The 278,454-nt window shown below is 56.5% G+C and overlaps 10 protein-coding genes, 1 long non-coding RNA gene and 1 pseudogene across 17 annotated transcripts; 4 read left to right on the top strand and 8 right to left on the bottom strand.

Moving 5' to 3' along the window:
* Positions 1-8,897: 8,897 nt before the first annotated feature.
* On the bottom strand, positions 8,898-12,753 carry RTP5 (receptor transporter protein 5 (putative)). Its single transcript, XM_076005404.1, is given in 7 exon segments — positions 8,898-9,080; positions 9,082-9,606; positions 9,756-9,946; positions 9,949-10,052; positions 10,133-10,464; positions 10,466-10,613; positions 12,599-12,753. Coding segments are annotated over 7 exon segments (1,638 nt in total).
* A 7,215-nt stretch (positions 12,754-19,968) lies between these two features.
* PDCD1 (programmed cell death 1) lies at positions 19,969-32,516 on the top strand. Its single transcript, XM_076005387.1, has 5 exons — positions 19,969-20,107; positions 26,246-26,596; positions 28,220-28,381; positions 30,835-30,869; positions 31,356-32,516. The coding sequence occupies exons 1-5, from the start codon at positions 20,032-20,034 to the stop codon at positions 31,608-31,610; spliced, it is 879 nt and encodes a 292-aa protein (XP_075861502.1). The 5' UTR covers positions 19,969-20,031; the 3' UTR covers positions 31,611-32,516.
* A 12,870-nt stretch (positions 32,517-45,386) lies between these two features.
* NEU4 (neuraminidase 4) lies at positions 45,387-52,150 on the bottom strand. Its single transcript, XM_012762441.3, has 4 exons — positions 52,061-52,150; positions 47,752-47,958; positions 47,350-47,605; positions 45,387-46,619 (listed from the first exon to the last, which is right to left on the bottom strand). Exons 2-4 carry the CDS (start codon positions 47,950-47,952, stop codon positions 45,628-45,630), a joined length of 1,449 nt encoding a protein of 482 aa, XP_012617895.1. The 5' UTR covers positions 47,953-47,958; positions 52,061-52,150; the 3' UTR covers positions 45,387-45,627.
* Positions 52,151-53,697: 1,547 nt separating this feature from the next.
* Positions 53,698-58,297, bottom strand: GAL3ST2 (galactose-3-O-sulfotransferase 2). Its single transcript, XM_012762443.3, has 4 exons — positions 58,230-58,297; positions 57,300-57,383; positions 56,019-56,289; positions 53,698-55,303 (listed from the first exon to the last, which is right to left on the bottom strand). The coding sequence occupies exons 1-4, from the start codon at positions 58,295-58,297 to the stop codon at positions 54,491-54,493; spliced, it is 1,236 nt and encodes a 411-aa protein (XP_012617897.2). The 3' UTR covers positions 53,698-54,490.
* Positions 58,298-71,296: 12,999 nt separating this feature from the next.
* Positions 71,297-108,400, bottom strand: D2HGDH (D-2-hydroxyglutarate dehydrogenase). Of its 3 annotated transcripts, none has more exons than XM_020288099.2 (10): positions 108,323-108,400; positions 105,860-106,196; positions 104,341-104,398; positions 103,795-103,934; positions 102,942-103,135; positions 91,350-91,518; positions 87,823-87,966; positions 86,166-86,308; positions 82,483-82,648; positions 71,297-72,324 (listed from the first exon to the last, which is right to left on the bottom strand). In XM_020288099.2, exons 2-10 carry the CDS (start codon positions 106,185-106,187, stop codon positions 72,065-72,067), a joined length of 1,602 nt encoding a protein of 533 aa, XP_020143688.2. In that variant the 5' UTR covers positions 106,188-106,196; positions 108,323-108,400; the 3' UTR covers positions 71,297-72,064. The 3 variants fall into 3 exon arrangements, with proteins under 3 accessions (XP_020143688.2, XP_020143683.2, XP_020143684.2); XM_020288094.2 differs by lacking the exon at positions 108,323-108,400 and adding an exon at positions 108,050-108,148; XM_020288095.2 differs by lacking the exon at positions 108,323-108,400 and adding an exon at positions 108,010-108,138.
* Positions 108,401-110,269: 1,869 nt separating this feature from the next.
* On the bottom strand, positions 110,270-134,143 carry ING5 (inhibitor of growth family member 5). Of its 2 annotated transcripts, none has more exons than XM_076006134.1 (8): positions 134,021-134,143; positions 131,842-131,913; positions 128,838-129,004; positions 126,709-126,820; positions 126,107-126,197; positions 115,702-115,837; positions 115,500-115,561; positions 110,270-113,676 (listed from the first exon to the last, which is right to left on the bottom strand). In XM_076006134.1, exons 1-8 carry the CDS (start codon positions 134,055-134,057, stop codon positions 113,634-113,636), a joined length of 720 nt encoding a protein of 239 aa, XP_075862249.1. In that variant the 5' UTR covers positions 134,058-134,143; the 3' UTR covers positions 110,270-113,633. The 2 variants fall into 2 exon arrangements, with proteins under 2 accessions (XP_075862249.1, XP_075862248.1); XM_076006133.1 differs by having other exon boundaries at positions 126,107-126,200; positions 134,021-134,142.
* A 6,139-nt stretch (positions 134,144-140,282) lies between these two features.
* LOC105866394 (uncharacterized) lies at positions 140,283-147,446 on the bottom strand. Of its 2 annotated transcripts, none has more exons than XR_001151858.3 (3): positions 147,109-147,446; positions 144,895-145,029; positions 140,283-141,762 (listed from the first exon to the last, which is right to left on the bottom strand). It is a non-coding gene; the product is annotated as an uncharacterized LOC105866394 (long non-coding RNA). The 2 variants fall into 2 exon arrangements; XR_012920663.1 differs by having other exon boundaries at positions 140,283-141,604.
* On the top strand, positions 141,797-142,121 carry LOC105866393 (elongin-C pseudogene; annotated as a pseudogene).
* A 187-nt stretch (positions 147,447-147,633) lies between the features above and the next one.
* On the top strand, positions 147,634-155,468 carry DTYMK (deoxythymidylate kinase). The gene is made up of 5 exons (XM_012755659.3): positions 147,634-147,802; positions 148,340-148,448; positions 151,608-151,698; positions 153,479-153,676; positions 155,212-155,468. The coding sequence occupies exons 1-5, from the start codon at positions 147,673-147,675 to the stop codon at positions 155,320-155,322; spliced, it is 639 nt and encodes a 212-aa protein (XP_012611113.1). The 5' UTR covers positions 147,634-147,672; the 3' UTR covers positions 155,323-155,468.
* Positions 155,469-158,895: 3,427 nt separating this feature from the next.
* Positions 158,896-188,447, bottom strand: ATG4B (autophagy related 4B cysteine peptidase). Its single transcript, XM_012755650.3, has 13 exons — positions 188,276-188,447; positions 178,818-178,919; positions 178,603-178,674; positions 176,462-176,560; positions 175,239-175,340; positions 174,527-174,599; positions 171,440-171,519; positions 165,179-165,372; positions 164,157-164,235; positions 163,725-163,870; positions 162,133-162,189; positions 159,948-160,041; positions 158,896-159,298 (listed from the first exon to the last, which is right to left on the bottom strand). The coding sequence occupies exons 1-13, from the start codon at positions 188,430-188,432 to the stop codon at positions 159,225-159,227; spliced, it is 1,329 nt and encodes a 442-aa protein (XP_012611104.2). The 5' UTR covers positions 188,433-188,447; the 3' UTR covers positions 158,896-159,224.
* Positions 188,448-188,832: 385 nt separating this feature from the next.
* THAP4 (THAP domain containing 4) lies at positions 188,833-234,318 on the top strand. 3 transcript variants are annotated; one of them, XM_012755648.3, is made up of 6 exons: positions 188,833-189,051; positions 191,856-193,018; positions 219,402-219,561; positions 221,709-221,818; positions 222,472-222,575; positions 233,999-234,318. In XM_012755648.3, the coding sequence occupies exons 1-6, from the start codon at positions 188,975-188,977 to the stop codon at positions 234,116-234,118; spliced, it is 1,734 nt and encodes a 577-aa protein (XP_012611102.1). In that variant the 5' UTR covers positions 188,833-188,974; the 3' UTR covers positions 234,119-234,318. The 3 variants fall into 3 exon arrangements, with proteins under 3 accessions (XP_012611102.1, XP_075862246.1, XP_012611103.1); XM_076006131.1 differs by lacking the exons at positions 188,833-189,051; positions 191,856-193,018 and adding an exon at positions 210,305-210,450; XM_012755649.3 differs by lacking the exons at positions 188,833-189,051; positions 191,856-193,018 and adding an exon at positions 210,811-211,849.
* Positions 234,319-242,752: 8,434 nt separating this feature from the next.
* On the bottom strand, positions 242,753-252,900 carry BOK (BCL2 family apoptosis regulator BOK). The gene is made up of 5 exons (XM_012755665.3): positions 252,681-252,900; positions 251,857-252,108; positions 249,556-249,684; positions 244,410-244,573; positions 242,753-243,844 (listed from the first exon to the last, which is right to left on the bottom strand). Exons 2-5 carry the CDS (start codon positions 252,077-252,079, stop codon positions 243,719-243,721), a joined length of 642 nt encoding a protein of 213 aa, XP_012611119.1. The 5' UTR covers positions 252,080-252,108; positions 252,681-252,900; the 3' UTR covers positions 242,753-243,718.
* Between the last annotated feature and the right edge of the window lie 25,554 nt (positions 252,901-278,454).

The raw sequence follows: 278,454 nt of genomic DNA, 5'->3' as shown, positions 1-278,454 counted from the left end.
CTAATATATATAGCAAAAATTAGCCAGGCGTGGTGGTGCATGCCTGTAGTTCCAGCTACTGGGGAGGCTGAGGCAGCAGGATCGCTTGAGCCCAGGAGTTTGAGGTTGCTGTGAGCCAGGCTGACATCACGGCACTCACTCTAGCCTGGGCAACAGAGTGAGACTCTGTCTCAAAAAACAAACAAACAAACAAAATACTGATATGAAGGTTCTAACAAAATACTGAAAGAAATATATGTGTATACAGTTAGAAAAAACAAACCAGAAAAGGTGATAGATTGAAGATGATGCAGATTTTAGTTTTTAAGTCAGTTCCATCCTAAAACAAACAAAAATAAAACTTCCTTCCTTTGATCTTATATAATTCTTTTCCTATCTTTCTCTTTATCTAATTTATAATTCCCTAATGACCAAGATGTTTAGTATCATCTCATGTGTTTAATGGCAAATTATATATATTCTTTTGAAACGTGCCTGTTTAATTCTTTTGTCCTTTTTTCAAAAAATTAGGGTAATAGTCATGTTAACTATATAAGAGTTCTTTGTATATTCTGGATATAAGTCTCCTTTGTCGGAGATATGTGGGCAAATATTTTCCCCTAATCTGTGGCTTGTCTTTTCATTTTCTTAGTGGTATCTACCCATAAGCAAAAGTTTTTAATTTTGATAACTTCCAATTTACTAATTATTTCTTCTATGGCTCATGCTTTTTTTGTGTCCTGAGACATCTTTGCCTAATCCAAGGTCACGAAGATTTTCTCCTAGAAAATTTTCTTCTAGAATTTCATGGCTGTACCCCTTACATTTAGGTCTGTGATCCATTTTGAATTAATTTTTGTATTTCACATGAAAGTTAAAGGATATCCAGTTATTTCAACACCATTCATTGAAAAAACTATTCTTTTTCTATGTGATCTTGGCACCTTTGTTGAAAAGTCAGTTTCAGTCCATTTCTGACCTTTCAACGTTTGAAAGTTCACCTACCCTTAGTGGTTCACCTACCCTAATGCCATACCACACCGTCTTGGTTGCTGCAGCTTTATAGTAGAGAAGACATACAAATGCCCGATAAGCTCATGAATAGATGTTCAACTCGGCAGTCTCTAAGGAAGTGCAAACTGAAGCTGTGAGACCTCGGGCACCAGGCGGTGGCAGGCGGGGGCCGAGGCGCTCCTGGAGGAGCCCGTGTCTCATGCAGAGTGACTTCTGCATACTTACTGAGCAGCCTTTCCAGTGCAGCTCCGTGGAGGAAAACAAAAACAACGTCTCCATGGCAGGCTATGATTGTGTCTTACATGGACCAAGCTCCCCTGCAAACACTAAATAGAAATTAGCAGAAATAAAGAGGCTCCCGTGGGACCCTGTGGGCCGTGGGGAATTCCCGGTGGGTGGGGGAGGAGGGAAGGTCAGATCCAGGGCAGTGTGGGGAGAGGGTCAGCCAGGCTGATGTGGCCAGTGGCCCCCAGCCTGGGGGGAGCCCAGGATGGCTTGCAGCCTCCAGCATGGGTGTTCCAGGTCCCGGAGGGAGCCCTCCTCCCACCGGCCGTGTCAGAGGCTGAGACCCCCAGGCCGGCAGAGGAGGGAAACCAGGAAGTGGCACCTGCTTCCTGCCACATCCCGGTCTGGAGAAATGGGATCGCCTCAGCTGAGGAACGGCCTACTGAGGACGGGTCTGGAACCACGTAGGACTGGGCTGCTGGCACCACCCAATGCCCCAGGACTCTGCACCACAGCCGGTCCCGCCTCAGCCTCCAGCCAGAAAGACCCACCTGTGCCTCCTGTGTCCGGCCTGGTCCCCTGGAGCCCGGGCAGGGCAGGGCCGAGTGCTCCGTCCAGCCCTCTCTCCCTGTCTGCCCGGCCCCGTCATGGTGTGGGGCGCGCCCCCCGTGCCCCAGGAGGGGGAGGAGCTGCAGTGGAGCTGGCCCAGGGTGGCCTCCACCCACCGGGGCTGAGGCATCAGCACCCAGGAGGGCTCTGGGGAGGGTCCTGCCATGCCCTGACCTTCATGCCTGTGTCACCGAGGCTGCAAAGGAAAGGAGCAGACACGATGCCAGAGGTCAACAGGCAAGTCATCCTTCCACTGTCACAGAGCAAAGGGTGGGGACTCCTGGGACTGCAGGACACAGTCCGCCATAAGCGTCCAGGATGACAGGGTCAGTCATTCAGGGGAAGGCATCTTATTTCCAAACTCCTTTTACTTGGCGGACCAGAGAGCAGGCTGTCAATGCCCCAAACGTTATTAAGAACGTGTCACCCCCACCAGGAGGATGCCAGGGCCTTGAGAAGGGGTGGCAGATCCTTCAAGCATGGGGAGGCGATGTGGGTGCCCGTGTTCTGGTCCATTTGCTATCTTTAAAACTACCCATGAGAGGAGCCTCCAACAGCAAAGCAGCACCCCTCCCACCGCTCTCCTCCTGCAGAGAGACTTGCCAGGGCCCAGGGGTGTCCACAGGTGAGCAGGGGTCTGCCACTCACCTCACACTGTCCTTGCAGGAGCTTCTGTGCGACCCTGGTCCCCCTTCCCTGGGTGGGCTCTGGGTCTGGAAACCAGCTTGGGTTAGAACTGGGTGTGAAAAGCCACTTTCCGCTTGCCCCCACCAAGGCCACCTCGGGCAGAAGAGGGATGACACCCTTTTGCTCTCAGATATGGGCTCCATGGTGCCCTCACTCTCTACACCACCTTTGCTTCCTTGTCTACAGCCACACCACCCTGAACACGCCCAATCTTGTCTGATCTCGGAAGCTAAGCAGGGTCAGGCCTGGTTAGTACTTGGATGGGAGACCCTTTCTTCCTAAGTGATCCCAGCAACCCTAGGCCTGCTGTAAAGGCTGCATTTGCCCCACCCTGTGGGCGGAAGTCCTGTGCCAACCACACATCCCAAACCCTCGCTGCACTCCCTGACTGCACCTGGTCCTGAGGCAGGACCTTAGGCACAGGCTCTCTGAATCATCTCTGGGTGTCTAGAATAGGTTCTCTGCTCTGACCTGCAGGGCATTCACGCCCTGTTTCCTGGGGTCCTGGGTGCTCATTGCACACAGGAATGGCAAATAGGTACTAAAATTGTCAGCAAAGTTTCATCTGTAATCAAGCGTAGCCGGTGAATAGGTGCTTCCAATTGTGTTGCAGAACTTGGGGGAATAGGGGAAAGCCCCCAGTTCAGCACCAAAAGTCCCAGGCAAACCGGGACAGTTGCCATAACAAGTGGAGACACTCCTCAAAAACCAAGGAAGCAGTCTGGGGGCACCCAGAATCCCAGCCCTTCTTGGTCTCCTGCACAGAGGTGCAAAGTCTCCAGGCCCCAAAGAGCCCAGGGAAGGAAACTCCTGCACCTCCGCTGCAGCCAGGCCTCTGGCCCAGTGGGTGTGATCCTCGGTTCTCTTAGGCAAAGGACCGCCAGCCAGCCTGTGGCAGGGATCAAGGCCAAAGCTCTGCCCACCCTGCTCCCACCAAGGACTTATTTGGCCTCTGCCCCCTCACCGAACTCTGCAGATAGAGCAGCCCCTACCAACTGGGGTGGGCTGCATGCTCCCAGGGGAGGCCACTGTCCCAAGCCAGTGCCTGCTCTCCACCAGAACGAGCACAGGGCCAGCACGGATCCCATCCCCAGGGTACAGGAGTGCCGTCTGGCCCTGACTCCAGCCCTGCATGGGGCACACACATCAGCATTTAGAGTGGCACAGGCTCTGTCCACAGCACAGTGAGGAAGCTGTGATCAAAGCTCTCACCAGACCCGTCCAAGGAACCCAAAGCCTGGCTCCGTCTCAAGCTCTGGGTGGACTTGGCTGACCCTGAGCAGGCTAAGCCCCCGTCACTAGGATATTTACCTAAAATGAGGAACTTGCTCACCACTTTGAGTCCCCTGGACGTTGGCTAAATTAATAGTAACTGCATTTAAAACTGTGTCTGCCTTTACTCTTATCTGAGACTTTGACATTCAAAGTCTCTATCAGTTAGTCAATAGAGGCTATTGCTGCCTCACATTTAGGTTGGTCTAACCTGCCATTCAGGCCAGACAAGGGGCTCAGGGGAGGGCTGGGATCAGGGCTGGGGAGAGGGGTGGGGTGTGGGCTGGGGTGAGGGCTCAGGTCCAGCTCAGGTTTGTGCTGTCCAGGGTTTGAGTACCAGGCCTGCTTTGACTTTTTCACTGGTTTCTGTGCCTCAGTATCCCCATAAGGACGACCAGAATAACCAGTGCATGTTAGCGCTGTCCCAGAGGACCACAAGCAGGCGCTGCATGAGGTTTCCGCCAGTGACATTCAGCTACTCATTTACCCTCGAGGTGGCGCATGCCTGTAATCCTAGCACTCTGGGAGGTTGAGGCAGGAGGATCGCTTGGCCCAGGAATTTGAGGCTGCTGTGAGCTGGGCTGATGCCACGGCACTCTAGCCGGAGAGACAGAGTGAGACTCTGTCTCACAAAAACAAAAACAAAAAAAACTACCGTCAGCAATGCTGATCGCGGGAGTGTGTGAGGTGTTTCAGGCTTTAACCAAGCCGCCAATGGGGGGAGCAGCCGTGGCCTGCCTGGGACCACGGGGTGCCCCTTTCCCGCCCCTCTCCGTCCTCTCCCCATCCCAGTCCTCCCGCCCCGCCCCTCTCCGTCCTCTCCCCATCCTCGTCCTCCCGCCCCCGCCCCTCTCCGTCCTCTCCCCATCCCAGTCCTCCCGCCCCGCCCCTCTCCGTCCTCTCCTCATCCTCGTCCTCCCGCCCCCGCCCCTCTCCGTCCTCTCCCCATCTCGGTCCTCCGGCCCCTGCCCCTTTCGTCCTCTCCCCATCTCGGTCCTCCCGCCCCCGCCCCTCTCGTCCTCTCCCCATCCTGGTCCTCCCGCCCCCGCCCCTCTCCGTCCTCTCCCCATCCCGGTCCTCCCGCCCCCGCCCCTCTCCGTCCTCTCCTCATCCTCGTCCTCCCGCCCCCACCCCTCTCCGTCCTCTCGCCATCCTGGTCCTCCCGCCCCCGCCCCTCTCCGTCCTCTCCTCATCCTCGTCCTCCGGCCCCCGCCCCTCTCCGTCCTCTCCCCATCTCGGTCCTCCCGCCCCCGCCCCTCTCGTCCTCTCCCCATCCCGGTCCTCCCGCCCCCGCCCCTCTCCGTCCTCTCCCCATCCCGGTCCTCCCGCCCCCGCCCCTCTCGTCCTCTCCCCATCCCGATCCTCCCGCCCCCGCCCCTCTCCGTCCTCTCCTCATCCTCGTCCTCCGGCCCCCGCCCCTCTCCGTCCTCTCCCCATCTCGGTCCTCCCGCCCCCGCCCCTCTCCGTCCTCTCCTCATCCTCGTCCTCCGGCCCCCGCCCCTCTCCGTCCTCTCCCCATCCCGATCCTCCCGCCCCGCCCCTCTCCGTCCTCTCCCCATCCTCGTCCTCCCGCCCCCGCCCCTCTCCGTCCTCTCCCCATCCCAGTCCTCCCGCCCCGCCCCTCTCCGTCCTCTCCTCATCCTCGTCCTCCCGCCCCCGCCCCTCTCCGTCCTCTCCCCATCTCGGTCCTCCGGCCCCTGCCCCTTTCGTCCTCTCCCCATCTCGGTCCTCCCGCCCCCGCCCCTCTCGTCCTCTCCCCATCCTGGTCCTCCCGCCCCCGCCCCTCTCCGTCCTCTCCCCATCCCGGTCCTCCCGCCCCCGCCCCTCTCCGTCCTCTCCTCATCCTCGTCCTCCCGCCCCCACCCCTCTCCGTCCTCTCGCCATCCTGGTCCTCCCGCCCCCGCCCCTCTCCGTCCTCTCCTCATCCTCGTCCTCCGGCCCCCGCCCCTCTCCGTCCTCTCCCCATCTCGGTCCTCCCGCCCCCGCCCCTCTCGTCCTCTCCCCATCCCGGTCCTCCCGCCCCCGCCCCTCTCCGTCCTCTCCCCATCCCGGTCCTCCCGCCCCCGCCCCTCTCGTCCTCTCCCCATCCCGATCCTCCCGCCCCCGCCCCTCTCCGTCCTCTCCTCATCCTCGTCCTCCGGCCCCCGCCCCTCTCCGTCCTCTCCCCATCTCGGTCCTCCCGCCCCCGCCCCTCTCCGTCCTCTCCCCATCCTGGTCCTCCCGCCCCCGCCCCTCTCCGTCCTCTCGCCATCCTGGTCCTCCCGCCCCCGCCCCTCTCCGTCCTCTCCTCATCCTCGTCCTCCGGCCCCCGCCCCTCTCCGTCCTCTCCCCATCTCGGTCCTCCCGCCCCCGCCCCTCTCGTCCTCTCCCCATCCCGGTCCTCCCGCCCCCGCCCCTCTCCGTCCTCTCCCCATCCCGGTCCTCCCGCCCCCGCCCCTCTCCGTCCTCTCCCCATCCCGATCCTCCCGCCCCCGCCCCTCTCGTCCTCTCCCCATCCCGGTCCTCCCGCCCCCGCCCCTCTCGTCCTCTCCCCATCCCGATCCTCCCGCCCCCGCCCCTCTCCGTCCTCTCCCCATCCCGATCCTCCCGCCCCCACCCCTCTCCGACCTCTCCCCATCCCGATCCTCCCGCCCCCGCCCCTCTCCGTCCTCTCCCCATCCCGATCCTCCCGCCCCCGCCCCTCTCGTCCTCTCCCCATCCCGATCCTCCCGCCCCCGCCCCTCTCGTCCTCTCCCCATCCCGGTCCTCCCGCCCCCGCCCCTCTCCGTCCTCTCCCCATCCCGATCCTCCCGCCCCCGCCCCTCTCGTCCTCTCCCCATCCCGGTCCTCCCGCCCCCGCCCCTCTCGTCCTCTCCCCATCCCGATCCTCCCGCCCCCGCCCCTCTCCGTCCTCTCCCCATCCCGATCCTCCCGCCCCCGCCCCTCTCGTCCTCTCCCCATCCCGATCCTCCCGCCCCCGCCCCTCTCCGTCCTCTCCCCATCCCGATCCTCCCGCCCCCGCCCCTCTCGTCCTCTCCCCATCTCGGTCCTCCCGCCCCCGCCCCTCTCCGTCCTCTCCCCATCCCGATCCTCCCGCCCCCGCCCCTCTCGTCCTCTCCCCATCCCGATCCTCCCGCCCCCGCCCCTCTCGTCCTCTCCCCATCCCGATCCTCCCGCCCCCGCCCCTCTCGTCCTCTCCCCACCCCTCCCTCTCCCGACCCCTCCCTCTCCCCACCCTCCACGCCGAGGCTCCGCTAGTCCCCCCGCGGCCACACGGGGGCGCAGCCGGACCGCGGGCGGGGGCGGGAGGGCCGGGATGGGGAGAGGACGGAGAGGGGCGGGGAAGGGGCACGGGGGAGGCGGGGTCTGGAGTGTGGAGGAGCAGGTGGGGGTGGGCGGGCAGGTGGAGGCGGGGGCTGGAGGTGGGCCTCGGGCGGCCGTACCCCCGCAGGGTGGGCCCCACGGCCCTGGAAGGGGTTCGGGTCTTGGGAGCTCCTGCCAAGGCTGGCCCGCCGGGGCCCGAGGGCAGAGGGTCCCCCAAGCTGCGCGGGGTCGGGGGTCCCAGAGCCGGGCCCACCCGGGAAAGTGCAGGCGGCGCTGGAGGTGGGGGGGCGGGGGCGTTTCCCTCTTCCTTAAGGCTGCAGGTGGCCCTGTGGGCCTGGCAGGCCTGGACTGGAGAGGATGTGGTGTCGGGGCCCCTGCCAGGCATCAGTGCTCCTTCCAGGCCCAGCACACGGCCAGCTCCCTCCCCACCCCCGACCCCGTGCCTGGCCAGGTGCAGATGGGTGAGCTGCTGTCTGCCTGAGGTGGCGCAGAGCAGGTCCAAGCCCCCACCCGCTAGGGCTGTGGCTCAGGGCAGATTCCCAAAACCTACCCCAGGATAAGGCTGGCTCCTGCCACCCCACAGTGGCTGATGAGAGGGCGGGGACTCGGGCTCCTTCCTGGGGACTGTCTCCAGCCCATCTGCCCAGTACATGCCCAGCCCACCCTCCATGGGATGCAACCTGGTGTCTCCCTCAGTGCCCTGTAAGCAGGGTGTGTCACGTTGGGCTGGTGCCGCATCTGAGCTTCAGGATCACTCCTCCCCACTATGGCTCAGCACATACACCTGTGCAGTCCAGGTGAGCCCAACAGGTGGAATGTTCTCTCAACAAAGGGCCCTGGGCCGGTGGCGGTGGCTCACGCCTGTAATCCTAGCACTCTGGGAGGCTGAGACAGGAGGCTCGAGGTCAGGAGTTCGAAACCAGCCTGAGCAGGAGTGAGACACCCCCCCCCCTGTCTCTACTATAAATAGAAAGAAATTAATTGGCCAACTAATATATATATAGAGAGAAAAAATTAGCCAGGCATGGTGGTGCATGCCTGTAGTCCCAGCTACTCGGGAGGCTGAGGCAGGAGGATTGCTTAAGCCCAGGAGTTTGAGGTTGCTGTGAGCTAGGCTGATGCCACAGCACTCATTCTAGCCTGGGCAACAAAGCAAGACTCTGTCTCAAAAAATAAAAAAATGTGTCCCCTGCACTGGGTGGCATTTCTGAAACCCAGATGTCTCTGGGCCCTCCTGTGGCTCCCTCCTGGAAGGCTGGAGGGAGCGGGAAAGGCTTACCAGCCACATCTCAGCCGGGGAAGCTAATCATTCCCAGAGCGGGCAGGTGGCCTGTCCCGGATAACCCCATGGGCCCTCACAGAAAGGGTGTCAACTGGCACCTGACAGCAGAGCGTCCTGTCCTGTCACAGGACATGCATGTGACCAGGAATTCAGAACTCCCCGAGGGGAAGCTCTCTTGGGGGGAAGAAGTGCTGGCCCTGCAGGGACTGAGGGGAAGATGCGCCAGAGACAGGGAGGAGCCCTCGCGCCTCCCACCTCAGGTGGTGGCTTCAGACCTCTTAGAGGGAGAGCTAGGCACTTGGTTCTGTTGTGTTTTATTGGGGTTAAACACATACACAGAAAAGCTCTCGGAACACACGTGTGCAGCTCCAAGAACACTCACAACAAACACCCACGAAACCACCATAAGGCAAGAGGGGGAGGAGGGGGCTGGGGCTGGGGCTTGCTGGCAGGCTGGGGGCTCTCAGGGTGGCTTTGCGCATCGGCACCTGCTGGGGAGGCGGAGGGCAGACCCCAGCCGGAGGCGTCACACTTGCCCGGGGGAGATGCCAGGGTTCAGTCTGCACGTGCACAGCAGCCAGAAGATGCAGACGGTCGTGGAAACCCAGATCCACACGTCCTTGTAGGGCTCGGCCGGTGGCCTTCGGCAGGCGCGGCCAGGGCAGAGGTCTGCCTCTCTGCGGCGGCCACGGCTGGGCTTGCCGAGCGAGCCTGGACCTCAGCCGCCTCTTCCTGCAATCGCTGTAGGTGACCAAGCCATTGTCTTGGGGGCCGTGGGCGGTGTGGCCGGGGCCCTTGAGAATCATGTCCAGGACTGAGAAGGGGATGGTGATGGAGCCCTCGCTGACGCAGACGGGGCTGTGGGCGCTGGCCGGCGGGCAGGACTCGTGGCCCGCAGGGCCCTGGCTGCCGTCTTCCTTCTCTCTGCCTTCGGTGATGTCAGTGAAAGAGTCTCTGCCTTTGACGCCACCAGGAAGGGAGGAGGAGGCCAGGGAGCCCTCACCCTCAGAAGTGAGGCCACCGGCATTGGTCGCTGGACTGAGGTCGTGACCGGCAGTGGCGAGGCCCTGGTGGCCACCCTCCTTCCGGTTGCCTTGGGCAACACCAGCGAAGGCGTCTGCGTCCTCGGTGAGGGCGAAGGGGAATGTGACCGAGTGCTCCTCCCTGGCCGTGGGGCCCCCTCCTGCCCTCCACCCTCCGCCCAGCAGGTGAAGGCGTCCTTGTCCCCCATGGCCCTGGCAAAGGACAGGGGGAAGGTGGGGGAGCCCTCCCCATCGGGCCCGAGGCCGAGACGTGGGGCCCTGTCAGCGGGGCTGTGGGGCTGTCCGCAGGCCCCCGAGGCCGTGGCTGCAGGAGACGAGGCCCGGCCTCTGGCCACAACGACAGGGCGGGAGGAGGTGCCACCGGCTCTGAAGAGGAAGTCTCCGAGCTCGAAGGTCCTCTGGACTTTGCGGAGGAGGCCTCTGCCCTGGAAGATGGGGTCTCTGACGCCCACCGCGATGCCTTTGCCCTCAGGGGCAGCTGTGGAGCTCCCGGACAGACAGATGGAGCCCTTGCAGAGGACGCTTGGCCCTCGCTGCCAGCTGCAGGGAGGGAGCTGCCCCCAGGGGAGGCACCACCGTGGGCGACTGGCCCCTGGTCCATGCCCATGTCCACAAGGGAGAAGGGCACAGAGACAAAGCTGCAGCCCTTGCTCTCAGAGAGGGGCTCTCGATGAACTCGCACACACAGAGAGAGATGGTGACCAGGCCCCTGGCGCACCTGGCCGGGGGGCCACTGCTGGGGGCGGACGGTGGTGTGCCCCTAGAGATGGAGCTGCTGCCGCCCAGGGCAGCAACGGGGACGCGACCGTCGTTCCCGGCATGGCTGCGCTCGGCAGCGACAGGGCTCCCGGCCACCGGCCCCCAGGCAGGGTCTGGGACCTTCTGGAGGAAGCAGACCCTCAGGTGGCAGGCCTCACAGCGGTCCCCAAAGCACATCTGGGGACACTGGTCTGGGCTGAGCCTGTCCCCGTAGCATTTCTGCAGGATGTGCAGGACCAGCCTGCTGAGGAAGATGTGGACGTTGAGAGGGCTCACATGGCAATCCACGGGGGGGGGGGGGGGGACACAGCCGGCACCGCTGGCCCCAGACGCGCATCTTCACCAGCCCCCGGCGGCTGTCCCTGTCCCACCACAGGTGGAAGAGGACGTGCACGTGGGCGGAGGACCAGGCCCACAGGCAGCGGCTGCACTGGAGCCTGCAGGGGAGAGAGACACCGGTGAGGGGCAGACACCTAGGCCCTCTTACCCACCCACAGCCCACACTCAAACCCCAAACCTCAAACCTCAGCCACCAGCCAGCCGGCCAGGGCTGAGGCCACCGCAGCCTCCTCCTGCCTATGCACACGATCCAACCCCCCCCCCAAGCCCTTCATGCACACGAAGACAGAGAGCAGGTCCACACCTCTTGCCTGCAACCCCATGATCTGTGAGATGAAAAGCAAACACCATCCCACCACTTTGGCACCAAAACTCACTCCAGTCTGACCTCTGCAAGGTATGAGCTGCTTGCTGCTTTCTGTGGCTTTCCTGCTGTTTTGTCACTCGGGGCTTGACGAGTGTCAGAGGCAGCCCTATGCACAACGCTCCGGACGAGGAGGGCAAGCGTCTGCGAGGGCTCAGCCCGTGGGGTTCTGCAAGATGAGGCCTGGCGGGTCCCCGTCCCGAATGAGCACAAGGTGACACCGCCACTACCTGTCAGCTGAAGTGGAAACAGCCGAGGAGTGCTGCCCAGGACACGCTGCGTGCACCGCGGGTGGGGAGATCTGGGGAGAGCGCTGGGGACAGGGGTGGCCTGTCAGCATGTGTCACCAGAGGGGCGACCATTGCTGGGCACACGCACAGCTACGAGCTTAGCAAGACCTTGCTTCAGCACCGTCTGGTGGAACTTTCCAGATTACAGGATGTTCTACATCTGCACAGCCCAGTGGGCAGCCTCCAGCCGTGGTGGGCACAGAGCCCATGGACAGGGATCGTGTCCAAGGAACCAAGCCTCTAACTTTATTTAAACGTGATTGACAAGCACGTCAAAGTCGCCTGGCGCTGGTGGCTGCTTGCTGTGGTGCAGGCCCCCTCGCTGCCTGTGCCCCAGCTCTGTCCCCCACCTGAAGCTGTGCACCTGCGCCTCTCCAACTGCTCGGAGCATGCTGCACTCAGGCGCTGCACAGACCCCACTGAGGTTATTTCTTTCCTGGCACCTGAACAAGCTGGGGTCCCCCGCACACCTGGCCTCAGGGACTCCAGGCACTGTGGAGCTGTGGCATCGGGTCAGAGGGCAGAACAATTCCCCTCTGTCCCTGGTGTCCCCACAGAGCGACCGACAGGCCAGCACCCTGGAGGCCTGATGGGCCGAGCTTTTGCAAGGCCCCGGAGTTTCCATGCGCCCTCCCAGCTGGCCCCCTGCACAGCCGGGGAGGCCTCCCTGGGGGGCAGCCTGTGGCTATTGTCGTGACGATGGATGTGAGGCTCACTAGTGACCCACGGCCACCTCAGGGCCCCCACCCAGGCCCCCCACATGCAGCCCAGGCTGGGGAGAGCGCCGCCCCATCTCTGAGGCCACGTGGCCTGCTCCTCACACCCCTCAGCCTCCACCTGAGGTGGGGCCACCGCCTGTCAGGCCCGTCGGCAGCTCTGGCCACACAGCACCCACGGCACCTGCAAATTCGGCGCCCACGGCACCTTCGAATTCAGAGCCACAGCACCTGCGAACTCAGCACCCACGGCACCTGCGAATTCAGAGCCACGGCACCTGCGAATTCGGCGCCCACAGCACCTGCGAATTCAGAGCCCACGGCACCTGTGAATTCAGCGCCCACCCTTCAGCACTGACGGTAGTGAAGCCGTGGCAGAGCTCACAGAGATGAGCCGTGTCCGAGGATTGCGCTGGCCAGCAGAGCCGGAGGGAGTGAAACCAATCCTCCGTGGGCACTGCCAGGTCACCCCACCAGGGCCCTGGCTTCGGCAGTCACGTGGCCAGCACCGCCAGGCGGGGGCTGTGCTCCACAGTGCTCAGCGCCTGGAACCACCCACCCACCTGGGGGATGAGACTGGACAGACAGGTGCTCCAGTTGGCTGACAGCCCTCTGCTCCCAGCCAGCCCAGCCTGGCCCTCCAGGACCACCTGAGGGCTGGAGAGGAAGCACCTTCAGCCCCTCCCTCTCCCATGACCAGGCCTTGGCCGCAGCTGGAGAGACCCTTCAGCTGGTACTGGAGACCACCACTGTCCAGGCACCCTGCAGCCAGACTGTCCTGGGGGAGCAGAGCCCAGTTGTCCTGGGGCTTCGTTTCGGCCATCAGCTGGGCAAAGGTGCGGGCCCACACGTCAGCCCCAGCCCCGGCCATGCTGCCACGCTCTGCAGTGCTGGCAAGGGCTGCCCACTGGGGAATCCGAGGAAGCATCCCCACATCCAGCATGCCGACCAATCAGCATCTTGACAGCAGCACCATCTCCATGGCAACCAGTTTGTCTCGGAGAACAGGAAGCAGCATGGAAAACACAGTCCAGTGAAACCTCCACTGATCCCACACCCAGAGTCTGCAGTCAGGTGACTTGGAGCTGGCATGTCACGTCCGTGTGTCTCCACGCACAGAACACATAAAGAGTCATGTCTGTTTTCACAAATAGAGATCATGGGAAACACATCACCCTATAGCCTGCTCTTACTGCACAGCGTACCACGAGGCGCGCTCCGTACTCTGCCCTTCTCAATGTCTGGTACTTGTCCAGGTCACGGCTGTGCTGTGATCTACGCCACTCTGCCCGTGCCCAGCGATGCTCATTCCTGCCACTGAACACAAAGTCGTGAGGAGCTTTATGGAACAGGTATCACTGCGCATTTTCCCATGGGTTTTTCCTTTTAACCTTTTTATTAATGGGAAATATATACCATTTGCATAAAAATGCCTAAAACATAAATGCCTAACTTCACAAATTATTGTAAAAATGGGTCACCTAGGGCAGTGGTCCCCAACCTTTTTGGCGCCAGAGAACAGTTTCATGTAAGACTGTTTTTCCACGACGGGGGTGAAGGCAGGCGGCCAGCAGCGGAGCTCAGCGGCCCAGTCCCTGACAGGCATGGGCCAGTGCTGGTCCGTAGCCCAGGCACTGGGGACCGAAGACCCAGAGGAATAAGACACAGAACCTCACCCGCCAGAGCTCTGCCCGCGCCTCCGTGTTTCAGTGCCACTGGCCCTCCCCACTGGGCCGCAGCCAGCTGCGTGCTGCCAGTCCCTGCAGTGGCCCGTCCCCTGGGCCTGGGGGCAGCAAGGCAGCACAGCAAGGAAGGGCTGAAGCCAGGGGCACAATGACGGTCAGCGTGCACTGAGCCCTTGCTCCCACAGAGCCACGCAGAGGTGTGCAGTTCCAGGAGCCCCGGGGCCACCTCGCCTGGGCCCACCGTGGGCAGGTGTGTGTTCTTGGTCCAGCGTGCTGTGTGGCTGCTGCCACTGGGCTGCCCCAGGCAGGTGGGTCCCAGAGCCTACAGCCGGCGCAGCTTCTGTCCAGCCAAAGGCCCTGCACCCAAAGGCCCTTCCCCTGCATCCAACCAAGCCGGGGAGGCCTCCCCAGAAGTTACTGGACAGGGACCCTTCTGCATGCCCGGGGGGACAGCAGCCTTTCGGGGGCATCCTGCGTTCGCAGGGTACGGCTGCATGTCAGAGCTCAGGCGCGGCTGCAACTTGGCCAGCAGGGTCACCAGCAGGAGCCTGAGTGACGCCCACGGTGGTGGAGTGAGAGGGCAGGAAAGTGCCACACACACAGCACACATGACCACAGATACATGCAACATATAAGCACACAAACACTACACACAACACACACTGTACACAACACACACAGCACACATGACAACAGATACACGCAACATACAAGTACAAAACCACTACACACAACATACAAGCACACAAACACTACACACAACGCACACTGTACACAACACACACAGCACACATGACCACAGATACACGCAACATACAAGCACACAAACACTGTACACAACACACACTGTACACAACACACATGACCACAGATACACACAACATACAAGCACAAAAACACTACACACAACACACACTGTACACAACACACATGACCACAGATACACACAACATACAAGCACAAAAACACTACACACAACACACACTGTACACAACATACACTGTACACATGACCACAGGTACACACAACATACAAGCACAAAAACACTACACACAACACACTGTACACAACACACACTGTACACATGACCACAGATACATAGCTACACACAACATACAAGCACATAAACACACACTACACAAACTATACAAAACACACACTGTACATGTGACCACAGATATGCAGCTACACACAACATACAAGCACACAAATACAACACACACTATACACAACACACGGCCACAGATACATAGCTACACACAACATACAAACAACTGTACACACTATGCACTCATACCACACAAAAAACACTACACACACCACACACAATACACATGAACACGAACACCTGCACACACCCACACACGCAGACATGCACACACATTGGGAGATTTAAAATACTCACAGTTACACTACTAACCACATTCTGGAAAGTTTACAAAGTAACGGGGAGGGTAGAAATCACCTCTGACACCCCCACCGTAACAAACAACCCGTCCGTCTTTATTCTTGTGTATGATAAACTGGAATTATCTCATTCAGTCTTTAAAAATTTTGTTCTTAAACTGGGCAGATAAATTCATCATTCTTTTTTAACTTCTGGGAAATGTTTCAAAAACAGGACAGAACAGAAAGTTTTTATTTGCAAACACAATTAACCATTTCCTGTTCAACCTCAGAAGCAGCCGAGAATCAGGCCGCTGCCTCCTGGCTACCGAGCCCCGCCAGGGCGGCCACGCGTCCTTCGCCCGGGTGGACGTCTCCGCACGGGCTCACGTCGGGTTTCGGGTGCCCTCCACCTGCACTGCAGAAGCGGTTTCAGGATGATCCTCCTGCTTCCTGTGCTTCCTGGGACCTGTCCCCGTGTATGGAAATGTCCCGTGCCTCGAGACAGCCGGGGAAGCCCCTGCGCCCACTTTCCATCTGTGCCGGCTCATGTTCTCGCACTCGCCGCCCTCACGCGGCAGCTGCCGGTGCCAGTGTCCTGTCACAACCCCCAGGCCGACGCCTTGGAAATGACAGCTCCTCTTCTCAGACCACAGGCTGGGACCCGGTCAGGGGACAACCTCTGCCGCGTCCCAAGGGGAGACCTGTCCAGGCACAGTCCTAGAGCTCCAGCCGGCCCTGCCTGGCCTCCGGGTGCCCTGCCCTAGAGAGAACTCCTGTGGCCTTTACTTTCAGTCCCGGAGAACTGCGTCCGCCCGGTGACTTGCAGAGAAGAGCGGCTGAGTTGCTCGCATGTGTCCACACCGCAGGCCGCGCGGCTCGGCGGTGACCAGGAGCAGGCCCGAAACACACAGTGGATCTCCAGGGTGCCAGGCTGCGTGGATCGGCCGGTCCCGAGAGAACACAGCCCTGCCATCGGTGTGCGTGCCTCTGTCGAGATGAAGAACCAGCACGGGGGGACAGAGCCGTGTTGCCAGGAGGGAGGCGGGTGTGGCTCCCTGGGGACGGAGGTTCCGCAGCTCTGCCGTGGGGGGTGCCTGGCCTTTGCTTGTGCAAAGTCGCACACCTGGACACACACGTCGGTGATGCTCCAGCACTGCTGCGCAGGTGAGATCGGTGGACACACCCAAGTCCTCGCCTGCTTGTGACGCTGTCCTGCAGTGTGCAGACTGTTACCACTTGGAGAAACTGGGTAAGGTGTATGAGGGAAGAGCTGTATAACTTTCTCAAACGGCAGGTGAATCTACAGGCACCTCAACTGTAAACAGCACAACACTCAATCGAAACATCCACAACTCCTTCCCTGCGCTGCAGACCCCGCCCAGACCCAGGCCCAGCCACTGGGAGGAAGGAGAGGGCAGCCCCTGGGGGGCTGGGGCCTCCTCATGATGGGTGAGGAAGGGCGGGGCAGGGCGGGAGGCCCAGCCAGCCCAGGTGCCCCCACCCCATCCAGCCCCTTCATTTCCTCCTAGTGCTAAGGTGGGAGGGAGGCACCTGCAAGGCTGGGCTTGTTGAAGGATAGACAGTGTGTGTGCGCGTGCGCATGTGTGTGCTGGGGATAGAGTGTGTGTTGGGAATAGTGTGCGTGTTGGGGATAGTGTGCGTGTTGGGGATAGAGTGCGTGTTGGGCATAGTGTGCGTGTTGGGAATAGTGTGCGTGTTGGGAATAGTGTGCGTGTTGGGAATAGAGTGTGTGTTGGGGATAGAGTGCGTGTTGGGAATAGTGTGCGTGTTGGGAATAGAGTGTGTGTTGGGGATAGAGTGCGTGTTGGGAATAGTGTGCGTGTTGGGGATAGAGTGTGTGTTGGGGATAGAGTGTGTGTTGGGAATAGTGTGCGTGTTGGGAATAGTGTGCGTGTTGGGAATAGTGTGCATGTTGGGGATAGTGTGTGTTGGGAATAGTGTGTGTGTTGGGGATTGTGTGTGTTTTGGGGGTAATGTGTGTTGGGGGTTGTGCATGTGTGTTGGGAATAGTGTGTATGTTGGGAATTGTGTGTGTCTTGGGGGTTGTGTGTGTGTTGGGGGTAGTATGTGTGTTGGGGATTGTATGTATATTGGGGATTGTGTGTGTGTTGGGGATTGTGTGTGTTTTGGGGGTAGTGTGTGTTGGGGGTTGTGCATGTGTGTTGGGAATAGTGTGTATGTTGGGAATTGTGTGTGTCTTGGGGGTTGTGTGTGTCTTGGGGGTAGTATGTATGTTAGGGGTAGTATGTTTGTTGGGGATTGTATGTATATTGGGGATTGTGTGTTTTGGGGGTTGTGTGTGTGTTGGGGGTAGTATGTGTGTTGGGGATTATGTGTTGGGGGTTGTGTGTGTGTTGGGGATTGTGTGTGTTGGGGGCAGTGTGTGTTGGGGGCAGTGTGTGTTGGGGGTTGTGTGTGTTGGGGGCAGTGTGTGTTGGGGGCAGTGTGTGTGGGGGATTGTGTGTGTTGGGGGCAGTGTGTGTTGGGGATTGTGTGTGTTGGGGGCAGTGTGTATTGGGGGCAGTGTGTGTTGGGAATTGTGTGTGTTGGGGATAGTGTGTGTGTTGGGGATTGTGTGTGTTGGGGATAGTGTGTGTGTTGGGGATTGTGTGTGTTGGGGGTAGTGTGTGTTAGGAATTGTGTGTGTTGGGGGCAGTGTGTGTTGGGGATTGTGTGTGTTGGGGGTAGTGTGTGAGCTGGGAATTATGTGTGTTGGGGATTGTGTGTTGGGGGTAGTGTGTGAGTTGGGAATTGTGTGTGTTGGGGATTGTGTGTGTGTTGGGGGTAGTGTGTGAGCTGGGAATTATGTGTGTTGGGGATTGTGTGTGTGTTGGGAATTGTGTGTGTTGGGGATTGTGTGTGTGTGTGTGTTGGGGATTGTGTGCATGTTGGGGGATGCGTGTGTGTTAGACACCGATAAGGGGTCAGGGGTGCAATATTGGGGTACAGGCCCTGCCCCAGGCGAAGCCCTGGACCCTCTAGCCTAGCCCACTAGGCCAGGCCTGCCCCCCCTCCCCAGAGGCCCTATCCTGACGGCTCAGACTCCTCAGACTCCAGACCTCTCTGGGCCCACGTGTCCCTTTTGGGGGCTCCAGTGGCAGCTGTACAGGGACACCAAACAGGGCCCCCAGTCTCAGCCCCAGCTCCATGTTGAGCCCCCCCCCCCCAGGGCTCTTCTCCCACTGCCCCAGGGGCCTCCTGGATGAATGGGGGGAGTGAAGGACAGAGAGGAGGGGGAGTGAAGGGAGAGGGAGGGGGAAGGGAAGGGAAGGGAGAGGGAGGCGGATGGGAGAGGGAGAGGGAGGGGCAGGGCCTGAAAATTGAACCCAAGCTCCCCCTGTACCCCTTCTGCCCCTCCAAGTGGAATTGCAGGTGCTGGTGGTAGGAGCCCCCAGGGGTGTGATGGTGTCTCCCACCCAGCGCCCTCCTGCACAGGCAGTGGCATTCCTGGTCCTGGTCGTGGTCCTCAGGGGACAGCTCGGAGCCTCGGGTCCCACAGGAAGGCCCTGCGCTGAGCTGGGACAGAGATTCAACATTAAACATGGTGACCACAGGCCTGGAGGGCAAGTTGTATCCAGAATCTATTTGAGGCCAAATTCCTGGGAGACCTGAGGCTCCCAGCTCTGCGGGGACGGGGCAGCAGAGCTGTCCTCAGAGGGCCACAGAGGCCACAGCCCGGCTGGAGGAGGCCTGGGCAGCCCTGAGGGACTCAGGGACCTGGGGGTCTGAGGCGTCCCCAGCCCAGCCGGCCTGCGACCCGCCCCCACAGAGCCCAGCAAGGAGACACCTGCCTCGCTGCCTGACCCGTCTGGCCAGCACGGTGGTGCTGCCAGGGCCCCAGAGGCACCCACCAAGCCCACCTGGCCGGGGGACCCCTCCCGCCATCTGCTCCACCCACACAGCCGCCGTGGCTGCGACTCCCATGAGCCGAAGCGCCTCAGACATCACCTTTGATGCTCTTTTTCCACGTTTCGGTGTGCTTTAATGTTTTCCCTTGGCAGCGCTGCGGAGCGACTCGAGCTGGGGCTGCCGCGCCCGCTGCCGGCGGTTTCTGGTCTCATCTCGGCTATTTTAAGCTGATGAGACCCACGCACCTTGTCACTAATATCAGCAGTTTCATTTTTCCTGTTTCCATTCAGTTGATAAAACGCTCAGAGCAGAAGGTAGTGAAATAACCAAACCATTTCGCAAATGAGAGGGGCTGTTCAGCCATGCTGGCCCAGCCCCACACAACCCAGGACCACCCCGCCCTGTCCAGACTGCGCTGGGGGCCCCCGGCGAGAGAGGAAACCAGCCCCCCCAGTCAACCGTCAACCTCCCCCCTTGGGCCGTCAAGAGGCATCTGAGAGTGGAAAGGTCTGGAAAGGAGGCTGCCCAGAGCCTGGTGTGGGGGTGCTGGAGGGCAGTGGGGGAGGGGATTGGCCGGACAGCTGTCATTCGGCAGGGACACCTGCTCCCTAGCTGCCACCACTGACTGGTCACTTGCCCCCAGCAGAGGCTCCAGTGCTGAGGCCCAGAGAGCTCAGAGGGGCACAGAATGGAAGCCCACCCCTCACTGCAGCCCCAGGAAGGAGCCCAGCAGGGGAGACCTGGTCCCACTGCCCCGGGGTGGAATGGCAGGGGTGGGGGAAGGAAGAGCCTGTACGCCCTCCGGTCCCAGTCCCCTGCATTCAGGCGGGAAATGGAAGCGGCCACAGCAAATAAGCAGAGAGACAAAATCTGCCCAGGGAAGGGCCTGGGCAGGAGAGACCCCTATGTTGGGGCAAGGGCAGCTGGGCCCACCTGCTGCACCCTCCTGTCTCCCTCCCTGTCCCAGTCCCCCTCCCTCTCCGCTAGTCTGTCTCCCCTCCCCCAGCCAGCCCCATCCCTGTGCCCTCCCCCACCCCTCTGGCACTCCCCGCCCACAGGGAGCGGAGGAAGAGGGGGTGGGGCGAGGGGAGGGGTGCCCTCCCTCTAACATGACCTGGGACAGTTTCCTTTCCGCCACCACATCTGCCTGAGCAGCCTGGGAGGAGGAGGGGGCAGCGCAGGCTGGGCAGGCTGGCGCTCTGGGCATGCGGACCCCACAGGGCCCCTGGGCTGTCCTGTGGGCCGTGCTGCAGCTGGGCTGGCGACCAGGATGGCTCCTAGGTACGTGGGGTCGGGGGTTGGGGGTCGTGGGGGTTTGGAGCGGGGCTCTGGAGAGACCTCCAGCCCCTGTCCCTGACAGGTGAGGAGGGCTCTGTGGGGCCATGAACAGCCCAGCATAGCCACTTGCCCGGTGGCGCTGTGTGGCTTCCCAAAGGTGAAGTGCTCTCTCTGGGCTCTGAATCCTCACCTGGCAAGGGTCCTCTCTTTGCTCTGGGGCAGGCAGGACCTCTGTCCTGTTTCGGCTGGTCCTCAGCGTCCCAGGGAAGGGGGTGAGCCCGTGTTCTTCTCTGTGGGACAGTGGGCCGGGTGGCCAGAGCCCCACACCTCGGGCCCTGCGGCTGTGTGGCTCTGCCCACTGTCCTCACTTGTGTTTTCCTGCGCATGGGACCAGCCCCACATGCGGACTGAACTTGGCTTGGTGACACCAAAGGTTAGACGAGCTGGGGACATTTTCCTAATGTAGCAAAACTGTAACCGCGAGTGAAGACTGCTCCTCTGTCCCCAGCGTGCCCTCGTGGGCCGGGGATGTGCCTCTGGGGCTGCTGGCCAGGACGGCAGGGTGTCCGAGGGGCCTGAGCCCCGAACAGACGGCCTGCCGGGTGCCCTCTGTCAAACTCTCCACGGTCCAGGAGGGGCTCCCTGGGTTTGCGGGGCCCTGGGCCTGCGCCCTGCCGCTCACTCCTTGACCCCCACCCTGGCCCTCTGTGCCCAGCTGACCTGCAGGGGGACAGCTGGTCTGGGGAGTGTGGTTTCCCCGACTCCAGGCCTGGGGCGGTGGCCATGGAGGGCCAAGATGAGAAGCACCCTGGGGCAGTGCTGACTTCCTTCGGGGCTCCTGTCCTGGGGTCCCTGTGCCCAAAGGCCCCTCAGCCCCCTGTGGCCCCAGCCTTCACTGTCGCTGGCGGCTGGTTCCCCGCCTGGGAGCCCAGCTGCTTGTCCTCAGCTGCACCGGCCTCTCCGAGGCCCATGGTCGCTCTCGTGACTCAATGGGGAAACAGCTGGAGACGGTGGTGCAACAGCCTGTGGCCTTGTCGGGGAGACCAGGCCGGAGGAGGATGAGGACGGAAGGGGTGCAGCTGCCAGGGAGCAGGCGCCAAGGCACAGAGGGAGCGGTGGGAGTTGAGAGCGAGGTTTCTGCAGCCAGGCTCTCCCGCTGCCACTTGTCCCTGCGGGATTCTCAAACACAGCATGCCTCGGTTTCCCCACGCGCACCAGTTAGCACACAGCAGTTCTGCAGGTGCGGCGTGTGTTCCCAGGGCCCCGTCGGTCCTGTCCCAGCCTTGGCCAGCCCTGGCTGCAGGGATCTTTGTTCTGTGACACGGCCCTTTTCCTTCCGAATTTATTCACTGCATTTATTCCTTTGGTCCTTCCCACGGCAGTCGCCCCTGCAAGTGCGCTTTCACTTGTGTTTTAGGGGATGTCCCAAACCCCATAGTCTGCCGGCCCCTCCTCATGTGTGAGCGTGAGGGAGAGTGTGGACTGCCCTGAGTTCGGGCTGCGCTGCGTCCGTGAGCGTGGTAACCCGTGCCGCGCCACCTCTGCGCTGTCTGCGCGCTGGCTTTGGGGAGAGTAACGCCGCCCGGCAGGGCCTGCCGAGCCCAACCAGGCTGTCTGTGGACGCTGCCCAGCGAGGCTCAGGACACGGGTGTTAAAGTCAGCCTTTTTTATTGTTTTCAACCTACTGGTTTGAAAAATATTATAGGGAAAAGTTAGCTAACACACCAGTGAGCATCCTTCACCCAGAATCCCTACATGACAATATTGGCACGTTTACTTTCAGTATTAGTGGCAGGAGCTGCCATAACGAAGTGCCACGGAAACTCGTCCTACCCCAGTCTGGACCGGATGTCCGGGACCACGGTGTTGGCACGGTCTGTCCCTTCTCCACGTACGCAGCTTCCATTCTTTGACCCACTCGGGCATTAGCTGTAGACAGTAGAAGACACCTCGCTCCTCACCAGCTGGTCCTCTAGGGACAGGGGCCTGCTCACAGCACTCCTCCCTGCAGCAGCCCGTGAACCCGGCACTGTTGCCAGGCAGCCCCCCTGCACCCCCATCTAGCTGGCCAGGACCAGCCTGGCCCTCCGGCCCTGGACGGCCTGCTTCTGTCAGGGCCATGAGTCTGCAGGTTCTCCCCGTCTAGACCGGGCCCTGCCTTCTCTGTCGCAGCTGCTGCTGTGTTCCGGAACAGTCCAGGGATGTGTCTGGCTTTTGCCCGAGGAGGGTCAGGCTTGCATCTTGGCCAGGAACACCACAGATGGGGTGTCAGTCCTTTCTGGGGTGCCTGTTGGAGGACCCCATGATGGCACCCTTCCTTCTGTGGTAAGCAATGGCCCGACAGTCTGCGGGTGTGCTTTGGCACCCCAAGGTGGGCCTGGCCTAAATGAGGTGTTGGGAGGTGCTTGTGGAATGGGCTGTCTGTGAGGCAGCTTCTGAGCCAACGGCGGCTCCCACTTCTAAGCTCGCTTCAAAGGCCGGCCACGCTCACGCCCTCCCTCCTGGCCCTGTGCGGGGCATGGCCCTCTCTCACCCCTACACGGATCCCAGTGAGAAGCTTGAGGGAGACTGTGCAACCCCACAAAGCCCCATAAATATGACTTCACCCAGCATTAGCCAGCGGTCATTTCTAAACATTCACCTTCTTGGCGGGACTCTAATAGCTAAGGAGGCCAGGAAGGCTCCCTAGAGGAGGTGGGCCTTGGGTGGGAACTTCCGGATGGGCCGGGCAGGGGCCAGACAGTCCCCCTCAGCCTTCCCACACTAGGCCCCCAAGAGCAGGGGGTGCCGGGACAGGCTGGGGTGGGGAGGGGGCACGTGAGCTCCCAGAAAGTCCTGGCCCTCACCCCACCTGCCAGCCTGTGGGAGCCCAGCCAGACTCGCTGCCCTGAGTGGGCGGCCGGGGACCAGGGCCGGCCAGCAGGATCGCAGCAGAAAAGGCCTCCCTGGAGCTCACACAGCAAGGAAAAGGCGGTCCCCACACTCACTGCTCCAAGCAAATGACGTTTCCATTTCTAATTCCACAGACAAGCACTTCACGGTTGCCTAGATACTCGCAATGTGCAGTAGAGTGATAGCCCAGCCCGCTGCACCCAGAGTCACGCAGCGTCCGCGCCTCCCCGCCAAGCTGGGCTCCCAGCAGCACCGTGGCTGTGACCTGGCTTGGCCCTCTCTGAGCATGTGGGTGGTGCTCACCCCATCCCCGTCCCAGTGCACCGGTCCGGACACAAGTCGGGGGACGTGCTGGCTATGTCCATCCCTGCAGCCGTGCGGCCGCCCCAGTGTGAGCGATGGGGACCCACAAGTGCTGTCCCTTGTTCTGTGCTGAGGCCACCTGATCCCAAGCTCATCCCAACGAGGTCCCCAGCCCTGTGCTCTCTAGACCATTCCCAACGATTCCTTGGGACTCGGACCCTGGGAGCCTGTCCCGGGTCACTGAGTGCTGGCTGGGTGTCCCCTGGTGGTCCTGCCGCCCTGTGGCTCGGGAGGGGCCCTCCCTGGTCAAAGCCAGCTCTGGAGCAGCAAGAGGCCAGTGTCTGCCCCCACGCATCTGCCTGCCAAGGGTGGCCCCTGAGAGAGTCCCTGCCACTTCTGGGCACGCCAGGAAGACACTGGGGGACAGGTGGCGGCAGGAGAGTGCTTTGGAGGCGTCCAGGGAGCAGCCAGGAGGCCAAGGGGCACAGAGGGAGCGGGGACCACCCTGGGTGTGGCCTCAAGAGCCGCCGGAGGGACACAGGAGCCACAGGGGCTGGGACAGGACCAGGCAGGGCAGAGGGTCCCGCGCGCCAGCTCCGGTTTCGTGAGCAAGCAGGCGAGTGACTCCAGCTGTCACACGTCCAGGTGTGGCACGAATGAAGGCTGAGCCGAGGGATGGCAGGGAGGGGCCTGCCAGGGCAGCCCAGAGGCCAGGTCGTGTCGGCCCAGAGCAGGGCAGGGCCATGGCCGAGCTGGCAGCCATAGCGCCCTCAGGGCTAGTGCTCCAACACCACCGCACGGCTTTGCCAGATCTGAGCCCAACGGGTGCTGTTATTCACTGAATGCTTTTCTTGAAAGAGGTTCATGTTCCTTGAACAAATGTATGAAGAAATGCGTATTAGTGTGGCTGCAGGAGGTTCCCAGGGGCCGTGTAGCTGCGTGGGGTCTGGCCCCAGGGTGGTGGGCTGGGCAGTGGCGTACTGTGGCTCAGAGGTGCAAAGTCAGCATGAAGAAAGGGCTTACCGAGGCCGCCTCGTGTTCCTGTCGCTCTGAGCCGGGTCAGAGAGCAGCCCCGGGCTCCATGGGGCGGTGGGCCTCCTGACAGGGGAGGACCTCACCTGCACCGGCCACCCCCAGCCCAGGCTGGGCCCTCCCAGGCCACCTTGGCCTCCCCAGAACCCCTGTCCCTCCTGCCGGGTGCAGAGCCGTCTGCAGAGCCACACGCTAGAGCCACACGCTACGTGGCCCACGCCCTCTCCGCACAGCGCCCTCCACAGGGCTCTGGCTCAGGCCGCGCCCCTCAGGTTCAGCAGGCAGGCTACGCAGGAAGCCTGTGCCGGCCCTGTCTGCCACCACGACTGGGGTGTTGGGGAGCTCAGGGTCCTGGCCCAGAACTGCTGTCGCGGCCAGGGCTGTGGCGGGGCCGCCCAGGATCCTCCCTGGTCTCACCTCTCACAGTCATCCGGCACTTTCCAAACATCTCCAATTTCTTTCCTAAGCAAGGGGGGTCGCTTCAGACACCTCAATTGCCCATGTGAGCTTCCCGGTGGGGACGGGCATGAGTCGGTCCTGGCCACAGGCCCCGGGCGTGGCTCACTCGCCTCTCATGCCTGGCCCCACACAGCAGGACCCGGGCCGGCCCGACCACAGGGCCGCCGGGGCTGGCTGCCCCCTTCCTCCTCGGAGCCCTGACTACTCCATGAGGTCCCCACACTGCCCAGAGGCCTCTGCCCCAGAAGCAGTAGAGGGACCCGTAGCCGTGGCGGCTGCTTCTTCGTCACCGGGTGCTGGGGCCAAGCCCGGCCAGCGTCGCGGTGATGGAGCTGAGAGAGCACACCCGGACTGACGTCGCAGGGCTGGGCCAGCGCCTGGGAACCAGCGGGGTCAGGAGGCTGGGTGGGCAGGAAGGTCACCTCTCTGTGCTGCGGGGAGATGTCTCAGGTCTTGGTCGGTGCCTCCCCCGGGAGGAAGCCACTTTCCCACGAGGCTGGAGGTGCAGGCAGGGGTCACAGGGGCAGAGGGGGTTCTGCTCTGCTCTGCCCCTCGCTCCGGCACCAGCACACACCCGGGGTTGGGTCTGCAGCAGCTTCAGCCTGCACTTCCTCTCTGCACCTCGGTTTCCCTATGTGTAAATCAGGGACCACGGTAGAGCCAAGCGCAGTCTCCCAGGGGGTGAAGCCTGGCATGTGTGGGCTCTTTGTCCCTCCCGGGACCCCCGACTGTGGGTGGGAAACACCACTGCTGGTCACATGGGGCAAGATGGGAGCTCCTCTTCCCGTGTGCCAGCCAGCACATGTATGTGAGGGTGGGCGTGAAAGGGCATGAGTACGTGTGGGTAGTGTGCATGTGTGTGAGTACGTGTGAGGGTGTCCATGAGGCAGCGTCTTTGGCAGGAGAGCGGCCACCACCACCACACCCTTACGCAAGGTGTCCGGGGACCGGGAGGCCCGTTGCTGTCACGGGAGTGCCGATGGCCCTGCTGAGGACTCGGTCCCAGGGTCCCAGCTCTGAGCTTGTTCTGAAAGCGGGGCAGAGGCTGGACCCTGAGCCTGCCAAGAGGACCCACTGCCTCCAGGGCTGGGGTCTCCATCCAGTCCCCCGTGCGCCCGACCCAGCATCCCTCTGCCGGAGCAGTGCAGGTGGGCCCAGGGCAGGGCCCTTGAGGGGCAGGGCCCAGGTGGGCAGAGCTGGAGCATACCTGCAGGTTGGCCTAGGCGGCAGCCGTGCACAGCCCTCTCTGGGGGCTCAGAGCCTGGAGGGGAGGGGGAAGGCTTCTGGGGGAAACAGGGTTTGGGGAGGAGCCCCAGCTGCAGGTCTCGAAGTCGAAGGTGACCTGGGGACCTGGTGGAGGGTCTGCCCAGGATGCTGCCAGGCTGGGGAAGGGGGTCTCACCGGCTGCCGCCCAGCCCCTCCCTCATGCTGGTCCCTCTCCCTCTCCACCCGCAGATGCCCCCGACAGGCCCCTCAGCTTCTCCCCCGCCCGGCTCACGGTGCCCGAGGGGGCCAATGCCACCTTCACCTGCAGCTTCTCCAACACGTCGGAGATCTTCGTGCTGAACTGGTACCGCATGAGCCCCAGCAACCAGACCGACAAGCTGGCCGCCTTCCCCAGGGACCGCAGTCAGCCCGGCCAGGACCCCCGCTTCCACGTCACGCAGCTGCCGGACGGGCGCGGCTTCCACATGAGCGTTGTGGCCGCCCGGCGCAATGACAGCGGCACCTACCTCTGTGGCGCCATCTTCCTGAAGCCCAAGACGCAGATCAAAGAGAGCCCCCGCGCAGAGCTCACAGTGACAGGTGCGGCCTGAGACAGGGCAGGGGTAGGGCGAGCAGGGGAAGGAGCGGGCAGCCCCGCCTGCGCAGAAACAGGAGCCCGCAGGGGTGTGGGGGCAGGGCCTCTGTCGGTCTCACAGGGCCGTAGTGACTGACCCCTGATGGGGAGGTATGCCAGGTAGGAGCGTCCTGGGTGGACGCTCGTCTGAGGAGCAACCAAGTAGCAGCTGGGCACTGCGAGGCTGGGGTCCTGCAAGGCCCCTCAGGTCATGGAGAGGGCAGGGCAGGTAACTCTCGGGGGAGGGGAGCACATGGAGGGTGCCCTGAGGACCCAGCCCCTGAGGACCTAGTCCCCCAGGACCCAGCCCCCAGGACCCAGCCCCCAGGACCCAGCCCCGAGGACCCAGCCCCGAGGACCCAGTCCCCCAGGACCCAGTCCCCCAGGACCCAGTCCCCCAGGACCCAGTCCCCAGGACCCAGCCCCCCAGGACCCAGCCCCGAGGACCCAGTCCCCAGGACCCAGCCCCCAGGACCCAGTCCCCCAGGACCCAGCCCCTGAGGACCCAGTCCCCCAGGACCCAGTCCCCCAGGACCCAGTCCCCAGGACCCAGCCCCCCAGGACCCAGCCCCGAGGACCCAGTCCCCAGGACCCAGCCCCCAGGACCCAGCCCCCCAGGACCCAGCCCCGAGGACCCAGTCCCCAGGACCCAGTCCCCCAGGACCCAGCCCCCAGGACCCAGCCCCGAGGACCCAGCCCCGAGGACCCAGTCCCCCAGGACCCAGTCCCCCAGGACCCAGTCCCCCAGGACCCAGTCCCCAGGACCCAGCCCCCCAGGACCCAGCCCCGAGGACCCAGCCCCCAGGACCCAGCCCCGAGGACCCAGCCCCCCAGGACCCAGCCCCCAGGACCCAGTCCCCCAGGACCCAGCCCCGAGGACCCAGCCCCCCAGGACCCAGCCCCGAGGACCCAGCCCCGAGGACCCAGTCCCCCAGGACCCAGTCCCCCAGGACCCAGTCCCCGAGGACCCAGCCCCCAGGACCCAGCCCCCCAGGACCCAGTCCCCAGCCCCCAGGACCCAGTCCCCGAGGACCCAGTCCCCCAGGACCCAGCCCCCAGGACCCAGTCCCCCAGGACCCAGTCCCCCAGGACCCAGTCCCCGAGGACCCAGTCCCCCAGGACCCAGCCCCCAGGACCCAGTTCCCCAGGACCCAGCCCCCCAGGACCCAGCCCCCCAGGACCCAGCCCCGAGGACCCAGTCCCTGAGGACCCAGTCCCCGAGGACCCAGTCCCCCAGGACCCAGCCCCCAGGACCCAGTCCCCAGCCCCCAGGACCCAGTCCCCGAGGACCCAGTCCCCCAGGACCCAGCCCCCAGGACCCAGTCCCCCAGGACCCAGCCCCCAGGACCCAGTCCCCCAGGACCCAGCCCCCAGGACCCAGCCCCCAGGACCCAGTCCCCCAGGACCCAGCCCCCCAGGACCCAGCCCCCCAGGACCCAGCCCCTGAGGACCCAGCCCCCAGGACCCAGCCCCCCAGGACCCAGCCCCCCAGGACCCAGTCCCCCAGGACCCAGCCCCCCAGGACCCAGCCCCCCAGGACCCAGCCCCCAGGACCGTGCCCCTAACCTGTGTCCTTTGTGCCCTTGCAGAGAGAGTGGAGGAATCTTCCACACCGCACCCCAGCCCCCTGCCCACGCCAGGGGGCCAGTTCCAAAGCTTGGTGGTCAGCATCACCAGCGTCCTGGTGTGTGTCCTGGTGCTGCTGCTACTGGCCTGGGTCCTGACTGCCGTCTGCCCCAGGGCCACTCGAGGTGAGGTCTGCCGCAGCCCTGCCGGCACCCCGCTGTCCTCCCTGGGCCCCTCCCCACAGTGAGGACCCTGCCCGGGGAGGAGCTGGGCTGGGGTGTCCCAGCGTCTCTGGGGTCATGCAAGCCCCAGCCTTGTCCCCTCCCCACCTGCTCTCGGGAGGCTCTGATGCCTGGAGGAGGCAAGAGCCTCAGCACCCCTGGGGAGAGGCAAACCTCAGGACCCCGACCTTAGAGGTGTGAGGTAAACAGGACGCATGGGGCTGAGCCCAGGCGAGAGGGGTGGTGAGAGACACCCTGACCATGTGACCCCCATGAAGGCTGAAGACACCCCACATCCTGACCCTGTGATGGCTGAGGACATCCCACACCCTGACCCCCATGAGGGCTGAGGACACCCACACTCTGAACCCCATGTAGGCTGAGGACACCCCACACCCTGACCCCCATGAGGGCTGAGGACACCCCACACCCTGACCCCCATGAGGGCTGAGGACACCCACACTCTGAACCCCATGAGGGCTGAGGACACCCCACACCCTGACCCCCATGAGGGCTGAGGACACCCACACTCTGAACCACATGTAGGCTGAGGACACCCCACACCCTGACCCCCATGAGGGCTGAGGACACCCCACACCCTGACCCCCATGAGGGCTGAGGACACCCCACACCCTGACCCCCATGAGGGCTGAGGACACCCACACTCTGAACCACATGTAGGCTGAGGACACCCCACACCCTGACCCCCATGAGGGCTGAGGACACCCACACTCTGAACCCCATGTAGGCTGAGGACTCCCCATACCCTGACCCCCACGAGGGCTGAGGACACCCCACACCCTGACCCCCACGAGGGCTGAGGACATCCCACACCCTGACCCCCATGAGGGCTGAGGACATCCCACACCCTGACCCCCATGAGGGCTGAGGACACCCCACACCCTGACCCCCATGAGGGCTGAGGACATCCCACACCCTGACCCCCATGAGGGCTGAGGACACCCCACACCCTGACCCCCATGAGGGCTGAGGACACCCACACTCTGAACCACATGTAGGCTGAGGACACCCCACACCCTGACCCCCATGAGGGCTGAGGACACCCCACACCCTGACCCCCATGAGGGCTGAGGACACCCCACACCCTGACCCCCATGAGGGCTGAGGACACCCACACTCTGAACCACATGTAGGCTGAGGACACCCCACACCCTGACCCCCATGAGGGCTGAGGACACCCCACACCCTGACCCCCATGAGGGCTGAGGACACCCACACTCTGAACCCCATGTAGGCTGAGGACTCCCCATACCCTGACCCCCACGAGGGCTGAGGACACCCCACACCCTGACCCCCACGAGGGCTGAGGACATCCCACACCCTGACCCCCATGAGGGCTGAGGACATCCCACACCCTGACCCCCATGAGGGCTGAGGACACCCCACACCCTGACCCCCATGAGGGCTGAGGACACCCACACTCTGAACCCCATGTAGGCTGAGGACTCCCCATACCCTGACCCCCACGAGGGTTGAGGACACCACACACCCTGACCCCCACGAGGGCTGAGGACATCCCACACCCTGACCCCCATGAGGGCTGAGGACATCCCACACCCTGACCCCCATGAGGGCTGAGGACATCCCACACCCTGACCCCCATGAGGGCTGAGGACATCCCACACCCTGACCCCAATGAGGGCTGAGGACACCGCACACCCTGACCCCCATGAGGGCTGAGGACACTGCACACCCTGACCCCCATGAGGGCTGAGGACACCCACACTCTGAACCCCATGTAGGCTGAGGACTCCCCACACCCTGACCCCCATGAGGGCTGAGGACACCCCATACCCTGACCCCCACGAGGGCTGAGGACACCCCACACCCTGACCCCCATGAGGGATGAGGACACCCCAAATTCTGACCCCCATGAGGGCTGAGGGCACCCCACATTCTGACTCCCATGAGGGATGAAGACACCCCACACCCTGACAGCATGAGATCAGTGGAGCTGACCTCTACCTGCTCTGCGGCCCACCTGGAGCCTGGGCGCCCCCCCCCCCCGTCTTGCAGCAGTGGGGTGTGCAGCTGGGCCCCAGAGCCCAAGTCCTTACCCATCTCCATTCCCTCCCCCACATGTCTGGAAGGCCTGTGCCCTGCTGCGCTGTGCGGATGGAGCCGTGCAGCGTTTACATGCGGCCTCGCCTGGGGGGTCAGTCCCCTGCAGTGGGCGCTGGCTCAGCAGTTCGCAGACCAAACGGGGGCCCCTCGTTGTTAGCGGGGTGAGCTGGCTCAGAGGTGCGGTGCCCTCTTGGGCCCAGACAGCCTCCAGTCAGGGCCTGGAACCCCCTGGACAGGTTGACGAAGCCCCTTGGGGCCAGGGCCCCGCCAAGACCACTGCCCCAGGGAGGCCGGCTCAGTGCTTGCTCCTCACTCCATGTGTCTCTCTGCAGGGGCCGGAGGAGCCAGAAACACCGACCAACTTCCGGTGAGCCTCGGGCCCTGTCCTGTGAGACCCATCCCCCTCCACCTTCCTGGGGGCTCCTAGGGGCCTGGGAACCCTTAAACTTGAACTTCCAGTGGGGATCTCGCCTCCCGGGTTCCCCAGGCAGTGTGATCCAAATCCCAAAGGAAGTCCTGGTACCTTAGCGTGTGGCCAATGGCAGGGGCACAGCTGCAGGGCCGTGTGTGGCTGGAGAGAGGGGAGCCAGAAAAGGCACATTTTGCCATCTAAATCTGCAAGAATGCCAGGCACATTTCAGAGGGGAAACTGAGGCAGAGAGGAGATGCAGCTTCCCCCGGTCACAGAGTGGGAGTGGGGGGACAACCCTGGAGCAGCGTCTGGGCACAGCTACTCTAAGTGAGAGGTCCAGGCTCGGGGGTGGGCGTCCAGGGAGGTGGCTCAGCCCGAACTGTGCCCCAGGCCCCTTCCCGGGGGGGGCATGGGGACTGACTTCTCCCTTCCTCTCTGAAGGAAGGAGCCCTGAAAAAGGAGGACCCCTCAGCCATGCCTGCGTTCACCGTGGACTATGGCGTGCTGGACTTCCAGTGTCGAGAGAAGACCCCGGAGCCCCCTGCCCCCTGCGTGCCTGAGCAGACGGAATACGCCACCATCGTCTTCCCCAACGGGCTAGGTGTCTCGTCCCCAGGCCGCAGGGTCTCAGCCGACAGCCCCCAGGGTCCCCGGCCTCTGAGGCCTGAGGACGGACACTGCTCTTGGCCCCTCTGACTGGGGTCCTTGGCCACCAGCGTCCTGCGGACCTCCCACTGTGAGCCCAGGGTGGGCTTGTCCCTCAAGAGGGCTGTGCAGGGCACACAGCGCCCAGCACCTGTGCCAGCCCCTCTGCAGGACTCCGACTTAAAGCCACCAAGAGCCTGGGCAGTGGGGTCGCTGTCCCTTACAGTGAACCCTGAGGCGGACACCACTTGAGGCTCTGCTGGGACAGGCTGGCCCGAGCCTGGCTCTCCTAAACCGCTGCTGCAGTGCAGGGCCGGGCTGGAGTCGCCAGGAGCCTGGAGGTGGGGCCTGTTCGCAAGTGCCCCAGAGTGGCCCTGGGAGGCACCCCATAGACAGGAGGTCCAGGGACACGTTGGACACAGGGCCGAAGCCATCCCTCAAGGGGTGCAGGGCGGGAAGTGCACGGGGCGGGAGGTTCTCCAGGGGCCACGCTCCCTGGCCTGCAGGAGTTTCCAGGAAGGCGGGAGAGTCCTGGCTGCGTGGCAAGCTCCTCGTGGCAAGCTCCTCGGCAGCCCACTCGGAACCCACTCCGGCCTCCCCCTCGCCCCGGCCGCTCAGGAGGGTTCTATGGGTGGGGGAGGGGCGAGGCTGGCTCTGGCCCCTCCAGGAGGGGTGAGGGGAGGAGGTGCAGTCACCCAGGGGTTCCCCCCTGTGTCCAAACCGGGGAGCCAGGTTCTCTTTGCTGCCTACTCAGTGCTATTTGGAGGGGCCTTGGCTGGGTTCTTGCAGGGCGTGGTAAGGTGGTGCAGGCGTCCTGTGTCCAGCTGGGCACCCCACAGCGAGGCCACCCCTTGCTATGTGGCAGGACAGCCAGGGTCCAGGTTGGCAGTGGGCACCTGGGTGGTGGACCCTCTTCCTTTGTTTCTATTACATTTTCATTAAACGTGAGGAAAGCTCTGAGTTCTGTCCTGCCTGAGTAGTTCTATTGTGGGTGGGGGCAGAGGCCTCTGCTAGGCTGGCTCAGCCAGGCTGGGGCTGAGGATGAGGATGGTGGTCGGCATCTGGAGCCTGGCCCAAGCCAGGGCCCCACTTACTACCCCAGAAGCACCAGGCCCTCCCGGCCCTGCTCACCTGGTCCACACTCAGGCACACGGCCCCCCACGTGTGAATCCCTTCAACTTCAGGGGATGGTGGGCGCCATCCTCCCCTTTCTGGGGTCCCACGGCCCTCTGCCCCAGGCCACCTTTGCTGGCCCAGGGCAGCCCCTGAACAGTTGTGCCTGTGTCTGCATTGCTCAGGCCCCCACGTCCCCCTTCCCTGGGAGTCCCTCCAGGGAGGGCCCTTGTGGCAGGGTGGGTGACCTGCCCCAGGCCAAGATGCAGCATCGGTAGGGTCCCTCCCCAAGTGCAGGGGGCAGGGGAGATCAGCTCAGGGAGGGGCACACCTGCTGTACGCCCCATCACCATGCTGCGGTCCTCAGCCACTGACAGCCCAACCAGACCCCCAACCCCCCCACCCCCGTCCCCAGCCACCACCCAGTCCCTCCCTACTCCCAGCCCCCCGAGCCTGCCACCCTGGGGCCCTGTCCTTGGTGAGGGAAGAGGTGGAGTCCCGTGTCCACCTCCCAGACAGGGCAAGGAGGGCACCTGGTTCTGGAGACTCCAGGCGAGATGGGGTGAGAGACAGCCGTTCTGGGGCTCTGCTGAGGATGAAAGACTGCTACAGGCAGTAGGAGAATCTGGTAGAGCAGCAGACATAACATTAACACCCAGAGGTAAATGCTTTCCCTATATTCAGATAATCACCAGTGAGAAGATACAGTGACAGGAAGTGTTCCACTACCAACAGCAAGAGATAAGATAAAACTTAATGACCCTGCAACCTGCTGGAGAAGACAACTCTGCCCACCATGGACACAGGGCTCTCGGTTATGTGACCAAAGTAAAACCCTAACCCCCTGCAGACTGGACAGCCCCCTTCTTGACCAAGGGGATCCCAGAAAATCCGTGAAGCTGAGTCCTGGCCACGAGGGGAGAGAGGGTGGGCGTCCCCTAGACGGTAAGATCCGGAAAGACAGCAAAGGACCACACAGAGCAAAGGTCAAACCCCTGCAGCCACCCAGCTGCTCAACAGACCCCCGAGCCCGAATCCTGTGCTTGTCTCTGGTCAACAGACTTCCTTGTCCTAACTGAACACGCTGTACGCCTTGGGACAAAGCTTTATTTCTTTAGCCAAGTCCAACCGAAGAGTCTTTGAACCCACCTCTAACTTGTAAACCCTGACTTGGAGACGTCCCGCCTTTCTGGACCAAACCAACGTACACCTTCCATGTACTGATGGATGATTTTTACCTACAATTCCCGTCTCCCTAAAATGTACAAATCCAAACTGCAGCCCACCTGCGCAGGACCCCTTGCTCGAGAGGTCGTCGGCATGGCTCTGGGGGTTACACACATTTGGCTCAGAACAAACCTTTTTAAATTATTTTGCAGAGTTTGGGTTTTTTCTTTTTGTTAACAGCTACAAGGACTCGACTTCACAGACACGTCAGTTCTTCCTATTTAATTTGTACATTTAACACCATCCCAGTCAAAATCCACATTTCTGGAGCTATGACATTCATATGGAAAAATAAACAGGCCAAGGAAACCCTGAAAAGACAGTGGAAGACGCCCAGCCTGTGAGATGGAGCACTGGTGTAGCGCCGCAGGGCGGGCTCCCCCGTGGAGAGACGAGCGGGCCGCCCGTGGCCCAGACCGGGGGAGAGAGAGTCTGACAGACGGTGCAGGGACAGTCTGGTCAGGCAGACACACACCGTGCTGCACGGTGCAGCGGAGATCCGGCGTGGACAGACAGACACACACCGTGCTGCACGGTGCAGCGGAGATCCGGCGTGGACAGACAGACACACACCGTGCTGCACGGTGCAGCGGAGATCCGGCGTGGACAGACAGACACACACCGTGCTGCACGGTGCAGCGGAGATCCAGCGTGGACAGACAGACACACACCGTGCTGCACGGTGCAGCGGAGATCCGGCGTGGACAGACAGACACACACCGTGCTGCACGGTGCAGCGGAGATCCGGCGTGGACAGACACACACCGTGCTGCACGGTGCAGTGGAGATCCAGCGTGGACAGACAGACACACACCGTGCTGCACGGTGCAGCGGAGATCCGGCGTGGACGGACAGACCCGTGCGCCACCCCTGCCAGGCCAGCTCCAGCCTCTGTCGCTGTGTCAGAACCACCCATCAAAGGGCCCCAACGCACAGATCGACTCCATAAACCAGAAAACGAGAAATGCAGGTGGCAGGAAAGCCACCCTCCGCACCCTGGGGGACACTCGCACCGTCACTAGGGAGCCGGTGTCCCGGTCAGGTGGAGACTGGGAAACCTGGAAGAGCCAGGTCGAAACTACAGTGAGCAGGAGACGTGACCGGACAGTTCACAAGAGGTGTGTGTATGCGCATGCATGTGTGTGTCTACACACGTGTACATGTGTGTGCATGTACGGTGCTTACACAATACACACATGTATATGCATGTGTGCATATATATTTCTTAAACAGTGAAAAGATGTTTGATTTTGCTCATAATAACAAAACTACGACTTAAAACCTTGCCTACCAGACTGGCAGAACTGGGGAAAGCCGCAGCTTGGACCTCCCATCTGGAGGACTGGCACTACCAGGGACGGAGCTGCCACAGAGCACGCCGGCCCCTGCAGGAGGGACAGGACAGCTCACTGTCCCCAAAGGCAAGGAAGTTGGGGGGGGGCATCAAAACAAGGGAGCAATTTGAACATAAAAATATACCAAAATTAAAAATCAAATAGATTACACCTAAGTGGACACATAGGAATTACATTTATTGGGTATTGGGCAGGTGGGAGGGGGAGGGGGACGGGTATATACATACATAATGAATGAGACGTGCACCATCTGGGGGATGGTCACGCTTGAAGCTCAGACTTGTGGGGGGAGGGGGGCAAGGGCATTATACGCAACCTTAAAATTTGTACCCCCATAATATGTTGAAATGAAAAAAAGAAAAAAATCAAATAGATTAACACCCTTTGAGTACATTTAAAAGAACAGTTCAAATTGATACTCAAAAAAAGAAAGAAAGAAACAGAAAAGCTGGTGGGGAGGGAGGAAGCGGTGGCTGACCTCTGAGGCGCCCCGCCTGCCTCGCGGGCTGCCCTGCCGGCTGGCGCAGCCAGGCTCAGATAAGAACGCCCAGGACGGACGCAGTCAGCACTTTGCATCCCGCCTTCCCGTAAGCGGCCCCTGCGCCGCCGCGCACTCACTTTTTCCGCCGTCCCCCGCTCTGCCCCAGCGCTGTGTCACGGCCGGCGGGCGGGCCCACCCCACCCACGCTCCTGCAGCAGGTCGTCCCTGCCTGCCAGGCAGAGGCTGCGGCTTCAGGAGGGCCTGGGTGTGGCGGGGCTGGGGGCTGCCCCCGCCCGGCCCCAGTCTCGCCTGGAATCCTGCGCAGCTCTGCCGCAGCGCCCTCAGGGCCCCTTGGCGGAGCGGCCTCCCCTCTCCCCTCCCCACTCCAACCGGCCCAGGCCCAGCTCCTCTTCCTCCCAGCAGTGGGGGGAGCTGTAAGCCCCGCTTGGAGCCGCAGGTCTGCAGGGCCACAAGGGCAGAGTCCAGGCTCTGCAGAGGGGCCGGGCTGGACCACTTGGGCTCAGCTGGTGATGTGGGCTCGCTTGAGCGGCACCCTTGGGCGCAGAGGCAGGGAGACTTGGTGACCTGGGTGCAGCTGCAAGGCCCGAGGGAGGCTGGTGGGCACCGACCAGACCAGTGTGGGAGGCCTAGTGGCCTCGGCTTCAGCGTGCAGGTGGTCCAGCGTGGACGGCACCACTTCATGTCTGGGTGGGGCGCCTGAGTGTTTGGAGAGTTCAGAATGTGGAGGGTCCTCGGAAGGGTGATGGGGTGGCGTGGCCACACAGGCATCCACCCCACCACCGGCCTCAACTGCTGCGCAGGTGCCCCTTCTTGGGCTTCTCGGTGTTTTCTCTCCTGTGTCCCGGCCAGGCTGCCCCACCCACCAGTGGGGCCACCTGCATCTGTGCAGCCCCAGGGGCAGCGGGCCAGGGCTGCCAGCGCCAGGAACAGCACAACCACACGGTCGCAGGATCCAAAATAAATTATCACATAATGTAATATTATTCAGCCGTGAAAAGCACTGAAGTTTGCACACCGTGCTCACAGCAGCATTTTTCACAGCTACGAGCTGGAAGCAGCCCAGGTGTCCATCAGCAGGTGTCTGGAAACACAGAACGTGGCGGCACCGTGCCATGGAACATCCTTCAGCTGTGGAAAGGGAGAAAACGCCGACACCTGCCGCGGCGTGGACACGCCTGGAGGACATGCCAGCGAAGCAAGCCGGCCACCAGAGGACAGGTAACGTGTGACTCCACTTGGGTGAGGCCCCCAGAGAAGTCAGACGCAGAGGGACGGGGCAGGCTGGTGGGTGCCAGGCCCGGGCGGGGTGGGGGTTAGTGTCCCGTGGGGACAGTCTCAGTTTGCGAGGTGAAGAGTTTCAGTTTCGGGGCTGGGAGATCAGACTGAACGGCAGAGACGGTGGGGAGCTTGGGCCTCGGCTATCTACCGACCTGGGGCTGCCCCTGGGCTGCGTGCGGGGGAGGGTGGGCCCCAGTGTCAGCCTCCATCCCTCACTGAGGTACAGAAGGGGAAACTGAGGCCCATGGAGGTGTACCTGTATTAGTTAGGGCCCTCCAGAAAAGAGAACCCAGATGGTCTGGAGAGAGAGTGGGGGGAGGGAGAGAGAGACAGAGACACAGAGACAGAGACAGACAGAGACAGAGAGACAGAGACAGAGAGACAGAGACAGAGAGAGATAGGGACAGACAGAGAGACAGAGAGAGATAGAGAGAGACAGAGAGACAGAGACAGAGAGATAGAGACAGAGAGACAGACAGAGACAGAGACAGAGAGAGACAAAGACAGACAGACAGAGACAGAGAGAGACAAAGACAGAGAGACAGAGACAGAGAGACAGAGAGACAGAGAGAGACAGACAGAGACAGAGAAAGATAGGGACAGAGACAGAGAGACAGAGAGAGACAGAGAAAGATAGGGACAGAGACAGACAGAGACAGAGAGACAGAGAGAGACAGAGACAGAGAAAGATAGGGACAGAGACAGAGAGAGACAGAGAGACAGAGACAGAGAAAGATAGGGACAGAGACAGACAGAGACAGAGAGAGACAGAGAGAGAGACAGAGACAGACAGAGATAGGGACAGAGACAGAGAGAGAACTGTTTTACGGAGTCGGCTCCTGTGGTGGCAGAAGGCAGGCGGCGGGAGACGCAGGAAGAACCCACGCGGCAGCCAGGCCCAGGGACGGTCTGCGAGCCGGACTCCTCCCTCGGGCCCCAGCAGACTGGATGGACCCACGGCGTTGTGGAGGGTCATGGCTGTACCCAGAGTCTACTGACTCAAACGTTAATGGCATCTTTAAAACATCTCCACGGCAACACAAGACTGCGTCTGACCAAACACTGGGGTGCGGTGCCCGGCCACGCCGACACTGGACCACCGTCGTGGCAGCTGAGGCCGGGCCAGCCGCACGCCCAGCGGCCAGCGAGGGGCCCGGAGCTCCTGGGGCAGGCGGCGCTACGGGGGCTCCCTCAGCTGGGGGCCGTGAGGCTGAACACCCGGACAGCCTTGAGAGTGTAGAAATGCTGTACAGTCTTGTCTCACTTTTAGAAAGAAAATCCTTTTTAAAATTATTAAATTTTGATAATTAATTTAAAATAGCTATACTTTTAAATAATAAACTTTATTTTTATTATTATTGTTATTTTTTGAGACAGAGTCTGGCTCTGTTGCCCAGGCTAGAGTGCCGTGGCGTCAGCCTAGCTCACAGCAACCTCACACTCCAGGCCTCAAGCGATCCTCCTGCCTCAGCCTCCTGAGTAGCTGGGACTACAGGCATGCGCCACCATGCCCGGCTGATTTTTTCTATATATATTAGTTAGCCAATTAATTTTTTTCTGTTTTTAGTAGAGATGGGGTCTCGCTCTTGCTCAGGCTGGTCTCGAACTCCTGACCTTAGGCAATCCTCCCGCCTTGGCCTCACAGAGAACTAGGATTATAGGCATAAGCCACCGTGCCTGGCCATAAACTTTATTTTTAAAGCAGTTTGGAGTTTATAGAAAAATTAAGCAGAAAGTAGAGGGTTCCCAGACACCCCCTCCACACACATCCCCCCCCCCCCCACACACACACACACACGGCCTCCCCTGTTTTCCACATCTTGGTTCCCGGGTGCGTTTGCTGTAGGCGATAAACGCAGCTGACACATCACTGCCACCCAGAGCCCACAGCTTACACGAGGGCCCGGTGCTGTACGATCTGTGGGTTTAACAGGTATGTGATCACACACGCCCTTCGACGTGTGCACACAGAGCAGCGCCACTCCTGAAAGGCTGCTGTGGTCACCTCTTCATCCTCCCTCCCCCAGCCCTGGCAGCCACAATCCTTCATGGTCTCCACGTTTCTACCTTTTCCGGACATCCCGTACTTGGAACCAGATGGTGTGTGGCCTTCTCAGGTTGACACCTCACTTAGCAACAGGCATTTCGGTTTCGCCCCTGTGCTTTCGCGGCTTGCTGGCTTTCCTTCTCAGCACCGAATAAAGTGCTACACGCACCACACTGCTCACCCGTCCACCTCCCCCACGACGTCTCAGTTGCTTCCACACTGTGGCAAAGCTGATACCAACACCACGTGCGTGCTTTTGTGTGGACACAGACGTGCAGCTCCTTCGGATAAATACCAAGGAACACGACTGCTGAACCGCGTGATAAGTGTGTTCAGTACCATTTGCACCCCCCAGCAAGGACCGGTGAGATTCCTGCTGCCCACGCCCACGCCCACATTTGGTGGTGCCCCTGTCCGGGGTGGTGACCATTCTGACAGGTGTGCTGTGAAATCTGTCATCGCATTTTGCATTTTCCTAGTGGCGTGACGGGGACATCTTTCTACCCACTCACTTGCCATCGTCTGTGGCTAGGTGTCTGTCCGGATCTTTTGCCTGTTTCTCAGTCAGGTTGCTTGCTTGCTTGCTTCCTTTCCTTCCTCTTTCCTTCCTCCCCTCCCCTCCCCTCCCCTCTCCTCTCCTCTCCTTTCCTTTCCTACAGAGTCTGGCTCTGTTGTCCAGGCTAGAGTGCCGTGGTGTCAGTCTAGCTCACAGCAACCTCAAACTCCTGGGCTCAAGCGATCCTCCTGCCTCAGCCTCCCGAGTAGTTGGGAATGCAGGCATGTGCCACCATGCCTGGCTATTTTTTTCTATGTATATTTTTATTTTATTTTATTGTTTTAATTTTTTTCTTTTTTTCCCCCTTATACTTGGAAGCATTGGGAGAAGATCTATGTATATTTTTAGTTGTCCAGATAATTTCTTTCTATTTTCAGTAGAGACAGGGTCTCGCTCTTGCTCAGGCTGGTCTTGAACTCCTGACCTTAAGCGATCCTCCTGCCTTGGCCTCCCAGAGTGCTAGGATTACAGGATTGAGCCGCTGCTCCCGGCCTGTTTGTTTTCTTATTGCTGAGTTTTAAAAGTTCTTTGGATATTTGGGTTACTAGTCCCTTATCAGATACGAGTTTTGCAAAGATTTTCTCAGTCTGAGGTTCATCTTTTCATTCTCTTAACAGTTTCATTCTCTCAATTTCTCTTATCAATTCTTTCTTTCAGAGACTGTTTGGGTGTTGGATTAGCAATTCTTTTGTGCTTCATTTGTTAATGACATACCTAATATTCCTCAGCCCTTAGATGCCCCCAGGGAGGGCCGTGCTGTCCTGGCGGCATGGCCATGGCGAGGAGGGGGGCTCTCACTGTGCCAGTGGCTCGGGCTCTGCTCCCTGCAGGGACACGCGATTTGTCCTTCACGGAGTTCACTGGGAAGGCTGCGTATGCCTGGAATGTTCTTAACGTGCAGATAAAATTATGGATTCCATTTCTTTACTAAGATTTTGTCAGGCTTTCTATTTCATCTTGTATCAGTTTTAGTAAGTTGTACTTTACAAGCATTGTCCGTTTCATCTAAATTTTCAAGTTTACTGGCTTAAAATTGCTCATAATAACTTCTTGAAATCCTTGACTGTAGGATCTGTGGGATCCCCCTCCTTCCTGGTCTTCCTGTGTTTCCTTCCTGGTTTCCATGAGCAGCCTGTCAAGGGCTTATCAATTTTATTAGTCTTTTAAAAGCCAACTTTTGGCTTTTTTTGTTCCCTCTATTGCACATTTTTTCTAGTTCCACTGTTTGGCTCTCATCTGTATTATTCTCTTCTACTTTCTTTGGATTTAATTTGTTGTCCTTTTTCTAACTTACTGAGAGCAATAATTGTCAGACTTTCTTTTTGTCTGATATATGCATTGTCTTTAATTTCTTTTAAGGCCAGGTCCTGCTCTGTCACCCAGGCTGGGTGCTGTGGCCCGCTCACAGTCCACTGCAGCCTCAACTCCTGGGCTCAAGGGACCCTCCCGCCTCAGCCTCCCAAGATGCGGGGACTATAGGTGTGAGCCAGTGTACCTGACCTAATATATGCATTTTAAGGCTAGGTATTTCCCTCGAAGCCTGGCTTTAGCTCCATTCCACAAGTTTTATGTAGCATTTGCACGATTAACTTCAAAATATTTTCTAATTTCCACTATGGCTTCTTCTTTGAACCGTGAGTTATTTAGAATTGTGTTTCTCAGTTTCTAAGTACATGAAGATGCTCAATTATCTCTTGTTTTTATTTCTAGCTCAGTTGCACTGTAATTTGGAATCCTTTCAAGTCTGTGGAGGCCTCACCTGTGGCCTGGCCTGATGTCAGCTCCCACACCTGGGTGGGTTTGGAGACCGTGCCTGCACTAGGGAAGGCCCAGTGGGCTTTCGTGCACCTATCAGATTGGAACTCAGTGAAAAGATGGAAAGCGTGCGATGCCAGCAAGTGTGCAAGGAAATAAGCCGCCTCCTGCAGTGCCGACGGCTACGGATGGCTGTTCCTCCTAAGAAAGAATTATCTACTAAAATAAAAGTTGCAGAGATCTTTGCTCGGTCACTCCACGTCTGTGAATCATCCCTCAGAAATCGAAGTTCCAGTTTGTAAGGATTTACGTTCAGGGATATTCACTATAGCTTTGCTTATAGTGGAAGAGAAAACAGCGGAAGCAACCTAAGAGTCCCTCAGCAAGGACACATTGAACAAATCAGAGGACACCTACACCCAGCAAGTGTCATGCAGGTTTCCCTGATGCTTTCATTGCCGTAAAATAAACACAACATAAAATTCACCATCTTAACCATTTTCAAGTGCGCAGTTCAGTGATATTAAGCTGATTCTTGTGTTTTTTTTTTTTTTTTTGAGACAGAGTCTCACTTTGTTGCCCAGGCTAGAGTGAGTACCGTGGCGTCAGCCTAGCTCACAGCAACCTCCAACTCCTGGGCTCAAGCAATCCTGCTGCCTCAGCCTCCCAAGTAGCTGGGACTACAGGCATGCGCCACCATGCCCGGCTAATTCTTTCTATATATATTAGTTATCCAATTAATTTCTTTGTATTTATAGTAGAGACGAGGTCTCGCTCTTGCTCAGGCTGGTATTGAACTCCTGACTTCGAGCAATCCGCTCGCCTTGGCCTCCCAGAGTGCTAGGATGACAGGCGTGAGCCACCGCGCCCGGCCAGCTGATTCTTAATGTTGTGAAACCATCACCACTATCCGTCCCCGTAACTCTGCTCGTCCTGAAAACCTGAAACTCTGCGCCCATCAAACACTGACCCCACCCTCCCCAGCCCAGCAACACCATTCCTCTTTCTGCCCCACGAGTGTGACTGCTCGAGGCGCCTTATCCAAATGGAGTCACACGGTACTGGTCCCTTTGCAACTGTGTCCTCAGCATGATGCCATTGTGCTGGGTCCACGGTGCAGTGGGTGTCATAAGGCCCTTCCTTTCTAGGACCGAACAGCACACCCGTGTGAACGGGCCACCTTGTGTTCGTCCACTTGTCTCTGGTGGGCGCTGGGCTGCCTCCAGGTCTCGGCTGTTGTGATAGTGCCACTGTGAGCGTGCACGCACAAGGGTCTCTTTAGGACCCTGCTTTCGGTTCTTTGGGGTATATACCCAGAGGGGGATTGCTGGGTCAACTGACAACGCTGTCTTCAGCTTCGAGGAATTTTCCACAGCGGCTGCACCATTTTACATTCCCACCAGCAGTTACTGTGCAGTTAAGAAGAAATGAGTTAGGACGGGGCGCAGTGGCTCACACCTGTAATCCTAGGCCTTTGGGAGGCCAAGGTGGGAGGATCACTTGAGGCCAGGAGTTTGAGACCAGCCTGAGCAACATAGTGAGACCCCATCTCTAGAAAACTGAAAAATTAGCCAGGTGTGGTGGTGGCGCCTGTAGTCCCAGCTACTCAGGAGGCAGAGGCGGGAGGATTGTGACCCAGGACTCCTGCCGCTGCACTCCAGCCTGGCAACAGAGCAAGACAAGGAGGGCGAGGAGGAAAGAGGACTGCAAGTCCTGAAAGATGGTGGAGTTGTTGGGAAACGGACGTGCCGGGGTTTGCGGTGCGGACATGCGGGGAGCAGCCCCTGAAGGAAGCCAGAGGGGCCAGGCATGTCGGGTCAGCCACCAGCCAGCGGGAGGTGGCAGGGCTGCAGCCCCCTCCGGAGGGGACAGGGTGGTCATGGCACCGCAGCACGGCGTGACACGATAGGGCCAGCTGTGCAGTAGTAACAGCGATCTTACTTTGAGAAAAAGGGAAGCACTCGACACGTATACTCACATTTATAATTCATTTGTGTGAATTTTGGAAGAGATGCAGAATGCTGTTACCTCAAGGAGGCAGAATGGGGCCGGGCGCAGTGGCTCACGCCTGTAATCCCAGCACTGTGGGAGGTCAAGGCGGGAGGATCGCTGAAGGTGAGGAGTTTGAGACCAGCCTAAGCAAGAGGAAGACCAGTCTCTACAAAAATAGAAAAAATTAGCCGGGGAGGCTGAGGCAGGAGGATTGCCTGAGCCCAGGAGGTTGAGGTTGCTGTGAGCTAGGCTGACGTGGTGTCTCTAGCCCAGGTGACAGAGTGAGACTCTGTCTCAAAAAAAAAGAAAAAAAAAAAAAAAACGGAGGCAGCATGGGATGGGGTGGGAATCTGGTTTGACTAGTCAAAGCAAGTTTTTTGTGTTTTGTTTCTCTGAGACCTGAATGAGGAAGGTGAATGAGCGCCCAGGGCCCAGGGTCACAGGGACAGCACCACAGACAGGGGCCAAAACCACCTACATGAATCCTCTCCAGCTCTGGAGGCCGTGGTCGGCACCGGGAGCGACAAGGGTGTGGGGAGGACACTTCCTGCCTCTGCCTCGTCCTCACGCGGCTTTTCCCTGGCACCCAGTCCACACCCCTCTGCCAACAAGCGGCTTTTCCCTGGCACCCAGTCCACACCCCTCTGCCAACAAGGCCGCAGTCACCGGGGGACCCGGGGACCACCCTGCTCCAGTGAGACCTCATGCCACCTTGGTCACATCTTCAAAGACTCTATTTCCAAATAAGGCCGCAGCATGAGGCTCTGGGAGGACACGAGTTTGGGGACACCACTCACCCCAGTGTAGACATGAATGACAAGGAAACTCAGAGGTTTCTCTGGTGTAATCTGAAAGCAGAAGCGCAGACTGCCACGACCTGGATGTCTGTCCCCGAGTCCCCACGCTGACCTCTGAACCCCGAGGGGAGGGTGTCAGGAGGTGGGGCCTCACCAAGGGCCAGGGCCCTCTGGAAGGAGGCCCCGAGCTCCCTTGCCCTCCCACCGCAAGATGGTGCAGCGCGAGGCAGGTCTGGGAGCCAGAACGGAATCTGGCCTCACGGTCCCAGGCCTCAAACTCAGCCTTCCAGCCTCCAGCACCACGAGAGAGACATCCCTGCGGTTCATGAGCAGCCTGAGCGCTAAGACAGGCCCAGGGCCCGGCAGGCGGCCTCTCCTCCGAGGTGCTGAGGCTGGCTGCAGCTGGGGGAGTCCCTGGACGGCAGCCCAAACGCTCGGGGCCCTGAGGGGCCCCAGATCCAGGCCCCACCCGCCCCGCTGCACCGCCAGAGACCCTCCCTGCAGGCAGCGGCCGTGAGGATGGGGAGCAGAGGGGGGTCCTGCCTGCTCCCCTGGGAACCCTGGTGGCTTCGAGGCCTCCCGGACACCCTGGGGACCAGCAGTGGGTGCCCAGCCTTGGGGAGGCCCCGCGGTCCTGGAATCCAGGGAGGTGACTGGACCAGAGACACCCGAAGGAGCTCCCCACACACAATTCACAGCCGGGAGTGGTGGCAGGGCGGGGGCTGGGGAAGGAATGAGGAGAGGCCCAACAGCGCCCTCCGGAGCCCAAGTGCGCTGAGCGCGGGGTCGGGCGCCCACGCAGTCCTTCCTGCTTTCCAGCGTCCTGTGATGTGCGCGGATGGTTTCTACACTCAGAAATGGAGACTAAAAGCATAAGGTAAAGGGGCCTGCCTGAGGGAACGCCCCGACCCAGTGGGGGCAGTGGAAGGGAGGTGACGGCCCGGGGAGGTGACCACCTCGGGGCGTCCAGCTCTGCCCTGGCGGGGAGGGCGCGCAGCTCTGGCTCGGGCGCTGGGCAGACGCGCCACTCACGAGTCCCAGACTGATCTCGGTTGTCAGAAGAGGAGGTGGACAGAGGTGCCTCTTCCTCTCCTGCCCCTGCTGGCCACTCGAGGCAGCGCGAGCTGTGGGGGTTCCGGGGAGCCACCCAGGCACCAGCGCCAGCCCAGGCCTTGTGCGTGAAAAGAACAGCAAAGAAGCATCTGCCTGGACACGGGGGACCCTTTATTCCCCGCAGTGAGCACGCTAAGGGGAACCCAGCGGCGGGCGGGCGGGACGTAGCCTGGGCTGTGGGGTCCTGCACCTGCCCCGCCCCGCCCCAGGAGCCAGGGCCCAGCTGGCCAGCGGGCCGTCAGAAGGGCCGGCACTGAGGCTTGTCCCCGAGGTGGGGTCCTGCACCCGCCCCGCCCCGCCCCGGGAGCCAGGGCCCAGCTGGCCAGCGGGCCGTCAGAAGGGCCGGCACTGAGGCTTGTCCCCGAGGTGGGGCCGCCGGGGGCCCGAGGGCACGTTCTCCAGGACCTCGCGCAGGGAGAACATGCAGAAGGAGATCTCCTCGTAGGAGGTCCTGGCCCCACTCTCATACAGGCAGGCGAAGGCCAGGGCCCCCACGGGGCTGGGCCCGATGGACACCAGGTCGGAGTAGCCGCTGGGGCCCTCGTAGATCACCCAGGGCTCCGTCCAGCTGTGGGGATCCAGTGGGGCCCGGCTCAGGCGGATGCCCATGTGCAGCCGAGCCCTGAGCCCGGCGGGGTGGGAGTACAGCAGCCACGTGGGGCTCTGGGGCAGGGTGGCAGGGGTGGCAGGCAGGGCCAGGGTGCAGGGCCCCTTGTCCCCACCGACCCCAGGCCCAGGGCCAGGCTGCCCAGGGCCATCCCTCCGGCACTGTGGGTGGCTGAAGGGCCCCTCCGGCACCTGGCCTCCACGGGGCTCCCCAGTGCCCTCCGCTGGGGGTTCCTGGACTCCAGGACAGAGACGGGCAGGGTGGGGGGGCCTCCTGGGACCCACCGCCCATCCCTCCCCCGGCGGCCTGCTGGGGGGCGGGGCTGGGAAGCCCACGATGCTGCCCTGGCAGCCCCAGGCTGTCTCAGCCAGGGGGGGCACGAGCTCCCCGGGCAGGAAGGAGCTGCCCTCATCGGTGCTGAGCGCCTGCACGCGGCGGCCCAGGGGGCTGCGGGCGTTGCAGTAGAGGACGCTGCTGGCCCGGCCGCCGTCCACCACGGCCAGCTGGCACTCGCCGGAGCGCAGGTTGGGCACGAGGCCCCCGCAGTGCCAGGAGCGGCCGTGGTCGTCGCTGTAGAAGGCGAAGGCGTGGGGGCTGGTCCGGCAGATCTTGCCGAAGCACTCCCGGCGGTCCACGCGGTAGGCGTAGGCGGGCACCAGCAAGCGGCCCGAGGGCAGCTGGATGCCGTGGCCCGGGCCCACGGCGAACGTGGCCCAGCCTGCGGAGAGCAGGGGCGGAGGTGCGCTCTGGTTACAGGGGGAGGGTGCCACGGGCAGTGCCCACACGATGGGAGATGGGGACCTGGGCCTCAGCGGGGGCAGCTGATAGCCGACCTCCCTCCACACGACACTCATCCGGCCACCGCAGTCCTCCCAGGCAGGACAAGCCCCTCACTGCCATTAGCAGGCGCTCAGGAGCCCGTGTGGCGGATTCTTGGCCAGCCCTGGACGTGTGAGCTGCCAGCCAGTCCCAAACCCAGGCTGGTGGCCACCGGCGGTGCCCGGCATGAGGGCTGCCCAGAGAGAGAGCAGAGGGTTGGGGGGGTGAGGACCCGCAGGCCAAGGTCCCTGGACAAGCTGTGTGTCCCGTCCACATCCCACGTGTGGCTGCCACGTGCCACGGAGGGAGTGGGTGGGCAGCTCCTGGGCCGGGGCAGCAGGGTGGAGGAGATGTCTGTGGCCAAGGCCCTGGGTGGTGTGAGGGGAGGCGGCTGCCGGGTCTGGGGCCAAGAGAGGCCTCAGCACTGGGCCTCCTCCTCTGCAAGAGCCCGAGGAAGTCTCAGGTCGGCGGGGCAGCCTGCTCCTGCCCGCCAGGTGGCTGGGAAGATGACGGTACCGTGCCTGGGGTCTGGAGGACGCTTGGCCACATTTGGGTGGAGGCCCAGGGCGGGCCGGGCTGCCCAGAGACCCCCTGCTGCACGTGGACTGTGGCCCCAGCTGAGCGCCTACCCTGCACAGCACCGCCGATGGCCTCCTCGGTGAGGTCGCGGGCGCTGCCCCACGTGAGGCCAGCGTCGCGGCTGCTCACGCAGCAGAGACGCGCCGCGTTCCTGCCTGTGGCGATCTGCACGGCCTCAGGCGTGTGGCCCAGCACGGCGATGAAGAAGAGGAAGACGGTGCCGGTGCCGGCGTCCAGCACGGGGCAGGGGTTCATGGAGCGGTGCTCCTCCAGGGCCGCCGAGCCCAGCACGCTCAGCGCGCCCCACTGCGGGGGAGGAGGGGCCGCTGGCCAGGACGCCTGGGACCCCGGCCCAGTCCGCAGGGGCACCTCGGGGGCGGGGCCCGAGCTCGCCCATCCCACCTGAGCACCCACCGTCCCCAGCGCCAGCCCCACCCCACGCGGCCACTCACCCGCACGGAGCCCCCGGCCAGCGTGCCCCTCCTGAGCGCCAGGCGGTGGGCGTGGGAGTCACTGGGGCTGAGCCGCTGCTCCGCGAAGGCCAGCAGGGTGGGCCCTGGGGGCACTGGGAGCAGCGCGGGCACACGGTAGGTCAGGCCCGTCCTTTCCCGCTGGAAGAGCACGGTCCGTGCCGGGGCACGAGGGGGCCCCATGCTCAGCTGCTCAGAGCGGGGCCTTGGGTCATTGGACGGGGCCGGGGAGCCCCAGCCCCACACCCACACGGCTGTCGGCACTGGGGAGGGCTCAGCGGGTGCAGACGTGCCCACCTGGGCCCCACCCTGTGCTGCCGTGGGGACAGCCCTGTCTCACACTCCCTCACCCCAGACCCGGGCAGCTGCTCCCCAGCACACCCACAGCCACAGCACCCGACGTCAGCAAATCGGCCCGGCCTCCTCTCAACACAGCTCGAAAAGCCGGCCAGGCCTGGTTGGCTCTGGGTACAGGGGAGGCTGGCCAGAGAGGACGCAGGCCCTGCCAGCCCATGTGCCCAGGACGCACAGTCACCGCAGAATTCACCCGGCACGACGCTGGACAACTGGACAACCAGAGTGCTAGGCTTCAGGCAAGGAAGAGCGCAGCATCCCCAAAGGAGGGGCTGCAGCACCACAGAAGCCACAACTAACACAGAGACCTGCACACACAGGGATACATGCACACATACAGGGACATGCACACACACAGGGACCTGCACACACACAGGGATACATGCACACACACAGGGACCTGCACACACACAGAGATACATGCACACACACAGGGACCTGCACACACACAGGGATACATGCACACACAGGGACCTGCACACACAGGACATGCACAAACACAGGGACACGCACACACATGGACATGCACACACAGGGACATGCACACACAGGGACATGCGCACACACAGGGACCTGCACACACAGGGACCTGCACACACAGGGATAATGCACACATACAGGGACATGCACACACACAGGAACCTGCACACACACAGGGATACATGCACACACACAGGGACCTGCACACACAGGGACCTGCACACACAGGGATACATGCACACATACAGGGACATGCACACACACAGGGACCTGCACACACACAGGTATACATGCACACACACAGGGACCTGCACACACAGGACATGCACACACACAGGGACACGCACACACATGGACATGCACACAGGGACATGCACACACAGGGACATGCGCACACACAGGGACCTGCACACACAGGACATGCACACACACAGGGACATGGACATGCACACACAGGGACATGCACACACAGGGACATGCACACACACAGGGACCTGCACACACACAGGGATACATGCACACACACAGGGACCTGCACACACACAGAGATACATGCACACACACAGGGACCTGCACACACACAGGGATACATGCACACACACAGGGACACACACACACAGGGACATGCATACACACAGGAACCTGCATACACACGGGGACACACACACAGGGACACGCACACAGGGACACGCACACAGGGACATACATACACAGGAACATGTGCACACACAGGGACCTGCACACACACAGGGACACGCACACACAGGGACCTGCTCACACACAGGGGACACACACAGGGACACGCACACACAGGGACCTGCATACACACAGGGACACGCACACAGGGACAGGCACACAGGGACATACATACACAGGAACACGTGCACACACAGGGACCTGCACACAGGGACCACGAAGGGCAGCCCCGGGGGCCTCCTGCAGAGGAGGGGCTGAACTTGAGGGCACCTTTGGGAGCAGAGGACAGACTGCTGGCCCCTCGGGCTGCCCGAGCGAGGGTGGGGGTGGGGAGGCCCAGCAGAGCCCCCGCCCCGCAGGTGCCCCAAATGGCTCCCAGGTGCACCTGGGAGAGGCGGAGGCGGAGCTGGCAGAGGAGCAGCAAGAGGGATCTCAGGCAGGGGCCACGCCCTGCCTCCCACCCTCCAGCAGCTCTCTGGAGGGGCTGACGTGAGAAGCAGCTTTGTGCCGCCAACCCTGGGTGCTCGCGAGAGCCATGAAGGGAAGGAAAGGAGACCTGCCACCACCCGTGCCTCCCACATGCGTGGGTGCACACAGGCGGGAAGCAAGGCTGGGGAGACCAAGTGGGCTTCCTGGCGGTGGTGATCGGGGCCGAGTGAGCGCTGAGGGGAGTGGGGCAGGGGATGGACGACATTCCAGTGACCAACAGGATGGATGAAGGCCCCTCCCCGGCCGTCCACAGCCCACCTGCAGCCTCTTCCCGAACTCGGCTGGTCACCGGCCCCCCTTGCCCACGGACCGGGCTCCTGCAGGGGACAGGCACTTTGTGGTCAGACGCTGCCTGCAGGACGCCCACGCCCGTGTCCTCACCCCACCCCAGATGCAACTGCACCTGTGCGTGGGGCCCTCACCTGGGGGCACCTGAGAAACTCTCCCACGAGCAGCTGGCCCCCGTGCCCCGAGCGTGGCCGGCAGCCTCTCTGGGACCCGCCTGCCCCTGGGAGTTTGCTCCCAAGAGAGGCTCCCAGGGCAGGGGCCGTGGGGGTGTACTGGGGGCTCGCCTGGGGTCTGCCCGCCACAGGCTGGGCCCGCCAGGGGCTTGTGGGTCTGACTTGCTCGAAGGCAGAGCAGGGCCATGAGTGACAGGCACAGCGGGCGCAGGGGTGCCCGGAAGGAGCCGCACACAGCTGGGGGGTGGCGCCCACTGTGCAGGACTCTGAGCAACCTGGGCCTGGGCCGGCCACGCACAGGAACCAGGTGGGAGCGCCGAGGGGAGGGGAGGGGTGGCACAGTGCCCACGTCACCTGGCCAGGACCAAACCCCGCACACAGGGCCACGCACATTCACCAGGCAGGTGGTCCCATGCATGGAGAACGGGCTAAGGGTGAACGCTCGTGGAAACCAAGAGCAGCCTGGACAGACACCACCTCACCCACCTCAGCCCAGGGCTGCAGCCCCATGGGCCCTCCCTGCTGCCCCCTGCTGCCAGCTCGGCCCGGACAGCAGCTTCCTGTCTCTTGGCAGCCCCGGCTCTGTGCTCAAAGGGCAGCTGTGCCCAAGCGGGAAGCAGGTGCGGTGCCACGTGTCCCTCTGGGCCAAGCAGGCACAAGCGAGACATTCTCTCTGCACTTGGCTCGTTCCCCAAAGCCTGGGACCGCGGGAGCAAGTGTCGGCACACCCTGCAGAAGGGGAGACCCAGGCCCACCTCGGCCCGGGACAGAGCCAGAGAGATGGACACTGCAGGAGCTAGCTGGTCACCCCCTGCTTTGCACAGAGGGGACACTGAGCCCTGCAGAGGGCATGGGGCTGCCACACGGGTGGGCATCCTTGCCAGGGCCAGGCCCCAGGCTCCCACAGAGCCTTGACGTCCCGGCCGAGCCCTCAGCCCAGGAGGAGGAGCGCAGCCAGCCCTGCCCAGCTCAGTCAACCCAGCCCATCCCAGGTGGCTGGACCAGGGCGTCTGCGTTCCAACATTAACCAGCGTCCACACACCCTCCCCGGCAGGGCCCTCCTCGGGGTACCAAGTCACAGAAGGGGAGGTGGAGGCCTGGAGAAGGGGGACCTCCAAGAGAAACTGGTCTTCTGGCACCTGCCCCGGGCAGGTTGTAGGGCTCATTCTGTGGCTCAGCAGGCATGGCCGCAGGCCTCCTGGAAGGGCTGTCCTGAGAGGCCAGCCCAGTCCTCCCCGCACACCCCTGGGCCACCACACCTTGGGAGCTGCCAGAGGCTCAGCCTGCCGGGGCATCAACTCGCACCCACGTAACCTGCAAAGCCCCTTGCACAGAGTTCTAACAGGGGGCCTGGTGCGGCTCTGTCCCCTCAGACTGTTTCTGTGCCACATGCATCATGCCCCGGCTGGGGCCAGGACTGGGGACTACAGTCCTTCTGCCAGGTGGAGTGTCACCGACCGGCCCATCTGCAGAAGGACCTGTGGACTGGGGCCGGGCTCCCAGCCTTGGGCACCCCCCACCAGTCTGCATCCGTCCTGTGCTCTGAGTCTGGCCTGGGGACCCCTCAGTGTCACACCCCCATGTGGGACAGGAAATTGTCCCCCTGGGGATCCATGTGGGGCCTCTGGCTGGAAGGGCCCAAGGGGTCTAAGCAGCCCACCCCTTGTTTCAGAGGAGCTGCCCTGGGGGTGGGACTTGCCCGTCACCCCCAGAGAAAGAGGCAGGGAGCAGATGCCCTCAGGAGCCAGGTCCTGGCCCGAGGGCCCGGGGTGCAGGGCGAGGGCACTGCAGGGTGAGCGGGGTGTACTCACCACTCACCGGCCTCCTCGGGAAGGCTGCGGAGCTGCTGGAGGGGCGGCCGCTCGCCCGTCCAGCGCGGAGACAGGAGCCCACTGTGTGGGTGGTGAGCGCAGGAGCTGGCTGCGCCCCAGCGCTGTGTCAGGACGCTGACACCCCCCTCGGGCAGCACAGCTGCAGCCAGACCAGTGGGCGGAGGATGCCCGGAGCAGCGTCCAGTCGGGCAGCACAGCTGCAGCCAGACCAGGGGGCGGAGGATGCCCGGAGCAGCGTCCAGTCTGCCCAGGGCAGCACAGACGGCCCAGGTCAGCGCAGGCCCCTCTGCACTGGGACGCTCAGGGCGGGGCACCTGGGATCGGTCCACCACGGGGTAGGGGGGCGAGGGGCAGTTGTCCCTTGGCCCCAGGATGCCCTCTGGGCCTCGACAGACCCCGGTCCCCTGTTCGTGCTCCCAGGCCCGGCCGGCACCTGAAGAGCCAGCATAGCACCCCAACTTCCTGTGCCCCCGGGCAAAGAGTGGAGTCCTTTGCAGCACAGCCGCCCCCAGGGCTCCTGCCAGCCCTGGTCCTGAGGACCCTCCCTCCCCTCTGTGAAGGCGTAGTCGGCCCCTTCTGCAACATCCGGGCTTCGTGGGAAAACAGGACGTCTTGGGACCTCCAGGCCAAGGTGCTAAACCTGCTGTGTCCCCTCAGGTCCCCAAGGCCCGAGGGGATTTACTGGGGCACCCGGAGAGGCCAGGAGGGTGTGGGACACAGAGGAGGGAGGGCTGGGCTCTGTCTCCCTCTGTCTCAACCTCGTGGCCACGTGGGTTGCTCGCCGCAGCCACAGCCATGGCCAGGCCCCAGGAGGGGAGGACTGAGTCCCCGTGGCTGGGACATGGCACAGCATGCACCCCTCTGCTCACACCAGGGGTCCTGGCCCAGGGGCAGATGAGGGGAAGCGACAGCCTCCCTGCCTGGCGGAACCCCCCCCCCCCCAAACGGAGCAGGCCCACCTCCCTCCTCTCCTCCCCTAAGTCCGGGACTGGCGGAAAGGGCCCAGTGGAGTCCTTTGCAGCACAGCCGCCCCCAGGGCTCCTGCCAGCCCTGGTCCTGGGGCCAGGCGCCCCAGTTCACAGGGCCCCAGTTCACAGGGAAGGGGAGCCCCAGTTCCCTTGTGAAGCCCCTCACTGGGCCAACAAGAGGCCAGGTCTCAGGGCAAGGCCGTCTGATCAGGGGCCAGGCGCCCCAGTTCACAGGCGCCCCAGTTCACAGGGAAGGGGAGCCCCAGTTCCCTTGTGAAGCCCCTCACTGGGCCAACCAGAGGCCAGGTCTCAGGGCAAGGCCGTCTGATCGGGGTGTGCCCGTCACCCGCAGGCCCGCTCAGCCATTCAGAGATCCCTGGGCACACTTGAGGCTCTGTCCCCTTGGTGTAAATGCCCCAGAGGAGGGACTCTCCCTACTGTCTGAGGAAGCTGGACCCTCCCATTCTGAGCTCCAAGCCCCTGGCTGGACAGCCGCTCAGACCCGAGCAGACCCCGGAGGCACAGAGAAGGCCCAGAAACGCCCCTCCCTCACCCAAAGTTTCCAAGACACCCACCGTGCCCCCAGCTTGCCTTGGCCGCACCATGCAGAGCGGCCTGAACACCCTTTCCGTGGACAACGGGAACAGGTTGTTTTCAGAAGTCTCTATTGCAAACAGCGGGCATTTGCACATCACGGTAAAGAGCCCACGCTCCCACCAGTTTACCTCCCCACCAGCCTCGAAGGCGAAGACAAACGGTGCCTTGCTACTGTGACTCCATTTCTTAGACTGCGGTGCGGCCGAGAGCAGGACCCACACCAGGGCCAGGAAAGCCGTGGCCACCGTGGCCCGACTCTCTCCCTCTCCCCCAAGAAGACCTGTTCTACAGAAGAGCAGCGTTTCCCCTTACCCTGGGTCCCCCGGCCCCCGCAAGCTGAGGCTGGGGCTTGTTTCCTTCGCTGTGTGACAGTTTCTTACCTGGTGTCTTTTTTGTCTTCTGGGGCCCCTACCCCCCACAGCCATCCAGACGATCTGGCTGGCACCCTCAGCAGTGCCCACGCTATTCCTTCCTGTCCCTGTGCAGTTCTGGGGAGCCCTTTTTCAGGGCTCCCTTCAGGGACCCACAGCCCCACTACCCGAGGCCCTAGGGATTCCCTGGGCTCCAGGAGCTGAGGGCAGACTGTTGAACCACAGTTAAGTATCATTCGCTCTCCTACTTGTGAGACCTTCCGTCCAATGGACAGAGGCGCAGCTGCATGCCTGCGGCCTGGATTTAGGGCCCTCTCCAAGAGGGGTGAGTCCCGGGCGAGCGTCTCCCTTGGGGGCTTCTCTCTCTTCCTCACGTTAGAGAAGGCCCTGCTGGAGCCCAAGTCCTCCGGGAAGGCTGCGGAGAGGGGCTGGTGTCAGCCGGTGTCCTCTCCCTGGCGCCAGCCCCGCTACTCCTACAGGAACGGGATCTTCTTGGGGGGCTTCTCCGGGAACTGCAGCGAGTACAAGTGGGCCATGTACTGGATCTCGGGCATCGCCATCCGCTGACAGGTGCGCAGCATCGCCGCGTCCAGGTCCTGCCTGAGGTTGTAGCCCAGGATGTTGGCCCTGCCCGACTGGTAGGGGCGCAGCTGCCGGTCGGTGATCTGCGTCTTGTTCTTGGGCGCGGAGTCCTGCAGGCACAGGACGGTGAGCTCCCGCCGCCGCGCCCGCAGCAGCTCCACCTCGCTGCGCAGCTGGCGAGGGCCCAGCTCGGCGTGCAGCTGCGCCCAGAAGCTGCGGTTGAAGTGCTCGTACAGGCGCCAGTCCAGCGCGCACCAGCGCTTGGCGCGCTCGCGGCTCTTGGGCGCCAGGCGAGTGACGGAGCCCGCGCTGCGCGCGTTGAGCCTGAAGGCGACCACGTCGTCCAGCCGCCAGCGCAGCCGGCGCCGCAGCAGCACCATGGACTCGTCGAAGTGCTCGGCGATGAGCAGCAGATGGAAGCGCCGCTCCACCTCGGCCAGGCGCCCACGCACGTAGCTCTCCTCCGCCGGCGCGTCGTGGTCAAAGCCGAAGTCGAACCACATGCTGTTCCTGGCGTAGGCGTTGCGCAGCCCCGCGCTGGCCTTGTAGTGGGTGCGCGGCGTCGCCAGGAAGGCGTCCAGGCTCTCCACGTGGCGGAAGGCGGGCACAAAGTCCTTGTAGTAGATGAAGGAAGACTCCAGCTGGGAGACGGGGTTTCGTAGGATGGAGAAGTAGAAGGTGTCCTTGGGCATGACTTTCTGCACCTGCTCGGAGACAGGCGGGTCACGGGCTGGAGGCAGGCGGGGCACCCTTGGCCACACCTGCTCCCCAGCCCCCCGCCATGGACTCCTGGGGGCCGGCCTGAGCCCGGTGCAGGAGCAGCCAGGCCAGAGGCAAGCCCTGCATCCTACTTCAGTGCTCCAGGGTGGGGTTCAGGCCGAGGACACCAAAAGGGGCTTCTGGAGGAGGGAGCCCCTGCGCAGAGGCAGGCAGGACAGGGGCGGCCCAGGGGCCTCAGGACCTGGGGTGTGGAGCCCGGCCAGCCTCGGGAGGGGGACAGGGTCCCTGGGACTGGGCGCCTCGGGCGCATACTCTCTTACAGGTGAGGAATCCCAGAAGAGCCCGGGACCTGCAAGGCTCCCCTGGCCGAGGTTCTCGCAGGGTGGGTCTGGGTTCACCGCCTGCTGTGCCCCCGTGGAAGTCCCGTTTGTTTCCGTGGACCCGCTGAAGGTCCTACTCCGCTGGAGCAGAGTGTCCAGGAGGGAGCAGCAGGTGGGCTCCCCACCTCCCAGCCCCCTCCCTGCCCCTCCCCCTGCGAGGTCCTCTTGCCCCTCCCCATAGCACACCTGAGCTGCCCTCCCCCCCCTCAAGAGGCTCCGTACACCCCACCTCCACAGCCTTGGACCCCGCCTCCAGCCTCCAGGCCACCCCGCCCCCACCTGTGTCCTGCAGGCCTCGACCCCCAGGGGCTTCCCGCACCTCAGGCAGGTTGAACCTCAGGTGGTTGCACATGACGTTGAAGCGCCGCAGAGGGCCAGCGCCCGTCCGACTCACGCCCTCCACATAGCGTGCCAGAAAGAGCCAGGGGTAGCCCAGGTGGACGCGGGGGCCGGCGGGCAGTGCCGCAGACAGGTTGTGGCTCTCGACGAAGCGGTAGAGGATGTTGAGCACCGTGCTGCCGGCCGTCTTGTGCGTCTTGAGGAACATGATGTTGGTGACGGGCGGCTCCTCGGCCCGGCCCCGGAACAGCCTGGGAGGGCGGCACAGGTGCCGTCAGCGGGTGGGGGCGCCCATCCCCGGGCCGTGCCTCGACGGTGGGACCTCCAGCCCAGCAACCCCAGCAAGACCCCCAACTGGCACCCCAGCTCTAGGCTGGGCGGCCTGCTGGGCAAGCACCCTGTGCCCAACATCATGACCTCAACACAGCAACCCCCGCAGAGACCCCGAACTGCCCCCATCACCATGCTGTCCCCAGCCCTGTGCCCCCACCAGCCCAGTCCTTTTAATAAAGCGATTTGTTCTGTGAGGTTTGAATGGTCCAAAGGCCATTCTTAGGGATCTGGAGACTATGTGTGGCCTACAGGCCGCAGGTCCATCTGCTCCCACGGCGTGCCACTGGCTCAGCCCCGGGGTCCCAGCCCTGTGCCACTGGGTCAACCCCTTGAGGACCCCAGTCTTCTCTCTGGCTCCCAGGACACCTGCCTGGCCCCAGCCCATGACCTCGGTCATGTGTGCACCATTTCTTGGCTGACCCTTCATCCCAGGAAAAGGCAGAGCCCCAAAGCTCTGACACCGGCCAGAGCAGGCTCTGGGGCTCCTCCTGTGACCCCATCATGGCACCCACCATAGGGACCTGGAGCAGCAGGGCAGGGCTAGCAAGCGTGACCGGGATGGGGACACAGGGTCCAGGGGCCATGCCAGCCCTGGGGCAGGGGGTGAGCACAGACACGATCTGGGACCTGCCTGCCACAGCTTGGTCCAGGGGGTGTCGGTGCCCCTCCCTCCCATGGAGAGCCAACAGGGGGCCATGGGGCAAGGGGTGGCCCAGGGTTTCAAGACCCTCCCAGCAACCTGACTACAGTGGGCTGGAGGTGAACAGGGACTGCCACAGGTCTGGCCCTCGTCCTCCCAGACTGCACCTGGGCTTGGACATGCTGACCAGGCCACCTGTCGGGAGGAGCCAGGAGGCCTCCCAGAGGCTCCCCTGGGCCCCCGGCCGTGCCCACCCCAGTGCTGGGAGGTGCCCAGGGCAGCACTTACGGCATGAGCAACTGGACGTCCCTGTGCAGGAAGCTGGCCAACAGGAGCACAGCCAGGGCCAGGAGGAGGACAGCCCGGAAGCGCCTGCGGGCAGGGTGACCCCATCAGTGTCGCCCAGGTCCAGGGCCACACCAGCCCCCCCTGCCCCCAACCTCCCCTGCCCTGGAGTCAAACCTAGATCCTTGGGCCTCCCCTACTCTCTGTAACAACCCGTGTGAACATCTGCTGGGCACCTGCCCGAGAGGTAGAGGTTTCACCTGGCCACCACATGGCTGCCCCGTCCCCTTCCCTGGACCGACTGTGGCGAGATGGAGTCCCCAAGCTCGGCACCTCCAGGGGTGAGAGGCTGAGAGGTGGGTGCTGTGGACTGAACTGTCCCCTGAAAGCCCCTATGTTGAAGGCCTGTTGTATGGAGGTGACTTTGCCCTTTGGGAGGTGATTGGGTGGGATGAGGTCCTGACGTGCACCTCCCCCAGCCCACGTGAGGACGCACGGAGAGCTTGGTGCCTGAGCCGGGAAGACAGTCCTCTCCAGGGCCGACCTGGCACCGCGATCTTGGGCTTTTGCAGCCTCAGAACCAGGAAATGCCTGTGGTTCAAGCCACCCTGTCCTGGCAGCCTGGCTAAGACAGCGACAAGAATGGCGTCTCCCGACAGAGGTGGGGCCCCCGGGAGAGGGGACGGGCCCCACACAGAGGCCTCGGAAGGCCTGGCCTGGGCCTGGGGACGCAGGTGGACACAGGCTGCGGTCCCTGGGCAGGGAGCCCCGGTCCTCTCACCCCCTGGGCAAGGCTCCCCATCAGCGGAGAGCAACAGAGGGACCCTCGAGGAGGGGTAGGGGTACCATATGGGCCGTGGCCTCTCAGTGTAGGAGGCCAAGCACAGGCTCCAGAGGGCTGGATGCCAGATCTGGACTCAAAGAGCTTAGTACCTGGAGAGGACACAGGATGAGCTTCCTGCTTGGACTGGGGCTTTTACACAGGGCTTCACAGGGTCCATAGGAGTGCGGCAAACAGATGAAGAAGGAGGAATTGCCACAGAGGTGAAGCGAGGCGTGTGGGAGGAGGGGCAAGGGGGGGTGCCAGGACAGCAGGGAGAGCAGACTTGGGCCTGGTGGCCCTCCCAGCACCTGGAACCGGCCAGTGTGGCCCCCGCTGCCGCTCTGGGCGGGGGAGGAAGGCCAGGCGGGCCCCACCCCCGGTCCCAGGCCCCGCCCTAGGAGTCGCTGCAGGCAACAGGTCCCTGCTGCCCACACTCCTCTGCTTTGGGGGAAAGCAGATGAGTTTTGCATAAAACAATCTTGAAATTTAACATAATGCCCCCAAACAGAATTTTTAACTAAGAAGTAAATTCTAAAATTCAAATGGATGAAACGCACAGCCTGACAGCTAGGAAAATGCTAAGCAGCAGTAACCAGGAACGCCAGGTCCCCAAATGGGAGAACGGATACGAGAGCGGGCGGACAGCCACGGCCGCGGAGCTGCCAGCCGAGGGCCCCAGGGCAGGGGACGGGCAGCCGACGGCGAGGGCACACCTAGCGAGCTCCCCACGGGACTCGGGTTTGCAGCTCGCTCCAGAGATCAGGGTAAACTGGCCCGAAGGTTTAGGTGTGAAAAGTGAAGCCACAAAGCAGTTGAGGGAGGACAGGACTGAGCTTGCGGGTCTGAGCAAGACACCAAACAAGAAGGTGTTAAAAACAGAAAAGGTAAATCTGACAAGAATGTAATGTCTCTCCGCAGCAAAGCCGTGGCCCCAGGGTTGAGATGACAGCTGGGGGACGCAGGTGGGTGACGGGCACACTCACCCCTAGCAACTGTCCGTCCCCACTGGGGTGCTGCGGTCCACCCTGCTCCCCGAGTGGCCACCCCAAAGCCTCTGACAGCGACCAGGTAGACCCAGGCCTCCACCCCCGGCTGTCCTGCACCCCACACGTGGCCAGCCAGGGGCCACCAACAGCCCAGCCCCACGGGGACTGCCACCTGGCCTCGGCCCCTCGCTCCCAGTCACCGGCCAGGGCACACGGTCTACCGACCTCACTGCCCCCCAACACCCGCCCTGCGCCACGTCCCCCTTCAGACGAGACCCGAGCGCCTGCTCCCCTTGGCCGTGCAGAGAGAACCTCGGGGCGTGGGGACCTGGGGCGCGCGGTCTCCTCTCAACCCCGCCACAGCCGCCTGCACCACGCCCCCTTCAGACGAGACCCGAGCGCCTGCTCCCCTCGGCCTGCAGAGAGAACCTCGGGGCCTGGGGATGTGGGCGCCGGGCTCCAGCCACAACAGCGAAATAACGGACTTTGGGCGAGACGAATCTGTCTTCCACGGAAGCCAGCGCCACAAGAACGGGCCGTGACTGTTCTCACGACCAGCGGGGCCCTGAGCTTTGATGACCCAGCAGCGGGGCGGTGGCGGGAGGGCTCCCGCCATGGCCCTTGTCCCCAGGGTGCTCCTCTTCACCAGTCTCCAAGGAGCCCTGGGCCCTGCTGGGAGGAAGTGGCCTTTGGGGCCCGGGGCTGGGTGCTGGGGGTGTGGGGCCCGAGACGGGGCTCCCTCCTGGGCCTTCCCGGCCGTCAGCCTGGGAGCTGCTCGCACAGAGACAGACAGTGCCCGAGGGCCCACCCCACGTCCAGCTCCCGCTTTCAGCAGCCCCCGTACGTCTCGCGGCTGTTAGCCACGCCAGGAGCGTGGGTCCCGTGGGCTTCGTGCCAGGCACACGTGCACCAATGCCAGTGCCGGCCGGGCACACGCACCTGCGCCCACGCCACGCTCCAGGCCCCGCAGACGAGACGGGAGCTCCCCACCCTCCCTTCGGCCTCTCTCTGCGGAAACTCCCACGGGGGCTACCACATCCCCACGTCAAAACGGGAACCAAAGTGACCCGAATCAGCCAGGCCCTGGGGCGGGGGAGGAGGGGGAGGAGGGGAGGGCGGCCGCAGCATGGGGGGGCCGGCACCCCAGGGTGGGAGGCACCGCCTGAGTGGGAAGGGACGTTTTCCCACCGCAGAAGAGCCGGCAGAGTGGGGGTGCTCTCTGCTGGCCACGGTGGGGTCAGGACGCCCTCCCAGGGAAGTGGTTTACACAGCCCCACATGGTTAGTGTTTAACCCGCCCTGATAAGGGCTGTGGCCCTTCCCCAGGCTGGCCTCCCCACACGCTCAGCCATCACTGTGCCCATCGCCTCAACGGCCTTCCTCAAACGCCGCGCTTTGAGGGCTCCTCGCAGACGCTAATAAAACCTGGCGCACGCTGGCCACCTGCCGCGGCTTTGCATTTGCTCCGAACCAGCCCTCAAAGCAACGTGCGTTTGTCTCCACTCACTGCAGCTGCCTGGCCGAACGGTGCGTCTCAGAGGTCCCATGTTCATAAACCACCGAACATTGCATGCGCTGAGCTTTTAGGGGCTTCCTAAAATCCCAAGGACGCGCCCCTCTAAAGTTTGTCTGTGGCGCTCAGAGCTAGCGGCCGGGCCCTGCACCCTTTCTCTGGGGTTGGCCAGAGTCGTCTGGGTTGGGAGAGCCTCAGGGCTTGAAGGCTCCCGCCAGGCTCCCGTGGTCCCGGGGCCGATGGCTCTGGGCCAGGCTGGGCTGCCAGGGCCGCCGCGCACAAGGACGTGGCAGTGGCCGACTGCACTTATAGACAACACTGGGTGCGGCATTGGCCCAGTTCCAGAGTGGGCCAGTGGCGACGAGACGTTCAAGGCCCAGGCCCTGGCGACCTGCAGGTGGGCAGTTCCCGGGCATCTTTCTGGGTAAGAACTAATAAAATATCTAAACTTATGGATAATAAACAGTCTTTTTTTTTTTTTTTTTTTTTACAGAGTCTCACTCCATCGCCCAGGCTAGAGTGCTGTGGCGTTATCCTAGCTCACAGCAACCTCAAACTCCTGGGCTCAAGCAATCCTCCTGCCTCAGCCTCCCGAATAGCTGAAACTACGGGCATGCGCCACCATGCCTGGCTAATTTTTTCTATATATTTTTATTTGTCCAGCTAATTTCTCTCTATTTTTAGTAGAGATGGGGTCTCGCTCTTGCTCAGGCTGGTCTCAAACTTCTGACCTTGACCGATCCACCCACCTTGGCCTCCCAGAGTGCTAGGATGACAAGCGTGAGCCACTGTGCCTGGCCTACCTGTGACTGCAGGGGAACACGTAGGAGCCTGGCTGTGCCCACCTGGACTATTGGACGCTGCCCCTCAGGCCCCAGCACCCCTGGGAGAAGCCCGAGCCACACACAGGGCCGTGTGCAGGAACCAACAGCTGGTGCCGGCCGCCCCGGGTAACGGCAGCTCCAGCCGATTACGCCAGACCACAGCGCCAGAGAGGCGGCGCCAGCTGTCCGGCCCCCTGCGGGTCGCGCCATCCGTGGTGGGGGTGCAACCACCACTTGCACTGCCAGGGGTCAGCTACGCTCCCAGCAAAACAGGTCCTGGGCAGGATCGTCGCAAGAGATTTGGAAATAATAGAAATAGAGAAAGAACAGAGACAGAAATAACCGAGATGGAGACACAGTATAGTATAAAGTGAGGGGAGTCAGGGGTCCTCCGGCGTCCCACGAGCTGTGTGGCCCTGAGTGAAATCAGTGTTTACTGGCGCAACAACTAGTTGCCAGTCGCCTGGCACACGCCTCTGACTGGCCAGATGCCCTGTTGCTAGGCAGCTTCTGGTCTGTGAGCCGACAGACTCCCAGATTCCTTCAAGGCAAAGCCCCGCCAAGCTCCCGAAACCTCTCACGTCTCTTGTCTTCTAACACGTCGCAGAGTAAGAACAGCAGAGAATAAATACAGCACCAAGCACACAGACACAGAAAATGTCAGAGCACGCCGCCTTTGGCAAGGCCGAGCACTGTGTTGTGAGCCTGTCTTCAGCACAAATGTGTGGCCAAGGGGGTCCCTTTGTCCACTGAGAGGGTCCGGCAGGGCCGCGTGGGCCCCTGTGTCCCCCTCTCTTCCTGCCTTCCCTCTGCAGCCTCGTCCAGCTGGCCGGACACGATGCTCCCTGCTCTGGCCGTGCCCCACGTCCCCAGGGCCTGCGCTGGCCCCTCTGGGGGCCACCAGAACGCAGCCTAATAGAAGTGACCCTGCTGGGAGGCCGAGGCGGGAGGATCACTCAAGGTCAGGAGTTTGAAACCAACCTGAGCAAGAGCGAGACCCCATCTCTACTAAAAATAGAAATTAATTGGCCAACTAAAAATATACAGAAAAAATTAGCCGGGCATGGTGGCGCATGCCTGTAGTCCCAGCTACCTGGGAGGCTGAGGCAGGAGGATCGCTTGAGCCCAGCAGTTTGAGGTTGCTGTGAGCTAGGCTGATGCCACAGCACTCTAGCCTGGGCAACAGAGTGAGACTCTGTCTCAAAAAAAAAAAAAAAAAGCAGTGACCCTGAGTGGGGCTCCTGGGCCCCCCAAAGCCGAGGCTGAGGACAGTGCCCTGCCCTGCTCCAGCCACACGCCGGCTCACCTGGCCCTATACCCCATTCTGAGGAGCAGGAAGACAGTAGCCAGAACCCAGAGCCCCGACATGTGCCCACTGCCTCTGGCCCCAGCCCGCTTGCTCTCATCTAAGGACAAACACAAATTCTTAAATGTTTTAAGTAAATCTTGAATTCCTAGCGCACCAGCTGCCTCAGCCACCCAGGAAGCAGCTGCTGCCCGGCAGTCAAGGAGATCGTCTCACGGGTCAGGGCTGCCACAGAGCCCAGGAGCCCCCGGAAGGGACCTCAGCTCCAGCCCCCACTTCTGCCCCTCGCCCAGACCCCCGATGGCAACCTCAGGCGCCAGCCACCCCCAGCCCCACCCAGCATCTACTTAGGCATCGTGAAGGTGGGGGGCCGCAGCCCTGCCTGGACCCCAGTGTGACTAGGGGGAACAGCAGTCATGCAGAGGCCGAAGAAGAGGGCCAGCCCTCACTGTGGCCAAGAGCCATCCTGGCGCCTCCTTCCTCGGTGGGGGCAGCTCCACGGAGCTTGAGGAACAGGGGCTTGCCCAGCACTTCCAACTCAGCCTCCAAGAAGCTCCCACGGCTTTGAGCAGCCCCAGCGCAAAACCTCCATCCGAGAAATGTGCCCGGGAAGAGCTCAAGCCCTGCACACCCTGGCACGCTCTGGGGGCTGCTTGGACCTCTGCCCATCCAGCCCAGGGCCCACACCCTCCTCCCACCCCGGCCCCTGCCTGGAGGGCTGCAGTCCTAGGTCAGCAGAAAGACCTGCAGACCCTTGAGGCTACAGACACAGCCTGCAGCCTCCGGCCATGGCGGTCCCACCACACCACAGAGACCACCAGGGCCGCCCAGGCCAGAGCCTGCACTGCCGGCCGGTGGCTGAGGAGGCCTGGACAGCACCATCTCGGAGAACTGCACGAGACACCCCCAAGCAACACAGGCTGCAAGGAGGGGCCCGGCTGACACCCAACAGCAGGAAGGTCTCCAGGAGCTCTCTCCAGGTGGCCTCCCTCAGGCTCCACACCACGTCTTCTCCACGAAAGAGTCCCCCAGGGGAATGCCCCCAAGTCAAGGGTCACCCCAAACCTTGCAGTAGCTGAGAAGTTTGTGCCTTAATCATCACAAGCCAGGAAACCTCTCTGAGCATGACCCGATGGGCACTTTGCAGCCAAGAGTCCCTGGGGGTGTCCAAGTCTCCTTGCCCAGCAGGCAAGGCTCCCTGGGCTGCAGACCGGGCCTGGGAAGACTCCGATCTCTGCTCCAGGCAGCTCCTCTGACCACCCCGGCCGCTGGGCAGGACCGCCAGGCTGCACCACTAACCCTCTGTCCAGGGCTGTCCACTCCCTCTGCCCGTCCACAGGCTAGAGCCAGGCCAAGAGTGTGAGCCTCCGAGGCCTGCGCAGTTCTGGGAAAATAAACGAGAGGCCGGGGGGGGGGGGTCAGTGCCGTCCAGGGCTGTGGGGGAGACTTGGCCCCTCTCTCCTGGGGGCTTTGCGCTGCAACAACATTCTCAAAGTAGCCTCGGACGCTCAGGGCTGCTGCAGCCCGCCTGGCCTTTGTGTCAGGAAGTGCAGCCTGCAAGGCGGTGGCGGAAAACCCCTCCTGCCGGCAAGGAGACCAGGGGCCAAGGAGCCCGCCCTGGGCCGCCCCAGGCCCCCAGGCCACAGTGCCCACCCAGACTGTGCCCACAGAGGCTGGCAGGGGTCCGCGTGGGTGCGCCCTGGCTACCCACTGCCGGCCACCTCAGGGGGCCCCAGCTCAGCCTCAAGGGCCAGGGGACTCGGCCCCAGTTATGGGGCCAGGGGACTCGGCCCCAGTTATGGGGCCAGCTGACCTGCCAGCCTCCACACCACTTCTTCACAATGGGGAGACAACGTCCGCCAGAGGGGAGTCCCCAGCCTGGTCTGGCCCGCCTCTCGGCCACATGACAGAGGTCCCATCGGCAAGCAGCCCTGGCGGCTGGCCTGAGTCACGCCCCAGAAGAAGTTGATGATGTTGGCGACTGTGGGTGCCACGGGGGAGGCAGAGGGCTTGGGGAGCACTCAGGCCCCTGGTCCACACTACACCAGGATCTCCCAAAGCAGGGGTGGGGGTGGGGGGTGAAGCGCAAACGGGGGTGAAGTGCAAACCGGGATGAGTCAGGGGTGAAGTGAAGTGCAAACATAGGGTGAAGAGCAAACGGGGGTGAAGTGCAAACTGGGATGAGCCAGGGGTGAAGTGAAGTGCAAACGGGGGTGAAGTGCAAACCGGGATGAGCCAGGGGTGAAGTGAAGTGCAAACATGGGGTGAAGCGCAAACGGGGGTGAAGTGCAAACCGGGATGAGCCAGGGGTAAAGTGCAAACGTGGGGTGAAGCGCAAACGGGGGGTGAAATGCAAACACAGGTTGAGCTGGCAGGTGAAGTGAAGTGTAAACATGGGGTGAAGCAGAAATGGGGGTGAAGTGCAAACACGGGTTAAGCTGGCAGGTGAAGTGCAAGCGTTTCTGGGCCTCACCGCCTCCCTGCAAACCTGAACTCCCCTCTGCCTGCGGAAGGAAAGCTGCACGCCTGGGTTCAGCCTCGCACCGCGCATGGTCCCCGGCGGGCAGGGACAGGCGCCTACCCCCGGGAGACTTGCTCCAGCGTGCGCAGCCCCCGCCCCGTGAGCATGTTCCAGAGCACATGCTGGTGCCCCCGACAAGTGCCAGGCATTTGAGCCCCCCCCCAGGGCTCCTGCAGACGCCGGAGGGCCGTGGGAAGGCAAGCCCTGGAGGGCCCGAAGCCCGCCCCGGCTGTCGGCCCAGACGCCCAAGAGGCCCCCGCCTTGGTGCTGGGGTGCAGCTTTCTCACCAGGCCCCACATCCCCCAAATCCAGAACCAGCCCAGGCCGGGCAGGACCAAGAGTTTACTCCCCGGTCTGGAACAAAGCCAGAGGAGGTTGAATCTGGGGACGTGTAAGTAAGAATATCCCAAGCAACTTCCTTTTAAAGATAAACACGACTCGTTTCTGTCAGCCTGTCGGGCCATCCGAGCCTTAAATCACCTGCGTTCACCCACAGGGGCCCAGCCACTGCCCTCTGCCTTACCTCTGCGGGCCGCCCAGTGCAGACAGCATCCTGACCTCCATCCAGGCGAGGCCCAGGCCCCGGCACCCCAAGGTCCCACACCTCGGCCCTGTGACTCCAGGCAGCAGGGCTGCGGCACAGAAAACTGGAGTCCCTCAGGGCTCACCTGCTGGCTCTGGCAGGAGGCCACACCCTCTGCCCTGGCCCGCTGTCCTGGCAGAACTGCCCAGGGCTCAGTCCCTGGTCTCACCAGGTGGGACGCTGGCAGCTGACGGCCAGGGTTTGGGGGGGATGGCACCTCACCCACCCACCTGCAGGGACAGGCCTGGGCAACCCAGAACCCAGGACACCAGCGAATACTCTCGCCTCGGTCTGTGTGCCAGATGTCGGCCAGCTCGGCCAACGGCTTTGAGGATGAGTGTGGGAAACACGGGATCAAATTCTAGAGGTTCCTCCTCCTCCGGCTTTGCAGGAGGTGAAACTCTGGCCACTTCCAGACCGTGAGCTGGAAAAACTTCCAAAGGAGGACACTGAAGTAGAAAATTAATACAAATATTGATTCAGATTTTACTGCGCCAAAGTTCATGTCTTTCTTCAGGAAATAGACATAATTCTGAGACAAACAACAAACCAGGGAAACGCTTTGACCAAGTGTTAAGTCCAAGCAGAGGAAGGATTCTTGCAAGCCAAGCAGAAAAAGACAAATGCCACAGAATAACCGGCCCCTCGCCTCCGCCAGCCAGGCCTGGCATCTGCGGCCTTCCTCCTCGGTGCCTGTGGATGTCGGTGCCGTCAGACACCCTTCCCTGCGTGGCTCTGCTGGACGCTGCCTTCCCAAGAAACCCCCTCTGTCCAGGCCAACGGAGCCCCGAGTCCCTGATGGGCCAAGCTCGTGGCGGCCAGCTCACTGCGGCCACTGAGGTAGGATGGGCCGAGGGCTTGGGGGAGAGAGCCCTGGCCTTCCTGCCACCCAGAGAGCAGCATGGACATGGGCTCCCGGAGACCCTCCCTGCAGGGCGCCCACAGCCCCCTCCCGCCCGGCTCAGCCCCTGCAGGCGCTGTGGCTCCTGCCCCTCTCGCCAAGAGCACCACCACCTCCCTGCCCCGTTCACTACACTTGCACCCGGGCCGGGCACTGTCCTCTGAGCTCAGGGCAGGCCCCTTTGCGGACCCCCAGAGCAGCCCCCGGGCCCGAGGGCTGGGGCGGCAGAGCAGCCCTCCCGGTGCCAGTGCAAGCGAGTGGGCCACGGGGGCCTCGCTGCTCCACCAGACGCTTCTGCCATCCGCAGTCCAGAGAAGCTGGGGGGCGTGCTCCATCTTTAGGGGGGACCCTGCCCTGCTTTCCCTCCCACTCTGCCCAGGGCTCCACAGGCTCGGCCCAGAAACAAGACGATCACGGCTTGTGTGCCCGTGCCCCAGAGCCACTGAGGCCAGAAGCTGGCGCCTCCCTCCCAAGTCGGGTCCCCGGCTCCCCGGTCCCCAGTGACTCTGTGGCCTGAGCAAGAAGAGTGGACGGTCCCCCACCAGCCGCCTTTGACCAGCGAGCAGAACGTGCAACGTGCAAGAGGCCCCGGCCCAGGCAGGGGTAGGAGACGGAGGCCCGGCCGGCCAGAGGGAGGCGGCCACTGGTGAGGGTCCCAGAGCCCCACTGAGACAGAGGGTCTGCTGGGCCCCGCGCAGACAGTGACTCAGCAACACCGATAAAATGCACACAATGGGTTGGAGCAGACACCGCAGCTCGGGGCCGCCGGAGGTCCCCAAGGCCACCCCCACCCACCCTGCCAGCCCACCACCACCGCGTGTCATGACGGCTGCATGTTCCTGGGGCTCCACCTCCCCTCCCTCATCCTGTGGGTTGCCATGTGCCCAGGCGTGTGGCCTGGGTCCCACGGGGAGGGACGCGTCTCGGACAAACCCAAGACGGTGGAGGGAGAGCAGCCGGGGGGCAGCCGGGCGCCGCCTCGGGGCGAGGTGACCACAGCAGAGCAGACGCAGAGTCAATTCTCAGCCTGCGGATTCCAGAGCCCAGGTCTGGGGCTCAGGAAGGAAAAGCTTTCTGTCCCCGAGCAGGACGGTGGGTGAACGAGGGCCAGGGGCTGGCAGGACCCGTGGCAGGAGGGGCTCTAGTCCTGAGGCTCCTTCCAGCCCCTTCCTCACTAGCCCAGGGCTCAGCAGGGACGGGCAGGTGGCCCGAGGCCAGAGTCCCCACGCCCTGTGCTCCGGAGGGTGCCTGGCTCCCTGGTCTCTGCTTTCCGGAGTCGAGGGGTGAATTCTCTCTGCTGAGCAGAGAAGGTTTCACCCTTCCCACCGGTCACCTTGACACCTCTGGATGCCTGAACCCCATCCCCCTCACTGTCCGGAGCGCCCATGGCTATGGAGCCCAGAAGCTGGCTCCGGGTCTTGTGCACTCTGCCCAGAACATGGGGAACATCATCCCACTTTCTGGGAACTCCAGAGAACACCTGTTTGCACACCTGCTGGCACAGGGCCAGTGGGGACAGGGCCTCCTGCCTGGCAGGTGTGGGCAAGGCAGGGTCAGCACGGCTGACTGCAGCCCTGGCCACAGGCACCCGGACATGGTCCTGCCCATGGGCACCCGGACATGGTCCTGCCCGTGGGCACCCGGACATGGTCCTGCCCGTGGGTGCCCGGACATGATCCTGCCCGTGGGCTCCTGGGGCCGGTGAGGGCACCTGGGCTCTGGCCCATGTTCAGACCACATCCAGGCACACCCAAGAAGCTCCCCCCCAGCCTGCCACACCAGCGATGTTCTAGAAACTTCACAGTGACTCTGTTTGCCTGGCAGGGCAGCTGGAAGGACCACAGCTGGTGCTTGCTGGAGGGGCTGGCACTCCAGAAAGTGGGGAGCAGCAGGCAGAGCCACCCACGAGTGTGAGGCTGCCTGAGCCTCAGGCCCGCCATGGTGGGCCTCCCAGGCCCTGAGCCTGCACCGGGACCTGCCCCAGTGTCTCCTCCCCAGACCCTGAGGCCCAGGGGTCCTGGGGGCACCACGCCAGAGACCGGCACCTGCCGGGGCTGGGGGAAGGGGAATGGGCCGAGACGACGGGGTCCTCGACCGCCTGCCAGAGTGAGGAAGGGGTGTCCCAGGACCTGTGGGCCCCTGAGGAAAAGTGACCAGGTGGGCTCAGGTCTGGGCACTACTCGAGGAGGGACCAGGCCCAGGGCCTGGGTGTCTGGAGGGTCCTCCCAGCACAGCCTCCTGTGGGCCTGCTGCCCCACACGCCCCAACACAGGTGACTCAAGCCCCTGCTCCGGCCCGAGGGCCCCCAGCCCTCCTAGCCAGAGTGCCACCTCGGTGCCACAGTGTCTGGGTGGCCCTGGCCAGCGGCTCGAGGGAGGGGTCCCCTTCCTAAGTCCTGTGGGTCACCTTGGAGGGGCCCAGCTACCACCAGGCGGCTTCAGGGGCCCAGGCACCTGGCGAGGGCAGGGGCCTTCTCGGGTCCCGGACGCCGAGGCAGCAGGACGGACCTGAATGTGGAGGGGCCGCTCCAACATGCCGTGCTGGGTGAGCACAGTGGGGTCTGTCGGGGCCCGGCACACTGCCCTGCAGGCCTGCCACCTCTGCTCTGCAGGGCCAGGTCCCAGCAGACGTCCTCGGGGCCCTGCGGGGCCACAGACCCCAAACCCTTCCTCGGGGCACTCTGGGTCCACGGCCCTGACGACCTGGATCCAGGCGGCCCAGGTGGTCCATCCTCCTGTTCACAGGAAACAGCTCACCCCACACACACTGCCTGGGCCGAGACCAGCACCCCACAGCCCGGCGGGGCTCCCTCCCGCCTGCAGCGCCCCTCCTCACCCTCGGCCTCCCGCGGTCCCCTTATGCAACGCCAGCTCGGGTGGCAGAGCTCAGAGGCCCTAAGAGGAAATCACAAGCCTCCCCTGACCCCAGCTCAAGGGTCGTCCCTCCCCACCCCACACGGGCGGTTGTGCTCATCCCCGAGGCGTGGCTGCACCTGCGTCGTGACCAGGTCAGTGTGACTGCGGACGGTGTCGGGCCTCGGCCCGTCAGGTTTTGGACCGTGGACCAGGGACGGCCAAGCCCATCACTCGAGCCGTCTCCAAGGGTTAGCTTCCCGGTGGTTTCCAGACCACCTGAGAATACTTTCCATCTGTGGCAGCCAGCAGATTCTGAGAGGCGTGTGGTCCAGCCAGCCAGCATGGGGCTGTGACAGATTCTCCTGCAGGTCCTAGCAGGTTTTTCCGGGTGTGTGAGCACACAGGGCCTCCCCGTCCTGGGCAGCGAGTCTCCTCGCAAACCCGAATGCGGCCCGGGGTGTCTCCCGTCCGCCCTGCCTGGCTGTGTCGCGCTGCGCCAGCGCTCAGACACCTCTGACCTTAGGGTCTGCTGTTATTTACAGGCAAAAAAAAGCCCAAGAGGTTTCTGAGAACAGCGAGGGAGGCACAGGAGGGGCAGGTAACTCCAGGAACGAGCGCTGGCGCTTGCCTACCTCCGCCCCACGGTCACTGCGGGGCCCCGGCAGGGTGGCCACAGCCCCTGCCCCTCCCACACGCCTGCCCACGCAGAGGCCCACTCTCCAGACCAGCGTCCTCCCAGCGGGCGGGAGCCGTGTGGGGACCGCATGTCCGTGGGGAGCCTGGTGCCGGCCGCTCCTGACCACGGGAGTCAGCACGGAGGCCGTGGCCAGGGCTGGGACTCGCACAGCCCTGGGGTCTTGTAGCCAGAATAGGAAGACGCTTAAAAGCACCCGTGCGGCACCGCGGCCTGCAGCCGCCACCAGCTGGAGCCGCCACTGTCTGGGGCAGCACCGGACCTGACTGCAGCCAGAAGTCCTGCCCGGCAGCGACCACAGGCCCAGGGCAGAGCCGAGAGCCAGGGGCCTTCTGCTGACCTTGGGGGGGACAGAGGCGCACGACGCCGGGGCCTCGTGCCAGGCTCCTGTGCAGGCAGCGCCAGGCAGTGGACCCCGCAGGGCTGCCCACAGGAACCCGGCCAGGGACGGGGAGGAGGGGCCACAGCCCCAGGGCATGGAGCCGGCTCTCAGACCTGTGAGGCTGGAGGAAGCGGGATGCTGCCGTGCCAATCCCTGGGCACGGAACCACCCGGGTGCAGTGACACCCCACACTGCTGGGCCGGGGTGAGGGCGGGAAAGTGACACCTGACTTGTGCCGCAAGGTCGTGCTGGGGCCAAGACCCCCCAGGAGCCCCTGCCAGGATGTGGCCCATCCACAGGCAGGGGCCCCTGCCTGGGCAGGTGACCTCTGAGGGGCAGCGGGCAGGGGTGCGTTTCCTCCTGGGAGCAGGCGGCCCACGTGCCAAGGCCCCGAGGGACGGGGGGCCACGATCCACCTGCCTCAGGGGCCACATGGGCTGGCCGTCCCCCAGCAGGACAGTGGACGGGGATGGGGTGGGGGTGGGGACGGCCCCCGGACAGCGCAGGGGTCAGGCCTGGGTCGCGCTGACGGCCCCACAGCCGGGGTGTTTCGGGGGCATGACGGGCTTTCACCAGATGATTTTCCAGCAACCGAGCAAGGAGGAGACTGTGATCAATTCACATTTTTACTGGAAATTCACAGCAGCATTCACGAGCCAAGAGGAAATGCGTGTGCAACCTCCCGGGCCGCATCTCCACAGCCCACCGGTTGCCCGTGGGCCACGGACAAACAGGGTCCAGGGTCAGGTCGGGTGGCTGGCGTGGCAGAGCCCTAGAGCCGCCCGTCCGTGTGCGCCGGGCCATGCCTCGGCCCCGAGGAATCCGAAAGGCTGGCCTCGGCGTTGATCCTGGCCGCCACACCTTGCTCTGAGTCATATTCCCAACGGGCAGGCCCTCTAGCAGTGGCACAGCCAGTCACCCGGGCCACGGATGACCAACTGTCACCTGTCCCATGACAGTACAGCCGGCGGTCTGGGGTCACCTTGGCCATCGGGGCTCAGCCTGCCTGGGCAGACAGCAAATAGGCGGAGAGGCTGCCGGGCACCTCGAGGGCTGCGCGGGCCCCCGGGCCCCCACGAAGCAGTCTCGGGACCGGCCTGCTCCTGAGGGGCACAGCCGCCCGCCCGGCCCGCCCAGCCACGCTCCCAGCCTGCGGAGGAAGAACGGGCCGCTTTGCTCAGCCCTGGGACAGCCAGGAGACGGCTCTTGCCCAAAGGCCACTCCCAGCTCCTCCAGCCAGTGACCGGGCCACCGCGCCTGCTGCAGGCCCCACCGGCGGGGAGGCTGCTGCGCCCACGCCACCCCGAGTGCCCGTCCCAACAGGCAAAGGCCGGACGGGATCCTCCTGCATCTCACTGACCCCAGGCATGCCGCGGCCCCGTCAGGCCCGGCTGGGCAGCGTCTTGTAGGGGTTCAGGATGCCCTTGGGGTCCAGCAGGGCCTTGAGCTGGCCCATGAGCTGCAGGGCTGCGGGGGGCTTGCTGTAGCCGAGCATGTCCCTCTTCTTGAAGCCCACACCGTGCTCAGCGCTGACGCTGCCCCGCTGACCAGCCGTCCACTCGTACACGTGGGGCTCCAGGGCGGCCAGCAGCGACGGGCTGAAGGCCTCCGCCGTCACGTTGAGGTGCAGGTTGCCGTCCCCTGGAAGCACAGGGCACAGGGGTCAGGCTGGGCGGGGCCCCCAGCCCCTCCCTGACAACTCCCTGCGCCCCCCCCCCCCCCCCCCCCGCCTCACCTGAGCCGCCTTATTCCTGAGCCCCCTGTTTGTTCATTTGACAGCCACTTAGCTACAGTTTTTTTATTGGGGCACTTCAGAGATTATGTTTCAATTTGCAACTATGTTTAATTAGTAACTAGCAGAGATATTATTTTAAAGAAAACAACTTTGGGTTGTTTTCTTCCTAAAGTGGTATTTAGAGGGAAATCTAAATACTTACATTAGAGAAGAAGAAAGGCTGAAAATCAGTGAGCTAAGTACTTAATTTTAAAATTAAGGGAAAAAACCAGAATAAACCAAAAAATGAAGAAAGAAAGAAAATAATAAAGTCAATAGCAGAAAAAAACTAAGTAGAAAACAAATGTACATGAGAAGGATCAACAAGCCAAGTCCTGATGCTTTAAAAACACTGTGAAATTGGCAAGTTGGTAAATACCCGAAAAACCTGAACCAGAGAAAGAGATGAGAAACAAATCAAATCAGAAATCAAAAAAGGGCCATCCAACAAATGCTAGATGTAAAGGAAAAAAAGAATATTTCAACAACTTTATGCCAATATATTTGAAACTTTAGGATTGGATAAATTCCTGGAACAAAAAATTTACCAAAACCAATCCAGAAGAAAAGGAGAGGTGGCAAGTCTTGCCCAGCCTGTCTACAGTGGTTTGCGGCTGCCAGAGAGACGGACCTATGGTCAACCCTCCACCCCCAAACTCCAGGCCCAAACACCTCCACTGGTGAGTTCTGCTCAGCACTCGGGGAAGAAGTATTCAGAGTCGTGCACAAACTCCTCCAGAGAGTGGTGAGAGTGATTATCGCTGAATCATTTTATGATCTTTTTGTTGTGTTTTTTTTTTGAGACAGAGTCTCACTCTGTTCCCTGGGCTAGAGTGCCGTGGCATCAGCCTAGCTCACAGCAACCTCAAACTCGTGGGCTCAAGCGATCCTTCTGCCTCAGCCTCCTGAGTAGCTGGGACTACAGGCATGCGCCACCATGCCCGGCTAATTTTTTCTATATATTTTTAGTTGGTTGATTACTTTCTTTCTATTTTTAGTAAAGACAAGGTCTCTTGCTGGTTTCAAACTCCTGGCCTTGAGCGATCTGCCTGCCTTGGCATCCCAGAGCGCTAGGATTACAGGCGTGAGCCACTGCATGCAGCCCATTTTATGATCTTGATACCAAAATCCAGCATGGACAGAGGAAAAACAGTGCATGACAGAATCACCCACAAAGACACCGTCAAAATCCTACAGAGAATGTAAATAAACTGGATCTAGTAAGACACAAAAAGGACTGTGCCCCTGTGGGGCTTGCCACAGACAGACTGGCTCGACTTCGGAGGGACCTGTGGGGCGCGGTGACAACGCCATTACAAGATGGCGCCGATTTCCGGTGGCCCGCCTGTAGTAAACAAGTTCAGCGCATGCGCAGAGTAAGTCCTGGCCTGTTCTATAAGTATGCATATGAAGGATCTTAGCTTGGCCTATCAGTAATAACCCTCGCGCGCTTTTAACCTATCCCCATCACTTCCCTCCTTCCTTAGAGTATATAAGTGTGTGAGAGCTTGTGCTCAGGGTCTTCTGCATCATGCAAGTTTAAAGGGAACCCCATTAAAGCACGGTCAGAAGAACTCCACTTGCCGCGTCCTCCTTGCTGGCGAGGCGGGCGCGACAAGTGGTGCCGAAACCCGGGACTTGAAACAACTTTGAGGCACCAGCGGAGACGACCTCGACAGAGGTGAGTTCAGAACTGACGTGTGGGACGGCCAAAACTCCCCTGCTTCCAAAAAATGGGTAATATTCTGCTGCGGCACTTTTTGTGGCCTATTATCATGAAATGCCTGTATGATGAGACTTCAGGCCCGCGCGTAGCAGCTAGCCAAAGTGCACTGAGTGACTTGCAAGAAGCAAGCTCAGAGAGAAGCAGTAAGGGAAGGACCGCGGTAAAAGGTGGAAAAAAGAAATATAGAGCTCAAAAAAGGAAAATGCAGGGAGGGAAAGCGCAGCCCGACCTGCAAAGGGAGAGAAAGAAGAAAAGGGAGAAAAAGAAGAAAAGGGAGAGAAAGAAGAAAAGGGAGAGAAAGAAATGTAAAGGTACCAGGAATAAAAATAACAAAGGAAAGGACAGGACAGAAGACAGAGGAGATAGCCTTTTTCTGTTAGAATTTAAGAAATTAAATATTTCTGAGGATGATTCCTCTTCTTCCTCTTCTCTTACTTCCTCAAGTTCAGGGGAGGAGGCGGGGGAGGAACTAGAAAAGAAAGAGGAACCGGTTTTTCAGGAAGCGGCAGGTTATGAGCGGTATTGCCCATCTCCGTCTGCCCCGCCTTATGAGGAAATAAGCGTTAGCCCCAGGCAGAGAGGCGCACTACAGGGTGCTTCATTCATTCACCCTGAAGAGCGAAAAGAGCTGTTTCTTACCTTTCCTGTCTTTGAGAATGATAATCAAAGGGGCTGGGAGCCAGTAAACGCCAAGCAATTAAAAGAGCTGGCGGAGGCTGTCCGAAACTGGGGACATGGGGCCTCCTACACCTTATCTTTGGTAGAGAGACTGGGCAATTCAGCAATGACGCCCAGAGATTGGAGTCAGCTCGTCAAGGCAGTACTGACTACAGGTCAGTATTTAGATTGGAAGTCCATTAACCAGGAAGAGTGCATGGAGCAATCCCGGAGAAACGCCCAGCGTGGGCAACCAGCATGGAATTTTGACATGCTCACAGGGCAGGGGCAGTGGGTCAACAATCAGGTCGCCTACCCAGAGGAGGTATATGCCCAGATCAACTCCATAGCCATTAAGGCGTGGAAGAGCTTGCCCAATCGTGGGGAGGTCAGGGGTAACTTGACAAAAATTATCCAGGCCCCTGCTGAACCATTCTCAGACTTTGTAGCTAGGCTAGTAGAGGCAGCAGGAAGGGTATTTGGGGATCTAGACACAGCCATGCCGCTCATTGAGCAGCTTGCCTTTGAGCAGTGCACTACGGAATGCCGTAATGCAATTGCCCCTTGGAAGAATAAAGGCCTTAATGCCTGGCTAAAAGCATGCAGAGAGATAGGGGGTCCCCTGACCAATAGTGGCCTGGCGGCCGCTGTTTTAGCAGCTCAAACAAAGCAGGAACGCAATTGCTACAATTGTGGCAAACCTGGGCACCTTAAAAGGCAATGTAGAGCACCTCCTAAGCAAGGGAGCTCCTCTAACAAACAGCCAGGCATCTGCCCTACCTGTGGCAAGGGGCGACATTGGGCTTCTGAATGTCGCTCGATGAAGGATAAGGATGGAAATCCCATAGTTCGGGATCAAAATGGAAAGCCTGTACCTAAGCAAAAAAACGGATGGTGGGGCCCCCGACCCCAGGGCCCGCAAATATATGGGGCCATGCAGGGGAATACCCAGGAGAGGTCGCTCCTAGCGCCTCCGGGGAGCCAAGGAGAGCCACTAAAGGTTCTGCAGGATTGGACCTCTGTGCCACCACCACAACAGTATTAACCCCCCTCATGGGGTGCCAACCGGTCCCATCTGATTTTAAGGGACCGTTACCTAATAATACGGTAGGACTCATCCTCGGCAGGTCTTCATCAACTCTGCAGGGATTAATAATTCACCCAGGAGTTATTGATTCAGATTTTGAAGGGCAAGTAAAAATTCTTTGCTCTTCCACTAGAGGCATAGTTTCCATATATCCAGGAGACCGGATAGCACAGTTGCTAATTTTACCTAGCCTCCATTCTTTATTCCCTAGTAAACAAAAAATCAGAGGAGAAAAGGGTTTTGGCTCCTCTGGAGGAAACTGTGCATATTTGTCATTGAATTTAGATGAACGTCCTACTATGGACTTAACCATACAAGGAAAGACATTTACAGGCCTCCTAGATACAGGAGCTGACACTAGTATAATTTCTGAACGCTGGTGGCCAAAAACGTGGCCATTGGCCCCCTCAGCTCAGACTCTGCAGGGATTGGGATATGCATCCTCTCCAGTGATCAGCGCCCAGACGCTGAAATGGAAGGATAATGAGGGTAGAGAGGGTAGTTTTCAACCTTATGTTCTGCCTTTGCCTGTGAATCTTTGGGGTAGAGATTTGCTACGGCAATTGGACTTCAAATTGACCAATGACTATTCTGTTCAAAGTCAAAAGCTGATGAAGGGCATGGGCTGTGTCCCAGGTAAAGGGCTTGGGAGGAACTTGCAGGGAAGAACTGAACCTATAGAGCCTGTGCCACGACCTTCTAAGCAAGGGCTGGGTTTTTCTTAGGGGCCGCTGGGGATCCTCTGCCCATACCCTGGAATACAGAGGAGCCAGTGTGGGTACCTCAGTGGCCCTTACCCTCTGAAAAGTTACTCGCGGCCCATAAGCTAGTGCAAGAGCAGCTTACTCTTGGGCATCTTGAACCCTCTCATTCTCCTTGGAATACTCCTATTTTTGTGATTAAGAAAAGGTCTGGTAAATGGAGACTGTTGCATGACCTTAGAGCAATTAATGCCCAGATGCAGCTTATGGGGCCTGTTCAAAGAGGACTGCCCCTTCTCTCAGCTTTGCCTAAACATTGGAGTCTGATCATCTTGGACATTAAAGACTGTTTTTTCTCTATTCCCTTGCATCCACAAGATAAAAGCAGATTTGCATTCACGCTTCCTTCCATAAACCATGAGCAGCCTGATGCAAGATATCAATGGCAGGTTTTGCCTCAGGGCATGGCTAACAGTCCCACTATGTGCCAACTTTATGTGGCCTCAGCTATCCAGCCAGTTAGGCAGAAGTTTTCAAAGGTAAGAATTATACATTATATGGATGATATTCTCTTGTGTCATTGTGATAATGGCGTACTTCGCCAAGCTTATGCGTCCCTTCAGGCTCACTTAAAGGAAAAAGGCTTGCTGGTCGCTCCAAAAAAGGTGCAAGAGGGAGAAGTAGGCGCGTTTCTTGGTAGTAGCATTCTCCCTGACAAAATTGTGCCTCAAAGACTGTCCATCCGAAGAGATGCCTTAAAAACATTAAACGATTTTCAAAAACTGCTAGGGGATATCAATTGGCTTCGACCTTTCCTATGTCTTACCACAGCAGAACTGAAGCCATTATTTCAGATTCTAGAGGGAGACTCACACATCACGTCTCCTAGAACTTTGACTCCTGAGGCCCTAAAGGCTCTTCATAAGATAGAAGAAGCCATTCAAAAGGCGCAACTAGTGCGCATTCAACACCATGATCCTTTCTCCCTCTGTGTACTCCCTTCTCCTACGCTCCCTACGGCAGTGCTTTGGCAGGATGGTCCCCTTTTATGGGTGCATCCTCAAGCCTCTTCAGGAAAGGTGATTGGCCATTATCCTACCTGTGTGGCCGAGATAGCTTTAAAGGGTATTAGTTTGGCTGTGTCCCATTTTGGACGTCACCCTGATAGCCTGATTTGTCCATATACTGCCAATCAGGTAAACACCCTATGTGCCACTCTTGATGCATGGGCCATATTGAGATGCACCTTCCCGGGGAGCATTGATAACCATTATCCCAGACATGCCTTGTTGCAGTTTGCAATGCGGAACGAGCTTATTTTCCCAAGAGTAACTTCACTGCTACCTTTGGTTGATGCCTTGAATGTGTATACCGATGGCTCTAAGACAGGTATTGGGAGCTATGTCATTCAGGACAAGGTGTATACAAAACAGTTTAACTATTCTTCTCCTCAGCTAGTAGAGTGTGCCGTAGTCGGTCTGGTTCTCAGTACCATCACTGAACCTATCAACATCATCTCAGACTCCTTTTATGTGGTCAACGCAGTTAAACAGTTAGAGAACTCCTTTCACATTCTTGCCAAGAGTACTGTCTTTTCTGTATTTACAGAAATTAGGAATACTATTCAAAATAGGAAAAACCCATTTTCCATTCAGCATATCAGAGCTCATTCCTTGTTACCTGGACCTATGGCTGCGGGAAATGCTATGGCAGATCGCGCCACTCGCGCCCTCTGGGTGTCTGATGGCCACGCCGCCGCCATAAACTTTCATAAACTTTATCATGTGCCAGCTGAAACCTTACGACTTAAGTTCAGCATCACGCGTGCAGATGCTCGTGAGATTGTACTGCAATGTCCAAGTTGTGCTCCTTATCGCACTGTTGTTCATACGGGCGTGAATCCTAGGGGTTTGCGTCCTCTACATATGTGGCAAATGGATGTAACTCACATCCCATCCTTTGGGAAGCTTCAGTATGTTCACGTGTCTGTTGACACATGCTCAGGCGTCCTTCATGCCACGCCTCTGACTGGAGAAAAGGCAAGTTACGTTATCATTCACTGCCTAGAAGCTTGGGCAGCCTGGGGCAAGCCCCGGGTTATTAAGACAGATAATGGCCCGGCTTATACCTCAAAATCTTTTCAGCAGTTTTGCACTCGCTTGGGTGTGGAGCACCGTACCGGTCTTCCCTACAACCCTCAAGCACAAGGCATCGTGGAACGTGCTCACGGCACGCTCAAAATGTACTTACAAAAACAAAAAGGGGGAGATGCCCTACAGCTAGGGCTATCACCCAAAGGACGCCTTTCCTTTGCTCTCTTTACTTTAAATTTTTTAAATTTAGATGTCAAGGGACGTTCGGCAGCAGACAGGCATGTCACGCCTGCTCCGCCACAGAAAGAATTAGTGAAGTGGAAAGATGTGTTGTCTAATCTATGGAAAGGCCCGGATCCAGTGTTAATGAGATCCAGGGGAGCTATTTGTATTTTTCCACAGGACCAGGACAATCCCATCTGGGTGCCCACGCGGCTGACTAGAACAGTGCAGCAGCCTCCAGAGCAGCATGGGGACCCAGTGGCTACTCCTCCTGACGACAGTATGGATGATCGCGAGGATGGCAGTGGAGCCACGCTGGGGGATCCTGTCAGTGCTTCCCCTGCCGTTGCCTGTGACACATGACGCATCAGTTTCCCCCCGCCTACTGTTATTGAGAGCCCGTGAGCTCCCTGCTTAACTGGAGGGAAATAGATCCTTCTCCTTGAAGGGGACTTTGTGTTTTGTGTGGGGTTAACGGAAGCTGCACGGACTTGGCCCCCCTGTCCATTGGTGGCTGGGGGTATGGCAGGGAATGCTAGTTTCGCATGGAATCTTAGCGACTCTTTTGAAGGTTCTGTGAGGGTGATTGCGGGAGGGCGAAACTCGACCTTTGCCCCTACACCTGTCTGTGTTTGGCCCCCGTTTATCTGGGTGGTATCCACGGAAAAACCCTCTGGTACACATGTGAACTGTTCCTCTAATACGTGCAATTATACATTGTGTTAGAATGCCACGTCTCACCCCTCTGCCATTGTTACCCGCTTGCCTAGATACATTCCTGTTTCTGTTAAAGCTCCTAGCTCTATGACTCTGTTTCGGTCTTGCAGCCACGGCCGTCTTGCTGCTTGCTGCGGCTGGCAGCGGACTGTGGTGCATCTGTAGGCTGCAGGCCCAGAGACAGAGGGACCATGTGGTGGTATTGGCACAGGCATTTGCTGCACTTGAACTGGGACAGCCTACACAGGTGTGGTTGACCATGCTTAAGGGTTAGCCTAGTTTTGGGTTGCACGCGCTCCTACCCCCAGGTATTTTGGCAGACATGGCCTTTGCACTCTGAGGGATTTCTCCCATTGCACCAGATAAGGCATGTCTCCTATCCCACAGCCAGCCTTTGCACACCTCCGAGTTTTGCTCATTGCACGAGGTAAGGTGGTTGCTGGTGAAAGTGAGGCTCTGCAACCTTGATCGCACGGTTGAAGGACGGTGCTGAACGGTTGCTCAGCTCTCATTAAATTAATAAAACAGGGGGAGATGTGGGGCGCGGTGACAACGCCATTACAAGATGGCGCCGATTTCCGGTGGCCCGCCTGTAGTAAACAAGTTCAGCGCATGCGCAGAGTAAGTCCTGGCCTGTTCTATAAGTATGCATATGAAGGATCTTAGCTTGGCCTATCAGTAATAACCCTCGCGCGCTTTTAACCTATCCCCATCACTTCCCTCCTTCCTTAGAGTATATAAGTGTGTGAGAGCTTGTGCTCAGGGTCTTCCGCATCATGCAAGTTTAAAGGGAACCCCATTAAAGCACGGTCAGAAGAACTCCAGTTGCCGCGTCTTCCTTGCTGGCGAGGCGGGCGCGACAGGGACCGATCAGGGCAATTACTCCACCAAGGGACCACCCCGGCCACACGCAGCTGCACAAAAAGCATTTGACAGACCCAGCATTCATCGTGCTTTTACCAAGTGGCAGAGGCTCCCCTCCCTCCGCTCTGACCCGGACGGTCTGCTCTGTCTGTAGCCGACAGAGGCTGGAGGCCAGTCCCCATGAGAGGAGGTCTCCTGGCTCGGGTCTTGTGTTCCGCACTCTGGGCTGGTGGCTGGGCTCCCCCGCCCCTCCTGTCTGGGCGACTGCGCCCCCGTCATGGACCGAGTGGCTGGGGCTGTCCCCCACACGCTGCGTCATAACCAAACTCCCAGCCCTCCCCAGGGTCCTCCCCAAACCCCAAGTTTTCCAGCCCCAGGGCTTTGCTTGTCGACATCCCATTGAGAGTGTTTTGATGAACAGATGTATTTTTTTTTTTTTTTTGACAGAGTCTCACTCTGTTGCCTGGATTAGAGTGCCGTGGCGTCAGCCTAGCTCACAGCAACCTCAAACTCCTGGGCTCAAGCGATCCTCCTGCCTGGAAATACAGGCATGCGCCACCATGCCCGGCTAATTTTTTCTATATATATCAGTTGGCTAATTAATTTCTTTCTATTTATAGTAGAGACGGCGTCTCGCTCTTGCTCAGGCTGGTTTCAAACTCCTGACCTTGAGCAATCCGCCCACCTCAGCCTCCCAGAGTGCTAGGCCGGATGTACTTTTAATGTAGTCAGATTTTCCAATCTCTCCCTTTATGGCTTATGCCTTTTGTGTCATGTGTAAGAAATCCTTCTCCTACCTCAAGGTCACAAGAAATTCTCCTGTGTTTTCTCCCAGAAGTGTCCACGCAGCTCCCTCCAGGGGCAGACTTTGGTCCGCAGGAAATGAGCTATCTGTGGTGTGGCGTGGTGCCCCTGGCCGCGGTAACAGTGGCTCAGGGTGGACAGGCTGGAGAAGCCCCGGCCAGCCGGTCCGCAGGGCCAGCTCTGTGTCGGCCGCACCCCGAGCCCTCCAGGGGACTGCTTCCAAGCTCACCCTTTCCTTTAACAGTGAAGGTCGCCGTCTGCCACGTCTGATCTCCCAGACGCACCCTCACCAGGCTGGGCCCCTTGGGGCAAGTTACTGACACTCTCTGGGCCCACTGCATGCAGGGGACAGAGCTGCGGTCCCACTCCTGAAAGTCCTCGTGCAGAGACGTTCCTCCACGTCAAGTGCTTAGGACGACGCCTGGGACGGGTCGGCCCCTCATGAGCAGCACGGACTGCTGCGCCGTGGGCCGGGCCCAAACCCACTCCTTCACGCTCTCCCGTGATCACAGGTGGCGCCTGAATCCCATTTTACAGGCAGGCGGATCGAGGCTGCGGGTCAGTGACCCCAGCGCCCCAAAGCCACACCGCACACCCCACTCCTACGCCCCCCCCACCTCGCTGCCCTATGGTCGGCTTTTAGGTGCTGCTAAGAACCGAGAGGACGAAACATTTCCTTCCTATCAATTAGCAACGTGTAACCTAAAGCATGATTTTTCTGCAAAAATCATCTGGAACTGGTCCTGAAACCCTTCAAGTAGGAGAGGTGGAGGCTGCTGAGAGCTCTCCTCGCACACTGGGAGAGCCGGGGCCGCCAGGACGTGCCCGGCAAGCCCTGAGAGACACAGGTTCTAGACTCCCGGGTACCAGCTTCATGCCTTCCCACTGCGTGTCCTGGAAGACCCTGGAATGTTCCAGCAATCTGAGCCACGTTCTCAGCCATTAAAATTGCACAACGGCAGCCTTTTCCAAAACATCCAAAAAGAATAATGGAAATGACTAGGGCTTTCTCGATTTCGAGCTTCTCTCCCTTCACTGTTACAGCCGTGGCACAGCTGGTGCACGGAGCCCAGTGTGGCGTGCTCACCAGAGAGCCCCAGGGCCAGCCTGCGCTAACGCCAGCCTCGTGGGCCGGTGACCAGGGCACTGCTCACCCAGGTGGCCGTAGCCCACCACGTGCTTGGCGCGGGCGCCCAGGCGGGCGCGCAGGGCGGTGACGAGGTCGTAGAGCCGCTCCACGGGGAGGGACAGGTCGTACTTGTACACGTAGCCGTCCAGGCCCAGCGCCTCCGTGATGCGCTCCCGCAGGGCCCACAGCATCTGGGGGGCGAGAAGGAGCAAAACGGTCTCCGTGGGGTGCTGGCAAAGGTTCTGGGTTCGGGACAACCTCCGCGTCTTCATGGAGGGGTGGGGCTTCGGACGGGACACGTCCCCGGACGGGACACACCGTGGAGTGCGGCACAGGCCGCCCCAGACAGCGGCAAGCACCCCAGACTCCTCGGGAGACGCAGGGCAGCCCTGGCAGCGCCAGGCGATGTCGCGGCACAGGCCTGGTGAGGACAGGCCCGGTGAGGACAGGCCCGGTGAGGACAGGCCGGTGAGGACAGGCCGGTGAGGACAGGCGCGGGCACGGCTGAGCCAGGGCGGGGGCAGGGCAGGGAGGTGCGGGAAGAGCAAGGCAGGCTGAGGGGCGGCACGGGGGTCCAGCTGCTGGAGGGACTCCCGGGGAAGGATGCTGGAGGGGACAGGGCAGAGCAGACAGGGGGTCCTGGGGCCTGCCGGACTTGGGCCTGGGGGCCGGGCCTGGGATCTGGGGGCCGGGCCTGGGATCTGGGGGCAGGGTGGGGGCAGGGCCTGGGATCTGGGGGTGGGGTGGGGGCGGGGCCTGGGACTGGCATCTGGGGGGCCTGGGATCTGGGGTTGGGGACTGGGCCAGGGGCCAGCGGCTAGTCCAGATCAATCTGTCTGTGGTTTACTGGTCTTTTATTTGCTTTAGCTTTTCAAATGGCAATCTAAGGCCCACGAAGAGGAGGAGGAGGAGGAGGACAGAGCTGCCACCCCCGGGGCTGGACCACCCTCCTCCAAGGGTCCCGCCTGGACCTCAACCTGCACCTGCCCCACAGAGGACCCATCATTTCAAGAAACGTGTCACCGTGAAACTCTATGACATAAGGACTCCTATTTTTTTTAACAGAACCCCCAACGTCACGCTCACATCTAACAAAAAACAAGAATTCCTTGCCACCACTGAACACCCGGCCAGTGTCCAAATCTCCCCAATTCTCTCATCGGTTTTTAAGCTGCTTGGTGGGGTCCATCCCTTGGGTCACCCCACAGCCTGATCAGCAGCAGCACCTACCGGCTGCCCTTGTCACAGGTGCCCACCCCCCAGCTTCCTGCCTCGCCAGCCGGCAGGGCACCTGCTGCCCGCGGGCCCTCTCAGCCCAGTGCCAGACCCTGCCGCCCAGCTGGGCCACAGGGGCCGCCCCCTGCCTGCCCACCCCTCCCTCGCGCGCGTCCCTGGGATGTCGTGGAACTCCATGGGCACGCACCCCGGGGCCTTGCAACCGTGCCTGAGCTCAAACGCCCCTTCCGGACAGCCTGGCCACCCAGCCGGGCGCTGCTCGCCTCCACGGCGCCGCTCACGTCACAGGGACCGAGTTGCGCTCGTGCGCTCTGTTGTGTGAGCTTGTGGGGCAGCACTTTCCCCCTCTGGTCACTGCTGTCACCCAACGGGCAGAAGCCTGGCACACGCAGCACAGACAGGGCGTCGAGCAGAGGTCTAGAGATGCAGTGAAGGCGAAGGGAGGACGCCCCACCAGGGCCGCAGCCAAAGGAACCCTTGGCATCTGGCGGGAGCCACCAGGTGCCACCAACGGAGCAGGGTGAGGGCAGAGCCAGGCCTGGGCGGGGCTCACAGAGTCCTCCATTAAACACAGGACACTGCTGGCCTTGCGTGAGGCCCATCCTCGAGATGTGTCAGAAAACCAAGGGCTCCCAGAAGGAGACAGCCTACAAAGGACTAGAAAACACAAGAACCAGAACGCAGAATGGCACGGGACTTCCCCAGAGTCATGTTCGCAGCAAGAAGACAGCAGAGAGAAGCCTCCAAAACAACCATCTACACAACCCAGTACCCATGTCAGTGTGCCGAGCTGCATGTGCACGCGTAAGGCTGGGTTTGCTATATGCAAAAACAAACAAACAAAACAGACTGCTTAGCAATGTAGCGTGAGGACAGAACACAGTGTTGGCAGACACTCACGGCCTCTCCCCATCCCTTCTCGGAGAGCTCCCAGAGGGAGGGGAGACGCCGTGCTGGGAGGGAGGCCCCAGCACCGACAGCCTGGCCTCCCTGCACCACAGGCCCGGCTCTGGCGCACACGAGCCCTGCCGCACAGGGGTGTGGAGGGGCGCGGGGCCACACAGGGCAGTCACGTTTCTTCTGCCCTCCCCATGATGCCGCAACCCCGGGAGGAGGGCAGGTGGGCCAGCTCTGAGCCGGGACCAGGAGCTGCCTCGGCCTCTCGGGAAGCTCCCGCTCCTCTCTGCTGAGCTGGGGCAGCCGTTCAGCCGGGTCCCGCGACAGGAGACACCCAGAACGGAGCCTCAGGTGTCCAGCGCACCGACAGGTAACCAGAGGGAGACAGGTGCCCTTGTTCTGTGGCTACTGGGGTCCGAGGACTGTTTGTTACGTGGCTCAGCCAGCAGAGCTGAGCTAGAAAACAGAGGCGTTGACGACGTGAGAGGAAACACAGCCGATCACGCCTCTAGTGTGGGCAGAGGCCTCTGGGCAGCCCAGGGGACACCAGTGCCTGGCGGCCCGTCCCTCTCGGAGGACATGTCTCAGGCCAGGCCACGGTGAGCACAGCCAGCCACGCCCCTGCCCGAGGAGAGGACACCTCCTCCCCAGAGTGAATCACGCCAGCCAGGAGAAGAGGCAGGACACGGTGAGGACCCACACCCCGAGTGGCCGCGACGACAACGGACAGCTAATCAGGAGACAGAGGCGACCACGCCCCAACTCGGAGCCCCAGCAGAGAGGGCCGGCGCTCTGACAGCAAACATCCGGTACAAAGTGACTGCTGTAACTGCCCACGTGGAGTGCTTTCATAAACGCAGGTCAATTATAAAGAAAAGCTTTGGTAATAGAGTAGAAAATCAGTGAAGCTAACTGCTAAGGTCAACAAAGGTGAGACTGGCATGGCCGTCACAGCGCAGCTCACACGCAACTGCCACGCCAGACCCACCTCCACCTTGGCCCGAGCCTGCGCTCGGCCCCGCTGCTCTCCACACTGCAGCCACGGGACCACGGTGGGAACACAGGGGACAGTGGCCCCCACCGCCCGGGGCCCAGGGAGGGCGACCGGCGGCCCCCACTGCCAGGCCCTACCCTCCTCCCTTGGCCTCCAACAGACCAAGTCATTTCTGGCCACACGTGCAATGCCATCTCCTCCAGAAAGCCCTGCCCACCCGAGGACCCGATGGGTTTCCAGGCTAGGCCTCCGCAGCCCGTGCCTGTCCTCACTCTACACACCTCTACGCGGAGCTGCTGCCCACTGGCAGGTAAACCGCAGGCTCCAGGACCGACAACAGGCCAGTTTAATTCACCCTACAGCTTGGGGGATGGGCGGGGGTATTTGTGACACGTTGCTGAGAATGACCCAGGCACCACGAATACATTTTCCGTTCCAGAGAGTTATCCTATCAAAGCCACGAAACCTGGACACGTTCAGCCCACAACCCAGCGTCTGTGCTGACAGAGCACACCTTGCAGACATCCCTAGACAGGGCTGCGGTGGACGGGGTGGGAAGGAGGCCCGTGGGCACAGCGCACCTTGATTCTCCTCTGGTCGGTGGCCAAGGTCCCGTCGGTCACCAGGCCCGAGGCCAGAGCGTGCTCCAGGAAGCTGCCCAGCTTCTCGGCATCGTGGCCTGCGTGGGAGCCCGAGGTCTCGATCAGGACGTAAAACGGACTCTCTGAAAGTGAGCGAGGACAGCAGGGTGAGCAGAGGATGGGGTCGGGTGGAGGATGAGGAGCGCCGAGCAGGTCAGGCTGAAACAGCCCTGCCTGACCCCTCGCTGCCAGCAAGGACTCGCGCGGCCTGGGTGGCGGGCAGCTCCCCGGTGGGCTGCGCTTCAGACGGACCATGCGCCCCGGAAAACACACGGCGGCCCCAAGGCTGACTGCCCCGGCCAGGGCCTCCCACTGGCCTTGCGGTGGGCTCTGGGCGCCAGCTCATCCACTCTCACCAAGGCCACAGCCACGGGGAGAGGCCACGGTGCGGTGGTGGCCCGTGACAACCTCAGACACCGGGTGCCACGTTCAATAGGTCGTTTTTCACTATCACTATTTTTTGAACTATTAAAAAGCTCAAATGTGCATCGCTTATTTAAGAAAATTTTAAGCTTGCATTTTTTTCCAAGGCTACTGTGATTTTTTTTTTTGCACTTATTGAAATCATTAAATGAGAATTTACTGAGCGGCACTGTTCTGTCTCTTAACACTACATTAAAGTCTCTTCCAGAAAAAATATTACAAGTTCATTCTACTACAAAGAGAAACACGCATTTTTCAGATACTGGCATTTTTCCATGCTGAAACAGAAATTCTACAGTCAGATTTATCACAGGACACACACAGAACAGTAAGAGGTTTTTATAACATTATTGGCTCTTTTTCTCATTATAAAAGTAAAACATACGCCTATAATCCTAGCACTCTGGGAGGCCGAGGCGGGCGGATTGCTCGAGGTCGAGGTCAGGAGTTCGAAACCAGCCTGAGCAAGAGCAAGACCCCGTCTCTACTATAAATAGAAAGAAATTAATTGGCCAACTAATATATATATTTTTAAAAAAAGCCGGGCATGGTGGCGCATGCCTGTAGTCCCAACTACTTGGGAGGCTGAGGCAGGAGGATTGCTCGAGCCCAGGAGTTTGAGGTTGCTGTGAGCTAGGCTGACGCCAGGGCACTCACTCTAGCCTGGGCAACAAAGCGAGACTCTGTCTCAAAAAAAAAAATAAATAAAACATGGCTGGGTGCGGTGGCTCACGCCTATAATCCTAGCACTCTGCGAGGCCGAGGCAGAAGGATCACTCAAGGTCAGGAGTGGGAAACCAGCCTGAACAAGAGCGAGACCCTGTCTCTACTAAAAAATAGAAACAAATTAATTGGCCAACTAAAAATATATACCAAAAAAAAAAAAAGAGAGAGAGACCTAGAAACAAAGAGTAGAAATGGAAAGAAAATCTCCCGGCGTGCCAAAAGCAGCCACACCAGTGTTTCCGTGTGGCCCTCCCGACCTTCCCCTCTGAGGTCGGGACAGACCTGCCTGCAAACCCACGTGGGCGCGGCGGGCCGCTCTGCGCTCTTATGCTGACACCCAGCCACACTGCCCCCGGGACCCTCCGTTCACCCCAGACCTGCGTGCCGTGGGGCGAGTCCTGCAGCACAGGAGCAGGGTACCCGCGGCCCGGCTGCGCGGGGTCAGTACCTTGCACCGGGCAGGCCAGGTGGAGGTGGCGCCCGACCAGCTGCATGCACGTGGCGTCCATGAACTCAAACGCAGACAGGATCTCGCCCAGCGACCCCTTGCAGGTGCGGAAGGTCCTCAGAACCTCAGCAAAGCTGGGACAGCCTGCAACGGGTGTGGCGTGTCACACGCTGCACAGCGGAAGGGTGGCGCGGCCCGCAGGGCACCCCTGTCCCGCCAGCCAGCTCCCGTGGGCGCCTCGCGCTGCAGGAAACGCCAGCGTCACCAGCAGCGTCAGGTCGGGACAGAGAGGCAGCTCCAACACACCGCACGGCACCCGGGTGACGTGGGTACGGGGAGGGCAAGCCCTGGGAAATCCACGAGCTCAGGGCTGCAGCCGGGCAGCCTCGGACACTGCCCGTTCCCCCTAACGCCGTCGGGACTCGGGTCTTCCCTGCTCTCGGGAACTCGTCCGCCTGAGCTCACCGGACGCCCAAGGCCCCTGCAGTGCTCCTGGGCTGGGGACGGACACAGAGCCGAGGGAACGTGTCTGTGGGCTGGGCGGCCCTGCCATGGGGCAGTGGGAAGGTGTGTGCCCAGTACTTCCAGGCCCTGCGGTGGGGCAGTGGGAGGGTGTGAGCCCAGTACTCCCGGGCCCTGGGGTGGGGCAGTGGGAGGGTGTGAGCCCAGTACTCCCGGGCCCTGCGGTGGGGCAGTGGGAGGGTGTGAGCCCAGTACTCCCGGGCCCTGGGGTGGGGCAGTGGGAGGGTGTGCGCCCAGTACTCCCGGGCCCTGCCGTGGGGCAGTGGGAGGGTGTGTGCCCAGTACTTCCAGGCCCTGCGGTGGGGCAGTGGGAGGGTGTGAGCCCAGTACTCCCGGGCCCTGGGGTGGGGCAGTGGGAGGGTGGGAGCCCAGTACTCCCGGGCCCTGGGGTGGGGCAGTGGGAGGGTGTGAGCCCAGTACTCCCGGGCCCTGGGGTGGGGCAGTGGGAGGGTGTGCGCCCAGTACTCCCGGGCCCTGCCGTGGGGCAGTGGGAGGGTGTGTGCCCAGTACTTCCAGGCCCTGCGGTGGGGCAGTGGGAGGGTGTGAGCCCAGTACTCCCGGGCCCTGGGGTGGGGCAGTGGGAGGGTGTGAGCCCAGTACTCCCGGGCCCTGGGGTGGGGCAGTGGGAGGGTGTGAGCCCAGTACTCCCGGGCCCTGGGGTGGGGCAGTGGGAGGGTGTGCGCCCAGTACTCCCGGGCCCTGGGGTGGGGCAGTGGGAGGGTGTGAGCCCAGTACTCCCGGGCCCTGCCGTGGGGCAGTGGGAGGGTGTGCGCCCAGTACTCCCGGGCCCTGGGGTGGGGCAGTGGGAGGGTGTGAGCCCAGTACTCCCGGGCCCTGCCGTGGGGCAGTGGGAGGGTGTGCGCCCAGTACTCCCGGGCCCTGGGGTGGGGCAGTGGGAGGGTGTGCGCCCAGTACTCCCGGGCAGAGCCGAGGCGGCGGTGTGAGGCCACATGCATGTGGGGGAAGAACGTTCCAGAGAGAAGGTCGGCAAGTGCAGGGCTGGGGGAGACGCCCGCCCTGCGTGGCCCAGGAGCACCTTGAGGCCCGTGGCCAGAACGCAGTGACAGGGCGTGGAGACGGGGTCAGGGCCCAGTTGTGGGGACAGTTCCCAGGTCAGGAGGGCGAGGGGAGCCCCGGGGCTGGGGGAGGGCGAGCGGGGGAGGAGCCGGGCTGTGCCAGAGCCCAGACAGGCGGGAGGCCCAGTAAGAACCGACCCCCAGCTGGCGGCAGGAGTGCTGCAGCCTTGGCAGGAGCCGCGTTGGTGAAGCGGGTGAGGCCCGATTGGGGGAGATTTAGGAGGGAGAAGGGCCTCCATCCGGTGGAGAGTGAGGCCACGTGGTCCAGGACCCCACTGAAAACCCCCTAAAATGCCAGGCCCAAAACACCAAACCGAGAGCGCGGGGCACAGCGGCCGACTGGGGCTCCAGCCCAGCGCTGTTCTTTCCAGACAGACCTGCCACGCCGCGGCCTGGCCTCACGCCCCACCCTGCCAGGGCGGGGAGGGAGGAGACCCACAGAGCCACGTCCCGCGCCTCCTCCTGCTCGCCCAAAGACTGCAGGGCAAGCTGCTCAACAGAACGTGAGAAACGGAGGGAAGAAAACGTTCTCCTGATACATCGTGGCCACAGATCAGCCCTGCAGGGACTGACAGCCTGGCTTCCCGCTGCCGGGTGGTCCACAGAACTCCGAGCCTGGGAACTCGGCCTGAGTCACTCTGGGACTGGGAGGACCAGGAGCCACCCGGCGACAGCAAATGCAAATCTCCGTCCTGGTCCTCTAGGAACCCCATCAATAACCCTCGATGAAAATGAGCTGCACACCGCCACAGCAGCCACACAAGGACTCGAGGAGCCATGAGCAAGAACCGGCAGCAACAGCACAGTAAAAACAGACCACACAGGGAAAAAATGGATTGCCTGAATATTAAACATTATAGGCTGGGCACGGTGGCTCACGCCTGCGATCCTAGCACTTTGGGAGGCCGAGGCGGGTGGATCGTTTGAGCTTAGGAGTTCAAGACCAGCCTAAGCAAGAGCAAGACCCCGTCTCTACCAAAAATAGAAAGAAGTTAATTGGACAGCTAAAAATATACAGAAAAAAATTAACCAGGGATAGTGGCGCATGCCTGTAGTCCCAGCTACTCAGGAGGCTGAGGCAGGAGGATCACTTGAGCCCAGGAGTTTGAGGTTGCTGTGAGCTAGGCCGACGCCACGGCACTCTAATCCAGGCAACAGAGTGAGACTCTGTCTAATAAAAGAAAAAAACAATTCACATTCACAATGACAAGAATGTGTGAGTTTGGGCAGGAATGAACGGAGTTTATTCCTGGGCAGTGCGCTCCAAGGTCACTGCACCTGCTCGCCGGGTAGAGGCGCTGATGGGATTCAGACTGGGGAAGCTCGGTACACCCATCGCACCCTCTAGAAGGCGAGCCCTGAACTGGTGGGGGAGGCAGTGCTGGACGAACCGAACTGACCCACACAACGGCAAGAAGAGACGCGGCCGACCCGGGAGGCTGAGAGAAGTGGGTACTACTCGCCGTGAAGTCGGCCGTAAAGGAAGCAGAGAACGGACCGGCGGCTGCAGCGCTGGGAGGGCCTACTGCGAGGGGACGCCGCAGCATGTTTGCCGCACCACGTGAACCGGGTGGATGTGGGGGACCCTCCCCTGCCCTCACGGGAGAGAGCATGCTGTTCCCCCCACGGTGGCTAGCAAATCCCTGTCCTGGAACCTGTGCCACATGTCAGCGTTCCCTGCAGAACCTCACCTACGAACTCCTGAAACAACGGACGCGCTGGGGTGAGAGAGACGACCACAGCCTCAGTTTCCTCACAGAATGAAGTGTGCTCGATCAGAGCAGGGAAGGCCCCGGGAAGGCCAGGCCCGGGGTTCTTGGGGGAGAGACAGGGCAGGCGTCCTGCGCGGCTCCTCCTGTCCCTCCCGCGCACCGGCCGCCCGCTCCACCCCCAGCCCGGCTCCAGGAGCAGACCACGGCGGAAGCCTACCGAGGAAAGCCATGCTCACAGCCTTGGGCTTGGGCGGACACAGGATGGACACCGCGGTGATAACCCCCAGGGTGCCCTCTGACCCGATGAAGAGCTGCTTCAGGTCATAGCCCGTGTTGTCCTTCCTCAGGGAGGTGAGGCAGTTTAGGACAGTGCCGTCGGCAAGCACCTGGGAGAGAAGACAGACAGGTGTTCACAGCCGCCAACTTCCTAACAGCTGATGCTAGTCTCTCCAGCATCCCCTTTCCCAGGTCCACACCTGGGGGAGCTGACTGGCTCCAGGACACTGAGAACACCAGCAGTCAGGGCCCACCCCCTCGAGACAAGCTCAGGAGTGAACTGGGCTGGGGATAGGACCAGCCTTAGTCCCCGGACAGGCTGAAGGAGGGACTTTTCTTCCTGTCGGAGTAAGAGTCCGCCAAGCCCCCCCACCCCCACCCCTGACCACACACCCAGGAAGCTCACTACCCAGCTGGAAAAGGGAGGCCACCTGAGCCCGGAAGCACACCTGGGGGTAGAAAACACACCCGGGGTGGAGGTGGGGGGAGCACCCCTGGGGTAGAAAACATACCTGGGGCAGAGAGAGGAGCACCCTAGGGGTAGAAAACACACCCGGGGTGGAGAGAGGAGCACCCTGGGGGTAGAGAACACACCTGGGGTGGAGGTGGGAGGGAGCACCCAAGGGGTAAAAAACACACCTGGGGTGGAGAGAGAGCACCCTGGGGGGTAGAGAACACACCTGGGCTGGAGAGAGAGCACCCTGGGGGTAAAGAACACACCTGGGGTGGAGAGAGGAGCACCCTGGGGGTAGAAAACACACCTGGGGTGGAAGAGAGCACCCTGGGGGTAGAAAACACACCTGAGATGGAGAAAGGAGCACCCTGGGGGTAGAGAACACACCTGGGGTGGAGAGAGAGCACCCTGGGGGTAGAGAACACACCTGGGGTGGAGAGAGAGCACCCTGGGGTAGAGAACACACCTGGGGTGGAAGAGAGCACCCTGGGTAGAGAACACACCTGGGGTGGAGAGAAAGCACCCTGGGGTAGAGAACACAACTGGGGTGGAGAGAGAGCACCCTGGGGTAGAGAACACACCTGGGGTGGAGAGACAGCACCCTGGGGTAGAGAACACAACTGGGGTGGAGAGAGAGCACCCTGGGGGTAGAGAACACACCTGGGGTGGAAGAGAGCACCCTGGGTAGAGAACACACCTGGGGTGGAGAGAAAGCACCCTGGGGTAGAGAACACACCTGGGGTGGAGAGAGAGCACCCTCGGGTAGAGAACACACCTGGGTGGAGAGAGAGCACCCTGGGTAGAGAACACAACTGGGGTGGAGAGAGAGCACCCTGGGGTAGAGAACACACCTGGGGTGGAGAGACAGCACCCTGGGGTAGAGACACACCTGGGGTGGAGAGAGAGCACCCTGGGGTAGAGAACACAACTGGGGTGGAGAGAGAGCACCCTGGGGTAGAGAACACACCTGTGGTGGAGAGAGAGCACCCTGGGGTAGAGAAGACACCTGGGGTGGAGAGAGAGCACCCTGGGGTAGAGAACACACCTGTGGTGGAGAGAGAGCACCCTGGGGTAGAGAAGACACCTGGGGTGGAGAGAGAGCACCCTGGGTAGAGAACACACCTGGGGTGGAGAGAGAGCACCCTGGGGTAGAGAACACACCTGGGGTGGAGAGACAGCACCCTGGGGAAGAGAACACACCTGGGGTGGAGAGAGAGCACCCTGGGGTAGAGAACACACCTGGGGTGGAGAGAGAGCACCCTGGGGTAGAGAACACACCTGGGGTGGAGAGAGAGCACCCTGGGGTAGAGAACACACCTGGGGTGGAGAGAGAGCACCCTGGGGTAGAGAACACAACTGGGGTGGAGAGAGAGCACCCTGGGGTAGAGAACACACCTGTGGTGCAGAGAGAGCACCCTGGGGTAGAGAAGACACCTGGGGTGGAGAGAGAGCACCCTGGGGTAGAGAACACACCTGGGGTGGAGAGAGAGCACTCTGAGGTAGAGAACACACCTGGGGTGGAGAGAGAGCACCCTGGGGTAGAGAACACACCTGGGGTAGAGAGAGAGCACCCTGGGGTAGAGAACACACCTGGGGTGGAGAGAGAGCACCCTGGGGTAGAGAACACACCTGGGGTGGAAGAGAGCACCCTGGGGGTAGAGAACACACCTGGGGTGGAGAGAGAGCACCGTGGGGTAGAGAACACACCTGGGGTGGAGAGAGAGCACCCTGGGGTAGAGAACACACCTGGGGTGGAGAGAGAGCACCCTGGGGTAGAGAACACACCTGGGGTGGAGAGAGAGCACCCTGGGGTAGAGAACACACCTGGGGTGGAGAGAGAGCACCCTGGGGTAGAGAACACACCTGGGGTGGAGAGAGAGCACCCTGGGGTAGAGAACACACCTGGGGTGGAGAGAGAGCACCCTGGGGTAGAGAACACACCTGGGGTGGAGAGAGAGCACCCTGGGGTAGAGAACACACCTGGGGTGGAGAGAGAGCTCCCTGGGGTAGAGAACACACCTGGGGTGGAGACAGAGCACCCTGGGGTAGAGAACACACCTGGGGTGGAGAGAGAGCACCCTGGGGTAGAGAACACACCTGGGGTGGAGAGAGAGCACCCTGGGGTAGAGAACACACCTGGGGTGGAGAGAGAGCACCCTGGGGTAGAGAACACAACTGGGGTGGAGAGAGAGCACCCTGGGGTAGAGAACACTCCTGGGGTGGAGAGAGAGCACCCTGGGTAGAGAACACACCTGGGGTGGAGAGAGAGCACCCTGGGGTAGAGAACACACCTGGGGTGGAGAGAGAGCACCCTGGGGGTAGAGAACACACCTGGGGTGGAGAGAGAGCACCCTGGGGTAGAGAACACAACTGGGGTGGAGAGAGAGCACCCTGGGGTAGAGAACACACCTGGGGTGGAGAGAGAGCACCCTGGGTAGAGAACACACCTGGGGTGGAGAGAGAGCACCCTGGGGTAGAGAACACACCTGGGGTGGAGAGAGAGCACCCTGGGTAGAGAACACACCTGGGGTGGGGAGAGAGCACCCTGGGGTAGAGAACACACCTGGGGTGGAGAGAGAGCACCCTGGGTAGAGAACACACCTGGGGTGGAGAGAGAGCACCCTGGGGTAGAGAACACAACTGGGGTGGAGAGAGAGCACCCTGGGGTAGAGAACACACCTGGGGTGGAGAGAGAGCACCCTGGGTAGAGAACACACCTGGGGTGGAGAGAGAGCTCCCTGGGGTAGAGAACACACCTGGGGTGGAGAGAGAGCACCCTGGGTAGAGAACACACCTGGGGTGGAGAGAGAGCACCCTGGGGTAGAGAACACACCTGGGGTGGAGAGAGAGCACCCTGGGGTAGAGAACACACCTGGGGTGGAGAGAGAGCACCCTGGGGTAGAGAACACACCTGGGGTGGAGAGAGAGCACCCTGGGGTAGAGAACACACGTGGGGTGGAGAGAGAGCACCCTGGGGTAGAGAACACACCTGGGGTGGGGAGAGAGCACCCTGGGGTAGAGAACACACCTGGGGTGGAGAGAGAGCACCCTGGGTAGAGAACACACCTGGGGTGGAGAGAGAGCACCCTGGGGTAGAGAACACACCTGGGGTGGAGAGAGAGCACCCTGGGGTAGAGAACACACCTGGGGTGGAGAGAGAGCACCCTGGGTAGAGAACACACCTGGGGTGGAGAGAGAGCACCCTGGGGTAGACAACACACCTGGGGTGGAGAGAGAGCACCCTGGGGTAGAGAACACACCTGGGGTGGAGAGAGAGCACCCTGGGGTAGACAACACACCTGGGGTGGAGAGAGAGCACCCTGGGGTAGAGAACACACCTGGGGTGGAGAGAGAGCACCCTGGGGGTAGAGAACACACCTGGGGTGGAGAGAGAGCACCCTGGGTAGAGAACACACCTGGGGTGGAGAGAGAGCACCCTGGGGTAGACAACACACCTGGGGTGGAGAGACAGCACCCTGGGTAGAGAACACTCCTGGGGTGGAGAGAGAGCACCCTGGGGTAGAGAACACACCTGGGTGGAGAGAGAGCACCCTGGGTAGAGAACACACCTGGGGTGGAGAGAGAGCACCCTGGGGTAGAGAACACACCTGGGGTGGAGAGAGAGCACCCTGGGGGTAGAGAACACACCTGGGGTGGAGAGAGAACACCCTGGGGTAGAGAACACACCTGGGGTGGAGAGAGAGCACCCTGGGGTAGAGAACACTCCTGGGGTGGAGAGAGAGCACCCTGGGGTAGAGAACACACGTGGGGTGGAGAGAGAGCACCCTGGGGTAGAGAACACACCTGGGGTGGGGAGAGAGCACCCTGGGGTAGAGAACACACCTGGGGTGGAGAGAGAGCACCCTGGGTAGAGAACACACCTGGGGTGGAGAGAGAGCACCCTGGGGTAGAGAACACACCTGGGGTGGAGAGAGAGCACCCTGGGGTAGAGAACACACCTGGGGTGGAGAGAGAGCACCCTGGGGTAGAGAACACACCTGGGGTGGAGAGACAGCACCCTGGGGTAGAGAACACACCTGGGGTGGAGAGAGAGCACCCTGGGGTAGAGAACACAACTGGGGTGGAGAGAGAGCACCCTGGGGTAGAGAACACACCTGTGGTGCAGAGAGAGCACCCTGGGGTAGAGAAGACACCTGGGGTGGAGAGAGAGCACCCTGGGGTAGAGAACACACCTGGGGTGGAGAGAGAGCACTCTGAGGTAGAGAACACACCTGGGGTGGAGAGAGAGCACCCTGGGGTAGAGAACACACCTGGGGTAGAGAGAGAGCACCCTGGGGTAGAGAACACACCTGGGGTGGAGAGAGAGCACCCTGGGGTAGAGAACACACCTGGGGTGGAAGAGAGCACCCTGGGGGTAGAGAACACACCTGGGGTGGAGAGAGAGCACCGTGGGGTAGAGAACACACCTGGGGTGGAGAGAGAGCACCCTGGGGTAGAGAACACACCTGGGGTGGAGAGAGAGCACCCTGGGGTAGAGAACACACCTGGGGTGGAGAGAGAGCACCCTGGGGTAGAGAACACACCTGGGGTGGAGAGAGAGCACCCTGGGGTAGAGAACACACCTGGGGTGGAGAGAGAGCACCCTGGGGTAGAGAACACACCTGGGGTGGAGAGAGAGCACCCTGGGGTAGAGAACACACCTGGGGTGGAGAGAGAGCTCCCTGGGGTAGAGAACACACCTGGGGTGGAGACAGAGCACCCTGGGGTAGAGAACACACCTGGGGTGGAGAGAGAGCACCCTGGGGTAGAGAACACACCTGGGGTGGAGAGAGAGCACCCTGGGGTAGAGAACACACCTGGGGTGGAGAGAGAGCACCCTGGGGTAGAGAACACAACTGGGGTGGAGAGAGAGCACCCTGGGGTAGAGAACACTCCTGGGGTGGAGAGAGAGCACCCTGGGTAGAGAACACACCTGGGGTGGAGAGAGAGCACCCTGGGGTAGAGAACACACCTGGGGTGGAGAGAGAGCACCCTGGGGGTAGAGAACACACCTGGGGTGGAGAGAGAGCACCCTGGGGTAGAGAACACAACTGGGGTGGAGAGAGAGCACCCTGGGGTAGAGAACACACCTGGGGTGGAGAGAGAGCACCCTGGGTAGAGAACACACCTGGGGTGGAGAGAGAGCACCCTGGGGTAGAGAACACACCTGGGGTGGAGAGAGAGCACCCTGGGTAGAGAACACACCTGGGGTGGGGAGAGAGCACCCTGGGGTAGAGAACACACCTGGGGTGGAGAGAGAGCACCCTGGGTAGAGAACACACCTGGGGTGGAGAGAGAGCACCCTGGGGTAGAGAACACAACTGGGGTGGAGAGAGAGCACCCTGGGGTAGAGAACACACCTGGGGTGGAGAGAGAGCACCCTGGGTAGAGAACACACCTGGGGTGGAGAGAGAGCTCCCTGGGGTAGAGAACACACCTGGGGTGGAGAGAGAGCACCCTGGGTAGAGAACACACCTGGGGTGGAGAGAGAGCACCCTGGGGTAGAGAACACACCTGGGGTGGAGAGAGAGCACCCTGGGGTAGAGAACACACCTGGGGTGGAGAGAGAGCACCCTGGGGTAGAGAACACACCTGGGGTGGAGAGAGAGCACCCTGGGGTAGAGAACACACGTGGGGTGGAGAGAGAGCACCCTGGGGTAGAGAACACACCTGGGGTGGGGAGAGAGCACCCTGGGGTAGAGAACACACCTGGGGTGGAGAGAGAGCACCCTGGGTAGAGAACACACCTGGGGTGGAGAGAGAGCACCCTGGGGTAGAGAACACACCTGGGGTGGAGAGAGAGCACCCTGGGGTAGAGAACACACCTGGGGTGGAGAGAGAGCACCCTGGGTAGAGAACACACCTGGGGTGGAGAGAGAGCACCCTGGGGTAGACAACACACCTGGGGTGGAGAGAGAGCACCCTGGGGTAGAGAACACACCTGGGGTGGAGAGAGAGCACCCTGGGGTAGACAACACACCTGGGGTGGAGAGAGAGCACCCTGGGGTAGAGAACACACCTGGGGTGGAGAGAGAGCACCCTGGGGGTAGAGAACACACCTGGGGTGGAGAGAGAGCACCCTGGGTAGAGAACACACCTGGGGTGGAGAGAGAGCACCCTGGGGTAGACAACACACCTGGGGTGGAGAGACAGCACCCTGGGTAGAGAACACTCCTGGGGTGGAGAGAGAGCACCCTGGGGTAGAGAACACACCTGGGTGGAGAGAGAGCACCCTGGGTAGAGAACACACCTGGGGTGGAGAGAGAGCACCCTGGGGTAGAGAACACACCTGGGGTGGAGAGAGAGCACCCTGGGGGTAGAGAACACACCTGGGGTGGAGAGAGAACACCCTGGGGTAGAGAACACACCTGGGGTGGAGAGAGAGCACCCTGGGGTAGAGAACACTCCTGGGGTGGAGAGAGAGCACCCTGGGGTAGAGAACACACGTGGGGTGGAGAGAGAGCACCCTGGGGTAGAGAACACACCTGGGGTGGGGAGAGAGCACCCTGGGGTAGAGAACACACCTGGGGTGGAGAGAGAGCACCCTGGGTAGAGAACACACCTGGGGTGGAGAGAGAGCACCCTGGGGTACAGAACACAACTGGGGTGGAGAGAGAGCACCCTGGGGTAGAGAACACACCTGGGGTGGAGAGACAGCACCCTGGGTAGAGAACACTCCTGGGGTGGAGAGAGAGCACCCTGGGGTAGAGAACACACCTGGGTGGAGAGAGAGCACCCTGGGTAGAGAACACACCTGGGGTGGAGAGAGAGCACCCTGGGGTAGAGAACACACCTGGGGTGGAGAGAGAGCACCCTGGGTAGAGAACACACCTGGGGTGGAGAGAGAGCACCCTGGGGTAGAGAACACTCCTGGGGTGGAGAGAGAGCACCCTGGGGTAGAGAACACACCTGGGGTGGAGAGAGAGCACCCTGGGGTAGAGAACACAGCTGGGTGAAGAGAGAGCACCCTCGGGTAGAGAACACACCTGGGGTGGAGAGAGAGCACCCTGGGGTAGAGAACACAACTGGGGTGGAGAGAGAGCACCCTGGGTAGAGAACACACCTGGGGTGGAGAGAGAGCACCCTGGGGTAGAGAACACACCTGGGGTGGAGAGAGAGCACCCTGGGGTAGAGAACACACCTGGGGTGGAGAGAGAGCACCCCGGGTAGAGAACACACCTGGGGTGGAGAGACAGCACCCTGGGGAAGAGAACACACCTGGGGTGGAGAGAGAGCACCCTGGGGTAGAGAACACACCTCGGGTGGAGAGAGAGCACCCTGGGGTACAGAACACACCTGGGGTGGAGAGAGAGCACCCTGGAGTAGAGAACACACCTGGGGTGGAGAGAGAGCACCCTGGGGTAGAGAACACACCTCGGGTGGAGAGAGAGCACCCTGGGGTACAGAACACACCTGGGGTGGAGAGAGAGCACCCTGGGGTAGAGAACACACCTGGGGTGGAGAGAGAGCACCCTGGGGGTAGAGAACACACCTGGGGTGGAGAGAGAGCACCCCGGGTAGAGAACACACCTGGGGTGGAGAGACAGCACCCTGGGGAAGAGAACACACCTGGGGTGGAGAGAGAGCACCCTGGGGTAGAGAACACACCTCGGGTGGAGAGAGAGCACCCTGGGGTACAGAACACACCTGGGGTGGAGAGAGAGCACCCTGGGGTAGAGAACACACCTGGGGTGGAGAGAGAGCACCCTGGGGTACAGAACACACCTGGGGTGGAGAGAGAGCACCCTGGGGTAGAGAACACAACTGGGGTGGAGAGAGAGCACCCTGGGGTAGAGAAGACACCTGGGGTGGAGAGAGAGCACCCTGGGGTAGAGAACACACCTGGGGTGGAGAGAGAGCACCCTGGGGTAGAGAACACACCTGGGGTGGAGAGAGAGCACCCTGGGGGTAGAGAACACACCTGGGGTGGAGAGAGAGCACCCTGGGGTAGAGAACACACCTGGGGTGGAGAGAGAGCACCCTGGGGTAGAGAACACAACTGGGGTGGAGAGAGAGCACCCTGGGGTAGAGAACACACCTGGGGTGGAGAGAGAGCACCCTGGGGTAGAGAACACAACTGGGGTGGAGAGGCAGCACCCTGGGGTAGAGAACACACCTGGGGTGGAGAGAGAGCACCCTGGGGGTAGAGAACACACCTGGGGTGGAGAGAGAGCACCCTGGGGTAGAGAAGACAACTGGGGTGGAGAGACAGCACCCTGGGGTAGAGAAGACACCTGGGGTGGAGAGAGAGCACCCTGGGGTAGAGAACACTCCTGGGGTGGAGAGAGAGCACCCTGGGGTAGAGAACACACCTGGGGTGGAGAGAGAGCACCCTGGGGTAGAGAACACTCCTGGGGTAGAGAGAGAGCACCCTGGGGTAGAGAACACACCTGGGGTGGAAGAGAGCACCCTGGGGTAGAGAACACACCTGGGGTGGAGAGAGAGCACCCTGGGGTAGAGAACACTCCTGGGGTAGAGAGAGAGCACCCTGGGGTAGAGAACACACCTGGGGTGGAAGAGAGCACCCTGGGGTAGAGAACACACCTGGGGTGGAGAGAAAGCACCCTGGGGGTAGAGAACACACCTGGGGTGGAGAGAGAGCACCCTGGGGTAGAGAACACACCTGGGGTGGAGAGAGAGCACCCTGGGGTAGAGAACACACCTGGGGTGAAGAGAGAGCACCCTGGTGTAGAGAACACAACTGGGGTGGAGAGACAGCACCCTGGGGTAGAGAACACACCTGGGGTGGAGAGAGAGCACCCTGGGGGTAGAGAACACACCTGGGGTGGAGAGAGAGCACCCTGGAGTAGAGAACACACCTGGGGTGGAGAGAGAGCACCCTGGGGTAGAGAACACACCTGGGGTGGAGAGAGAGCACCCTGGGGTAGAGAACACACCTGGGGTGGAGAGAGAGCACCCTGGGGTAGAGAACACACCTGGGGTGGAGAGAGAACACCCTGGGGTAGAGAACACACCTGGGGTGGAGAGAGAGCACCCTGGGGTAGAGAACACTCCTGGGGTGGAGAGAGAGCACCCTGGGGTAGAGAACACACCTGGGGTGGAGAGAGAGCACCCTGGGGGTAGAGAACACACCTGGGGTGGAGAGAGAGCACCCTGGGGTAGAGAACACACCTGGGGTGGAGAGAGAGCACCCTGGGGTAGAGAACACAACTGGGGTGGAGAGAGAGCACCCTGGGGTAGAGAACACACCTGGGGTGGAGAGAGAGCACCCTGGGGTAGAGAACACACCTGGGGTGGAGAGAGAACACCCTGGGGTAGAGAACACACCTGGGGTGGAGAGAGAGCACCCTGGGGGTAGAGAACACACCTGGGGTGGAGAGAGAGCACCCTGGGGAAGAGAACACACCTGGGGTGGAGAGAGAGCACCCTGGGGTAGAGAACACTCCTGGGGTGGAGAGAGAGCACCCTGGGGGTAGAGAACACACCTGGGGTGGAAGAGAGCACCCTGGGATAGAGAACACACCTGGGGTGGAGAGAGAGCACCCTGGGTAGAGAACACACCTGGGGTGGAGAGAGAGCACCCTGGGGTAGAGAACACACCTGGGGTGGAGAGAGAGCACCCTGGGTAGAGAACACACCTGGGGTGGAGAGAGAGCACCCTGGGGTAGAGAACACACCTGGGGTGGAGAGAGAACACCCTGGGGTAGAGAACACACCTGGGGTGGAGAGAGAGCACCCTGGGGTAGAGAACACACCTGGGGTGGAGAGAGAGCACCCTCGGGTAGAGAACACACCTGGGGTGGAGAGAGAGCACCCTGGGGTAGAGAACACACCTGGGGTGGAGAGAGAACACCCTGGGGTAGAGAACACACCTGGGGTGGAGAGAGAGCACCCTGGGGGTAGAGAACACACCTGGGGTGGAGGGAGAGCACCCTGGGGTAGAGAACACACCTGGGGTGGAGAGAGAACACCCTGGGGTAGAGAACACACCTGGGGTGGAGAGAGAACACCCTGGGGTAGAGAACACACCTGGGGTGGAGAGAGAGCACCCTGGGGGTAGAGAACACACCTGGGGTGGAGAGACAGCACCCTGGAGTAGAGAACACACCTGGGGTGGAGAGAGAGCACCCTGGGGTAGAGAACACACCTGGGGTAGAGAGAGAGCACCCTGGGGGTAGAGAACACACCTGGGGTAGAGAGAGAGCACCCTGGGGTAGAGAACACACCTGGGGTGGAGAGAGAGCACCCTGGGGTAGAGAACACACCTGGGGTAGAGAGAGAGCACCCTGGGGTAGAGAACACACCTGGGGTGGAGAGAGAGCACCCTGGGGGTAGAGAACACACCTGGGGTAGAGAGAGAGCACCCTGGGGTAGAGAACACACCTGGGGTGGAGAGAGAGCACCCTGGGGTAGAGAACACACCTGGGGTAGAGAGAGAGCACCCTGGGGTAGAGAACACTCCTGGGGTGGAGAGACAGCACCCTGTGGTGGATTGAGGACAGAGACCCGTGGACCCGGGGTGCCCCCTGGCTCCGGAGCCTGCCTGAGCGCTGCCCACTGCACTCTGTGCTGAGGTGCTGAGGCTGCTTGCTAAGGGAGCATGGGAGGTGCAGCGAACCAGGCAGCGGCTGCCAGAAAACAAAGCTGCGGAGAGCTGCGGTGCATCAGATGGCAGCGGAGCAGGGCTTGGGGCTTGCTCCGCCCACGGGCAAGGGGACAGAGGCTCTGCCCTTCTGAAGACGGGGAGACTCGCACCAGGCTGCTGAGGGTTCTGGGACATGGACTCGAGGCTCTGAGAAGCAGGTGAGGATGTCACTGCACAGAGTGCACCTCGGGGTCCCTTCCTTGCACTCACTCCTGGAAGCCTGGCCCTGGGGGGACGGTGGTGCTGTGTGACAAGAGGCAGGGGGTGTCCCGCCAGGCCCACAGCGGAGCCTCCCTGAGCCGCCTCTGCTGCGATGAGAACCAACATGGCCTACATCCTGCGTGGGGTCCCTACCCTCCAAGGTGGCCTCGCGCACCCTCACCGCCACCTGGGGCCGGAGAGAGCAGCCCCCGGGCTGCAGCCAGGGCGCCCCCACGGTGGGGTCTGCACCCCGAGTGGTGGCCGCGGCTCACCACTTCCAGGCCCAGGACGTTGCCATGCAGAGAGCCGTATCGAAGGAACCTCAGCCCGCCGGCGTTGGTCGCCACGTTTCCCCCAATGTGGCAGCTGCCCTTGGCGCCCAAGTCCAGCGGCATGATGAAGTCGCGCTCCTCCACGAGCCGGCTCAGCTCCTCCAGCACGCACCCCGCCTGGCACACCAGCGTCCCTGCAGGCACAGCCGGAGCACAGCGCTCACCGGGCGGGCCCCCTGGCAAGCCCCCCAGTGGGACGTCAGCCTCAGAGCCTGGGCCGAGGAGAAGAGGCGAGAGGTGTGGCCTGCCCACCTCCCCAGAATAAAAACATCTGGACCTGGAGTCACCTCGGTGATGACAGTGACAAGGGAGAAAAAACGCAGGCTGTGGAAGGAGCAGAGAGAGACTGCTGCAACGTGGTGACTCTCCCCAGATCCTGCCCTGGAACACCGGGCCACGTCTGGGGCTGGGGTGCTGCTGGCATCTCGTGGGTAGGGGCCAGGATGCGGCTTAGCACCCGGCAGCACCCAGGTGCTCAGGGGAGGCCCTGCCCCGGGGAGAACTGATGCCGCGCGCCCACCCCATGTGGACACGGGAGCCCCTCACGCGTGTCGCCTATGGAGCCCACGTCTCCAGGGAGGGCTGGGGTCGGAGGGCACCGGAGCGAGCCACAGGCCAGGTCACCTAAGTGGCCGCGTGGCAGACACACCCGGAGCGCAGGCGCCATGGGGCTGGGCCGGCTCCGTCCCGGCCCTGGACACCGCACCCCGGCAGCCCCGGCAGCCAACGAGGAAGGAAACCCCGCCGGCACCCACAGGGACAAGGGGCCGCCCCGCTGGGAGAAGAGGCTCACCGGACACATCGTCGAAGCTGACGACCTGGTTCATGAGGGCAGTGGATAGCACGATCTCGTCGAAGACGGGGACGCTGCCCCCCACCATGCCGGTGTTCCCGCCCTGGGGGTTCACAGCCAGGTTCCTCTCGTGGCAGTGCCTGGGCCGGGCACAGGAAGGCGTCAGGGCCCTGTCCCCACGCCTGGCCGCCAGCCCCGCTTCCCCTCCTCGGCTTCCCCACCACCTTGCCCCCGCCCGCCCGCGTGAGGGGCTCTGGGGACGGCCGATGTCGGCTGTTCCGAGGTCCTTCTGCCACGCGCTGCTCAGAGCATCCGGCTCCTGCCCCCACGCCCCAGCACCCCTGCATCCCGGGATCCCCCAGACGGTGGCCAGAACCACCGTGGTGCCTCCCCCACAAGGCGCGGCCCTGCAAAGACCGGAAGGGAGGAGGACTCGTGGGGAGGGTCTGCGGAAACGGGCTCCTGTCTGAGCCACCACGCACTGCCCAAGCCTCGTGAGAGACAGGGAAGCAGGGCAGGGTGGGAGGCACGGCCCGGCCACCTCACCTGAGAACGTGGGACACCTCCTCTGAAGTCCTGGGCCTCAGCAGCACCTTGCTGCAGCCTGCCACGGAGAGAGCCCGAGTCAGATGCCCCGCGCAGGGAGGCGACTCAGACTGGAATCGCCCGGAAGGGCCCTTGCCGGGAAGAACGCTCTCTAGGGCACTTCCTCTTGCTCAGCCAGGCGGCTGCACAGCCACGGTTGTCCGTGAGCCGAGCCCAACCGGCGCAAGAGCAGACTGCGAACCACAGGCCTACGTAACACGCTGCTGGGCGTGGCGAGCCGGGCCATGGGGCGGCTGTGGGCCGTGGCGGTCCACAGACCCGCTGGCGTGGAGGCCGCGTCACCCACTCGTCCCACCAGGGTGAAGGTGGCCGGGTCCCGGGACGCCGGCTTCTCCATGGCAAGTTACCTCGGTTCCCTTTATGGCTAACAAGTGTCCCCTGGGGACACGGAGACTGAATATCTCAGAATATTTAATTTAACTCTGTGAATACCTCCTCAGAATTCACACACCAATTTTAGCATCTGCTGGTGGCCTGCCTGAATCAGTTATCACAGGGCAGCCAAACGGCGACTTCTCTAAATCCAGCCACCAGCCTTCTTTCATTTCTTAGCTGATGTTCGGCCGTAGAAAAGGCGTTTGCTGCGCTGATGATTTGCTTAGTCAGCTACTTACTTGCTCATCCGGGCCGGCTCCCGGGTTCTCGTTTCATCCACCCGGTAAGACCCTCTGCTGCCATGACGAACCTGATGCCCAGACGTGGGTGCCGGAGAACTCTGGGCTGGTCAGCCGGTGGCTGACCGCCGCCCCTACACGCTAAGTTTCCTTCCTCCTCCCGACCTCTCTGAGAGGGTCTGGCGGGAAATGGCGGCAGAGGCTGCAGGAACGCCAAGAAGGAAGCCCTCTGTGGGGCTCCAAGAACCAAGCTGTCACTCTTTCGACTGTGAGCGCCACTTCTTATCTGCCTTTCATCAGACAGAAGGTTTTCGTGGAGGGTCGTCTGGGCCTTTATTTATCTGACTTTAGGCCGGGCGGTGGCTCACGCCTGTAATCCCAGCACTCTGGGAGGCCGAGGCGGGAGGACTGCTTGAGCTCAGGAGTTCGAGACCAGCCTGAGCAAGAGCGAGACCCCGTCTCTACTAAAAATAGAAAAAATTAGCCAGTCAACTAAAAATGAAACAAACAAACAAAAATTAGTCGGGCATGGTGGCGCATGCCTGTAGTCCCAGCTACTCAAGAGGCTGAGGCAGGAGGATCTCTTGAGCCCAGGAGTCTGAGGTTGCTGTGAGCTAGGGTGACACCATGGCACTCTAGCCTGGGCAACAAAGCGAGACTCTGTCTCAAAACAAAAGAACACTGTAAAGTCACCACCACCGAATAGCTTTCTTCAAAGGCATGAAAAGGCATGGGGAGCAGTAAACTCTATGCCCCGCTCGGTGTTTCTGTCTTCCATGCCCCATGCACAGCTATGTCTCAAGCCCACCCTCCTGGGAGTGCGGCGAGAACAGACCCTGACTCACCTCGGACTGTCCTCAGCCAGTCCACGTTGTGAGCCTCCAGCTCCGCTGGGTCTGTGCTGACCCTACCGGGCATGATGTGCTCAAAGGTGGCCAAGTCCTGCTCAGACACAGTGGAGAACGGAAGCCGCTGCACGGGGTAGCGCTCCTGGGTCAGCATCACCTCCGGGGGCCGGGAGGACATCGAGGGGCAGCCTCTGCGGGCCCCCCAAGAGCTGCCTGGCCATCTTCTCTGCTGCACCCCGGCTCTGAGAGCACACGCTGTCTGCGCCCATCCTGGAGAGGCCCAGAAGAGCCACCACGGCCACCGGGGCACCCGATGGGGCACCATGGCTCTTGCCTGAAACACAAGTGAACTGCAGGTTTGGGGTACGACGGAGCAGTGAGGGCGCCACAGCCCAGGCAGAGAACCGCGGGTAGCCGAGCAGGTTTGGGGTACGAGAGAGCAGTGAGGGCGCCACAGCCCAGGCAGAGAACCGCGGGTAGCCAAGCAGGTTTGGGGTACAACGGAGCAGTGAGGGCGCCACAGCCCAGGCAGAGAACCGCGGGTAGCCGAGCAGGTTTGGGGTACGACGGAGCAGTGAGGGCGCCACAGCCCAGGCAGAGAACCGCGGGTAGCCAAGTGCGGCACCCGCAGGCCAGCCACCCAGGGCCCAGAAGCACCCCAGGGCCCCCACGGCTGGAAGGCGCAGGGGACAGGCACCAGGAGGGCTCTGTTCCTGACCCCAGTGCGGCTGTCCTGCACATTCCCCTTGTGAGAAGTCATTCAATGGTCCACCTGTGGGTGGTGCATTCTCTCCTGGGAGTTGTTTTTTTTTTTTTAGATGAAGTCTCACTCTGTAGCCTGGGCTAGAGTGCCATGGCGTCAGCTTAGCTCACAGCAACCTGCAACTCCTGGGTTCAAGAGATCCTCCTGCCTCAGCCTCCTGAGTAGCTGGGACTACAGGCACGCACCACCATGCCCAGCTAATTTTTTTTCTATTTTTAGTTGTTAGGCTAATATTCTTTCTATTTTTAGTAGAGACCCAGTCTCACTCTTGCTCAGGCTGATCTCGAACTCCAGAGCTCAAGGAATCCTCCCACCTCAGCCTCCCAGAGTGCTAGGATTACAGGAGTGAACCACTGAGCCCGGCCTGGGAGTTGTTTTTTTTTTTTTTTGGTTTTTTTTGAGACAGAATCTCACTTTGTTGCCCAGGCTAGAGTGAGTGCCGTGGCGTCAGCCTAGCTCACAGCAACCTCAATCTCCTGGGCTCAGGCAATCCTGCTGCTGCCTCAGCCTCCCAAGTAGCTGGGACTACAGGCATGCGCCACCATGCCCAACTAATTTTTTCTGTATATATTAGTTGGCCAATTAATTTCTTTCTATTTATAGTAGAGACGGGGTCTTGCTCTTGCTCAGGCTGGTTTTGAACTTCTGACCTCAAGCAATCCGCCCACCTCGGCCTCCCAGAGAGCTGGGATTACAGGCATGAGCAACCTCCCCGCCAGGGAGTTGTATTTTAATAACAGGCCCTCCTCCTTCAGAACAAAGCTGGGGTATGAGGCTCCAGAACAGCAGCCCCCAACCTTTCTGGCACCAGGGACCAGTTCATGGAAGAATTTTCCACGGAGGGGGCGGAGCTGTTTTCCTAACAAGCCATAGACCGCCCAGGATTGGCGACCAGCACTAAAAGGAAAGGGAAGGATGTCACTAAATTGTGCACTAAAAAATGGTTAAAATGGTAAAATTTCATGTTTTATGCATATTTTACCACAAGTTTGAAAAACGCCTGCAGAATCAAAAAAGGGAAAGAAGGGGAGGGGAGGGAAACTTCTCGGACCACGCTCCAGGGTTCCACGGGGTTCCGCACCCACCGCTGCGGAGGGGCAGGGCAGGGTGACAAGAGGGAGCCGGCCTCTGGGTGCGGTGCGGGCCTGGAGCGGGCGGGGCAGGGGTAGGGGCGGCCGCCCACACCGGACAGGGCCGGCTGGCCTCGAGGGGCCGTCGCGGGACAGGGTGGACCCGCGCAACCACCGCGCGGGGCAGGGGCCCACCCAAGCGGCCCCCGGCTGGGCCCGGGCACCCGGCGGGTGAGCACGGCCGCCACCCGCGTCGCCGCGCCTAGGACCCGCGTTCCCGCAGCCCCCGCGCCGGGCCGGCCGCGCGCACGCACCCGCAACCTCGTCCCTGTCCCGCCAGCCGCGCGCACGTACCCGCAACTGTGACCCCGTCCCGACGGCCGCGCGCACGCACTAGCAACCGTGACCCCGTCCTGCCGGCCGCGCGCACGCACCCGCAACCTCGTCCCTGTCCCGCCAGCCGCGCGCACGTACCCGCAACTGTGACCCCGTCCCGACGGCCGCGCGCACGCACTAGCAACCGTGACCCCGTCCTGCCGGCCGCGCGCACGCACCCGCAACCCCAGTCCTGCCGGCCGCGCGCACGCACCTGCAACAGGATCCCCCTCCCGCCAACCGCGCACGTACCCGCAACTGTAAGCCCCGTCGCGACGGCCGCGCACACGCACCCGCCGCTTCGTCCCCGTCCCGCAGGCCGCGCAGAATAGAGGGGCGGGGCGACCCTGCGCCTGCGCACTTGCACGACCTCCGCCGGCACGCTGGTCCCGCCCAAGGCAGGCACCTCAGGAGCTGAGGCCTCGCCCCGCACCGCCCGGCGGGACCCGGCACACCCCTCCTGACCCTTTCCCTGAGCTCCACCGCATTATGCCAAAAAGGCACCGAAGGGTGAAAGCCCTACCGCGCGTCCTGCTGTGGGACCCAGGGCCTCAGTGTCCACTCGGGGCCTCCGGCCCAGCGGGCAACATCCCTGCGGGGTGCGGACCCACGCGGCAGAGCAGACCCCTCGGACGCTCGGAAGGCAAGGGCGGGCCTGAGAGGGGCAAGCCGCTCCTGAGTCCCAGCGCCACAGAGCACCCTCCCTACCCCTAACCCCCAACCCTAATCCTAGAACCCTAACTCCCTAACCTCCTAACCCTAAAACCCTAAGCTCCTAGCCCTCGCCCCCTAACCCTAACCCCTGCCCTCCTCACGTCTGAACCTGGCGAGCCTTTCCTCCGAGTTCTAAGCCTAGGCAGCCCCCCCACCCCCATCCCCACCCCCACCCTTGGGTAAGGGTTGTCCCCATGTTCACAGTTTGCTTTTTTGGGACTCCATGCGCTGAGTTAACCCGTTAGAGTAACTCAGATGGTCTCTGCTTTCCGGATGCAGCCACTGGAACCCAGAGCGGCGCGGAGGCACCTGCAGTGCTGGTCCCTCGGGCGCACCAGCTCCCTGTCCTCAGCGAGGCAGACCAGGGATGTCCTGTGGAGCGTAAGGTAATGAAAACCTCTGGCCAGGTCAGGGCAGGACCCAGGAGGAGCACACTGCCCCGAGGAAGACTGGAGGTGTGCAGTTGGTTTTGTCAAGTAAAAGCAAACGAATTCGGTGGCTCTTGGTAATTGGCAGAGAGAAACCAGGTTTCACACAGGTTCACAGCTGTGCACCACATGCCAGGTGAGTGCTGAGTGGCTCTGGTAACTTCTGGAGCAGCAGGTGTATCGGAGACATCACCTACGTCTTCAATAAACCACGTTCCCTAAGATCTGCCCACCCTCTTTACAGGTAAGTCAAATGCAGAGATGTTGCTGCATCTTCCAGGTGTAGGATGCATTTTGCTTCTGGGTTACCATCCTGGTAGAAAAAGGACATCCTAGAGACACCTACGAAGCCCTTGTTCCACTGGTCAAAGTCAGTTTGGGAATTTTGCCAGTTGTCAAGTATGTTTCAGTTACACATTCCGGAACTACAGAGATGACCAGAGGGGTCTGTGGACCCCCCTTAGTGCTCAGCCTCAAGGCCAGTGGCATCTTGGACCTCTGAATTAGTAACAATTCAGAACCAATAAAGATTACCACCCCACCCCCACCCCCACGGCGCCACCCCCCAGCAAGCAGCTGCAAGTACCCTGGAGAATGTTCTGGAGGAAAACAGTACATTGTGCCCGAGGAGTAAATTTTTGTCAAGCTCACCCCGAGCTGTAGTGTTTTGTAATGGCAGCCCGAGCAGACTAGGACAGCTTCCAAAGGGGTGTCAATATCCACGTGAGTCTTGGAGGCAGCCCTTCCATTCCAGAGAAAGCACAGTGCACCTTTACGAAGCAACATACATGTTCTCACTGATGCACGCGTCCTTCTTGTGAGCTTGGGGACCAACTTCTGATGCTGCAACCTAGCCAAGGCCCAGCGCTGGCCACCGACCCTCCTGAGCACCCAGCCAAGGCGAGACACAGGGTCCTGCCACGCCATGGCCAGCAAAGCCCCCAACAACTCTCCTGCGATCACCGCACGTCCCTTCAAAACTCAGCTTGTGGTATGCGTTTCTCTGGGCACGACACTGAAATTGTACACCTGTTTCCCAAAATGATGTACTTTCAAACGTTTGTTCCAAAAAATACTTTATTTATTAAACAATATATCCATAATCTATAACATGATCCAAAAATACAGATATACATCTTTACATTATTTAATAAAAAGATTTACAATATTATCTTTCCTTTACAAAGGGAACATAGATAATTCCTTGAAAATAAAACGTGACATTCATGTTAAAGCTGCTCATCTTTTTGGATGAAATGTGGTTAAGGGTGAACACCACAAAATACACACATAGGAAGAAAGAAACTTCATAAAACTCTCTCCTGAATGGGAACACTTTTCTTACATTTCCCCTGCTTTAAAATTCCTCTCAACACAGATAATGAAGACCAGTCACTGTCCACTAAAAGTCTAGGAAAACCTTAAATCTTCAATGCCCAAGATAAACGTCCCTTGTGGTGTCGCTCTAGCCCGTGGAGACCGGACCTCCCAGTCCCACGACAGGGCAGCCTCCTGGCTCTGTGGCTGTAGGAAAGTGCGCTGGGCCAGTCACTGCTCGGGGAGCCCCTGCCCAGGCTCCCCAGACACGTCGGGAGGCGGAGTGCAGCACGGCTGCTGGGCGGGGAGAGGCAGGGCTGGCCGCTGTCCCCTCCATCCCAAGAAGCCCTCCCGCCATCACTGGCCACGCAGCTGCTTCCGGCTGCCCCAGGCCTGCTGGAAGACGCCCGGCCCCCACCGCCCTGGCCACACTGGTCTCAGGTCTACCTGCTCAGGGGCCTGACCACAGAGGCAGACGGCCAGCTGCTGCTCAGCGTCACGCGGACCTCAGCTCGGCGCCCGTCCCAGGCAGCGGCACCAGCACGTCCACAGATCCGAGGGACTCGGTTTAACAAACCTTTGTAGAACACAGCATGCCTTGTCCTAGAGGGAAACTAGGGACCTCCTCACCTTGCTACTGCTGACACGGCACGAGGACAAGGAGAGGGACTCTGCTTCCCCGCTGCGCAAAACGCCCCTTCCCTGACAGGTGAACCCAGGCCCCGGAGGAGCCACGTCCTCGGCTCAGATAAAGCAGCCAGAGCGACCTGCAGGGTCCCGCCCCGACCCCTCAGCCCGAGACGGACGGGGCTGGCTGCACGGCCACCGCCACAGCCAGGTCTGCAGCCAGGCAGGTGTGGGGAGCTCTGGTCCACAACTGAACCCCAGAACCACGGGGGCAGCACGTAGACGGTGCAAGCAGCACCACTCCCGCCGTCCCTGTGCGGGGCGGAGCGGGCCAGGCCGCAGGACCTTCCTTCCTGCCCAAACGGCCATTCCCGAGTGTCCTCCCCTCGCAGCCAGTGCCAACAGTCGAGACAGGCATGCCGTCGGCATCCAGGCAACATTCCCAGGAATTCTATTCTGCTCACGTTTCCATGTTTATTCCACAGCTATGTGCACGTTATTTTGGTGACGTTATTCTAAATGGCGAAAATAAACACTAAAAACAGGCAAGCACAGAAACCTTAAAACGAGGCCAGAAACAACAGGGGCGCCGCACGGGGACCAGCAGGTCGAGCGAGCCCCGAGGGAGGCCGGCGCCCCTCCCCTGGGGCCTGAGACAGTGGAAGCCTGATCAGCGCCAGAAACCACATCAACAGGCTCGCGTCTCCCTGGCGCCCGGCCTGTGTGCGAGCCGTCCAGAGGCGAAGCGTCGACGTTAAGTTGGTTCGTAGGGGGTCTCCAGGCACCGTCGTGCGCCGAGCTCTCCGTACTTACCTGTCCCTCTCCACGACGAATGGCAAAAGAGTGGAGAAAAAACTTTCCCACAGTTTGCTCTCTATAGTCTTCAAACACCCGTGTTCATAAAAAGCTGTTATTAAACAAGAAAGAAACCACGCGCTGGTTTCGAGGCTGAGACTGAGGTGTGGCCGGTGCTCTGGGCTGGCCGCCTCCCCCCTCCTGAGTGGCTGGAAGGCGCCGGCTCCGGAAGCTCTGTCAGGCCTGGGACCCGACGGAGAGGAGTGCAGCAGCTGCCAAGCATCCACCTGCACCTGCCGGCACCTGCCCACACCTGTCCGCACCTGCCCACATCTGCCACCTGGAAACGGCCTGCACGTGCCCCCTGAAGAGGCCCAGAGCAAGCCCAAGCCCGCACTGAGGCAGCCGAGTGGCCCGAGCCCCGCTGAGGGCCGTGCCCCCCTCTGACGTGCTGTGGCGAGTGGCCCCAGTCACAGCGCTCCCTGTCCTCTCCTGGCCAGCACTGGGGCACAGGAGGGAAGACGCGTGCGGCCGTCAGAAGGAACCAGCCAGAAGGCCCGCCCCGTAAAGACGAGACTTTTCCTAAACCAGGGATTTCACGCCTCAGCTCTCTCGGAGTTTCTTCTGGTGTGAGGACAGGGCAGGCTCCCTGTGCCCCGAGGGTCCCTGCCTCCTCCACACGCACGCCGGGGGTTTCTGAGGGTCCAGGATGCTCTCGCACAAGTGGTCTCAGACCGATGTGTGCGTCCTGCCCACCTGCTACCAAAAAGATGGCTCGAAATCGTTGGTGAATGCTGACGAAACAGAAAGCACACTCTAGTCTCGCTGCAGAAGCACCACTGCGGCCCGGCAAGCTCACAGACGGCATCACCGCGCAGCCCCGGAAACGCTGCTGACGGGCAGCGTGCGCCGGCGTGATCCGCCCCCACTGGACTGGACTCACGGCACAGACACACAGCCCCACAGTCTTCACGCCAGCACAGTAATCTCATCTTCACAGTAAAACGCCGGGAATTCCCAGGGGACGGGGCGCCCGCCCACTGCCACGCCGTCTCTGCCTGGCGCCGGTCACTGGCAAGAACCGCTTCCTCCAGGAGGCGCCCCCAGGGGAGGACTGGTGCAGTGAGGCTGAGGCCGCCGCCTCCCACGAGAGCCCTTCCCGGCACGTCAGAGGGGCCCTCGCCCAGGCCCACAGCCGCCGAACCGGCATCGCAGCCCAGCGAGCAGACGGGGCCGCCCCGCGCACGGGCGCGGCAGAGGTGCTTGCGCACGGGCGTCGGCGTGGGCGCGCTGCGCACAGTCGGGGAAGCTACTCACAGACTGCGCGAGGTGCAGCGCTCGCTGCACGGTGGGGGCAGTGTACCAGGTCAAGGTGTCCGCCCCGCCGAGGCTGCACCTGGCAGCGAGTCCCTCGGGCTCACTCAGTGCCTGCGCGCTCGGTGCTGGGGTGGGGTCTGTATAAAACGTCACAGGGATAAAGTCTCTGCGGCAAGTCCCCGTAGGATCACGGCTCCGTGCAAACAGGGCTGGGGGTTTCTGGTCTTAGGAGACACCAGAGTCACGACTGGCCACTGAGTTCTTAAATACCCATCGAACAAGGTAGCTTTAAAATGGAGGAAATATTGCAACGTGAATGAGGGGACGTATGGACTTGCTCTCCCGACCCGGCACACGGCTTCTCCTTACTTCTTCTTCCTCTTCTCCTGGACGCACCGCGGACAGAACCTGGGGAGAAAGGCCCAGTGAGTGACGCCTGCCACACCCTTCCCCAGCGCTCAGGACACCCAGCTCCCCTCCGCGTGGCCCCCAGAGCTGCCGGGTGCTGGCGACGCAGCACTGAACGGCGCAGCCCTGCCCGCTGGGGGGGGGGCCAGGGCGCAGGCGGCGCTGTCTACGCATCTGCTTGGAGGGTGACGGACTCACACCAGCGAACACTCTGCTCTTACACGCGCACATTCCTCTCAACCGAGGGGATTGCTCCCCTCTGGCTGCCGCCAGCCCGCTGTTGCCTATTGCTCACTGCAGCCGGAGTCCGTGGGGCCGGGTGGTGCAAACTCACACGCACGCCGTGGGCCAGGCAGGCCCACACTGCACCGTGGAACCTTCCTGTTTCTCAAGGGCCAAGCAAGTTCTGGAGCCTCCGCCACGGGGGCTGCTCTGGAACAGTCCTGGACAACGGCAGCCGCTCATGACACGGGACATTCTAGCAGGTTCCCCAGCCAGTCCCGGACACACACAGCAGCAAACATCAGCTCCCACCAGGCCCGAGCCTGAGCCCGGGGCCTCTGCCCTGACTCTGCAAGAACCGGGAGCTCCAGGGCGCAGGTCCGTGTTGCAACGGTGTGTCCGCCCAGAGGGTTCAACTCTTGGGAAAAAGGAAGAAGCCTGAACACTCAGCGATCTATGGAAAGGACATGGAGAACCCCCACGTCCCGCCACGCACCCGTGTCCTGCACCGGGCCGGCTCACTGCGCACGGGACAGCCCCGCCCTCTCCCTAATGCCGACTGCACTCCCACGGCAAGTCCTGCAAACGCAAACTCGCCCGAATCCCATCGTGAATCAGACCTCCCCGCCCCACGCCCCTGCCCCGAGCCACACACGCCTGTTCTTTATCCCACGTGTACCAGCGGGGCACACGTGGGTTCGGCTGTTGCTATGCCCGCCTGCCGCACAGTCCGCCACGTCTGCCTGGCGTGGGGTGCGGCCCAGCACCGGCGCGGTCCCTCGGTGCGCAGGGCGCTGCAAGGTGGCATCTGTGGCCACGAGACAGGCCTGTGTCAACATCCGTGACATCAGTGAGCTGGAGGGACCGGAGTCCTCCTCGTGGCGTCCACCCTCCTCCGTTCCCGCCCCGTCCTCACGTCACTCAACGCGCTCTCGCAACTGTGGGCCGGTCCCAGGGAGCTTCGACCAGTTACCACAGCCACCTCTGGGTGCTGCCCCAAGGAGCCGGCGTCCTGCAGCGTCATTTTCAGAACGTGTCCGTTCTCAGCACATGTGAACAGAACCACTCTGGTCTTTATGTAAATGATCCTAGGAAAGACGGTGCCAGCCGTCGCCGCTGCCGGCCGAAGGCAAAGACCTAGGAGTGCGCTCACGCCCGCATGGCCCCGCCAGGGACAGCCGTCCGCACGGCCACGGGCCACACCCTGGCTCAGCGTCCAGGCTCATCTCTCCTCAAAACGTCCCTCGGGGACAAGAACCTTCACTTCTCATTTAAGAGATCGCCACCTTGCTCGAGCGCCGGGAGGGCTGGTTTTGGGAAGACAACTGAATGTCAGTGTCACGCGAACACAATAAACGCAGTCCCGGGTGGGGTCGGCCCCAGGCCCAGTGCTGAGGGGCAGGGGCACCGCAGCCGCACCCGCAAGGCTGGGCAGGAGGCGCACGCACAGCCCCCGCCCCCACGCCCAGCTGCTGCTAGTCGCTGCCAGTCGGCCCCAGCCGCGCAGCCCAGGTCCAGCCACCAAGGGCCTCCCTCACGGGAGACCGGCAGCCCAGCGCCCAACAGGCGGGAAGAAAGCGGAGCGCGTGCCCCATACTGACCATTTTCCTTTGGGCTTCGTGGTGAGGTCCACGCAGGCAAAGTGAAACCACTCGATCGGACACTGCAAGGTAAAGAGAAAAGCTTGCGTTCTGCGCGTGAAGCACAGGAAGCGCCAACACCCCCAGCCCCGCCCGCAGCCCCTGCCCAGGCACCCGCGCCCCCAGGCGCTCGGCCCAGCCCTGCATGGCGCCGGACACTCACGTCGGGGTTGTCGCAGCCGATCATCTCCCCATAGGAGACCTGGTGGCACAGGCAGTACGTGGGCTCGTTGGGATCCACAGGCATGTCCAGTACGTCGGACGGGTGCACGGACAGGATGGTCTCGGTGAACTCTGACCTGGCGGGGCACAGACACCGCTGAAGGGCACGGCAGGGCGTCTCCGGCCCTCCTGCCGCCGGGTCAAGGTTCCCTCACTCCAAAACCAAGAAGGTGACTGTTCCGAGGGGGATCTGTGACGTGCTCTGAACTGCTCATCACGAATAAACAAACGTGCTTCCGTTTTTCTTGTTGTTTAGAAACCGAAGTATCAGTAATTCCCGGAGCCCATTACCGCAGAGGTTCGCCAACTGAGCATGCCCTTCAGGGGTGCTTTCTTCCTGAGTCAAAGACCTTCAATCAAACCTTCAATAGCCCCTCTGACCAAGCAACGTTCTTCTAAGAATTTATAGCAAGAAAATAAGATGTGGCCGGATGTGCTGGCCACACCTGTCATCCCAGCTACTCGGAGGCCGAGGCAGGAGGATGCCTCGAGCCCAGGAGTTGGAGGCTGCAGGGAGCTGTGATGACACCACTGCTCTCCAGCCTGGACGATAAACAAGTAAGATGTGGGCAAAGTGTTAGCTGAAGAGATTTCACTAGAATGCCATTTACCACAGAAACCCAGAAACAGCAGGGCGGAGGCAGGGCGGAGGCAGGAGGCACCACTGCCACAAGGACCGGCGCGGGCAGGGCACATGGGCACCCTCGAGGCTGCAAAGTACCATGCTCGCCACACAGCGAAAGGGCCCCGTCTCCTCTAGGCACAGGAAGCCTCTGTCCCTCCCCTCTGGGTGTGTCTCTGAGGCCCCTGGGGCCAGCAGACCTCACCACCCACCAGCAGACAGCTGGTGCCTGAGAGAAACCTGGTCCTGACCCAGACCAGCCCCACTGCCAGGCGGCCGGCGCAGTCCACGCCGGACACGCCCTCCTCCCCCGAGAACAGCCTGTGTCCAGGCCCGCCACGCGTCTACCGGGGACCTCTGCCCCCAAAGCCACCAAAACAGCAGCCCCCCCACACACCGAGCCGTCACCACCCCAGGCCTTGCAGCAGGGTCACTCTGACCACACGCCGCCGGTCGCTGCTCCATTCCCCACGGCCCCCCTCCGATCCCCAACAGCTGAAATTCCACCCTGCCCCTCGCCCCTCAAACCCGTGCCATCAACACCTGGGACCTGGGCGGAGACTTCTGCCTATTTGAAAGGGATGGGTGCACTTACGGGAACTTATTCTTTACTATGTTAGCATTTTTAGATAAACTTGTAAGCTGCAGGGCAGGGTGGACGGTATGTACCCAACGGTGCAGAAAGAGAAAAATCCGACCCAACCCACCCCCAGCCCAGGAATATCTATCTGCCTATAAAAACGCAGGTCCACACGGGACCCCGGCCTGGGGAGGCAGACCACTGCCACCAGGGTGAAAGGAAGAGAAGTGCAGAGCCCGAGGGAGCGACGCCCACCTTCCCGAGTGCCCATCGGCAGCCTCCCGTGCCTCTGCAGCCGCACGCGTGTGCATGTGCGTGTGTGCCCAGCAACGCCCAGGACTGCCTCGGCTCAGGTGCCACCCAGGGCTCCGGGGCCCGGCTGAGGCTCTCCCACAGGCCGCCTGCCCTCCGCTCTGCCTCCCCGGGAACGACAGGGCCTGCGCTTTAGGTCTGGCGTCCTGAGCGTCACAGAGAGCACCCGGGTCCACGTGCTCTGCCGACGCGGCTTCCAGGCGGCAAGCGGCCCTTCAGCCGAGGAAGCTGTTTCTTTGCTTGTCCCGAGAACGGCCCGTGACCGGCTGGACTCAGCCGTGGACGCTGGCCCAGGTTCAGGGCAGGCCACTCTGGCCGCCCTGACATCTGTGCACCCGCCACCCAGGGCGCACGGGGGGAGGGGGGGGCACGGAGTTGCACGGAAGCGCTAGACCCAGCCCGCCAGCCACGGGGGACTGCAATCCTCACCATCTGTGACCACCCTTCGCGCTTGCCTTTACACAGCAGTGGCCGCGCAGCGCGGAACGCAGGGCTTCTGTCGGGGAAGGAGAAGCTCGCGGCGTGCTGGCGGAGTCTGGCCCGAGACACGCCGGCGGCTTCCGAGTCCCTGAAGCAGGGCCGGGCCTCGGGGAGGAAGCTCAGCACTGGGCCCGGGTCTCCCGCAAGCGCAGGCCCCAGCGTCCGGAGTCCCTGCCGAGGACGCCCTCGAGGACAGCTTGTTCCCGGGGCAGAGGGGATGAGAACTACTCCCGCTCAAGGCACAGCCAGGCTGTGGCCTTGGGGTCCCAGCAGGGCGGGGCAGGAGGCGCAGAGCGCTGCGGCCACCACGAGTGAAAACACAAAACCCAACAAATTGCAAAAGCCACATTTCTAAAGATGTAGGAAAGCCGTGGAGCTGCCGGGGCTCGGAGCCCCACGGAGGAGGGAGCCACGGGCCAGGGGCCGCACGGGGCAGGCACAGCCACCGCCACCTGGGAGCCTGGCGCACGGCGGCCCTGCCCCCCAGACATGGGCGGAGGGACCCCGCAGCCTCAGGACCTGAGAAAGCGCCTGCCCAGACGCAGCCGCCCCTCCACGCCGGCCTGTGCCACTGCAGGGGCAGCTGGGCCCGAGGTGACACAGCGGAGCGGGGCACTGTCAACTGCAGGCCGAGCCCGCAGCGCCTTCACAGAGGGCAGGACCAGCGGGACCGGGCATCCTGCGTGCTCAGCAAGGGGCTGCCCGAGACAAGTGAGGAAGCTCGACCTGCCCCGCCCCGCCCTGACGCAGCTCAGCCCGCCTGGACCAGACGGAGCAGACACGCTGCAGGGGATGGAGAAACGTCCTCCTCTGCTTTTACACCTACGCCCAGGCAGATAACAAGAAATTACAGGACATGAAAAAAGCAGGAAAATATGACTGATAATCACGTTATAAGACGTGAAAAAATCAGGTGGTGGCCAGGTGCGGTGGCTCACACCCTTAGTCCCAGCAGGAGGCTGAGGTGGGAGGGTCACCTGAGCCAGGAGTTTGAGACTACCCTGGGCAATATAGCAAGACCCTGTCTCTAAAAAAAAAAAAAAATTGTTATTAAAACTGGAAAAATTTAAGCAAGAGATTTAAAGGACTTATCAATAAAAATGAAAATAGACACTTCTACTTCTGACCAGGATAGTAACAGGAGCTTGCCCTCCTGCTGTGAACAACTGGAACATAAAACACAGGAAACAACTGTTTCCAGACACTGGACAAAAGGAGGCACAGGACTTCGGTCTTGAAGAAGGTAAACAAACAAGAGACCTACGACCACCTGGGCCCTCCACCTGGAGCGCGGACTACACACGCACGGCGTCCTGCCGAACCGCGGGAAAACACGATGTCAGGGAGGATGAGGCGCTGGAATCTGGGGCGGCGTCCCAGGAAGAGGCAGCTGCAGGGAAAACGCACCCCGTAAACCTGCAGAGGGAGCCCTCTGAGTTCGTGTGCGCACGCGTGAGAACACGGGAGCGCTGGGATGCGGCGACTCCCAGAGCTCAGACAGGCAGGGAGCCATGTGAGTTCATGTGTGTGCACGCCTGAGAACACAGGAGCGCTGGGATGCTGCGACTCCCAGAGCTCAGACAGACAGGGAGACAGCTGAGTTTGTGTGTGTGCACGCGTGAGAACACGGGAGCACTGGGATGCGGTGACTCCCAGAGCTCAGACAGGCAGGGAGCCAGCTGAGTTTGTGTGTGTGCACGCGTGAGAACACGGGAGCACTGGGATGCGGTGACTCCCAGAGCTCAGACAGGCAGGGAGCCAGCTGAGTTTGTGTGTGTGCACGCGTGAGAACACGGGAGTGCTGGGATGCCGCGACTCCCAGAGCTCAGACAGGCAGGGAGAAGCTGAGTTCGTGTGTGCGCACGCGTGAGAACACGGGAGCGCTGGGATGCCGCGACTCCCAGAGCTCAGACAGGCAGGGAGAAGCTGAGTTCGTGTGTGCGCACGCGTGAGAACACGGGAGCGCTGGGATGCCGCGACTCCCAGAGCTCAGACAGGCAGGGAGCCAGCTGAGTTTGTGTGTGTGCATGCGTGAGAACACGGGAGCGCTGGGATGCCGCGACTCCCAGAGCTCAGACAGGCAGGGAGCCAGCTGAGTTTGTGTGTGTGCACGTGTGAGAACACGGGAGCGCTGGGATGCCGCGACTCCCAGAGCTCAGACAGGCAGGGAGCCATGTGAGTTTGTGTGTGTGCACACGTGAACACGGGAGCGCTGGGATGCCGCAATTCCCAGAGCTCAGACAGGCAGGGAGCCATGTGAGTTCGTGTGTGTGCACACGTGAGAACACGGGAGCGCTGGGATGCCGCAATTCCCAGAGCTCAGACAGGCAGGGAGCCATGTGAGTTCGTGTGTGTGCACACGTGAGAACACAGGAGCGCTGGGATGCCGCGACTCCCAGAGCTCAGACAGGCAGGGAGCCATGTGAGTTTGTGTGTGTGCACACGTGAGAACACGGGAGCGCTGGGATGCCGCGACTCCCAGAGCTCAGACAGGCAGGGAGCCAGCTGAGTTTGTGTGTGTGCACGCGTGAGAACACGGGAGTGCTGGGATGCCGCGACTCCCAGAGCTCAGACAGGCAGGGAGAAACTGAGTTCGTGTGTGTGCACGCGTGAGAACACAGGAGCGCTGGGATGCCGCGACTCCCAGAGCTCAGACAGGCAGGGAGCCAGCTGAGTTTGTGTGTGTGCATGCGTGAGAACACGGGAGCGCTGGGATGCCGCGACTCCCAGAGCTCAGACAGGCAGGGAGCCAGCTGAGTTTGTGTGTGTGCACGTGTGAGAACACGGGAGCGCTGGGATGCCGCGACTCCCAGAGCTCAGACAGGCAGGGAGCCATGTGAGTTTGTGTGTGTGCACACGTGAACACGGGAGCGCTGGGATGCCGCGACTCCCAGAGCTCAGACAGGCAGGGAGCCATGTGAGTTCGTGTGTGTGCACGCGTGAGAACACGGGAGTGCTGGGATGTGGTGACTCCCAGAGCTAAGACAGGCAGGGAGACAGCTGAGTTTGTGTGTGTGCATGCGTGAGAACACGGGAGCGCTGGGATGCCGCGACTCCCAGAGCTAAGACAGGCAGGGAGCCATGTGAGTTTGTGTGTGTGCACACGTGAACACGGGAGCGCTGGGATGCCGCGACTCCCAGAGCTCAGACAGGCAGGGAGCCATGTGAGTTTGTGTGTGTGCACACGTGAACACGGGAGCGCTGGGATGCCGCGACTCCCAGAGCTCAGACAGGCAGGGAGCCATGTGAGTTCGTGTGTGTGCACGCGTGAGAACACGGGAGCGCTGGGATGCAGTGACTCCCAGAGCTAAGACAGGCAGGGAGACAGCTGAGTTTGTGTGTGTGCATGCGTGAGAACACGGGAACGCTGGGATGTGGTGACTCCCAGAGCTAAGACAGGCAGGGAGCCATGTGAGTTTGTGTGTGTGCACACGTGAACACGGGAGCGCTGGGATGCAGTGACTCCCAGAGCTCAGACAGGCAGGGAGCCATGTGAGTTTGTGTGTGTGCATGCGTGAGAACACGGGAGTGCTGGGATGCTGCGACTCCCAGAGCTCAGACAGGCAGGGAGCCATCCGAGTCCATGTGTGTGCACGCATGAGAACACGGGAGCGCTGGGATGCGGCGACTCCCAGAGCTCAGACAGGCAGGGAGACAGCTGAGTTTGTGTGTGTGCATGCGTGAGAACACGGGAGCGCTGGGATGTGGTGACTCCCAGAGCTCAGACAGGCAGGGAGCCATGTGAGTTCGTGTGTGTGCACGCGTGAGAACACGGGAGCGCTGGGATGTGGCGACTCCCAGAGCTCAGACAGGCAGGGAGCCATGTGAGTTTGTGTGTGTGCACGCGTGAGAACACGGGAATGCTGGGATGCTGCGACTCCCAGAGCTCAGACAGGCAGGGAGCCATGTGAGTTCGTGTGTGTGCACGCGTGAGAACACGGGAGCGCTGGGATGCAGCGACTCCCAGGGCTCAGACAGGCAGGGAGCCAGCTGAGCTCCAACCGCCAGGCGGACGGAGCTCAAGAGCACTCATGAGCCTGCAGACGGGGCACCAGCCCTCGAGTAAAGCTCACCCTGACCCAGGGCTTGGAGAACAGCCCACCGCCCGCTGCCTGTCTCCACAAGTGCAGTTTTACTGCGGCACAGCCACGCCGTTCATCTATGTATTTCTTTCCTTTTTTTTTTGAGACAGACTCTCACTCTGTTGCCCGGGCTAGAGTGCCATGGCATCAGCCTAGCTCACTGCAACCTCCAACTCCTGGGCTCAAGCAATCCTCCTGCCTCAGCCTCCCAAGTACCTGGGACTACAGGCATGTGCCACCATGCCTGGCTAATTTACATATATATGTATTTTTTTAGTTGTCCAATTAATTTCTTTCTATTTTTAGTAGAGACGGGGTCTCGCTCTTGCTCAGGCTAGTTTTGAACTCCTGTCCTTGAGCGATCCTCCCGCCTCGGCCTCAGAGTGCTAGGATTACAGGCATGAGCCACTGCGCCCGGCCTCATCTATGTATTTCTTACGGATGTTTTCAGAGCTCCAACAGCAGAGCTCTGTGGTCATAACAGAGACACTGCTTTAGGCCTGCAACCCTAAGTGCTTACGATCTGGCCCTTTACAAAAGTTCTCTACAAAGGCTAGAAATGAACATGCAAAGTGCGAGCTGAGCCGCGAGCGGAGCGCAGGCTGGGTGTAGCAATGCCATCACAGCTGGCTGCAGCCTCCGACTCCCGGGCTCGAGCATCCTCCGCTCAGCCTCCTGGGTGGCCAGGACTACAGGTGCCACCACCACGCCCTGCAGTGATCGCAAAGCCAGACAAAGCAGAACTCGAGGCAAGAATATTACTAGGCATCAAGAGACATTTCCTCAGGATAAAGGAGAGGAAAAGAAGCCCTAAATGTGTATGTACCAAGCTACACAGCATCAAACACACGAAGTAAAAACTGGGAGACGGACAGGACTGAGAGAAGAAACACACAAATCCGTAACCAGGGCTGGAGATTTGAACCCCCCTCGCGCGGTGACTGACAGAACGAGGAAACAGAACAACCGGAAGGACCAGGGAGCTTGAGCAATACCGTCACCCACGTTTTCTGGCATTGCAGAAGACGCTCCCCAACAACAACAGTAAGACGTGTTCTTCTGAAGTTCACACGGAACAGTCAAGACAGATGATAAACTGGGCCCTAACACAAGTCTCAACTGATTTTAGAGGATTTCAATAACAGAATGTTCTCTGATCACAAGAGAGTTAAACTAAAAATTAAATTGAGAAATTTACCTGAAAAATCACAAATTATTTGGAAACCGAGAAACATACTTCTACATGTTATAGGACAAAGAAAAATTACAAAGAAAATTTTCAAATATTTTGAGCAAAATAAAATTAAAACATAACATCTCAATATCTGTGGATTGCAACTAGAACAGTAATTACGAGGAGGAATAAGAATCAAGTCCAAGCTACGTCCACCATAGAAAGCCAGAAAAAGAAAAGTAATCCCGTGTTCAGTGGAAGGAAGGAAATAAAAAGTAGAAAGAGGCCGGGCGAGGTGGCCCATACCTACAATCCTAGCACTCCGGGAGGCCGAGGCGGGCGGATTGCTCAAGGTCAGGAGTTCGAAACCAGCCTGAGCAAGAGCAAGAGCAAGACCCCATCTTTACTAAAAATAGAAAGAAATTACCTGGACAACTAAAAATAAAAACAAAAAATTAGCTGGGCATGCCCGTAGTCCCAGCTACTCGAGAGGCCGAGGCAGGAGGATTGCTTGAGTCTAGGAGGTTGAGGTTGCTGTGAGCTAGGCTGATGCCACGGCACTCTAGTCCAGGCAACAGAATGAGACTCTGTCTCAAAAAAAAAAAAAAAGGTAGAAAGAAATGCAACAGAAAACAAAAAATAGAGAAAACAAAGCACCAATACCAGGGCAGAAAGAGGGGACGTCATTACAGACATCGGAAGGTTAGTAATGTAATATTAACAACTTGATGTAAAAAAATCTGACTATTTATATAAAACAAATTTCTCGAAAGACATCACCAATGCTGACCAAGAAGAAACAGCCTGAATACTTCCACAGCTTTAAAGAAACTGAACTCAATGAAAGTGTACACTTAGAATATCACTTTACTGTATGTAAATTATTCCTTAATAAAGTTCATTTAAAAGGCTAAAAACACAAGCAAAACTAAACTTTAATATACAGAGTCCAAGAATGCACAATTGGAAGATCAGACTATAAAAAAACATGGGAAATAAACACTACAGCAGTCTGGGTCACGTGTGCTTGGGGACAGAGCGAGGACGCTGCCCATTGCTGGGACGCATGGATGGGGTTCTCCCAACAGAGCTGGTCACCAACTAGCTGCTAGTCACTCACCAGCTGCTAGTCACCAACTAGCTGCCAGTCACCAACTAGTTGCTAGTCACTCACCAGCTGCTAGTCACCAACTAGCTGCTAGTCACTCACCAGCTGCTAGTCACCAACTAGCTGCCAGTCACCAACTAGTTGCTAGTCACTCACCAGCTGCTAGTCACCAACTAGCTGCTAGTCACTCACCAGCTGCTAGTCACCAACTAGCTGCCAGTCACCAACTAGTTGCTAGTCACTCACCAGCTGCTAGTCACCAACTAGTTGCTAGTCACTCAGCAGCTGCTATTCACCAACTAGCTGCTAGTCACTAACAAGCTGCTAGTCACCAACTAGCTGCCAGTCACCAACTAGCTGCTAGTCACTAACAAGCTGCTAGTCACCAACTAGCTGCCAGTCACCAACTAGCTGCTAGTCACTAACAAGCTGCTAGTCACCAACTAGCTGCCAGTCACCAACTAGCTGGTAGTCACTAACCAGCTGCTAGTCACCAACTAGCTGCCAGTCACCAAGATGTTTGCCTTACAATTCCTTAAACTACGTTTGTTCTGTGTGGTTTTCTGTATCTGCCCATTACTTTAAGATACAAAAGTGTTATTTTTTTAAAGATAAAAGTGTAGACACCATGTTTAAGAACCGAAACTTTTCCCCTTTTTCGTCAAGAAAAGCTAACTCTGGCCGGGCGTGGTGGCTCACGCCTGTAATCCTAGCTCTCTGGGAGGCCGAGGCGGGCGGATTGCTCAAGGTCAGGAGTTCAAAACCAGCCTGAGTAAGAGCGAGACCCCGTCTCTACTATAAATAGAAAGAAATTAATTGGCCAACTGATATGTATATAAAAAATTAGCCGGGCATGGTGGCGCATGCCTGCAGTCCCAGCTACTCGGGAGGCTGAGGCAGAAGGATCGCTCGAGCCCAGGAGTCTGAGGTTGCTGTGAGCTAGGCTGACACCACGGCACTCACTCTAGCCTGGACAACAAAGCGAGACTCTGTCTCAAAAAAAAAAAAAAAAAAAAAAAAAGAAAAGCTAACTCTGGGCCGGGCGCGGTGGCTCATGCCTGTAATCCTAGCACTCTGGGAGGCCGAGGCGGGCGGATTGCTTGAGGTCAGGAGTTTGAAACCAGCCTGAGCAAGAGTGAGACCCCATCTCTACTATAAATAGAAAGAAATTAATTGGCCAACTAATATATTTAGAAAAAAATTAGCCGGGCATGGTGGCACATGCCTGTAGTCCCAGCTACTCGGGAGGCTGAGGCAGGAGGATCTCTTGAGCCCAGGAGTTTGAGGTTGCTGTGAGCGAGGCTGACGCCACGGCACTCACTCTAGCCTGGGCAACAAAGCGAGACTCTGTCTCAAAAAAAAAAAGAAAAGCTAACTCTCCTGACCCCCGACTGCCCGAACATCTCCGGGGAGGCTCCGTGGTGGCACTCTGCCGCTTTCCCTTTAGCCAGAACGTCCCTTCCGTGAAGCAGCACTGCAGCGCCAGCCCAGGGAAGGGGTCAGCAGGAGGACGCCTTGAATAAAGTCTCTCCAAGAAGTTCAAGTTACATGACATGCATATTTAATAAACGTGGTCACACAGCTCAACAACGAACACATGCAAAATATGCATCTCTATATAAAATAACCGGGAAACGTGTAAACACTCACGCTACTTAGAGAGCGGCTTAGAGTGACTCTGCCGAGACAACCACGCGCGCACCCTCCTCCTGCCGCCCGGGGCTGCGCGCCCGGCGCTGCACGGACCGGCTGGCACTGGCGGCGGCTCCCGGTGGCGCAAGCCCAGCCCTGGGACAGCAGCTCTCAAGCCTGGGGCAGGTCCCTGTGACACCGGGACGCCATGCCGGTGACAACGGCACGCCCCTCAAAGGCTACGGGAGGAGGGCCGACTCGGCGGCGCGAGCAGACCCAGAGCTCTCCACTCGGCCGGCGGCGTTCGCCCGGGGCGGCCGCGGGAATGGGTGTTCCTGGGGAAAGGGGCCTCTTACCCTGCTTTGTGCTTCTTCTTCTTCGGAGTGTCCTCCTCCGACGTCCTCCTGCCTCGGCCGCGGGACCCCCTTTTTTCTTTCTGACCCCGACCTTCTGGAAAAAGACCCAAATTACTTTTGTAGGATTCAGGAAGGCCAGACGAGATCAGCCCAGACGTGCCGTTTACCACGATAGCCCTGACACGTTTACTGGCAACAGTCTTCAAAACCCCACAGTGGGCCGGGCGCGGTGGCTCACCCCTGTCATCCCAGCACTCTGGGAGGCCGAGGCGGGTGGATCGCTCAAGGTCAGGAGTTCGAAACCAGCCTGAGCAAGAGCAAGACCCTGTCCCTACTATAAATAGAAAGAAATTAATTGGCCAACTTTTTCTCTATATAGAGAAAAAATTAGCCGGGCATGGTGGTGCATGCCTGTAGTCCCAGCTACTAGAGAGGCTGAGGCAGGAGGATGGCTTGAGCCCAGGAGTTTGAGGTTGCTGTGAGCTAGGCTGACACCACGGCACTCACTGTAGCCTGGACAACAGAGTATGACTCTGTCTCAAAAAAAAAACAAAAAACCCTACAGCTAACAGGGATAAAACGAGGGGAATTAACAGACTTGCTTTTCAGCCCTCGCCCCCCGGAGCTCTCGAAGTCGCTGCCCTCCATCTTGTCCTTCAGGTCTGCCTCGAAGCGGGCCAGGTCCGCGTCCAGCCTGCGGATGTGCTTGTCCACCTGCCAGAGGAGAAGCAAAGTCGCATTTTAAAACAAAAGCAAATCCCCTCAGAGCCCACAAACGCACTAAGGAGTGCCCTTTGATTGAGTCTTCAACTAACAAAAGCTCTACTGAGACAAGACCCACTATTTTAAAGTTTATGCAAAACTTTCTGCACCAAGTTTTGACATGTCAACAGAATAAACCCTATTGAGGGAAAAAACGTAAGCGAAGGCAACAATGAGAAACAGAGTTGTGAGATGCATGGACTAAGGGGCAGAGACATCTGGTAACGGAACCCTAATTTAAAAATCTGACCGGGCAGAGAGGCACACCCTGCAGTCCCAGCTGAGGCGGGAAGATGACTGGAGCCCAGGAGTTTGAGGCCAGCCTGGGCAACATATCAAGACCCCATCTCTAGGCTGGGCGCGGTGGCTCACGCCTGTAATCCTAGCACTCTGGAGGCCGAGGCGGGCGGATTGCTCAAGGTCAGGAGTTCAAAACCAGCCTGAGCAAGAGCAAGACCCTGTCTCTACTATAAATAGAAAGAAATTAATTGGCCAACTAATATATATAGGAAAAATTAGCCGGGTGTGGTGGCTCATGCCTGTAGTCCCAGCTACTCGGGAGGCTGAGACAGAAGGATTGCCTGAGCCCAGGAGTCTGAGGTTGCTGTGAGCTAGGCTGACGCCACGGCACTCACTCTAGCCTGGGCAACAAAGCAAGACTCTGTCTCAAAAAAAAAAAAAAAAAAAAAAAAAGACCCCATCTCTAAAAATACAAAAATTTAAAGACCAGATTGGTTCTTGAAAGAATAACCAAAAAGAAAACAGAAAATTACTCTTTGCTTTAGGAAAGGACCAGCTGGAAGAAATAAGAGACAACAACGTGGTCAAAGCACCAAGCACGAGTTAACTTCAGAAGGGCCCCACAGAGAACACGGCCCACTCTCTGTCCAGCTGACTTGGGACGCCGGCCGACACCTCGAGGCTATGGCCAAGAGCAGCACCCGCACCCTCTGGTCTGAGTGAACGAGTCAACTTCGCTGTGCATGGGGCGAGTGTCACTGTCTTCGTGACAACCGACCGAAGCTAACTGTTCAGATAACAGCCTGCCTGGCCAGCGGCATGGCCGTTTGGGGCATCAATATCCCCCATGTAAGCCCTGGGTTCTCCTCGAGTATCTCAGGATCTCAGGGACATCACAAGGCAACGGCTTTGTGCCCTGACGTGAGCCCCGAGTAAAATCAACTTGGGAGGAAACTGGACCAAAAATCCAGTTTGCCTAAAGCTGACAAAACCAAATATTGGAAAAATATATAAAGACAAATGGTTCTCCCAACCAAAAAAAAAAAAAAACCCACAGGAATGGTCCTAGGTGATGGACATCCCTAACCCTAACCTGTACTTTATCTAGAAGAATCCCACCACCAAAGACAGACTTCCACCTCAGATGCACCCATTTCTTTTTTTTTTTAGTTGGACAATTAATTTCTTTGTATTTTTTTCTTTTTAGTAGAGATGGGGTCTCACTCTTGCTCAGGCTGGTCTCGAACTCCTGACCTTGAGCAATCCTCCCGTCTCGGCCTCCCAGAGTGCTAGGATTACAGGTCTGAGCCACCACGCCCGGCCCCATTTTTTTTTTTTTTGAGACAGGGTTTCTGCTCTGTTGCCCAGGCTAGAGTGCAGTGGCGCCATCGTAGCTCACTGCAACCTCCAACTCCTCGGCTCAAGCGATCCTCCTGCCTCAGCCTCCTGCGTAGCTGGGACTATAGGAGCTACCACATCCAGCTAATTTTTTCTATTTTTAGTAGAGATGGGGTCTCGCAGTGGCTCAGGCTGCTCTCGAACTCCTGAGCTCAAGCCATCCTCCTGCCTCACCATCCCAGAGTGCTGGGATCACAGGCTGAGCCACTGCACCCAGCCAATGCACCCATCTCCGAGGAGCTTTTCCCTGCTGTTGCCTGAAAGGCAGGAGTGCCCGCCCATGGGAGGAAACCTGGCCACCGGCCCCCACCCGCCACTGCCGCCGCCTCACCATCTCGTAGGTCTGCATGGCCAGCTGCACCTTGTCGTCGCTGTACTCCTTGCACTTGCTGTAGGCGCTCTGGATCTTCTGCAGGTGCTCCACCCGCTGGTCTGGAGAAAGCGTCTTCACCCTGGAGATGTACTCCGCAGCCAGGATGTCGATCTCGGCTTTCTTATCTGACAGAGAAATGGGGGAGAAGCTAGCCCTGCCCGAGACACCAGACTGGCAACGAGTAAAGTCTGACAACATCAAGTTGTGGCAGAGACGCGACTGACACAAACTCAGGCTCTACTGGCGGGAGCACACGTGGGCACGACCATTCTGTGCAGACAGCCCGGTACCGTGTGGACGTACAGACTGCACAGCAGGGCACCTTGCCCAGGGCACACCCAGCTTAGACTGCTGTCCAGCGAGCGGTGGCAGTGCCCTCTTTGACTCTCATGCACCGTCTGAATAAGTAATTCTGTGGTCACCTTACCTAGGACCTGGCCTACTGCTCCTAGTTATACACCCTGAAGATATACACCCTAATCAGAGTACTTAGGCACCAAGATACACATGGGAAAACATTCACAACACCAGAAAACCACCCTAACATCCAATCCACAGTAAAACTGATGAATAAACTGTCGTCCACTCTCACAACAGAATGCCGCCCAGCAACAAAGACCAAGCTACAGCTGCACACAACGATGTGGCTCAGCCCCACAAAAGGTGATACTGTGCAAAAAAGCAAGACATAAAGGAAAACACGCTGTAGGATTCTATTAAAACCAAGGGGAGAAAGACACCACTCTTAACCCCTTGGTTTAGAGAGGTGAGAAAGCTATTGTTAAAGGTGGTGAAGGATCATCGACAACTCAGGGTGGTGGCCCCTTGGTAGGGGAGGGATGTGATGACTCGGAGAGTCACACAGGCTTCCAGGCTTTCTCCATCTGAGTGGCAGAAACAGAGCTTCGCCTGGTAATAGCTGTTAAGCAATCTGTAAACGTTTTATGCTTATTTATCAATGTATGCCATAGTGCACAAATAAAAATAAGTCTCTCCATTCCCTAGTCAAGATGATGGACCTGAGTAAAAAATTGAGCTACTCCAATCCTGCAAAAGTGTGCCCAACATAATGAACAAAAAACCTCCCACACCAAAACACATCATTGTAAAATTTTAACCCTCAGGGATAAAGAGAATACACCAAAAGCTTCTGAGTAAGAAAAGAAACAGAGCACACACACAAAGGAAATGGCATACTATTTCTCAACAGCAACATGAAGCTCGGCGACCGGGCGGCTCCCCTTGGACACTGAGGAACCGACTGCCAGCGAGGAACTCTATACCCAGCCAAACTGTCAATCACATATGAGGCTGCAACGAACGAACACATTCCAGACATGCAACGTTACGAGAAATGTATCTTTCTGTGTACCTTTTTTCAGGAAGCTACCAGAGGAAAGGCTCCACCAAAACAAGGGAGCAAATAAAAAAAAGAGGATATTTAAGATCCAGGGTACAGGATCCCTCACTGAAAGGGATAAAGGGAGATCCCAGGACAGTCCCAGGGCAAAAACTGTGCGGCAGGCCTAGACACAATCGGGACATAAGGCTCCATGAACAGCGCACACGGAACTGGCCGGTAACCTGATGGTCAGGCCACAGTGAAAAGCCCGTGGAGGTGGGAGACAGGGAGGGTGGAATATGAAAAACAAAGCCAACAAACAGGCAATTAGTAACTCCAAGAAAAACACGAAGTTATTGAAAAATGTCATATGACTCAGTTTTAAACTACCTGTATGGCTGTATGGGGTAGGAACACCAGCATTGGTCTCAACACCAACCCTAACTGACTGCACACGAGACGGGGGGGGGGGGTGTGTGTGTGTGTGTGCATGGGCTGGGGCGGGGCGGGCAACTGGAGAAACACATCTTTACTTGCTCTAATACATGAGAATAAGTCAAGTCCGCACGGACAGGAAATAAAATAAGAAATAGCAGGCTGGGAACGGTGGCTCACACCCATAATCCCAGCACTCTGGGAGGCCAAGCCAGGAGAACTGCTTGAGCCCAGAAGTTCAAGACCAGCTTGAGCAACAGAGCAAGACCTGTCTCTACAAATAATTTAAAAATTAGCCAGGCGTAGTGAGTGCCTCTGTGGTCCCAGCTGCTTGGGAGGCTGCAGCAAGAGGAACACTTGAGCCCAGGAGTTCAGGGATACAGTGAGGTATGATCACAACACTGCACTCCAAACATCTCTAGAAAATAAAAAAGAAAAAAGAATTAGCAACAAAAATGTGTTGTTCAGAAATGGGGAGTTTAATACCAAGAGGCCAAAAAGTACCATGTAGGCCGGGCGTGGTGGCTCACGCCTGTAATCCTAGCACTCTGGGAGGCCAAGGCAGGTGGATTGCTCGAGGTCAGGAGTTCGAAAACAGCCTGAGCAGGAGTGAGACCCCGTCTCTACTATAAATAGAAAGAAAGTAATTGGCCAACTAATATATAGAGAGAGAAAAAATTAGCCAGGCATGGTGGTGCATGCCTGTAGTACCAGCTACTCGGGAGGCTGAGGCAGGAGGATTGCTTGAGCCCAGGAGTTTGAGGTTGCTGTGAGCGAGGCTGACGCCACGGCACTCACTCTAGCCTGGGCAACAAAGCAAGACTCTGTCTCAAAAAAAAAAAAGTACCATGTAACATTTTAACTACTAACACACTTTCAAAATAGAAAAATTTTAAAAGGAAACAAAAAGGCAACAAATATTTTGACTGGAAAGAAGGACAGTGATAAAAATGTGACACGAAGATGTAAAGAATCCAGGAAACAAAATCTGATTTTAAAAGTACCAGCACTCTCTCCACTGCGCGATGCACACGGCCCAGGGCTAGGCCACAGCCCTGCTACACTGGGGCCCCTGGAGGCCTTCCGCACCCTCACAGCCCCCTGCTGCCTCCGCCCCTGGCCTTAGGGAGCTGCCGGACTGGCTGTCAGGGCCCAGTCCTGACCACACTGCAGGGCTGAACCCACCTTCTGTCCTCTGGTCCAGCTCCCGCATCAGCTGGAAGTTCCTCTGAAGTTCACACGGAAGGTTCTCGATACCTAAAGCACAGAGACATACAAGCCGTGCACCTCTCAGTGGCAGGGCAAGAACCGGCCTCCAGAGTTTTACACCTAGTGTGCAGTGACAAGCCCGCCTTGTCGTCTGCTTCTGTTTGGGTTTAGGGGGCAGAAGGATTAAGATCTCTTTTTAGGCATAGGACAAAACGGGCTGACACACTTCCAAAGTTAGAAACCAACACCAGTACCAGCAGCCATGAGACTCCTCCTCCCAGGCCACACCCAGCCCCTCCCTCTAGATCCCCCACTTTGGTGAGCAGCATCCCCCACGGCTCAAGCCAAAAACCTGGGGTCCTCCTTGATCTCCCCGACTTTACGCTGAGAGAGTGCACCAGGCAGTGTAGACCACACTGCCCAGGAGAACTTGATGCAAGAATGGAAATGTTCTGTGAGCTGCCCAGCACAGTGGCCACTGGCCACATGGGGCTACTGAGCAGCAGAAATGGGACTAGTGCAACTGAGGGCCTCAATCTTTAGTTTTACTTGAAGTTAAATAGCCCCTGTGGCTGGTGGCAACAATACTGGACAGTCAGCCGCAAGGACCCGGCCACCCACCTCGCCTCTCGCAGACGCCCTGGCAACCCTTTAAAACCCAACTCTAATCTGCTGCCTCAAGTCCCAGCAGCTGCCCCAGCTCACCCAGAGCACAGAGCATCCTCCCTACACAGCCTCTGGGCTGCGCACGCCCCAGAGCAGCCCTGCGCCCTGCCCCCCGCTCTGCTCTGTCCAGCCAGGACTGGGCATCGCCCTGCCCATTCTCAACCTGCTGGGTTCCCTAAGGGTCCTCTACCTTCTGTGAACTTTTTAAAGACCCAAGTGCCGGCCGGGCGTGGTGGCTCACACCTGTAATCAATCCTAGCACTCTGGGAGGTCAAGATGGGCAGATAGCTCAAGGTCAGGAGTTCGAAACCAGCCTGAGCAAGAGCAAGACCCCCCCCCATCTCTACTAAAAATAGAAAGAAATTAATTGGCCAACTAAAAATATATAGAAAAAATTAGCCAGGCATGGTGGCACATGCCTGTAGTCCCAGCTACCCGGGAGGCTGAGGCAGGAGGATTGCTAGAGCCCAGGGGTCTGAGGTTGCTGTGACCTAGGCTGACGCCATGGCACTCTAGCCTGGGCAACACAGTGAGACTCTGACTCAAAATAAAGAAATAAAAACCCATGTGCCACACCTGACAGTGAGGTGCAGGGAGATGGGGGTGGTGTCTGCTTTCTTGGCTGCTCAGCCCAATACCTAGACCCAGCAGGTGCTCAGGAGCCTCGCGATGCTGTGCCTTCATGCAGGTGACAGAACTCACTCTAGACACTCCTTGGGAGACCCGCTGGGCAGGCACGTTAAGGACCTCCCGACTTCTGCTCCCCCACCAGGGGACCCCTGACACGCAGGCCCCAAGACACCAGAGCAATCTAGTGCGTCCCCTTCGGGCAAGGCTGCATCCTGGTCTGCCCACGTGCCCGGGTGGCTCCCAGCTCTGAGCACCTGGATCACTCACTGCTCTCAGCCACCTGGGCAGGCCCGAGCAGCCAGGCTGGAGTGGCCGTGGCATCCCCAGGGCAGCGGTCCCACAAGGGCACTCCACAGCCTCCCTGCCCAAACACGACCCCCACGACCCCCGGGCAGTCCCCACACCACACGTGGGCTCTGCCACTCCACCAGCAGGTGACCTAAGCCGCTCCGGGCCTCATGTCCACACCCGTAAGGAGTGGGAAGGAATCACCCACTCGGTTGTCGGGAGGCCCGGCCGCTGCCACCCGTCACAGGGACGGGGACGCCACGGGCCGGGCCAGGCGGGGAGAGCGGCGCCCAGCAGCCCGCACGCCTGCCCTGGCCAGGTGCGGCCCACCTGCTGGCCCGGCCGGGGGCGGGGCCGAACGGGGCGGGGCCGTGCCCGGAAGCCCCGCCCCGCGCCCGCCGGCCCCGCCCCGTCGTGACGCACCTGGAATTGGCGCGGCCGAGGCGGCGGCGGCCCCCGCCCGCCCCACGCGCCCCCCGTCCCCGCGCCCTCGGCACCCCCCGCGCCACGCACCCCCGGCCCGGCCCCGCCGCCCTCCCCGCCGAGCCCGGTGCGCGCGGGCGGCGCTTACTGTCCAGGTAGTGCTCCAAGTACATGGCGGTCGCCATCTTCGCCCGCGCCGCGCTCGGGTGCGCCCAGTGCTCGCGGGGGCGGCGCTCCTGCTCACGCGGCGCGCGACTGGCCGCGGCCGGCGGGGCGGTGGCCACGCCCCCCAGCTTCCGGTCGGCGGCGCGCGGGGGGCGGGGCGGCGCGCGGGGGCGGCGGGGCCGCCAGCCGAGCGTCTCGGGCCGCACCTGCCCGGCCTGTGCCCCTTGGCTGTAGCTGACACGTGGCCTCCGCGGCCTCGGGTCCCGCGCGCGCCGTGCGCCCCGCCCGCCCGGCGCCCACCTCCCCTCCCGCCCGCCCGCCCGGTGGCGCCTCCGCCCGGCGCGGACCTGGCGCGCAGGTGCGGAGTGACAAACGGCCACGTGAGCGGTGGCCGGGCTCACCGGTACCCGCGCTTCCCCATCTTCCCGGCCGCCGGCTCCACCTGCCCTAGGAGCGAGGCGCGCCCCCGGCCAGCTCCGCCCCGCCCCGTGTCCGGAGGCGCCCCGGGCGCTCTGGGCGGGCCGCGGACCCCGCGCGGAAGGAGCGCGGGCCCGCCCCTGCCGCGTGCTCGACCCGGGCCTCCGTGCTCAGCTGCCAGCGCCCGGGACCTGACGGGGCGGCGGCACCGTCGTGCTTGAAACGCCTTTTCCCCTTCGAGAACTCTTCCCCAAACCCCAAATATTGGAAAATAGAGACATTTATTGTTGCCAATTCTACGTTCGTTATAAAAATTCAAACCGTATAGGAACTTACAGCTTGCCACCTCCCCAGGGCCCGGGACTGATTGTCTTGTCCACTTTTGAGTCCAAAGGTTAGCAATTTGGGTGCATCCTTCCTAGCTTTATTCAATGCTTGAGAAGATAGTGAACGCACGTGATTGTACACTACCCACTTTGTTTTAAGTGACCACTTTTTAAAAGAATTAATAGACTAGTTTTTCCATCAGTTCTAAGTTTATCAAAAATTGAACAGAAAGTGCAGAGTTCCCATTTACCCCCCACACACACACACACACACTGTCCCCTGGTATAAACGTTTTACATTAGTATGGTACATTTGTTAACAACTGATGAAAAATATTAACCAAAGTCCATCATTTACATTGGGACTCACTGTGTGGCACCCCATGGGTTTGCACAAATGCATACTGTCAATTATCCCCAATTACACATCATACAGATCCTCCACCTACTCATCCCTTTCTCCCCCTCAAAACTCCTCGGCAACCACTGATCATTGTACTGTCTCAATAGTCTGCTTTTTCCAGAATGCCATATGATGGGAACCATACAGTATGAGTCTTTTCAGAAGGGCTTCTCTCGCTAACCAATATGCATTTAAAGTTCATGCATGCCTTTTTGTGGCTTAATAGCTCATTTCTTTTCAATTTGAAAAATATTCCAATTACGGATATACTATAGTTTATCCAATTACCTATTGGAAGACATCTTGGTTGCTTCCAAATTTTGGCAATTATGAATAGAGCTGCAGTACTCATTTGTGCGCAGGTTTTCACGTGGACGTAGTTTTCAACGCACTTGGGTAAATGCCGAGGAGTGCAATCACTGGATCTACGGCAGGAGTATGTTTAGTTTTGTAAGAAACTGCCAAACTGTCTTTCAAAGTGGCCGCACCATTGTGCGTCCCCCACTAGGGAGTAAACGTTCCCGTCTCTCCCCATGCTTGCCAGCAGGGCCAGAGTTCTGGACTTTGGCCATTCTAATAGGAGTGTAGAGGTAGCTCGCTGCTTTAATTTGCAATTCACTAATGACATATGACCGTGGGCACTTTTCATGTACATATTTGCTATCTGTGTATCTTTGGTGAGGTGTCTGTTCAGATCTTTTGCCCATTTTTTAATTGGGTTATTCTCATTGTCACACTACCCATTTTTCTACTACTTATGTTTTTAACTTGATAATCTTTGAGAACCTCTGGCCCTTCTTTACTCATTCCGAGACAGTATGGGGGCAGGATTCGGGCCTCACTTCTGACAAAGGGAGGCAACATGGGGCTGCAAGACCCAGAATAATTAACTACAGAAGAGCAAAGGAAACCCAAATGACCTCCTGGCCACTGGAATCCAACCCGTACCCACATAAGGAGGGGCCAAACCGTCTGTCTCTTGAGCAATGTTTTTCCAAGATCACTGCAGTAAGATGCTGACACCAGCTGATAAGGAACCTGGCTGCCCGGGACCCCCACGCTGATCTTAACCTGACTTTTCCCTCATTATAATCTCATTTTAATGCTAAAAATCACACGGGGGGGGGGATATTTAACATGCTAGTGAGATATACAACATATGGAGAAGCAAGTAATGGAACTATGCAGACTCAAGAAAATCTCCACCGCTACATGCTGACACGGCACCCTTTTCCTTCCTGAGCCTCTTTAAAGCTCTCCCTCAACACTCAAGGAAGCAGCCTAAGGGTTTTTCCTTTGTGCTGCTGCCCTAACTTCGAACAGGAGCCCCAATAAAGTCTTGCCTTTGGCTCCCCTTTGGCCTCTCGTTAATTTCTATTGCATAGAGAGCCCAAGGGCCTGCATTGGTAACATTCAACTTCATCCTGTTGACTAGATATATTTCATTGTGTTCGTGCATCCTACTTTAACAAAGTCCTTACTGATGTACACTATTCAGTTTCCAATTTTTCATTGTCATAAATAATGCTTTGGTGAACCTGCCTATACATATAGCTCCTTGTGTCTGCTCCAGTTGTCTATCACTGCATAAGAGACTACCTGAAAACTTAGTGGTCTAAATGAAACATTTTATTATACTGCACAGTTTGAGTCAGGAATTTCAGCAGGGCTCAGCTGGGTGGTTCTTCTGTGCCATGTGATAGCATAGAGGTCACTGGGATGGTTACAAGAATGCTTTCAGCTGGCGCCGTGGACCAGAACACCTTCCTGTAGCCTCTCCAGCATAACAGTCCCAGGTAGCGGTACGTCTTACCTGGCCACTCAGGGTTCCCAGAGTGAGTTCCAGGAGGCCTGGGTGGAGGCTGCGAGACTCTTGTGACCTCACCTTGGTAGCCCTAAGACATCACCTCACTACATTCTATTGGTCAAACAAGTCACTGGGGCCAACCTAGATTCCAGGGGAGGGGAATTAGACTCCCCACCTAACAATGGGAGAAGGAGCAAAGATTGTGGCTGTGGAGGCCACAGCAACTCCATGTTGGTGCTAACCCACCATGTGGGCTCTAACCCTAGGAATGCCTCTACTTTATCTTCTCTACGCCATACCATAACCCTGCCTCAGACAGGTTCACATTCTTGCCTGTTCTGAGGGGTTGACTCCAATTGTCCTGTACAGTCACCCACGTGGTATGCCTCAGGTCTGGGGAACAGTGTGTGGGGTCCAACACACAGTCTCCCAGCCACCTGGGACGTGGCTTCTGCTCATGAGTCTCTGTTGAATGTTTCCCTCTGAGAAACTGGATTTGTCAGCCTCTTTCTTCAGCCTCTGTACCCTCGGCCTTCGGGGATAGATGCGCATCAACCTGCTCCCAGTGGAACAGCGGCTGTCTGTAATCCACCACGTCATCTCATAGCTCTTTAGGACAAATTATTAGAAATAGGACTGCTGGTTGGCCGCACATTTTAAGTGCTGATACTTTTTGCTGTTGTTGTTGTTGAGACAGAGTCTCGCTTTGTTGCCCAGGCTAGAGTGAGTGCCGTGGCGTCAGCCTAGCTCACAGCAACCTCAAACTCCTGGGCTCAAGCAATCCTCCTGCCTCAGCCTCCCGAGTAGCTGGGACTACAGGCATGTGCCACCATGCCTGGCTAATTTTTTCTATATATATCAGTTGGCCAATTAATTTCTTTCTATTTATAGTAGAGACGGCATCTCGCTCTTGGTCAGGCTGGTTTCGAACTCCTGACCTTGAGCAATCCACCCGTTTCGGCCTCCCAGAGTGCTAGGATTACAGGCGTGAGCCACCTCGCCTGCCCAGCCTAAGTGCTGATACTTTTAAACAAATTGCCCAAGGGGAAGGTTACCAACTGACATGCCCAACGACTATATTTTCTATACATTTGCCAACCCTCAATGTTTTAAATGTATTTTTTCAATTTTATGTGAGGCTAAATACATATTTATTTACATATCTGTTGCCTATCTGTATTTCTTCCACCACTTTCATCTTTATGTCCCTTAGTAATTCTCTGTAAAGAAATTGGTCTTCATGTCTTTCATCTAAAAAATAAATTTTTTATTATTGAGGGTATTGGTCCTTCTTATATCATGTATTGAAAATAACTTCCAGCTGGGTGCAGTGGCTCATGCCTATAATCCTAGCATTCTGGGAGCCCAAAGCATCCGGATTGTTTGAGCTCAGGAGTTCAAGACCAGCCTGAGCAAGAGCAAGACCCCATCTCTACTAAAAAAATAGAAAAACATTAGCTGGACAACTAAAAATATATAGAAAAAATTAATTGGGCATGGTGGCACATGCCTGTAGTCCCAGCTACTTGGGAGGCTGAGGAAGGAGGATTGCTTGAGCCCAGGAGTTTGAGGTTGCTGTGAGCTAGGCTGACACCATGGCACTCTAGCCCAGGCAACAGAATGAGACTCTTGTCTCAAAAAAAAAAAAAAAAGAAAAGAAAAAAGAAAGAAAATAACTTCTCTCAGGTATCAATTTTTATCTTTCTTCATTCACACACACACAAAAATGACAAACTCTTGCAAGAAGAACCCTGTTTTAGAAACTGCCAGAGAGAAAACTCCCTGGCCATCTTTCTCTCTACTGCTATATACTTAGAGCCAGTTTCTCAGTCTGGGCACAATGGACATTTTGGGCCTGAAACTCTTTGTTGTGTGGTGCTGTCTTGTGCTTCATTGGATGTTTACCAGCATCTCGGGCCTCTCCCCACCAGATGCTACCCCCCCAACCACGATGTCTCCAGACATCACCAAATATTTCCTTGGGGCAAAATCGCCCCCAGTTGGAAACCAGGGGAAAACTGAGCTACTGCCCCAAAGAAGCCCAACCACAATGCAGTGGCTTAGAGAAGACTGAATTGTGTTTCTCTACGTGATACTGTGTTTCCCCAAAAATAAGACCTACCCATAAAATAAGCCCTAGCAGGATTTCTAAGCATTTGTGCAATAGAAGCCCCACCCCGAAAATAAGCCCTAGTGATGGGTGTGGCTATGCAGCGTATCTGCACAACCCATGCATGTTGTTGCGCAGCGGGAAAGAAGAGGAGCCCTTCTCATCTGCCCCATCCCAGAGGTGACCGGAAAGGTGCGGGCTGCCCCACCAACAAGGTCAGCTCCCCCTGTCAGATCACGGCCATCTTGTGCATGCTGCAAGCTGAGGCTTTGAGGGGAAAATAACACATCCCCTGGAAATAAACCCTAGGGCGTCTTCTTGAGGAAAAATAAATATAAGACCCTGTCTTATTTTCGGGGAAACAGCTCCAGTGGGAACAGTCTGGGAGGCAGGCAGCTCCACAGGGTCACTCAGGGGCCAGATTACATCTAGCCTGGCATCTGCGCCCAAAAGGCCTTGCCGTTGTCTGAGTGGGCAAGGCTGGGTTGCAACAGGGGGGTGTTGAGGAGAGATTGGGGGTGGATGCAAGCCTGCTGCCTGAGCACCTGCCACATCTGCTCACATTTCACTGGCGGTGACTTAGTCAAGAGCCACGTCCAACTGCAAGGAGGGCTGGGAAACGTGTGGCGGGCAGTGGGCTGCACTGCACAGTCCTATGGACTGAACTGTGTCCCTCCAAATGCAGACGGTGAAGTTCTAACCCCTGATGTGACTGTGTGTGGAGACAGGGCCTTTAAAGAGCTAATTAAAGTTGAACGAGGTCATCAGGCTGGGGTCCTCGTGAGAAGAGACAGCAGAGCTCTCTCTGCCACGTGAGGACACGGTGAGAAGGCGCCATCTGCAACCCAACCACGGAGCCCTCACCAGGCAGCAGCCCTGCTGGCACTTCCCTCCTGGACTTCTAGCCCCCAGAACTGTGAAAAATAAACTTCTGTGGTTTCAGCCGGTGGGGCCCAGTATTTTGTTACAGATGGTGAAAAGGACTCTGATGGGCAGTTAGCAGTGTCTGCTGTCAGGATTGGATGCTGCGGTCATTGAAGGAAAAGCCAAGAGAATTGCTAAGGTGTGGACCCAACACTTGACATCACTTGTTGTCAAAACTGCAAGGAAGTTTCGGGAGGGGCTCTGGGCTCAGTTGCTCACTGCACAAAGATCCAATGACTGAGACAGAAGACTGCCAAGTAAGAAAGGGATTTTTAATACACAGACACAGACATCCTGCAGGAGACTGGGAGAAGCCACCTCAAATCCATCTCTCCAACTAACAGAGATCTTGGGCTTTTAAAGGAGGGGCCCCGTGGCTTGGGGCAGGTGGTGGTGCCCTAATAACAGGCCACAGTGGTGCTTTGGGGGCGGGTCGTGGGGATGGTGAGTCCTGGTGTCAGGAGTCTGCCCAGCGGCCTCCAGAATTTCAGCTCCTTTGCTTTGTAGAAAAGCCACCATTTCTGGGAAACAACTCAAAAGGTCAAGTAGTTAGTTAAGGGGCAGGATTATTTAAAAAATACATAGGGGGCCAGGCGCAGTGGCTCATGCCTGTAATCCTAGCACTCTGGGAGGCTGATCGTTTGAGGTCAGGAGTTCAAGACCAGCCTGAGCAAGAGTGAGACTGCATCTCTACTAAAAATTGAAGAATTAGCTGAGCATGGTGGTGTACACCTGTAGTCCCAGCTACTAGGGAGGCTGAGGCAGGAGAATCACTTGACCCCAGGAGTTTGAGGTTGCTGTGAGCTAGGCTGACTCCACAGCATGGGTGACAGAGTGAGACTCAGGGAAAAAAAAATATATATATATATACACATATATATATGTGTATATATGCATATATATCTGTAGTCATTGAAATTTGTTCATTGGGGCCAGTATCACACGGAGCAGCAGAAGCAGCTCTTAGCTAACTCTGGACTTCGTGAAAGCTCAGATAATGAAATATCTTGATGCTTTGAGCAGCAGCTGGTTGGTACTCTGGGACCTGCAGTTAAAGGCACAATGATAAGAGAGGTATGCCATGTTGGGATAGGCAGAAGAAAAATTGGTTCTTGCATCTCAATAACAAACGTCGCTGTTTGTGCAGTTTGAACAATTCCTGCGGCAGCCCCTCCCCCCAGCACACAGGCTCAGCCATCAGGTTCTATCTTCCCCTCCCACTCCCACAGGTGAGCAGGAAGGGACCATTCACAGCCTGGTGAACTGTGTTTCTCCCGCCCGTCTGCGCGGCAAGTTCTGGACACAGGCCGTCCTGGAACCCTGCGTGACCCTAGCAAGGCTCTCTCCCGCACTGTGACCCCCACCCCCTCATGCTCTGGACAGCAACAAGGTGGACATTCTATAGCAAGAGACCTCGGTGAGACAAAGGGACATTCCTTTATTCCTTACCTATGAAAGACAGGGTTAAGGGCCATTCTTACTTAGTATTTGTGAGTTTTCACTAGGTTGTGCCGTGGTAACAAACGATCCTAAAGTCTCAGTGACTTCAGAGTCACAACAGTCACTTCTTGCTGGTCCTACTGCAGAAAGGAGACCAGTGTCAGGGCTGCCCCGCCCAGCTCCTCACGCAAATGGGAAGGTAAAGGCTTCAGGCACCCGGGGCCCTGGAGTAGGGGCTTCGGCAGTACTTGGTACTCGGGGACCAGCTGCGGTGGCTGACAAGAAACTACCGAAGTTCCTGGGGAAGCAAAAGACCATTTCCTAAAAACACAATGGATGGAGATGAGAAAACCTACGGTGGCTGGGAAGGCTCTGGTGCCACGTGTCAAACCGATGCCTTCTGATGGTCATGAGTTTATTGTACAAAAAGAACATGCGCTGACATCAGGAACAATAAAAGCCATGTTGGGTGCCCAGGTCAGTTTGGTGAGAACAAACCAGTGAGGTCGATTTCAGTTAGAGATCCCTTCACATGCACTATCGAAACTATGCACATACTTTACCTACGAGGTTCGCTACACTAACAGCTCCACCGAGATTCCTCAATTCCTAGTTGCACTGGAGCTGCTGATGGCTGCAAACTTCCTAGATTGTTAAATAAAATAAATGATAATAGACTGTTAATTTTTCAGTACTTAATACCTGTAGTTCAGTTAGTAAGTTTTTGTACGTAGCATGTTGTCTGTGTGCAATTGAACTATAAAGTTAATTGCAAAGCAGATTATCTTATGTTTTTTGCATTATCAATTCAGGTTGAAATTTGTTTGCTACATCAACAAATTAAGGACATTTTCACAAACAGAAATGAATATGCCAATTAGAAAAAAAAGGCTTCAGGCACCTGTGAAGAACTGGTGCCATAGATCATTCATTAAGGAAATACGTTGCTGACCTCCCATGAACAAGGACATGCAAATTGTAACTATGTCTAGCACCTAAAGCTAAAGCATGTGGGATTCCACACTAATATGAATTATAATTTTATCTTTATAGGTAACATAACTGGACACAACACAGAATCAGACATTCTTCCACCCACCCAGGGACATCTACATGATTCATGCTTCTTCACTTCCTTTTTCTCTTCTAACATTCTGCTTATTTTATGTAAAATGTAAATGTCCGGGGGGGCTCTCAAGAATGTAACAATTTTGCACGGGCAGCTTCCTTTCTCTCTCTATGCCTTTATTTATTTATTTTTTTCCCCTTTGTTTTTTGAGACACAGTCTCACTCTGTTGCCCAGGCTAGAGTGCCGTGGCATCAGCCTAGCTCACAGCAACCTCAAACTCCTGGGCTCAAGCGATCCTGCTGCCTCAGCCTCCCAAGTAGCTGGGACTACAGGCATGCGCCACCATGCCTGGTTAAATTTTTATATATATATATATATATATATTTTTTTTTTTTTTCCAGTTGTCCAGCTAATTTCTGTTTTTAGTAGAGACAGGGTCTCAGTCTTGCTCAGGCTGGTCTCGAACTCCTGAGCTCAAACAATCCGCCCACCTCAGCCTCCCAGAGTGCTGGGAGTTCAGGCATGAGCCACTGTGCCCGGCTTCTATATGCCTTTAAATGCTGAAGGTTCCAACTTCCCCTTCTAAAAAACAGCCACAGCTTGTCTGTGGTCTGAGTTTTCTCAACTTTGGCTCCATAAAACCTCCGTTGATTTTTTTTCTTTGCCTCGGTCATTTACTGGGTTGGCAGTACCTATCAGCTGCGGTGGCTGCACTTTGTGTACCTTCATGCCAGGATCTGGGGTGAAAAATCAGCACTAACGGTAGGACACAGGCTGTTTTCACGTTAGGGGCAGGAAGGGATGGCTGAACCACAAAACAAAATTTAAAGCTTCTGCCTGAATGGGGCTCATGCCAGCTGTGAACATTACATTAGCCTTTGGAATGCACATGGCCAAGCTTAACATTAAGGACTGAAAGGAAACCACCCTTCCAGATACCAAAACTGAATCAGGCAGGGTGCTGTCAGGAAAACATACTCTAGGTATTGTCAAAGAAAAAGAACCCAAACCCTGTAAAATAATTTAAAGAGGTTTATTCTGAGCTGAACATGTGTGACCATAGTGCTAGGGTACCTCACCAGGAAGCCCATCACAACACCAGAAAGCTGTCCTGGTCTGAAGTAGTGAAGCAGGCGGTTCTCAAACGCTCTTTAGACCCACGCTCTGGCTGTGACTGCCCTCCTAAGAATAATGGCCTCAAAGTTTTGAGTGCCTCGCATTGGCAAACTCTAACACAGAGCTACACAGATGAGATTCTGGAAAACGTAGTTTCTACATTTTCTTCTGCTAAGCTAGAAAGTGATGTCTAGCTGACAACTGACAATTTGGCTCAAATAGATATTAGTATTTTAGACATCAGAAATATTACATTATTAAATATGGAATGTCCAATTTCCTTAAGTACTGAGTTTGACAGTTGATATCTTTAACATCTCACTTTGACACTTCTGGTTTCTTTTTCCTTTCTTTTTTTTTTTTATTGTGAAGATACACTCTCATTTTTCAAACGCATGTTTTGGATTTTGATTATCTTTCAAATTTTTTTTTGGTTAGAGCAATTTTTAAGAGACCATGGATAAGTCAAAAATTTGTGTTATTTTTGAACACAAGTTCCATCATAGAATGAATGCAGCACAGACAGCTCAAAATATCAATGAAGTGTTTGGGAAGGATGTGGCTAATGAACGCACAGTACGTCAGTGGTTTTAGAAGTTCCGTTCTGGTGATTTTAATCTTGAAAATGAGCCAGGTAGGTGACCTGAGACCCAGGTGGATAATGATGAGCTGAAAGCTGTAGTGGAAGCGAGTCCATCTCAACCTATGCATGAATTAGCTGCAAGGTTTGATGTTACTATTCCAATAATATTGGACCACTTGAAACAAATCATCAAGGTAAAGAAGCTGGATAGATGGGTTCCACATGAATTAAACAAGCATCAGAAGAGAAATCGTCTCAAAGCTTGTCTTTCTTTGCTGTCTCAATATAAAGGTGAACTATTTCTACACTGTATTGTTTCGTGTGATGAAAAATGGATTCTTTTAGACAATTGCAAGCATTCGGCACAATGGTTGACTAAAATGCCAAAATATAGCCCAAAATAAAATATTCATCAAAAAAAGCTAATGGTGTCTGTCTGGTGGTCCAGCGCTGTTATTATCCACTACAGCTTCATGAAACCTGATCAGTCAATTACAGTGGATGTCTACTGCAACCAACTGGATGAAATGATGAGGATGCTTGCAATGAAGCAGGCAAGACTGGTCAATAGAGACAAGCCAATCCTTTTGCAAGGCGCAACCACATGTTGCACAAACAACAAAAACTGGACTTGGAAACTCTCGTCATCCACTGTACTTACCAGCCCTTGCACCAACTTACTACCACTTCTTCCAGGCTTTGGACCACTTCTTATAAGGAAAATTATTCAATTCTCAACAAGCCGTGCAAAACGCCTTTCACGATTTCATAGCCACTCGCTCTCTGGGCTTCTTCGCTGCTGGCATAAATAAGCTACTGTTAAGATGGTAAAACTGTGTCAATAGTTTAGGTGCATATTTTGATTAATTGTATCGCTTCTTGTTTGAGATATAAGAAACTATACTTTTGATTCAAAATTGGACATTTCATACAACAAATTGGCTGGGTGCAGTGGCTCACGCCTGTAATCCTAGGACTTTGGTACACCAAGGAAGGAGGATCACTTGAGCCTAGGAATTTAGAGACCAGTGACAGCAACATAGCGAGACCCCTTCTCTATGAAAAACAGAAAAATTAGGCAGGTGTGGTTGTGGCGTGCCTGTAATCCCAGCTACTTGGGAGGCTGAGGCAGGAGGATCCCTTGAGCTCAGGATTTTTTTTTTTTTTTTTTGAGACAGAGTCTCGCTTTGTTGCCCAGGCTAGAGTGAGTGCCGTGGCGTCAGCCTGGCTCACAGCAACCTCAGACTCCTGGGCTCAAGCAATCCTCCTGCCTCAGCCTCCCGAGTAGCTGGGACTACAGGCATGCGCCACCATGCCCGGCTAATTTTTTATATATATATCAGTTGGCCAATTAATTTCTTTCTATTTATAGTAGAGACGGGGTCTCGCTCAGGCTGGTTTTGAACTCCTGACCTTGAGCAATCCGCCCGCCTCGGCCTCCCAAGAGCTAGGATTACAGGCGTGAGCCACAGCGCCCGGCCAAGCTCAGGATTTTGAGGTTGCAGTTAGCTATGATGCCACTGCACTCTGGCCCGGGGAACAAAGCGTGGGGGGATAAAAGAGGATTAAATAAATAAAATAAAGAGCTTCACCTAAAAAATGTCCAAGCAGCCTGGATGTCCCCAGGATAACAGCAAACATTACTAAATGCTTTCTAGATGCTAGGGGTTCTTAGGACTTTTTCACCTTCCTGTGACACAGAATTTTTATCATCAGACAACCTCAAATAGTGGATTGAGGCAGAGATCTCAATCATTGGAAGTTTATTAAGCCAACATTGAAGACACACTTGGGTAAAACTACAAACCACAGACAAATCTGTGGTGGTTTTGTGAGGCAGGATTTGGGACCTGAGGTTTTAAAGGGGAAAGGGGGTGGGTAGTTAGACGAAATGGTCACATTCTTGAGAGACCAGGAAATCTGTACCGTGTTTCCCCAAAAATAAGAGAGGGTCTTATATTTATTTGTCCTCAAGAAGACACCCTAGGACTTATTTTCAGGGGATGTGTTATTCTCTCTGGGCTCAGTAGGAGATAGCTTGCTGAAGCTCTTCCCTTATCCCCTGGTGTGTTTGGGGGAGAGGGGTGAGAGAGGCTCACAGTGCTGAGTAAAATGGCAGCCACAGCTTTTCTTCTCCCCCCCCCCCACAACACCTAAGGCTGAGCGGCCGGCTCCTCACTTCACTGAGGAGACTGTCCCCTCAAGCCTCAGCTTGCAGCACGCACAGGATAGCCGGGACCTGACGGGGAGCCGGCCTTGTTGCTGGGGCTGCCCGCACCTTTCCGGTCACCTCTGCGATAGTAGCTGTCAGGATGGGGCAGATGAGAAGGGCTGCCTGTCTTCACCGCTCCACGACGACACGCACGGGTTGTGCAGATGCGTGCTGCGTAGCCACGCCCGTCACTGGGTCTTATTTTCAGGGTAGGGCTTCTATTGCACAAATGCTTAGAAATCCTGCTGGGGCTTACTTTACCGGTAGTTCTTATTTTCGGGGAAACACGGTACTTTACACAAGATAAGGTGAACATTAGACAAGAAAAAGGACATGCAGGGAGTATCAATTATGCAGATGTCCCTGGGCGGATGGAAGGTTTGCTCTTGTCTCAGTTCTGCCCCCGAGAAGATAAACTTGCAATTCGCTAACAGTGTGGAATGGAACAGACTTTGCACGTCCTCGCTCGTGGGCGGCCAGCAAGGAATGCCCCGCGGGCGCGCGCGGCGTCCTCCCGGGTGCCGGCGCCCCGTCCCTGGGGACGCAGAACGCCGGGAACAGCTGATCACCGGGGAAGGGGCGCTGCGTGACCCAGCCCCTTCCTCTGCAGGCGGAGCTGGGGTGATCCCGGGATTCCCCCTTCCTTTACTCGTCGCGACTCACGTGTCACAGGAGTCGGAGGCACAGGACGGAAACACGCCGTCGCCCAGCCCGCGTTTTTCTGGCGCCGCCGCGTGGCCGGAGCCCGGACAGGCCCGCCCCGCCGCGCTCTGCAGGACCAGGTTCCAGAACGCCGTGGGACGCGGCGCGGCCGGTCGAGCCCCTGCCCCGCGTCGGCCCGGCCCGGCCCGCACCCAGACTCCCGCCGGCGGCCGCCCAGCCCACGGCCCGCACCGGCTCTCCAGGCGGCGACTGCCCGCGCGCCCTAGGTCGCAGACTACCGGCCGGGAAAGTGGGTACTGCCACCACAGCAGGCGGCTCTTGACGCAGGCGCGGGCGCCGACCCCGCCCAGGCCGATCTCAGCCAATCGGGCAAGCGTCTGGGAATGCTAGCCAATCGTGGCGCGCGCCTCATATGCCAGCCAATGGGAGCCGCGGGATCCGGCCCCGCCCCCGAAGATCCCAGCCAATCGGGCAAGAGCCGGGGAATGCTAGCCAATCGTAGGGCGCGCCGCTTACGCCGGCCAATGGGAGCCGCGGGCGACGGCACGGTGGCGCGGCGCGGCCATGGCGGGGCGGCGCGGGGCGCTGATCGTGCTGGAGGGCGTGGACCGCGCGGGCAAGAGCACGCAAGCCGGCCGGCTGGTGGCCGCGCTGAGCGCCGCGGGGCGCCGCGCCGAGCTGCTGCGCTTCCCAGGTGGGTGGCGGCGGCACCGCGAGCCCGCCCTGCGCCCGGCTGCTCGGGCTCCGCCGCCCGTGCCCGTCCCCGAGGTTCCGGCCTCCGCCTGGTTGTGGCGGCTCGTCGCCTTCCCGGGCTCACGGCGCGTTCGTGTCTTCAAGGGCCGGGTCTGCGTCTCCCCGCTGACGGCAAGCGCCGGCCCGGACTGCGCCCCTGACGGCGCCGCGCGCTAGGCGGACGCGGGCGGAGTCACGCGCGGGCCGGCGGTGGAGTAGCAGCCTGCGCTCCCCCGGCAGCCCGTCCCCAAACCCTGCGGATGCCTCCCTGGACGTCTCTACTTTCTGCCCGAGTCCTTTACGCCAAAGCGCTTTCCGTCCCCGCGCCTGCGCCTTGCTGCCCTCCTCGGCGAGAGTCCCTGGGCTTCAGGGCAGGGCCAAGCCGGCCAGAGATTCAGTAAAGTGAAACCCGGTGGGAAGGACACGTTCTGCCCAAACTACATGCTAAGTAAATGGAAAGCCTGACCTCATTTGCATTTGTATTTTTCTCTTTTCCTAGAAAGATCAACTGAAATTGGAAAGCTTCTGAGTTCCTACTTAGAGAAGAAAAGTGAAGTGGAGGACCATTCTGTGCACCTGCTGTTTTCTGCGAATCGCTGGGAACAAGTGTGAGCCTGCCCTGCTGCTGCCCCCAAACCAGGCCCTTTGCCGCCTTCTGAGACTCAGTGACCGCAGCTCTTGATTCTGTGACGCTGCCAGGCTGGGGCTGAGGTTGTGCTTTAATGTTTACAAGGTGCTTTTACTCATCGGTCATCAGTCCTGTGAGCAGAGGTGCTGGAGTTCCCAAAGAGCACTAACAATGCTTTTTCTTCCTTCTGCCCCCCCCCCCGCCTTTGTAACTCATAGACTTATTTTTTTAAAGATAGTTTTAGGTATACAGAAAAATCGATCAAAAAGTAGAGTTCCTACATACTAGGGATTCCTTTCCCCCACCCACCCCACGTGCTCTCCTGTTTTCCGCATTATTTATTTGTTGTATTGGTGTGTTACACTTGTTACAATTCGTAAGCAATATTGATACATTGTTAACTGAAGTTCATACTTTGTATTAGGGTTTACTCTCCCACCTCCTTTTAATTTTACATCATAGTAGGCTTCCTCTTCATTCAACATTTAACTAATGTTTATTGAGTGCCTGTAGTCTATCTTTTCAAATGTTTTTGCTTCTGTTTATATACACATGTAGATAACACATGCAATCAGAGTTTTGTTTTTTAATATAAATGGGTCATACCATATAAATTATTTGTCAACTTACCTTATAACGCTGCCTTACAGATCTCTGCACTTATGCATCTGTCAACCATTCTTCCTCATTCTTTTTCATTGCTGTAGAATGTTCTTTAGAAAGGTTACTCCATGTGCGTTGAGCCAGTTTTTCTGCTGGTGGACTTGCCATGATTTCCCTGGTTCCTGTTGGGTGAAACCCTGCATTACCTCCTCTGGCTCAGTTGGACAGGCTTTCCCCATTCCAAGTTTTAGATGAAAACAAGACCATTTTTATAAACTTTCAACACAGCTGGGATTTATGGAGTAATTGTTCTGATTTTGCTTTTTGTAGCTTTGTAGAAAAGTGACGTAAGATATATGCCCAGTTCAAAATGAAGAATCATCCTGATTTTACTTTCTAAATAGTAATCTTATCCCAGGTACCCAGGTCTGCATCTCTCTTGTCCATCTGTTCTGCCACAGGTTGCTTGTTTCACTAAGTAATATATGTTTAAGTTTCTTGCATGTCTTATTGGGCTTGATAGTTTATTTGTAAGTGTTAATTAATAGTCCATTGTCTGGATGTACTGCAGTATACTCATGCACCTACTAAAGGACATCTTGGTTGCTTCCATGTTTTGGCAATTATGAATAAAGCTGTTATAAACATCCACATGTAGGTTTTTGTGTGGTCAAAAGCTTTCACCTCCTTTGGGTAAATACCAAGGAGCAGTATTGCTGGAATACTTTTGGTCGGCTGTGCTTAGTTTTGTAAAGTATTGCAGAACTGTCACTGAAGTGGCTATGCTATTTTGCATTCCCACCAGCAATGTAGTAAGTTCCTGTTGGTGCATATCCTACCCAGCATTTGGTGATGTCAGTGTTCTGGATTTTTGCCATTCTAATAGGTTTTGTAGTGGTGTCTCGTTTTAATTTGCATTTTCCTGAAGATGTTTGATGTGGAGCATCTTTTCATAACCCTATTTGCCATCTGTGTATCTTCTTTGGTGAGCTGTCCATCAAGTTCTTTGGCCCATTTTTTAATGGGATTATTTTTTTGAGTTTCAAGAGTTGTTTGTATATTTTGGATACTTTTATCAAATATGTCTTTCGTGCATGTTTTCTCTCAGTCTGCAGCCTGTCTTTTCATTCTCTTGACAGTGCCTCTCCAAAAGTAGAAATTTTTTATTTTAGTAAAGTCCAGTTTATTAATTCTTTCATGGGTTGTACCTTTGGTACTGTAGCTACACAGTTATTGCCAAACCAAAGGTCACCTAGGTTTTCCTCTATGTTATTGTCTAGGAGTTTTATAGTTTTGCATTTTACATTTAAGTCTGTGATCCATTTTGAGTTTTTTTGTTTTGTTTTTAATGGCTTAAAACAACACACATTCTTTATCTTACAGTTCCCCAAATAAGTCTCACTGCACTAAAAATATTAAGGTGTCAGAGGGTTGGTTCCTTCTGAAGGCTACCTGTATCTTGTGACCCCTTCCTCACATTACTACGCTAACCTGTTGCTTCAGTCATCATGTCTGCTCTTTTTTTTTTTTTTTATTGAGACACAGTCTCGTTCATTACCTGGGCTGGAGTGCAGTGGTGTCATCATAGCTCACAGCAACCTCAAACTCCTGGACTCAAGCAATCCTTCTGCCTCAGCCTCCCGAGAAGCTGTGACTAGGTGTGTGGCACCACACCCGACTAATTTTTCTATTTTTTGTAGGGGTGGGGTCTCACTCTTTCTCAGGCTGGTCTCGAACTGACCTCAAGCGATCTTCCCTCCGTGGCCCCAAAGTGCTAGGATTACAGGCGTGAGCCAGCATACCTGGCTTAGTTTTGTGAAGGTTGTAAGGTCTGTGTCCAGATTCATTTTGTTACATGTGGATGTCCAATTGTTGCAGCACCATTTGTTGAAACGACCTTTATGAAAGATGTGTTGGCTCTGCACGAGTGTCCCTGTGATCCGAAGGTCCCAGTGAGATTGGCTGGGAGGAATGAATTTGACTTGGCCTTCTCTGGCTTACGTGATGTTTCTTGCTAATGTTAGGCCCCCTATCTTTGCACATCTACAGTCTTGGTGGCTGTGGGGATGATGGTGGCCCTGTGGGTTGTTTGGTTGAAAACGTCCTTGTGGTCCAGGCCTGGGGCACATCTGTGCATCATCTGCTGGCTTTGCCTGCCCCCTCTCCGCCACCATCCTTTGCGGTTCTTCATCTCGGCAGGGTGGTGCTGGCCCCTGCCCAGACAGCTGAGAATGCTTTTTCTTTCCCTACCTGTGTTTATAGAACACCTGGCTCGATCAATTGTGTTTGTTACTGTTTAGTGGGGTTGTCTTTTCCACATTGAGCTTTGCTGGGAGTGTCCAGATGGCATCTCTAAAGAGAAGATCTAGAACTTTTGGAAATAAAACTAAAGTTACAAATCACTGTGCTGTAACTGTTGTTATGTAGGCTTTCTGAGCTGTGTTGTCAGGATAATTTAAGCAGGACAGTTCAGGGCCTATGAAACCAGGGCCTATGAAACCAGGACCGGGGCTCAGGAGCATTTTCTGTTTTTCAGGCCATTGATTAAGGAAAAGTTGAGCCAGGGTGTGACCCTCGTCGTGGACAGATACGCGTTTTCTGGTGTTGCCTTCACGGGTGCGAAGGAGGTGAGTCCCGCCTGGCCTCCTGCCAGTCAGACGCCAAAGGTGGGGGCCCGGGGCCGCGTCAGTCACAGCATGAGTAACCCACTCAAATTACTCTTTGGAGTTTTATGATTCTCATATTCCTTTTATCTCTTTGCTAGATTAATTTGCTTTTTATTGACAGGAGCAAACATTTAGGTAGCTGCAGCTTCTTCTCACAGACATCATCAGTTATTTGGACAGCGTGTTTCACACGCATTTTCACAGATGGTTCATCATCAGCACTGCTCTGTCCAGCGTCTCACTTTCCCACCCGATGTTGGGAGTGTCTGGGAGGCCTGATTCTTACTTCCTGCTCTCCCTCCCTGTTCCAGGAAGCTGCTGCTGCTCCACAGGTGTGGTGGTGGTGACTGCACTGCCCTTTTCTCTGCTGCTGCTTTTTAAAATTTCAAATATGTGTCAGCAGAGAAAATAATAAACCACACAGTATTGTCATAAGCCCTAGGGACCTTCTGGTCTCCTCTGTGCTACACCAGATGACATGGTCAGTTCTTTGGTAAATGTTTCAGTACATGTCCAAAAAATGACTTTTTAAAGAACATAATCTTACCTAAAAAAAAAATTAATGGTCATTCTGTAGTGTCACCAAACATTCAGTATTCAAATTTCCCAGCACTCTCTCAAAAGCTGTTTGTCTTGCTTATATTTTTATAGTTAAATAAGAATCCAATAAAAGTCCATTTCTTAAAACTGTTTTGATATGTATGTAGGTTCTCACATCTCTTCCTAGTAGTACAATTTTTTAAAATTTTATTTCTGCAAGGCTACTTTGAGGCATGTTGGGCTCTCCCATCAAGAGACTAGTGACGTCTGCTCTTCTCTTTCTCATGACAGCAGCCCTTGATGGTGACTGACTACCAAATGATAGCCTTTTATTTTGTGATTATTGTGGGTCCTTAATAGTTGTATAAATGATGGCCTCTTAACACTGTCATTTCTTCTTCCTGTGTTATCTGGAGTCCTCCCCCCGTGGAGGGTTAAGTTTGTGTAACAAGGAGGACGGACAAGTGGCTGAGGAGCCGTGGGCTTGTCCTCTGCATCCTCCCTCCTCACCAACGTAGGCCTGGGGGAAGGTAGGCCTGGAGGAAGCTCCCTTCCTCAGCTCCTGGTGTGCCGTGGTTTGTGGGCTCGAGTCACAGCCTTTCTGGCCGTGCCTTTCCTCCAGAAACAGGGACACATGTAGGGGTGGGTGGCATGAACAAGAGGGAAGGGGCCTGTGCGATCTGGAGCTCAGGGCTGGCACATGGCTGGGAGACCACACACAGCGGCTTCCAGGACTGCCCGTCTCTTTCCTGCTCTTCTGAGGGGCAGACGCCCTGGGGTCTGTCAGTGCAAGCACACGGCCAGGGCTCAGGGCTCTGCTCTCCACCCTTGGCCTCCTAGGCCAGGTGGGCCTTGAGGGTCTCTGTACACAGACCGTGCTCCCCTCCTGGCCAGGGGGTCTGGAGCTGCATCAGGAGGTCACCGCAGGGCCAGGCTATGGGTGACCAAGACGTGGGCCGTGGGCTGTTCTGTACGCTCTTCTGCCTTCTGGTGTGCATGTTCGCAAAACAAACACTAGAAAGTGACATGAGGGAAGGCAACATGTTTGAGATTTAAAAAATAAAAAAAGAGCCACTACTGTGTAAGAATTCTCATTTCTTGGTACCTCATCAGATGTCCCCTCATTTTCCCCTTCTGTGACTTGAAACAAAAAACTAGATCCCACTGAGCTTCCTTTTCCTGTCGGGTTCTTTGTTGGCAGAACTTTTCCTTGGACTGGTGTAAACAGCCGGACGTGGGCCTTCCCAAACCCGACCTGGTCCTGTTCCTTCAGCTGCGCTTGGCAGACGCAGCCCTGCGGGGGCAGTTCGGCCAGGAGCGCTACGAGGACAGGGCCTTCCAGGAGCGGGCGCTGCAGTGCTTCCAGCAGCTCATGGGAGACGCCACCGTGAACTGGAAGGTGAGGGCCCGAGAACTGCAGGCGGAGCCGCTGGACGGAGGTGCAGGGTTCCACCCTTGCCGACTAGAGCGGCCGCTCGGGCGAAGCTGCCGCCTCCTGTCTGCTTTCCCACCGCGGAGCCTCGGGAGCTGCCATTCGGGGTTCCCGTTGCCAGCAAGTTCCGGTGTCTGCTGGGTTTTGCAGAGCGAGTTGGCGAGTGAGGCGGGTTTAGCACAGTCCTCCGTGTTCCCAGCTCCTCGTCAGACACTAGCCCCAGCCTGTGCCCGTGTCTTCTGTCACTGCCCCACCTGGCCATCCCCGTGCCCAGGAAGGTGCGTTGCACCTGGCTTCCTGCAGGCCCAGGACGGTCCAGGGGCCGGCCTCACTCCTCCCTTTCCTCCCAGGACTCTTTACTGTGGCCCAGGGTGGATGCCTGTGCCGGCTGCCTCTGCTGGGTCACCCTGCCTTCTCTCCCTGCTCCCGCTCCACCCACCTCAGCCCAGTGCAGCCTCTCTGCACACAGCGGCAGGAGGGGTCCTGGCAGGTCACCTGCCTGCACTGTCCAGTTTGTGACCGCTGCCCACGCGGAGCTTAGTCCTGGAGCTCCTGTCGCAGAGCAGGGCTGAGTCTCGCCCAGCCCGACTGGCGTCGCCTGCAGAGAATGTTGGTCACACACGTTTTCTTGTTTTCTGGAGCAGAGGGCAGAGAACAACACTCTTTTCCATGAAATGCATGTTCTCTTTTGCCGTAGGCCAGCCCAGAGAGCCATGCTGGCAGTGGCTGGAGAAGTGACACCTGGGAGGGGTGGCCCTTGGTAGGAAGTCACTCTCACAAGGGTGTGGTCACATTCTTCCAAGTGCCTTCTCAGCCCTGGGGGAGTCCAGGTTTGCTGTGCCGCAGGCCTGGGAAGGGCCCTGCCCCAGGCTGAGGGCTGAGGGCGCCGCAGAAGAGGTGATTCCCTCCTACCCTCCTTCCTTCTGGTGATCCACATGCTGTTCATGTGAGGGTGAGCACAGCTGTCAGGACAAAATGCATCTGTCCCAAGAGGATGGGAGTTAGACCAAGGGTGGGTTGGTCCTGCCGAGCAGCTACTGCTGTAGAACTTCCTCACGTTCCGTCTAGACACCTCCAGGTCCGGGGAGTGACTGGGGCAGGGGCAGGGCGGGGGCTGGCCTCTGTGCCTGATTTCTCCCTGCTGACCTGGGCAGTCACTCTGAGCACTGGTGTTCGCTGCGGGTGGTGCTAACTGCGTGAACTGCGCCTTGCCCCTTGGGCCGGCCGGCACCATCCAGGCCACTCAGGAGAGGGGTGACCGTCGGCCACCGCATCTCTCCTGCGTCTGGGCTGTGGCGGGAATTCGGGGTGCTCTGTGCCAAGGACGCTGCTGAGGTCTAGGCTGAGAGGGGGTGGGCTGAAGGATCCCAGAGGCCCTTGTGCTGTGCAGGAGGCGCAGGCTGGCCTTTCCAGAGCCTGGCCCGTAAGGAATCCCCACACGCAGTGAGGGTAGAAGGGAATGTTAATGGTCGTCCTTTTCTCCCAACTCCCTGTGGGAACAGATAGTCGACGCTTCCAAGAGCATTGAAGATGTCCACAAGGAAATCCTCACCCTGTCTGAGGACGCCATCCGCGCTGCCGCTCAGACGCCACTGGGGGAGCTGTGGCAGTGACCCAGGCTGCCCTGGAGACACCTGCCCCCTGCGGGAGGCCCTGGCACCCAGCGGTATTGAGTTTTGGGAGCTGTTTCCAGTGGCAGAGATCTCAGCTCGCCTCTCCTGGCCAGCGCTGGGAGTGCCAGGGACCCTGCAGTGAGGACACTGCCAGCACAGACCCCACACCTACAGCGGAGCAGTGTTCCTCTGCCTTCTGCTTTATCCTGAAGACGCTACTGTATTATCATATTTTTTTTACTGAAATTAATAATTCTGAGCAGTTTCATTGAGATCATGGGAAATGGTAATCAGCTGGAATTCTCCTAAATTTCTTACAGGCACTAATAAAAATTGATCTGAAAATATGTTCATGAGAGGCTTCACTTGTTTTAAAAATTTTACTTCACAGGGTCTTGCTGTGTTGCCTAGGCTGGATTTCTCCTGGGCTCAAGTGCTCCTCCCATCTCAGCCTTCTGAGTAGCTGGGTGCCACCGTGCCCAGCCCTTCAAGGCTTCTCTTTTCTGAGACATCAGCTGAGGACTGAGCTGGCTTCGAGTGGGAATCTCCATCCCAGGTTAAGGGCCCTGGTGGACCTTGGTTCCTGCCGAGGTGAGAGCTGGGTCTTCTCACTGTGGTCTGAACAAGTGGCAGCCGTGCCCCGGCTCTGAGCCCAGGTGTCCTGGTCTTACTGGGCCCAGCCAGGCTGTATCTGAGTGGTACCAGGCCTCTCTTCTGAACACATGGGTGTTAACTTTGCTATTATTTTCATTATAACCCTGGAGCTGTTCATTCCACCTCCCCCTTTTTTGAGACAGGGTCTCCCTCTGTCACCCCAGCTAGAGTGCCATGGTGTCAGCCTAGCTCACAGCAACCTCAAACTCCTGGGCTCAAGCAATCCTCCCACCTTACCCTACTGAGTAGCTGGGACTACAGGTGACACCACAATGCCCAGCTAACTTTTCTATATTTTTGTAGAGACAGTGTCTCACTTTTGCTCAGGCTGGGCTCAAGCGATCCTCCCACCTCGGCCTCCCAGAGTGCTGGGATTACAAGCGTGAGCCACCGGCGCCCAGCCCCATCCCTTTCTAAATGATCCTGAGACGAATGATTTGTCAACACCTCCTGGGTTGAGAGCAGTGTGCAGTGTGCTGCAGGGGGGGTCAGGCAGGGCCCCCCATGAGGGGTCTTGGGACGACTCCTCCTGTGGCCAAAAGATCCAGGCAGAACAAACGGCTGTGGCATTTGGGTGAACCGTGAAAGGAGCTTTGAGATGGGAGAGTGTCCCGGGTCATCCAGGTGGGCCCAGCGTCATCTCGGGTGCAGGGAGAGGCCGGAGATTCTGCACTGCGGCTGTGAAGGTGGAGGAAGGGGCCGCCGACCAAGGACCGGAGGCTGGAAAGGGAATGTTCCGCCCCAGACCGACCACATGGTCTGCACTCGGCCCTCAGGATGGTGAGGGTCCATGTGGCACTGTCTTGGAGGAGCCACAAGAAGCTCATGGAGGCATTTAAGAGGCTGTGGCTAGGCTGGGTGTGGTGGCTCAGGCCTGTAATCCTAGCACTCTGGGAGGGCCAAGGTGGGTGGATCCTTTGAGCTCAAGAATTCGAGACCAGCCTGAGAAACAGTGACACCCGTCTCTACTGAAAGTAAAAAGAAATTAATTGGCCAACTAAATTTATATAGAAAAAATTAGCCAGGCAAGGTGGCACATGCCTGTAGTCCCAGCTACTCGGGAGGCTGAAGCAGGAGGATCACTTGAGCCCAGGAGTTTGAGGTTGCTGTGAGCTAGGCTGACACCACGGCACTCACTCTAGCCCGGGCAACAGAGTGAGACTCTGTCTCAAAAAAAAAAACAGGCTGTGATGAGTTCTCAGGCCCAGCAGTGCTTCCCCTTTCCCAGTTGGATGTGGGGGTGGGCCAGAGGACGGGGTGCCCAGGATTGTCCACAAGGACTTCACGGCGCAGGGCAAGCAGATGTTCTCGCCGTCCCTGGACACATCCCTCCTTGCCCCAGCCCACAACAGCCACAGCTCGCCTGCCGTCACCGAGGCAACCCTACAGGGGACGCACTTTCTACAACATCCTGCTGGAGAAGCAGCGCTGCCATCTCACTGTCCTGAAATCATTTTCCTTGCACTTTCTTCTCTTAGGGTCACATGCTCACCCAACATACGTGATGACAGGTGTCATGGCACGCAGACAGCCGGGCTGGAAGCAGGAGAGACTCTGGCTGCCCAGTCTGGGGAACGGGCTCGCTCCTTTCCGTCGGCCGCATCCTGTACATGTGACGTCGTGGGCTCGCAGTTTTCCTGGAAACCACATCCAACCGCAGCTCGGGGAAGAAGTAATAGACACAAACTTTGTTTTCTACTGAAACTGTTATTATTTGCCATTAAGAACTGCAAACTACACTACGAAGAATGAGCAACGTTCTCTTCAGTAAGCCTTTTTCAAAACACACAAGACAAAGCTCCCTTTGGTCAAGGTGTTCCGCCCACTTCTACCGCAGCAAGACCTCCTCAGCTCCCAGCAGGCTGGTGTGGAAAGATGCAGAGCGCTAAAGGAATGCAAAGTGTCCCAGCCTTCTCTCCTCCCACCCAACTACACCTGCGAAGGATGAGGGAAGAAGGGAGGAAGGAGGGGAGAAAGAATACGGAAATAAATTATGTCAGGGCACTTGGGGCCTGGGGCGTTCTCTGCTGCCTGCAGGGAGTTCTGGGCCAGTCTGCACGAGCAGCAGCCAATCTGCAAGGCCCTGCAGCCGCCACTCCCAGCTCCCCAGACCCTCCTGCTTACACTCTGGGTGAGAGGAAAGCCACTTTCGGGACAGACAGACCAGCGTGGAAATAGCAGAGTCTGGGGCCCAGGACACCAGGGTTAAGAGGTGGCAGGTGCTGAAATTAGTGCTGGGGAAGGTCTGGAAACATCACCAGCTGGCGCCTGCCCCATCCCAACTGTTCCTCACACACCACAGAGCTCAAGTGGTCTGACCCTTTTGGCCCCTAACCATCTAAAACCTCAGCGGCCACCAGGGGCACTTCTGAGCAAGGCAAAGACACAGGAAGGCTCCCAGGCAGCAGCGTGCTCCAGCCCAGCCTCAGCCGCTGCTACAGGCAGAGGAACCTCCCTGTCCCTGCCTGTCGCGGGGGAAGCCGGTGAGAAAAGCAAGCAGCAGCACGTGGTGTGTCTGGCAACGCCGCAACCTCTTGAAGTACAGAGAGCTGTGCCCGACGGTGGCCCTCGGGACTGTCACTCCAGATGCCCCGGGACACGGCAGCTGCCGCAGCCCGGCCGTCCACGCCGTGTCCCATGCACGTTGCCGTCTTTGGAGGCCCCACACGCCCCACCCCTCAAACTCTTCTCCCAGTGCAGGGAAGCCTCGCTGTGATTCTTTCCACCTGGCCTCCCCGAGGCAGCCCTTGACAAGCCACGAGGGGCAGTGGGGGACGCAGCCAAGGCTCGCCCTGCCTGGCACCAGCAGCCCAGTCCTCGGCACACAGCCGCAGCGGCCGTTGCTCCTCACGCGCCAACCTGCAGGTCTTCCGAGACTGGCGTGGGGGGCGCCCCAGAAATTCATGTCTGTGTCGAGCAACTTCAAACAGGGCTTTTAATTCCAAACCAACCACAGAGCCGGCGCCCGGGAGGAAGCAGGACTGAAGCCAATGCGCTAGCGCAGGGCTGGCAGTGTCAGGAGGTGAACTGTCCGGAAGCTCCCAGTGGGCGGCTCCCCGTGGACGTGCAGGCCCTGACGAGCGCCGGGCTGCGCAGTCTGACTCCAGGAGTGAGGCCTCCGTCCACGGGCAGGCGGGGCGCGGCACTCGGCGTGCCGCAGGCTGGATGGATGGAGTGCCGAGGCAGGGCCGGGCTCCCAGAGGCGCCCCCAGCAGGACCAGCAGAGGCCATCCCCAGACCCCAGGGTTTCAAAGGGACAAGATTTCAAAGTCTTCATCTTCCGAGTCAAAGAATCTTTCCAGTCGCTCTACATCAGAAGAATCTAGAAAAAACAAGATACGACCTCATCAAACGTCTCTTGTGGGCAGTTCTGGGCGTGGGTGACTAGTCGCTGGAGCAGGGGGCGGACGGACAGCACCTGTGCGGGGCCTGCCCAGGGCTGCTGTGGGAGGCACAGAGGGCACCGGGCCGCCCAGCACAGACAAGCGGAGCAACTCACTCGCGCCCGCACACGGAGTGTCCCCAGGCCAGCACCCTGGCCCCATGGTCCCTGAGGAGCGGACTCCAGCCTTGCCTGCCTGCCTGTCTTGGGGGCTTCTTTACAGTGAGACAGATAGGTGTGAGGTGGATGTGCTCAGGCCACACACCTGCTGCAGGAACTCTGGGCTCTGAGCACACCCGCTGCCATGGTCTGCCAGGCCGGGGCTGGCTCCTCATGCACGCTGACCCGAGGGCTCAGTGCCACCCGTGGCTGGTGGCTCCACAGCCAGAAGCATCATCAGAGAGGGCCTCAAGCATTCCATCCCCAGAGCCCCACGGAGCCCTGGGTGCACCCCCAGCACCTGCATCCTGGGCAGGGGCCCCCTGTGGGGTGAGGCTCGCACGAGCAGGAAGACCAGGACCTGAGGAGGCAGGTGGCCAACACCACTGCCCTGGGTAACCCTGCCCGGCTGTGCCATCTACGCACTCACCTAGGGACAGGTTCAGGACATCAGGGCAGGCCAGGTGAGAAGGCTGCTGCTCCACCAGCTCAAACATGGGCAGGGCGCCTCCACGCAGCGACAGCTGTCAGCGAGACACGGCTTGTCAGCAAGACACGGCTGTGAGACGCGGCCCCTGCCGCAGAGATCCCCACACCCGAGAGAAAGGACACCAGCCGCAGCCACAGGGCAACCGCAGCTGTTGCCCACTGCACGGGGAGAAAATGGCAGCAAGTTTCGCAGGAACCCCATGTGGTGACTGACGAGTAGCACACACCTGCCCTGCTGACAGCGCCTGCACCCAGACCAGGCTGAGCGGCAGAGGCAGAGGGTGGTGGGCTGTGTCGTCCAGCGAACCAGCAGCCTTTGGAGCAAACGAGCCCAGCAACTCACTGTCACGCCGCATCAACACGGCACGGGGGAGTTGGCTAGGGACCCCATCCTCAAGTCAGCCTTTAAGGTCTGTCCCCAGGTTTGTTTATCGTGAGTAGCATGCTGCTGGCGGACATGCCACCCTGTTCAGGCTGCACAGCTATGTGAGGCAGGAACAAGCCTCCCTGCCTCTCTCTCCAGGGGGCTCAGCTCTGGGTACAGGGGACTCAGCTCTGGGTACAGGCGCTCAGCTCTGGGTACAGGGGCTCAGCTCTGGGTACAGGGGGCTCAGCTCTGGGTACAGATGCTCAGCTCTGGGTACAGGGGGCTCAGCTCTGGGTACAGGGGGCTCAGCTCTGGGTACAGGGGGCTCAGCTCTGGGTACAGGTGCTCAGCTCTGGGTACAGGAGGCTCAGCTCTGGGTACAGGGGGCTCAGCTCTGGGTACAGGGGCTCAGCTCTGGGTATATGCACTCAGCTCTGGGTACAGGGGGCTCAGCTCTGGGTACAGGGGGCTCAGCTCTGGGTACAGGGGGCTCAGCTCTGGGTACAGGGGCTCAGCTCTGGGTACAGGAGGCTCGGCTCTGGGTACAGGAGGCTCAGCTCTGGGTATATGCACTCAGCTCTGGGTACAGGGGGCTCAGCTCTGGGTATATGCACTCAGCTCTGGGTACAGGGGCTCAGCTCTGGGTATATGCGCTCAGCTCTGGGTACAGGAGGCTCAGCTCTGGGTACAGCGGGCTCAGCTCTGGGTATATGCACTCAGCTCTGGGTACAGGGGGCTCAGCTCTGGGTATATGCACTCAGCTCTGGGTACAGGGGGCTCAGCTCTGGGTACAGGGGGCTCAGCTCTGGGTACAGGGGCTCAGCTCTGGGTACAGGGGGCTCAGCTCTGGGTACAGGAGGCTCGGCTCTGGGTACAGGAGGCTCGGCTCTGGGTACAGGGGGCTCAGCTCTGGGTATATGCACTCAGCTCTGGGTACAGGGGGCTCAGCTCTGGGTATATGCACTCAGCTCTGGGTACAGGAGGCTCAGCTCTGGGTACAGGAGGCTCGGCTCTGGGTACAGGGGGCTCAGCTCTGGGTACAGGGGGCTCAGCTCTGGGTACAGGGGGCTTAGCTCTGGGTACAGGGGGCTCAGCTCTGGGTATATGCACTCAGCTCTGGGTACAGGGGGCTCAACTCTGAGTACAGGGGGCTCAGCTCTGGGTACAGGGGGCTCAGCTCTGGGTACAGGGGGCTCAGCTCTGGGTACAGGGGGCTCAACTCTGAGTACAGGGGGCTCAGCTCTGGGTACAGGGGCTCAGCTCTGGGTACAGGGGCTCAGCTCTGGGTACAGGGGGCTCAGCTCTGGTACAGGGGGCTCAGCTCTGGGTATATGCAGTCAGTTCTGGGTACAGGGGGCTCAACTCTGAGTACAGGGGGCTCAGCTCTGGGTACAGGGGCTCAGCTCTGGGTACAGGGGGCTCAGCTCTGGGTACAGGGGGCTCAGCTCTGGGTACAGGGGCTCAGCTCTGGGTACAGGGGGCTTAGCTCTGGGTACAGGGGGCTCAGCTCTGGGTATATGCACTCAGCTCTGGGTACAGGGGGCTCAACTCTGAGTACAGGGGGCTCAGCTCTGGGTACAGGGGCTCAGCTCTGGGTACAGGGGGCTCAGCTCTGGGTACAGGGGGCTCAGCTCTGGGTATATGCACTCAGCTCTGGGTACAGGGGCTCAGCTCTGGGTATATGCACTGAGCTCTGGGTACAGGGGCTCAGCTCTGGGTACAGGGGGCTCAGCTCTGAGTACAGGGGGCAGCTACAAACCTTTTTCACTTGCTGGCACCAGTCATTGAAGTCGTCCTCAGTCTTACAGAAGAATCCCTAGAATGACATGACTGTAAACAACACTGCACCATGGTGAGCTGAGATGCGAGGTCTCCACTCCCACTGCCAGGTATGCGGAGACGGCCCATGCACGCAGGTGCTGGATGCATGCCAGGCTGTCCTCACTTCTCTGGCCAGGAAGGGAGCTCCCCGGATCCCCACAAGCTGTACATGGCCCTCTGGACCCAGGCCCCAACTCTCCTTGGGCTCTGTGGCTTACTCAGCCCTTTGCCCCCTGCCTTGATTCACCCATAAGATGTTAGGTTGTGTGTAAGTTGTGACTGTAGTCAGGGCACAGTGGAGAGCACCCCCTTCTCCCTGTGGCAGGGCTAGACTCAGCCTTGACCCAGCCTCTGCCTGGAAGCTCAGCAGCAAAGGCTGCCAAGACCGCTGAGGATGAGTGCAGCTGCACCACACAGACAGGGAGTCTCGTGCTAAGGAGTCTCAGACTTGTGGCGGCCCTTCCAAGAATCACTTGGAAAAGCCATATTCTTAAAACCATCCGGACTGACAGTTACTAGGAATTCTAAACACTGCCAGATTTACAGATGTTAATGTTAAAAGAAAAATAAACGAGAAGAAATACAAAACGGAGAGAGAAGCTCAAAGTGGGCGTTCTCTCTTCTACTTTGAAGACGCTGTTTCTGCTGCCCATGGCTCTGGTCTTTGCTGGACCTGGGGAGCCAGCGTGGATTCTTCTCCTTGTGGGTGAGGACAGTTGTCCCACCCTGTGTCCCCTTTGGTCTCAGCTCTTGAAAGTTCAGGCTGATGCTCAAATGTGGGTTCTCCCCTCATGCCGCCGTTCAGCCTGCCCTCCCTGTGTGAGCGCCAATCACTGCAAGTTGCTGACCTGTGCTCATATGACACACGCACTGAATTTTAGTTAACAAACAACTCATGAGCACCCACCTTCCTTGTTCCTGCTACTCTGTCAGGACACCTGGGGGTGGGCCAGGAGGCACATGGGCGCAGTACACACTCCAGTGCATCTCAGAGACTGTCTCGTCTCAGGACCAGATTTCCCTGATTTTTTACGGACAGAGCAGTGCACCCACAACGGAGAGTCCACGGCTCAGTGAATCACTTCCCCAGGGATGTCAGGGTGGTTGTGGCCCCTTCCCCGTCAGAAGCATTTAGAGAGCAGGCAGGTCTGTAAAAACCACACTAAGGAAGCTAGTTCCTAGGGAATCATCTCCCAGACATGCTGAGACAGAACCCAGGGAGCTACTGGGGCGGAGCGGAAGTGGGTCTGGGGCTGCCCTTGGTGTGTGGGGACGCTCTCAGCACACGGGGACACTCTGGCCACTCGAAGGCTGTGCAGGAGGCAGACGCCTGTGGGGAGGGACCTGGGTGTCTGAGGACACTGTTCATGCTCTTGTGCCCTTCGAATTCCAAACCACAATGTGAACACGATACTTGTACCAAAATGTTGAGGAAAACTATAAAAACCTGAAGGTTCTCCTTTTCATCTAAAACAGGATCTGGGACTAAATGACTCAGACCGCCCGTAGGCTCACACGGCCAGCACGCACCACAGCAATGGACGGGTCGAGCTCCCCAATGTTCATCCTGCAGGGCGGGTGCTGGCAGTGGAAGCTCTCGTCAGGGATGAGGCCGCTATCTGCGAACTCCACCGCCGGCTGCGTCGTGTGGGGGTCCAGGTAGATAAGCTCCTCCCCTGGGCAAGACGGGGGAGAAGGTGGTGGGCAGGTGGCCAAGCCATGTTCAGACCCACCACAACATGGCCTCAAAGGGACGTGCCGTGCCCGGACACAGCGGGTGGGACGGGCGGCCTGGCTGTCGGGAGGGAGGGCACCTGGGACCCACAGGAGCACACTGCTTTTCCACTGGCTGCCGGGGTCTGGGTCTGGGGCAAGGCGAGGGGCGAGGGTGCTGCTCCATCCACAGAACGCCCTCGCCTCGAGGACCACCCACAGGGTCACCGCTGCAGTCCCACAACTCACCCACGTAACCGATGAAGTAGTGGGCGCTGTTGGGCTTCCCCCCGATCACCCCCAGGGATTGGGGCATCATGAAGCAGCGCTGCAGAGAGGGAGGAGGCTGCTGAGCACCCGCCCTGTAGACCCCACGCGGAGGACGCTGCCTGGACAGCCACAACCTGGTACGGGTCCCAGGCAGGAGCCCACGGCCCCCACCCACTGCCATAGGTGGGCCAACGGCCTGCTGAAGCCCAGCTGGTGACACAAGAAGGCAAACAAGAAGACATGGAAGGACAAGACCCACCCCACAGGCTGAGGAAACCACACCTGCAGGGTTCTGCTTCCCCAGGTGGGCCTTGGGGAGTTGGGGGTGGGGGCGCTGGGAGAACAGGCCTTGCAGAGGTGCGATGGGCATGTGTGGGTATGAGCAGAGGTGGGGGAGGCAGCACTGTCTGACGGGCTGTGAGGGGCTGTGCTGGGTGGGTGAAAAGGGGCCGAAGCTGCGTATGGAGGTGGCCGGGACACTGAAGGGCTGTCAGAGGGCTGGAGGAGATGACAGAAAGGCTTTAGTAAAAGTAGCATTTCAATCCCACATAGGAATGACTTCAAGCATGACTTGGTCTAAAATTCACGTTAACTGAAGGAAGGAGGAGGGTTCCTCATGACACGGGAGGGGACTGTGGATGGAGCTTCCCCAGAAAGCTCAGTGACCCGTCTGTCACCCCCAAACCCGGCCTGCAACCCCCCTTCCTCGAAGGCCAACCCACCCTCCAAAGGGACAAGCTCAAGGGAAGTGTGGGAGGGCACCATGGCACAGCAGACACCTGGGGGCCCCTATCAGGTTCCTGACACCCTAATCCTCACGGCTCACCCACTCAGTTACCACACCCATTAAGCAAAACCAGAAGGTCCTCCTTGTCGGACGTGGCTCAGGTCAAAGGCACCCTGTGAGCTCTGTGGACATGGTTGCTGACTCCCCAGAGAGCCGGCTGCACAAAAGTGGCTGAGAACTGGGAGGGGGGCAGGACAAGATGTGCGGGACGCACCTTCAGCGTCTCCACGTAGGCCTCGTTGATGTCCGTGAGCCCCAGGCGCAGTGGGATGAGTAGGACCAGGGGTCTCCACGGTGACAGCCTGGTGGTGACGTCAGCTCCGGCAGGGAATCCATTGCAGTGCCGGTCGGGATCTGTGGGAAAGGCGGCGGCCCCGGCACAGGGAAAGCTGGTCCTGCACAACCTTCCTAGAAGGGAAGACACGCTGTGATAGGCCAAGGGAACTGGGCAGTTCTCCCTGACGAAACAACACATTATTTTGTAACAGGAAAAGGGTATTACAAAGCCTACAGAGCCAGGTACTTAAAATGTAACTCAAACCTGCATTAAGAAAAATTTTGCACAATCCTGCCACCCACAGAGAAAAAACATTTTCTATGCACACTCAATTAAAAACTTTTATTGTGAAATAAAGCACACACACAAAATGGTGCAATGAAAATTCACGTGCACTTCAGAGGAAAGTAACGAAATGAGCACCCACGTCGCCCACCAGCCTGGCCACAGACAGCTCACGCGGGTGCCCGGAACCCCTCTGGGGCCCTTCAACAAGGCTTCAAGGAGTAGCGATGCTTCCTCCCTCCTCGCTTCCTCTGTCTGAATCCACCGGGCAGTCATTCAGTCAGCGGCAGACAGCATGGTGCACACCCCGCGCCCAACCTGGATTCTAAACACCATCCCCTGCTGCAAGGACCCAGGGCGGGCAGGGCAGGGCAGGGCTGGGTGGGAGGAGCCTGGAGCATCTCGTTAACGCAAGAAAGTGAGGAAGTGCTCAACAAACACAAAGTGACAGGAGCACCTCAAAAGACAGAGCCAGCCTGAGGGGGCCCCCAGCCAAGTGTGGGGCAATCAAGGATTGAAAATGTGACAGTGACAAAACACACCCAGGACAAAGCGCCTGTGAATCTGCTGACTCGGAGAAAGTTTCTCAAATTTAAACAAGGAGAAAGGAGTGAAAAGGAGGCCCTTCTCACGAATGCCAACTGATAAACGTGGAAGGAAAGGATGAGTTAGAAAAACCTCTGTCTTCTGCCATATATGTAATGAACAATTTAGGCCAAACTCATAATGCATATTAAGTGTCACCCTCAGATCACTCATTAATTACAAGGGAAAAGAGACACCACCTTGCCTGGGGGACCCAACACAGTGTTGCTGACAATGGGATACACTAATGCCACAGGCTCCGTGGGTGCACCAAGGGACACTTTGACAATGGGACACTAATGCCACAGGCTCCGAGGGTGCACCAAGGGACACAATGACAGTGGGACACTAATGCCATGAGCTCTGAGGGTACATCGAGGGACACGGTGACAGTGGGACACACCAACGGCCTCCGAGGGTACACCAAGGGACACAGTGACAGTGGGACACGCCAACACTACAGGCTCTGAGGGTGCACCGAGGGACACGGTGACAGTGGGACACACCAACGGCCTCCGAGGGTACACCAAGGGACACGCCAACACTACGGGCTCTGAGGGTGCACCGAGGGACACAGTGACAGTGGAACATGCCAATGGCATGGGCTCCAAGGGTGCACCGAGAGACACAGTGACAGTGGGACACGCCAATGCCACGGGGTCCGAGGGTGCGAGGGACACAGTGACAATGGGACACGCCAACGCCACGGGCTCCGAGGGTGCACCGAGGGACATAGTGACAGTGGGACACACCAACACCACGGACTCCGAGGGACACCGTGCTATCCAGGCTGAATCTAGGCCAATGGCTAACCCAAAGCCAGTCGGGAGGCAGCCAGCAACCAGCACGTGGGACCTTCAACTGGCCTGGATTCTTCAAAAATGTCAACGCTATGAAAGACCCAGAAAGAAGAGGCAGGGCTTTCCGTATTCAAGTGGACTGGAAAGGTGTGGTAGGTGTCTACACACAACACTGGATCCTTGATCACGAAGACAGACACTACAGGCACACACCACGGCTAATTCTTTCTGCTTTTGGTAGAGACAGGATCTTGCTCTTGCACAGGCTGGTCTCAAAACTGAGCTCAAGCGATCCTCCGGCCTTGGCCTCCCAAAGTAGAGAGATTACAGGTGTGAGCCACCACTGGCCCCAGGAGGGGCTCTATTACTACCATGATCCTCCCCATCTGAGGAATACGACTGGACACGTGGATTTGCTCTAGGAATGACACAGAGCAGGACTCACTAGTCCTCCACTCCTGGCCAGGCACTAGAAACGCCCTGCTGTGATATGACAGAACAGGCTGTGTTTGTCCCCGGCACCATCTGTGACTCTCCTGTACATTAACATACTCCCTCTACATTAACATACGTCAACGTCTATTTCTCTGTCGGTTACAATTAAACAGAATGTACAGCTCTACGCCTACCTCCTGAAACCAGGCCCCTCCTCAGCACTCTGAACATTTCCTGGTAGCACCTGGTGTGGCACAAGAGGGACGCGTAGGCCAGTTCCACGGCCTTTCTTCAGAGCAGCTTGGTATGGCTCTATCATTTGGGTGCTTACACAAGTTTCTCCTTATTTTTGCAATTTGGAAATATCACCGAGAACAAGTATATTTAAGTTCTCTTGATAAAAAATTTGGGGATCTTTAGCTGCAAAGACTCAACTCTCACCAACGCAGGGGGACTTTTTCCTTTAGCATCGATGCTGTTCTCACCTCCAGAAAAGCTGTGATTCACACTTGGTTTCCAGCTGCCTCTGCTCTGCCCGGCTGCCTCTGCTCCGACTGTCGGAGCTGCCTCAGCTAGAGACCCCTCCCCCGACTCGCCCTCCGAGTATTCCGCACTGGCATTTAACTTTCTTTCTGGGGTCATCTGCACCCACTGCCAGACTGATGCCTTTTCCACTCTGTATTTTCTCCCCATGCCTGGTGACGTTCCCACAATCTGCTGTGGTTAGAAGGGTCCAAGTCCTACTGCAGACAGCCTGCTGGCCTCCCACAGGGCCGATGGAGTGGATAGGTGGGTGGACGGAGGGTGGACAGTGGGCAGAGAGGCGGGCGGCACAGATGGACAGGGACGTCTGGGCAGCAAGGCCTCCCCGTGCCCGGCACACGCTGCCTAAAATTTAGCGGGATCGTCATCAGGCAGCTCTTTTGCTCAAGGAATCACCTTTTGTGGAATTTCTGAATGTCATCATTTTCTTCCTAACTGTTCCTTCCACAAGCAGTTTTGAGAAATTTGAAGCAAAAAGTCCTTGCTTGGCCAAGGAAGTGTTTCTCCAGCTTTTGCCATGCTGACTTCTCTCCCAGGCCTGCCGCCTTGGGCAACTTTTAACAGTGGGATGGAAGAGCAGCCCCTTCCTGTCTTTCCTGGAGTCCTCCCTGCCTCTCTCCCGGGGCTTCCATGGCCAGAGGCAATTGGTATGGGCCCTGCAGAATCACCTGGCAACCCCTCACCACGCCAACTGCACTCGAGGCCTGCTCGTCAGTCTCACTGTCCTGGCTGGTTGTGTTTTGATGCTATTCTTCCTAAGGGCAGGTGCTTGGCATCTGCCATTTGTTCCTGTGATGAGTATGGTCCTTGCTGACTAGGGGAGGGGAGGGTGATGCATGCAGTGAGATTGGGCTGGCCAGGCTGGGCAGCTCCCACATCCCACAGGGAGCCAGTGCTCCCTTGGAGCTGTTAAAAATGCAGACTCAGGGCAGGGCGTCTGGCTCACACCTATAATCCCAGCACTTTGGGAGGCTGAGGCAGAATAATTGTTTAAGGCCAGGAGTTGGAGACCAGCCTGGGCAACAGAGTGCAACATTGTCTCTACCAAAAATAGAAAAATTAGCTGGGCATGGTGGGGGTACCTGTAGTCCCAGCTATTCGGGAGGCTGAGAAAGGTGGATCGCTTGAGCCCAGGAGTTTGAGGTTGCAGTGAGCTGTGACGACACCACTGCACTCAAGCCTAGGCGACGTAGCGAGATCCCATCTCAAAAAAAAAAAGGCAGGCCGGGCGCGGTGGCTCACGCCTGTAATCCTAGCTCTCTGGGAGGCCGAGGCGGGCGGATTGCTCGAGGTCAGGAGTTCGAAACCAGCCTGAGCAAGAGCGAGACCCCGTCTCTACTATAAATAGAAAGAAATTAATTGGCCAACTAATATATATACAAAAAATTAGCCGGGCATGGTAGCGAATGCCTGTAGTCCCAGCTACTTGGGAGGCTGAGGCAGAAGGATCACTTGAGCCCAGGAGTTTGAGGTTGCTGTGAGCTAGGCTGACGCCACGGCACTCACTCTAGCCTGGGCAACAAAGCAAGACTCTGTCTCAAAAAAAAAAAAAAAAAAGGCAGACCAAGGTTCATCCCCAGGACCTGACCCACCTCCTTCTCTGACAAGTCACAGTTCCATCAGTGCAGTTCCAGGTGACTCCAAGACCCCAGAAGAGACTGGATCCGGGGTCCACATGCAGTCAAGCTGCCCCCACCACAGCTCCCACCAGTGCTACATGCACCAAGTGCGGGGAGATTCTGGAAGCAGCCTGTCCCTCACCCCTTCCTGGTCATCACACCTGGGCAGCCAGCCTCTCTAGTCTAAAGCCAGGGGTGAAGCATGATTGGCTTAGCCCCCGAGAGTGGGTGAAAGATTGTGGGGTAGGTGATGTTTCCAACACCCAGGGGAGGGACAGTGGAGGGAGAAGTTAAGGTAAAGTCTAATAGTATATTGTATACCCAGATAATAAGGTGGTTATAATGTTTTCATTGCCAGAAGAAAATGTTTGCAATACTATATAAGTTTCTGAAAAACATGGAAAGAATGCTTTTCAAAGCATGGAAGAAAGTGTGTTAAGATACAATAAGAGTTATTTCTGAGTGGTAAAATTAGTGTCTTTTTTCTTTGCACTTTTCCTTAGTTTCCAATGTTTTACAAAAATTTCAAGAAATAGAATAGAGGGAGAAGGCAGAAAGAACTACACACCCCTCTTTTATGGTCCCTAGTTCATCAACTCTGGGGAACAGAATTATTAAAGGAAAATGCGCTATGGCAAAGAGTTTCAAGCTGTAGAAGTCAGTGCTGCCCTGTGTTGGAACGTCATGTCCCTGTGCCCTCTGGACACAAGCCACAACACCCCAGAAAGGCCGGGGGGTGAAGAAACGGGGTGGAGAGGCCCCATCACTCTGGCAGGGAAGTCACATGTCTGCAGCCCAGTGGGCACACATGCGGTAGCACTCCACACCCGCAGCCACGTGGCAAGACCCACATCCACTGCAAACCCATGCTCTTTTAGGAAGTCTCTGAATTGCTTTCTTAAGTAAAACTGGATTCAAGGCAATAGCTTACACGTACAACGTCAATGAAATTGGGGTTGATGGGCCAGGCATGGTGGCTCACGCCTGTAATTCTAGCACTCTGGGAGGCGGAGGTGGGCAGATTGCTCGTGGTCAGGAGTTCGAAACCAGCCTGAGCAAGAGCAAGACCCCGTCTCTACTATAAATAGAAAGAAATTAATTGGCCAACTAGCATATATATAGAAAAAATTAGCTGGGCATGGTAGCGCATGCCTGTAGTTCCAACTACTCGGGAGGCTGAGGCAGAAGGATCGCTTGAGCCCAGGAGTTTGAGGTTGCTGTGAGCTAGGCTGACGCCACGGCACTCACTCTAGCCTGGGTAACAAAGCGAGACTCTGTCTCAAAAAAGAAAAAAAAGGGGGGGTTGAAGCAGCTTTGAGAAATCCTCTGGGAAAAAGGTGCTGCTGAATGTGCCGGGACCGCCAGTGGCGTGCTGTCAGCCTGGCTGCATCTTGGCATGCAAGGTATGAATTTGGAGCTCACTCCATGGGCCGCTCGTTAAAACTAAGCCATCGTTTCCCTCCTGCATGTGAACTTTAGCATGCCTGGGTTCCTTCATGTTTCTAGTGGACCTTTCTTCCAAAAAGTTGAACAGAACAGTTCTTCCTTCATGATACACCTTTGCTGGAGATGGTGCAGCTAAAGAGTAGTTCTGCATTTCTTTGTGGTATATTAACGCATCCAAAGGAATTTAACCAGAATTCCTGTGTGAATGTAGTTAAATGCTGTATTTGTAATGAAGACACAAAATGACATGGGTACTAAATAACTCACCTCTGGAGAGAATCTGGGCCCTCCTCTCTTAGCCTGGTCTACATGGCGTGAGAGTGAGGTCGCCAGGCGTCTGGCCTGCCCCCAGGCCCAGCGGAGCATCAGCACTGCGCCAGGAGACCGAGGACACTCACTGAGGCTCCCTTGCGGGCTCAGCCCAGGAAGAACGGGATCACCCACAACTCCTGCTTTCTTGTCAAGTGAAGCCCTGAACCACTTACTGATTTCCTCCATCACCACAGTGTTGTCCATCGCTATGTGAACTGCCAGGGAGCTCCACGTGTCGAAGACAGCAAGCTTCCTATGGAAAGTGGGAGGAGAACATGCCCATAAGCTTTTTGACAACGGGAAGACATTTCATCTCTGACAGTGACGCGTGCAGGGCAGAGCGCTTGGAGCTGCTTCTTGAACGAGAAGACCAAGACTCAGAAGGTCAAGGGGTATGTCCAAGGCCACAGATGGGAAGAACGCTGAGGCTGGAACCTGTTTCTTCTCACCTGGGCCTGGTGTTCCTTCCACCACCCCCACCCAAGCTGCACGTACAGAGAGAGTGCACAAGAGGCTCACATGCACCCAATTCCTGGTCTCATTGACACACGGAGGCAGGGCTAGAACATGAACCCAGTCCTTAGATACTGTTTCTCCAGGCACAATGGTGTGAGCCTGTAATCCCTGCTACTTGGGGGGAGACTGGGGCAGGAGGATCACTTGAGCCTAGGTGTTTGAGACTAGCCTGGGCAACACAGGGAGACCCTGTCTTAAAAATAAATAAATAAGAAAAAAAATCTCATCATTAGGAAATAGAAGAAAGTTTTTTATTTTAGTGTATTATGGGGGTACAAGTGTTAAGGTTACATATATTGCCCGTGCCCCCCTCCAAAACTTTTTTTTTTTTTTAATTAAAAACAAACACCTGTGAGGCAGGCCCAGCCTAACCTTATCATGCACACACACCCCCAGCACCTCATCCCTGCTCTGGTCTCCCCTGCACCAAACACCCTGAGCTAACAACCAGGGAGCTCCAGTCCAGAACGTGTAGCCCCGTGAGAGCACCACTGTAAAGGACAGTGAGGAGGAGCTATGGACGGAGAGACGTGGTTCTGAGGAAGAGCAGACTCTGTAGCCAAAGCCTGACAGGACTCTAACCCTGGGTGCTGTGGAGGTGGGGGCAGAGGATGTAAATGAAAGTGAAAGAACAGAAGAGCAAGGAGGAATGTTCCAGATACAGGCACGGCTCTTGCCAAGGCCCCAAGATACTGAGGACCTGGTATGTCCAGGGACAGAATGAGGGACTTGTGCTGGGAGACACTGGGTGACCACGCAGAGACCTTCCCAACAGGAAGCCCACAGGAGCTGCTGGGAGAACAATCTGTTCCACCGACCGCCTCCCTGCTCTCTGAAGCCCACTCGCTGTGTGGAGGACACACTGACACACCTGTAAGGCTGGCACTCTAGGGGCAGCAGACAGAAGGAACCACACAGGGCAGGTTGCGAGTGCTGCAGAGAATACAGCAGGGCCGGGGCAGGGGAGCCACCCACGAGGGTGCTGGGGGAGATGCCTGGCCAAGGGTGCAGCGCATGTCCAAGGAACACAAGGTGTGTGGTGCCGGGGAGGCCGGGCAGTGCACATCTGCTGCAAGCCAGCTGGCAAGTGCCAGGACTGCTCAGGGCAGAGGAGTGACAGCTGACGTATTTTATAAAAATGGCTCTGCTGCCTCTTGAAAACGAGGCTTCAGGCTGGCAAAGAGAGAAGACTGACAAGAAGACAAGAAATGGGCATGGACCAGGGTGGGGAGTGAAGAGATACTTCCTGATGGGCATGTTGAAAGAGAGGACTCTAGAAAGATCCCAGATGTTGACCTGAGTGCCTGGAAGGGCAACGTGAGGGGCTTCGAGTGGGGACACAGAGCAGGCAGAAGCACCGGCAGGACTTAGAGCCAAAGTCTCAGCTGGTGACAGACTTGAGAGTTGTTGGTCCTCAGCCTATCAGGGAGGAGGCCCCGAGCGGGCAAGACCTGGAGGCACCAGCCCAGAACTGGCCTCCCCAGAAATGTTGGGACGCCAGGGCACACAGCCACAGACAAGTCAAATGGACTGAAAAGTGGCAGGTGACCTGAAACCACATGTGAGTTCCTGGCAATTGCAGGAAGAGCCATTTCAGAGGAATTCATGGTCCTGGGGGCAGGAGTGGCGTTTGACCGTAAGGCAAACACCTTACAGTCCCCAACACCCCAGGCCGCACAGCAGGAGGTGAGCAGCAGGTGAGCAAGTGAAATTTCACCTTCATTTACAGCCGTTCCCCAGCACTCGCATCACCGCCTAGCTCCGCCTCCTGTCAGATCAGTGGTAGCATCAGATTCTCATAGGAGAACCATAATAAATTAAATTGTAAATTGTGCAAGCGAGGGACCTAGGTTGCTCCTTATGAGAATCTGTTGCCTGGTGACCTGAGGTGGAGCCGAGGCGGTGATGCTAGTGCTGGGGAGCGGCTGCAGATGCAGATTATCCTTAGCAGAGAGATTTGACTGCAAGGAGACCATAATAAATCAATTACTTGCCAACTCACATCAAAATCCTATCACTGAATGGCAAATGACAATGTAATAATAACAGAAATAAAGTGCACAATAAATGTGATGTGCTTGAATCATCCAGAAACCACCCCCCCCAACCCTTGTAGGTGGAAAAATTGTCTTTCATGAAACTGGTCCCTGGTGACAAAAAGGATGAGGAACTGCTGCCTTACGGAACAAGTGAGGTGCCAGAGGAAGGCGGTGCAGGTGAATCTTTCTGACATTCATCACGTGGGGAAAGGACGACGGAGGGACTTACAGAAAGTGGAGTCCAGGCAGACCCCAACGACGTGGGCAGGGAGGGAGGTTACAGTGGAGTTGCAAGGAACGTGAGGAAGAGGGCCAGAACACCAGGGGACACCGACTCTGATAAGCGGGCAGCGGTGGAGGGGCCATGGCACCTGTGTGGATGGCTGCCCTTCCCCACAAACTGCAGTGGCCAGAGCAGCTTCACCTTCCTACACCCTGAGAAGCCACTGCTACAGAGGGACCCATGAGGCAGACAAGGGCCTGATCCAATGGCTGTGATCTGGATTAAGGTGTTCATTTTATGGGAAAACACAAGTGCTGATGCACAAGGCCTTGGCCTGCTCACCTCTGAGGAACTTCCCGAGGGCCCTTAAGAATAGGGACCTCTTATTTTCTTTAGCAATACAGGCTCAGGGAGAATTTAAACCCCCAAGGAACACTCATGCTGTCCCCAAAGAAACGGAAGGGTTGAAGCTTGGTACATACTTGAGGACCTGGGCGACGGTGTTCGGCCCGTACCACTGGCCTATAGACTTGCCTTCACCGACTCCCATTTGTGCTGTGGGGAACAGATCTCGATTAGTGACACAGACCCACCCCCAGTCATCCCGCCAGTCCCCACCCCCTACCTCTGGTGGCATATGGCACCAGGAAACACTTCACAGGAAGGCCTGGACAGCCACACCCTGCCCTGCCTTCAGACAGGGATGAGCCAACAAGATGCAGAGACACATCCTCTAAGAGGGAGTCAGGAAAGGGACAGGCAACATCGCAAGGTTTGTCCTTCATTAAGAACTTAAACGGGGGAACTGAGGAAATGAAACGATCTGATGTTTAAGTCATGTGGGACTATACTTTTACTGCCTTCTGTAAGTGAGGACATACTGCTCAAAAGCTGGGCTTGCCTGGAACAAAGTCCTGCTGGGCTTCACTGCGTTCCCTCCAAGCTGAGCTGACAAGGCTCAGATGCTCTGACAAGACACAGAAGGCCACACAGGCAGCAGGGGTGGGGGCAGGGAGAGTGAGGCCTGGGGTCTGAGCTGGCACTGGACCACCCGCAGCAGCTCCCTGGCAGTCAGAGGCCAGTTTGACCTGCAGCCTCATGCTGCACACACAACACCAGAGGAGCTCTCCAGGAAGCCCAATGCCTCTGCCCTTTCTCAACACCCAGGGCGGGCCACACGGTGCAGTCTCCCACCTATCTGGTGAATGGAGTAGTAACTGTCCTTCCTGTCAAGGAAAGCGTTGAGGACACTGAAGTAGCTGTCTGGCTGCCTCTTGCGCTGTGTCCACCTCCAATCTATTGGGAAAAAAATACAGGTCAGTCCTACCATAAACAAGAGAAACAAGTCTGCACTTTTAACAAAACACTCAAGATACAGATGGTATCCAAACCTTTTTTGAATCTTTCTAAAGTTAAAAGCCAAATTCTCCAGGATTTCAAATATACATATGCCAACTCATCAAAACAAATCCATACAAAAACCAGAAAATAGTTTCAGTGGTTTAAAGGTAATTTCTAAAAAAATAAACACTAGCATTCTTTGAAGTCAGATTTTTGTTGTTGTTGTTGTTGAGACAGAGTCTCACTCTCTTGCCTAGGCTAGAGTGCCAAGGTGTCAGCCTAGCTCACAGCAACCTCAAACTCCTGGGCTCAAGTGAGCCTCCTGCTCAGCCTCCCAGGTAGCTGGGACTACAGGCACGCGCCACCATGCCCGGCTAATTTTTTCTATTTTTAGTTGTTTGGCTAATTTCTTTCTATTTATAGTAGAGACGGGGTCTCACTCTTGTTCAGGTTGGTCTCGAACTCCTGAGCTCAAGTAATCCTCCCGCCTCAGGCTCCCAGAGTGCCAGGATTACAGGCACGACCCACCGTGCCTGGCCTAAAGTCAGATTTTTAATCAATCAATACAAATGGGGCTGGGCACAGTGGCTCACGCCTGTTATCCTAGCACTCTGGGAGGCCGAGGCGGGCGGATTGCTCGAGGTCAGGAGTTCGAAACCAGCCTGAGCAAGAGCGAGACCCCGTCTCTACTATAAATAGAAAGAAATTAATTGGCCAACTAATATATATATAGAAAAAATTAGCCGGGCATGGTGGCGCATGCCTGTAGTCCCAGCTACTCAAGAGGCTGAGGCAGCAGGACTGCTTGAGCCCAGGAGATTGAGGTTGCTGTGAGCTAGGCTGACGCCACAGCACTCACTCTAGCCTGGGCAACAAAGTGAGACTCTGTCTCAAAAAATAAATAAATAAATACATACATACATAAATAAATAAATACAAATGGGTCATTACTCAGGGAAACCCCAGACTCTCATCCGTGTTTCACACAGATGATGTGCTTGAAACAACCCTTCCCCTCAGTCCTCTTTGCTTCCTAAGAACACTGGCCGTGCGCCCACCCCCAAGCCGTGACTCACCTCGACCTAAGTGCCGGCACACCAGGGCCTGGGCGAAGATCATCTGTCCACACCGCAGCATGCAGCCCCAGCCTGTGTCCGAGGTGGGGCCTGTCCCCCCTGTCGTGGCAGAGAGACAGTGCTCATGGTCAGACGGCCCGCCAGAGACCGAGAGCCCACCGCAGGAAGCGCGGGGCCGGCCCCACGCCGAGGCACGGGCACCGCTGCCCACCAGCTCTGCCGGAGGACTCAGTAATGCTGCGGCCCCCCTGCTGGGGAGGGAAGCATCCTGACTGCCTCCTCAAAACGGACAAAACACGGGAACAAGGCAGTCATGGAGCATCTGGAATGTCAGGCAGACAGACAGAGACGCTGACCCTCATGAGTGATCCAGAAAATGCAAAGTTAAACATGAAGAATCATTTTCCAACTGCCAGAAAGGCAAAGATCCAAGGCGTGACGACACCTCGTGTTGCTGAGAGTGCAGGCGAGGCCAGGCCGAGTGGTCGGTGACTTAGGCCTCTAAGTGCACAGACCTGGGCCCTGCCACCTCACCCACCGGGGCCCAGACCGACGGTGTGCGCTGTGGAACGTGGGTAAGGTGACAGACATCTGGGAGGCGCCCTGCCAGTGACAGCAGGAGGCCAGTGGAACGGCACCGTGCAGCCAGCACCGGGGAGCGGGAGACCACCCGTGCGCGCGGGCCAGGTGACTGCACACCGTGTGAGGAGCAGGATTCAGGGGTCGGGCCACAAGGGCTGCAGTCCTGGCCCACACTCTACCCACCTGCGAGCCCCTGGCACCTTCTCCCACACACTGGGGAAAACAACCCACGCTACCTCCTGGGGCACAGTGGCTGGCACACACACACACACGCAACCCCCTCAGCAGTGCCTGTCATTACCCTCCCTTCACTTCTGACAAAAACAAACCATTTCTCAGAGCCAGGCATAGTAGGCCCTGCTACTTGGGAGGCTGAGGCAGGAGGATCGCTTGAGCCCAGGAGTTCGAGGTCAGCCTGGGCAACATAGCAGGACTCCCATCTCTTTAAAAAAACAAACAAACAAAAAAATACAATTAATTTAAAAAACCTCACCAAATAATCTCTGCAGAGCTATGGAAGGAAATGCACCATACTCAGCCTCTAGAACCACAACGGGGTGCTTTGTCTGCCTCTGCAGCTCCTCCACAATGCCTCTGCCAAGGTACAGCTTCTCTCTAGCCCTGTTTTCCTACCAAGCACCGTGGCAGAGTTGCTTCAAAGAAGATAGAGGCTGGGGACTAACCTGCATCCAGGGCTGAGCAGGGGCAGGCTCAGAGCAGGTATGAAGTAAGTATCTGTGGAATGAACAACTATTTCCAAGGCACACCTGCCAAACAGCACCATTAAATGTCAACTGAAAGGGATCATGCACCTTCTCTCCCTACATTTCAGTGTTCTCAGATGTCAAGCCAATGTGGCTATTTTACTTCCACTTCACTTTGGAGAAGGAATGAAACCACAACTAGGAGAAGAACTGAAGAGCATGACTCAGCCACTGGGGAGGTGTAGAGTCAGCCTGGTCCCCATCCTCTGGCCACCCCCAGCGTATACAGCGATGAGGAATCTCGTTAACGGAATACACTTTAGTGTCAAGTGACAACATGTCACAGCTACCTTGCCCTTCAAACCTCCCCACAGCTAAGTGTAGAACATACTAGAAAAGATGATGGATAGAGAATGGCTTCTAAACATTCTTGACCTACAGTAAGAAACACATGGTACAGCCATGACCTAGGACACATATCCAGATATGTAAACAGAAACTAAAATCTCCTGAAGCAACATGCTGTCTTACTGGGGCAAACACATTCTGTTGCATATTTTGTTCTGTTCTACATTTTGAAAAGTGTGAGTCATAATTTGTGATATTGGTTCCAGGTCCAGTAATAAGCTGTGACTTGCAGTTGAAAAAACACTGCCCTAGGTAGAATCAGGAGCCTGGGTTTGGATTCCAGCTCTGCCACTACTAGGAGTGAGACCTTAGGGATTAATTTAGCCAGGGTTGCTGTGAGGATTAAAACAAAGTATCTGGCATACCGAAGTCAAAACAGTAAGCATAAATTTTCCACCTTAACACACGTATATTTTGCTACACATTGTAACAAAATGGGGTACTTACCAATAGCTGGAAAGTTTTTCCTGTATGTAAACCAAAGTCTAGATGCCACATCAGACAAGATCTCGTCCTTTTCTGGAGGTTGTTTAAAAGAAAACAGACAAAGCCTTAAGTTCGTAAGTCACATGTTATAGAAGAGTTGGCAGATAACTATTTTCACAAAATGCTTTTTACAGATTGAGCAATCAGAGCAGAGTGGTCTCCAGCGTGGCTGATACCTGTGAAAATGCTGTATTTTCTACCCAGTATCCAAACGGGCTCTGAGGTCTCAGGGAAATCTTCAAACTCAGCAAACCGGAGAGTGTCATAGGTCAGAGTAGCTGTTGAAATTAAAGACATCCATCCATCAGACTTTTATAATTTCATGAAATAATATCAAAAGAGATCATTTATAGCATTTCTTTGTTTGTTGGTAGAGACGAGGTCTCACTATGTTGCCCAGGCTGGTTTTGAACTCCTGGCCTCAAGTGATCCTCCTCCCTTGGCCTCCTAAAGTGCTGGGATTACAGGCGTGAGCCACTGGCATTTCAGTACTAAAGGAAAGCATGAGCGTAAATTCTTGCAACAAACGGCACACCCTGTGTTCTTAGCACTACCACACCACCACCACTGCTGGAGCAAACGCAGTTGAATACACAAGAGGGCCTGTCAGGCAGCTGCTCCGCTAGGGTGTGGGGGTGGGGCATGTACCCCACTTCCTCAGCCTTACAGATCCTAAGCCGCTGAGTTAGCGTCCAGCAGCTGACACAAGGGTGAGGCCAACTCAGAGCCAAACCAAGAAAAGAAAGGAAAAAAAGCCACCAGATTCAAGCACCTACTTGTTTTAGACTTAAAATGTTTAAAACCCACAAGACAAAAAATGAAATAAAACTACTCCCTTCATCTTTGCTGGTGAGGGAAGCCACAGAAGAAACGAACATGGAGCAAGCGTCCTGTGTGCTGAGGTTTGCAGACGTCACCTTGGCAGCAGGTTCAGATGCTGTGATGAAGGCAGATGCTTCAGGGACAAGAAATACTGAACTCCCAAAGACTGGTGGTTCCGGCCCACCCCAACTTCTTGGTTTGGAGCAGATAGCTGTAGAGGGATGGGGTGCTGCTCCTGGGTGTGCACTCACTCCTGGAAACTAAGAGATGAACCCCTCTGCAAAGCCCCCAAAGGTGCCTGGGTGCCAGGAGGCCCCGAGATCAAGGCCCGGAACCTGTGTTCACTTCAGCGGTGCGCAGCCCTACTTTCTAAGGAGGCTGCAGAGACAGGCTGTGCACCTGCCGTGCTGATGAGGCCTGAGTGACACCTTACTCTGTACTGCTTCAATTAAAAAACTAGAGAGGCCCAGTGCCCTCTTGTCTATAGGAACCTGGTTCACACTGTCTCCAAAAGGCAGCACCAGCCCGCAGCATGGCATGCGGCCCAAGGCCCGCAAGGTGGGGAGATGCACACTGCGGACTACAGGGTGGCCGCAAGGGCAAAGGCATCTCTCCAGTGAAGTTCGAACACAGTCTCACCTACCACCTCCACAGCTGGACGGAGCCAAATCATGCATCCTTCACCCGCAACTTCAGGGACATCTTTCGAAAACTAAAGACGTTATATGAACTTCTCCCACATCTAAATTTACTTTTTGACAATGCCCCCACCTTTCAGTCAGAATGATGGATGCTAATTATAAAAAATACTGAAGACAACAAAAATATACTAATCATCTGAAGCCTCATCACCGAGCAGGAAATCTCCTTCCAGAGTCCTTGTGCAAAGGCCTGTGTGTGCAACTTCACACAGACAGAAGAAACGACACCATAACTTGTGGCTTCTCCACCTTTATCCTTCACGACAATGGGACCATCATTCCACATGAACACAGCTCTCCATCAGATCTCTAATGGTCTCAAAGCGTCCTGCTGTACTGAAGTTGATAAGCAACTTAGGCACCCTGTTTAGCGCATTCCTAGTTACTCCCCACCACAGACTGCCAGCTCATGCCGCTGCAGGTGTTTCCATGCTGTGCACAGTCCCCCCGGCACAAGCTCTGGCCTCCGGCAGTCAGAGTTCAAATCCCAGCTCAGGTCCTCATAGGCAGTGGGTTCCTGGGTCACATACTTAGTGTGGCTGTTCCCTCACCCATACGGTGGGCTAACAGGACAGCCGTGCTGTGTGGCTGTGCTATCTCCCAGAAACACTCCCCATTGGGTGCTGGCTGGCAGACAAAAGGGCTACAGTGTCAGCTGGTGTCATTAACGTTGAGGACTCCACAGTCAAAGGCACATACATTTTACTGCCCCCAAAGGCTTAACCGGATGCAGCTTGTTCCCAGTCACAGGGCTGGGAAGAACTTGCAAGTGCCTCCAGCAGCACAGGCAGAAGGAACACGTCCACAATGCCAGGTGGCCCAGGGCTCACTGTTGACAGAATCCTCAGCTGCTGGGGACCCAGGCCCAGCTCTGCCCCTTTCCTACAGCAGTTCAAAGCCAGTATACCTTGGAAGGGTTTCAAACATCAGTAGAACATTCCAACAGCAACAAAATTGGAATTACTGTCCCGCAGCGTTGTAAATTGAAATAAGATGGGTGCCTGCGTCCTTTTTTCTTGAGAATAGACTTTCTGGATTGAGTCTATATGTTGAATGAAGGCTAGAGGTCAGAGAACAGTAGTGATTTCTATTCCCGCCTTGGCACATACATCTTTTAAGGTACTGCAAAGCTAAAATTAGCAATTTGGATAAGTATCTCTTTGTAGAACCCAGCATAACTTGAAAATATCACATCATTAAGTTGAAAATGCATTTAATATACCTAACCTGTCAAGCATTGTATTAATAGCTTATATAAGTCTACCTTAAATGTGCTCAGAACAATTAAATTAGCCTACAACTGGGCAAAGTCATCTGGCCGGGGGAGAGCATAAGTTGTTTATCCTCATGATTCCCTGGCTGACGAAGAGCTGCCCAACGTCTCCAGAGTATTGTGGTGCATATCCCTGGCCTAGGAAAAGATCAAAATTCAAAATTTGAGCCAGGTGCAGTGGCTCATGCCTGTAATCCTAGCACTTTGGGAGGCTGAGGCAGGAGGATTGCTTGAGCTCAGGAATTCAAGACCAGCCTAAGCAAGAGCAAGACCCTGTCTATAAAAAACATAGAAAAATTAGCTGAGCGTGGGGCACACACTTATAGGCCCAGCTACTCGGGAGGCTGAGGCAGGAGAATCGCTGGAGCCCAGGAGTTTGAGGTTGCAGGGAGCTATGATGATGCCACTGCACTCTAGCCTGGGAAATAGAGCAAGACTGTCTCAAAAAATTAAATAAATTCAAAATTTGAAGTAAGTTTCTATCGGACATGTATCACTTTCATACTATCGTAAAGTTGAAAAACTATTAAGTCGAACCATCATAAGCTGGGGACCATGTATATTTCAGAGGGATGTGGCATATGTTATTAGGGCAAGGATCACATTGATTTATTAAGTCTGTAGTATCAGAATCTGGATACTGAGAAACTTTTTTTTTTTTTGAGGCAGAGTCTCACTCTGTTGCCCAGGCTAGAGTGCCGTGGCATCAGCCTAGCTCACAGCAACCTCACATTCCTGGGCTTAAGCAATCCTTCTGCCTCAGCCTCCTGAGTAGCTGGGACTACAGGCATGCGCCACCATGCCTAGCTAAATTATTCTATTTTTAGTTGTTTGGCTAATTTCTATTTTTAGTAGAGACGGGGTCTCGCTCTTGCTCAGGCTGGTCTCGAATTCCTGGTCTCAAACAATCCTTCCACCTCAGCTTCCCAGAGTGCTAGGATTACAGGCATGAGCCACTGTGCCTGGCTGAGAAATTTCTTTTTAAAAGATAATTATTTTTAGAGACCTTCCTGGTAGCTAGAAATATAGGTGGGCACTGCCCCTCGAAAATTTTACTTCAAAATTTTTTTGTGTGAAGACGGGGTCTTACTATGTTGCCCAGGCTGGTCTCCAACTCCTGGCCTCGGGTGATCCTACCCCCACCCCCAGCCTTCCCAAGTTCTGGAATTACAGGTGTGAGCCACTGCACCCAGCCTGAGAAATTTCTAAGATAACTAGCTTCTCATTTCAAAAATATAAATAAGGAATGAAACACGTAGGTAAGAAGTCCAGAAAAACGCTCACTCTGGAAGGAGAGTAATGATGCCTGAGCAGCTTTGAAGTTGAGGATTTTCATCACTGAAGTGGCAAAATGCAAAGCAGGCATAATTCTTAGGTTTATTAGCAAACTTTATAGGCAAGGAAGCCAACTTCAGAGTGAAGGTAATAAGAGTGTTCTATGAAGTTCAAATACATCAGCACATCTCCCACCGCCACCATCACAACGACGGGTGTGGCCTCAGACTCCTTACCCATGAACCACCAAGGAACCAAGGCACTTGGAGGAAGCCAAATGACAAGAAGCAACCACAGCTCTCGCCAGTGTAACAGGAGTCTCGAAGCCACAGCGTCCATCATCCATGGGGTCCCTGAGGAGGGCGCCCACACCAAACCCCGGCTTCAATGCTCTTCCTGTCTACAGAAATGCCTAGGCCTCCTGGCTCTTCCGGCCCTCCTCCCAGAACCATATCCTCTGTGGGTGGGGGTCACACTTTCCCCCAGGACTAGCTGCGGACACGCTCCTTACACCATGCCCTCGCTCCTCCCACTGCACTGCACCCTCCTCACAACGGGACCATCTTCGCCTGTCTGCGGAGGACACTGCAGGCGGGGAGCGTCTACACGTCACACCCGTCGCACACGTTCCTGGCAGTGCGCAGCGCTGGTCAAGAGCCCACCACGAGCCAGTCACTCGATCCTCACAAGGTGATAACCCTTCTGTGCCTCAGTTCTCTACTGGTAAAATGGGAACACTTGTGCTCTCCTCATAGCAGTGCATGAAGACGAAACAAGTGAATGTGCAGGAAGTACAGTAATAAGACTTTCAGGGCCAGCCTCTCAGAACCTCTGAAATGGGTGAAACAATTACAACACAGCCGGGAATGAGACACAGTCTGTAACCAAACTGAAGTGCAACCCCTAGTACAATGTAAACAGACACTGAACCAAACCTGAATTTCTTTATTAAAACTGAATCCAATGCAACAAATGTTACACAAAAAGAGACAGGACTGCATTTAAAGAGAAGCCAGCCATACCACTTCAGGGCTGGTTGAAACGTCTTTAAGCTTTTACCCTGCAGTGCCAACACCAAGGACCACACGGAGTCCCACTAGAAGAGTACAACAGGGATATCTCACCCCTGTGCAGGTGTGAGAAAGTCTGCCCTAAATCAAGAGGCTCTGTGCTGTCCCACTCGTGCTGGAGAACAGGATGAAATGTCACAGATGGGCCCTCCGAGCAGGCCCCACCTTGCCTGGACATCCTCACGGCTCCAGCTGAAGAGGAAGACATCGTGAGGTCCCTGGACTGAGACACCCTCACTCAACACAGGCTGAGGTGCTTGGACCAGACCACAAGCTCCCTGACCTTCCAGATTTTACTTTGTAATGGAGGATGAAAAACTTTTTTGAAATAACACTTCTAATTTCTATTGAGGTTTGTTTTTGGAGACAGAGCCCACTCACTAGCTGTACAGCACATCCTGCACTTCTCTAAGCTTCAGTCTCCTCACCCATGAAATTGGGCAAAGCCACCAGCTCTGCCCAGTAGGGTGAGAACCTGAGACAGGTGGAAAACCGAAGCTCACAATCACTAACACCTGCACAGACTGACCAACAGGAACACTCCACTCTAAAAGGCTCCTTTAATGACCCTCAGATTAACCAGCTCCACAAGGCCTGAGGCCAGCAGCACTGCACTTCTCCAGAGAGGCTTCCTTGCCATATTTTACATTCCTTGTTATAACTTCACCATCTTTACACACCACATCATGTCATTTACAAAGCCGTTCACATAGCTCTTGGGACAGAAGTCAAACCTCGAAAAGAACACCATCTCCAGACTCCTAGGCTCTACGATGGAAAGGTATCATCCCCCTTAAGAAGAAGCCCCCTTAGAAGCAGCTCCCCCTTTTGGTCACCTAGGCCCCCGACACTTTATTTTCCATACCCTCTTCCCTGAGACTTCTGTGATCACAACTGCAAGAGGAAGCGGCAAGTGTTTTAATAATATGGTAATTTCACTAGAAAAAAGTATTATAATTTAATAGTATTAATCTGACAGGTAGAAAAATAGGGAATTGTGCTCAATGAATTTAACCAACTTCTCTCTACTTAGTACCAATTGCACTTCATTCGAAAGGGGAGAACCACAAAAATATGCATTTCTTTTAGGGCTTTCTATAGATTAGGGCTTTCTTTTAGGGCTTTCTATAATGTACCTCATTTTGAAGGTATGTTCCTAAAACACTTGTAAGTTGTTTTCCAAAAGATTATACTTTATAAATAAATTCAACAAAGGCTTCTCCCTCTCCTTTAGAAAATTCTTATGTTTAAGGTAACAGTTTGCATGTAGTTATTTTTTAAAAATCCTTAAGAGTCCATATGAAGATGCTGGTGGGGATGGAAGGAAGAAAGGGGAGAGGGAGGGAAGGGCCCCAAATTAAGCTGTATCAGAGCACGAGAAAGCACCGTCTGAGAGCACGCTGGGCAGAACGTCCATGTGCAAGCCCACGCCCTGTGGTAAGCCTTTCCACTGACTCACGTTACGCTGACAGACTGGATTCACATTAAACTTTATAAACTGAAATTCTTACAGTGGAGGGATGTGTAAGTTATCATTAATTCAAGTCCTGCTTTTTCAATTACAAACCACATGCCAGACACAATATGACAAACTGGAGGTACAAGCATAAGATACTGGTTCTGCCAGGAGTTCAAGGCTGCAATGAGCTATGATTGAGCCACTGTGCTTGAGCCTGTAGACAGACCAAGAGCGCCTCCCTCTCTTCTCTTCTCTCTTTCTCTCTCTCTTTCTCTCTCTCTCTCTCTCTCTCTCTCTCTCTCTCTCTCTCTCTCTCGATCAATCCGTACACACATACGTACATACATATGTACATCTGCACGTGCCAGCCATGTCCTCCAGGGTGCACAGCATGGCTATTTAAGTGCTGGGAACTACCTGTTCTTTGAACAGGAGAGACTTTAAGGACAGTGCCGAGGGGACTGCTGGGGAACACAACCATGCTGTGGTCTGCCTGCTGCCTTCTGGACCTCTCCACACCAGCGGCCCTGGGCTCCCTCCCTGGCCTCTTCTCTTTTCTACCCACATTCAGACCTGAATGGCGTCATCTGAGGAGGCCTCCCACACACCTCCAGCCCAGGCCTATTCCCTTAGCTCCAAACCTGTAGATCCAAAAGCCCTCTGGACGTGGCTACAAGGACGTCCAACAGGCACCACACACTTAACACATACAAATCAAACTCCCAACACAGAGCTCCCCATCAGGCAGGACCTCCCCAAGCCTTCCTCATCTTAGCTCAGGCGGTGAACCATGGTGCCATCTTTTATTTCTCCCTCTCTATACATTCCACTCCCAACTTCCAATCTATAAAAAAATCCTATCATCTCAGCCTTCAAAACACACCCAGAAATCAATCTCTTCTCCACTCCCTGAGCCAAGCCTCCCCCATCTCATGGCCTGGCTTACTGCAGCAGCCTCCTAACTGGTCTCCTTGCTTCTGCCCTTGCCCCAGTATAGTCTCCACAGAGATGCCAGAGCAATTCTGTTAAACATAAATCTGATCATGTTACTCCTCTCAAAACCTTCCAGAGGGACACCATCCTACTCAGAATAAACATGTAAGTCCTCACTGTGACCTAGCAAGGCCTCATAGTCGGGCCTACGTCACCTCTCCACTCTCAGCCCCTGCTTCTCTTAACTGCCACTGCACCCCCAGCCCCACCAGTCTCCTGTACTCCTAGATCAGCCACTTGCCCTACCTTCTACACTGCTTGGGGTCTTGGTCAGAACTTAACCTTTGAGGTGCCCTTTCCTGGCCATCCTGTCCACAATTCTAATGTCCCTCCTGCTTGGCCCACATCACTCTCCCACAGGAGCCACACACCTTGCTGCCTTCTGCTGGTCTCATGTCTAGCGTGTCAGCTAGCCCAGGGCAGTGGTTTCTATTTGTTCATTCTTCTAGTCCTAGGGAACAATGGCTAGCACATACCTGGCACACAATAACAAATAGTTTATTGAGCGAACGACTATAACAACAAACAGAAGCTATATTATACATGCTCAAGGCAGGCAGAATTTTCAAGGACTCTAGGGATCAGAGGAGAGTAGACCATTAACCATTCCTGAAAGGATGTACAGCATCATGTCAGATGGAAAACTCCCTACCATACCCTAAAAACATCATGTTTTTATGAGCATAAATAGGCCTTCAAATGCAAAAACCTTTTCTACTTTGATCCCACAAGTAGCAGTATTTCCTATTCAGTATCATCATGTAACTACACAACTGTATTCCTAACTTGAACATAATGGTTTTCAGATTTAAGACAACGACCAATATCAAACTGTTCTCACCTTAACCAAGTCTCCCGTATGAATAGACTTATATATCCAAACAACAATACCTAAAAAGAAATAGTACAGCAAATAGTTTTAAAATAGTATACCACAAACAGTACATAGTTGCAAGTAGTACAACAGTGTCTAGTATTTACTCTAAAAAACTTCACAGAATATACATCTGTCAACACGGCTCCTTGGGGAGTCGGGGCTCCTGCTTCCACCAGCCACCTAACACATTTAAGTGATGAGATGCCACAAATCGTTGAAATAAACATTGCCTATACACATTATACTTTCCAAACTAAGGTCTTAATAAATTTGTGTTGCAGCTGCCAGGAAAAGAAAGAGCAAAAACGATACCATTCAAGACGACAGGTAGAATTAAACCAGATGAAAGTCTTCCTTCACAGATGGGGACGGTTGAAGGACGGCAAATCGGTTTCTACAAGTAATGAAAGAACTAATACTGCTGAGTGAAAATGTACCTGGGGCTACTGGGCAAATGATGGGTTTGGTACCGACTTAAGTCTCCAAAATATCTTGGCAGCAAAAAATTGTCTCCTGCTGGGTTGGGCAGAAGCACGATAGGACCGGCAGAAACATCAACACGCGCGCCCCACCTCCACTTTCTATTAGGACTCCAGGAAATTAGACGTGATGAGCTGGATTCGCTGTTTCTCTTTCCCATCACAGAAAAAAGACTCTTGGACGCTGTGGTTACTGAAACACGTTTCTCGCCTCCAGCCTACCAATAACTTCGTAAAAGTTAAGTTTCCGCTCCTCCACTCCAGTCGGGAAGGCCAAGCTGGGGCCGACCGGAGCGTCCGCACCCCGCACTGCTGCAGCCCTCCCTGCGCGCTCGGGCGGCCGCCGCGCCTCTCCCCGGCCCAGCAGGCCCCCGCCCGCCACGCCAGGCCAGCGCTCGGGCCTGCCAAGCCCGGAACCCCGGGCGCTCACGCCGGGGCGGGCGGGCCCCAGCAGCTCCAGAGTGACAGGCTGTCAGGTGCGCGGCCGAGAGGCGCGGCCAGTCGCCGGGGTCCCCCTCCCGCGCCCACCCGCCGCAAACGCCGCCCGCGCCCCCGCACCGCCGAGCCCGGCCCGCCCCTGCGCGCCCCACAGCACGTCACGCGGGCCCGGGCCCGGGCAGGCCAGGCCGGGCCGAGGGCGCGGCCAGCGCCTCCCGCAGAGGGCTCGGCCCAGGCAGCTCCTCACCTGCGTCCATCTTCCCCGTCCGGCCGCCGACTGACCCGAGCGGCGTCGCTCCGACCGGCCCGCAGCGCGACGCGGCGACCGGACGCCACGGGGGCCAATCGGGACGCGGGCGCCGGCGAGCATCCGGCGCAGGGCGGAAGTGCGCGGGGGCCGCCATCTTGGCGTACGGCCGGGCCGCCGCCGCAAGCCCTGGGCCGCCGGGCGGGCTGTCTGGGGACGTCTCGTGGGCCGGCGGCTCGCTCTGCTGCCCGACGGGATACTGCTCTTGCCACGTGCAGCGCTCCCTTCACTCAGAGGACGCAGGAGCAGTCATCGATGCGGCGGAGGCCAGCTCCGTGCCCGCTGGCGCGGCCATCTTGCCGTACGGATGGGCCCCGGCGCGCCCATGTCGCCGTACGGACTTCCCGCGCCAGGGCGGCTCCCTCGCCAGCCGCCGGTCCGCCTGCCGACGCTTCGAGGGGCCGGCTGCGCCCCGCTGGTCGCGGGGACGCCGGAGCGCGCGGCGGGCGCGGGCGCGGGCGGAGGCGGGGGCGGGCCGCGGCGAGCGCCCGCGCCGCCATCTTGCCGTACGGCGCGGACGCCGCGGCCCGGCCCACGTCCCGAGCCGTGTCGCCGCCGCGCTCCCTCCCTCGGGGCGGTCCGCGGGCGGGCGGGCGGCGAGGGCCGGAGCCTGGCGGCGCGGCTGGGCCGAAGCCCGCGATGGTGATCTGCTGCGCGGCCGTGAACTGCTCCAACCGCCAGGGCAAGGGCGAGAAGCGCGCCGTCTCCTTCCACAGGTACGCGAGCGCCGCCGCCCCGGCCCGCCACGCCCCCGCCGGCCCGGCCCCGCGGGGAAACTGAGGCCGCGCGGGCCGCCGGGGCGCTGGGGGTGCGCTGGCGCCGGGCCTCGGCCGCTCGGGCGCCGCGAGTGAGTCGGCGCGGGCGGTGGGCGCGGGCGCTGTGTGACCTTGGCCCGGGCCGGCGTCTCTGGGCCGGGCGCCTCGGGCCGGCGCGGCCACCGGGCCCCTCTGCCCCGGCTGTGTCCGCGCCGCCCGGCCCGGCCCCGCGTCCGCCCGCGCGCGGTGGTGTGGGCCGCGCCGCGGGCGGCCAGAAGCGGCGGCTCGGCACTCGCTGCTCCGCGGCGGCCGGCGCCGGCTCCCCCGGCTGCGCGCCCCGGCCCGCCCAGCGCCGGCCGCCGCACTTCCTGGGTCGCAGGCCCGCCGGGACCGGCGCGGGGTCCCGCGACCCGGCCGCGCCGAGCGGGAGAAGCCGCGGGCCGCGCGTCCCGCCGCGCCGGGCCGGCTCCCCGCGGGCCTGCGCACGCCGCGCCCCCCGAGCCCGCGTCTGGGCCCCGCACGCGGAGCGTCCCGAACGGCGGCCCGCAGGAACTCCGCTTGGAGAGCAAGCCCCTCCGACGGAGCTCCGCTCTGTGCCGCCAGGCGGCTTGTAAGTTTTAAAGACGGGATGGCACGTGCTGTTTACAGTGGTGCCGAAAGTTCCCGGTGGCTTCCCTGCCTTGAGTCGCCGCGGTCTATCAGAGCTGGCAACTTCAGGTTGTTCCCGCATCGGCCGGCGTGCCTTCCTGACAGCTTCCTCTGGAGCCTGTGTCCCACGAGGTCTGCGACTGCCCCTGGACAGGAGGCAGAGCACTGCCGTGGTCTAACGTGGGATGGGGGGCAGAGGACGCCGAACTGGGCCGGGGTGGGGGGTCTTTGGAATCCGCTCACAAAAGGTTCAGAAAGGAGGTTAGAAGGTCATGTTGCCTAGAACTTCCTAGGATTTGTCCTGGTCCTGGTCCACAGCGGCCTCTGGTGGGATACAGGACCTCAGGTGCAGCAAATAGCAGTGAGGAAGGACTGGCCCCACCCCTCATCCTGAGCATCATGTGCATTTTGGGGGTTTTGTTTGTTTGTTTGTTTTTGTTTTTTTGGTTAGAGACGGTCTCACTGTTGGCTGGGCTGGAGTGCAGTGGCCCAATCATAGCTCACTGTAACCTGGAACTCACGCGGTCCTCCCACTTCAGCCGCCTCCTGCTAGGACTACAGGCCCGCACCACCATTCCCAGCTAGTTTTGTTGTTGTTTTTTAAGAGACTGGGTTGCTCAGGCTGGTCTTGAACTCCTGGCCTCAAGCAGTCCTCCTGTCTCTGCCTCCCTGAGTGCTGGGATTGCAGGTGAGAGCCATTGTGTCTGGCCAGGTCTGTTTTCTGAAATACAGATGTTGCCTCAATGAAGAAATGGTTACCAAGTATCCTTATTGAATAATAAAGAAGAAATAGTTAAATATCTTATTCAGTATCTTCCAGTACTGGTTGCTTTTTTCCCCCAAAATTTTTTTCTTATGGTAAATACATGTAACATAAAATTTACTGTCCTAACAATTTTTTTTTTTTTTTGAGACAGAATCTCGTTTTGTTGTCCAGGCTAGAGTGAGTGCCATGGTGTCAGCCTAGCTAACAGCAACCTCAAACTCCTGGGCTCATGCGATCCTCCTGCCTCAACCTCCTGGAGTAGCTGGGACTACAGGCATGTGCCACCATGCCTGGCTAATTTTTTCTCTATATATTAGTTGGCCAATTAATTTCTTTCTGTTTATGGTAGAGACGGGATCTCGCTCTTGCTCAGGGTGGTTTCGAACTCCTTACCTTGAGCAATCCGCCCGCCTCAGCCTCCCAGAGTGCTAGGATTACAGGCATGAGCCACCGAGCCCGGCCTGTCCTAATAATTATTAAGTGCACAATTCAGGGGCACATTGTTTTGCAACCATCACCGCCACCATCTCCAGAATTCTTTTCATCTTGTAAAGCAGAATCTCGTTACCACACCAGTTCCCCATAGCACTCTCTCCCCAGCCCCTGGCACCCACCGCCTACTTTCTGTCTCCATGAATTTCAGTACCCCAGGAACCTCATGAGGGAAGCACAGTGACTGGCTTGTTCCACTCAGCACAATGTCCTCAAGGTTCATCTGGCTGGTTGACTTTAAAGGGAGCAGTTTTACTTCTAGTTGTGGAAGTATAGCAGGTACACAGAACTACAGCTTTTGAATCTTACCTTCCAGAGCCTGTTGCCACATCCTCAGCTGCTTCAGCCATGGCTGGTGCTGTCCTCATGCCAGCTATCTGAGGTGCTCTCCTGGCCTCTTGCTCCCATCTCTGTGGGCTGACACCAGCCTGGCTGGCTTCTTAGGAGGGCCCTCAACCATCCTGGTTTTAGTGCCCCAAGTCCTGCCCTCCAGGCACATTGGAAGGGTTGGTCAGCTACTAGCTTCTAGGAATTACTTCCTGCTATCCTGATGCCATCCTGGCTATCTGTAAGCATCCTGTATCCTTGTGGGGCATTTACAACCACCTGGGGGGAGTTACTTGCCTTCTTTTCTGTCTGTCCCACAGACTGTGAACTCCTTAAGGGTAGACAGTGAGTCTTTCATCTTTCTATTCCAATAATAACTTAAAAGTGGGTGTTTCTTAAATCTTTATTAAAGTATTTTTTAAGCAGATGAAGTCAGTATAGCTTTGGGTGTTTACAAAGCTTTGTTTTGCTTTTATAGTTGATAATTCTAGTGGGAAACTGGTTTCTAATTACTTCGTTGTTTGTCCTTCAGATTCCCCCTAAAGGATTCAAAACGGTTAATCCAGTGGTTAAAAGCTGTTCAAAGGGATAACTGGACCCCCACGAAGTACTCATTCCTCTGCAGTGAGCATTTCACCAAAGACAGCTTCTCCAAGAGGCTGGAGGACCAGCACCGACTGCTCAAGCCCACGGCTGTGCCGTCCATCTTCCACCTGACTGAGAAGAAGAGGGGGGCTGGAGGCCATGGCCGCACCAGGAGAAAGGACACCAGCAAGACCACGGGGGGTGTGAGGGGCCACTCGAGCACAGCAGCTGGTAAAGTGGCTGCAGGTTGGTCATCATCCTCAAGTGAAAACCCGATGGCCAAGCCGGAGTCCCGCAAGTTGAAGCGAGCTGCTCTGCAGGGTGAAACCGCACCCAGGGCTTCCCGGGAGGCTGCCTGCCAGGAGCAGGCACAGCAGTCTCTGGAAAGAACTCCAGGAGACGGACCGGCCACCACGGCAGTAGGCAGCCAGGCAGAAGCGGAAGTGTCTGCTGTAGATGCTGGTGATGAGAACACCCCCTCCTCCACCGGTGGGGGCGTGGCCGATAAGAGTGGCATTTCCATGGATGACTTTACTCCCCCAGGATCTGGGGCATGTAAGTTTATTGGCTCACTTCATTCGTACAGTTTCTCCTCCAAGCACACTCGAGAAAGGCCGTCTGTCCCCCGAGAGCCCATTGACCGAAAGAGGCTGAAGAGAGATGTGGAGCCGAGCTGCAGTGGGAGTGGCCTGGGGCCCGACAAGAGCCTGACCCAGAGCCCCCCAAGTTCCTCACTCACAGCAACACCTCAGAAGCCTTCCCAGAGCCCCTCTGCCCCTCCAGCCGACGTCACCCCGAAGCCAGCTGCAGAAGCTGTGCAGAGTGAGCACAGTGACGCCAGCCCCATGTCCATCAACGAGGTGATCCTGTCAGCCTCAGGGGCCTGCAAGCTCATCGACTCGCTGCACTCCTACTGCTTCTCCTCCCGGCAGAACAAGAGCCAGGTGTGCTGCCTGCGGGAGCAGGTGGAGAAGAAGAACGGTGAGCTGAAGAGCCTGCGGCAGAGGGTCAGCCGCTCTGACAGCCAGGTGCGCAAGCTGCAGGAGAAGCTGGACGAGATGAAGAGAGTGAGCTTCCCCTACCTGAGTGGCCTGCTGTGCCCCAGCCGCGGTCAGTACCAAAGCGTCTGCCGCTCCCACGCTCCTTCCCATTAGGAGGGGTTTTCTGCAATGTGGTTCATGTCCCATGAGTGTGTCTGTGGGTCGGGTGCGCCCTGTGGTCTCAGGAGGAAGCTCTGGTAGCAGCCATAGCTTGTGGACGAGGGACCCAGGTTAGAGAGCTGACCTCACTTGCTTCCAGGCACATGAGAGGCATCTTTGTGTATTGGCGATCTAGGTGAAAAGGAGGCATTTCACACCAGCAGGGAAAGCCCCACTGCTCAGTGGAAGGTTGGGGGAGGTAGTGTCTGTTGCATACTTTACACAGACATCGATTGCAGGTGAGTTGGGATCTAAATGTGAAATAAAACAGATGAAGTAAACTATTGGGAAAAATATAAGAGACTCTTAAAACCATAGGAGATTCTTTCCATTCATGTTTTAACAAATATCCTTGAAATTATTTTTTTAACATCTATTCAGTGTTAACATCTATTCAAGTATAATGCATTCTGTGTTATAAAAGTTAAAACACTACAGAATATATGGGCTAAGAAATGGCAAAAATTCCCATTTCTCATCCACCTTCCACTCCCAAGTTTTTTTGTTTGTTTTGTTTCGTTTTACATATAGATGGGGGTCACTGTATTGCCTAGGCTGGACTCAGACTCCTGGGTTCATGCCTTCTTCCCACCTCAGCTGCTTCACCTCCCAAGTGTTACATATAGATGGGGTCACTGTATTGCCTAGGCTGGACTCAGACTCCTGGGTTCATGCCGTCTTCCACCTCAGCTGCCTCACCTCCCAAGTGTTACATATAGATGGGGTCACTGTATTGCCTAGGCTGGACTCAGACTCCTGGGTTCATGCCTTCTTCCCACCTCAGCTGCCTCACCTCCCAAGTGTTACATATAGATGGGGTCACTGTACTGCCTAGGCTGGACTCAGACTCCTGGGTTCATGCCTTCTTCCCACCTCAGCTGCCTCACCTCCCAAGTGTTACATATAGATGGGGTCACTGTATTGCCTAGGCTGGACTCAGACTCCTGGGTTCATGCCTTCTTCCCACCTCAGCTGCCTCACCTCCCAAGTGTTACATATAGATGGGGTCACTGTACTGCCTAGGCTGGACTCAGACTCCTGGGCTCATGCCTTCTTCCCACCTCAGCTGCCTCACCTCCCAAGTGTTACATATAGATGGGGGTCACTGTACTGCCTAGGCTGGACTCAGACTCCTGGGTTCATGCCATCTTCCACCTCAGCTGCCTCACCTCCCAAGTGTTACATATAGATGGGGTCACTGTATTGCCTAGGCTGGACTCAGACTCCTGGGTTCATGCCGTCTCCCACCTCAGCTGCCTCACCTCCCAAGTGTTACATATAGATGGGGTCACTGTATTGCCTAGGCTGGACTCAGACTCCTGGGTTCATGCCGTCTCCCACCTCAGCTGCTTCACCTCCCAAGTTTTATTCCTTTTTGCTACTAAAAATTTGGTGTGTAATCTTTTAGATTATTTTCTGTGCTTTTGCATACATGTCTGTCTATATGAGTAGGTTGAATATAATTTTATGTTTATTGGCTCTATTTTTCCCTATTTTACTGTCAAGCATTTGTTAAAATTGGTTTCTAGATGTTCTTTACATATTAAGGGTAGTGTCCTTTGCCTATTACATACAGAAACTGTTTTCCCGCCACGCTGTTCATTCCATCTGGACCAGTGTTTGTCAGGGGATGGTGAAGATTTCAGGTGGGACAAAGTGGCCAGGGCCTGCTGGGTCCCCACGGCAACAGCCACCAGCACAGCCAGAAACAAGGCCCATCAGTGTGTTGCCAGGCACCCTGCGAGAGAAAGGCCCCACTGGGTGCCATTCATCTAGATTTTCAGATTAAATCTAGATTTTCAGATGTTCAGACACTATATTCTCTTAGCGTGTTTAGGGTAACTTTTTAGTTTCTCATGCCTAAGGTTGCTTTTGGTAGCTTTTTGCTGTTCCTTTTGGTCTGACTTCCCACAGTTCGTCACTGCCGCAGGTCTTTCCAGGCAGCCAGCCGTCACCTCTGCATGGCTGTCTGTTCCCTGATCTCACTTCCTTCTCTGCTCCTTTCTGCCCTGTCCTCCTGGCCCCGGGCACGTTTCCTCACACCCGCAGTTGAGGCTGTGGACCTCCTACCCCACTGGCCACGTGCCTTGTGCTGCTCTTGTTGCTGTTCAAGTCTAAGTGGTTTGTAATTTCAGTCTTGAGTTCCCCTTTAACCCTACAGTTATTTAGAAGGGCATTGGCAGGTTTTTACGTCGATAGATGGGGGAGGGGAGCTGATTATTTTGTAGTTACTTTTTAATTTTATTACATTAAGGTCTAATATTATCTGTTAAAGAGTTCTACTTTTTGGAATCTTTTGAGATTTCATTATGGCTTAATACACAGTCTGTTTTATGACTGTTGCATCGTGGCCCGAGAAGAATGTATCCTCTCTACTCATAGGTTACATTGTTCTGTGTGGCGCGGAGGCTGGGATCTTGATATTTGTATCAGCCAAGGGGTCTGGGCCGTGATTCTTGCTGGGTACTGGGTCTGCTGATTTCTCAGAAGATACTCGGTCTCTCATTCCCGAGGAGCCCATGTCTCGATCATCTGTCAAGTTTTGCTTTATGTTCAAGACCAAGCTGTTAAAGGCCTAGTTTTCCTCACTGTTATTGATACAGAAAAACCCGCTTTGTCCCACTTAACCTCTTCTCTTCTCTTCTCTTCTCTTCTCTTCTCTTCTCTTCTCTTCTCTTCTCTTCTCTTCTCTTCTCTTCTCTTCTCGAGACAGAGTCTGACTCTGTTGCTTGGGCTAAAGTGTCGTGGCGTCAGCCTAGCTCACAGCATCCTCAAACTCCTGGGCTCAAGCGATCCTCCTGCCTCAGCCTCCCTAGTAGCTGGGACTGCAGGCATGTGCCACCATGCCCGGCTAATTTTTTATATATGTATATATTAGTTGTCCAGCTAATTTTTTTCTATTTTTTTTAGTAGAGATGGGGTCTCGTTCTTGCTCAGTTTGGTCTCAAACTCCTGAGCTCAAACGATCCTCCCGCCTTGGCCTCCCATAGTGCTAGGATATTAGGTGTGAGCCACCACACCTGGCCTTAACCTCTTTCTTTATTTCATTTTCAACCTTTTCATGTCACTTTATTTTATAGTTTTATTTTTAACTAAATCTGAGAACTGCTGTCCTTATAGAGTAATCTACATGCAATTGTGATTATTGATAAGCTAGAACTTGGGCCTACCTTTTTACTTTTTAAATTGTTAAGTTTTGTCATCATTTCTTTTTTCTTCTGGTAGATACTTTTCAGTTTTAAAAACAAACAAGTAAGCTCATCTTTCTATAAGTGTTTAAGGCGGATCAGTTCTCGTGAACCCTCCCTGGGTCGAGACTGTTTGGGATCTTAGTTCCATATTGTTCTTGTTTTTACCCCCATCAAGCAACGATAATTATTTAGATTTAAGTATACATCTTACTGGTTACTTTATTCACTAATATTTATTGTATCCAAGCTTTTCTTCCGTTTTAGAATTTTTTTTTTCTTTTCTTTTTGAGACAGGGTCTCACTCTGTCACCCAGGCTGGAGTACAGTCACACAATCAACGCTCAACTGCAGCATCAAACCCCTGGGCTCAAGGACTCCTCCTGCCTCATCCTCCTGAGCAGCTGGGACTATGGGCATGCATCACCACGCCCAGCTAATTTTTAACTTTTTTGAAGAGACAGGGTCTCACTATTGCCCAGGTGGGTCTCAAATTCCTGGCCTCAAGTGATCCTCCTGCCTCAGCCTCCCAAAGTGCTATGATTACAGGTGTGAGCCACCATGCCCATCCCTTTTTGGAAATGTTTAATGCTTTTTTAAAGAATTCATATGCCTGTAAAAATTTGAGAGATAATCAGTTTGTGGTTGTCAGTTTTTCTGTGTGCTTGAGTATTTGAATGATAGTTTGGTTAAGAGCACAGTTCTAGGTGTAAAACCCTTCCTATCTGAGCCTAAAGGAATCATTTCTTTGCCTTCTGTGCAGGTCCGTTGTCTGATGGAACAGGTTAGACTCTGGTTCCTTTGTAGGAGACTGCCTCTTCCTGCAGAGGTGGGCAGGTTTCTTTTTGTCCCTGGTGTCTGTAGTGTCACCAGCTTTGTCTGCTGGGTCTCATTACTTTCATTCACTTATGGGCCCTTTTGATCTGAAGGCTCATTGCTTTTCAGGTGTGGAAAATTTTCCTCTATTGTTTCCTTGATTATTTTCTTCCGTTGTGTTGGGAATAAATATGACGGTTTTAAGCAGGGAGCGGCCTGATGTGGTTTAGGTTTTGCAGAAGATCTCCCCACTGCTATGGAGGAAGGGTGGCAGGGGACTTGAAGGAGGTGGAGGGGCTCTGGTGACTGCTGCGGGGCTCCTAGTCTGACTGGTGATGGCTCAGACTGGTGGGCGTGGCAGTGGTGGTAGGGATGCTGTGGGACTCCCTAGGCAGAGTGGGGAAGGAAAAGAGTGGCTCTGATTCTAAGGCCACCTGCTGGATTTGGGCTTGAGCACCTGGGAGCATGGTGCCTCTGTTCACTGTGGTGGGGAAGGAGCAGGCAGGTGGGAGTGAGGAAGAGTTTGAGATGCTAATGCTGGGTTTGTTTGTTTGTTTGTTTGTTTGTTTGTTTGTTTGTTTGTTTTTTGAGACAGAGTCTCTCTCTGTTGCCCAGGCTAGAGTGCCATGATGTCAGCCTAGCTCACAGCAACCTTAAACTCCTGGGTTCAAGCAATCCTGCCTCAGCCTCCCAAGTAGCTAGGACTACAGGCACGTGCCACCATGCCCGGCTAATGTTTTCTATATATTTTTAGTTAGCCAGTTAATTTCTTTCTCTTTTTAGTAGAGACAGGGTCTCACTCTTCTTGCTCAGGCTGGTTTTGAACTCCTGACCTTGTACAATCCTCCTGTCTCGGCCTCCCAGAGTGCTAGGATTATAGGCATGAGCCACCGCCCCCCGTCTAATGCCGGGTTTTGAACAGGCAGCCTGATGCCAGCACCCGGCCTGTTAGAACTGGGTGTGTGGGTCTGGTGTGTTGGGGGGCAGAGGCATCTGAAGCCCTGGGCACAAGAGTAGGCCATGTCACTAGAGGTGCAGCTGATGTGGGTCCAGGAGAGGAGACTGAGGCCACCCAGAAAGGAGGGCACGCAGCTGTGCTGGGTACAGTGCTGGCCACCATGAGGTCACTAGGGACCAAGTCTCACTGAGTGGTGGGGTGTGGAGGGGTACAGGCGAGGGCCTGGGACAAGGCACTTCTTTAAAAGTTTAACCATGAAGGGAGTTGGACAAGCAGCCAGTAGCCAAGAAGGAACGTGGCTCCATGGGAGGACCGTGGTCCCTGAGAGGTGCGGGCTGCACTCCAGAGCAGCCTGGGGAGGGCAGAGAGCAGCGGGCCTCTGCCCACTCCCCGGGAGCTGCCCCGGGCTCTCCCTGCCATGTGCAAGGCCGAGGGCTGGGAAGGTGCAGGAGGTGTCGGGGCACCGGGTTCTGAGAGGGAGAGGGATGCCCCTCTACCTGTGTCCGTGGTCTGTGACGTGTCCTCAGAATGTCTTCCCTCTTCATGGTTTCGGTGCTAATACAGATTTGTTCTCTGGTGAAGGAATCTTTGGGTCATTTTTTAGGGATTTATGTGGAAAGGGGTATACACATATTTATTCAGTCCATTATCTTTAGCCAACCCCTTTATTTATTTATGTGCAAGTTCCCCAGAGTGAAGGAGCTGGGCCAGTGGTCTTCAGAGGTTAGTCCAAGGTGTCCTCCCGAAGCTGGTGCCAGGTGGTGTTCTCCTGGGGGGTGGGCACTCCTCTCCCTAATCCTTCTCTGACACTGGGCATTACGGCATTTTGAAACCAGGGACAGGCTGGGCACAGTGGCTCAGGCCTGTGGTCCCAGCTACTCGGGAGGCCGGGGCAGGAGGATCACCGAGCCCAGTTCAGCTGCAGTGAGCTATGACCCTGGCTCTAAAGGAGCCCTCTCTGAAAGGAGGATAGTTCCTTGAGGATACACTGTTCGTGTTTCTATGAGCCATGAGGGCACATTTGTGTGTGTTCATCGTTTAGCTCCTTCCTGACCATGCTGTTTCCCACCTTGCTTACTGACTGGGAATGCTCTTGATAAAACCAGGGTGCTCATGGCTATCAAATACAATTCAGCCAGTTGACTTGCTTCAGACATCTGTTTTCTTTTCATTCCTTCATAGATTCATTATCTACATACGATTTTTGAATTAGTCTGGATTTTAAAATTTTTGTGTAAAATGTTGAATGTATACAAATTAAACAGGGTAGCATAATAATAAGCCCCAATACTGTCCTATGCTTCAACACTTACCAATATTCTGAGGTTCTTGTTTTGTCTCTACTTCTCCTACTCTTCCCCAACTTCTGCTGATTGGTTTTGGATTTTTTGGTTTTTTTTTTTTTTTTTTTTGAGACAGAGTCTCACTTTCTTGCCCAGGCTAGAGTGAGTGCCGTGGCGTCAGCCTAGCTCACAGCAACCTCAAACTCCAGGGCTCAGGTGATCCTGCTGCTTCAGCCTCCCAAGTAGCTGGGACTACAGGCATGTGCCACCATGCCCAGCTAATTTTTTCTATATATATTAGTTGGCCAATTAATTTTTTTCTATTTTTATAAGTAGAGACAAGGCCTCACTCTTGCTCAGGCTGGTTTCGAACTCCTGACCTTGAGCAATCCGCCCGCCTCAGCCTCCCAGAGTGCTATGATTACAGCCGTGAGCCACCACACCAAGCCTGATTGTTTTTTTAATTAATAGATTTTCGGGATAGTTTTAGATTTATAGAAAAATTAAGCAGGTGTTACAGAGAGTTTCCACGGTGTTAGTACAGAGTCCCTTTGTCCCCTTATCATCCCACCCTGTTTCCCCTGTAATTAACATCTTGCTATATATATAAAATTATGTAATAATTGTGTGTATGTAGTTATATATATAATTAACATCTTGTTAGTGTGGTATATTTGTCATACGTTATGAACCGATATTGATACATTATTACTACCAAAGTCCACAGTGTACATTAATGTTCCCTGTGTTCTGCGTTCTGTGGGTTTGACAAATGTGTATTGTCATGTACCCCACAGTATGGTTTCATTGCCCTAAAAGTCCACTGTCCTCCACCTACCCATCCCTTCCCCCATACCCCCAGCCTACCAAAACCACTGACCTTTATAGTGTCTGTAGTTTTGCCTTTTCTAGAATGCCATGTAGTTAGAATGTGTGACCATTATGGGATATAATACGTAGACCTCTCAGATGGGCTCCTTTCACTTACCAGTATGCATTTAAGGTTCCTCCAAGTCTTTTCATGGTTTGGTAGCCCGTTTCTTTTTATCACTGAATGATATTCCATGTATGGAGGTACTACAGTTTGTTTATCCATTTACATATTGAAGGAGGCTTGTTGCTTCCAGGTTTTGGTGATTATGAATGAAGCTGCTATGAAGACTCGCATACTGGTTTTTGTGTGGAGATTAGTTTTCAGATCCACTGGGCAAATATCTAGGAGTGTGATCCCAGAATCACATGATAAGAGTATGTTTAGCTTTGTAAGAAGCTGCTGAACTGCCCTACAAAGTCTCTGTCCTGTTGTGCATCACCACCAGCTGTCAGTGGAGCCTCTGCTGCTCCCTTCCCTTCAGCACTTGATATTCTCAGGGTTTGGGATTTTAGCCGCACCAATGGGTGTGTAGAGGTATCTCTCTATTGTTTTAATTTGTAGTGCCCTGATGATATATGCTGTTGGACATCTTTTTATAAATGTTTATTTGCTATCCATATATATGTGTGTGTGTATATATATATATATATATATATATATATATATATATATTTTTTTTTTTTTTTTTTTTTTTTTTTTGAGACAAGAGTCTCATTCTGTTGCCCATGCTGGAGTGCCATGGTGTCAGCCTAGCTCACAGCAACCTCAAACTCCTGGGCTCTAGCAATCCTCCTGCCTCAGCCTCCCAAGTAGCTGGGACTACAGGCATGTGCCACCATGCCCAGCTAATTTATATATATATATATTTTTTTTTAAGTTGGCCAATTAATTTCTTTTATTTTTAGTAGAGATGGGGTCTCGCTCTTGCTCAAGCTGGTTTTGAACTCCTGATCTTGAGTGGTCCTCCCACCTCAGCCTCCCAGAGTGCTAGGATTACAGGTGTGAGCCACCACACCTGGCCCGGATGTACTTTTTTTTTTTTGAGACAGAGTCTCACTCTTGCCCAGGCTAGAGTGCCGTGGTGTCAGCCTAGCTCACAGAATCTCAAACTCCTGGGCTCAAGCAATCCTCCTACCTCAGCCTCCCGAGTAGCTGGGACTACAGGCATGCATCACCATGCCCGGCTAATTTTTTAAGAGTTCTTTGTATATTTTGAATACAAGTCCTTTATCAGATATGTGTTTTGCAGATGTTTCCTCCCAGTCCGTTGCTTGTCTATTTATTCTTTTAACATTGTCTTTGGCATGGCAGAAGTTTTCAAGCTTGATAAAATTCAACTTACCAGTTTTTTCTTACATGGATCCTGTGTTTGGTGTTATATCTAAAAACTCATTGCCAAATCCAAGGTCACTTAGATTTTCTCCTGTGTTTCTTCTAGGAGTTTTATAGTTTTGTGTTTTACATTCAGGTCTCTGATACATTCTGGGTTAATTTTGGGGAAAGGCGTAAAGTCTTCTAGATTCCTTTTTTCCCTCATAAGGTCATCCAGTTGTTTCAGCACCGTTTGTTGATTAGGCGATTCATTCTCCACCATATTACCTTTGCTCTTTGTCAGAAGTTGGTCGTGTGGGTTTACTTCTGCTCCTGCTTCGCCCCACTGGTCTGCGCGTGCTTTGGCAGCACGTGCCGCACTGGGCCTTGCAGTAGGACTCGAATTCCGGCTGTCCGTCCAGCTTTGTTTCGAGATGGCATTGGCGATTAGGGGTCTTTTTGCCTTTCCGGATGCATGTTAGCATAGTGTGTCAAGATCTGCAAAGTAGCTTACTGGGATTTTGATTGGGGTTGTGTTGAAGCTATAGGTAAAGTTGGGAAGGACTGACGTCTTAACAATATTGAATCTTCCAGTCGTGGAATTGTCTCCATGTGTGTAGATCTTCTTACCTTCTTTCATCAGAGTTTTGTCATTTTCCTCAAAACTTAAACATTTTATATACATATTTTGTTAGATTTGTACCTAAATATTCCCTTTTTGGTACAAATAAAAATGTTGCTGTGTTTTTTGTTTCAAATTCCAGTTTATTGCTAGTATATATAGGAAAGCATATGCCTTTTGCATGTTAACCTTGTGTCCTGCAACCTTGCTATAGTTGCTTTTTAGTTCTGGAAGGGCTTTTTTTGTGGCTTTTCTGAGATTTTAGTCATGTTATCCGGGAACAAAGGCAGTTCCATTTTTCCTTTCCAATCAGTATACCTTTTATTTATTTATTTTTTCTTCTTCTTCTGTTGCTTTAGCTAGGACCTCTGGACTGGTGATGGATAGGAGTTGGGAGAGGCGGCATCCTCACCTCGTTCCTGATCTCAGAAAGCAAGCTTCTGGTGTCTCACCGTTAATTATTACAACACCGTGACATAATAAGAAACATGTATTTGGGTTTTACGTTGGTTCCTGGCATGAAGCTCGTAAAACCTTTAGGCTTTCCTGAGTGAAAGGGGTGAGGGGAATCTCTTCTTGTTCACAGTGAGCCCCTTGCAGACACACCTGAGTTTGTGCTGATGAGGCGACTCCTAGAGGATGGGGCTGGGGGGGGAGCCAGCCTTGTGATTGGGGGACTGAAATCCCTACCCCTGACCTCAGGGAGGAGAGAGGGCTGGAGATTGGGTTCAGTCACTAATGGCCAGTGGGTCAGTAAGTCATGCCTATATAATGAAGCCTCCATAAAAAACCAAAAGGAAGAAGCTCAGCAAGTTTCAGGTTGGTGAACATGGAAGCCCCTGGGGGTGGGCTGGGCAGGGCATGGAGGCTCTGCGCCCTCCCCCGTGGGCTTCTCTTTCGTCTGGCCGTTCCTCCGTTGTGTGCTTTACATTCGACAGTTGACAGTACAGAGACCTTCTCTGGGTTCTGTGAAGGTTACAGCAGGTTACTGAACTCAACGAGGGGTCATGAGAGCCACCAGTTTGCAGCCAACTCTGACAAGTTGCGGTAGCCTGGGGATGCACTGCCTGGGACGGGCATCTGGTGTGGGGGACACTCCCAACACTGAGCCCTTAACTTCTGGGGACTGTGCTAACTCCAGGAAAGGCAGTTGGTATCAGAATGCGTCAAATTGTGGGACACCAAGTTGGTGTCCGCCGAGGACTGGTTTGTGTGGGAAAACCTCACATTTGGTGTCAGAGGAGCTGTGAGAGAGTAGAGGGAAACACCGGTTTCCTTCTTAGTGTCATGTTAGCTGTGGGTTTTTATATGTTCTTTATCAAGTCGAAGACGGTCCCCTCTGTTCCTAGTTGCTGAGAGTTTTTATCATGAATGAATATTGGAATTTATCAAATGCTTTTCCTGTGCCTATTGGTGATTTATGATCATACAATTCGTTGATGTGACGGATTATGTTACTTGATTTTAGAGCTGAGCCAACCTTGCATGCCTGGAATAAATCCCTCTTGGTCATGGTATGTAATTCTCTTTATGCATTTTTTTTTTTTTTTGCCTTTTAAAATGAATAACTTTTGTGAAAATACAGTTTGAATTTTTTTTTTTTTGGAAAACTGCAGTTTGAATTTTATTTTACTTTATTGATTGATTTTTTTTTTTTTTTTTTTTTTTTTTTTGGAGACAGAGTCTCTGTGTGTTGCCCAGATTAGAGTACAGTGGCATTAGTCCAGCTCACAGCAACTTCAAACACCTGGCCTCAAGCAGTCCTCCTGCCTCAGCCTCCCAAGTAGCTGGGACTACAGGCATGTGTGACCATGCCTGGCTAATTTTTCTCTTTTTTAGTAGAGACAGGATCTCGCTCTTGCTCAGGCTGGTCTGGAACTCCTGACTTCAAGCGATCCTCCCACCTCAGCCTCCCAGAGTGCTTGAATTTTATTATTTTTTTAATCAGAATTATATTTGTTTATTTATTTTTTTGAGACAGAGTCTCGCTTTGTTGCCCAGGCTAGAGTGAGTGCCGTGGCGTCAGCCTAGCTCACAGCAGCCTCAAACTCCTGGGCTCAAGCAATCCTCCTGCCTCAGCCTCCCAAGTAGCTGGGACTACAGGCATTCGCCACCATGCCCAGCTAATTTTTTGTATATATTAGTTGGCCAATTAATTTATTTCTATTTATAGTAGAGATGGGGTCTCACTCTTGCTCAGGCTGGTTTCGAACTCCTGACTTCGAGCAATCCGCCCGCCTCGGCCTCCCAGAGAGCTAGGATTACAGGCGTGAGCCACCGCGCCCGGCCTTTGTTTATTTTTTAATGCATATTTTGATTCAATCTGCTGACATTTTATTTAGGATTTTATATTTGTATTCATGAAAGACATAGGTCGGTAGTTTTCCTTTATTGTAATGTTTTTATTTGGTTTTGGCATTAGGGTAATACTGAACTCACAGACCGCCTTAGGAAGGACTTCCCCTGCTAATATTTTCTGGAAGAGATTGTAGAAATGGGTATCATTTCCTTCTTGAGCACTTGGTAAAATTCACCAGTGAAGCCATCTGGGCTGGGTGCTTTCTGTATTAGAAAGCGTTAATTATTCAGTTTCTTTCATAGATGCTGTGATGTAATAAATAAATGATGGATAGATTGGTGGATGAGTCTCTGCTTCAGATTCTGGCACAGAGCTCCTAAGACCCGTGTGATGTCCTGAGTGGTGGGTGCTAGGAGCATCTTTTGTTGTGATATTTGGTCTTTGACTCGGTTCCTGACACACAGCTCGTGATCTCAGGGACTTTTCTGGGTGCTAGGAGCATCTTTTGTTCTAATAAGGAAACTCTTGGTGGCTCCCGGGTGGGGCTGGTCTCCAGAATGACCAGGCTGGGATTAGAAGCGTGGAACTGTCAGCCCCACCCCAACCCCACATCTTCTGGGAGGGGCAGAAGGGCTGGAGGTTGAGTTAATTAATAATTGATTGTGCCTGTGTAATTAAGCTTTCATAAAAATCCCTGAGCTACAGTGTTCAGATGGCTCCCAGGCTGGTGAACACATCCATGTGCTGGTGTTGTTGACTTTCTCTATCATTTTCTGTTTTCAATTTCACTGATTTCCAATATAGTTTTTATTATTTCATTTGCTTTGTTTTGGCATAGTTGCTCTTCTCTCTCTGTTTTACTAAGGTAAAAGCTTAGATTATTGCTTTAGGTCTTCTTTCCCAATATTCAATGCTATAAATTTCCTTGTAAGCATTGCTTTTTGCTGCATCCCATAAATTTTGATAAGTTATGTTTTCATTTTCATTTAGTTCAAATATTTAAAAATTTCTGTTGCGACTTCTTCTTTGGCCCACATGTTATTTATTTGCTTGCTTCTTTGTTTGAAATGGGGTCTTGCTCTGTCGCCCAGGCTAGAGTGCAATGGTGTCACAGCTTACTGCAGCCTGGAACTCCTGGGCTCAAGTGATCCTCCTACCTCAGCCTCCTGAGTAGCTGACACTACAGGTGTGAGCCACCACACCCGGTGAATTTAAAAAATTTTTTTTTTTTAGAAATGGGGTCTCACTATGTTACCCAGGCTGGTCACAAACTCCTGGCCTCCTAAAGTACTGGGATTCGAGGCATGGACCACTGCACCCGGCCTCCACATGTTTATTTTTTTATTTTATTTTATTTTTTTTGAGACAGAGTCTCGCTTTGTTGCCCAGGCTAGAGTGAGTGCTGTGGTGTCAGCCTAGCTCACAGCAACCTCAAACTCCTGGGCTCAAGCAATCCTTCTGCCTCAGCCTCCCGAGTAGCTAGGACTACAGGCATGCATCACCATACCCGGCTAATTTTTTCTCTACATATTAGTTGGCCAATTAATTTCTTTCTGTTTATAGTAGAGACGGGGTCTCACTCTTGCTCAGGTTGGATTCGAACTCCTGACCTCAAGCGATCCGCCCGCCTCGGCCTCCCAGAGTGCTATGATTACAGGCGTGAGCCACCGTGCCTGGCCCCTCCATGTTTAGAAGTGTGTTGTTTAATCTCCAAATATTTTGGAGTTGTTCACCTATCTCGATGTTACTGATTTCTAGTTCAATTCCATTGTGGTCCAAGAGCATACTTTGTATGATTTCTATTCCCTTAGATTTGTTAAGGCATGTTAATGGCCCTGAATGTGGTCTGTCTTAGTGAATGTGTGTTCTGTTGGATGAAGTAGTCCAGAGATGTCCGTTTTGTCCTTGATTGGTGGTGCTGTGGAGTCAGCTGTGTCCTCACTGCTTTTTCGCCTGCTGGTCTCGGTTTCTGATGGCAGCTTTTAAAGTCTCAGCTGTAATAGTGAGTTCATCATCTCACTATTTTCTGCTTGCAGTTCTGTCAGTTTTTGTCTCATGTAGTCTGATTCTCTGTTAGGCACATCCGCCTTAAGCATCATGTGTCTTCTGGGAGAAGTGATACTTTCATCATTATGTATTGCCCCTCTTTCTCCCTGATAATTTTTCTTATCCTTGTTTCTATTAATACTTCATCTGAAACTACTCTAGCTTTCTTTATTTTTTGCCCGGGCTAAAGTGCCGTGGTGTCAGCCTAGCTCAGAGCAACCTCAAACTCCTGGGTTCAAGTGATCCTCCTGCCTCAGCCTCCTAAGTAGCTAGGACTACAGGCATGCCCCACCATCCCCAGCTAATTTTTTTTTTTTTTTTTTTTTTTGAGACAGAGTCTCACTTTGTTGCCCAGGCTAGAGTGAGTGCCGTGGCGTCAGCCTGGCTCACAGCAACCTCAATCTCCGGGGCTCAGCGATCCTTCTGCCTCAGCCTCCCGAGTAGCTGGGACTACAGGCATGCGCCACCATGCCCGGCTAATTTTTTTTTTTTTTTGTATATATATTTTTAGTTGGTCAATTAATTTCTTTCTATTTTTGGTAGAGACGGGGTCTTGCTCAGGCTGGTTTCAAACTCCTGACCTTGAGCAATCTGCCCGCCTCGGCCTCCCAAAGTGCTAGGATTACAGGCGTGAGCCACCGCGCCCGGCCCCCAGCTAATTTTTATATGTATATATTTTTTAGTTGTCTAGCTAATTTCTTTCTATTTTTTTAGTAGAGATGGGGTCTCACTTTTGCTCAGGCTGGTCTTGAATCCTGAGCTTGCATGAGCCAACACGCCCGGCCTTCAGCTTTCTTTTGATTAGTATTAACACGGTATGTCTTTCTCTATCCCGTTATTTTTACTGTATGTCTTTATATTTATAGTGGGTTTCTTATACACAACATATCATTGGGTCTTTCTTTTTTTTTTTTTGAGACAGAGCCTCACTGTGTTGCCTGGGCTAGAATGCCATGGCATCAGCCTAGCTCACAGCAACCTCAAATTCCGGGCTCAAGCAATCCTTCTGCCTCAGCCTCCCAAGTAGCTGGGACTACAGGCATAGGCCACCATGCCCGGCTAATATTTCCTATATATTTTTAGTTGGCCAATTAATTTCTAGGTATTTTTAGTAGAGACGGGATCTTGCTCTTGCTCAGGCAGGTTTTGAACTCCTGACCTTGAGCAATCCGTCCGCTTCAGCCTCCCAGAGTGCTAGGATTACAGGTATGAGTCACTGTGCCTGGCCCAATTTTTTCTTAATTTTTAGAAATGGAGTCTTGCTATGTTGCCCAGGCTAGGCTTGAACTCCTAGGCTCAAGTGATTCTCCTGCCTCAGCCTTCTGAGCAGCTGGGACTACAGGTGCATACCACCACACCTGAATTAGCTGGGCATTTTATATGATTTCATTTTCTCTCTTCTCTTAGCATATCAGTTATACTTCTTTTAGGTCAGTTAAAATAAGAAAAACGAAAAGATTTTATTTTACCATCACCTATTCCTCTCGGAAGCTCTTCTGTTTTCATGTATAGCCATGTCCCTGGCCTGTGACACATTCCTTCTTCTGAAGAACTGCGTTTAGTATTTCTTGCAGGGAAGGTCTACTGGCAAGGAATTCTCTCCTTCTTACTTCAGAAAGTCTTTATTTCCCCTTTGCATCTGAAGGATAGTTTCACTGAATATAGAATTCTACTCTTTTGTTGTTGTTGTTTTTGCTTGCACAGTTTCTGACAAGTCTGCTGTAATTTTTATCCTTTTTGCTCTTCATGTAAGAACTTTTCCCTCTGGCTTCATTCAGCATTCTTTTTTATCTTTGCTTTTCTACCGCTTGAATATGATATGCCCCTAGATTTGGGTTGGTTTTTTTTAATCTTTTATTCTTTTTTTTCTTTCTGCATTTCAGTTTGGGAAGCTTCTGTTGACATATCTGCCAGCCTGCTGATTCTTTCCTCAACCGCATCCATTCTGCTGATGGCCATCAGAGGCTCTTCATTTCTGTTACAGTGTTTTTGATTGGTGGCATATCCCTTTGACTCTTGCATCCATTTCCTCTTACATTGCTCATCCATTCTTGCAAGTCCGCTTTTTCCATGACAGCCCTTAGCAGGTTAACCACAGCTGTTTTAAATTCCCAATGTCTGAGAATTCCCGAATCTCTGCCGTGTGTTGGGTCTGGTTCTGATGTTTGTTTTGTCTCTTGACATGGTGGTTTCGTGTCTTTAGCATGGCCTGTAATTGTTTTGTTGAAAGGTAGACATGACACATCAGGTATAGTTATATGTCATGTAATGACACTTCAGTCACCTGAAGCACATGTGCCATAGTGGTCCTATGGGATTATAATAGGACTGAAAATTCTCTATCACCTAGTGACATTGTGGCTGTTGTAACTCAATTACGTTTTAAAAAATCAGTTTAGTGTAGTCTAGTGTTTATGAAGTCTACAGTCGTGTACAGTAACGTCCTGGGCCACTCACCCACAGCAACTGTGAGTCCTGCAAGCTCCATTTGTGTTAGGTGCCCTGTACAGAAGTGACACTTTTTATCTTTTATACAGTATTTTGACTGTACTTTTTCTACTTTTAGATGTATTTAAATACATAAATACTTACCGTTGTGGTACTGTTGCCTACAGCAGCAGTCCCCAACCTTTATGGCACCAGGGACAGGTTTCATGGAAGACGGTTTTTCTATGGACCAGGGCTGGGGGCGGGGGGACCTGCAAATGCAGATGAAGCCTCGCCTGCCGCTTACCTCCTGCTGTGCGGCCCCACACGGCTGGTCCACGGCCAGGGGTGGGGACCACAGGCCTACAGTGGTGTTCAGTACGGTACAGGAAGATGCTGTACAGGTTTGTAGCTGAGGAGCAATAGGCTACAGCACACAGGTGTGGAGTAGGGCTGAGCCATCTAGGTTTGTGTAGATGCTCTCTGATGTGCACACAACAAAGAAATCACCTGGTGACCCGTTTCTCATACTGTATCCCCCGTTGTTCAGCGTCACATGACTGTAATAGGAACCGAGGCAAATCAGCCTTTATCGTGAGGTCTTACCCGAATCTGGCTAGCAGTCAGCTGTGTTTGATGTCTGCAGTAGCTGAAGGTGCTGGGGCTTCCCATTGTCGAGGGGCCTTGTTTTTGTCTCCCCTGTTGTCTTTGGGTTTCTCTAAGAACACCTTGCACTGCCTGGGGGCTTTTCCACTGCCATCCATGTTGTTATCCAGAGCCCTGTAGTGTGGTGGGGGGAGGGGGGTGGTCTATATCTTACAATTATTATTATTATTATTATTTTGAGAGACAGGGTTTTGCTCTGTTGCCCAGCCTGGAGTGCAGTGGTGCAGTCATAGCTCATTGCAGCCTCAAACTCCTGGGCTCGAGAGCTCTTCCTACCTCAGCCTCCCTAGTAGCTGGGGGGAACTACAGGTGTACCACTACCATGCCCAGCTAATTTTTTTTTTTTTTTGTAGAGATGGGTCTCTACTGTGTTGCCCAGGCTGGTATCGAACTCCTTGTCCCAAGTGATTATCCTGCCTTTTCTGCAGAGAGTGCTGGGATTACAGGCATGAGCCACCTGGCCATATAATTATTAATAAATGTCGGCCTTTTAGTGGCCTGTGTCCCAGAGCTGTGACCTGTGACTTTCACAGGCATTTCTTCCTTTCTTTTCCCCACTGTAGGTGAGACAGGAAGGGGGTGAAGTGGGAAACGCCCTTCCCCAGGTGCGATGAGCCCCTGGTGAGGTCTGTTAGTGCAGAACAGCCTTTGTCTTGGAGAATGCCTGGGCCCATTTCACATGGTCACCTCCTCTTCTTTGCCAGAGACTGAGGGTTTTTTTTCCTGGCTTTTCATGCTGAGAACCTGATGGAGTTCCTGGAAGTAAAACTCATGCTTGCCACACTTAGCCTCCAGCACTTAATCCAAATCAAGAGGTCCCACCAGTTCACAGCTCCTGCAGTTGCTGCTCCAGGTAAGCAGGTGGAGGTGATTCTCTCTGTCGTAGGGGAGATGTCTGTGACCTCACTTCTCTGGTAGGTCCAAGAAAAGTTGTTGATTTTCAGTTCATTCAGTGTTTTTCTCGTAAAGATGGGAGTTACAGCTTCTAAGCTCTTTCCATTGCAGAGTTGAAACTGAAAGCTTCCTCCCCACCCCCGCACTATCAATGCTAATACTTCTTCAATTTGGACATTTAGATTAAGTAAGTAATCAAACATAACACCTGCAAATAACTATTTGGACCCCCTTTATGTTTGTTTGTTTGTTTGTGTGGTGTTTTTTTTTTTTTTTTTTTTTTTTTGGAGACAGAGTCTCACTCTGTTGCCTGGGTTAGAGTGCTGTGGCATCAGCCTAGCTCACAGCAACCTCAAACTCCTGGGCTCAAGCGATCCTTCTGCCTCAGCCTCCCAAGTAGCTGGGACTACAGGCATGCGCCACCATTCCCGGCTAGTTTTTTCTATATATTTTTAGTTGGCCAATTTCTTTCTACTTTTAATAGAGACGGGGTCTCGCTCTTGCTCAGGCTGATTTTGAACTCCTGACCTTGATTGATCCTCCTGCCTTGGCCTCCCAGAGTGCTAGGATTGCAGGCGTGAGCCACCGCACCGGCCCTTGATATAAAAAACAACAGTCCCCTCCCCACCCTGCCAGTGGGACCCAAATGCGTCACCATGTGCCAGGATAGCCCCTCCTGGGACAGCCAGGTCGGGCAGCCTCACCTTCCTTACACCCTGTTGTACTGAGCTATACATGTCATTTTTCCATGTGCACCATGTGCTGTGGCAGAAAGCACTGTTGTCACTAACACAGGGTGCTGTGAAAGTGGGAGGCATAAGGAAGGTTTCGTCCCTAAGTTCCCGGGCAGTTTGCCAGGACACAGCAGTCTTGCAGCCTCCACCTTTAAAGCCAGAGAAGTGGTGGCCAGCCCTGCAGGAGACAGAACAGTACACGCAGGGGTTCCAGAGGGACTGTCCAGAGAGGATCAGCTTTCATGATGTGTCTGGCCCAGCGTGTTTTTCCCGTTTGATGGGTTGCTTCCCTCTGTTGTGGTTGGTGGAACAGCGGAGGGTCTCAGTCCTTGCAGAAAACGTCTAACCTCCCTGGCCTGCCCCTCGTTCATAAAATCTGACTCGATCTCCAAAGCTCCTACAGCTCTAAAATTCTGTGTTCTCCAGGGCTGCCTTTGTCTCCCACTGTATTCTGAGAAATGACCGTCACAAGGGCACTACAGTTCCCAGAATGCACTCTTTAAGTTCAGCATTCACTTCCTGCAGAACATTAACAGCCAGGTGCAAACATTTCCCGTCAACTGGCAGAAAACAACCTTGAGGAACCTTGCCCGTGTGTCTGGAGTTTAGAAAACTTAGGGATGGGTAAGCCTGCTTTTAATGTCTCGGCCAAAAAATGAAAATTTAAATTTCTTGTAGGAAATTTAAAATTTTGGTTTTGCAGTTCAGTGGCGAGTTTAGTAAAAGAAAAATGAAATCAGGAAAAAAATGCGTAGAAAAGCCTGTCTGACTTATTTAAAGAGGGTGAAAGTGGCAAATAGGCCAGATCCTTTATTAATTATACTTTTTGCTTCATTTTACATTTAGTTTTCTTTTTCCAGTGCATTTACATAGTGTGTAAAATACACAAATTTTGAGGACATAGTTTGATGAATTTTAACATGTATCTAGTTTCAGGCCAACCTGATATTTGGATTCTAGAATTACCTGATTGGTCGTCCTGCCCTCCCCTCCCTGCCGTGTTCAAGGAAGGCAGGAGTCTCAGTGGCCGGAGCTGTGGCAGTTCCCTGGGCGGCCGTGCAGCTGGGACCCAGGGAGCAGGAGGTGCCCAGCCAGGTGCAGGGGGCCAAGAGGGAGCAGGACCCAACCTGCTGTCCTTGTTCAAATTAAAATTCATTACAGTGAAGAGCAAATAGCAGCAAGCCTGGAGGACCGAAGAACTCGCAGCATTTCTCAGAGCAGTCGGCCCTTCCTGCAGAGTCCGGTCTCTCAGTGCGGCTGCCTCGGTCGTAACTCGGGCAACCAGAACAGCCTCCGCGCACAGTTAATGGCGTGCGCCTTCCTTTCCAGTCGTGCTACTTTTTCTCCGGAGTGTGGCGTGATCTGTGTTTGTCTGGAGAGCCTGGCAGACGTGAGCCCTGAGTGCCACACGAGTCAGCAGTCCCTCCCCAGAGGACTCGCAAACTTCGCCTCTGCACCTGTTTCCCGTGATTGGCGCGCACTTGCCAGTTGTGGCAGAGTCGATTTGCAAGCACACGTGTGGCTGAGTGAGTTTCAGCCGGAGTTTGTGACAGGATTACGGCTCTTTCTGGGACACCCCCCCCGCTCAGGCACCGCTTCTTGGGCGGAGCTCACCCTCTTTGGTGATGCCATCTGGCCCTGGGACTGGTGTCTACCTCAGCTCTCTTGACCTGTGCACTTTCACCCTGCCCGTCCCACTAAAGTTCCCGGCCCCTTTCCAGGTGGCCAGGCCGATGGCATCAGCCACTGGTCATCTCCTTCCCCTGCCCACTCCTGCCACCTGCCTCTCTTACTCTTCTGCTTCCCTGGCCACATGAGCAGCATAAGCCTCTTCCTGTGTTCTGGTTCTGGCAATTCTGTCCCCTGGCCCTGGGCTTCTGGCTTCTGGGCTCAGTCCCCTTGACCTGGGTGGCCTCCCAGCTCCTCTCACCTGCCTGAGACCCCCAAAGCACAGCTCCTGTTGGGTCAGGCCTCGTTCAGACCTGGCCCACGCGTTGTTGAGGAGCAGAGGACACGTGTGCCCCTGTGTTCACACCCCTGAGGTTCGCAGGCCCTGGGCAGCCTGTCTGCTGAGCACAGCTCCCTCTGCTTCCCAGCCCCAGCCAGAAACCTGCTCTCAGCCCAAGCCCTGCCCTGTGCGGGACTTGGCTACTCAGTTCTCCACCATCACTCCCCAACTCAGGAGCAGAGGGTGCTCCCTGGAGCACCTTCCCCACCCCACTCCTGTGGCCTCCCATCTGTGCACTCTTGCTGTCGCCTTTCTGTGTCCCCTCTGATGTCGTTTTCTGCATTTTGCTAGGATTCCTTGTATTGACACCTGCTTCTGGCGAGGGAGGGCTGAGCAGAACCCCCTTCCACGGGTCATCTCTGATCACTCTGCCCTCCTCCTAGATAAAAGGCATCCTGGCACATCTTGGGCCGACCTGGGGGATGTGGTGGGACAGACAGTCCTGTCACACTGGAACAGACTTTGCGTAGGCCCAGTCCTCGAGCTGGAGCCAGCCGGGCTCGCCTGTCCTCACCAAGCCGCCACACCCAGCTTTCCCTGGGATTTCTTAGCAGGCGCTTGCTCTCTGTTGAGCTGCAGTCTCACGTTTGTGTCGTGGGCTGGTGAGCTGCGCGGCCAGCATCCAGGAGGGCTTTCTGTGTGAACCCTTGCCACACCAGCCACTCGCAAGGGCTCTGGCTCTTTCTAGCCTGGTTTCCATTTGTCTGTGTTACAGCCACCTGCGTCCCAGATTTTTTCCCTTCTTTTACTTCTTTCCCAACTTCTGCCGTCTCCTGTTTTCTTGCTGTTTCTTTCCTGAGTTCTTGCATTTCCAGTCAGTGGTCTGTCTGCGCAGGGGTGATTGCCCCATTCCCTTCTCAAAGCACGTGGTGAAATGTCTGGTCACCATCTTACAGCTTTTCTGCTCTTCTCCACGCTGTTGCCGCCTGTCGTGGTCTCTGAGCGGGGCGTGTCCAGGGACAGCACACAGCGCTGCGGCACGTCCCGCGCTGCTACCCTGCGCAGAGGCCGGCCTGGCCACTGTCCTGCTCCTGGCGACTGTGGGCATCTTGGGCCAGCTGTTTGCAGGAGCTGCCTGTGGTGGAGGGGGACCAGGGAGCTTCAGGGGACTCGGGGTCCAGGGCTCCCCTTCTGGCTGCCCCTCTCCCCAGGGCCACCGGCTCCCTCTGCTGCTGTCGTGAACAGGGGGCTGCTCACCTTTGCGAAGGACCTGCCTGCGCCAGTGTCCAGGCCTGGCTGGTCCCGAGCTCCCTCCCTGCCCTGCAGCGAAGCTCTGACCGTCCCAGCCGCTTCCACGGCCCCCGCGTGTATATGGGTGGCTGTGGGTCGTACCTGTGACCTGTTTTCCCTGACAGTCCAGTTCTGGGAAAAGTTTTTATTGATTATCTTTGTTTTGTTCTTTTGATTCCTGGATGAGACGGTGGTGATGCCGACTGACCTGACGGGGCTCCCCCCAAGGTCCCCAAGAGGTTCTGCAGGAAGGAAGGGCCGTCCACCTGTCTCTCTCTGCCTCTCACGGGACACTGGGGAGCCTCCTTGCCGGCCCCAGCCGCAGGGGCCTCACTGGGGCCGTGCCTGGTCTTGCTGCTAGAGGGAGGGCGGGAGGGGGCCCAGGAGGCGCTGTGGGAGCTCCCCAGTGGTCTGGGGGGTGGCGTCCTCGCCACTGCGTTTGTTTGAGGGGAGCTTATTGTCGTGGGCTCTGCCAGTGAGCACTGGGCACGGGGAGGCAGGCGGGCGGGTGGGGGTCCTGAGCCGGAGGTGAGCTGCTTCTGCCCCACCCCCAGCAACCCACAGCGTCCCGGGGTCTCTGTGGCAGTTGCGCAACTCCCACCCTAGGGGGCGGGCTTGGCCCATTCCTGGGGTGCTGCTTGGCCTTGGTGAAAGGACGCAACTAGCCAAGAAAACTTCAGAGGAGGAATGGACACTGGTTCTGATGCTGCGTGCGTGTCGGCAGGACTGATGGTCTCTGTGAGCAGTCTAGCAATTTTGAAAGGACGTTAGCCTCAGAAGAGAAGGGCTTTGTCGGGAAGGATCAGTGTAGATAATGAGCGTGATAATGAGCGTGCAGCATGTTCCACACTCGCTCTCTCTCCCAGCCCCTGAGAGTCAGGGACCTGAGATCGGTGCGTGGCCCCTCCCCACCCTGGCCACATGCGTGTTGTACTGGCGAGGCGTGGGGGTGCTGCCAAGCTCTTCTGACTTCTCCAAGGGAGCCCTTCAGAGTGAGGCCCCTGTGACGTCCACACTGAAGTGCACTGTAGGTCACGACTCTGAGTAGAGCACAGGTCGGATTCTGCACCCTGTGGAGTGGATCCAGGCAGACCAAGCCCCGTCCACAGCCCTATGCCCAGGGTGCCGAGCTGGCCAGGCTTGCGCCACCCACACCCCTCGACCGGATCCCCCACCCTGAGGGCCGGGGCTGGCTCTTGAGAACACCACCGCAGGGCTGGGCACGGCCCTTGCCCCTCTGCCCAGGGTCCAGCTGCAGTGCAGGCGGGTCATGAACTCGGCTGTGCTGGGAGGCGGGGTGGGCACCAGGCTCCAGGCCGGCAGAGAGCCGGGGCGCGGTGATGGGGCCTCTGACACCTCCTTGACACGTGACGTGCTCCACACTAGCGCCACACATTTGGGCCAGAAAAGCTGAGGTTTGCAAACTTCCTTTTCAGTGCAAAGCGTGATAAAGTCTCCAAATCAACAGATTCTTTAAGGCCATAGCTGTCTGTCTGAAAAATAATGATTTCTGTTTATTCTGAAAATCACAGGACTTGGTTCATCTCGGGTGACTGATTTTTTTTTTTTATTTCAGCATATTACGGGGGTACAAATGTTTAGGTTATGTATATTGCCCTTGCCCTACCTGAGTCAGAGCTTCAAGTGTGTCCATCTCCTAGACCAGGGGTCCTCAAACTTTTTTAACAGGGGTCAGTTCACTGTCCCTCATACCATTGGCGGGCCGTTGGAGAGTGCGGCACACATTCCACACACGCGCACTGTGGGCCCGGGACGAGTCGGCTGCTAAGCTGGACAGGCAGCAGCAGCAAAAACACCCGGAGGGCCGGATAAATGTGCTAGGTGGGTCGCAGTGGCCCTCAGGCTGTAGTTTGAGGACGTCTGCCCTAGACAGTGCACACCACACCCATTAGGTATGAATATACCCATCCCCTCCTCCCCCTCCCATCTGCCTGATACACAATGAATGTTATTACTATATGTGCACTTAAGTGTTGATCAGTTAATACCAATTAAATGGTGAGTACATGTGGTGCTTGTTTTTCCATTCTTGAGATACTTCACTTAGTAGAATGGGCTCCAGGTCTATCCAGAATAATACAAGAGGTGCAAGATTACCATTGTTTTTTGTGGCTGAGTAGAACTCCATGGTATACATATACCACATTTTATTAACCCACTCATGTATTTTTTTTTTTGAGACAGAGTCTCACTCTATTGCCACTCTAGTGCCGTGGCATCATCCTAACTCACAGCAACCTCAACCTCCTGGGCTCAACCAATCCTTCTGCCTCAGCCTCCCGAGTAGCTAGGACTACAGGCATGCACCACCATGCCTGGCTAATTTTTTCTATATATTTTTAGTTGACCAATTAATTTCTTTCTGTTCTTAGTAGAGACTGAGTCTCACTCTTGCTCAGGATTGTTTTGAACTCCTGACCTTGAGCGATCCTCCCGAATCGGCCTCCCAGAGTGCTAGGATTACAGGCGTGAGCCACCGTGCCTGGCCCCCACTTGTGTATTGATGGGCACTTGGGTTGTTTCCACATCGTTGCAACTGTGAATTGTGCTGCTCTAAACATTCGAGTGCAGGTGTCTTTAGGCCTCCCAAGCTCTTGCTCTCAGTCTTCCTCATCTCTGCCCTGGGTCAGTGCCAGCTCATCTTCTCAGCACTTCGGGTCAGAACCCTCAGAGTCCTCTCTGTCTCCCGTCCCATGTCCAAGCCATCAGCAGATGCAGCTGGCTCTGCCTGCAGAATAGGTCTAGATAGGGCCTTCCTGATGCCTCCACCAGGAGTTTTGCAGTTACCCCCTGGCTTCCTGCGGTCGCGGCTTCTCGGCCCTCCCAGCTCCGGCCTCTCCAGGATTTCTGTCTGTTCACAGCCAAGGCCGGAGCCCTTCTGGGCCGGTGAGGCTCTCCCAGCTCTCCCTCCCCCACCCGCCCTGGCCTCCTGCCACCCAGGGCCTCTGTGCCTGCCACACTTCTGCCTGGTTTGCTCTCCGGAGCAGCCGCAGCGCCCCCAGCCCCTCCCTGATCCTGGTACACCTCCAGGAGGCCGTCCTTGTCCCCTTAAAGTAGGTTCTCAAAGTGCCCCAAACCCCATCTCCCACTAGATTCTGCATCGTTTACTGATTTCTTTGTGTGTCGCCTGTCTTCCTGTGCCAGAGAGTGCGTCCACAGGGTGGGCAGCGGTGTTTATCTGCTCTGTGAGCGAGTGGCCGCATCCTCCTCCCAGGAGGGCATCCGGCACGTCCAGTGAATTGATTCAACCCTCGTAGATAACAAGTAGCACATAAAGGTTATAGTCAGCAGAGTTCTACGCTTTGCGTTCTGAAGCTTTTATTCCTTGTCTCCATCAAACATTGTGACTAAAATCCTGATTTTAGTGTTCTCTTATTATCTGATCAGGAAAGTTCTGTCAAAGTCCCAGCGTTCCCACCTTCACTTTCTGACTTCTCTCAGGGAGCTTGAAAAGGAAACAGCGAAAGGCGTGGGCCGGGCTAGAAGAGGAACGGACTTCACCCGCCTGCTGCCGGGGGCTACCTGTTCCTGCCCCGAGCAGCCCGGCGGGCAGAGGGGCCGGTTCCTGGGCCTCCGCCCACCGCCCTCACGTGGGCCCTGACTCCGCTGGGCCAGGCCGAGTGCGTGGCCCTCCTCAGTGCGCAGTGGTCCTCAGGGCTGGTCCTCAGGTCCTTGGTCTCCTCCACCTCCGGGCCCTTTGCCTGCCTTTCCTCCTGGATGTTCTTTTCCCAGACTGCTTACAAATTATAGTCCAGGATTGCGTGGTTTCAGAGGCCGAGATGGTTCTAGGAGCTCCCGTCCCCCTCGGTATGTCTTCTCTTCACGCCAGGCTGGAGGAAACATTTGCAGTCCTGATGTGGAAACCAGTCTCTTTGCTTCCACGGCGTGGGTTTACTAAATAAAACATGCCATTCAGGGCCAGGCACCGTGGCTTCTGCCTGTAGTCCCAGCACTGTGGGAGGCTGAAGCGGGAAGACCATTGGAGACCAATCAGCCTGAGCAAGAGCAAGACCCCATCTCTACAAAAAATAGAAAAATTAGCCCGGTATGGGGGTGGCACCTACCGTCCCAGCTACTCGGGAAGCTGAGGCGGGAGGATCACTTGAGCCCAGGAGTTGAAGCTGCAGTGAGCTACAATCACACCGCTGCACCTCAACCCAGGCGACAAAGCAAGACTCCAACAAAAAACAGAAAGTATGGCTCAGTAGATTAGGCTTGTGCACAGGCAACTGACGCGTACTTCTCTCCACTTCTGCTTCTCTTAGTATCGTTTTTATTCTTTCATTTAAAGCACCTAGACTTGAGATATAAGAAGGCATGTGGGAAGCAGGTCGCAGCCAGGAGAGTTTCGACCTCCTTTTCCCTGGCCTTGAGGGCGCTGTGTGTCGGGGCTTTCCTGTGGTCTCGCCCGGCGGCTCCTCCAGAACGTGTATAGGGCAGCACCCAGGCCTGCGCTGTCATCCTTCACCCTCGGTGGGATGAGAGCCGGGCCGGCAGGTGACCGTGTCCAGGGGCCCACTGGCCCGCCACGCCACCCAGGTCCCTGCTCCCAGAGGCTGGCAGCAGTCCCCAGGCTGGTCCGCTCACCGTGTGCGCTGTCCCATCTCACCTGCCGGGAGACCCTCTGTCCCCTTTTCATTTTCTCCCTCCAGCTCCTTATGGTCGTCTCTCAGTCCTCACGCCAGGGCACCGACGTGCCATATGCGTGCCCCCAGGCCCCGTGGGAGCGCCAGGCCCTCCTGGCTCTCTAGGGACTGCAGAGGCTTCTGGAGAGGGACCTTGCAGTGTGACGCTCCCTGGCACTCGGCCTTTTCCTGCCCCTCTCGACTCCCACAGGCTTACCCGTCACCACCAAAAACATGCTCATGCTCACCTGAAGCCCAGCGAGGCCGCTGACTGTCTCGCCTTTGTCCTCAGAGCCTCCCAAGATGAACCCGGTGGTGGAGCCGCTGTCCTGGATGCTGGGCACCTGGCTGTCGGACCCGCCAGGAGCTGGAACCTTCCCGACGCTGCAGCCCTTCCAGTACCTGGAGGAGGTGCACATCTCCCACGTGGGCCAGCCCATGCTGAACTTTTCGTAAGTCCTTGTCCCGCACCCCAGGTCTCTGAAGATAATTCCAGACTGATCAAAGACCAATGCCAGGCGGGAAGGTGCAGAGGAACTTGTGGATCTATTTCAGAAAGGCACCCTCTGCCTCGGCCGAGCCTGGCCACTGAGACATGGCCGGTGAAAATGGTGCCACCTGTGCCATGGCAGGTGCCTCCTGGGGGGCTGAGGGGGTGGGTTCTGTTTTTTAAGATGTTAGGCTGACCACAGAGTTATAGCTTTGTTAATCCAAGCATCAGAACAAGTGTATGTGCTTAATTCCTGGTGAAAATTAATCACCCTAATATCCTGAAAATAAGAGAACGTGGCTTTCTTTTACACTTACCCTGAGCTATTTGAGGTCTTAAGCCACTAGTGCTGTGGTTCTCAGATCCTTAGCACAGGGCAGAGCAAACGTCCTTGGAGGTGCCCTGTCTCTCCCCACCCCGCCCCATGCAGCAGGGAAATCGTGCTGCTTTTAAGGCGACAACAGCGTGGGGTGTCTGAAGTGGAAGGGCCACCAGGACGGAAGACGTGCTTGGGATAGCTTTATTTTTTAATTACACGTTTTAAAAGTTTAAACAGTAAAGTAGTATGTAAAATAAAAAGCAAAACTCTTCCTTCCCCAATCCCCACTGTACAATTTTAAGTTAAAAAGAGAGGCCGAGCGTGGTGGCTCAAACCTTGTAATCTTAGCACTCTGAGAGACCGAGGCGGGTGGATTGCTCAAAGTCAGGAGTTCAGAACCAGCCTGAGCAAGAGCAAGACCACGACTCTACTAAAAATAGAAAGAAAATTAATTGGCCAACTAAAATATACAGAAAAAATTAGCCAGGCATGGTGGTGCATGCCTGTAGCCCCAGCTACTCTGGAGGCTGAGGCAGCAGGATCGCTTGAGCCCAGGAGGTTGAGGTTGCTGTGAGCTAGGCTGATGCCACGGCAACAGAATGAGACTCTTTGTCTCAAAAAAAAAAAGAATCTTCCTAAATTGACATGGTACTATTTGTATAATGCATGGGTCCTCAAACTTTTTAAACAGGTGGCCAGTTCACTGTCCCTCAGACTGTTGGAGGGCTGGACTATAGTTTAAAAAAAAAACTATGAACAAATTCCTACGCACACTGTGCATATCTTATTTTGCAGTAAAAAAACGAATGGGCAAAAACACCCGAATATGGCCCGTGGGCCATAGCTTGAGGACACCTGGTATAATGGCTAGCGATTTCACAAAGATGTAGAGGATCTTGTTATTTTTAAAAGTATTATCTCGTACCTTTTTGTATTCCTGACTGAATAGATGAGGGCGAAGTAACATCTCTGCACATAAACCGAAAGGTAGAAACTGGACAGTGCAAGATAACCCAGAACAGTATAAAGCCGTCTTTTTAAAACCATGGATTATGACCCATTAGAGGATCAGAAAGTAAGTTTTGTGACTCGTGTAAAAAGAAAAATGAAAGAATAGGGTAGAAAAGATATCTTGACAAATGTAATGGTGTATGTGTCTGTGTGCATGCTACATTATGATCCAGAGTCCCTTTCTTTTTCGGGGTTGGAAAGGGAGCATGTGTAGCACCAGCACTAACCTACCGGACGCTTATCTCTGGGAATGGTAGACACAGATTCCCTACAGCAGTGCAGAATGCTAGTGAAATGATAAGTGAGTTAGTCTTTAAGTTGCAGGTCTGTGCTGTCAGTGCAAGACAGGTCTCTCTCACTTACCGTCGTGAATCTGCACTAGTGATGAGGGTTGGTAAGAAATTATACCGTAATAACTCAATACCTGTTCTCTTTGTTACCATATGCATTAATTGGACTCTTACCAAGAATATAGCTCAAGAGGAAAGTTGCGTTAGGGTGGGATTTTACAGTAGTTGTCTCTAGTGTTCATGGAGTGCTTAGGACCGGGGGAAAGTGTATACCCCGAGATTATTAAGGACAAGGTTCTGTCTTCAAGACTTGATGGTCAGCCGGAGGACAGACAGTGCCAGAATGAGTGGGCAAGTGTAAGGGTCTGGCAGGTGGAAGCTCCAGGCCTCAAGCGCAGGTGGATGGCCCCGGCCCTGCCGTGCACCTGCTCCTCGCAGTCAGGTCCGGTGGGTGGGTGCCCTGGCCCCACCTCCCTACTTCCCACCCAGGTTCAACTCCTTCCACCCGGACACGCGAAAACCCATGCACAGAGAGTGTGGCTTCATCCGCCTTGAGCCTGACACCAACAAGGTGGCCTTCGTCAGCGCCCAGAACACAGGTGAGGCCCGGGTGTGTGGGGGTGGGGGAGTGGTGGCAGGGAGGGCCTTCTGCACCCTAAGTAGCTCGGCTTGGGTGACCTCCCAGGTGTGTCCCTCCTCATGTCACGTGCTGATTGGCTCAGTGGGGATGCTGGGGACCAGCCCCATGACCCCTCTGGGAGTGGCAAGGCCTGTCTGTGCCCTGCAGGTGCCGCTGGGCGGGCTGTGGGTCGCTTTGCCCTGCGTGGGGTGGTCTGACGTGGTCAGCAGCCATGTTCATTAGAAATGGCTCAGAAACAGCCTGCGACCTTGGCCCTGCCCACTCACCCAAACAGGCCTGGCTTCCTGGATGTCCACCCCGCCTTGTCTTCTGGGGGTGCTGGAGCCTCTGCTGGGGCTCCTCCTCCCAGGGGAGCCGTGGCTCCAGGTGAGGCTCCTCCCTGGGCAAAGCCCCCCACGCAGACGGGTGGGGTGGGGGGGCTAGGACCCAGGACAGCCGTGGAGAGGGTGCTGCAGGAAGAGTCGCGGCACAAGGTGAGGCACAGGTGGGGAGAATTGCTGCAGCCTGGATGGCTGCAAAGCTCAGGTCCCCCGCGCACTCGAGTGCGGGAGAGTGGGACGGCCGCCCTGGCTGGGGCCCCGCAGCTGGCTGAGGCGAGCCCACCTCCCGCAGGCATCGTGGAAGTGGAGGAGGGCGAGGTGAACGGGCAGGAGCTGTGCATCGCGTCCCACTCCATCGCCAGGATCTCCTTTGCCAAGGAGCCCCACGTGGAGCAGGTGAGCCCCCCAGCCGTCGCTCCCAGCGCGGTTTCCTCGCGAGTGCGCTGGGCTTCCCTGATGGCTTTTGCCTCACGTCCTCGTCTTGGAGGCCTGTCTGTCTTCCCTGTCTCGAGCTCATCCCCTTCTCACACCTTCCGGGGGTGCCTGCACCATCATTTCATCACCTGCTCCTTGGCCGGGGGCAGTTAGGTTGTTTTCAGGTTGGTCGTTTTTCACAAACATCCTTTCACATTTGTGTCATCCACGTATGCAAATGGATATCCATGTCTGTTGTGTGAATTTCTCACAGTCGAATTGCTGGATCAAAGGGTAGGTGCTGTGTAAATTTTGATAGATGCTGTTAAATTGCTTTTCATGATATTCCCACTAGATATCACATGAATGGCTGGTTCCCCACTCCCATATCCACATGGTGTATTTTCAGACTTTCTGATCCTTTCAAATCCGACACATAAAAGAGAGTTTCTGGTTCGAGTTTCAACTCTAGCTTAGGGGTGGGAGACTCATTCTGTGCCCAGTGGCCATTTGTCCTTATTCAGTGCACTTGATATTCAGTCTGTGCCTGTTTTCCTGTGGGTTGTCATTTTATTATGGCTTTGCAGGAGCTTTTTATGTGCTATGGGTTTATCTGCTGTGTTTGTAACAAGCATGTCCACGGTCTGCGGCGTGGGTGTGCCGGGGGTGTGCCGCGTTCCACCCAGCGGATGCTGAGCTTTTCTGTGGTCGCCTCTGGAGCGTTTCCTTTGCAGCGTCCAGATTTGGGTTATTGCTCAGGAAGGAGTTTTCTGATGATAAAAATAGTCTTCCACTCTCCTGTACTCTTATAGCTTTCCTTTTTACATTCGGACCTTTAATCTCTCTCGGATTCGTTTCTTGCTTGAGGCGGTGCACAATTCTAGCCTTGCCCAGGTGATGGATCCCGCCGCCCCCACAGATTTGCATGTCGTGCGTCCTCGTAAATGTAGGGTGGGTTTTTATTTTTCGTCTGCTTTTCCACCTCTTCACCAGTAACACATTTTTAGCTGTCACAGCTTTGCATTTTAACATCTGGAGGAAAGTTCCCCATGTTTTTTCCTCCAGATTTTCTTGGTTATTCTTAAGCATTTCCTTTCTTTCTTTTTGGTTTTTTTGTTTTGTTTTGTTTTGTTTTTTTTTTTTGGAGCCAAGGTCTCGCTCTGTTGCCATCATCCCAGCTCACTGCAACCTCTACCTCTTGGGCTCCAGCGATCCTCCTGCCTCAGCCTCCCAGAGTGCTAGGATTACAGCATTTTCTCTTCTAAATGAGTCTTTGAATGAGCTTCTGAAGGCCCATAAAATTTATGTCAGGTCTCTATTGAATACATGAGAGAAATTTGGGAAGAATTTACATCTTTCCATAGGTAGCAATATACAACAGCCTGGTGGTATCCTGCAGTGATTTCAGGTCTCATTTTGTGTATTTCAGTAAAGCCTTTTTATGTGATTGTGTCAGACAGGTCTTGCACACTTTGTGTCAGGGTAAAAAGTGCGCTTTTGTTGTTATGTAAATAGAATGTTTTTTCCATTTTGTCTTCAACTGATCACTGATAATTGTAGGGAAACTTAGGATTTCTGTATGTTTGTGTTAAGCTGGGCCACTCTGGCGACTTGCAACCCCTCTGGCAGTGGGATCTCGGGCCTGGCACGGACAGAGCAGCGAGGGCGAACGTGGACTGCACCCTCACCCCCCGACTCCTGGGAATATTTCTGTGTTTCATCACTCACGAGATGCTCGCTGTAGGTTCCTCACTGTAGATAAGAGTTTTTCAGTGAAGATTCAGCTTCTGGTGTACCAGGAACTGTATTCAGGAGTAGGTTTTGAATTTCATCAAATCCTTTTGCAGCATCTTTGAGAGGAATCTGTGGTTCTTCCACTTGAAGCTGTTAATGTAGTAAATTTCATTAATATCGTCTAAATGTTGGGTCATGTTTGCTTTTGGGAGATAACACACTTGTCATGATATACTAATTCTCGCTGGGCAGTCTGTCCACGCGGTCCCACCCCACTCTCACCGGGGAGTCTGTGTGGCAGGTTTGTGGGTCCCCATTACAAGAGGTTACTCAGGTTCACAGCCAGGTGTCCGGGCTCTGCAGGGGCTTTCCCTTTTCTGCATGCCTCTCTGGAGTTAACCGTTGTCTTTTTTTGTTTTCTTAGTTTTTATGTACTTACCCTTGGTTCAGCTCTATAATCCCCGCCAGTTTCTGACTCAGACACAATACCTGATTTCACCACAAATTGCCACATCTCCTGAAGGGTCCCTTTGTTTTCTGATCTCACTTTCCTTTTTTCTCCCATCTCTCGGCCTTTTTGCTGTATTTTCTGGGAGATTTTCTTATTGTTATCATCCAACATTGTATTGAAATTTTTATTTTTGCTGTTAAACTTTTAATTTCCGTGAACTTCCTTTGTCTGCTATGTCATTTGTCTTGGCATCCTCATTTCATTTCATCCGTGGATGTAACACTTTCTCCTATCTGAGGATATTGATGCTAGCGGCTTCTTTCCTTCTTCCTGCATACCCTCCGTTCCTTCCAAGTTGCTTTTTCATACTATGTGTGCTTGTTTTGATTTCCATATTTCATCGTATGGACTTTCTTTAGATGCACGGTGTGTCCGGAATCCCTAAGACCACCCTCAGCCAGCTTCACTGGAAGAACTCACCCAGGACTGATTGTTGCAGAGAAAGGACATGAAACAGTCAGCGCAGGGACAGGCGCTGGGGCAGGGTCCTCCCGTGACGGTGACGAGTCTGAACGTGTGAAACGCTGCCAGCCAGGGAGCCCTCAGAAGCTCAGCGCCCAGGGCTGTTTTCAGGGCTGGTCACGCAGCACCCTCTGGTGCGTGTGAACGTTCCAGACTCCAGGAGGGAAGCAGGCGCCCTGCGTGAACCACAGTTTGCACCAGCAGTTAGGCAAAGGGTCCCCAGATCCATTAGGGTGGGGAGAACACTCTGAAATCCCAGTTCCCAGCGGCCAGCCCAGGGGCTCTGCTGCCGGAAGGGGCAGCTGGCTGCCGGGGCAGGGCTGGGCATCTCACCTGCGCATGTCGCCCCGCGCCCTCTCTGTTCCTGCTCTCGGCATCCAGGCCAGCAGAGTGCCAGGGAGCCTCTTTGCACCGTCTGCTGAGGGAGGGAGGCGCAGCCACCTTGTCACAGAGCTGGAGACGGGCCGTGGGAGTGGCTGCCGCCGCCCTGTGTGTCCCATGATGTTTACTCTCCGTGCATCTGCCACTCAGCATGTCGAGTATGTTTTAATAGCTTCTTAAAGATATTCATATACTGTGCAAACCACTCATTTAAAGCATATAAATGGGACCAGGCGCGGTGGCTCACGCCTGTAATCCCAGCCCTCTGGGAGGCTGAGGTGGGAGGGATCGCTTGAGGCCAGGAGATTAAGACCAGCCTCAGCAAGAGCGAGACCCTGTCTCTACTAAAAATAGAAAAATTAGCTGGGGCGTGGTGGTGCCCACCTGTAGTCCTAGCTACTTGGAGACTGAGGCAGGAAGATTGTTCAAGCCCCAGAATTTGAGGTTGCTGTGAACTATGATGATGCCACTGTACTCTAGCTGGGGCAACAGAGCAAGACTGTCTCAAAAAATAAAGTATATAAATGGCCATATGCCATGGCTCACATGTATAATCCCAGCACTTTGGGAGGCCAAGGCAGGACAATCACCTGGAAGTTTGAGGTTGCAGTGAACCACGAAGCTATGATTACACCACTACACTCTAGCCCAGGCAATAGCATGAGACCCTGACTCAAAAAAAAAAAAAAAAAGGCAATAATAAAGTGTACAATTCTGTGCTTTTAGTATATTCAGAGTTGTAAAGAAACCTGGCGCCCTCTAGCTGTCACCGCTCAATTGCCGTTCCTCCTAACCCCTGGCAGCCACTGATCCTCTCTGTGAATTTGCCAGTTCTGGACGTTTCGTAATTGGGTCCGTATCAGATGTGCTCTTTTGTGTCTAGCTTCTTTTCGTTGCCGTGTTTTCAAGGGTCAAAGTTAGAGTGTGAATCGTGCCTGCCTGCCTTTTTATGGCCAAATTAAAAGATACGTTGTATTTGTCCCTTTATCACTGACGGACAAACTGCCTGTTCCTACCTGTTGGCTATACAAGTGATACCTAACAGCCTCCTACACACATGTTCAAACAAGCCTCCCGTGACAGCAGCCTTCTGGATCAGTTCCTGGGGTTTTGTCGCCGTCTGCCCCCCTCTTGTCCTGTGGGTTTGTGCCGTGGGAAACATTTCTTTGCTGCCATTTCAGTGGAGTTGGGGGTGAGGAGAGCAAGCGCGGTGTGGTGCTGCCATCTTTCCCGGAGCTCCCCGCTCCAGGGCTCCGGCACGGGTTGTCGGGTGGGCGAAGACGTGTCGTGTTGGCTTGGTTGTTAGGGTGCTGCAGCCTCTGCTGACTGCTGTTTGGGGTGTTTCTGGTCGTGGGTTGTCAGGAGCAACACTGCAGTCGGTGGCCTCGGATACAGCGTCTGCAGCGAGTGCGCCGGAGCCTCCCTAAAGGCCAGGGTGGGCGGGGGAGGGGGCCTTCCCTTGGCTGCTCCAAGGTGTCCGGGCACCGGGGCGCGCCGGGAGCCACTTGGAGTGTCTTTGCTGTCCGTGTGGGCGTGTGCTGGGCGTGGCGCAGCCTGTGGACCCCATGGGATGGCGGTGCCTTTGTGAGCTGTGTGCCGAGCGTGCGAGTGACAGAGGGTGCCTGGCCAGCCCGGCCCAGGGACAGCTTGTCCCTCCTGTGCAGTGACTGAGGAGCTGCCGCAGACCCAGAGGAGTCTGGACGTTGGAATGGGCTCAGTGACTAGGCCCCGTCTGGGCTGTGCCACCTCGGTGCAGCTGTGCCGTCTGTGCCTGGCGGCTGCAGGAGCCCACACGGTCTGAATCCCACACGCCCCGCGCAGCCCTGAGGTGAACAGGTGTGGGCCGTCCCCGTTTTGCAGAGAGGTTAGAGCCTCCCCCCCATCCCCCCCAGTAACGCTCGCTCGGCCCCTCGTGTGAGCGACCCTGGCCCGGTCCAGCTGGGCTGCTCCTGGTGGCGGGTGACGGAGCGCCGCTCTGCCTCGTCCTCTGGCGGGGCCCGCCAGGGTGTCTGGCCGTTCCCTCCTGTGGTTTCTGACTGACACGGAGGCTCCGTCATGTGTTTTAGGTACAGCACCATGTTGGTTACATGTGTTGCAAACGGCTTTTTCAGACTATGAGTATCTTGTCACCTCTTAAAAATTGCTTTTGAGGAGCAGAAGTTTTTTGGGTTTTTTTAAACTAAGGCAATAAGAAGTGCAGGTGTTCTCAGCTGTGTCTGGTTCAATTGGCCAGTCTTTTCCTCTGTGGATTCGATTTTCGTGTGTCTTAGTTTTTAAGCAGTCTTTCCCTACTAACAGGTCAAAAATATGCTGCTAAATTTTTTTTGGAAGCTTTACACTTCAACCTAAAGCCTGTCCCTTAGCTCATCGATCCACCTGGGATTGAGTTTGTGCGTGGTGCAAGGTGGCCGCTTCCTTCTTTTCCGCATGAGTGGCCAGCCGCCCTGCCTGCCCGTTTGCCCACAGGCCCCACCGCCTGCCCTCCTCCTTTCACCAGGGCCTGCCTCTGCCCTCTCTGCGGTTCCGAGGGGTCTGTTTGTCAAGTCCTGTGCTGCACTCTCTAATTACTATGGCTTAATATAATTTTTTTACTTTTTTTTTTTTTCCTGAGACAGGATCTTGCTCTGTCTCACCCTGGCTAGAGCTCAGTAGCATCATCATAGGTCACTGAAACCTCCAACTCCTGAGCTTAAGCAATCCTCCTGCCTCAGCCTCCTGAGTAGCTGGGACGGGCAGGTGCACACCACCATGCCCAGCTAATTTTCCTGATTTTTGTAGGCTGTTCTCGAACTCCTGAGCTCAAGCGATCTTCCCGCCTCAGCCTCTCAGAGTGCTAGGATTACAGGTATGAGCTACCATGCCCAGCCAATTTTTTTTTACTTTTAAAAAATGGATGCTCAGTCTTGTGTACAGTTAAAAAAAAAAAATGGATTCTATTGAGGTATAATTTATGTGCAGTAAATGTATACACTTCAGGTGTACAGTTTGATCCATTTGGACAAGTGTATCTAGCCTTGTAACACCACCCCAGTCAAGACAGAACAATCTCATCTCCCCCAGAAGAGCCCCTGTGCTCCTCAGACAGCCCCTGCAGACTTCTCCACCGCCACCACGGCTAGTCCACGCGTTCTGCGGCTCGTCACGGTGGAGCCACCACACACGCTCGTCTGTGTCAGGTTTCTTCCACTTAGCAGGGTGCCTCTGAGACCCATTCACGCTGCGACTGTATCGGTGCTGGGTTGCTGCAGGGTACACTCCGCCAAGTGAGTGTGTCACGGTTGTGTCTGTCCGTGCTCTGCTGATGGGCACGGATCTGATTTGTTTCCAGGTCTGGGCTGTTGCGCATGAACCTGCTGTGTGCATCTGTGTACAAGTCCCTGTGTGGACACGCTTTCCTTGCCCCATGTGAGCAGCTGGGATTGGGATTGCTGAGCTGCGTGGAAGCGCAGTCTCCTTCCAGGGAGCCGTGCCGCTCACGCCCGGCCACGGCGTGCGAGAGTGCGTCTCATGCCACGCCCTCGCCGAGCGTGGGCCCCTGCGCCTTGGCGCCCCGGTGGCCGTGCCGTGGTGGCTGGTGCTGGTGTTACTCTGCGTTTTCCTGGTGCGTGGGGGTGGTGCTCGTGTTGCATTGTACTTGCTGCCCCTTGTATTTCTTGTTTTGTGAGGCGAGCGTTCAAATCCTTTGCCCGTGTTTTCAATGTGTTTTTTGTGTTATTACTGAATTGTGAGAGTTATGTATTCTGGATATAAATCCTTCCTCAGGTTATGCATTGAGACTATATTCCCACCCTGTGGCTTGCCTGTTTGTTTCTTAAATAGTGCCTTTTGCAGAACAGAACGGTTTAGTCCTATTATCTATTTTTTCTATATAGTTAGTGCTTTTTGTGTCCTGTCTTAAAATTTTTTGCCTAGCCCAGGCTGCATTCTCACTGGCGTTTTCTTCAAGAATTTTTTATAGATTTACTTTTTACTTTAAGATCTGTGATATTTGGAATTACTGTTTTTGTATGATGTGAAGTGGTGGTCAAGTCTTTAAATTTTTTTTCAGACAGCTCATTGTTCAGCACCATTTGTTGGAAAGACTACTCACAACTCATTGAAGTATGTATCTGCTTTTGTCAAAAATCAACTCACTTTATTCATTCATTCATTTACTCATTCATTCATTTATTGATTGACTGGAGACAGGGTGGGTCAGGCTCTGTTGCCCGGGCATGAGGGCAGTGGCATGATCACAACTCACAGCAACCTCAAAACTCCTCAGCTCAAGTGATCCTCCTGCCTGGGAGGAGGGACTACAGACACCACCCAAGTAGCTGGGACTACAGACACCACCACCATGCCCAGCTAATTTTTCTATTTTTGTAGAGATGGGATCTCTTTATGTTGCTCAGGCTGGTCTCGAACTCCTGACTTCAAGCGATCCTCCCACCTCAGCCTCCCAGAGTGGTAGGATTGCAGGTGTGAGCCACTGGCCTAAAATGAACTCACATTGTGTATGTGGCTCTTTTTCTGGACTCTCCACTCTGCCCCATGTGCTCTGTGTCTGCCTTTGAACCACACTGGCTTGTCACTGTAGCTTTATGTGAGGTCAAAGACATTGTCCAACTTTCCTTTTTCTTTTTCCAGAAATTTTTTTCCTTTTCTCTGTTTTTCTTCTTCTTTCCCCAAAAATTTTTTAGCTACTCTAGGACCCTTTGCATTTCCATATGAATTTTATAATCAGCTTGTCAATTTCTAAAAGAAAAAATTTTAATTTCTAGATTAATTTGGGAAGAAGTTCATCGTAACCAAACCGAGTCTTCCAATCCAATACCATAGTAAATTTCCAGCTATTTAGGTCTCTCTCATTTAAAGTTTGGTTTTTCTTGTAGCTTTTAAAGTATTGGTCTTACATATATTTTGTTAAATTTATTCATGAGTATTTTGTGGTTTTAGATGTTATTACGAATCATTTTTTAAATTTTCCAGTTATTTGTTGCTACTATATAGAAATACAATGAACTGTTGTATATTGATGTTATGTCATGTGACCTTATTGAATTCACATATTTTGGTAGTTTCTTTACAGATTCCTTTAGATTCTCCGCATTTTCTGCCATTACTGAGGGTATTACTTCTTCCTTTCCTATCTTTTTTTTGTTTGTTTGTTTTGTTTTGTTTTTTTTGTTTTGTTTTGAGACAGAGTCTCGCTTTGTTGCCTAGGCTAGAGTGAGTGCCGTGGCGTCAGCCTAGCTCACAGCAACCTCAATCTCCTGGGCTCAAGCAATCCTCCTGCCTCAGCCTCCCGAGTAGCTGGGACTACAGGCATGCGCCACCATGCCCGACTAATTTTTTTTTTATATATATATATATATTAGTTGGCCAATTAATTTCTTTCTATTTTTATAGTAGAGACGGGGTCTCGCTCTTGTTCAGGCTGGTTTCGAACTCCTGACCTCGAGCAATCCGCCCGCCTCGGCCTCCCACAGAGCTATGATTACAGGCGTGAGCCACCACGCCCGGCCTTTCCTTTCCTATCTTGATGCCTTTTATTTCTTTTGCTGCCTCACTTTACTGGGCGGGACCAGCAGTGACATGTGAGTGGGTGAGGAGAGCAGACTCTGGTTCTCCCCCGGGGACCGGCAGTCTCCCCCCACCGCCGTGCGGGTGCCTTTGTCAAATGATGTTTGCAAGTTTAAAAAAAATCATAAGTGGGTAGTTCTCATATTTTCTTACACTGCAGTGAAGTTCAGTGACTGGTTGAACCGACTGCATTCTTGGGATAAGCCCCACTTGATCATAGTGAGTTACCTTTTTCTGTATATTACTGGATTTACATATGGCTAATATGTGTTAGAAGATTTTTGCATCATATTATTTCTTTTATTCTAATTATTCTGGATTTAATTTCCTGTCCTTGTTTGTCTTCTTAAAGTAGAAACTTACATCATTGATTTTTTTAACCTATTTTTCTTCTGTGCTACACCATTTGCAGCTATAAATTTCCCTGAGTCTTGCTTTAAGCACAAATACTAACATAATATGTCACACTTTTATTATCTCTTAGGTCAAAATTTTTTCACTTCTCTAGTTATTCTTTTGTCTCTGAACAAAGGGTTATTTAGAGGTCTCTTACTTATTTTCCAAGTATTTCAGAATTTCGTGCATATTCTGTTGCTACTGATTTCTAATTCAATTTTATTAGGCCCAGAAAACGTATTCTCCAGGATTTTCGTCTGTTAGAAATGTTGCAGGCTTATCTTATGCCCTAGTGTATGATCTGACTTGGCGAGTATTTCATGCACACTTGAAACAAGTGCATCTAATAGTATCCAGCAGTTGTAACGGCTATAAAAGTCCCGTCTGCAAGCCGGAGACCCGGGGTGCTGGCGGCTGGCGGGGCTCAGGTCTGCCGGCTTCGCGCCAGGCTGCCGGTGTGAGTCCGGGACTCGGCCTGGAGCCTGGGGTCTCCGGGGCAGCAGAGGAAGAGAGTGTCCAGCCGCCGCAGACAACGGACACATTCGCTTCTCTCCGTCTGTTCTCTCCGCCCCGTCAGCGCAGGTGTTGCCTGCACACGCCGAGGGCAGATCTGCCCCCCAGTCCACACGGACTCACACGCCTGTCTCCTGGGAAACACTCACGTACACACCAAGAACTAACGCTTTGCCAGGTTTCTAGGTATTCCCCGTCCAGTCAGGCTGACACCTGAGGTCACACCCGCTCCCACCTGGCTGCTTTCAAGTGCCTGTGGGTCATCAGCCATGGTTTTGCTGTGATATGGTTTGAATCTGTGGCTTGGTACCATTTGTTAGTCTCAGGGAATTAGCCGTGCTCTCTCACGCTGCCTGTGCTCCATTCTCTTTCCTCTCTTCTTCTGGGCCTCTGAGTTTCCAGCCTGCCAGTCACTTCTTCATCTGTGTCTAATCTGCTGTTTATATTTCATCACTGGGAACTTGGTCTGTTTTATTTTTGAGTTATGGAATTTCTATTTTATTCTTTTTGAAAGATTCTAGTTCTCTGCTGAAACTCTCTGGACTGTCTGCTGACGACTCCAGTATCGGCACCCCCGCCAAGCTGGGGGGTCTGTTGCACTTCCTGCTTTTTCTTTTGGTCTTATCTCCTAGTAAGCTAAGTAGTTTTTTGGTTTTGTTTTTTATTTTTTTTCTCCTTGGATTCTAGACATTACGTACGAACAATTACAGAGATGATTTGAGGTTTTGTTAGATGTTATCTCCCAGGAAACAGCAGTTCTTGTGCTTCCGATGGTCCGTCGAGGAGGGGCAGGTCGTTAGAGACTCACTGGTTGGACACTGGGCTTCCCAGTGTCTCTGGTTCACCCTCACTCCCGGCACAGCCCTCGGGGAGCCCACACGAAAGCTGGGGTTTTCCAGGGCCTCTCCTTCTATACAGGCACCGAATTCCAGCTTTTGTTCCCCTGATCCCATGGGCATGAGAAAGCCCTGCTCGGCATCTAGCCTCTTGGCCACCCACCACCCCTGGACCCACGCACGCAACCTCTGGGCAGCACAAGCCTTGGGGCGAACAGTTGCTCCCAGCCGGGTCTCACCGCTCCACTCCCTTCTCCCTGGGACATCAGTCCTTGCTCCCTCGGTGGTTCTCTGGTACCTTTAAATAGACTTCTTAAAATCTGGGGTTTTCTCTGCAAGAGGGTTGGTCAGTTACAGAGTCATTGGTCAAGGCCAGAAGCAGAACACCCGTCTCACCCACGCTCCGGTACCCTCCTCCACGCACCTGGGACCCAGGCGAGAGGGTGCCCGTAGCAGAGCCGTCTCTTGACAGCAGTCACGCCTCACACTTGGCGTCGGCAAGTGTTCCAGGCCTCTAGGCTGTCTCGTTCCAGACGTAACTGCTACAGGCTTCTTGGAAGTAGCCACCGTGTGTGCTCTGGTGGACTAGCGGTCCGGAAGGTGCTGTTGCTGGGATTTCCAGGCACACACCTGACGTCGTCCTAGCTGCAGAGTGAAGTGGGAGGTGACAGGGAGGAGGGCTCGTGAGCTCAGCCTTGATCCGACGAGGTGCGTGAGTGGCAGAGACCAGAAAAGCAGACAGGCTTCTAGGTAAACCGAGATGAGGCCAGTTCACATGTTCACCTTCTGGTCTTCTGGAAGCAGCTGAGGGGGGCTCGGGGCCAGGGCCCAGACACCTTGATCCCGATACCCCACGTGGCTCCGGGCTGGGGTCCATCATCTGCTGGCAGGGACACTGCCCGGCTCACAGGCCTGTGAGGAGTACTTGGGCACGTGGCGGGCGCTCGGGCATTTGTTGACTCTTTTGAAGGTAAAACTAAGGTGTTTTGTTTTATTCTCCTGCTCAGATTACCCGAAAATTCAGGCTGAATTCTGAAGGCAAACTTGAACAGACAGTCTCCATGGCAACCACTACACAGCCAATGACTCCGCATCTTCATGTCACCTACAAGAAGGTGACCCCGTAACCTAGAGTAGAGCTTCTGGAGCCCTCAGGAAGGGGCCGGCCACTGCCTGCGACGGCCAGCTCCTCAGCAGACAGGCCTGCAGCGGGCGTGGGGTGGCCGAGAGCCCCTGCCGGTTCGAGCGTGTTGTCCGGATGTTCCTGTATGGCATAGAAAACCAAATAAAAGGCCTTTATTTTTATGGCTGAGGATTTTGGATATTATCACTTGTGTACAGTGTGCATTTTTTTCATCTGCTGCCGATTATTTGTTTCCCGAAGTCTTTTCCATAAGAAACTAAGGAGGAATGGTTCTTTCTTTATTTCTCTCTCTCTCCATGCAGTTTTGTAAAGACCTAAAATATTTGTAAATCCTCAAAAGAGTAGTCAACGATAAGTCGAAGACACAAGATAGCAGACTGCGGTTACTCTTCATTTCCTTTACAGTTAAGAGTCTCAGGACCCCGCGTCTCTGCAAACAAGGGAGGTTCGCAAGGAGAGAGGTTAATTGTGATTTTAACGTCGTGTAAGTTTTATTTGATAACTCCCTGGTAAATAGTCCTTTTGTTTTTGTGGGGTTTTCTCCGTGTGAAAGTTTCCGAACGTGCACTGCACCTCATCCCGCCACCCAGCGGCAGGACACACCAGCATGATCCCACACCCGTTTCTTCCGTTCCTCTCCCACTTTTCCTGCCGGAGTGTTTGTGAGCAAATTCCAGACGTAACATCGTTTGCCCCTCAATGCCTTGGTATGCATCCAAAGAGAAAACAAAGCCCTTTTCTGTCTCCCAACACGTCACTGTATCAGAAGCTCCACAGGTAGGTAGAGACGGGTTTGTTATGCAGGTGTTGGGAAGCAGAGTTAGGAGACGCAGTGCTTGAGCTGCTGGGGGTTAGCGCTGCCTCCAGGGCTTGGCGCCGGAGGTGTTACCAGGTGGGGTTGCTGGTGCCTCAGAGCTGGGGCAGGGTTCTGGCTGGTGCCCGGCCCTCGCAGGAGGAGCACAGTCAGTGCACAAGGGCCCGGGCTGGCATCCCAGGGGCCGAGGGCACATGGAGGCTGGGATCTGAGCCGTCTCTGCCGCCAGAATGATGCTGAAAGCACCTGGGAGCACCTGTCCCCTCCCCTGTATCCCCTGTCCGAGAGGGTCTGGGGGCAGCGCCAGGGCAGAGCACAGGCGGTGGGGCTTGGAGCCGAGAAACCAGATGTCAGGGACTGACGTGGCCACGCACCGTTTGACAAACTTGGGAAGAACTCGGGATGTTCTCTGACACCAGCCTGTCTCCACATTTTCTCCGCACAGCTGGTTCAAAGCTGTACCTGCTCTGGGTTTGGTTGTGATGCCTCGTAGGATCCTTTCGATCCTAAACGTCCCCCTCTCCCTCTCCTGTGCTCTTGGCTTGCCGGCGAAGCTGGTCACTTGGCCCAGAGCTGTCCCCAGCCTGGATTCAACTGCCACCCCTTCATCATGTTTACCATGGTCCTCTGTCCCCTCTCTCCCCACGGTCGGGAAGTTGGATGCGAAGCTCTGGCTGGAGACACGCCTGAGAGTGCTCGGTGCTCCTGCCGCAGCCGCCAGAGCCCGGTGGTCTCGCCTTGTCGGTGCTGAGTTAATGGGCTCGGACCGCGACAGCCCGGCCCTCCACCGCCAGGGTCTTGCCAGCCTTTCACCCGAAGGTCCTGCACGTGGGGACCCTCACCCGAGCCAGCACCTCCGCCAGGGCTGCAGGACGCTTGTCCTCTAGCCCTTCAGTCCCGCCGAGTTCAGTGGCTGGAGCTCACTCAGAAGAGCTTCCGTTTATCCGTTAGGCGGTTTGGTTACCCTGACGCGCATTCCTACCAGAAAGCCCGAATAAGCGCTAAGTTCTTCCCTTTAGTCATCAATTTTTAGAGCAAGAATGTCCCGGCAGCCCCCATGACGCCCAGAGGATTGAGCGATCCTCACACCACCCCACCCTCTTCTCTTCCCCCTGCTCCTGTTGCGAACTTGACGCTTTTATGTATACAGTCATCCCTCAGTATCCGTGGGGCATTGGTTCCAGGACCCCCTGGGATACCGAAATCCACAGGTGCTCAAGTGCCTGATATAAGTGGAGTAGTGTAACCTACACACGCACGTCCCCCCATGCACCTCCTGTAGGGATGGGGTCTTGCTGCGTTGCCCAGGCTGGACTCAAACTCCTGGGCTGAAGCCATCCTGCTGCCTCAGCCTCCTGAGTAGCTGGCACTGCAGCCTCCCCGTAACTTCACATCACCTCTAGATCATTTAGGATACCTGATACCATACAAGTGCCATGTAAATAGTTGTTATGCTGTATTTTTGCCTTTGTATTTTTTGTTGTTATTTTTTATTTCCCGACTATGTTCAATTCATGGTTGGTTGAATCCACAGACACAGAACCGGTGGGTACAGGGCACCTGTATTCGATGTGACTTGACTAAGCGCTGGCTTTTCCTTTGGCGGACAGGAGGTGCTCAGGATATCCCGCGGTGGCCAGGGCAGCCATTCCTTCCAGGCGCCGGGGCTGGGCCCCTTGCCTTGGGCCACGACCACCAACACCCCTGCCCTGGGCGGGAGCTCCCACTTCTCCGAGCCGGCCTCTCCTTAGTGGGGAGTGGGAATTAGAGACCACGGGCCAGGCACTGACATGCCCACAGCTGGGATGCTCTATTTCTAGGCCTCTCCATGGACAAAACCCAGAAAATTGTTCTTTAAATTTTTCTCATTCATTTTCAACGAACCATGTGAGGTTGTATCACAGAGATCGTGATTCTTCACCCTTAGCTACTTTAGCATGGGATATATACATTTTTTTAGAGAAAAAATTGAGTTCATACTAATGTTTTTGGTTCAAATTTTAAGATTATAAGTTTTTTAAATTTATATTTCCTTTTTTTTTTTTTTTTTTTTTTTTTGAGACAGAGTCTCACTTTGTCGCCCAGGCTAGAGTGAGTGCCGTGGCGTCAGCCTAGCTCACAGCAACCTCAATCTCCGGGGCTCAGCGATCCTCCTGCCTCAGCCTCCCGAGTAGCTGGGACTACAGGCATGCCCCACCATGCCCAGATAATTTTTTGTATATATATTTTTAGTTGGTCAATTAATTTCTATTTTTGGTAGAGACGGGGTCTCGCTCAGGCTGGTTTCGAACTCCTGACCTTGAGCAATCCGCCCGCTTCAGCCTCCCAAAGTGCTAGGATTACAGGCGTGAGCCACCACGCCCGGCCTATATTTCCTTTTTTTCTTTCTTTTTTTTTTTCTTTTTTTTTTTTTGAGACAGAGTCTCACTCTGTTGCCTCGGCTATAGTGCCGTGGCGTCAGCCTAGCTCACAGCAACCTCCAACTCCTGGATTCAAGCAATCCTACTGCCTCAGCCTCCCGAGTAGCTGGGACTACACCATGTGCCACCATGCCCGGTTAATTTTTTCTATATATTTTTAGTTGTCCAATTAATTTCTTTCTATTTTTAGTAGAGACAGGGTCTTGCTCTTGCTCAGGGTGGTTTCAAACTTCTGACCTTGAGTGATCCGCCCGCCTCAGCCTCCCAGAATGCTATCTTTATATTTTCTTATTTTTACTCTTAAGCTGAAAAATCTTGGTTCATTGCAACATTAACATTATTTGCTTTATCTACAAGATAAAATAATAGTTGTAACAAAATAATAGTTATTGACAATGGCTACTGATTAAAGTTTGATTTTTTTTTTTAGCTATTTTTTATACTTTTTCCATTAAAGATACAAAGTTAAAATATATGTGATATGATTTGGATGTTTGTCCCCTCCAGATCTGAGGTTGAAATGTGAGCCCCAGTGTGGGACATCTGCTGGTGGGAGGTGTTGGGGTCGTGGGGTGGGTCCCTCGCGCATGGCTTGGTGACAGTGAGCTCACGCGCTGGTCACTTAAGGGAACCATCCCTTTTCCCCAGGGAGCTGGACATTCGCAGCGCATGGCGCCGGGTGAGGCCCCCGGCAATGGGGTCCCGTGTCACACTGGACTGGGGCCAATCTCATAGGCAGAAATGGAGTCTTGGGGTAGTTGATTTTCTTCTTGATTTTTGGAACCCATCAGCTCTTTTGAATTAGGAATATTAACCCTGATATCCCTCATTTTAAATTACAATTTTTATTGGGGTAAAATAAACATAAATTCAACATTTTTACCATCTTGAAGTTTACAATTTAGTGGCGTTTATTTATTTATCTATTTATTTTTTGAGACGGGGTCTTACTCTGTTGCGCAGGCTGGAGTGCAATGGTGCAGTCACAGCTCACTCTACCTGCTCAAGGGATCCTCCTGCCTCAGCCTCCCGAGTAGCTGGGACTACAGGCATGTACCACCATGCCTGGCTAATTTTTTCTATATATTTTTAGTTGGCCAATTAATTTATTTCTATTTTCAATAGAGACGGGGTCTCACTCTTGCTCAGGCTGGTTTAGAACTCCTGACCTCGAGCAATCCTTCCACCTCAGCCTCCCAGAGTGGAGGGACTACAGGTGTGAGCCACCGCGCCCGGCTGCATTTAGAACATTTGTAACGTTGTATGATCACCCCCTCGATCTACTTTCAACACTCCAGAAAGGAATCCCAGACCCAGTAACCCCATTTCCCCAACCCCTGGCACCCATTCCTCTGCTTGATATATCTTAAATTACCAACATTTCTGAAAACATTCAATGTCATGAACATTTTTTTCCAGGATGTATTTTGTCTCTTACTGTTACTGGGTTTTAAATCATATTTAGGCAGATTTTGCCCACTCCTTAGTTACAAAGTGACTCACTAACTTTTTCTAGTATTTGTTTCTTTTATATTTAGCCTTTGAGCTGTCTGGGACCTGCCTTGGTGTGTGGTGTGAAGTACAGCCCAGTTCAGCCTTTCCCGGGTGGCGAACGGTTGTCTCAACACTCACTCACAAGCCACCTCTTCCTCGCTGGTGTGGGGCCCTCCTCATCACAGCCTAACTTTCCGGGCGTAGTTTCTAGACTCCCTGGGTCCTGGGCCTGCTTGTCTGCCTCCGTCCCGGCGCGGCCCGGTGAGATTCTGGAGGCCCAGGAAGTGGTTCTGGGGCAGTAGGACTAGTTTCTCCCCGTCCGTCCGTCTTTCGGGGTTTTCCTGGAGGTGTTTTGCCTTCTCGAGCGCACACACTCTCTCTGTCTCGCTCTGCCCCGCTCTTTTTTATGTGAACTTTATAATTAGCTCAATTTAGATCCAGGGGAAAAAGCATCCTGGTATTTTTATAAGGATCACATTAAATTTATAAATCTGCTGTGGAAAGTTGTCTTGTTTAGGAAATGGTTTTCTTACCCAGAACACAGTATTCTGCTTGTTTCAGTCTGTGTTCTGTGGCTGTAACTGCAGACGAGATAATTTATAAAGAAAGAAGGTTGTTCCCTGCAGCTCTGGAGGCTGGGACTGCAGGGGCAGGGCCGTCTCTGCTGGGGGCTTTCTTGCTAGAGGGGAGCGTGGCAGGGGCAGGAGACCCACCCTGCTGGTAACCAGCCCCCGCCCTTGGACCGAATCTACTCTGAGGGCGAGGGTCCCACCTCAACACTGCTGTATTGGGGACCCAGTTTCCAACACAAACTTTTGGGGTACACATTGGTATATTTAAGTTTTCCTCATACAAGGTTACATTTCTTCTTCTTTTTTTTTTTTTTTGAGACAAAGTCTCACTCTGTTGCCCGGGTTAGAGTGCCGTGTGTCAGCCTCACTCACAGCAACCTCAAATTCCCCGGGCTCAAGCCATCCTCTTGCCTTAGCCTCCCGAGTAGCTGGGACTACAGGCCTGCGCCACTGTGCCTGGCTAATTTTTTAATATATTTTTAGTTGTCCAATTAATTTCTTTCTATTTTTAGTAGATACGGATACGAGGTCTCGCTCTTGCTCAGGCTGGTTTCCCACTCATGACTTTGAGCAATCCTCCTGCCTCCATCCCAGAGTGCTAGGATGACAGGTGTGAGCCACTGAGCCCAGCCTCAGGTTACATTTCTTTAGGGATTTTGTCTTTGTTGCTGTTGGAAATGGGTCATTTCTTCCGTTCTGTCCTCCAAATGAATGCACTGACAGAGACCACTGATCTCCAGGTCCCTTTGAGTCCTGCTGCTTTTCTGAGCTCCCTCAGTGTTTGCAGCTGGGTCTCCTGTGCTGGCCACGTGCAGAGGGTTTGATAGAAAAAGCCTGTCCAGGTGAGGCGGCCTCCTGCTCCCCCGCCCTCCTGCTGGCTCCCATCAGGGTGGTCCTGCCCTGAGCCAGATTTCACTGATCCCCTGGGACCCCCTATGTGTTTTTCGGGCTGGGGGCCTTGGCAGGAGGCAGTGGGGCCTGCAGGGAGCGATGAGGGAGGCAGGATGGGTGCCTCAGGGCACACAGGGGCCTCGGTACTGTGTGCACAAAGCCTCCTCCTCTGGGGCTCTCCTTCCTCAGGAGGCTGGACAGGAGGGCAGGGCTAGAAGACCTCAGCTCAGCCCTGTGTTGTGCGGAGGGGAAACTGAGACTGAGGGGCCATGTGTCGGTCTTCCAGCGCTGAGTGCCCCGTGCGGACAGGCTTTGGGAGGAGAACGCCCCTGCATCAGAAAGCGGGAAGCGCTGAGGGGATAAATGGGCTGCCTCGCAGTGAATGGCAGTTTAACAAATACCTTCATTGTTTGGACCTGCATATTTAGCTGTTTCGGAACGCAGTTGATTCCTCCTTGAGTTTCAAATATAAGACTGCTACAGTCACATCACAATATTCAGTGGTGAAATCCTGTTTCTTAACTGTCCTTCCCATTCCTTTTCGTTTAGAATCAAAATAAAGTTGTATTTCAAATATCTAAAAAAAAATAAAATTAAAAAAAAAAACAAAAGCGGGAAGCTGGGGCCTGCCCAGGACCCCCAGCCCTGTGGCAAGGCTGGTCCAGAGAAAGACGGACACACAGGGAAAAGGGAGGAGGGTGAAGATGGCGGGACAGACGGGGACCGTGGAGAACCAGGCCGGGGAGCCAGCTGGCATTTGTTCCCTGTGAGGAGTGTGTGTGTGTGCGTGCACCCACGGGATGTCTGTGCACATGTGAGCTCTCTGGCACGGCACATGGTCGTGGAGGACGGCCTCCCCCGGATTGGGATAATCCCACCTGGAGATCCCAGAAACACCCACACTTCACATTTCATGTACTGGCTTTGGGCACCGGCGTCTGGAGGAAGGCAGTGCAGAGCCTCGTCCTGCCAGCCCTGCGCTCCGGGCCCACCTGGAAGGGGCAGATGTGCAGAGCTTGGGCAGTGGCCGTGGGAGGGGCCGGAGCTCACTTCCTGCATCACCTGTGAGCAAAGGAGCTCAGCACACCTGCATTCCTGCACTTGGGCCTGGCGCTCCCCACCAGCAACCTCCTTGCCTGCCAGGGTCAAGGGAGGCTCGGGGTGCTGGCACTAGGGTTAGATCCTGAGAGATGATGAGGGTGGCCTGGGGGGGAGAGGCGGGAAGAGGGGTGCTGTAGGGGGAGGAGGGCTGTAGGGGGAGGAGGGCTGTGGGGGCAGGAGGAGGAGGGAGGAGAAGAGGGAGGAAGGCTGCAGGGGAAGTCGGAACAAATCCACTCTAGCATTCCAACCTCCCTAAGCCTTTGAATCCCTTCCTGGACATGAAGCCAAGGGAGACCAGGCATTTCCATTAAATCTTGGGGGTTCACATTGTGGCCTGTGTTTCAGCCACCCAGCAAGAGCCCTTTCTAACCCCCACCAGCTGCAACATTAAATGCAGAAACTGTGAGTGAGTCCACACCAATAAATGCTGCCTGATGAAATTTTATGTTCCTTCTACTGTTCTCTGACAACCTCGATAGGCATTCCCCAGCATTTCTGGATTTCTGCACGAATTAGAAAACCAAAGTGCTCTCGGGGTGCAGTACATCTGCTCAGGGGTCGCAGTCTGCACCTCACCTTTAGGCCTGGGGGGCATGTCTAGAAGCAGAGGGGCGGGGTCCTGCCACGACCTCCTCAGGTGTGGACAGGCCGGGCTGCACCACGGGGGGGGGGCTCTCCCACTGGTGAGGACAGATCGGAACTTAGGGGCTCCACGTCCCCAGCTTCATCAGGGTCTTCTCACACACCCCAGCACCCCGAACCTCAGTTCTCCCACCTCCACCTCACGCTCAGGCACTCACTCACCTGCCTGGAGCCCCTGTACCCCAAACCCTGCACTCCCTCCCCAGCCAGCACCCTCCAGAACTGGGCGTTCAACTCCTGCTGAACTCCAGCCGCTCTGGGTCTGACTTCCAGCAGCCATGACCCTGCAGCCGAAGGAGGAGGAGGCAGACGTGGCAACTTCGGGGCTGTCCGTGAGGGGCTGGAGCCGGGCATCTGAATCCCTGGGCTTGCCCTCCCTCTCCCACGGGAACACGGGCTGTTCTGTGCAATCGGAACAGCCAGGCATGCACTGCACCCTTTGCTTGACGGGAGAGCTGAGTCACCCCAGCCGTGCCTTCTCAGAGCGTGGAACCACTGCTCTCCGTTCTGCGTCACCGTCACCGTGGATGCCGCCGGCCCCTCCCACTGCGGGAGCCAGCAGTGGCGCCTGTGGCCCTAACCGGCCAGAGCCCCACCTGTCTCCACCCTCCCGCCCCACCCGCCACCCAGCTATCTTCACGCAGACCCTCCACACCTTTTCCAATTCACAGCTAGACACTATGTAACATAGTGAGAGACACTGTCTAAGAGTTTATTACCAGCCTCTGCCCTCCAGCGGGCCCTGTGGCTGGGGCCCTGGCTGTCCCAGCACGCGGCCGACCCCGGCCCTCGCCTGGCAGGGCGGGCTCGGATGGGCCGTCCGGGGCGGGCAGGCTGCTGGGCCAGGCCTGTTCTCCCCTGATGGGTCTCCTGGGCGCCTGCCGCGCTGGCTGCTGGGGCCCGGGGGACGCCTCATGTGCGTGTGGACAGGGACCCTCGGGCCTCCAGCGCTAGCTGAAGGGATGGGCTTCCCCGTTGTCCCTCCTCAGGGAACCCTGACAGGTCCCCGCGTGGTCGTGAGAATGGGCGCAAGGCCGGCCACTGGGGTCACCCTCCCGCCATCCGACCCCTGCAGACTCGCCCTCCTCCTCAGGGTGGTGCGTTCACTGTCAGGTGCGTCAGCCGCCTGGCCCTGGTCCCCGCCACGCAAGGACCTGCCCCAGGCAGGGGACACCTTCTCCCTCAGAGACGGATCACGCAGCCAGCACCCGAGCCCGCTGCTCTGTTTCCCGGGTCAGGACGTCCCCGCGGCTTCCCCAGCTTTGGCCAGACCAGAGTCACCTTCAGACGGGACGCGCGGGCCGTGAAGACTCGCGTCCTGAGACAGCCCCGCTCCTGGGAGGGGACCCCAGGGCGTCCAGCGAGAGCGTGCGTGCCTTTGGGGCCTGGGAGTTGGCCGTGACTCTTGTCACGGAAGAAGGGAAGACACAGGCTTCCAGGAGGAGGGTGGCGGGGAGGGCCGTAGCTGGCTCGGGCCCTCCCCACTCACCCTCCCGGAGGGCCTGGGTCTGCGGGGAGGGGGCTCAGGGCGGGGCTCCACTGGCCGGCCGGCCCCGCTCGCTTGGGGGAGCAGGGAGGTGTTTTCCGGGCGCTAAGGGCCCCTGCGTTGGGCCCGGCAGGCCAGGCTGCGGCCGCTGCCCGGCGGCGGCTCATCTCTCGGGCAGCAGCATGAAGAAGGCGGCCCTCAGGAAGCGGCAGGCGCTGCAGAGCCCGGCCACCAGCCAGTGGGAGCGGAGCCCGGGGTCCGTGCTGACCACGCACTTGAGGACGTCCGTCTGGAGGGAGACGGGCAGTCAGAGCACGCGCCACCCGCCCCGCACCCCAGTTCTCCCACCTGCACCCCACACTCCATCCGCCTGGAGCCCCCGCACCCCAGTTCTCCCACCTGCACCACGCACTCAGGCGCTCACCCACCCACCTGGAGCCCCCACACCCCAGTTCTCCCACCTGCACCACGCACTCAGGAGCCCACCATCCGCCTGGAGCCCCCGCACCCCAGTTCTCCCACCTGCACCCTACTCTCCAGCACTCACCCATTCGCCTGGAGCCCCCACACCCCAGTTCTCCCACCTCCACCCCGCACTCAGGAGCTCACCATCCGCCTGGAGCCCCCGCACCCCAGTTCTCCCACCTGCACCCCGCACTCAGGAGCCCACCATCCGCCTGGAGCCCCCGCACCCCAGTTCTCCCACCTGCACCCCGCACTCAGGAGCTCACCATCCGCCTGGAGCCCCCGCACCCCAGTTCTCCCACCTGCACCCCACACTCCGGCGCTCACCCACCCACCTGGAGCCCCCACACCCCAGTTCTCCCACCTGCACCCCGCACCCCGGCGCTCACCCATCCGCCGCGCCTCCGCAGCCAGGTCGCCAGCGTCTTGCGCACAAACTCTCCCAGGCAGTCGACGAGTGCGTGCACCATGGCTGGCTGGGCCTGCCGCACGCAGTCCTCGGCCAGCCCGGCGGCCACCGCGTACAGGGACACCACCTTGCCCCACGTGATGCCTGCGGGGACAGCGAGTCAAGGCCGGTCTCATGGAGGGGCCGAGCCCCGCAGGCGCCTTCCTGCCCACCTGCTGCAGGCCTGGCCCGCCTGTCCCGAGCAGTCCTGCCCACCCAGCCGCCCCGCACGCCTTGCTGCGCACCCGAGTCTCGAATCCCAGCTGAGTGGCCCTGTGGCCACAGGCCTCCTATTTCCCACCACCCTGGCCTCGTCGTGCCCTTGTCGCTATGGGAACGCACACACCTGGCAGAGTGGTCCTCACCTGCCGCCCCCCAGGGGCTGTTCCAGCCCATCTCCAAGGCGGCCCAGGCCGGCCAGGTGCCAGGGGCGAGTGGCGAGACTGATGCCAGGTGCCCACAAAGAGCAGGCGGTTCCGACCCGCCATGCCCTGACAGCCAGGCCTGCACCCAGCAGGTGGGGCTGGGGGTCAACGTGGGTGGGACCGAGCACCAGGGAACCCGCTGTCTGTGTCACCTGTGGAGGGAGGACTGTGGAGGGAGGACCGTGGAGGGAGGACCATGGAGGGAGGACAGTGTGTCCAGACCAAGTGAGGAAAAGGAGGGCAGGCGTCTGGCGGAGCTGGCAGGGACCCTGGGGCAGCCTCGGCATCTCGTTTTCTTTGAGCTCTTCTGCACTTTCTTTTTCTAGAGTGCCGTGGCGTCAGCCTAGCTTACAGCAACCTCCAACTCCTGGGCTCAAGCGATCCTCCTGCTTCAGCCTCCCGAGTAGCTGGGACTACAGGCATGCGCCACCATGCCCGGCTGATTTTTTTTTTAATATATATATTAGTTGGCCAATTAATTTATTTCTCTTTATAGTAGAGACGGGGTCTTGCTCTTGCTCAGGCTGGTTTTGAACTCCTGACCTCAAGTGACCTCCCCGACCACCTCGGCCTCCCAGAGTGCTAGGATTACAGGCGTGAGCCACCGTGCCCGGCTTATTTCTTTCTATTTTTAATAGAGATGAGGGTCTCGCTCTTGCTCAGGCTGGTTTCGAACTCCTAGCCTTGAGCGATCCTCCCGCCTCGGCCTCCCAGAGTGCTGGGATGACAGGCGAGAGCCACCGCGCCCGGCCCTGCTCTTTCTTTTTTACAGAGATACAGTCTCACTGCTGTCATCTTCTGAGTGGGACGTTGCTTTCAGCATGTCCTCAGAGTTGCGCTGCCACCACCGCCGTCTAATTCCAGAACACTTCCGCCGCCCCAAAGACAGCCGGCACCTGTCAGCAGCCCCCCATCCCCCAGCGGTCGCCGGGCCACACGTGGCGGCAGGTTCACGCGCTCTGGGCGTCTCACGGAAACGGAGCCCTGCGGCACGCCCAGCAGGCGCGACTCGAGGCTGCCCCACACCGTGGCCCGTGTCAGCGCCTCACTGCGCTGCGCGGCTGTCCGCGTCCATGGCGCGGCTGTGCCACCCACGCTGTGTTGACCCTTTCTCCGAGGCCCTCGGCCGGCACCTGTGGCCGCTGTGAATGACGTGCGGTGGACGCCGGCGCACACGCGTGTGCGGGGGTTTTCGTCGCCCTGGGGAACACGCCTGGAGATTCGCTGGCGTGTGGGGTGACTCCGCGTGTAACCACGTGAGCGGCTGCCAGGCAGTTTGCGTTTTACACAAGCACCGCCCGAGGGTTCCGACTCCCCACGTCCTCGCTAACCCTGGGGCGGTGCCAGCCAGTGGCGGCTGCGGGGTGTGACCTGCACGAGCCGGGGACCCGCGCCCTGACCCCTCTCCACGCGCCTGTCGGTCATTCAGACGTCTCCACGGGAGGCACGTCTACACAGACCCTTTGCAACCCTTCTCCTAACCGGGTCGTCCTGTTTGTGTTGATGTGTCAGAGCTCTTAACACGGTTCTTCGGTATTTTCTGATTTTTCTGTGGTCAAATACTTCGCTCTTACAGTAAGGAAAAAGAAAACTACCTGGGAGAGGACAGTGAGTTTTCCTCTGGTGGAACTTAGAAGCCCAAAGTGAAAACGCAGCCAAAACCATGGGCTGCCTCTGCCTCGTGGGGGGCTCGGCTGTCCCTGCAGGGGCTGGGGGCTGGGAGGTCACCGTGGACCCTGCCCTGCAGCCCCCCAGCTGCCCACGTGGCCGGTCGGGTGTGGGAGGGGTCTCGGGCAGAGGGAGGAGGGACGGCTAGGGGCTGGCCCTCCAGGCAGAGGGGCCCACAGAGGTGAGGATGGGGGTGGACGAGTGGGGATAGGCAGCCCGGAGCTGGCCTCAGGGGACACTGTGGGGACAGCCCTGCTCACTCCCCTGCCTGCGGCTCCAAGGTTCAGAGAGGTCAAGAAACCACTTGCCCTGGGCCCAGGCTGCCCAGCGCCCCACAGCAGGGCCACCCCGTGGCACCAGGGGCCGGTGGGGGCGTGGAGGCTGCCACGAGAGACACAGGGGCTTGGTGGAGGAGCATGTGGCGCTGGCTGGGGCAGGCTCTGCTCCAGTTTTCCAATGAAAACTCAGCTCTCTACAAATGCAACTGCTACCAGGTTTCCCCGAAAATAAGACCTACCCATAAAATAAGACCTAGCGGGATTTCTAAGCATTTGCGCAATATAAGCCCTACCCCGAAAATAAGACCTAGTGGTGGGCGTGGCTACACAGCGTGTCTGCACAACCCATGCATTTTGTCACAGAGCAGGAAAGAAGACGAGCAGCCCTTCTCATCTGCCCCATCGTGACAGCTGCTGTCCCAGAGGTGACCGGAAAGGTGCGGGCAGCCCCACCCACAAGGTCGGCTCCCCCTGGCAGGTCCCGGCCATCCTGTGCGTGCTGCAAGCTGAGGCTTTGAGGGGAAAATAACACATCCCCTGAAAATAAGCCCTAGGGCGTCTTCTTGAAGAAAAACAAACATAAGACCCTGTCTTATTTTCGGGGAAACACGGCACCTGTGCTTCACATGCCCCCCGCAGCCCCTGGGGACCCCCCACCTCAGCCCGTCCCCACCTCCCCGCCCCCTGCACTGCAGCAGGACAGAGCCACACTCTCAGAAATGACCGTCCTTCCTAAAGCAGGCGGGCGGCTCATAAACTGGCCGGCCGACAGCCTGGAGACAGGCGCCCGGCGGCCACCCACACGCCCGCAGACGCCGAGGGAGGGCGGGGTGGTCGTCAGCTCAGGACGTTTGCTGCCCTGGCGTCCTTCCTGCCCCCGCCGCTGCCTCCTCCCCAAGGTGCCTGCCCAGGTCACCCCTGGGGAGCCGGCTCCCAGCCCACCGCTCCTGGGACAGGGCTCCCGTCCCCACCGCCCACCCCGGCCGCCCAGCCCTGCCCCTGTGCCGAGCGGGGCCCAGCTGGCCAACCCCACTGTGCCACGCCTCCCGGGCAAAGCCCACGCCAGGATGCCCTCCCCAGCCCCCCCAGGCTGGCACGGGGCCCTCCAGAGCCCACCTTAACTGCGGGGATTGCTGTACGCCCTCCCAAAGGAACATGGGAGCAGTGACAGACTCCCGGCTCTGGGGCCGCCCTGAGGAGCACTGGACAGGGAGTCCTGCCACTGCACCAGTCAGGCCCCGCCCCGACCCCCACGCCAAGGCCGGCGGTCCCCTGCTCCGGCTCAGGTGTGGTCTGGGCCAGCCTGTGCTGTAGCAACGGGACAACCCGGACCGGAGCTGGACCCCTCCCAGGACCCGGGTGGGGAGCTGGCCCCCCAGGCCCTCCCCCATGGCGCCCTGGGCGTCTGTCTGTCCTGCCCGCCAGCGGCCAGAGGAGCTTCCCTGGGCAAGGACAGGGGACGTCAGCACAGGGTGCCCCACAAGGCCGGGGCCTCCTCTGAGCAGGATGCAGTGGCCCCTCACCCTCGGGCTCCTTTCGTCATCTCTCGGGAGGGCAGAGGTCATTGGGCCTCCTGGAGGCCCCTGGCCCCGAGTGGCCTTCTCTGCTGTGGGTACATCTTCGCCCTGTAGGGACCGTGGCTTCCCCGTGGCACCCTCGGCCCTAAAGCCCGGCTTCTGCCGTCAGGACCACCCTACCGAGGAGGAAACTGAGGCCGGGGAGGCGAGGGGAGGGCCAAGGTCACACGACGACAGACCCAGCTCACTCACAGATGGGGGCCTCCACGCCTGCAGCTCGGAGTCTTCCAGAAAGCCCCAGGGAATGTGCCCCCCTCCCCCCTCTCCAAGCCCCCCAGGCCTCCTGTCATCCGCAGTCCCTGGTGCAGAGCAGCACCTAGCGCCGGGCAGTACTTGGGAGCACTGTGCCTGGAACCACACCTCTGCTCAGACTCACCTCCGGCCCAGTGACTTCAGCAGAGTGACCTGTGACTTCCTTTTTTTTTGAGACAGAGTCTCACTCTGTTGTCCAGGCTAGAGTGCCGTGGCCTCAGCCTAGCTCACAGCAACCTCCAACTCCTGGGCTTGAGCGATCCTCCTGCCTCAGCCTCCCAAGTAGCTGGGACTACAGGCGTGTGCCACCATGCCCGGATAATTTTTTCTATGTATATTTTTAGTTGTCTAGCTAATTTGTTTCTATTTTCAGTGGAGACGGGGGTCTCGTTCTTGCTCAGGCTGGTCTCGAACTCCTGACCTCGAACGATCTGCCTGCCTCAGCCTCCCAGAGAGCTAGGATGACAGGTGTGAGCCTCCGCGCCTGGCCGACCTGTGACTGCAGGGGAACAGGTAGGCGCCTGGCTGTGCCCACCTGGACTATTGGACGCTGCCCCTCGGGCCCCAGCACCCCTGGGAGAAGCCCGAGCCCCACGCAGGGCCGTGTGCAGGAGCCGACAGCCGGTGCCGGCCGCCCCGGGTCACGGCAGCTCCAGACGATTACGCCAGACCGCAGCGCCAGAGAGGCGGCGCCAGCTGCCCGGCACCCTCCAGCCTCAGGTCAGGCACCGAAGGGGCTGAGTCTGCGTGTTGCGTGTTCTGGGCTGGGCAGTCATGTGGTGGGACACCCAGCAGCAAGAAGGCGCTGGGAGCGGGGCCCTCTCTGGGGGCGATCTACAGACCAGAGCCCCCCAAGGAGTGCCATGGGGTGGGTGGGCCAGGCCTACCTGCAGAGAAGATGTGGCCGGCCACGGCTAGGAAGGCGTCGGTCACCACGGGCTCGGACTGCAGGGGCAGGTGCAGCTGCCGCGCCACATTGCGGTACACGCTGGGCCGGATCAGCTCCAGCTCGTCCCCTGCGCAGCCACACGAGTGGGTCAGGGGCGGCCACGCCTCAGCCCCCGGGGACACAGCTGGCTGGGGACCCCACCCCACCTCACTGGACTCCCCAACCTCGGCGCCTGGGCACAAGGAAATCAGGCAGGTGCCGAGGACACCCCCAGTCCTGCCCCTGTGCTGCGGCCCCCCCAACACGCCAGCCCCCCGGGCCGAGCCGGCTGAGCCGGTGGGGCAGGAATCTGGGTGCAGCGTGGGCCGTGTCTGCTCGATGACTCACAGCAGACGGTGGCCCAGCTGCCAGGCAGCGGGAGGGGCCTGCCGGCAGCCAGAGCCCAGCCTGGGCGGGGGCTGAGCGGGGGACCCCACGCAGGCGACCCCCAAGAGGCATCTGGGCTCAGGTCCCAGCACCACTCGGGGGGTGGCACAGGTGAACTGACCGGGACAGGCCGAGCCACTGTCCTGGGCCACCAGCACCGCCCACGCCCCACCTGGGCTCCTGGTGCCAAGCGGGCGTGTCAGGCTGTGGCCGCCCTGTGCAGGCCGCGGGCCGAGGAAATGCCCCCCACAGGCCCGCCTGCCTCGCGTGGTTGCTGCAGGGCCCGGGGCTGCCGTGTGCCAGTGCTGGGCAGACAGTGCCGGGAACCCCATCCGGCCCTCGGCCTGGCGTCCCCACCCGGCCAGCTCTGCAGCCAACTCCAACAGGGAAGGGCTGCCGACCGGAGAGGCCAGCCGATAAGGGCGCTGGTGTCACCGTGCGGCCAGCTGCTCCCTGTCCGATTCCTAAAGATCTGCAACCAGAGGAGCACCGAGGGGAGGCGGGGGCTGGGGGCAGGCGTGGAAATTCCCAGGGCTGGCCTCACTGTCCCCATCCAAAGGCCTCGGGGGCCACTGCGGGGACACAGCCCGGGCTTCTTCCTGTTTGCAGCTGCCTGGGGGCTGGGGCGGGCCAGGGGCCAGGGAGACGGCACCCGTGGGGCTCACCCTGAGCAGCTGGGAGGGCAGAACACAGCAGACGGACATGAACAAGATGCCTCGGGGTCGCGGATGCCTCCCTACGGGGCCCCCTCAGCCATCTGGAACTTCCTCTGGCCATCTCAGGGCTCTGGGGGTCTCAAGAGGCCAGGGAATCATCTTGTGCAGAGGCCCCTGGAACGTACCGCTGGGTCATCCTGGACGTGACGCCCAGTGGGCAGCCGGCCTCACGGAGTCCCCTCTTGGGCCAGGCTATCTGGACACCTGGCTAATCCCCCGAGCCCCGTGCACCCCCGCCCCTCTGCACCCCTGGGAGCCTCTCCCTCCTTCCCTTCTCAGACAGGACTGCCCACCTCCTGGAAGCTCCGTGCTGGCCCCAGAGACGCTGGTCCCACCCCCACCCTACCCCTGGGCAGGCCAGGTCCCTCAGCCCTGCCCCTTGGGACCAGCACAAAACAGGGACAAGCACACCCGGGGGTCAGCTGGGGAAGAGGGCAGCGTCCCCGTTATGGGGATGCTCCCAACGCCCTGACTCCCCCACACCCTGCCTGCAGAGCTGCCCGTTCAGGGCATCATCTTTGCGGTCACCTCCCCTTCCCGGGCACAGCCACAGGCTCCCTGTGCCTACTCTGGGCACCCAGTAGGCACTCGTGGGTGGACAGCCTGCGCTGGCTGTGCCGGGGGCTGCCAAAGTCCCCTCTCTGGGGCCGAGAGTCTGGAGAGGGGGAGGCAGTGACCCCAGAAACGAGCACCCCGGGGTGTCTCCACAGGACCTGCCATGCAGATCTGGCTGCTGCCCACCCAGTGGTGGCTGCGACTCCCACCGGGCCTGGGAGGAAAATGTGGCAGGTGGCAGCATCCCAGCCTGCAACTGCAAGGACCTACTTTCCAAAACAAACACCGCACACGTGGTCTGACAAAGGGTTTTTGCGCTCAGCTGAGTACAAGGGTCACTCTGGAAATGTAGCCACTAAATCATTCTTTCTGGAGCTTTCTATTGTTTATGGCAAGAATGTCTGAGATCTGGGCTGAGCAGGCAAAGGGCTGGGGGTGGGGAGCCAGCAAGTGGGGAAGCCCAGAGGTGAGACCGGGGCACCGGCCAGGGCGGGCCGCAGAGGAGGGCGCTGGCCAGGCCTTCTGGGCGGGCAGCTGTAACCCGAGACGCGGCAGGCCCGGCCGCTGCCAGCCCTGGAGGGCGGCCCGGGGCCCACACTCACCCAAGCGCAGCAGCACCGCGCACACCTCCGCCAGGCGGCCTCCGGGGACCAGCCCGGCGCGCTCGGGCGCGCTCCAGGCGAGGCCGGCGCGCAGCAGCCGCGCGTGCACGAACTCCCTGCCCAGCGCCTTGGCCTGGGCCACCAGCTCCTTGTCGGTGGGCGAGCGGTCAAAGGCGTCCATGATCTCGGCGGCGAGGACCGAGGAGCGCCGCAGCACCTCCATGGCGGGGACGCGGGCGAGGGGCGCCGCACCTGCGGGCAGACAGCGCTCAGCCGCCCGCCCGGCCCGGCGGGCACCGGGGCCGGCCCCGCGGGGAGCGGAGGGCGCGGGCAACGGCCGGGCGCGGGGAGCCGCCGCCCCCACCGCGTGCGCCCGGACCGCGCGCCCAGCCGGGGCGCACTGGGAGGCCGGGCTGGGCGTGGCCCTCAGGAAGGGCCGCAGCCAGCTGCGGGTAACCTCCCGCTTTGGGACCCCAAATCTTTAAAAACAGTGACCCATTCTTTTAGATTCCAATTAAATCACAGTTAAATCACAAAGGACCCCGCGGCTGCCAGGGCTCGGAGGCACCGCGGGGGTGGCGATTTGCTCCGCCCGGGGCCGCCTGGGAGAGCAGGCGGAGAGGGGCACAGCCAGCCTCCGGCGACAGGCGACGGCCGGGACCCCCGCCCCGGCCCCGTCTGGCCCCCGCCCGGCGCGCTCCGAGCTGGGCCGCGGTTCCGGGCCGGGGCCACCCAGCTCCGCACCCGCGGCCCCAGCGTTTGTCCCCGGCCTCGCCGTCCCGTGGGGAGGCGTCCCGGGGACCGACGCCCGCCGGCCCGCTCACCTCTCCCGCCGCATGTCGCGGGCGCGGGGCTGGGGGGCCTCTGGCCTCAGGATCCGCTCGCCGCCGTCCCCGCCGATCTCGACCCTTCCATGCAAGGCGCCGGGGACGCGCGCCCCGCCCCGGCGCCCGCCCCGTCCGCGCCCGCCCCGCGCGAGGTCCGCGGCTCCCGCGCGCGGGGCTGCAGCGGCGACGGCGGCCAGGCAGCGCCGCGCGCACCGCGCCTCCCCGCCCGCGGGGCGAGGCCCGGCTTCGCCTTCTAAGGAAAGGCGACCCCGGGGGCGGAGCCGCGGCCCGAGCGTCCCACCGCCTCCCGGCTTAAGGAGGACCGAGCGAGTTCCCGGGCTGCGCTGGGGAGGCGCCCGAGCCCTGAACCTTGAACCCTAACCCTAACCCTAATCCCAACGCGCTGGCCAAGCGATTAGATCTAGCACCAGCCGCCTGGCTTCCCGCCCGGCTCCGTTTTAAAATAGTTGTTTTTTTCTTATTTATTATTTTATTTTATTTTATTTTATTTTATTTTATTTTATTTTATTTTATTTTATTTTATTTTATTTTATTTTTAGACAGAGTTTCACTCTCTTGCCTGGGCTAGAGTGCCTTGGTGTCAGCCTAGCTCACAGCAACCTCAGACTCCTGGGCTCAAGCGATCCTCCTGCCTCAACCTCCCAAGTAGCTGGGACTACAGACACCACCACTGTGCCCGGCTAATTTTTTCTATTTTTAGTTGTTTGGCTAATTTCTTTCTATTTATAGTAGAGACGGGGTCTCGCTCTTGCTCAGGCTGGTCTCGAACTCCTGAGCTCAAGCAATCCTCCCGCCTCTTTTTCTTATTGATTTGCAGAGGTTCTTTACATAATTCTGGTTATGTGTTCTCAGTCTGACTGGGTTTGTATTTATTTGAAGATATTGCAGATGTCTTCTTCCACTCTTTGGTTTGCTTTTACTGCTTTTAATGGGTAGGAGCTGTTCTTAGTGGAGTCCAATTAATCTTTACTTTTATGGCTAGTGCTTTCTCATTAGGACATTCTCCTGTTTTCCTTTAGAAGTTTAATTATTCTAGGACTCGCCTGTAGACCTGTGATGGATCACAGATGGATTCTCGCCACGGAGTGGCAGGGGTCAGAGCTCATATTTTCCATATGGATTTCCATCTGACCCAGTGTCCTTTATTGAAACACATTATTTTCCCACTGAATGGGAGAAGAGTCCCGGACAGAAATCAGCTGAGATATCATGTACATACAATCTCCTGAACTCTGTTCTTACCCAGTGTCTGTTTCTTTATCCTTGAGCCAACCGCACACAATCTGAACAACAGAATTAGCCAACCTGACCTAATTCACTTGCATACAACACTTCACCCTATAGCTATAGAATACATATTTTTCCCCATGTCCACATAGGATGTTTATCGAAATAAACCATATTCTGAGCCACAAACAAGTCTCAGCAAATGTAAAAGGATTGAAATCATACAGTGTGTTCTCTCTGAATTATAGTAAAACTCAGGATGGGCATGGTGGCTCACCCCGGTAATCCTAGCACTCTGGGAGCCCGAGGTGGGAGGATCTCTCAAGGTCAGGAGTTTGAGATCAGCCTGAGCAAGAGTGAGACTCTGTCTCTACTAAAAATAGAAACAAATTAATTTGCCAACATATATATATATATATATATATATATATTTAGTTAGCTGGCCATGGTGGCTCCTGCCTGTAGTCTCAGCTACTCGGGAGGCTGAGGCAGGAGGATTGCATGAGCCCAGGAGTTGGAGGCTGCAGTGAGCTGTGATGACACCACTGCATTCTAGCTAGGGTGACAAAACAGAGACTTTGTCTAAAAAACAAACAAGCAAACAAACAAAAACCAAGTCAACAACAGAAAGACTACCTAGAAAGTCTCCAAATGGTTAGAAATTAAATGTCACACTTCTACATTGTCAATGGGTCAATAAAAAATCACAATGGAAGTTGCAAAACATTTTGTATTATTATTATTATTATTAGAGACAGAGTCTCACTCTGTTGTCCTGGCTAGAGTGCCGTGGCATCAGCCTAGCTCACAGCAACCTCAAACTCCTGGGCTCAAGCAATACTTCTGCCTCAGCCTCCCGAGTAGCTGGGACTACAGGCATGTGCCACATGCCCCAGCTAATTTTTTCTACATATTTTTAGTTGTCCAGCTAATTTTTTCTATTTTTAGTGGAGACAGGGTCTTCTTCTTGCTCATGCTGGTCTCAAACTCCTGAGCTCAAACAACCCTCCCGCCTCTGCCTTCCAGAGTGCTAGGATTACAGGTGTGAGCCACTATGTCCAGCCAGTTGCAAAATATTTTAAAGTGAACAGTAGTGAAAATATGGACTAACAAATGCTGTGAAAATCAGGTAAAGAAGTACTTAGAGGAAAATTGATAGCTTTAAAAGAAAGGTTGAAAAGTAATGCTCTAAGATTCAACTCAGGAAAAAGAACAATAAATTAAAACCAAAGATGAAAGAATATAATAAAAATAAGAGAAGAAGTTAATGAAACAAAGCAAAAAATAGAGAAAATCAACAAAGCCAAAAGTTAGTTTTTTGAAGACATGAATAGAATTGATGAGCCACTGGAAAGATGGAATGAGAAAGAAGAAAACACTTCATTATCAGGAATGAAGAAAGACATTGCTACAGACACTGCAAGCACTGAAATGGTAAGAGGAAGATAGTATGAAGAACTTTATGACATGGCTCATGCCTGTAATCCTAGCACTCTGGGAGGCTGAGGCGGGCAGATTGCTCGAGGTCAGGAGTTCGAAACCAGCATGAGCAAAACCCCATCTCTACTATAAATAGAAAGAAATTAATTGGCCAACTAATATATATAGAAAAAACTTAGCCGGGCATGGTGGTGCATGCCTGTAGTCCCAGCTACTCGGGAGGCTGAGGCAGGAGGATTGCTTGAGCCCAGGAGTTTGAGGTTGCTGTGAGCTAGGCTGACGCCAGGGCACTCACTCTAGCCTGGGCAACAGAGTGAGACTCTATCTCAAAAGAAAAAAAAAAGAAAGAAAGAAAGAAAAAACTTTATGACAGTAAATTTGAAATTTTAGATAAAGCACAATTTACCAATACTGATACTAGAAGAAATAGAAAGAAATAGTCTGGATAGTCCTACACCAATTAAATAAATTTAATCCATAATTTAAAATCTTCCCACAAAGAAAATTCTAGGTTCAGATGGTTTCATGGAGAAACTCTTCTAAACAGTTGAAGAAATAGCACCAATCTTAGACGCACCTGTCCAGAAACTACAAATGAGGGAGTATCTCCCGACTGATTTTGTGAGGCCGACATCACGCCCATACCAGATGTCAAGAACGTTGTAGAGCCCGGGCAGCTGTGTCACCTCTGTCTGGTGCCTTCCCTGTCCGTAGAGAGAAAGGGCCACAGAACCCGCGTGGCTGTTTGGGGGACTGTGTTGGTTCACCCACGTCACGTAGTAAGTGCTCAGGAATTGTGGGCTGTTTTTGCAGAAAAGCTAGAGCAGTACAATGTGAGCGTGCATTTTTTTTTTTTGAGACAGAGTCTCACTATGTTGCCCAGGCTACAGTGAGTGCCATGGCGTCAGCCTAGCTCACAGCAACCTCAAACTCCTGGGCTCAAGCGATCCTCCTGCCTCAGCCTCCCTAGTAGCTGGGACTACAGGCATGCACCACCATGCCCGGATAATTTTTTTCTATGTATTTTTAGTTGGTCAATTAATTTCTTTCTATTTTTAGTAGAGACGGGGTCTCACTCTTGCTCAGGCTGGTTTTAAACTCCTGACCTTGAGGGATCCGCCCGCCTCTCCCAGAGTGCTAGGATTACAGGCATGAACCACCACGCCCCGCTGAGAGCATCTTAATGAACTCTTGAGTGTGGACCTGCACCCTGGGAGCCAACATTCCCCTACTCCCCCTTGGCCCTGGCTTTCTGTCTGTCCACTCGTGCTGTGCAGCAGAACCCTCTCTCTGCCCGGGTTGACTTAGCGTGACACTCTCGTTCCCTGGTTGGTGAGGAGGCTTCTGAGTGCAGACACCAGCCCAAACTGGCTTGGGCACAGGGAGATTTGTTGATCTCTATGACCAGAACGCCCAAGGAGAAAGAAACCAGCTCTGATGGTTTCAGGCATGGCTGGATCCAGGAGTCTCTCTTTCCATCTGTGGGTCTGTGCTCCTCTGTGAGGGTTTCACTCTCAGACAGGCTGTCCTGGAGTAATTGTAGGATGAAGCCCCCTGCTCCCCGTCTACACCCCACTAGTTCAGCCTTCGACAGTGGGAAAAACGCCATCTTTCTAGGTAGCTCCTGGGGACGGACGCCCTGGGGCAGGCAGCTTCTGTGGTGTCCCCATTTCTCAACCAGCAGTGGTGGGAGATGGGGAGGGTGCTAAGTGGCCAGGCCTGGGTGCTATATCTGGCCCTGGATGGCCTGCAGGGGCCACCCAAACCACATGGAGGAGGACGGGGCCCCACAAGCTCCTGTGGGGCGTGAGGGGAAGATGCTGGATTTCCATGGAAACCTGCTCACTCCAGGCTGCCGTGTGAGTCACATGTGCAGAGCAGAGGGGTCCCTAGCCCAGTGACGGCCACCCTCAACGGCTGGTGGCCTCAGGTGTTCCCTTTCTGCTGAAGCCAGGTGGAAGGGTATGCTGTGTGCCACCCACAACTTTTTCTGCTGGGTGGCACACGTGTGCATGCCTGCTGGGCTGGGCCCCTCCTGGTCACCGTGGAGTGCTGGCTGACACTGGGCGGCGGGCCGCTCTGGAGGCCCAGGGAGCCCCAACTTCTTCGCCGTTGTGGGCCACGGGTGGGCTCCACGGGGCCACACCAAAGCCCTTGTTCGTTTTTTTGTTTTTGAGACAGAGTCTCACTCTGTTGCCTTGGCTACAGTGCCGTGGCGTCAGCCTAGCTCACAGCAACCTCCAACTCCTGGGCTCCAGCGATCCTCCTGCCTCAGCCTCCCAAGTAGCTGGGACTACAGGCATGCACCACCGTGCCCGGCTGATTTTTTCTATATACTCTTTAGTCAGCCAATTGATTTCTTTCTATTTTTAGTAGAAACGAGGTTTTGCTCTTGCTCAGGCTGGTTTCGAACTCCTGACCTTGAGCAATCCTCCTACCTCGGCTTCCCAGAGTGCTAGGATTACAGGTGTGAGCCACCGTGCCCGGCGCCCCCTTGTCTGTTTTAGGCTGGGCTCGCAGCTGAGGGTGCAGTGACCGCTGACAGGAAGAGCTTGCCAGGAAACATCAGCTTTAGAAAGTAGGACACACGTCTCTGCAGATGCCGGTTTTGGGGAAAGTGCTCACCTACAGAAGGAAGGCACAGCGGGGACACGAGGAGGGAGGTGAGTGGCAGCACCACCAGCCACAGACGTGGAGGGTCCCTGCCTGGCCCCGCTCTTTTGAGGGTCGTTCTGGGCCACAGCCACGCAGGGGCCCGGCACCCTCCACCAGAGCTCAGCGCCCAGGTGCTGACACCCCGCCTGCACCGCCCCAGCCCTCCTGGAGCCTGCGTTGGCCCCTCGATGAGCCCTGCCTCCGAGAGGAGGGTGCTGAGCTGCCAATGTTCGCAGGTGTCTGGGAGCGTGGACGGGCTGGACGGCGTGTGGACAGGCGCAGAGCACGACCGCTTTTCTCTGCCTGTCTCTGGGGCCGGGGCGTTTGCACTGACAGTGCTGCAGGCCCCAGGCAGGACGACCTAGGCCCCTGGGGAGGCCCCCACTGTGTGTGTGTGGGGGGCTGTGCCGTCACCACAGCCCCTCCGTTCTCTTTTCCAAATACACCCCAGGAGCAGCCTCCTGCCTCCTTTGCTGCTGCCACCCCAGCCCGAGCAACACCGCCCGGCCACCCGTGCACTGCGCCGCGTGGGCCCCACCCCAGTCTCCGGCGTGCAGCCTGCCGTGTGCGCAGGGCACAGAGAGCTCCTTTCAAACGCAGCCGGGCCGGCAGCCCACACGAGAAGCGGCTAGCTCCCCGCTGCTGTGCCTCCTCTCTGCTCCCCGCAGATCATCAAAGACCCTGTGCCCTTGTGTTCCTTCTGCCGGAACATTCTTCCACCAGGTCACAGCTCTGCACTGCATCATGTCCTCAGAGAGCCCCCTCACCCCCACAAGTCTCCCACGAGGGACGGGAGGACAGCAGGGGTGACACAGCGCCCCTCCCGCGGCTCAGAGCGTCACCAACAGCAGATGTTGTTTTCTTTCTTTCTTTCTTTCTTTCTTTCTTTCTTTCTTTCTTTCTTTCTTTCTTTCTTTCCTTCCTTCCTTCCTTCCTTCCTTCTTTCTTTCTTTCAGCGTCATCAACAGCAGATGTTGTTTGTTTTCTTTCTTTCTCTTTCTTTCTTTCTTTCTTTCTTTCTTTCTTTCTTTCTTTCTTTCTTTCCTTCCTTCCTTCTTTCAGCGTCATCAACAACAGATGTTGTCTTCCTTCCTTCCTTCCTTCCTTCCTTCCTTCCTTCCTTCCTTCCTTCCTTCCTTCCTTCCTTCCTTCCTTCCTTCTTTCTTTCTTTCTTTCTTTCTTTCTTTCTTTCTTTCTTTCTTTCTTTCTTTCTTTCTTTCTTTTCTGAGACAGAGTCTCACTCCATTGCCCAGGCTAGAGTGCCGTGGCGTCAGCCTGGCTCACAGCAACCTCAAACTCCTGGGCTCAAGCCATCCTCCTGCCTCAGCCTCCCAAGTAGCTGGGACTACAGACATGTGCCACCGTGCCTGGCTAATTTTTTCTATATATATAGTTTTTAGTTGTCCAGATAATTTCTTTCTACTTTCTTTAGTAGAGATGGGGTCTCATTCTTGCCCAGGCTGGTCTTGAACCCCTGAACCCAAACAATCCTCCCACCTCTACCTCCCAGAATGCTAGGATTACAGGCGTGAGCCACTGCACCCGGCCTCTCTCTCTCTCTTTTTTTTTTTTGAGACAGCGACTTTGTTTCCTGGGCATGAGTGCAGTGGCGTCATCATAGTTCACAGCAACCTCAAACTCCTGGGCTCTATCCATCCTCCTGACTCAGCCTCCCCAGCAGATGGGACTACAGGAGCGAGCCACCATGCCCAGCTAATTTTTCTATTTTTTTTTTTAGAGGAAAGGGTCTGGCCATGTTTCTCACAGGCTGGTCTTGATCTCCTGGCCTGAAGCAATCCTCCTGCCTTGGCCTCCCAAAATGCTGGGATTATAGGCATGAGCCCGGCCTGTTTACACACTTCCTCCCAGGCTAATGTGGGCCCTTCCTTCTGGGTGGAACGGCCACGTAGGGTCTGTGTCCTCCTCCTTGTTGCATTTCCTGTGGGCCCCGGGCAGCGCACCACCTGGTAAGCCCCGTGTGGACTGAGCTGACAGCAGGGGCTGCTGCCACGTGGCCCCTTCTCTTTTAGTGGGTCCCCCTGAATCCTCTCCTTTTGCAGGGGTGAGTTCATCCCAAACCTGGAGTCCTTCTTGCCCCTTTTCTCTCCTGTCCACAAAGTCCCTCTGCATCGAGCAATCAAACGAATCTTTCCCGACTCTCTGCAGCTAGCAACAGGATGCTCCTGGTCCTCAGCAACAGAAAGCCAGCCCGTACTCGGCTTCCAACAGAACGAGGATTTATGATGCCTGCCGGAAGGAGGCTCAGAAGGCTCCAGAAAAGGCAGCGGAGGAGAAACAGCGTCCCCAGGCACCAGCCTCTCTCCGGGAGGGTTAGGGCTGGGCTGGCAGTGGACATGGCAAGGCTGCCAGAGATCCTCGACCAGAGATCTACGGCGTCCTCAGGCCCCAGAGACATTTACAGGGCAGGAGCGGCAGAAGCTAATAAAGTGGTCAAGTGGATGTCAGTTTGCAAACCCACTCGGCTTGGCCCAGGCCCCTGCAGGCGGTCGTTGCCCCAGCTGCCAGGCAGGGCTCCCTGAAGAGGTGACACACTGTCCGCAGTGGGCTGGTTCCAGGGAGGGTCACCCCACGGGTGCCCGACTCCCACCCCAGGGACACAGAGGTGGGGGGCAAGGGCTGTCCACACCCCGAGGGGTCAGAGCAGCAGGGCAGCTCCCTGAGGGTCCCAGGGTCTGGGTGGGGTCCCTCTAGAGCTGCAGTCGGCAGGTGACCTCCGGGGAGCGATGGGGGTGCAGAGGCTGGGGGTGGGAGCCCCCCTGGGGTGGGCGCTCTGCTCCTGCAAGCTGCCGGGACCGGTCCCCACTCTGCAGGGGCTCGCGGAGCCAGCCCTCCTCGTTCGTTTTCCCCAGAAGCTCATCCCTCTTGCCCACGAAGGACGAGAAGTGTTTTGTGTAAACTCAGATGAGTGCTGAGTCAACAGCCGGGAGCCGGCAGCAAGAAGGCTCGTCCTCTGGCAGTGCTGCCTGGCACGGGACGGGGGCCACGGGGCCAGAGAGGGCCACAGACGGCTGCTGCTCTCGGCCCCCACACCACGACCCTCCCCCGCCCTCCCAGATGTCCGGCAGGGGCCCCGGGAGGACAGTCGGGGTCAGCAGGGCGGCCGCATCCCTCCCTACTCCGGAGCTGAGCCGGGGCCCTGGCAGGTGCTGCCTTGGGCATCACCTTGGGCATCTCCTTAGGCTCTGTCAAACGTGCAGGCCTCCTTTACCTGAGTCAGGAAGTCCCAAAACACAGTTCCGGGCTGCCCTGATCGGCCCTTGGCAGGGCAAGCTCCGACCTGTTAGAACCGGGACGCTGGAGAGACTGACCCTCCACCTGGTGGCTTCACCACACGCCTGTCGCCACAACACCACGGAAGTCTCCAAGGGAGCAAGGCTCCCGTCCTGCACCTGAGGCCAGGACACCTCCCGTCTGACCATATTTAGTCAGAAGGAGGGCGTCACCCTAATTCTGGGAAAACGCCACCCCTCCCCGAGAAATAACATGAACATCCTCCCCTTGTTTAGCCTACAATTAAGCTGTTGCTTAAACAGAGGGCAGTGAAAGCTAGCATCTACTCTGGCTGTGGAGTAGATTTTCTGTCTTTTGTTTTTGTTTTTTTGTTTTTGAGACAGAGTCTCACTCCGTCTCCTGGGCTAGAGTGCCATGGCGTCAGCCCAGCTCACAGCAACCTCCAACTCCTGGGCTCAAGCAATCCTCCTGCCTCAGCCTCTCCTGTAGCTGGGACTACAGGCATGTGCCACCACGCCCGGCTACTTTTTCTACTTTTTGTACAGACAGGCCCTTGCTCTGGCTCAGGCTGGTCTCAAACTCCTGGGCTAAAGGGATCCTCCTGTCTAACTGTAACTAGGGACTAAGTGCATGGGGCAGGTTGTGGGGGCGGCAAGTCTTGACCTCCGGAAGTCTGCCCACTGGACTACGGAATCTCAACGCCTCTGTCTTGGAGAAATCCTGCCATTTTCGGGAAACGACTCAAAAAGGACAAGTAGTTAAAAGTGTCAGGGCTCTGGCTATCAAGGCCTACTGGCCTAAGAATCTAAAACAGGAGAGGCAGAGGATTATAAAGACATACAGGGGTCACTGAAATTTGCTCATAGGTGGTTACGGCCGTCTCTCTTCTCTCTGGGATTGTCATTTTAGGGGATTTTTGGTGGGTGGTGTTCCCACCGCCCTTCACTTTGCCTCGGTCTCCCCCAGGTGCTTCCATCTGTGCTCTGGTCTTTCTCCCTGGGTGGTGTCCTCGTTGAGGGGTGGGGAGCCCTGGCAGCTCCCAACCTGGCGACTGGCCTGCTTCTCTCTTGGGGACCCCGAAAGGTGGTCTTTTTCCTGGGCAATTTGACGTCTCCGAGAAGGCTCCTCAGGTCTCCTGGTTGGGGTAGGGGGGTGGCGGGTCCCTGTCTGGTAGCATCTTGGGGCGGAGAAGTGCGAACTAAAATTTTAAGCCCCCCAGCCAACCAAGGGGACCCCCTTTTGGTCAAGGGGACCCCAGAAATACCCTGAAGCTGAGTTGCTGGCCGTAAGGGAGGTCAGACAGGCCTGGTCATGCCACCTGCCTTCCTGGAGATGTCCTTTGTGAGTCATGAACAGGCCTGAGGCCCTGCAAGGCAGGGCGTGAGCCACACCTGCAGGTCATCGATTCACTTCACAGAGCGTTTGAGTCTGTGCACGGTGGCTTGCCTCGGATTAACAGACGTCCTTACGTTAACTTCAAACATCCCAAGCCTGTAGACAAAGTTTCATTTCTTTAACCAATTACAAACCCACAGCTCTTTAAACCCACTGATAACCTGTAAGCTCCCCCGACTCCAAGATGTCCTGCCTTGTCGGGACAAGCCACTGTACGCCTCCCATAGATGGATTTACGACTTCTCCTATAAGTCCTGTCTGCCTGAAATGTATAAAACCAAACTGTATGGCCAGGCACAGTGGCTCACCGCTGTGACCCTAGCACTCTAGGAGGCTGAGGCAGGAGGATTGCTCCAGCGATCCTCCAGCCTCGGCCTCCCAGAGTGCTAGGATTACAGGCACCAGCCACTGCACCAGGCCCAAGGAGCCATTTTTGGCTGAGAGCGTGGTTACCCTGCTCCCTCTCACCACCGACACACAGGACTTGGCCACATGCCGCTGGCTCCTCTGCGTCCTTTGCTACCTGCCCCTGTCTTCGTGAGGGCAGCACCGTCCAGCTGCTCCTTCCCTGAGGCAGGCTCGTGGGGCGACCTCCTCGGGTCCTGGCAGGTTGGCAAACGCCTTTACTTCCTTCCACTCTCGTGCTTGAGGGATGGTGGCTGGAACAGACATGGGGCCACCACTCCATGGTCCGTGTGCTCCAGTTAGTTGTACAGGACACTCTGATTGATGTTTGTTCCTCTTTCCCCCATAACCTTCCTCCCACCTCCTTTCCTTCTGTCCCTCCCAGGCTGGTCTCCTAAGAAACTGCCACGAACCTGGTGGCTTAGAACAACAGGTGCTCATTCTGTCCCGGTTCTGGAGGCCAGAAGTCCCCAAATCAAGGTGCTGGCAGAGACGTGCTGCTCTGCAAGGGAAAGGGTCAAGGCTGCTCCGTGCCTGTCCCCCAGCTCTGGTGTTGCCAGCCGTCCTCGGTCCTCGGGCAGGTCCCAGTGTCACTCCAGGCTCTGCCTGTGTCACCACAGGGCCTTCTACTGTGTCTGTGTCTCTGTGTCCACACCTCCTCCTTTTAAGGACACCAGTCTTGGGCTCAGGACTCCTTTTCCTTGTAAGGACACCAGTCCCGGGCTTAAGACTCCTTCTGATCCACGTGACCTGGTGTCAACTTGATGGCACCTCCAAAGACTGTTTCCAAGCACAGTCACCATGCCAGGTGCTGGGGGTGAGGATTTGAACATACATTTTTGGTGGACCTGATTCAACCCACGATCCCCTCTCAGTTTTTAAGATTTGTCTTGGCTGGGTGTGGTGGCTCACTCAAGGTCAGGAGTTCAAAACCAGCCTGAGCAAGAGCGAGACCCCATCTCTACTAAAGAGAGAAAGAAATTAATTGGCCGACTAAAAATATACAGAAAAAATTAGCCGGGCACTGCGGCACATGGCTGTAGTTCCAGCTGCTTGGGAGGCTGAGGCAGGAGGATCGCTTGAGCCCAGGAGTTTGAAGTTGCTATGAGCTAAGCTGACCACAGCACTCTAGCCTGGGCAACACAGTGAGACTCTGACTTAAAATAAATAAATAAATAAATAAATAAATAAATAAATAAATAAATAAATAAATATTAAAAAAAAAAAGATTTGTCTTTATCCTAAAGTTCTGATGCATCGGGGTCAAGATTTTATTTCTACCTTCTAACCTGAAAACCCACATTTCTCTTCAATTTGAGGGAAATGTTCCCGGGAGTGTCCTCTCCGGTGTCCCCCTGGAGCACCCAGTGGGGATGCCGGGACTGCGGGTCTCTCCCCAGCCTCCCCTTTCCCGCCATGCTCTTTCCTGGCCCACGTTCTGAGGGATCCTCTCTAGCTCAGGCTTTTTACCTGTCCCGTCGGTTTGCTATGGTGTATTTCAATTCACATTTTTTTTTTTTGAGACAGAGTCTCACTCTGTTGCCCAGGCTAGAGTGAGTGCCGTGGCGTCAGCCTAGCTCACAGCAACCTCAAACTCCTGGGCTCAAGCGATCCTACTGCCTCAGTCTCCCAAGTAGCTGGGACTACAGGCATGCACCACCATGCCCAGCTAATTTTTTCTGTATATATTAGTTGGCCAATTAATTTCTCTCTATTTATGGTAGAGACGGGGTCTCGCTCTTGCTCAGGCTGGTTTCAAACTCCTGACCTCGAGCAATCCGCCCGCCTCGGCCTCCCAGAGAGTTAGGATTAGGCGTGAGCCACCGCGCCCAGCTGTGCGAGCTCTTTCTATTTGTAGTAGAGACGGGCGTTCTCTTTCTCTGGCTGGTTCCTTGCTACACAGTGTCCTCCAGACTCCCTTTGGGACACCTATGCATATTTCGGGGTCTTGTGGTTGCTCCCGAAATGTCTCCCCAGGGGTGGGCGTGCAGGTGGTGTCTTCCTTCGGCTGAGCTGGTGTTGCCTGGGTGGGTCAGCGTGGCCGGCTGAATGATGGTCCCCAAAGATGTCCTGGTCTTGATCCCTGGAGCCTGTGATAAGTGACCTTGTGTGGCAAAAGGGACTTTGCCCATGTGATTAAGGTGAGGATCCTGGGATGGGAGATTGTGCTGGACTATCTGGGTGGGCCCACTGGCACCACGCCGCCCTTACAAGGCTGTAGAAGGGCCAGAGGCAGAGAGGGATGCCCGGCTTCTGGCTCTGTAGGTGGAGGAAGGGCGGCCAAGGAACGCAGGTGGCTTCTAGAAGCTGAAGAACCGCCAGAGGCACCAGCCCAGCGGACCCTGTGCCTTGAGCCCTCTGAGCCCCACTGTGGACGTGTGCCCAGAACTGTAAGATGACGAATTTGTGTTGTTCTACGCTGCTAAGTTTGTGGTGATTTGTTACGGCTGCAATGGGTGATTTTTTTTTTTTAACATATATATTTTTGAGTCAGAATCTTACTCTGTTGGCCGGGCTAGAGTGCCGTGGTGTCAGCCTCGCTCACAGCAACCTCCAACTCCTGGGCTCAAGCGATCCTGCTGCCTCAGCCTCCCAAGAAGCTGGGACTACAGGCATGCACCACCATGCCCGGCTAATTTTTTCTATATATTTTTAGTTGTCCATAAAATAGAATTTCTTTCTATTTTTAGTAGAGATGGGGGTCTCACTCTTGCTCAGGCTGGTTTCAAACTCCTAATCTTGAGTGATCCGTCCACCTCGGCCTCCCAAAGTGCTAGGATTACAGGCGTGAGCCACCGCGTCTGGCCGGAACAGGTGATTCTGATGATGAGCCCATCTTTATACCTGAGGTTAAGTTATACAGTCGTCCCCTAACCCTTGGGGGACACATCCCAGCCCCCCGTTGGTGCTCGGAACAGCAGAGAGCAGAGAATCCTACACACTCTGTTTCTTCCTATAGAAATGCAACTATGGTACAGTTTAACTTATAAATTAGGTGCAGCGAGAGATTAACAACGATAACGAAAATACAAGGGAACAATTGTAACAGTGTGTTGCAATAGAAGTTTTGTGAATACGGTCTCTCCTCTCTCAAGTATCCTACTGCGCCAACATTTCGGACTGCGGGTGACCGCGGTGACTGGGCCAGCGGAACCGCGGACGTGCAGCCAGCGCTCCTATTCGTGCCCGCGTGGGACAGGTGGCAGGAGCTGGGCTTCTGGGCCCCCAGGGATCCGTGGAAAAAATACATGTTCCTTTTATAAAAATATAGAAAACTGTAAACATTTGCATACAACTCCTAACCTGGCTCCTAGGCAGCCATTGCAGATGGTCTGACACATTGAGTGCAGCGAGGGGTAAGAAGGGGGAGGGGACGGGCGGGGACGCGAGGGCAGGGCCGGGCTGCACCCCGGTTAGGGCGCCCCAGGCCCAGGCTCCGCGCGCGGGCCGGTCCCCGAGACTCAGACCAGTCCGCCAGGTGACCGTGAGCGCGGGGAAGGCGACCTGGCCCCGCGCTCCCGCCGCAGCCCCGCGGCGCGTGGGTCGCCCGTCCGGACCGCGCGGGCCGCGGACCCAGCCGGGGTCGGGCGGGTGGCCCGGGTCAGGCGCTTCAGGGTTGGTGCAGCGTCCCGGGGTTCCTTCGGCCCTGCCCCGCCCGACACCGCTCGCGGGTGCAGCGCCCCAGGCGGCGGACCCAGTAGGGGACAGAAGCTGCGGGTCGCGGGGCAGGAGCCGCGGGTCCGCTTCCCGATGGGAGGCGCTCGGCCGGAGCCGGGACGGGCGGAAGCCGGCTGCTGGCGCTGGGGACCCCGGGCGCCCGTCCCCGCGGACCGCGAAAGGGACGCTGCACGTAGCCCCTGGGCCAGAAGGCCCCCTCCCGGGTCCTGCCGGCTGAGGCCCGCCCCCTTCCCCCCACGCTCTGTCCCAAGAGGCCCCGCCCCCGACAAGCCCCGCCCCTTTGTGGCCCCGCCCCGCCCCCAGGATCGACGCCCCTCCCCACTGCGCAAGCACGCCCGCTAGGCCCGGCCCCTGTCCGCGGGGTTCCCTCTGTGCGTGACAACCCCACACCGGCCCTGCCCCGCGCCCCGCCCCCGAGTGGCCACGCCCCTTGACGCCACGCCCCTCATGCCACGCCTCTGCCGAGAGCTGAGGTCCCGCCCTGCCCGAAGGGGACTTGCACGGCGTGACCACGCCCTCCCGCGACCACACCCCTGGCCACGCCCTCCCGTGACCACGCCCTCCCCGCCGCGGGCCTCCGCAGGCCCAGGAAGGCGCGGTCCTAGGTAGTCTTGCTCCCGCGCAGGTGCTGGGAGGTGCTGAGGGTACTGTGGGGTGCTGTGAGGTGCTGCGTGGTGCTGCGGGGTCTTGTGGGTGCTGTGTGGGTGCTTGGGGTGCTGTGTGGATGCTGGGGTGCTGCGGGGTCTTGGGGGTGCTGTGTGGATACTCGGGGTGCTGCGGGGTCTTCGGGATGCTGTGTGGATGCTCGGGGTGCTGCGGGGTCTTGGGGGTGCTGTGAGGTGCTGCGTGGTGCTTCAGGGTCTTGGGGGTGCTGTGTGGGTGCTTGGGGTGCTGTGTGGATGCTGGGGGTGCTGCAGGGTCTTCAGGGTGCTGTGTTGATGCTCGGGGTGCTGCGGGGTCTTGGGGGTGCTGTGTGGATGCTCGGGGTGCTGCGGGGTCTTGGGGGTGCTGTGTGGATGCTCGGGGTGCTGCGGGGTCTTGGGGGTGCTGTGTGGATGCTGGGGGTGCTGCAGGGTCTTAGCGTGCTGTGTGGATGCTGGGGGTGCTGTGTGGATGCTCGGGGTGCTGCAGGGTCTTGGGGGTGCTTTGTGGGTGCTGGGGTGCTGCAGGGACTTGGGGGTGCTGTGTGGATGCTGGGGGTGCTGCGAGGTCTTGGGGGTGCGGTGTGGATGCTGGGGTGCTTCAGGGACTTGGGGGTGCTGTGTGGATGCTCGGGGTGCTGCGAGGTCTTGGGGGTGCAGTGTGGATGCTGGGGTGCTGCAGGGACTTGGGGGTGTGGTGTGGATGCTGGGGGTGCTGCGGGGTCTTGGGGGTGCGATGTGGATGCTGGGGGTGCTGCGGGGTCTTGGGGGTGCTGTGTGGATGCTGGGGGTGCTGCGGGGTCTTGGGGGTGCTGTGTGGATGCTCGGGGTGCTGCAGGGTCTTGGGGGTGCTGTGTGGGTGCTGGGGGTGCTGCAAGGTCTTGGGGGTGCGGTGTGAATGCTAGGGTGCTGCAGGGACTTGGGGGTGCGGTGTGGATGCTGGGGTGCTGTGGGTCTTGGGGGTGCTGGGGGTGCTGGGGGTGCTGTGGGTTCTGGAGGGTGCTGGGGGTGCTGGAGGGTGCTGGAGGGTGCTGTAGGTGCTGGGGGTGCTAGAGGGTGCTGGGGGGTGCTGGAGGGTGCTGTGGGCGCTGGGGGGTGCTGGTGGTGCTGGGGGTGCTGGTGGTGATGGGGATGCTGGTAGTGCTGGGGGTGCTGGTGGTGTTGGGGGTGCTGGGGGTGCTGGTGGTGATGGGGATGCTGGTAGTGCTGGGGGTGCTGGGGGTGCTGGTGGTGCTGGTGGTGCTGGGGGTGCTGGGGGTGCTGGGGTGCTGGGGGTGCTGGGGGTGCTGTGGGTTCTGGAGGGTGCTGGGGGTGCTGGAGGGTGCTGGAGGGTGCTGTAGGTGCTGGGGGTGCTAGAGGGTGCTGGGGGGTGCTGGAGGGTGCTGGTGGTGCTGGAGGGTGCTGTGGGCGCTGGGGGGTGCTGGGGGTGCTGGTGGTGCTGGGGGTGCTGGTGGTGATGGGGATGCTGGTAGTGCTGGGGGTGCTGGTGGTGTTGGGGGTGCTGGGGGTGCTGGTGGTGCTGGGGGTGCTGGGGGTGCTGGAGGTGCTGGGGGTGCTGGAGGTGCTGGGGGTGCTGGGGTGCTGGGGGTGCTGTGGGTGCTGGGGTGCTGGGGGTGCTGGTGGTGTTGGGGGTGCTGTGGGTGCTGGAGGGTGCTGGGGGTGCTCGGGGTGCTGCAGGGTGCTGGGGGTGCTGCTTGCTTCTTTGACAGGTGCCCTCGAGTCTGTCTCCAGGTGGGGCCTTGCCAGCCAGGTTCAGGCTGTGGAGGGAGCCTGGCCTGGCCGCAGGTGCCTGCAGGGAAGCGGGCGGGTCCCCTGCGCAGGTGAAAGTGGGCCCTGGTCCTGCACTGCCAGTGGGCCCCTTTCTTTCCAAGAGGACATTTGGGTTTCCCTTGGCGGCGTTTTTTCCTTCTTTTTTATTTTTTTATTTTTTTTAGAGACAGAGTCTCACTTTGTTGCCCAGGCTAGAGTGAGTGCCGTGGAATCAGCCTAGCTCACAGCAACCTCAGACCCCTGGGCTCAAGCGATCCTCCTGCCTCCGCCTCCCGAGTAGCTGGGACTACAGGCATGCGCCACCATGCCCGGCTAATTTTTTGTATGTATACTTTTAGTTGGTCAATTAATTTCTTTCTATTTTTAGTAGAGATGGGGGGTCTCCCTCTTGCTCAGGCTGGTTTCGAACTCCTGACCTCGAGCAATCCGCCCGCCTCAGCCTCCCAGGGTGCTGGGATTACAGGCGTGAGCCGCCTCACCCAGCCCATTTTTTCCTTCTGTTTGTTCCCCTTCCTGAGGTCTGCAGGCCCCTTTCTGCACAAAGGTGTTTGAAACACTGGGTGTTTTCAGAGGTGTCATTCGCGGCCGGCAGAGCAGGAAACCTGGGCGCTGAAGTGCTCTGGGAAAAGGAGAAAAGCAAGTACCAAGGTTTAAACACCCACAGCGACTGTGGAGAGATGCATAAAGACAGAGAGTTTGGGTGGACTTCCTCTCAGTTCGGAAGAATGTTCACATGTGTGCAGTTAGTGTGTCGTTGGGAGATTTCACTGCATATGACGTCCTGGGCGTGTCCCTGGGGCACTCCCTGTTCTGGAAGGCCCTGGGATGTCCATTCCTATACTGGAATCTCTCCCGCCCTCCCTGGGCATCCGTGACAGACCCGGGGACAGGGAACTGCCGCTCTTCTCAGAGGCTGAGGCCGAAGCACCCCAAGTTGGCAGGCACGGCCCGTGTGGGCCTGGCCCCTCAGGGTGCTGAGGAGCAGGGTGCTTTGGCTCGGGAGAGAGAGCCGGTCTCCCTTCTTATTTTATTTTATTTATTTATTTTTTTATTTTTTTGAGACAGCGTCTCGCTTTGTTGCCCAGGCTAGAGTGAGTGCCATGGCATCAGCCTAGCTCACAGCAACCTCAAACTCCTGGGCTCAAGCAATCCTGCTGCCTCAGCCTCCCGAGTAGCTGGGACTACAGGCATGAGCCACCATGCCCAGCTAATTTTTTACATAGATATATCAGTTGGCCAATTAATTTCTTTCTATTTATAGTAGAGACGGGGTCTCGCTCTTGCTCAGGCTGGTTTTGAACTCCTGACCTTGAGCAATCCGCCCGCCTCGGCCTCCCAAGAGCTAGGATTACAGGCGTGAGCCACTGCGCCCGGGCTATTTATTTATTTTTAAGCAAAGACTATTTAATTTGAAGAAAAAGGTACAATTTCTCATTTTCTATTTTCGGCATAAATTTTAATTCTTTCCAGTGGAACCCAAATCTCCTGAACCCCTTTCAGTGTCATCCAAAACTTGAACTTCTTCTATTTCTGGATGAAAAATCCATTCACAAATGAGCTGCACAATCCGATCACCTTTTTTTTTTTTTTTTTTTGAGACAGAGTCTGGCTTTGTTGTCCAGGCTAGAGTGAGTGCCATGGCGTCAGCCTAGCTCACAGCAACCTCAAACCCCTGGGCTCAAGCGATCCTTCTGCCTCAGCCTCCCGAGTAGCTGGGACTACAGGCATGCGCCACCATGCCCGGCTAATTTTTTATATATATATCAGTTGGCCAATTAATTTCTTTCTATTTATAGTAGAGGCGGGGTCTCGCTCTTTCTCAGGCTGGTTTTGAACTCCTGACCTTGAGCAATCCGCCCGCCTCGGCCTCCCAGAGAGCTAGGATTACAGGCGTGAGCCACCACGCCCGGCCGATCACTTTTTTGACTTCAAACTTTTCTTTGCCAAAATTAAACAGTGCAACACCAGCGTTTCCTCTGTAATCTTCATCTGTGACACCAGTTCCTACATCTATAAGATGTTTTGCATCCCGGTCTCCCTGCTCACCTTCCCAGTCCCAGACGAACCCCCGGAGTGTCCTGGCTTAGGGACAGTCCGCACTCACAACCTGAAGGAGAATCCCAACTCCATTGCACAGAGGAGAAACTGAGGCCCAAGGAGGCGACAGGGGAGCGGTGGACCCAAGTCTGGGTGCCCAGAGGAGACCCAAGGGGCTGGAGCTGAGCCCATGGGGGCTGGCGGGGGCATCCAGCACCTCCGCCCAGGCCCAGGAGTGCTCACCAGGGCCCATGCTGACAGCCCAGGGGCAGTGGGACCTTGTCGTGCTGGGCACGCCTGCTGCCTGGCAACTGCTGGAGCGTCCCAGGGACACCCAGGGGGCTCTGTGACGCAGCTGTCAAGTCATCATCCCCACGCAGGCCCCTCTGCATCCCGCCCCACTGTCCTGGGCTCCCCCTTCTCCTGACCCACTGGGCTTCCAGCCAAGGTCCACAGGCACCGCTATGGGGCTGGGGAGCCCCGGGTGGGGGCAGCAGTCCCCCAGCCCCCTGCTGCAGGGTGGGGACCTGGGGCTTCTCCTGCGGGACCCACTCCCAGGGAGAAGCGAAAGCACCTTGCCTGGGAAGGTCAGATCCAAGAGCAGTGTCACACCCCCCCCCTCCTTGCTGGCCCCCTGGCCGCCACCCCGCCGTGCTCGCTCTCTGCACTGGAAGGGGTGCGCCCCTCCAAGGAGGAGTCCGCTGGGCTGGACGTGGGCAGAAAGGGCCGCACAGCAGCCCAGAGCAGGGATCGCCTGCAAAATTCTGTCCCCAGCACCCAGGTCACAGCGTGGGCCGGGCCTCATCACGGCTGCCACTCAGAGGAGGGACTGGCAGGTGGGGGAGACGGAGGCAGGAGAAACAACAGCTTTGCCTCCTCTGGGGCCACGGGGCCTGAGGACCCCACAGGAGAACCTGCAGTCTAGGAGAGAAGCCCCCACACAGCCTGGCCCTCGGGGACAGACGCCTGAGTCGCGTCCCAGCCTTCCCGTGGGGTCTGGGATGATGCCACCAGCTGCCCAGCCCTAACCCGGGGAGCATCGCCCACATTTAGCACCTGGCTGATGCCACTTCCTTCTGGGCCCAGGTCTCTGCCCCCTCACTGGCCCCTGCACTCAGGGGGCCTCTTCCCTGTGCAGTAACCTCCTGTCCCCTGTCCTGGGTGTGTGTCTCTGTCCCTCATTCCACGCCTGTGTGCCTGCCGGCATCTGGCAGAGCGGGAAGCAGCCCTTGCCCCACACCCCTGGGTGCTCCAATGTGCGGAACCCACGTGGCACCTTTCTTTGCCTTCGAACCTTGCAGCCTGAGTTGGCAACCCCTTTTTCATCCTTTGAATTCGGTAGAAAGATTTTCTTCCCCCATACAGTGTCTTTCCTGCCCTTAGCCACTTCGGTACGGCACTCACCGGCCGAGACACCTCGCCCATAGCCGGCACACACAGTCCGCACGGCAGTCCGTGCGGTGCATTGACGACACGTCCGTTTTGCTCTTGTGTGGTGAGGAAAGCTTGAGAGCACTGAAAGCTTGTCTTACTTTACAGGCAGCTTTGCTTGTCACGTAAATCAGAATAGGGAACATATACATATATGTTTTCATTACGTTATTTTTATTTTTAAATTTTATTTATTTATTTATTTATTTATTTATTTATTTATTTATTTATTTATTTTGAGACAGAGTCTTGCTTTGTTGCCCAGGCTAGAGTGAGTGCCATAGCATCAGCCTAGCTCACAGCAACCTCAAACTCCTGGGGTCAAGTGATCCTCCTGCCTCAGCCTCCCAAGTAGCTGGGACTACAGGCATGCACCACCATGCCCGGCTAATTTTTTTCTATATATATTAGTTGGCCAATTAATTTCTTTCTATTTATAGTAGAGACGGGGTCTGGCTCTTGTTCAGGCTAGTTTCGAACTCCTGACCTCAAGCAATCTGCCCGCCTCGGCCTCCCAGAGTGCTAGGATTACAGGCGTGAGGCAACGCGCCTGGCCCATTATGTTATTTTTAAAGGTTCACACTTTTATTTTGATACGTGAAAAATTAGAAAAGTCACATCATGGCTGTCGGCTAAAGTCGCTGTGTGCGTTCATCTGTGGCTATGTCGTACTGAAGTGGTTAGGGTTTGCTTCTGGCTCGTTCCTCCCCGCAGGGGGCTCACCCTTGCCGGCCCCTGCCGCTGGCCCTGGGCATCTGTGTCCCTCCTCCGAGGGGCCCTGGCTGTGTGTTCCCAGCTTGTGCGCCTGGAATGACTGATTCTGCATCCCCAGCAGCTGCCGTCACTGAAGCACGTCCCTGCCTGCCTCCCCAGGCAGCTGAGCCCCGTCCCCAGGAGGGGCCCCTGCAGGTCAACAGCCAGGCTCCACCTGGCTGCGTTGGCCACTGTCCCCGGTGTAAATGCTGCTGCCTTGGCAGCCACTGCGGCAGAGCAGTGAAGCCACATGCTGCTGCAGGCCATTGCCCTGTGCAGGTACAGGGACCTCAGGGGCATGGGTGTAGTCATAGTGAATTCTTACTTTATGTTGTTGCATGTGTGGGAATTTCCCTTCTCCTTTTTTTTTTTTTTTTTTTTTTTTTTGTGAGACAGGGTCTTGCTCTGCTGCCCAGGCTAGAGTACAGTGGTGTCATCCTAGCTCACAGCAACCTCAAACTCCTGGGCTCAAGCGATCCTCCTGCCTCAGCCTCCCAAGTTTCTGGGACTATAGGCATGCGCCACCATGCCCATGTGATTTTTCTCTTTTTTGCAGAGACGGGGTCTCACCCTTGCTCAGGCTGGTCTCAAACTCCTGGCTTCAAGTGATCCTCCTGCCTTGGCCTCCCAGGGTGCTAAGATTATAGTTGTGAGCCACTGCAAACTATAATGTCAGGTCTGCAAGCTACACCTGGGAATGGCTGTATTATAGAGTTAGGTGTGACCCTCTGGCTCTCGAGCTCCCTGCCCTGTGTCTCACCCTGGGATGACACACGATGGCCCTCACCGGACGCCAGCGCCGTGCTCTTGGACTGCCCGGCCTCCAGAACCATGGGCCGAATAAACTTCTGTTGTTTAAATCACCCAGTCTCTAGGATTCTGTTATAGCAACACAAAATGAACTAGAACATATGAGAATTCTATTTTTACTTTTCCAAGGAACTGGGATACTGCTTTCCATAGCAGCTGCACCATTTGAGATTCCCACCACCAGTGCTCTGGATTCCAACCTTTCTGCGTTCTTGTTAACCTGCTATTTATGTCTCCTTGACAGTAGCCATCCTAGTGGGTGGGAAGTGGTATTTCATTGGAATTTTGATTTGTACTTCTGTAATGATTAGTGAGGTTGAACATTTTTTCTTTTTTTTTAATTTCAGAGTATTATAGGGGGATAAACATTTTGGTTACATAAATTGCTTTTTTTTTTTTCTAAGACAGAGTCTCACTCTGTTGCCCGGGCTAGAGTGAGTCCCGTGGCATCAGCCTAGCTCACAGTAACTTCAAACTCCTGGGCTTAAGTGATCCTTCTTCCTCAGCCTCCTGAGTATTGGAGACTACAGGCATGCACCACCATGCCCAGCTAATTTTTTTCTATATATTTTTAGTGGTCCAGCTAATTTCTTTCTACTTTTTTTAGTAGAGACGGGGGTCTTGCTCTTGCTCAGGCTGGTCTCGAACTCCTGAGCTCAAATGATCCATGCTCCTCGGCCTCCCTGAGTGCTAGGATTACAGGCATGAGCCACCACGCCTGCCCATAAATTGCTTTTGTACAGTTTGAGTCAAAGTTATAAGTATGCCCATCACCCAGATAGTGTGCATTGTGCCCATTAGGTGTGAATTTACTCATCTTTTTGTGTGCTTGTTGGCTATTTGCATATTTTCTTTTCTTTTCTTTTCTTTTGAGACAGAGTCTTGCTCTATTGCCCAGGCTAGAGTGAGTACCGTGGCATCAGCCTAGCTCACAGCAACCTCCAACTCCTGGGCTCAAGCAATCCTCCTGCCTCAGCCTCCCAAGTAGCTGGGACTAAAGGCATGTGCCACCATGCCCAGCTGATTTTTTCTCTATATATTAGTTGGCCAATTAATTTCTTTCTATTTATAGTAGAGACGGGGTCTTGCTCTTGCTCAGGCTGGTTTCGAACTCCTGACCTCGAGCAATCCGCCCACCTTGGCCTCCCAGAGAGCTAGGATTACAGACATGAGCCACTGCGCCTGGCCTGTATATTTTCTTTTGAAAAATATCTATTCAAGTCCTTCATTTATATTTTAATCAGACTGTTTATGTTTTTGTTGTTTGGTTGTAGGATTTCTTTTGTTGTTTTTTTTTTGAGAGACAGAGTCTCGCTCTGTTGCCTGGGCTAGAGTGCTATTGCATCATCACAGCTCACAACAACCTCAAACTCCTGAGCTCAAACGATCCTCCTGCCTCAGCCTCCCCCATAGCTGGGACTACAGGTGCTACCACGCCTAGCTAATTTTTTCTATTTTTTAGTAGAGATGGGATCTCGCTCTTGGTCAGGCTGAACTCGAATTCCTGAGCTCAAATGGTCCTCCCGCCTTGGCCTCCCAGAGTGCTAGGATTACAGGCATGAGCCACCGCACCCATCCATCACAATGATTTTAGGTATGTCTATCTACAAATTTTATTGTGTTATATTTTGCCCTTAGACCTGCGACCGGCATGTGGTTTAAGAAATCGAATCTCTCTCTCTCTTTGTGTGTGTGCACGTCCAGTTGTTCCAAGGCCCGCTGTTGCAGAGGCCGACCCTTCCCCTGTCGGCCTGTTTACCTACCCCCGCCACCTCGGGCTCCCGAGTTTGTGCCGTCTTTCTGGATTCTGCTGTTCAACGGACCTCCGTGTGTGTCCCTTGGCCAAAACTACACTGCTTGGAGTAAGCCTTAAAATTGGGAGCGTGATTGTTTCCACTTTATTCTCTTTAGAGATGGTTTAGGTTGTCCAAGTTTCTTTGCTTTTCCGCATCTTGTTGCAGCGTGTCCAGCAGGGATGCCAGGGCAGAGAGTGGAGGTGAACTCACCGTCAGCTCAGTGCACTTTGAGTTCTGCTCTTTCCTCACCCGCCTGCTGCTGTTTACTCCACAGAGTCCTCAAATATTTGCTCCGGGAGTGTTCTGTGCAGGTTTTATAGCGGCGTTGCTTGGGAGAGGCAGGGTGACCTTGCTCTTTCTTACCTGGAAACGGAACTCCCATGTTAATTTTTAATAGTGTGATAATGGTATTGCGGTTACATTTTAAAAGCCCTTATTATTTATGTATTTATTTATTTTTGAGACAGAGTCTCACTCTGTTGCATGGGCTAGAGTGAGTGCCGTGGCGTCAGCCTAGCTCACAGCAACCTCAGACACCTGGGCTCAAGCGATCCTCCTGCCTCAGCCTCCCGAGAAGCTGGGACTACAGGCATGGGCCACCACGCCCGGATAATTTTTTCTATGTATTATTATTTGGCCAGTGAATTTCTTCCTATTTTTAGTGGAGACGGGGTCTCCCTCTTGTTCAGGCTGGTTTCGAACTCCTGACCTTGAGCGATCCTCCCAACTCGGCCTCCCAGAGTGCTAGGATTACAGGCATGAGGTACCGTGCCCAGTCTATGCCCTTATTTTTAAGAGATGCAAACAGAAATACATACGGATGAAATGATTTTTATGAAACCACAAGCAGAGACTATTTAAAAAATATATATATATATATATATATTAGATTAGGGAAGATCAAAACATTTGAAGATGGAAGGGCATCAGGAGGCGGGGATTTGGATGCGGCTGCAGCCAGCCCTGGAGGGGCCCAGTCCCAGCCTCCACCTTCTAGAATGTGGGCGTGAGGCTGTGCCAACCGCCCCCAGCTGTACCTGGGGTAATCATAACCCTCCCCCACAGTGGAGTACAAAGCGGGTGGTCCTGCAGAAGCTGGGGAGCCTGCATGGGTGGGCACCAGGCGTGCGGCTGGCAGGGACAGAGGGCACAGCTCCATGGAGCGCGGTCTCTCGTGGTTCCAGCATGTTAAACACTTGTGCACAGTGACTCTGGGCAATGTCCCTGCTGTGTGAAGTCACTGTGGGGTCCATGGTGACAGTAAACATTCACCTGCAGGCAAGCACACACTTCATTCTTATGGCACAGCCCTAGTTTACTTACAAGAGAATCCTACGCCACTGTTAACAAGAATGGGCAGGCCGGGCGCGGTGGCTCAGGCCTGTGATCCCAGCACTCCGGGAGGCTGGGGCGGGAGGATCGCTTCAGCTCAGGAGTTTGAGCCTGAGCAAGAGTGAGACCTTGTCTCTACTAAAAATAGAAAAATTAGCCGGTCATGGTGGCGCATGCCTGTATCCCAGCTACTCGGTAGTCCCAGCTACTCGGGAGGCTGAGGCAGGAGGATCACTGGAGCCCAGGAGTGTGAGGTTGCAGTGAGCTGTGATGACACCACGGCACTCTACCTGGGGTGACAGAGTGAGACTCTGTCTCAAAAAAAAAAAAAAAAAAGAATGGAAGAGCTTCACTGTTGTGTGTGTTTCGGGGCACAGGGCACGTGAGCTACCATTCTACCATTTGTGTAAAAATCGAGGAACACGCAGACTTGTGTGTGTGATTCTGTGTCAGGAATGGGCCACACCAGACCCTCAGAGGGGAAAGCTGGAGACAGGGAGTGTCTGAGGGCAACTTAGGTTTCCCTGAGTATCTTTTCTTACCTTTTCACGAGCATAACATTGACGTGCATGTAAAAGAAAATAAAAATCTCAGGACCACCCCCCAGCTCCTATGCAGAAGGGCAGGTAAAGGCCTGGGGCACCTGTGCAGGGCTGGCCCACAGGCTGTGCATAAGGAAGGTCCTTGCTGGCCGTAAGCAGCAGGACATGCAAACTATAATGTCAGGTATGCAAGCTACACCTGGGAATGGCTGTATTATAGAGCTAGGTGTGACCCTCTGGCTCTCGAGCTCCCTGCCCTGTGTCTCCCCCGGGATGACACTCGATGGCCCTCACCAGACGCCAGCGCCATGCTCTCGGACTGCCCGGCCTCCAGAACCATGGGCCGAATAAACTTCTGTTGTTCATAAATCACCCAGTCTCTAGGATTCTGTTATAGCAACACAAAATGAACTAAGACATATTTGATGCTCCTAGGGCTGAAGTCTGTGAATTCCACACTGACGGCAAATGCCTAGTTTACCTTCACAGGCACAGAACAGAGACATGACAGAATCTGACTTTCTTTGACCCACCCAGGGACGTCTGAATAATCGACGCTTCCTTCACTCCCTTTTCCTCCTCTGAC

The sequence above is a fragment of the Microcebus murinus genome, chromosome 8 (assembly GCF_040939455.1).
Source record: "Microcebus murinus isolate Inina chromosome 8, M.murinus_Inina_mat1.0, whole genome shotgun sequence".
Classification (NCBI taxonomy): domain Eukaryota; kingdom Metazoa; phylum Chordata; class Mammalia; order Primates; family Cheirogaleidae; genus Microcebus; species Microcebus murinus.
The sequence above is the reverse complement of the archived record's forward strand: the minus strand, read 5'-3'. Positions and strand labels throughout refer to the sequence as shown.

Coding starts and splice junctions, on each gene's coding strand:
- PDCD1 (XM_076005387.1), top strand. CDS start 20,032: ATGCGGACCCCACAGGGCCCCTGGGCTGTCCTGTGGGCCGTGCTGCAG. Junction 20,108..26,245: donor GCGACCAGGATGGCTCCTAG/GTACGTGGGGTC, acceptor CTCCACCCGCAG/ATGCCCCCGACAGGCCCCTC. Junction 26,597..28,219: donor CGCAGAGCTCACAGTGACAG/GTGCGGCCTGAG, acceptor GTGCCCTTGCAG/AGAGAGTGGAGGAATCTTCC.
- NEU4 (XM_012762441.3), bottom strand. CDS start 47,952: ATGGGGCCCCCTCGTGCCCCGGCACGGACCGTGCTCTTCCAGCGGGAA. Junction 47,606..47,751: donor TGGCCGGGGGCTCCGTGCGG/GTGAGTGGCCGC, acceptor CCTCCCCCGCAG/TGGGGCGCGCTGAGCGTGCT. Junction 46,620..47,349: donor CATCGGCGGTGCTGTGCAGG/GTAGGCGCTCAG, acceptor TGCTCTCCGCAG/GCTGGGCCACGTTCGCCGTG.
- GAL3ST2 (XM_012762443.3), bottom strand. CDS start 58,297: ATGGACCCTGTGAAGCCCTGTGTAAAAGCCCCAGTCCAAGCAGGAAGC. Junction 56,290..57,299: donor GACGTCCAGTTGCTCATGCC/GTAAGTGCTGCC, acceptor CCGCCCTCCCAG/GCTGTTCCGGGGCCGGGCCG. Junction 55,304..56,018: donor TGAGGTTCAACCTGCCTGAG/GTGCGGGAAGCC, acceptor GTCTCCGAGCAG/GTGCAGAAAGTCATGCCCAA.
- D2HGDH (XM_020288099.2), bottom strand. CDS start 106,187: ATGGTGCCCCATCGGGTGCCCCGGTGGCCGTGGTGGCTCTTCTGGGCC. Junction 103,136..103,794: donor CAGCTTCGACGATGTGTCCG/GTGAGCCTCTTC, acceptor CTGTGCCTGCAG/GGACGCTGGTGTGCCAGGCG. Junction 86,309..87,822: donor CCTGGCCTGCCCGGTGCAAG/GTACTGACCCCG, acceptor GCTCACTTTCAG/AGAGTCCGTTTTACGTCCTG.
- ING5 (XM_076006133.1), bottom strand. CDS start 134,057: ATGGCGACCGCCATGTACTTGGAGCACTACCTGGACA. Junction 129,005..131,841: donor GCTGGACCAGAGGACAGAAG/GTGGGTTCAGCC, acceptor TTTCTCTGTCAG/ATAAGAAAGCCGAGATCGAC. Junction 126,821..128,837: donor CCATGCAGACCTACGAGATG/GTGAGGCGGCGG, acceptor CTCCTCTGGCAG/GTGGACAAGCACATCCGCAG.
- DTYMK (XM_012755659.3), top strand. CDS start 147,673: ATGGCGGGGCGGCGCGGGGCGCTGATCGTGCTGGAGGGCGTGGACCGC. Junction 151,699..153,478: donor CCTTCACGGGTGCGAAGGAG/GTGAGTCCCGCC, acceptor CTTTGTTGGCAG/AACTTTTCCTTGGACTGGTG. Junction 153,677..155,211: donor ACGCCACCGTGAACTGGAAG/GTGAGGGCCCGA, acceptor CTGTGGGAACAG/ATAGTCGACGCTTCCAAGAG.
- ATG4B (XM_012755650.3), bottom strand. CDS start 188,432: ATGGCGGCCCCCGCGCACTTCCGCCCTGCGCCGGATGCTCGCCGGCGC. Junction 176,561..178,602: donor GAAAAACTTTCCAGCTATTG/GTAAGTACCCCA, acceptor CTGCCACGACAG/GGGGGACAGGCCCCACCTCG. Junction 163,871..164,156: donor CTACTTCATCGGTTACGTGG/GTGAGTTGTGGG, acceptor CGTCTTGCCCAG/GGGAGGAGCTTATCTACCTG.
- THAP4 (XM_012755648.3), top strand. CDS start 188,975: ATGGTGATCTGCTGCGCGGCCGTGAACTGCTCCAACCGCCAGGGCAAG. Junction 193,019..219,401: donor CCTGCTGTGCCCCAGCCGCG/GTCAGTACCAAA, acceptor CTTTGTCCTCAG/AGCCTCCCAAGATGAACCCG. Junction 222,576..233,998: donor AGGAGCCCCACGTGGAGCAG/GTGAGCCCCCCA, acceptor TCTCCTGCTCAG/ATTACCCGAAAATTCAGGCT.
- BOK (XM_012755665.3), bottom strand. CDS start 252,079: ATGGAGGTGCTGCGGCGCTCCTCGGTCCTCGCCGCCGAGATCATGGAC. Junction 249,685..251,856: donor CGCGGTGCTGCTGCGCTTGG/GTGAGTGTGGGC, acceptor GTGGCTGCGCAG/GGGACGAGCTGGAGCTGATC. Junction 244,574..249,555: donor CGGCCACATCTTCTCTGCAG/GTAGGCCTGGCC, acceptor CTGTCCCCGCAG/GCATCACGTGGGGCAAGGTG.